The 288,358-nt window shown below is 39.9% G+C and overlaps 6 protein-coding genes across 11 annotated transcripts; 2 read left to right on the top strand and 4 right to left on the bottom strand.

Annotated features, from left to right (window-relative positions):
• Positions 1-52,993: 52,993 nt before the first annotated feature.
• DAPP1 (dual adaptor of phosphotyrosine and 3-phosphoinositides 1) lies at positions 52,994-116,358 on the top strand. Its single transcript, XM_030865604.2, has 9 exons — positions 52,994-53,218; positions 73,166-73,288; positions 75,892-76,025; positions 89,000-89,130; positions 104,973-105,020; positions 106,409-106,471; positions 107,899-107,984; positions 110,442-110,529; positions 111,862-116,358. The coding sequence occupies exons 1-9, from the start codon at positions 53,118-53,120 to the stop codon at positions 111,928-111,930; spliced, it is 843 nt and encodes a 280-aa protein (XP_030721464.1). The 5' UTR covers positions 52,994-53,117; the 3' UTR covers positions 111,931-116,358.
• Positions 116,359-117,761: 1,403 nt separating this feature from the next.
• Positions 117,762-129,165, bottom strand: LAMTOR3 (late endosomal/lysosomal adaptor, MAPK and MTOR activator 3). Of its 3 annotated transcripts, XM_030865610.2 has the most exons (8): positions 129,038-129,165; positions 128,674-128,719; positions 126,057-126,091; positions 123,484-123,542; positions 121,820-121,953; positions 120,315-120,378; positions 119,762-119,814; positions 117,762-118,617 (listed from the first exon to the last, which is right to left on the bottom strand). In XM_030865610.2, exons 2-8 carry the CDS (start codon positions 128,680-128,682, stop codon positions 118,612-118,614), a joined length of 360 nt encoding a protein of 119 aa, XP_030721470.1. In that variant the 5' UTR covers positions 128,683-128,719; positions 129,038-129,165; the 3' UTR covers positions 117,762-118,611. The 3 variants fall into 3 exon arrangements, with proteins under 3 accessions (XP_030721470.1, XP_030721468.1, XP_060155745.1); XM_030865608.2 differs by lacking the exon at positions 119,762-119,814; XM_060299762.1 differs by lacking the exon at positions 117,762-118,617 and having other exon boundaries at positions 118,626-119,814.
• Positions 129,166-135,281: 6,116 nt separating this feature from the next.
• Positions 135,282-181,763, bottom strand: DNAJB14 (DnaJ heat shock protein family (Hsp40) member B14). Of its 4 annotated transcripts, none has more exons than XM_060299760.1 (9): positions 181,664-181,763; positions 166,252-166,327; positions 165,835-166,006; positions 159,291-159,436; positions 146,232-146,417; positions 144,365-144,459; positions 143,438-143,547; positions 142,382-142,554; positions 135,282-139,576 (listed from the first exon to the last, which is right to left on the bottom strand). In XM_060299760.1, the coding sequence occupies exons 3-9, from the start codon at positions 165,987-165,989 to the stop codon at positions 139,452-139,454; spliced, it is 990 nt and encodes a 329-aa protein (XP_060155743.1). In that variant the 5' UTR covers positions 165,990-166,006; positions 166,252-166,327; positions 181,664-181,763; the 3' UTR covers positions 135,282-139,451. The 4 variants fall into 4 exon arrangements, with proteins under 4 accessions (XP_060155743.1, XP_030721457.1, XP_030721456.1 ...); XM_030865597.3 differs by lacking the exon at positions 181,664-181,763 and adding an exon at positions 181,286-181,395; XM_030865596.2 differs by lacking the exons at positions 166,252-166,327; positions 181,664-181,763 and adding an exon at positions 181,286-181,517.
• Positions 181,764-182,886: 1,123 nt separating this feature from the next.
• On the bottom strand, positions 182,887-185,248 carry H2AZ1 (H2A.Z variant histone 1). The gene is made up of 5 exons (XM_030865600.3): positions 185,089-185,248; positions 184,568-184,645; positions 184,166-184,279; positions 183,686-183,815; positions 182,887-183,446 (listed from the first exon to the last, which is right to left on the bottom strand). Exons 1-5 carry the CDS (start codon positions 185,089-185,091, stop codon positions 183,385-183,387), a joined length of 387 nt encoding a protein of 128 aa, XP_030721460.1. The 5' UTR covers positions 185,092-185,248; the 3' UTR covers positions 182,887-183,384.
• An 18,617-nt stretch (positions 185,249-203,865) lies between these two features.
• LOC132597304 (thymosin beta-4) lies at positions 203,866-204,465 on the bottom strand. Its single transcript, XM_060298711.2, has one exon. It carries the CDS (start codon positions 204,409-204,411, stop codon positions 204,277-204,279), a length of 135 nt encoding a protein of 44 aa, XP_060154694.2. The 5' UTR covers positions 204,412-204,465; the 3' UTR covers positions 203,866-204,276.
• Positions 204,466-238,257: 33,792 nt separating this feature from the next.
• LOC115858171 (secretory immunoglobulin A-binding protein EsiB-like) lies at positions 238,258-243,528 on the top strand. Its single transcript, XM_030865781.2, is given in 4 exon segments — positions 238,258-238,378; positions 238,537-238,582; positions 242,070-242,156; positions 243,402-243,528. Coding segments are annotated over 4 exon segments (381 nt in total).
• The last annotated feature ends 44,830 nt before the right edge of the window (positions 243,529-288,358 follow it).

Here is a 288,358-nt window from a genome sequence, read left to right as displayed (position 1 = left end):
GGAAAACATTTTCCCTTTATACCAAGTATCTTATACTTATATAAGTATCCTTACAAGGAAGATAATATTATTAGTAGAGATTTTAAAGATAAGAAAATGAGGCTTTTAGAGGTAGAACACTTGTCTATGGCTCAGAGATAACTATATTATTAATGATCTTCTCCAGTTAGTTAGGACTATTTGCTTTCTTTATTTGCTAAATTTTCTTCAAATAAACATGGGTTAATTTAATTTTGCAATAAAACATAATAAATTTTAAAATACATTTAAATGTTTTTAATGGCAAAAATGTTCTTTATGCAGTATTTATTGTCAGATAAGACAATAAGATAAATTTTATATACAGGAGACCTTCAATTATGTTTTCTAAAATGCTGAGAGAACGTACTGGAAGGAAATGGATACAACTGTTATAAATGAGTCTTTTTTTCTCTCTTTATTTAGGCGTGTTAATTTCCCAGATTTCTTACAATGACCTTGTATTTGCCGTCACTATTAAGCAAAGTTGCCAAAGTTGCCTACTGTGGAGCAGTTAGCCCTGAGATGCTTTAACTTCAGGCCAATTCCCCAAAAAGTATCTGAGGCAATTTCAACTCTCCTCCCACAGTGTCAGGTGTGCAAGAAAGAGATTGAAAATGTTTTCCTATAGCAATATTCATTTTTATTTCAAATCTTCACTTTCCAAGAATGGAAAATCTTGGTCTCAATACATTTCACTCTCCTTCATTTCCAACCCACCTCTTCCTTCACCTCTGTCTGCACCCCCATCCTAGGGATTAACCGTGGTGTTTTAGCACATCTCGGATATCAGGGAAAGAGTTACATATGTTAGTATTTCAGAAATATTATCCTGCCTCACATCAGCGGTGCTGAAACACTGAAACAAGCAATCTTGATCCCAAACCAGACCAACCTGGATGTACCCGTCTGAGTGATTGGTCTTTGCGGGGCAGGACTAAATTATAAAATCCATCCTCCTGTGACTTAGTCAGCCAGGCCGACAAGAGCTCTCTTTCCTCAGGTTGAGAGTTTACTGTCAAATGGAGATAGAATCCTCTTTACCTAGAAAGGGTGGTCACACCAGGTCATCCTGGAGGGAACTAAAAGAGTACATTGAAACCTAAGCGGACAGCTGCTTTTGCCTAGTAAGTAGTCTTTCTGCTCTAGAGCAGATGGTGTTGGCAGTGCCACGCAAGTCACTCTGGAAAGACACAAACACATTTAAAAGTTGGCTTTGACGTTCCACATTGAATATCCTTTGAGTTTATACCTACATTTAGAAAATATATCTTTTTGAGTTCACATATATATATTGTATATGTGTATATATATCTTTGAGTTTGATACATACATGATATTGTATGCCCATATCACTAGCATTTATGTGATGTTTACTTGGCAGGCGGGTCTGTCCGTGAATTTTCAATGCCTATCTAATCCAGTGCTTGGAATCCACCCTTTCATAAAAGGTGAATGTCCACAGATAATATGCACATAGCTATGAAACAATTCAAAAGTATTTTACCTATAAAATGACCCCTGGGGAGTCTTAGGGAAAAGAGTGTAAGTAGCTGCTTTTCCCAGAGCTCCAGAGTTGGAGCAGAGTTACCTGGCTGCAGGAGTCCACCTGGAGTAGAAAATACTTAGAGCTGCGCCATGCTGAGTGTGGGGAGGAGGGAGTTCCTCGCTTCGTCCTCGGGTATACCAGGTTCAGACCAGAGTGGAGGCATGCCAGGGGACCCGCAGAGAGTCAGCTTCAAGAGCAGCTTATCTCACAACTCAGGAAAGCCTCAGGTAGAAGAGCATCCCCAGATATCCTAGGACCAGCCAGAAGTACACAGGTGGTGACTCCTCATAATGGCTGTGAAGTAGGAGATAGATGGGCCCCTGGGCTGGCAGCTGGCGTTTGTCAGGTGGAGTAAAATGGAAGCTTTGTTCTCCCCCAGATGCTCCAAGGAGAAAGCTAGTGGCAGAAGCTGAGCTCTGCTGAAGTAAAGAGATAAGATGACCACTCCTGAGGTCGAGGAAAGCTTCCCTGTCTGCACATGCGCAGGAAGGCTCCTTGGGGGGGTCAAAAAGGGAGAGGCCACCACCCCATGACATGTGTGGACATGCACCCCCAGGCCTCTGTGGTGGGATCCATCTTAGCAAAAAGTTGCGTACGTGTGTCGGGGAGGGTCCTGGGACCAGTCAGGTGAAAAAAGAAACAAGATAATTGGCCAAATGTAAACAAAGACCCGGAAGGACTGTCCCATATAAGGGATTTTAATCTCCTCTTTACTGCGCCCCTCATTCAGGACTCCCGCACTCCTCTCCGGGTGTGTATTTCTGCCTAGCTAACTTCTGCCTTAAATAAGTAAACTTTCTCTGTGTGCTCTCCCATACGTTGTGCTGTGTCTCTAATAATAAACTTTGTACCTGTTTTTATATTTTTTGCCTCCTTGAAACATTCTTGTTTTCAAAGGGGGGAAAGAGCTAGGGCCCCTTTGCTTCTAGCCTCTAGCCCCTGGTGGTCGGGTGGCTAGGAGTCCTGGTTTTCATCCAGGCTTCCCAGGTTCAATTCCTGGGCAGGGAACTAAGATCTCTCCTAGGACCGCTCACTGCTGTCTCTCCGAGATCAGCTGTAGAGTGTTAGCCTGTACTCTTCAGAACCTGGTATTAGAATCAGACAAAAATCCAAGCTCAAATATAGATCTCATGAAGAGTTTAGGTATTTGGAACTTGGTGCCCGTGGACACCCTCTGTTTTCATTATCATTGTCATGATCGTTAACTTTGCAATTACATTTATTTGAACACCTACACACCAGGCACAGTGCCAAGTACTTTGTTTCTAATCATTGCAACCTCTCTGGACGTTTTCATTATCTCCACATTACAAAAGAGAACATGTGCCCCAGAGAGGGCTTACATCTAGGAACGGGCTTGCCTTCTCAGCTCAAAAATCTATTACTGGAATCTAAAAAAAAAAAAGGTTCTGAAGAACCTAGGGGCGGGACATGAGTAAAGACGCAGACGTAGAGAATGGACTGTGAGGACACAGGGAGGGGAAGGGGAAGCTGGGACGAAGTGAGAGAGTGGCATGGACTTATATATACACTACCAAATGTAAGATAGATAGCTAGTGGGAAGCAGCCGCATAGCACAGGGAGATCAGCTCGGTGCTTTGTGACCACCTAGAGGGGTGGGATAGGGAGGGTGGGAGGGAGACGCAAGAGGGGGGAGATATGGGGATACATGTATACGTATAGCTTCACTTGGTTATACAGCAGAAACTAACATACCATTGTAAACAATTATACTCCAATAAAGATGTTAAAAAATTAAATTAAAAAAAAATCCATTGCTGACTCCCCGTTACCTAAAGTTCCCATTTGTATCTATATTTCAAAGAACCCCAGATGGAGCCACGGAGGTACCTCAGGAGTCGTCTCAAGGCAAGTCACAGAGTTCCTCCCTGAAGCACACATTTGATGAAGCTTCCCTGATTTCATCTATCTCCAATAATAGGCAGTCATGTATGATTTCATTTCATTTCTTCAGGGCTCTGCTCTGATATTTGATAAAAATAACAGAAAGAAAGAAAGGAAGAGATTGAAATAGGAAGGGTGGGAGGGAAAGATGAAAAACGACTGGCCTAAAGAAGAAAATCTAAACTTCTTAATTTTGGCATTTCCAGACCTTCAGAAACTTTCCCCAGGATATCATCCCTCAAGGAACCACAATCTCTATTCTTTTTTTTTTTTTTTTTTTAGCGGTACGCGGGCCTCTCCCGTTGCGGAGCACAGGCTCCGGACGCGCAGGCTCAGCGGCCATGGCTCACGGGCCCAGCCGCTCCGCGGCACGTGGGATCCTCCCGGACCGGGGCACGAACCCGTGTCCCCCGCATCGGCAGGCAGACTCTCAACCACTGCACCACCAGGGAAGCCCGACAATCTCTATTCTTGACCGCTTTTACTCCTGCTTTTAAAATGGTAAAGCAAAAGCAACTTAGTTTGAAGAAGAGCAGGGGAAGAGAGAGAATTTAAATTCTGTGTCCTGTCTGATCTTCAACAGATCACGTGCCTTTATCTTTGCAATCAGTTTGATTCATTCCATAATGTTTCCTGAGAAGAAAATCCAAATGTTAAACCAAGGTAGGTAGTTATATTTCCAGTAAAACTAAAGGATTATTCTGATGGTATTGCAGAGAAGCTATTATCTGTTGAAGCAGATCTAAGAGCATTACTCGTGTAATTTACCTTTAGAAGGCATCCTTTAACCATTTGCATGCCACATGTTTCCTTTGATTACCACCGTGCTGCACACATGCTCAGGGCCGCCCTTTGACATGAATACTCGTCACAGCTGACACTGCTGGACACAAAATCATTTCTGACTGGCCAACTGGCTATGTTGACTCAGCAGAATATGGATCTCTAATCTTTCTTAAGACGATAATGTGGCAACACAGAATGTTCTTTGATTAAGACAGTTGCAAAAATATAAGCGACCATAGAAATAAATTTTCCAATAGAAAATAAATCTTAGAATTATAGAACATGCTTATGGGTGAATCCAAAACCCTGTACGTTTAATCAATGCAATGTCTAAATGATGCCAACACTGCGTGCCAGAGATCAAATCTATTCTAAAATAACGTCTTACTTTTCCTGAATCATTCCTTTTGCTGTTGTAAAACAGTGAGGGTGGGGCTTCCCTCGTGGCGCAGTGGTTGAGAGTCCACCTGCCAAAGCAGGGGACACGGGTTCGTGCCCCGGTCCGGGAAGATCCCACATGCCGCAGAGCGGCTGGGCCCGTGAGCCATGGCCGCTGAGCCTGCGCATCCGGAGCCTGTGCTCCGCAACGGGAGAGGCCACAACGGGTGAGAGGCCCGCGTACCGCAAAAACAAAAAACAAACAAAAAAACAGTGAGGGTTACAGGAATTTAGAAAACGACGTCTCAGAGTTTTCTCATTGGTGAGTCACCTAGCAGAAACTGGGGCAGTGAATAGAGCTGTTTACATGAGTTTGGTTACTCATTGATAGCCTCTCTCATCTGATGAGCTAAGATCTAAAGGTTTCTTTTAGAGAGGAAATAGGTGAGGAAGATAAGCTTATTTTGAGGTTGAAATGAACCTTAGCATCTCACTATCTAGTGAACGCGTGTCAAGTAAATCATACAAGTTGTACAGAGTGGATGAAGGCTTAAGGCGGAACATCTAGGGGCCCAATGTCACAGAGTCCTCCATGAATGGAGTTAATAAAATGATGATGGCTCAAGAATAGAAAGCTTGAGTTCCCACAGACACTCTGAGAAATATCTTCCTCCCCAGGGGCCAGTGAAGGGGCAGAACTGAGGACACAGTGATTGAGTGGCCCAGGATCCCCCCAAACCTGGAGATGCTAGTTGGAATCAACTTTAGGAGAGACCATCACCATATTTTTAACAGTGCTCATCCAAATGTGTTTAATTTACTGTAGCAAACTCAGAGTGGGATTAATGACAAAAAAAAAAACCAAGGTGCGGTATCTAGCTAAGAAGCATGGGATTAGGTTTAGTCAGATTAAGGGAAAAAATCTATGCTTTCTGTGTCAGCCAATTCTATGCTAGAGTCAAAGACGAACGCTGCCTCAGATTAACTAAAAGATGAAATCATTTTTCTGACTTGGTGACAGTGAGGACGAGGGGAGCAGTATAACATGTCCTGAGGATGCTGTGTGCAGATGACAGGGGTCATCCTAGCCAGGAGGCTGGAAACAGACAGCGGTACAGCAACAGGAAAGGTAAAATACAGGAGGGAAAGAATCAGGACAGCTTAAGGATGTTTAACCTCATCCAATCTGGAACTTTCCCTGTAGGCATGTTGATGTATTTGATATGGTCATTCAGTAGCTGGTGGGAAGTTTTGAAGCCCCCAGAGGTTACCAGTGGTTACTTCTAACGATGAAAAGAGAATTTACACAAGCAACAGCTTTGTGAACACAGCAGTGGCCCACAGCAATACTCTTCTTAACCCAACAGCAAGACTCAGAAAAGATTTATGATAGAAATCTTGAAATAGGACAATGTCTTGTGCAGAGTGGTGAGTGATACAGAAAGGCCTTCTTAGCCGCCCCAGGCCCACTAGGGCCTCTTTCCTGGGATAGTTTTCTAAACCCAATCTCTGGATTTTGACTTTTCAGTAAGGATCAAATATCATTTTCAGATATAACCCTTGTTAAGGTTATTGCTATTGGCCAGTTTTAGAAATGTACACTTTAAGTGGGGCCATAAGCACAGACACTTTTTTTTTTTTTTTTTTTTTTTTTTGGTATGCGGGCCTCTCACTGCTGTGGCCTCTCCCGTTGCGGAGCACAGGCTCCGGACGCGCAGGCTCAGCGGCCATGGCTCATGGGCCCAGCCGCTCCGTGGCATGTGGGATCCCCCCAGACCGGGGCATGAACCCGTGTCCCCTGCTTCGGCAGGCGGACCCTCAACCGCTGCGCCACCAGGGAAGCCCCAGCACAGACACTTTTGAATGAAATAATCCTTTATGCATAAGTTATCAAACTTTGTATCACGTGATGGTGTTACCATGAGTACAGCTAATTGGCCAAGGGCAGGCAGGCCTTTGAGCCAAAGGCAGTCATCTATAGCTTGGCCAGTAGCTTATGAGCTGGGGAGCCGTAATGATGCATAATAAGGACGCTCCCTAGGCACTTCATGCATATTGCAGTCAGATGCTCTCTCTCTCTCTCTCAGGGAGTTTAACTCAGGGAGATGGAAAAGAAAAGAACCTGAAAGATGCAGAAATAAGGCAGTAAACAGAAGCCTGAGACCGCCAGGTAACAGAGGCTGTTTTCAGTGGCAATAGAGAGGTAAGAGCAGTAGAGGCAAAATGCTGAGTCACCAAAATGGTGGAACGCTGGCATAGACAGTGAAAGATGTGTACTGTTGATGGAATGTGGACGTAACCAAAGGCCAACCAAATGAGAACAAGAAAAGGCTCTTGCTTGTTCTGAGCTTGCTATAGCAAAGGAGTTTGCTACAGTCACCTGAACTGGGGCAGAGGCTCAAAGGCAGGTAGAGGAGTGCGAAAGCTCTGTAGTGGACAAAAGGGGAGGCTTCAGCTGTGCCCTGCTTGGAGGCTGTTGGCTTCTATGGGGAAGCCATAGGCAGATTAACTAGAAGTGGGCCACCCTGTGGGGTTGGTTAGGGGTGGGTACTTCTCTTTCTCTAACTGGTTCTAAGTCGGAAGCAGGAACAAAAATTAGGGAAGCTGTCAGTTATTAAGCAGGTCCCAGCCATGTTGGACTGATTATTACAAAAGTTATTGTTTAGCATCCTAAACTGTGCTAGAGATAGCAATCTGGCTTCCTGCAAGTGTGACTTAGAACAGGTGGGCTTCCTGGGTTGTTTATTGCAGACAAAGGGTTGGTTTCCAGGGCAACTTGCTGCAGTGTGGGTCAGAGGTCTGTTTTTATACATGATCTGGCCATTGTCCATTTGTATATTCGATCTCTCCGGAATCTTTAGCATTTGTGTCTGAACTGATAATCCAGTTCTCCATATGACCTGACACTATGGTGCTTGAGACAGTTCCCCTATATTTTCTGCTTCTGAAATGTTTTCTGTTTCCAAAACTGGGACTGTTTTAGGTTTAAAAAAAACTTCCTATATCCTGGGAAAGCCCTCAGTTCCAGGCACATCGGGATGGTAGGTCATCCTACTTGTATACATTCTTTCAGTAGCCCTAATTAACTGAGTTAATAAGCAAAGCATTGATGGTTTTTAAAATCTCATCATGCTCAATATTCTCTATCCCTTGAAAAATAAAACAGCCTAGCTAACGCAGGGCAGCATGATATCCTCGTTTTGTATAATCAGAGTAGTGAAAAGTACATTTGTCTAATATCATTTGCATATGAGTGAGATAGAATGCCGCCCTGGCAATTAGGAGGCCTGCGTTTGCTGCCAACCAGCTCTGTGACCTTGGATACATTGCAAAAGAGCATAATGGTCACCTGCACACGTTGTGGACACAGTGTACAGGCTTGGTTTTGACAGTTCCTCCTCTAAAACTTCGGAAAACTGATTTAATTTTTGAGCCCAAATTTTCTCATTTGTAAAAATAGAGATTCTAATAATCTAGATTTTAAGATCATTGTAAGAAGCATGTGAAATAATAATGTATGTAAAACAGTTATCCCATTGCCTGGCATGTAATATGCTTCAATACATTTACGCACGTTGCAAATATATTTTCTTGCTAATACCTCCTGTTATGGACTGAGTTGTGCCACCCAACCACCCCCCCCCAAAAAAATTCGTATGTTGAAGTCCTGATCCCCAGTAACTCAGAATGAGAGTATTTGAAGATAGGGCCTTTATAGAGGTGATTAAATTAAAATGAGGTCTTAAAGGTGACACCTCATCCAATATGATTGGTGCCCTTATAGGAAGAGGAAATTAGGACCCATGCAAGTACGTAGGGAAGATGATGTGAAGACACAGAGAGACAACGGTCATCTACAAGTCAAGGAGAGAGGAAATCAACTCTGCTGACACTTTGATCTCATAGTTATAGCCTCCAGAATCATGGGAAAATTTGCTGTTTAAGCCACCTAATCCATGATACTTTGTTATGGCAATCATAGCAATCTAACGTACCGCTTAAAGATGATACCATCCTAATTTAAATAAATAACTTGAAATAGAGTAGCAATATATTCAATATTATAATCTGCTATTTGGTTGGTTATTATTTGATTTGATCTATATCTGATTCTCATACATAAACAAGAAAATATCGTGCAAAATGTTTCTATTCAAGAGATCGCTATAGTAAGCAAATGTTTGAATGTCTCAGAATCAGTGGGTTTCTAATGATGTCTACTGAAATTACATTACTTTTGTGCTATATAAATCTTAAAATCACCTATTGGAAAGCAGATTTCAATTTTTTCACAAACACCTGATTCCTAATCTCAACAAATGAGAAAATCTGTGTTTCAAAGAGCAGTCTACAGACTCCATGACAAAATAGAGTGTTTTCATTGCCAGACAGGCAGGAAGATGCCTCTTAGAAGAAATGGCTGTTGTCAGGAGGGATTCCCTCTTCCCCATCAGTCAGGCTCAGTTGCCAGGACTACAGCCTGGCCTCAGGGTACAGTTGTGAATCTTCAGGTGCTGATGAGCTCTAGTGCGTTAACCACCACACAGCAGGGTACTTCATCCAGGGAACTGCTGGAGAGAGCCAGGGGTGACCCTTGTCCTGAATCTGTCATCCCTGTGATAGATTAGCTTTTGATAAAGCACCCAGTTAAGGGAGGGAAGAATATTTCAGTGATTCCAGTTAAAAGGTCAAGGCTGCAATTTCAATGCATTAGACTTTTCAACCCAAAAGACTTCAATCCTTTTCTCTTAATTGTCTGATAACAGATGCAGGTTGTCTGCAAATGCCTGACTGGTTTTCAGAGAGACTAGGGTTGATCCATTTCCTACATTCCCAGAGGAGAGTGTGAGCTACTCTCACTGAAGAACCAACTATCAGTCTGGCTTTGGTGTCAATTTCCTCCAAAAAGACAGGATCAGTGCAAGAGAATAAAATCAAATTGAATTAAAAATAAAATAAAATAGGCCATCTTGCCACGCTAAGTTGCAACCACAACTAAAACAAAGTAACACCACAGCAAATATGCTGTGAAGCACAGTAAACTTGCCCTTTCAAGAAAAAGACATGATAATTTGGTGCCTTTCATTTGGAACACACACCGGAGCTTTGAAAAACAAAAAAAAAACTTAGACAACCAAGCTCATGGAGGTTTAAAAAGGCCAGCAACATGGAGTATCTAGGAAGGAAGAAAATATCAAACTAGTATATGCAGAGTGCCAAAGCATCGCATCAGTGTGAAGCCCCAATTTAGTCGGTCAGCTACAACTATACCGCATGCTTTGACGGCAGTTTGGGATATTTGGGTCTCCTGTAACATCAGCCTCCACATGCTTCTGAGCTCGATTCTCTTCTGCTCCCCTGATGTTAGCTGGGGGAAAGGGATGAGGGTCAAGGTTGGAGGGGGACATGAATTGCTTCTCAGGCTGTCAGAGAAACAGCTGTTCCCTCCTATCAGGGACTGGATTTCAATCACGGTGCTCTTTACCTCTTTTCCAGTTTTCCAAATTTAAATTCTATAAACATTTGGGTATTACTTATTACTACAGAAAATAACTACACTGATTTACTTTTTAAATAGCCTTTCAAATATTTTGAAATCATTTAGCACTATAATTTGAGAATCCTTAGTTTGGGGAATGTTTTGTTCTCCAAGGAGACAAATGGCAGTTCCCAACCCACAATTACAAAGTTAAGGGAATGTTGCCTGTGACTCTAAACTCTCAACTTTGTTTTTCCGGTCAAATGAAAAGGAAGGTTAGGGGAAAAGAGGGTTTAAGTCTTTAGTCTTTGGAAAGTTTGCTCAGCCTGCAAAATCCCTACCAGTCTTTCGCCTTTTCCAGGGACTGTGGCAGTGAAATGCCTGATGACTATAACTTAAAACAGTTTTAATAACCTTCTCCAAAGGTATGATTTTAATTCAAATTTATACTTCTGTTCTCTCAAAAGCTGACTTCTTTCATGCTTGTTTAATTCCTTTCTTGCCTTGTGCTACCGTAATTATTTTAATATGAATCAAATGCAAAAGGATAGAATTTTCAACCACATCCCTTTACTTGATAAAGTCCTACGTTACACCACGGCCCAACTCAGAGCCTTCTAACAACCTTGAAGAATCTTCTCCAAATGGATCTAGTTCCATCCTCCTGATTATCCTACAGCATCATGTTTGTCCCACCTATAATAGCACTCAACACGTCAGAAATGTCTCTCAACACTGGATTATAAACTCCTTGAGGAGAGAAATAGTACATGATTCTTCTCTGCATTCTCAGGGTCCAGCACAGTCCCTGGAATACAGGTAAAGTAAATCCTTATTGAATTGAGTTTTCAAGGCTCTGTTGAAGTCAAAGACATCTTTGGACACCTCTGTTTTATGAAAACTCATCCATGATCCAGGTGCTAAAAAATAAAGACAGTCCCAAGACAATGTTTATACATGATAGTCTATCTTTGTGATGATTTTCTATAAAGTTACAGAAACAGTCTCAGACCTGTAACATGATGCTTATCAGAGCCGTTGTCCTCGGGATTCATAAAAATTATTGAGGGAAGAGCTGATGTCAAGATCCTTGCAACTCTGCAGGCCAGAAAAAAGTAGCACAACGTATTTTAAGGTCCATGCAGCTCTGAGAGCTACAGTTATTAAAAGGGTGGCTAGAGCATGTTAAGGACCTTCTGAGTTCTCTCTCTTTCTATTTCATCAGGAAGGGCAAGAATCAAATCAATCTTTGCCTTGCATGCTTGTCTCCATGACCATTAAATTTTCTCAGTCACATATATTAGTGACACCTGAAAAGGGCTTGTGAGTTCAGAATGTGACCATGACTTTTCTTAACATACTAAGGCCTCATTCAATAAAAGTGTATAATTTACTATTTGCTGGGCACAATGTTAGATGCTGGGATTGTGGCAGTCACTAATGTTTTCCTACTCAGAGTCCAATTGTCTTGCCCCTTAGCTCCTTATTAATTTTGTTCAAGCTAACAATGTGCTGAGATGAAAGTCTTAGCTTCCCGGAGTCTCTCAGAATTGGGGGCGGCAAAGCAACACCGTCATGGACAATAACATATAAACTAAAGGTTTCTGGGAGGTCATCCTTATGCATTTAAGCCATGTGGGGGACAGGTCTCTGATACTTGCAGCTGAGTGAAGACAAGACAGCCAGGCGAACCCAAGTTGGAGTGTGGCAGTTATCTGCCTGAGTAATGACGGGGCTTAAATGTTGACATCTCATATCCTGAGCCTTTTATCTCTCTACCGACCTGAAATCTTCTCCGTGGGTGGATGAATGAGAAGAATTGAGGAAATACACCTTCTCCTGTTTTAGGGAAGGAAGAGGATTATGGGCCCATATGATTACCATTCACGGTGTGGGTGTTTGCTGTAAGGCAGCATGCGTGTGAATGAATCCATTTGGATTTGGGAGTGTGGTCACGGTGGGTAAAGAAGTGAAGTTCAAAGTGAAGGTCATTTCCCACAGTGCTATGAAACTCCTCCAGGGCAGCACTCTGGCCCTTCCCAGGGAGGAAACTCGATCATTACAGGACACAGAAGGCATTTATCTCCTATTTCTCTAAATCCAGATTTCCTTACAGACACTGCCATTGATGCCCTTGAAGAGAAGGCAGTCCAGGGTGAGAATTTCCTTATTAGCAAACAAATTATGGCTGAAAGCCAAGACCACTGGTAGAGGAGTATTGGGTTTGGGGAGAGGGGGCGATGCTAAATACAGTGAAATGGCATGACTGAGTTTCCTGCCTCTTTTTTGAAGTCACCTCAGTCCTGAGATCATCTTTGTAACCATCATTCGCTTTTGACTGGAGAAGCAAAGTCCCTCCCACTGTCATGGGTAAAGATAGTAAGAAACTGGAAATGTAAGCCTTTGAGGAGCCAGGATCCTCTATAGGGAGCAACCTCATCTCGATAACACAGAGATACTAAAGCGACTCCAGCTGGCCTGATGGGTGTTCTGGAGCTCAAACAGCTGCTTCCGGATGCAGCATTCCCACTTTTCACAGCCTTTTGGCAGAAAGAGTTATTGGCTCACTCATGGGATAGAAAATCTTTCCAATTAAGCAAGTTGTTGTAAAGGCACAAGGAAGGAGCTGGCAAAGTTTCCTGGAGGAGCCCACCTCGAAGGGCAGCCTGAGTCCACACTGAGGGCAAGGGTGCTCTGTGCACATCAGACGCTTTAGTCACAGACAGGGGACCAGGGTGCCTAGGATAGGGTCCTGCCCATTTTTTCTGTACTATCTCATTTCTGGTGTTGGAGTCTTTAATTTTTTCAATCATAACCGTAAATCCTTTCTGGACAGCTGTGTGTGTGTGTGTGTGTGTGTGTGTGTGTGTGTGCGCGCGCGCGCGCACGCGCGCACACATATGCCTGTATGTTTGGAGAGAAAGGAAAGTGGGAGGGAAGAAAAAGCCTCCTACTCCCTGGAGAGTGATATATTTGCAGTCATGAGAGATGTTTATAAATAAATATACTTAAAGTACTTTCTGAATGGCTCGAATATGAGAAACATAAAAAAGAAAGGATTGGACTAAAATAAAAAGTGAGTCTTAGGAAAGGGTCTTGCTGTTTAGTTTAAAGCGTAGGCTTTTTTCCCCTCTCCATCACCTGCCTATCCGGTCTGGGCTGATTCATCTCGCCAAGGCCAGTGACTCAGCAGAGCGTACATCCAGCAGCTACTGAGTGACACCCCGGGAGCCGCAACTGTTGGTCTCTCCTCTTCTGAGCGGCAGAGTGACCTACAAGGCATTGTGTCTTTGTTCTCGCCGTTCCTGTCTTGACATACATGCGCATGGCTGTGTGCATTTTCTGCGCGTTTCCGTGTTGCCTCCTTATCATAAAGTAACCCAGTAAAGGGCTGCTAGATAGGCCGCCTGCAGTCTTCTGTCTCAAGCCTGCAACTTTCTTATCTGACTTGACATTTAGAACAGCTAGAAGGCTCCAACCCCTGGCAAACATTGCTTGGAGCTGTGCACCGGGGGTGTGTTGCTTTGTGATATGATTAAGTAAAAGCACATGCTTTCTCTTTTGTTGACTTTCTCTGTGCTCAGAACTGCGATCAACCCAATCAGTAAAATCCTGATGAGAAACCCCAAGCCTTCCTACTGTTACCAAGAAAAGCCCATACTCAGCTCCCTTGATCCCCTCAAGGGAGTTTACCCTTTACCTGGAGACCAGTAATTTCCCTCCATGTTGAAAAGCACGGAATTGCCATTAGATGGAGCTCAATGAAAGAAAGAATAGAGGATTGGCTACTTCTGGGTTAGAAAGAAGTTTTAATGTCCGAGAGATGAAACCTCCATGTAAATTCAGTAGACATCTCTCGGACATCAATGTAATCAGTGCAAACTCATAAGCGTGAATATCAGTGAGGAAACTGCTAAGTGTGGAATATAAGGCTCTAGGAAATGATCTCAAAATCAAATAGAATAATCTAGTTGATATGACAGCGTGTAGAGCATACGAGCAAAGCCAGAGTCCTCGTAATGTGTAAAATGAGATCTCTCTAGCTTGTTCCCACTTCCTTGCTGCTCGGGCACCCACACCGCCATCTCACAAATGGAGCAGACTAGAGTCAAAGAGACGTGCAGCCTGAAAAGAGAAAGGTTTACGGTTAGAAGGCAGTTTCCAGTCTCGCTCTGTGCGATGGTGGCGCGACGGCCGAGCCAACTGCCCAGCCAGGCAAGATTGTTCTCCTTTGCTTTATGGATTGGGCCAAATTAGGTTGTACAAGATCCTATGTGAAATAGGGAAAAATGTATGTGTCGTGGGAAAAGTACAACCCTTCTGAGTGACACAGGGGGAAAAACCCCTGAAGATTTTTGGTAACACCAAGCCAGTAATATAATTTAATGGTATCATCACCATTTATATTCCATTGAGTGACACTGGGAATTTGCGAAGGACATTTCATTTAAGCACTTCTGTGTGGTGAGGTTTTCTACTACTGTAGAGCTCAAAACATCAAGGGAAAGAAAAGAAAAATAAATCATTTCACTGCATTTATTTGTACCCATACTAAACCACAGTATGTGATTTCTGTGCTATAAGCATTTAAAAGGTGAATTTGGTTCTATGAACTGATCTGTACTGATCAGTTTTTGAAAGAAGTCATTTTTCTGCTCTTTTCTAATATACACATATACAATTCTTCCCTTAATGCAGGGATTGACCATTTGTCCTTTCCTTTTCCCCTGTAGACATCACTTGACACATGAGAAGAGATGTGCCTTTAACACATTTGTTTGTAAATCAAAATGTGTTTTAAGGGGCTTCCCTGATGGCGCAGTGGTTGAGAGTCCGCCTGCCGATGCAAGGGACACGGGTTCACGCCCCGGTCCGGGAAGATCCCACATGCCGCAGACCGGCTAGGCCTGTGAGCCACGGCCGCTGAGCCTGCGCGTCCGGAGCCTGTGCTCCGCAACGGGAGAGGCCGCAACAGTGAGAGGCCTGCGTACCGCAAAAAAATATATATATATATGTTTTAATTGCAGTGGGGCAGTCTTTATTACACTGTTAGGAATAATTTCAGAGGCAAAAAACACATCTTTTAGGAGGTGAATAATTAAACTGTTGTAAATCTTTTCACATAAATAGAAGTTCATACGTTAAGTGTGCATAGTATTAAATATCCCACAGAATGTAGTAAACTGTGGCACTCTCTACACCTATGGTAGGTGTTCCCAGTTTGATCAACTAGCTCTTGCTTTCCAGAAAGACATCCCAGAGGTCCTCAAAGATTCCAGAGATCTGAGCTCCTCCACCAGAAGTCTGGTGACAACCCCACGTGCCTTCACTGACATCCTGATTTCCACTCTGAAAATGACCTGGTCTTGAGTCTAGTTACATCTAAAAACAGAGGTGGGAAGGTATCAGGAAACAATAAACTTGTTCTTGAGTCTCCAGGAAGATACTTCCTCCCAAAGAATCAGGGAAGAAATCTTGAGATGCAGGAAGGCAAGATGCCAGAAGAGGGAAAGGACAACAAAGCATAATTAAAGTGTCGTGACCTTAGCCTGTGGTTCGACATGAGGCTTACCAGTGAGTGCCTGGGTGGAATATTAATTTGGATTTCTATTCCTGCATTTACCTCCTTTGAAAAAGAAAAAAAAAATGTAGGACTTAGTGACTGACTGGAGAGTGAGAGGGAAAAGGAGATCGGGAGGATATTGGATTCCTGACGTGGATGACCAATGGGTGATGGGCTCTTCACTGTGCTCAGGGTGGACACTTCTATAAGTTCAGTGCTAGGATAAATGCAGAACATGTCTGTCCGCAAGGGTAAAAGTGTTATAAAGCACGGCAGTACTATGGCTTTATATTTATATACTGCCTTGTAGTTCTCCAAGTATTTTCAAAAACACTCTCTCTTCTGATACTCATAGCAACCCAATAAAATATGTAGGTTAGTTATCAATAGCCTTGTTTTAGAGATAAGAAAACGAAGGCCGCAAAAGCTTAAATGATTTTCCAAAGGTCAAGGGGGAAACAGGTGACAGGGTGGGGCTTGAACTTTAGTTGGCTGACTCTAAATCTTTAGGCCACTGAATTTAGTATTTAATTATTTTTCATAACTTTATGAGTGTTAGGTTGCTGGTTTGAAATTAGAGTATAAAGTCTCTGAAGCAGAGGAATCATAACATATATTTAGTTCTGGAGTTTCTTGATCTTAGCACTATTGATCTTTTGAGCTGGAAGTTGTCCTATGCATTGTAGGGTGTTTAGTAGCACCCCTGGCCTCTATCCACTAGACCACTAAAGGCCAATAGCCTTCTCCAAGTTGTGACAGGTAAATAGGCAATCAGTCATTGCCAAATATTCCCTGAAGGGCAAATCACCTCGGGTCAAAAATCAGTGAATTTAGTCATTTCACAATCTTGGGCACTAAAGAGAAGCCCAGTAAATTCCTGGTGATTGACTGAAAGCTAATATGCATTCTGAAATGTTTTTAATAGAAAGCAATCAAACAGGGAAGTTAAAATGGAGTGTAGTCAAGGCCATTGCCTTTTTAGAGATTGGAATGGTGCCTAACAAATCAGGAAGGCTGTGATGGTGACTGTCCTTGTGCTGACTAGCAGACTTAGTTTAATAGGGATCAGTTTGGGAACAGAAGAGGGACATTGTTTCTCTCAAACGTAGGTATGTGCACAGCCCTGCATCTCCCTGCACACAGCAACAGTGACTCTTGAGTAGAGGACGCACTCATGTATATTTCATTTGTTTAGAAATCCCAGCCACCATGCAAGAGCTCATTAACGGGCTGGAGTAGAAGGAACCCAGGACTTGAGCACCTTGGGAGTAGAGTCTATTTCTAACCCTGCTACTAATCAAGGAGTAAGACCTTTGGCAGGTCACTGCCCGGCTCTGAACTCAGAGTCCTCATTCATAAAACGGGGAGGTTGGAATGTATTATCTTGCAGGTACCTTCCAACTTGAACATTTATTTATGATTCTATGATGCAGGTCCTCAATCCTCTATTTGCAAACGTAGATATTGCATGTGTTCCTGAATTCAAACTCTTCCCATTCTTTCAAAAATAGTAAAGTGCATAAGCTAGTTTTTATAACGCTTCCAGTGAGGGCTGAGGCAACACTACCAAATTAAACACATTAGTATTTCTCCAGGAAAATGTATGGCTGTTCACACTCAGTGAAATAAATTAAGGTAATTAACAGCCTTTCATCTGTTCAGGGAAGCTTTTGTTGCCAAATGGGTTTGCCACAAATACAAACAAACAAAAACGCTTTTGGTATTCAGACCACTTTAAACTTCAGGATTGTGGATATGCTATCGTGTATGTGTACTCAATTCTGATTATTGATATTTCACTAATAAATCATGCTATAGGTAAGTAAATTCTGTTAAATAAGTCTAGGTATACTTTTTTTTAACCCTTTGAGAGGTATAGTTTCATTAAAAAAAAGGTCTTTTCTTAATATTTATTTTCTTGGTTCCCCAGTTTCAAAGTTAACACAATAGGCATTTTTTTCAGGCCTCGACTTTTATTCTACTATTTCAGTATGACGCAAAAAATTATTATCCCAGGTAATGCGTATGGGAAAAGTACGAATGAAAATGAAATGAATTCCTTCTTTAGCTTAATGTAAAAGCATATAATAAATTTCATGAAAATAGTAACTGAATGAAAACTTATCAAAATAAATGTAACAAAATTAACAAATAACATATTATTGTTTGTTTGTCTCATGTTATGTTAATTAGGGTCACGTTAACCTGCAGTTTGGCAAAATGAAAAGGGAACAAGATTCAGTAAATATCCTTCCCGGGGCAGTAATACCAGAAAGCTTGGGTCGTTTCCGGCTGGGACGGACGTCAGGCTCTCAGGTCGGACATGAGTCTCACTCCTACGGGGTCTCCGTTTTCCAAATGACTATTAATAGTACTGCCAACCGTGGCACCTTCCTTCACTCACGCAGCCCTTTCTGTCACATATTAATAACACTCCACAACAGAAAAAAACCTCTGAACTAAATATGTTTAAAAGTCTTTACCAAATAGAACATGCGTGCTCATGGTACTGAAGGGGAAAGTAAGGGAGGTCGTGAGTCGACAGTAAACGTCATGCGATCTTTCAGTCAGGAGCCAGGAGCAGAATACAATTGTCTCGCACTTTCTGTGAGCAGCCAAGTGTGAAGCTGAAGCTTTACATATTTCAAGCCGTAGAGAAATGAGAGAGAGAAAGTGTTGGGGGAGGGACAGAGGGAGGAAGGGAAGGAGGGAGGGAAGAGTTTGTGAAATGGTGTCGGTTACAGAAAATTTCCGTGCAACGTCCACCGGTTCAGTTGCCCATTTCGTCTCATTCATGACTCTGCTGCTGATAAATGTCAGTCACGGTGCTAGGGGTGGGGACTACAGTGATGAACGAGACGCTTGAAACTTAAAGCTTAGTGGTATAAACAGACAGTAAACAAGTTAAGAAAAATATAATTTCAGATAAATGCTGCGCAGGAAAACAATCGTGTCATCAAATGACACGCCACTTGTACGGGATGCTTCCGATGGGATTGTCGGAGAAGGCCTTTCTAGGAGGTGAGAGTTAGACTGAATCCTGAAGGAGGAGAATAAGTCGGCCCCAGGAGGCACTCCCAGTGCCAAAGCCAGAGAGAGGAAAGGGCTTGGAAGAGAAAGGAGGCCCGGGGATGAAGCGGGAGAAGAGGCAGGCTCCAGGGCTGCAGGGCCAGTAAGTCAGGTTGAGGAGGCCGAGATTTAGGCAGGGACAATGAGAAGGTCCTGAAGGGCTTCATTCAGCAAAGGAGAGATGGGCTGGTTTATATTTTAAAATGAACATGTCAGCTGCTTTGGGGAAAAATGGATTGGAGAGGGGAAAAAGTCAGAGCACGTCTGAAGGCTGATGCAGACAAGGATATTGCAATTTAAGAACGTTCTATTAGGGCTTCCCTGGTGGCGCAGTGGTTGAGAGTCCGCCTGCCGATGCTAGGGGACACGGGTTCGTGCCCCGGTCCGCGAAGATCCCACATGCCGCGGAGCGGCTGAGCCCGTGAGCCATGGCCGCTGAGCTTGCGCATTCGGAGCTCTGTGCTCTGCAACAAGAGAGGCCGCAACAGTGAGAGGCCCGCGTACCACACACACAAAAAAGAACGTTCTAATAGACTAAGGACTAGTTAACGAGAGAATGAGATATTACCTTTTCATATCATTGTCCTCCAAGCCTATAATTTTTATAAGCTTTACGTGTATCTTTTTATATTGTCAAATTGCAACCTCTTTATGATTAAAATACAGATGCATTTCTTGGTGTGGATGCTTTTTTATAATCCAAATATAGACAAGACTTTCACAAAGACCATATTGTTAAAGACCTAAGCATTCACACTGTCGTCAGATGAACAATTCCTCTTTAACTTGTTCACCTCCTGTAGGATATTAAAGACTTAAATTTTATTTCCTTTCAACCTTTATCTTCCTAGATTGAAAAATATCTGTCTCATATATATATGCCCCTTTATTATTGTATCTATTTTCAGTCCTCCTGCCTCTCTTTTTTCTCCAAGTTGACTAGTGGATTTTCTTGAGGTGTGCAATTAGCATGGCATCTGAAAAGCCGAGCGTGAATCCTATGATTTATTTTGTTTCTTTTAGAGCAAATTTTTACCTTGTTTTGGAATTTGTATTATACTTCAATGGGTCAGCAGTTTGTTTCAGCTCAGAACCATGAAAGGTGAGGAGGACTGAAAGGTGAGGAGGACATCTGTTGTTGTTGTTGTTGTTGTGTGTGTGTGTGTGTGTGTGTGTGTGTGCTGGCTTTAATGATCCTATTGTTAAACTTCTTAATCAGGATTTCATATGTTGATGTCAACTTTAGTCATCCTGTTAAGACTAAGCTTTGTGTTCATACTCATAATGACTTGCTGTTGAGTTGTTTTTAGTGACAGCTTTTGTTTGCTACACACCTCATTGGCTTGCTTACCAACACCAGTTAGATGTGGTTCCCTCTTTCATATCCAAACCAGAACACATTTGGGTATTCCTGAGACTGTATAGAGCGTGTCTTGTTTGTTATATGAACCTAACCTACCTTGTTGTTTTCTCATATTAAGAAATGTAAATCTACTTTGCTTTAGTGGAGCTATTTTGGTAATGTTCAAGCAATTTTGGTTCTGTTTAGGGAGTGAATTCAAGGTTTCCATCACTTGATTTGGGCTTTGCTAATTTTGTCCCAGTAATACACCATTTTGATTTATCTAAATAAAACATTGCTTCCCCTCCCCTCAACCAAAAGACTCTGCTTTCATGGTTGTCTGAGTAGCCTCAGTGTTCTCACTGGTGAAATGAGGTTAAAGGAGGGATTTAATTAGTTATATGTTGGTGTGTAACCAATTTCCAAACCTAGCAACTTATAACAACAAGAACTATTTACTATCTCACAGTTTCTATAGGTCAGGAATTCAGGAGCAGCTTAGCTGGTTGGCTCTGGCTCAGGATGTCTCATGCAGTTACAATGTCTGCCAGGGCTGCCGTCACCTGAAAGCCTGAAGCTAAAAGATCTGCTTCCGAATGTTCACAAACTGAATCTGGCTCTTGGCAGGAGGCCTCAGTTCTTTCACAGGGCTGCTTGAGTGTCCTCCTGACATGGCAGCTGGCTTCCCCTGGAGGTAGGAATCCAAAAGAGAATGAGGCTGAAACCAAAATATTTTTTATGACTCAGCCTTGGAAATCACATTCCATCATTTCTGCAACATCCCATTGGTTACCTAGGTCAGCTGTATTCAGTGTACACCCAGGCATGAGTACCAGGAGGTGAGAGTCATCGTGGGCCATCTTGGAGACCCCTACCATAGGACGTAAGCTAGAACAGGGAGAGGCATACAGGGGAGGAAGAGGCCGTGGAACCAGACACATGCCATGACAAGGAGACCAGCTGTTGTTCTTTTGGGGAAGTCCCACTGGCTAGATGCAGAAGCTGGAAGGTGTGGTAGCAGATGCCACTTCTAGAATGTAGAGAGCTGTGCAGTGTTACACATGTGTGGATCGGGCATCAAAACATGGCATCGGTTCATGTCAGAGCAGGAGGTATTCTATTCAGATGGGCACTAAGCAGCATCTGGAAAAATATTTATTATTCACTTATATATTAAATATTTACTGAAGAACTATGGGCACTGGGCACTAAGGATACAATGGAAAGATTGACTCCCTGACATCATGAAGCTTTGAATTCAGGAAGGACTGCGTGTAAGTGAAAAGGTCACTATAATGCAATGAGGTCTGTGATAGGAGAAGCACAGGATGGTGGGGATTTCATAAGAGGAACATTTGACCATAATTTGAAAGGTCAAGAGAGGTGAAAAGAAGAAGTGACATTGGAACCAAAGCTTGAAAAGGAGCTGGAGATGAAAGACAGGAAAACAGAGAGTATTCTAGACTATGAGCATAGCACAGGGAGCAGAGATGACCCTGGAGCAAGAAAGAACAAGTCCCCTAAAGCAGATAAAATGTGTCCAGAGCTATGCATGTAACCCTGAGAAGCAAGAGTGAGAAGGGAGTGGCGATCCAGTGCAGGGTTTCAGATGGGGTGACGGGGCAGAACCACAACCTTGGGATGGGGGGAAGCTCAAGGGGAGGGAAAGGAATGTCCAGCCCTGGAGGCACAGGGATTCTCTGAAGTCTTCCAGACAGGAACTGTGAGACTGGAACCGACATGGGCGGGAAGTCATAACAACACAGGCAGCATCTAAGGTAGGAGGTCTCTAAACATCTAACCATCTAAGATGGGAGGTCTGATTGTTCATATCAGAAGCCATCACCTTCATGAAAGTGCTGGGATAGGGGGGACCAGGAGAGGCGGGGAGTGACCCTGAGAGGATGAGGCAGTAGATGTGCACAGGAGTCCTCAGACAATAGTGTCCAGAGGATAATGCAGAAGTGAAGATGATGCAAATAAGGGTCAGGAGATAAACCCACAAACTCTGGACAAACATCCCTTCATGCAGGGCCCTAAACTTCTTGCCAGGAGAAGAGTAGCTTCTCAGAAACCCTCCCCAGACTAGACAAGATGAGTAAGGGGAAACTAGTCTGCTTGAAATTAATGTCACAAGAACAAAGCAGAAATGTAGCTATCCCTGGAGCCTAACATTAGAGCAGACCTGCGGGAGTCAGACTGGGTCCTGTTGCCTCCATTAAATCAGAGATCTTCAGGATTAGATTGGGAGATTGCATGGGCTGAGCTTCCAGAAAGGGCTCATCAGTGGTCCTGATGGTGGAGAAAATAAGTAGGACCCAACATCCAACGGTTCTTGACCCATGGAAAACGTGAGGCTCTGCATTATTTCATACCGTGGTTCTTAAACTTTAGTCTGCATTAGAATAAGGTGAAATCCTTATGAAAGGCAGATTTCTAGGGCCCACCTCCAGGCACTCCAATTCATCTGATCAGCAGTGGAGTGCAGAAATCTGTGTTTTAAGAAGACTTGCTGGGCAACATTGATGGACCTAGAGATTGTCATACTGAGTGAAGCAAGTCAGTCACTGAAAGACAAATATCATATGATATCGCTTACATGTGGAATCTAAAAGAAGGGGTACAAATGAACTTATTTACAAAGCAGAAATAGAGTCACGGATGTAGAAAAAAGACTTATGGTTGCCAGGTGATAAGGGGGGGAGGGATAAACTGGGAAATTGGGATTGATGTTATACACACTTCTATATATAAAATAGACAACTAATAAGAACCTGCTGTATAGCACAGGGAACTCTACTCAATATTCTGTAATGGCCTATATGGGAAAAGAATCTAAAAAAGAGTGGATATATATATAACTGATTCACTTTTCTGTACACCTGAAAGTAACACAACATTGTAAATCAACTATATTCCAATAAAAATTAAAAAAAGAAAAAAGACTTGCGGGTAATTCTGAGGCCAAGAAGGTGGCAGATCACAATTTGAAAACAATTATTTGGAACTTAAAATTTAGCCTAGTGGGTAAGAGTGTGGCCTCTGTGTAGATATCAATGCCCAGCTCTGTCACGTCCCACAGTCTCCCAGAAGGTCAATCTATGCCTCGGTTTTCTCAGCTGTAAAAGGGGGCGATGATACCCACCTGACTGTGAGGTGGCAGAGGTTGGACAAGTTAGGAAATGTACAGAGCCTGGCACAGTTTGAATACTTAAAGTTAGCAATTAACTGCAAATTCATGCAAATAGTGCTTGAAAAAATGTTACATGTGAAATTCCAAGCCTCATGGATTTTTTCAGGGCTAAAGATTTATGGTAGAAGAAAAGAGAATAAAATTTACATCAAAATCCATTTCTGTCTCAGCTGATCTGTCAAATACTTTATTTCTTTCTGCCTATCCTGAAACTCTTAAGCTCAGTATAATTATTTGAAAATGTTAAAAATAGGCGGAAGTTAGAAACAATATTGGAAACACTGACTAAATGGTATAAAGATGATGATAGTCATTTGTGTGACGTGCTTCTTGCCTGTCTGCATTCAAAGGGTGGTGTGCGTGATGAGCTCTGATTGGGCCCCCTCTGTCCACCCCACCACCCATCATGCTGGTCAGTGGGTGATACCATGCACTCGCCAAACTCGCTCAGCACTGATACTTAGATATCAGATAAGATAACTTGGCCCTGACCTCTGATTCACTACAAGGAAGACAAGATTGATGGCAGCTTCCACCTCTGTAATTCTCAGTCATTCCCTCTCTAGGGATATAAAGCAAGTCATATTGTCCCCATTTTTATGAATGAGGAAGCTGGAGCCCAAAAAGTATACGTGGCTAATAAAAAAGAAAATCAGTATGCAAACCCAGGCTTTCAAATGCAGTCTAGTCTTTAAAAAAAAATATATATATATATATATTTAATAAAATGTTCTTTATATATATAAAATATATACATATCTTACTATGCTGTTCTTTTATATAATAAAAAGAGTGACCATTAAAAATAACATTCTACCTACCATTAAAAATAACATTCTACCTAGGACTCAAAAAAGAGAGAGAGAGAGAAGGAAAGCAATACACTAACTGTGCCCATGAGGAACAGTAAGCTAGTGATATCACAGTCTAAATGTTTAGGTACCCTCACTTGAGGGACCTCAAGTATGACACCTTTGTATGACACATGTAAGAACTATACATATAAAACCTGTACATATAAAATGATTTTGAGCTATAAAGATATGCAGAAATAAACGTCATGGCAGTTGTCGAAATAAGAGTAATATGATACAAGGGGTGTTATTTGATGGTTGTATGGAGATTCTGATAAAGGGTATTTTCACACCTGCTTTTGAGAATATGTAGGAGAACCATACTCAGTACTAGTTATTGCGCACCTACTCTGTACTAGGAATTTTAAAGAGGTGATCTCATGTAGTCTGAACACAACGAGAAGAGCTGGGAGTTGGCGTCCACATTTAGCAGAAGAGTAGCTGAGACTCAGAGTAGTTCGTCCAGTGGGCTGGGAGTTGTAATGATGGAGAGAGTTGCTATTTGAAGTCTGGTCTGTCTGACTCCAGTCCACAGGGTCTTGCTCCTACACCAGCTGCTGCAAATTAATGGAACCTAAAGAATTCTCATTTCTTTCTCTTCCGATTCCTTGATGCTGAGTCTGCTAAAAACCCGTTCTCGTTAATTGACGTTTCTCCCAAATCTGCTTCTCCTCCTGTGTTTTCTCTCTGTGACTCCCCCGGCATTCATCTCAATTAGTCAGGCTTGAAGCCTTTCTTTCATTTATCCCCCATCCAATCTGCGGACCAGTTCTGGCAGTTCTAATCCTGTCTTCATTTTCACACCACTCCCCTATCTCTGCCCGACAGAAACCACCTACTGTAATGCCTCACTACCTCTAGCCTACTAGATGGAAATAACCTCTAAAATGGTCCCTGATGATCCCTGCTTGTTGATATTTACACTTTTCAGTAAACTCCTCTCCTTGCGTGTGGCCTGGGTTTGGCAACTCGCTTTGTATGAATAGAATAAGGCACCATAAGTAGAATAAGGCACATGTGGTGGGAAATCACTTCTGAGACGAGACTACAAAAAGACTGGTTTCCACCTTGCTTGCCCTCTTTTGCTCTCTGCCACACTGACTTTGATGGACGCTGGTTGCCGTGCTATGAGCTGCCCCTTGGAAAGACTCACGGTGGCAAGGAAGTGAGGGAGACCTCTGACCTATGGCATCGAGGAACTGAGGTTCCCAGTCCAAAAGCCTATGAAGAGTTGAATCCTGCCTATAACTACACCCAGATTTCTGACTTACAGAAACTATAAGAAAATGAATGTTTACTGTTTTAAGCTGCAGAATTTTGGGATAATTTATCATGCAGCAATAGATAACTAGTATATTTCCTAATGGGTATGCCCAAATCCAGGAATAGCACTGTTCATTTTTCTGCTGCCAAATTAAACTTTTAGAAATACAGTTCTGATTCCATCATTCCCATGTTCAAAACTTTTCAATGAGTCCTCATTTGCCTGCAGAAAATATCTAAGCCTCTCAGCTTGGCAATGATGATGCTTTATCACCAAGTCCCAGAACACCAGTTAATAATTAATTAGGGATTAGTTGAGTGCAATTGTGTATAATTCAGATATCAGCTGAGGCTGCTCTGTCCCTTAAAGGCTAAATAAGATTGACTCAAACCACTGCTACACATTTTTGTGGAAGATCCAACATCCTTCCCAAGATTCCTACCAATTCCTGGTGGGTTTATGTTCTCACAGTCACCTCTGGCTTCATTTTGCTTCTGCTGAATTAACTCAGGGTATGGATTACCTCTCCATCCCACACCTGTTACGGTTCCACATCATGTCAACCCAGATATGGAACTCTGTCCCTTCCCTTGACACACACACACACACACACACACACACAACACACATAAATACTTCATACAACACTGTTGTGTGAAACAGACTTTACCAAATTTCAAGAATTTGCCTCACAGCTCAAATAACTTAAGTTGAATATTAGACATCACTATTAAAATATTTTTGGAAGGAAGGCAGAAAATAAAATATAAATTACTTTTGGTTTGTATTTGCACAAATACTGGAAAGAAGCACTAGAAAGTAAAAAGGCAATTACCTGGTGGGGATGGTAGGGGTGAGGGGGAGTGTGCCATGGAGTGAATGGGGCAGAAGTTGAACCACAACATTTCACTGTGTCCTCGATGTTATTTGGATTTATGAATTATGTAAATGGTTTTATTTTTCAGGCAATTAAAATTTAAAAATTAAATTAAATTAAGAAATCATTTAGATGCCCTCCACTGGGAAGTTCTCAGCGGCTGGACTCTGAACGACCCTCTCTCCTCCCATTTCTTCTCCTTTTACACTCCCTGCAGGGTTGAGTCCTTTATGGCTCTAACCTAGATTTTTCTTACTCTTAATTCAATCAAACACTCTTTCTGAACTTCATTTTCCTCAGACATCAAATAAGCAAACAGAAACGAGCAATCCCAGATTAAAGGCCCTGGCAATGTTGACATTCTATGTATACATGTTTGGCTTCTATACCTTCCTAACTGTATCCCACCACATCCCCACACTTCTTCACACATTCCATGTGTTAATCAAAAAAACAGCCCACAGTTCCAAGGTTCGCTTATTCCCTGCCACCTGCATGCCTTTGCTTTTATCTCAACAGGCCCATGCACATCCAGAATGCCTCTTCCTTCAGCAAGCTCTCTTCGATTTCATCCTGTTGGATACCATCACCCTCTCCTCTGACATCCTGGGATACTTAAAGTATATGTCTCCTGTGACAACATCATTTTCTACCTTATATTTTAATTATTAGTTTACATTTTGTCTATTTCAGACTCTGAGTTCATTTGAGAGAAAGATATTTGCATTGCTGAAATGTACTCTGCCCATCAGAGATGTTTACCAAGAATTTGTTGAACTACTTAATTCATTTAAGAATGTTAATACCGTCAAGGCACAACTTACATCACAAAAGAAATCTTTTCATATTAGAAATTTAATATTAGAATCTAATATTAAAACATCTGAATCAAGTGATCAAGAAGTCATCATTATTTTAGAGGACAATATGTTTCTGCGTCAAGGTTTGTCATGAGACAGCTAAATCAGTTGCGTCTGGTAATTGCTATCCCATAGGCCTTTAATCTGGAGAGAAGGACCATAAATGTCTGTCTGAGAAAGTGTGTGTTCATTTCTGAGACTGAATGGCACTACCTTCCTAAGTAGGGCAGCAGGGAGACAGCAGAAGAGCTGACTCTGTTTGTCTCATGTTGGTCTTTCTCTCTCTGGCCTCCTGGGTGTAACAGATGCAAAAGAAAGGCTTTGCACAGTTATAGCTAAGCCAGGAGAACCAACCCCAGCGAGGGTTCAGTTAAGCTTCATTAGTTGCTAAATATCTTTTGCAGGTTGTTGCTAAATTAAGTTCTGTAGATTAGTGACTTTCAGTCTTTCCATGCACAAAGCCGACTGTTCTTGCTCTTGTGAGTACTCCCTAAGGAAGTCATAGCCGTGATGATCAATGTGGGCTTGAGAGCTAAACTCAAGACCAGAGGGGTTATCAGGGTAATAAGTTTTTTTTTTTTTAAGTCAGAATATAACATAATGATGTAGAATGCTAGCAGGTATTAAAACACAGGTATCTTTCAAACAAGAACCTTTACAAAACGATTTACAGAGAAAAGACAGGTGTGTCTGTTGCATCTGCAAGGAAATGATGACATCTGGCAATCAAAGACCAGTGGTAACTGAGAACCTCCTTCCCTGCTTCTCTCAGATTTCACTCTACCTGGAAAGATGTGTCACACTTCTTGTTCCCGGGAGAGTTTCTAAGATTCACAGCAGAACTGTATCTCGCCTTGAATCATAGTTACATTGTCAAGGAAGAAGAATGATACATACTCAGACATGTTTTGCTGAATTTGTTAAAAAGCATCTCAATTTTGAGTTCAGCACTTACTGGAAAGCAATATGAAAATATGTATTCAAAGTTTTAAAATGTGCCTGTACTTTTTTTTTTTTTTTTTGCGATACGCGGGCCTCTCACTGTTGTGGCCTCTCCCATTGCGGAGCACAGGCTCCGGACGCTCAGGCTCAGCGACCATGGCTCACGGGCCCAGCCGCTCCGCGGCATGTGGGATCCTCCCGGACCGGGGCACGAACCCGCGTCCCCTGCATCGGCAGGCGGACTCTCAACCACTGCACCACCAGGGAAGCCCAATGTGCCTGTACTTTAACCAAGAAATTGCACTTCTGGAAATTTAACCTAAAGAAACAGTTCAAGATTTGTTCCAAATATGTACTTCTAAGAATATTTGCATGAGAACTGTTTGTAAGAGTGAAGAGTCAGAAATAACCTCAATGCCCAACAATAGAGGATTGGTTACATCAATTATAGCCCAGCCATATGCTTGAGTATTATGCAACTCTTTATAGGGATGTTATAGAAAAAGTATCATTGCAATTAAAAGATATCAATATACATTCTTAACTTGAAAAATAATATGTAAGTTACACACTGTTAAAAAAAACTCAACAGCTAAAATGTATTCGATATGTACTATGTAGTAGCATTTTGGTGCATCTTCATACTTAACTCTAAAACAGTTCTATGAAGTAGATATTACTATTACCTTCATTTTACAAAGGATGAGTGTTCTCAAGGTCTTATGATAGTAAACAGCAGAGCCACAGGAAAAAAGAGTGAGAGAGGGAGAGAAAACTCAGAGGGGAGAGATAAATGAGGATACGACATTGAAAATGATCTGCTGCAAGATGTTAAAAGTTGATCTCTCTGATTGTATGGGATTGTGTGAATTTTGTTGTTTTCTTCTTTTTGTGCATATATTCTGTGATTTTTTTCCTCTAAGGGGCCTGAGTTGATTTCATAATTAGAATTGCTTAGTCTCTCAAGTGTCTTTTCTTCTCCTTGGTCCTTTTCAGGATGGCCTCACATTTACAGGAAGGAGCTCTGGCTCACGTGACCTCATGGTTGGGGGAATGGTGGGTAAGACATGAATCCACACAGAGTCCTCTAGATCTTGCCACGCTCTGCTGCAGAGTGGCTGGTCTCAGGTGCTCCTTGGACCAGTGAACACTGAGGTGCAATGAGTCTTAGCTGACTTTTTGGATAAAGTCTTCCATTGCCACATGGTCTTTGACCACTGGGATCCTCATTCTCAGTGACCGCTTCTTCCCAACCCCAGGCTCTACAGATCAATGATGTTCTAAGAACAACTGTGCTCCTATAAGTCAGCACCTGGGCACATCTGCACCACATGAATAATCTGCACCACATGAATAATCTGTGTAAACTGGAGTATTACCTCTTTTTTTATTGTGTTGAGAACAGATAACATGAGATCTACCCTCTTAGCAAAATTTTGAGTGCACTTAAACACAATGTTGTACGGCAGATCCCTAAAACTTACTCATTTTGCATTACTGAAACTTTATATCCATTTCCCCCGCTCCCTAAGCCCTGGCAACCATCACTCTACTTTCTGCTTTTATAAGTTTGACCATTTTAGATAAGAGGTTTTATCTCTTAAGCTCACTCCTGCTGGTACCCTTCCACCATCTCTCCAAATCTTGTTGGAAGTGGTCCCAAGGTTGGCTTCTCTTAGAGCCTTGTAGCTTTTCTCCAGCACACTCAAGGATGTAGGACTCCTCTGGGTTGTTCTTTCTCCGTCACCCTCTGAAAGTTCCTTTCTTCCCCCTCAGTCCATCCCCCTTAGAAGGAGGAAGGCTTTCCTCCCTTCTTCATTTTATCAGATCGGGACTTTCCTTAAAGCCATCTTTATGAACAAGTACAGCAAGCCTGGTTCTTGATATGCTAAAGGTGAGTATAAAGGAATTTTATAATTTTCTTTCTCCAAAATGCCTAGCTTTCAAAACTATCATTACAAAATCATATTTTGGATGCCAGAAGAGGAATATTAATTCTTTCTTTCTCTTGATATTCCTGATGCTACAATTCGAAACCTTCCTAAGTGAATCAGTCAGAGGTAGCAAATGGATTCCTTTGGAGGATATAGGGGAGCTCGGTTCAGGAAAATTCAAACACATAATATTTGTATTTCCCTAGTACATCGCTATAGAAAAGATTGAAATTTGACATAAAGATTGTGTAATTAGGGAACAGGACAAATTATGAGGACTTTCAAAGTTATAGAAAAAAATCTAAATTAGTGGAGGCTTAAGAAAAATGATCAGATATTTTGTCTTCCTATAAAGCTCTGGGAAAAATATTCTGAGAACATCCTCTGAGAGCGCTAGGTAGTGGTGTACTCTGAATGGGAGTTAGAACAGAAAGGCAAATGTGGAAATGGCCACACAGAAGTACTAGTGAAATAAGTAGGATACTTCGAAACAGAAGTCCGTGAAGCCAACTCAGAAGTAAGAGGAACTAAAAGAGATGACAGTGGAGAAACACATGTAACCACCTGTCACGAAAGCTGTCAAGAAGGAGGAGCCTGAGCTTTGAGGTCACACAGAACACAAATCAAATGCAGCTTTGCTAGTTACTGATGATATGACAACTGGAAGTGACCAAACTTCTCCCTCACCCTCAGTTACCTCATCTGAAAGATGGAGAGGGTAATACCTAATTCAATGAGATGTACAGAGAATAAAAATTAGATAAGGAGTCAATAAGAGTAAATAATGTATGCAAATTTCTCACAGCAGTGTGTGGCATAGAATAGATATTCAGTAAACAGTGGCTAAACAAAACGCATCATCACCATCACCGTCACCACCACCATCATTAGAAAAGGTATCGTATGAAAAACTAGAAAAAGGCTCCTGGTCCAGGCCTAGAGGAATCTTTTAGAGGTCATGACACAGATGATGAGTGAGAGCCACAAAAGAAAGTGGGAGATAAACCAGACACTTAAGGAACTCGGAGGGAAGGTAAAAGGAGAATGGGGGTGCATGTGGGATCCTTATGGATAGGTAAACAGGCGTGGTAGTAAAATCAGACTCCATGCAGCTGAATTCAGAAAGGTCATCTTGCTTCCTCTGCTTTGAGCCACACAACTCTGAAGGAAGAGGGAAGAAGCTGGGAGGAAGAAGAGGAGAAAAAAATAGTGTCCGCTATATTTAGATTTTCCCAATTGCGGTAAGAGCCGTGAATCCTGTAAGCCTCCTCCACAAAGGTAGCTTCAATATCCAGGCATGAAGCCCCTTCTGAGCACAGGATATGTTGCAGCCTGGGTGTTCTCATGCTGCTTCTGCACAGGGCCTGCTTTTCTTCATTTCTTCTTCTCTTCATTTCCTCATCTTCCTGTGCAAGGCAGTTTTAACTATTGAAAAATCTTTACTAATTGCTCTGGCTGGTGCCATGCTGGGGACAAGGCTCCTGACACACGCGGGTGGGCACAATGGTTTACCACTCGGGATGGGTGTTTCAAGGAAAGGAGAGATGCCACAGTGAGGCTTCTTCTGGGAAAGCCTTCCGTCTGGCACAGGATCTAGGAGAGGTGTTCCAATACTTGCCCCCCGTTTAAGCCCGCGATTTGTTGTTTCACTGCGGTTCTTCGAGTCTGTGGAGCCTGTTTCTAGCCTACAGCGTGGCAGGCCCGGCCCCCGTGATGAGTGTGTGGGTGAATGGCTGCCTCCCTCTTTGTCTCTCTGTGCTCTCCTCTCCAGGAGCCCCACACAACTACGCGACCGAAGAGCAGACGTGTCTGCGGGCTGCTTTGTGGTCTACTTCTCTGCCAGGCAGGACAGCTCTATGTGGGAACATTCTATCCTGGCGTGAGTAAAAGCTTGCTTACCTCTCCCAGCAGACCAATGTATATGTCTGTTCCCACACCACATACAGTTTCACAGCTGGGTGGCTCTAATGATAACAGAGAATTATTTTTGATCTACATTAATATTATTCTTTGCCTACAATCTCTTCTTAGAAGGATATTGTTAGGAAAGGGGGGCTGAATTATCTCATCTTCATCTATGCATTTCTGTATGTACAGAGGTTCAGGAAAAAGCAATGTTGCACATTCAGAGAACTTGGAAATGAATGTTTGCATTATTTATACTATAAAAATGCTCTTCTCCCGTAATACAACTCCAGAAATCCTTTACTCAAATCATTTACTATGATATAAATATTGTGGCTAAAAGTACTAGCCTTTGGCTTATTCTGTCCTCCAAGTCTCAAAAATGTCTCTTCATTTAATTAATGCCTCAGTCTCAAATCACATTTATTAGCATACGAAAATACTGGCCAGGTTCAGATACCCAAAGTCTTCTGAAACTCAAACACAGCATTAAAATCCAAAGTCAGCTTAATTGATTAACGATCCTTATTTGTTAAGGGCCTGCTAGTTTTGTTCCATTCCACTCAGTTCAACAAGTGGAATGTGCCTTGCCAGGCAGAGGGGAGACAAAGATGCCCTCAGACACCTGATGGTCTCCTGGGGACAGCTGGAGCACAAACACGTCATTTCAACCAGATGCCGGAGTGCTCCGGCTAGTCCTCCCACCGGTTGCTATGGGAACACAGAGAGGGAACAATTTAGCAGTCTGCAGTTTGGAGAGATCTGGAGGAATTCTCCACCAGACCTAAGATGTGAAAGATGTGTAGAAATTGATCAGGCCAGGGGAGAGGATGGACACCTGCATTCCAGCAAAGGAATTTACCCCCTCATGTGACGTATGAGTGAGGAAATGACAGATGAGGCCAGAGAAGTTTTAGTTTACCCATAAAACATTGCTAGAGTCAAGCATTTTGACCTACAGAAATGACAATTTCATATGGTTCCACCACCTATCAGAGGGAGGCAGTCACAGACAACTTTGTATCAATTCCAGGTTGAAGAATTTGCACTTTTTCTTGCTTGGGGTGGGAAAGTAATGAAGAATTGTAACTAGATGAGTTTCAAACTTTACTCTTTTTTGTTTCTGCAGTGCCCCTTCTCTCCTGAGCAAGCACCTTGTTGCTTCACTTAGAATATTTCTGTGAGAAAGAGAGTCCCATGCCTAAAGCCTGCTCAGCTGGCAAGGGCACCTCATCTCCCTAAGGAGCGCTCACACTAATGATAGGTCTTTTTTGCTGCTTGAAATTAAAAAAAAAAATTGCTGACATTTCTATAATGCTTTTTAGGTTATTTTATGTACATCATTACACAGCTTTAAATATGTAACATGTATTTAAATTTACATTGTATTCAAATTTACATTAAATTACATTGTAATTACATATTTAAATATGTAACTTATAATACAAAAATTATTTAATTACAATATCTGTACATTTCACAATTACCAAGAACTTTCCATAGGTGTATAATAACCACTTCCTATAACTGCAGTATCAAGTTTTCACTATTTTCCTTTCCTTTTTATTTCATCTGGAATGTGTCCTGTCCTTCCAGTTGGCTCTTCTGAATCTTTACAAATCTCTGACTTAGGCATTGCCACTAGATCAATAACCCCATTCATGCAAATGTGATTCTGTGTGTTTCTTTGCCTCCTTCAATTTGCTCACACCTGACCAATTTGTATTCAAAGAATTCAGAGACCCTGCATTGTTCTTTCCTCCAGCCTTCTCCATCTTTTGGTCAGAGTATGCTGTAGGCCCTGAATGCTTCACTGCCTGTAGCCAGCAGAGGGCTATGTGAGTTTTCCATGTATTTCTGCCGTCTAAGCCCCTCTATTTCCTGAGCTCATGCCTCATCCTCAAGTCCACTCCTTCCTAAGGCTCTTCTTTATATAGGATAAAGCAGTTGTTTGGAGCTCCTTTTATCCATTCATCTGACAAAGACTGTTTGTTGAGCTTATATTATGTGCCAGGCACAGGTGTGTTATCTCTATGTATCCAATGATGAACAAAATAGACATCATCCCAGATCTCAAGGAGCAATAAGGAAATAAATGTTGTTTCAATTGGGTTAAGTGCCAGGAAGGAAATAACCAAGGATCACTGAGGAGAATAAAAGAGGAGACCTACTTAGAATGGTCAAGAAAGACTTCTTAATGAAATGTCATTGTAGCTGGGATCCTAACAATTTTTCTATGATACACTTCCCTGATTTTCTCTTTGGGGACTTTTACCCTTGTCCTTCATTCACCTCCTAGGATTCTTTCATAGAGGTGCCTTTCTCTGTTAGCAAATCTCCTAGACTAACACACCCTTGCCCACACCTTTTTGCAGAACTGGAAAAACTTGCTTTCCTTGTTGTCATCTCTTGCCTTAGAAATAAAAGAGTGCTATCCTCTGGTGGCCTACACATGGGTACACGAGCCGCCAACCGTGCTCTACTATGTGGTCAAAATAAGATCCCCTCTATAGATCGCCCCACCACCCAGACAAACTTGGCCATTGGGAGAGAGATTTGGCACCAGGCGCCACGTGAACAATTTTATCCTGTTTTCTGAAAACTTTTCTGATCCAGTCCTAAGATCTTTTTTCCACATTTTGATTTCCGAATTTCTTCTGCTGCCTCATCCCCTCTGAAGGGCGTATCAAGATTCCCTTTAACCATCCTCCATGTGTATAATACATCTTTAATGGCTTGAAGCTCCTTCATTCCCTAGACTCTTAGCTTTGGGAAGCAGAAGAGCACAGTGGTTAAGCACACAGCCATGCACTTGAACCCACGCTTTACCACTTCTTCCTAAATGACATCTTGGGTGATATTATTAACTTCATCTTCCCCTTTCCACAGTTTACAGCACACTGTAATGTAAAACTTTTTCTGATAGTTTTACTGGTGCTCTTGGGTTGGCCAAAAAGTTCATTCGGGGTTTTCCAGAAGATGTTACAGAAAAACCCGAATGAACTTTTTGGCCAGCCCAATATTAACTTATCACACCAGATTTAACCACAGCATAATATCATTTAAAACCCCTAATCAGTTCTAAAAGAGGATGAGAAGTTTTTTTTTTTTTTCCCGTCAATGGCTTTTTTTATCATCCCCTTTCCTTGATAAAATAAAGCTAATAAATGTAAAACAAATCTAATTTCTTTGCTGTTCCAATGGGTGTGGGTTCCCCTCACACCCATTCAACAAGATTTGTTCCAGCAGTAAAATTCTATTCTTCCACACATCTCTTCTTCCTTCACAGAATTTGAAGTGCTACAACCATTCCTTTGGTTTTATCTCAATGGAATTAATAATCAAAGTACTCAGTGCCTTGCTGTGGCCAATGTACGTTGTCTGCTTTCCTAGTAAATCCAGAGAGTCATGCTTTCTACATAAAAATGAAATTCCAAACAATACTAAAACCGTTATACTTTAGTAGGATGCTAAGGATAAACAGTAATAGATTTCTTAATCTCCAAAGGTTGAACCATATTTCTAACTGTCATGAGAGACAGTTAGAAATTCTGTATTTTAAAACATATGTCTTGCAGAAGTTTCAGAAATGATTTTAAGCATCCAGCCTCTTCTGGTTCAAGATGTCCCCAAAAGCCCCTGAGCTCATCCTGCCCCTTTTGAAGGACCTCTCTGGCGGCTACTTTCCTCTCCATCATGTGACTCACAAGAGTAAAAACTGTGCCTTCCTTAAAGTCTCTCCCATTGAGATTCTATGAATGTTACTCATGCTGGGTAAGGAACCATCCACAAATTATTTAAGCTGTCATTGGTTTGAGAGTTGTTGTTGGAATATTTTTGGTCTTTAGGCAAATATATTTTTAAGCAACAATTCAGTTTTATTTTTGGTTTCTAAAGGATTTTTAGGAATCAGGGTGATCAAGAGACTGTTCTAGCAGTCGAAGCGTCCGACTTGATTTCAATGGCTTCCGAGATGTATTTGCCAAGTGAGACCATGGTGGGAGACAAAAGAGATACGTGACCTCAGCCCTAAAAATGCCTGCCTTCTGGCAGCGAAGATCAAACTAACTAGGATCTTTAAGACAGTGAGAGGCCAAGACATGCAAATTGGGTGGTACTGATGAGAAGTGTAAGAGCAGTTCAGAGAAAAGACAGAAGTGTGGTCTGCAAAATCAGGGAAGGCCTCAGGGAAAGAAACAGTATTTTAGACTGAACTTTAGCAGTGCTTGGGATTAGGGTTGATAGGGTAGGCAGGAAGGCACTGTAGTCAAGAGAAATAGCATAGGCAAAAGCATGGACATCTTTCCTGGAATTCTCAATGGAGGAGAAAAATCTTCAGCCTCCAGCCTTTTCCTCCAAGATGTGTGGGTGCCTGGCCCTCACAGGACTCTGAAAGCACCCCAACACTGAGGCCCATGTGTGTCAAGTGAGAGAAGACGTGGACATCTATCTCCAGAATAGTTGTGAGCAGTCTCTTGATTTTTTTCCATTAGATTTTGAAAAAAATAAATGAGCGAATGTCAGATTCAAATAGATCCCCCAAGAAGGATAATTTTAATTGACTGTTTGGGACTGGAAGCCTGTCTGGGCACGTATAAGCACACAGATATCAGTTACCTTTGCTTACTGAGGAGGAGAACGTGTCTAAACAAAGCTTCTGCTAGCCAAACTGATTTAAAATGACACGGTCTTCCTCCGCAGCCTCAGGGATTAGCGAGCGCGACAGGCCCAAGATCATCTTCTCTACAGATGGCTTCTGAGGACACCTGTACTTAATTAACTGTCACAGTCGATGGCTACATCTGAACCTGATATTCTGTCCCAAAAGAAACACGAAGTTATAATAGTACAACGCCGTTGAGCTCAGGACCTGGAGAAAGTGACTCCAGGCTATCTGTCCAGCACACTGTAATGACTTTTGGAACGATGCTGGGTCTCTCTGAGCTCCTGTGTAACTCTAAGTAAGTCAGGCAAAGGTACAACTTATTATGCTTTCTTATTGCTGTGTTATTACTTTTTCAATTTGTCAAGCATGTTTACTGAGCATTTATTTAGTCTGTGCAAGGCTCTCTGCAAATGTTTGAGGGAAAAAGGGAAACACAAAGGTGAACGAGGCAACTGATGTCTTCAAACAGTGTAAAATCTTCTCTGGTATCTCAGTAGGGCAGAGTAAGTCTGAGGCCATGAGACAGGTACAGAATATGCCAAGGGAAGCAGGGAGTCGAGTGATTAATTCTGAGGGAAAGTATCAGGGATGACTCCTCATAAGTATCTTTTGACTTGTATTTGGCAGAACAGACAATATTCTGACTGGGAAGAGAAACATTCGACCATACTGGAAGTGTGTTAACAGAAGTACCAGAATATGCAAATGCAAGGTGTATTTGGAAAGGATCGGGAGCCCGGTGTGGTTGGAGGGGATATAATGTAAAATATGTTTTCCAAGGTAGGTTGAAGTTAGATGACGGGGAAGTCGAATGGCTGGCTAAAGAGATGTAACTTTTTCTATATACAAATAATAAAGACTGACTCAAAGTTTTGAGGAGGATATAGCATGTAAACATAGTATGTAAATATTAGTATGTGAAGGATGGCAGAATATGCCACCCCAAAATAGGCCACTTGGGCATGTGGATTATTTTGAGCTGAAGGCAACTGAGAAAAAGCAGACACGAGAAAAGCTCCCCACTCTCCTCTTATTTGTCAGTCTAACTTACAGGGCCCCATTCAATAATCCTAAGATGGGTGGAAAGAAAATAACTTTTCCCTCCCCTACATATGCTATCAGGAATGGGAATGCTGGACGGCAGATTTTTAAAAAGGCCAGTTAGGACTAGCATTCACCTTATTCCTAGAGTGAGATGATGGAGGCCTGACCTGGTCCAGAGAGGTTGAGAAGGGCTAAAAAAGAGGCTGATTCAGTACAAGGTACAGAGAGGAGGAGAGCATGGCCCCGAATCTAGCTGGAGATGATGTTTGAATGCCATCTTCCACCACCCTTTTCACTAACATCCCATCTCATGGATGGGACCTCAACCCTATTCACAAGTAAAGAAACTTAAATTTACAGACCTTCTAGAACTTTCCAGACCACAATTAGCTATAAGTAGACTAAGAATGGCCAAGGATCTGACTTCAAATCCAGTAACTGGGAGAATAAAAATAGTTGCAAATGAGGAGGAGGGAAATAACCAGAACCAGGTCATGAAGGGAGACACTGAGAGACACACTTGCTCTTCAGCTGCCTGGTGACCATCAGGGTAGCGGTCACCCAGGGGTGATGAGAGATACTCCCTCGTTCTCTCACAGCATTTGACAGAGGTGACGGCTGCTAGTGCAGATATTTGGGAACACTTAGGGTGATCTTTTGTTTGTTTTCTGTTCCTCTGTTTGGAAAGTTAACAATTGGAGAAATATAAGTTTCAGTTCTGGTGAACCTTCCAAACTAAAGACAAGAAGAAGGAAAATATTCTGAGATCAAATTTCTTCTAGAAAACTTCAGCAGAGTGTAGAGGCAAACGTTATGGGAAATCTCGTAACAGAGATACAAAGGCCACGAGCATTTGTCTTTTAAGCGGGGAGACCAGGTCTTTGGCCTGATGGCATGGGATGAGGTTCATTTATTTTAATTACATCTACTAAGACCCTTATCTACATAAGCAATTGCTTTTGGCCAGTTAGAAGCCGTTATGCCTTCCTTGAATGCCATCTTGAAACATGCTCTTTCCCAAAGATTCTGAGGAGGGGGACTTGTGATCTTGGGGAGCTCCAAAGAGGTGGTCCCCCAAGAACACACCTCTGCTCTGAGAAGCCTGTAGGTCTTGCCTCAGGAACAGGACGGGCAGCAGCCCTTTGACCAAAGAGCTCATTCAGGAATGGCGGAAGTAAAGCAATTCAGTGGAATTCGTGCTGAAGAGTTTCAAATTCCTCTGAGAGAAAGCTAATGCGCTCGTGTATTTCCAGAGCAATTATTAAAGATTTTGTTGGTTGAAAACTTTTAAAAGATTCAGATTACTGGAATTAATACCTTTAAGTGATCTTGCCCAGCATCTAGATAATCAACTTGAACAACTTCGGTAATAACATTTGCTTTTACTCCTTCGAAAACACTTGTAAAACATGATTTGGAAAATACACTCTTGAATGACAAACACAGAAATATAAAGCAAATTTGGTACCCAGATGTGGGCATTTTGATATGTTTATTCATAGTTATTATTGAGCAGTGTGTTGATCCAATTGACAATTATGATCATTGTTACCTTCAAAGGAGTATTTACAGCGTAGGATTTCAGAGTAATTGTGTGTGTGTATACGTGAGTTTGTGCGTGTTTGAGGTTTGCCTCAACTTACAGAAGAAGACTTGCATAAATTTGCCTCGTAGGAAACTCTGTCCAAAAAGAGTTCTTGATTCCTGTACTATATCATTACCTTACAGTTTGAGGACGATGAAAACATCATCTGAAAGGAAAAACGTGCTTAGGAAATTCGCTACGCCTCTTTTTGATTTTTTAGGTAGTTTCCACAAAGCTGACATGAGGTTTTTTTCTTTGTGACTGTTTCTCTTACAAAAGAAATGAACAAATATATGACTGAGAAGATGTTTTTGACAAGAGTGAGTTTTACCGCTGTATATGATCCTAAAATCAAACATTCTCAAGACACGAACTTCCCAAGCGAGGGGAAACAAACAGTAACATTCTTTGTAAAAATGCCGTCTTGCCACTAATAAGAATGTTTTGGTGATTACAGCTAGCCGTGATGCAAATTCCCATGACACAGGGGCAGTGTGACATTAGGCATGGAAAGTACAGACCCTTTCTCAGAGCCTTGGACACCCTCTCCGGTCAAGTCCTCTCTGCCCCAGGCCTCTTTCTGGCTCATTCCCAGCCCATGGCCTCTCATGTGGAACCTTGTTTAAATCTGCCAGCTCCACCGGGTCCTACACTCGGTGGAAACTTATCATCTGCACATGCTACTTCCCATCCTCCATGCTGAAAGACGCTGCTGACATGTAATACTCCAGACTTCCAGAGTCATTGCCAGGAATTCACTATGTTTCGTGGCAGGCGTCCATGAACCACTCTACTCTATAGATGGTCAGGCTGAGTCCCAACGAGTGAATGACTTGCCCTTTGAAAACAGAGCAGAGGCAGAGCCAGGTTCAGAAGGTAGGAGGGCCCCCCTAAAAAATGGGTCACCCCACATGCAAACTCAGGAAGTGAAAATGTGGCCTCAAGCTCTATGGCAGGGGAGGACTTTTAGTCCAGCTAAATATAGTGACCCGAACTGGAGGGCAGCCAGTGCGCAGGGTACCAGCCTCACGGGAGCATTCTAGGATCCTTAATTGCCACAGGTGGGCTGCATAGTTCTTTTAAAGCTCGCCTAAAAATAAACCTTCAATGAGTCTAACTCCAAGGGTTGATTGTATTATCATTATACAAATCAGGATGAAAAGAGGTAGTGGTGAGGAAGAGAAAGAAGAAGTAGGTTATTCTTTGGAAATTGGAGGAGGTACCTTCCACGAGTTGCTGGGGAATGATGTTGAAAATCAATATTTTTTTTCGTCTTCTTTTTAAAAATGTCTTACAGACAACTATTGTATTTGCTGTTTACAGTATTCTTTTGTTGTGTAGAAGCCTGAGAATTGTACCTGTCAATCTGTGATTCCTCACTGCCTGAGGTCTGAGGGTGATCTCCGGAGATGTCTATTTGCAGCCTGGGGCACCAGCCCTAAGCAGGGAAAAGTGAGCCCACCAATAGGCCGGCAAGGTGCCTTCTCCACTCCCTGGGGAGCCCTAACCTCCTTGGGTGCAACAGTAGAACAGGGTGGGAATGAACAAGAGCTTTGGAGCCAGATAGACCCAGAGTTTGAAGCAGGGTTTCACTCTCACTGCCGTTTCTAGATGCAAGCCTTGGGTTTTTGTTTCTACCTCAGAAATAATAAAATACCCAACCTTCAAACAGAGGTCACGAGATCAGATGAGGGAATGGTACAGGGTGGCTTTCAAAGGGCCTGACACGTGATACCGTCAGTCCACTTTTAGGGGTCCTTGCTTAGCATCTAAATAATCACCTTGAACAACTTAGGTAATCGCAGTTACTTTTAGTGCAACTAAAACACTTTTGTTTAACAAGGTTCGGTGCTGGGAATAGAATACTGGGGACAGCATCAGTTTTACAGTGGCAGTGCTTCCATGGGATAACTTGCAGAGAATAACTTATTTTATGACTATCAGAAATACAGAGGGAAGACCTCTTCTTTTTTTAAAACTAAAAATTTTTTTTATTTCTCTTTTTTTTGGCCGTGGTGTGGCATGTGGGATCTTAGTTTCCCACCAGGGATCAAACCTGTGCCACCTGCAGTGGAAGCACAGTGACGTCCTAAGCACGGGACCAACAGGGAAGTCCCAAGACCTCTTCTTAATTGGTATTTCACATGTCCTCTGATTTTTTTTATTTGACTACCCACTTAAAGTCAAATGAATTTCCTTCCTGGATAGAAGGCGAGTGAATTACCGGGGCCCAACTATGCCGACCTGGCTCCTTGTTACACGTTTGCTATCGGGCATCCTCCATACTGTCGTGTGCCTTTTCCCTTCCTGAAAAGCAGAAACCTTCGTAGCCACATCTGTTGTTCTCTTCTTCCCCAAGCTAGTGACTCTCTAGTGTTCTGTGAATTCTTCATCCAGTAACATTGGACTCACGTGGGACCATTTTCTGCTGAGAGATTTCTCCAGACACACAACCTGCAAGCTGAGTTTCCCGGTCCCTGAAAGCCACTTTCTCCTCTCAAATGTGTGCATTTAAATATAATCCTCAATAAACAAACAGGTTTTTGCCACTACCAGTTGGCCCCTTTTTTTTGTTTGACTGTTTTTATTTCCACCCAAGTCTACTCCTTTGTTTTCTTCCTGTAAAATCTTTTTAAAAACGAGGTTTTACTTGGAGACTTTTAGCTTTCCTGAGGCCGGGGTGGTGAATTTCTATTGATTGAATTTTGTCGATGTGATTGAAAAATTCTAATTAGAACCCTCTGGGGAGTTTCTCTGCACAAGGCTGTATGAAAGAAGAGCTGGAAGGATGACCTGACACACCGGCGAGGATTAAACAGACATGTCACTCTGGGGCTGGGCACAGCTGCCGCAGGTCGTGCCCCAGCCAGTAACCCTGGGACAAAGGTTTGCTGTGATACATTGTTATATTTTCCTGGGTGCTTAGAAGGAGACCTCTTCAAGGAAGGATTCTGTAGCACTGTTGATTCAGGTGAAATTGGCTGCCCCTCCCAGCTGATTTAGGGGTCCCCGGAAATAATCCCCCTACCTTGTTCTCTGAAAATGGTCCAAGCCTTTCATCTTATAATTAAAAGGTCAAGTGTGGAATCTAAACAACCCTGCTAAAGCCACCGTGTGCCACTTTATAAGAGAGTCACCAACTGGTCTGGAAACGGTCACAGGAGATGCCATGACGTCTTAGAAGTCCCCTTAGAAGGAAAAGTTTTGGAGAAGGGAATTTATGAATATGTGCTGTCCCTGGGCCAGTCCAATGAGAGGAAATAGATTTTCTCATTAAGGACATCCAATGAGGAGTCTCAGGACAGCCACTGCCCCGACCCCCCGACTCTCACGGCCCTTGCTTTACCTTAGAGCCTACAACCCACCATGAACGTCTAGCCCTTTGGGCTAAGATTTGTCTTTTTCCCTGAGTGCCTATTTTTGGTTGCTGTTTGCAGATGTAGGGGCTGGGGGTGCTGGCAAGGAGAACACCAGGTTGCTTACACTTTTGCTTCTCAAAGTTCGGCCCATGGCCCATCACCTGGGTTGATGTTGATGAGAAATGAAATATTAATGAATTGGAATTAAAGTCTGTATTTTAACAAGGTCCATGGATGACAAATACGCATATTAAAGTTTAGGAAGCACTGACTCGCAGCTTAATGTATACTTGTTTTTGTTTTTGTTTTTGTTTTTGCGGTACACGGGCCTCTCACTGTTGTGTCCTCTCCCGTTGCGGAGCACAGGCTCCGGACGCGCAGGCCCAGCGGCCATGGCTCACGGGCCCAGCCGCTCCGCGGCATGTGGGATCTTCCCGGACCGGGGCACGAACCCATGTCCCCTGCATCGGCAGGCAGACTCTCAACCACTGCGCCACCAGGGAAGCCCCTAATGTATACTTATTTATTTGGGGTTTGCATGTCGGAAAGACAATGCACCATTTCTGGATGTTGAAAGAGGATATGAGGACACAAGAAAGTGGACCTCATTCTATTCCCTGGTAGATTTACTTGAATGTCTCCAAGGCCCATCAGCTTGGCTGTCCTAGGTAAAGCCCCTTTACCAGTTTGTCCCCGTGCTGACTCGACCCACACCCTCCACCCGCCAGTGGCCCAGTCCAAGTCACTCCGCATTCTTGTGTCTGTCTCGAGGGTCCTGGAAGGGGAAGGGAGTCTCTCACAGACACTCGGGCCTCTACCTACTGCTCCAGCTGCCACTCAATTCTTGGGCAGTCTCTGCTTCCAGTCTCTGAAGTTTAATGCTGCTACAGACACAGGTCTCCAACCGCGCATGGGAAAAGTGGACACGTTCCAGACCTCCAAGCCCAGAGCAGCTGTTCTCTCTTCTACTGTCACCTGGAGCGCATTGCCATCTGCTTCATGGTCTCTGATACTCACCTCTTTTTCAGGTAAGAACATCTCCATCCACGTGGCCACCTCTTTTCTGGAGAGGAGGCCAGGGACAGAGAAAGTTGGGAGAAGAAAGGAGCCTCATGCAAGATGGTGGAGAATGTGATCAGACGGCAAAACTGATCCCCAAGTAATGCTCTGGGGAGGGGCTGAAGAAGACATTCAGCAGAGAGAGACTAGTATTCAACGTGAAGATTTTCTCTGAGCTGTGCTACAGTATGAGTCTCTCTCCATCTCTCCAAGCAAACCTTCAGTAAAGCTTGCTGTCTCCAACTCTTTGGCAGGAGAACTGAAGTTCGAAGGACCACGTGTGGCCAGAGGTCGGGGGTGCAGTGAGGGGAAGCCTCACCTGACCTAAGAAGGCAGCCGGCTGGCAAAGTGACCCAGATTTCAGTGGAAGCCAGAGTGGAGGGGAGCAGTAACTCCGAAAGTGTAATCTTGGGGAGATCCTCGGATTTGCCACAGGATATGGGATGGGGAAGGCTGGAACAAGTACTTTTTAAATTAAAGGAGTGAAAAAGAATAGATACATGTACATGTATAACTGAATCACTTTTCTGTACACCTGAAACTATCACAACATTGTTAATCAACTACACTCCAATATAAAATAAAAAGTTAAATAAATAAATTAATTAATTAAAGGAATGAATGCCCCCAAAACGGATGTGGATCACCTAGGAAACAGTTACACTACTGAGTGTCATCGGGCCCTTTCCTTCCAGGATACGAAGTGCAAGAGGGTGAGAGAGATTAGGTTGAGCTGAGGTCAGGAAAAGCCACTGCTACCTGCCTGCATCGAGCCCTGAGGACCCCCTTCGTCACTCCCCGAAATCCAGCTTCTGCCCCTGTCTGTCAGGCATGTGTGTGTCTGAACCCTAAGTCTGGATAAAGTTCAAATTCTCTTTCATGGGACTCCAGGGCCCCCAAATTACCAGTGATATTGAATAATCCCTGACCCCTAAGAAGGCTTGGAGCACACAGGGAGGATCCTCACGGGGGGCCACCACACACTGACGCCTGCAGAGAGCTGAGTCTCAGCTGAGCTGCAGCCGGGAGACACGGGCACAAGAGAACTTGGGATCACTTAGCTGCCCCCGTGCAAGCAGGAAGAGATCCTGGCCTTTCCTGCTTTTAGGAGTTCTCCTTTCTCCCCATCCCCAGCCCACTGCCAGCCAGCACACACAGATGTTTCAAGGGAATGACTGAGCCTACCTTGGCGAAGAATGTTGACAGGTGCAAACATGGACAGCGGGCACGCCATGCCCAGCTTCCTCGGCCCAGGCTTACAGCACTCATCCTTTACCCGCAAGCCCCCAAATCTGTCACCATACCACTCTTGGTCTGCAGGCTCTTCCCTAGTCTCCAAGAGTCCTCAGCTTTTGGAGGGTATAAGAATTACCTGGGGCGATGGTCAAGGATGCAGATTCCGGGCCCTGGGCACGGCTAGGATTTTGAGGCTGTGGACACCCTGGGAGAAGCCCAGCTCCAGTGCTTGGTCTTGGTTATCCAGTGCGCTAACTCCAAGCTCCCCGCCCTCCAGGGTCTTCTGGAGCCATTCATTTTTCCTTCTACATGGCCTTTGGATCCTTAAATTCCCTTCAGCTTCATCCTTTCTACTTCTGGTGTATTATTGTTTTAATAGTCACCTATTTCATCAATTTAGCCAAGGACCCTCTTTTTTAGTTTCCCTGATCCCTTCATTTTTCTTTTCTAAAACCCTCTTCTAGTTCCTCATAATTCTGCCCTTCCTCCTGCTTTCTCACTCCACTTAACCTTCTAGAAAAAAAATGACCTTTGTAATAGTCCCCTTAATATAGACCAAAAAGACCAAAATAAAACACAATTACATTTTAAGGGAAACTTCTCTTTATTATCATTAGAATGTTTAAAATACCAAAACCTCACATTTATATAGTTAACCAGAGACCTATAGGCCAGAAGGGAGCAGTGACAAACAATCTACTTCAAAATTCTTGCTGTGGCCAAATCATGTTCTCTGTCAATGAGCGCCACGCTCAATTTGTTGCTGCGTGCAAGTTTCCTCTAGTTGTGGCGAGCGGGGGTTACTCTTCACTGCAGTGCGCGGGCTTCTCATTGCAGTGGCCTCTCTTTGTTGCAGAGCACGGGCTCCAGGCGCGCGGGCTTCAGTAGTTGTGGCATGTGGGCTCAGTAGTTGTGGCTCGCCGGCTCTAGGGCGCAGGTTCAGTAGTTGTGGCGCATGGGCTTTAGCTGCTCCGCGGCATGTGGGATCTTCCCGGACCAGGGCTCGAACACGTGTCCCCTGCATTGGCAGGCGTATTCGTAACCACTGGGCCACTAGGGAAGTCCCTGAAATGAAACTTCATTCAGTGAAAGGATTCTGCTCTAGCCGTTTAATAGTTAACAGTTAATAATAAAAGACTTCTACTTTAGCAGTTTGATAGTCACCCACATGCTTTATTTTACATGAAAAATTAGATGCTTTGAAGATTTATATTTACTAACTGGGGGGAAGTAAGTGCTTAAAATATATTGTAATTGCAGGAACAAAAATCATTTCTAGGTATACAATTGAAGTTTTAGGTTCAAATCTCTTTTTACTCATTCAAATCCTTTTGGTAAGGGTCGGAAAGCTTCAAAGGCAAGGAGGGCAGAATAATGAACGGAACCATTTAAAGCCCGATGAGAGAGGTAATGAATGATACTTGAATCATTTAATGGTTTGGTTTTTAGTATATCTTCTACAAATGAGGTGTTGGATAGTAATGCTTAAATTCGGCTTCTTTAATAAAGAGCTATGCATACTTTTATAGATAAGAGGAAAAAGCAATGGATCTAATCTCCACTCTGGATAAAGCAGCCGCCGCAGAACCCCCTAACCGGTGCGGTATGACTGCCACCTAGTGGCGGCATATCCTCACCACAGGAGTCCGGCCCAGGGGAGGTGAAGGAGAGGGGAGGCCCGAAAGCTCCCCGATGGCAGGGCTGATCGGCAAGTTAAAGCACCCGGTAACTAGAATAAAGTTATATTTTTCTATCATGTCAACTCTTACAGCTTCTATCTTAAGGTCTATTTTAAGAAATATACTTTTATTGATTCAGTTTCAAAAAGAGTTACATAAGGACATGAAACCTTGGTTTTCACTTGAGAGTTTATCTTTATTCCATGCAGGCTCCAAATGGACAAATAATATATATCATATGTGTGTGTGTGTGTGTGTGTGTGTTTGCGTATCATATATAAAATATAAATTTGTATGAATTTAATTCTAGCACAGAAAGCATTTTGTGACTTAAAAACACTGAAGTTTGCTGGCTTTGGAATCACTGGAATCAGTAAGGAAAGAACCGTGAGCTAAGTCAGATTCACTCAGCTCCACCACTGACCAGCTGCCGGACCTCAGACAAGTACTTTATTATGTTCCAACCCATTTGCCCAACGTGTTAAACAGGGGAGTTGAAATAGATTCTCTCTAAGATGCTCTCCATGAAAAGTTCTAAGACCTCTCCTGTGGATTAATGTCCACCCTAAGGGGGACCAAACATTTTGAAATTATAGCTTAGCTACTCCATTCCCTCTGCACTCCCCATTGCCACTCCCACAGCATTATGGGTGATTTCAAGGCTGACCCCTTTTCATAACCTGGTTCTGCCCTGGAGCCTCCAGAGAAGCTAGAATATCTCAGAAATATCTCAGCTGGCCAGCTGGTCAAATAATTTTTGCTCTTTGCTATTTGCCCCTATTAGTTAGTACAGCAATCTTTTCAAATGAACTCAGACCAAGACAAAAAGTATTAAAATAAGGCCCACAAGATCTAAAGGTGTGTAACCTGACATAGTTTCACTTTGTTGAGGTAGCAGCTAATTTTTGCAAGCTGGAAAACAAAAGCTGGTGTGTTTGAGGTTTCACTTCAGTCCGTGCTTTCACTATTCAGCAATCAGTGCAAAGACAGTTAAGCATGACCTTTCCATACAGACGGTGCCACCCTTCACCAGCTCAAAGAGCACCTGTCCCGTTAACCCTCGAAGGCAGATGTTTGCTTATTTTTGAGACCTAGTCTGTTAAAATGGCAGAGAGCGCTGAAGTAAGGACTTTGCGGAAGGGAACATAATATCACTTAATCTGCTTGCACTACTTGAGAACAAAGTCATACTGCCGTTCTAGGAAATTAGTCGGAGACACATAAAACAAAGCACTCTTCTTAAACCACATGTACACGTGCTTTCTTAAAATTATTGCAAACACCGCTCTATTTGAAGGCATATTGATCACAGCGATAAGAGGTGTTCTGTTGAATGCAGTGGTCCCCGGCTTCAACACAAAGCATAATGCGTACTGCTTGTGGGCAGGAGAGCTTCAGCAACCCTGCAGGATTGTTCCAGAAAGTCCGAATATCTCCAAGTTTAAAGGAATCTTAAAAGCGATTTCCTCCAAATACAAGAATCCTTGTATCAGTAGCTACAAAGGCAGGGTAAATGAGGGGGTGAGAGCAATCCAACCCCAAGGATAGCCAGTAAGGAATGAGAAACAATGATAAACCCCATGAGAAGTCAGCCTGCTTTTGTTATCACCAGCCACCAGCAATTCTGAACGACCTCAGTGATAAGATGCTCCTCTTGGCAGGGGTAGGCCATCCCCACTCCCCAGACCCACCCTACCCCATCCCCTGCTTTCTACCCTATCTGGCCTCTGATTTAATGTTAGGTGACTAAGAGCACGCTCCTTTCTAATTTTTTAAAAAGAGGTTTTCTACTTCATATCTCCTAATTATCGAAGTGATATTTTATATCTTAGAAGATACACAAACAATATTAAGAAGCATTTAAGAAATTGTCGGGCTTCCCTGGTTACGCAGTGGTTGGGAGTCCGCCTGCCGATGCAGGGGACGCGGGTTCGTGTCCCGGTCCGGGAAGATCCCACATGCCACGGAGTGGCTGGGCCCGTGAGCCATGGCCGCTGAGCCTGCGCGTCCGGAGCCTGTGCGTCGCAGCGGGAGAGGCCACAGCAGTGAGAGGCCCCAGTACCAGAAAAAAAAAAAAAGTCATGCAGTGTCACCTCTACCCCAGGCCTAGCTGACACCACCACTTGGCTGCTTTGTATTTCTCAATGACTAAAATTTACCTTTATGAACTATTTCCTGAGCGTCTGAGAGCCTACACCTTGGATCTGCTGATGCTATGTTTTCAGAACTTTAAATCACCGAGGAAACCATATTTTCTGTAGGAATGCTTAGGAAAGTAAAATCCAACGTGTTTATATCCTTCCTTTCCCCTTCAGAGAAAATCCTTTCATTTGTTTCTGGTTTTCTGCTCTCCTGAGAGAGGAAGGGATTAGAGTGAAGTTTATACCTGGAAGTTGGCGAGTTATAGCCGCATACAGACAGCTTTATCCAATAAAGAAGCTAGGACTGGTTATCTAGACGAGAGAAGAAAACGAAATAGGGTCCCAGTTAATTCAAGACAACCAATTGCCTTGGCCTTTGATACTGTAGTAAGTGATCACATAATTGTGGCAGAGAACACAGAAGTGGCAGCTTGAAATAAAACTCCAGCTGACATACTTTTAAAAGCAATATGGCAGCTGTGAGCTTGCCACAGAATTAGGAGGAGAGCTGGAAGACTTCCCTTTGGAAAGCCGGCCTGCAGCTGAAAAACAATGGTTAGTTCTTTCTTCCTCTGCTGTTCCTCTGTTCCAATTTAATATGAAATGATAATTTCTTCTTTTTCGTGGGTGGGGAGAACAGCCAGTGGGAAACAGAGTAAGGGTCCCTCAACCCCAAGCTGTGGTAACCTCAGTCCATGGTAATCCCAAGTCATGGTTTCCCTTTACAGAATGTATCCTTTCTTTCCCACCAGCATCAGTGATGGAGAAGAGATCATGCTTATGTAACAGTTAACAGTTAACCAACCGAAGGAGCTAAAGGACCATTCCCTCTGTGCTGTGAAGAGCATGAGTAGAGCTGCCCTTGCCAGGTAAGCAGGTGTGAAGCAACGCTGTGATATGTGAGCTTTCTGTAGAGACGAATAAATTAGGAAAAGATTTAAAAGGGTCTTCAACCCGGAGGAATGGATAAGGAAGATGAGGTACGTATATACAATGGAGTATTAGCCATAAAAAAGAACAAAATAATGCCATTTGCAGTGACATAGGTGGACCTAGAGTTTGTCATACTGAGTAAAGTAAGTCAGACAGAGAAAGACAAATATCATGTAATATCGCTTATATGTAGCATCTAAAAAAAGGGTACAAATGAACCTATTTACAAAACAGAAATAGAGTCACAGATGTAGAAAACAAACTTATGGTTACCAAGGGGGAAAGAAGGGAAGGGATAAACTGGGAGATTGGGATTGACATATATACATTACTATACATAAAATAGATAACTAATAAGGACCTACTGTAGAGCACAGGGAACTCTACTCAATACTCTGTAATGACCTATATGGGAAAAGAATCTTAAAAAGAGTGGATATATGTATATATATAACTGATTCACTTTGCTGTACACCTGAAACTAGCACAACATTGTAAATCAACTATACTCCAATAAAAATTAATTTAAAAAAATTTTAAAAAGAAAAAGTTTCTTGAACAATTATAAGAAAAAAAACTACATGGAACTATTTCTTTTGAAAAAGTTCTTCTTAGAGTAGTCCCAAATGTTAGAAATTCAAATCTGGGGAATTCCCTGGCAGTCCAGTGGTTAGGACTTGGTGCTTTCACTGCTGGGGCCCAGGTTCAATCCCTGGTCAGGGAACTAAGATCCTGAAAGCTGCGTGGTATGGCCAAAAAAAAAAAAAGAAAAAGAAAAGAAAATTCAAATCTGGACAAAATAGCTCTCCCTGAAGCCTCTTTATGAGAAAATTGATGATTTGAGTGTGATAGTCATCCCGACGATGACTATCTTGATAACATTTATAACATTTCTTGAAAAAAAAAATATTTTTCCAACAAAAAATAAGATGTTCCAAAATTGTTAAAACGTTCGATTGTTTGTGCCCATTTCTATGTGCAATACAGTGTGGAAAGAATTCAGTTCCATGAACAAGCATCATTGAAAATAGAATAATGAAATAAATAAGAAGTGAACTATGTGCTTTTAAAAAATATTCTTTGTGCTTGTTTGCAAAGTGTTTGAAAGCAAAAGTAGCAGTTTCTTTAATTAAAAGAAATAATGTAGCATGTGACCAATCTAATATAAAAAATATTACCAAATATTTTATGACTGTCCAGCATTTTACTGAAACCATCTAGTAATTCTGCGGCAACTGGTTCCCCTATGACGCTGAAAGCATGCGGACTTAGTGGAGCAGAGGGGTGGGAGGGGTCCTGGGGAACACGGAATAAGTGACAAAAAGAAAGAATGACATCAAAGGAAAGGACAACAGATGGGATAGCAAAATGAGAAAGGGAGGGGACAGGAAGATTGAAAAGGGGATGAGGGTCATACAGAGTGAAGTAAGTCAGAAAGAGAAAAACAAATACCGTATGCTAACACATATATATGGAATCTAAAAAAAAAAAAAAGGTTCTGAAGAACCTAGGGGCAGGACAGGAATAAAGATGCAGACGTAGAGACTGGACTTGAGGACACGGGGAGGGGAAGGGTAAGCTGGGACGAAGTGAGAGAGTGGCATGGACATATATACACTACCAAATGTAAAATAGATAGCTAGTGGGAAGCAGCCACATAGCACAGGGATATCAGCTCAGTGCTCTGTGTCCACCTAGAGGGGTGGGATGGGGAGGGTGGGAGGGAGACGCAAGAGGGAGGAGATATGGGGATATATGTATGCATATGGCTGATTCACTTTGTTAAACAGCAGGAACTAACACAACATTGTAAAGCAGTTATAAAGATGTTTAAAAAAGTAAAAAATAAAAATATGTTTTTTAAAAAAAGAAAAGGGGATGAGGGTTGTCTTAGTAAATTCTGCTACTTTCCTAAAAAAAAAAGTTAAGCAAAAGAACAACCAGAATTTGCTTAAACAGGAACGGAATAGATACTAAAACCCTGCACAAAGAGTTGTAGAAAGGAAACAAGAACTCTGCCCGGCTCTCCCCCTATCTCTGCTGTGTTCACATTCAGCACCTCCCTGGCCAGGACTGGCCTCTGCTGCAAGTGGACACTGTGCTTCTCTCCGAACAAACTGTAGCCAAGAGAATTTTAAATGTTGATGTACCATAATCAGAGCTCAGTCTCCACTCAGGAATCTCTCCCTGGCAGTCAGAGTAAGCCAGGGTCTCACACATCACTGACAAACAGATCATAGGGAAGGACTGTAAGAAAAGCTGGAATAATGCCAGGTGCCGACCAGCCTCTCCTCTTGGAACAGCTCTGCTATCTTGGTTTCCTATAAAGCGGTCTCCTCAAACTTTAACTCGCACAGGAGTCAACTTGGGGATCTTGTTTAAATGCAAATACTGGTTCAGAGGCGCTGGGATGAACCCAAATTCTGCATTCTAACAAGCTCCTGGGGACCCTGCTGGTCCTCAAGACGCACTGGGAGAAGTGAGTTATAGAGCACCCAGGTGAACCTTGAGTGAGTCAGGTGTGAAGAGGGAGAGACAGAGAGAGAACAGGCGAGAGAGAGAAGCATACTCTCTCCTGCAGGTTACGTACACAGAACACAAGAAGCAACATACGTTCTTTGTTCATTCATTACGGTACTTTGTCCAATTCCCCAGCATTCAGAGTGATGACAGTTTCCCTTCTGGACTTTTCGGCAGCTGGCATTCTCTACACATGAGTCTGGACCCAGAGCAATACCAGCTGTGAATAAGCCCAGGGAAGGAAGTGGAACTCGAAGACTCCAGGAGTTCTAACCTGCCCTGTTAGCTGGGCACCCGGCTGGCCCCCCTGCAGCTTTTCCTACCTTCTTCTCACCCAATCCTTCTTCCACGGAGGAATGATAATTGTCTCTGAATCGTGCTCAACCTGAACGTCAAGGGTATGCTGGAAAGCTTAGGTGATTGAAGCAGACCTATTGAGAAAGTGCTAAAAACCAGACTTCCTGATGGAAGCTAGTGGCTTGAGTCTGATTTCTTTACCCCTTTGAAAGATGTTCTAGATCCAGAAGCTCCCTCGACGTTCCTTATGTTTGTGTGTGAGACGGAAGGTGTAGGTGATGGAGTGCATCCTGGACAAACTGGAGGCAAATAGCACTAAGGAAAAACTATGCTTTGGCCTCACGAAGAGAGTTGGAATTAAGAGTCACTCTCAGTTGGAGCAGTTTGATCTTTATTTCCTTTGCCAGAAGCTGCGTGCGGCACGATGCCGTGTGGGTGTCCTCAGAGGTGCTACCTAGCTTTGCATGTTTCCTGACGGAGGCAGCACTCCTGCCAGCACCTAAGTGGGGAGTGTCGGTGGGAGGAGTAAGCAGGTTTCACTTCCTTGCTGGTTGGAGACTCAGCTACAGCTGGCTTCTCTCTCAGCGGGGAGAGGAGGGCGTGAGGGGCAGCAGAACGTGTCTCTCTCTGCCTCTCACCCAGAGCACCTCGCAGGGGCTTAGCGGACGCGAGGGGTGCGAATGGGCAGAGCAGAATCTCCAGAAGGGAAAATGAGCATCCAGGATCCTTCAGATCTGTGGAGCAGGTCGGACGGAGAAGCTGAGCTGCTCCAGGACTTGGGGTAAGTGGGCAGGTCCCCTTTTCCAGGCGTTTATTGGGTGAACCTTAACTCCTCACCCCTACGCAAATGCTCATCTTGATGAACGATTCTCTTTAGCACTCCTTCTCTCTGACACCCCAATCTTCTATCCTTTCCACTTTACTCATCTGTGTCTGTGGGGGCCCAATTCCATTGTGAAAGTACGGATTACCTTTCCACATGTGAAAACAAGTAGGTGGAGAAAATGGGACAAAAAAATCAAATGCTGGACGTTCTTTGAGATTTTAGGGACAGAATTGGGCTGTAGTCGCGGTTGTTGCTGGGTTTCCTTGTTATTGATCTGGTCTATGAATAAATGTGCTATAAAAAGTGCTGAGCTCCAAGCTACTGACAGTAAGAGGGCTGCGCTGCTGGTGAGATACACAGAAAGCCTAGACCCTACAGTAAGGGAGAGGGACTTTTTCAAAAGAGAACGAACGAGGAAGTGTCTACAGCAGTGTCCCATGTGTGTTTCTTTCTCCTGACACTGCATTTGTGAGCTCTTGTATGCATGTATGTCTTTTAGGGCAACTTTGAGCCTTTTAAGTACTAACAAGTCAGGAAGAGGATAAACACTCTGCCCCAGACAGGTTACACATTTAGGTAGGAAGAGGCACTGTGGTCCTGTCTTTAAGAAGGGACCAGATGCGACAACTCATCAGGATACTTAATAAAAGAAGCAAATGTTACACAAGAGAGGCGTAGGGGATTTCCTACAGAAACTGCTCCTTTCCCCTGAAGCACCGGGAATAGCCTGGTGAGGCTGATTTTGACACCTGTGATTCTTAAGAGGCGAGACCTGCACCTGCTGTCTCACTAAATAGCTCTAATCTTCACAAACACTCAAGAGCTGTGATCATCTCCATCTCACAAAGGAAGAAAACAAGCACCAAAGGGATTGAATAACTTGCCTGCGGTCACACATCAGTTACCAATCAGGATTCCAATCTGCCAAGTCCACGTCCTTATCCAGAGAAAAACTAAAACAGGGATGAAATCTCTCTGCGTCAAGACTGCAGAGATTGTATTTTGGGGTGTTGTAAGCGTTCTCAATAAGTCCTGTCTTTAGATTTTAAACTTGAGGTCTCAGAATTGAACTTTACCTTCATAAGGTAAATCAAACGTAACAGCTAGACTTTTCAGTAAAGTAAACTCCCCTTATGGGGAGTCAGAGCTCCAGGACACCTCTAGCCTTCTAGACCCAATCCCCAAACTGCAGAGGTAAAATGTTCCCTGAGCATCCAAAGCGGTGTCACAGAGTCCAGGCACTAGAGCTGGACCCCGGGCTCTCACTTAGATCCGTATGAAATTATTAAACTACCATTCTTTATGTGTTTGGTTATGTGGATTCCCAGCCCACGATCGGTAGGAAACCACAGAGGAGAAGAGAGACAAAGGAAATATTCAGCTCTGGTCCTTTAATTCAACAATCTTTGAGCCTAGGCTCTGTGCTTGAGTACCCTTGGCACTCACTTGGATGACAAAGATGAGCTAAACACTGTCTCTTCTCCCCACCTTAGTGCCCGTAGCAGGAAGCAACCTTAGGTAAAACCCACTAGGAAACAGAACTGTGTCTTCCCTCCATGTGCAGAGATGGACATTCAATTCAACCCAGAAACACCCCAAAAAGGTGCTTTTATGTCCATACTTCATTATTTCATAAAGTCTGGAAATGTCTTAAACATTGGAAGATGGTTTCTGTAACAGGCAAGTTACAGTGGTCTAGGGAAATTGCTCTACGGTTGCGGTTCTTAACCTTGGCTGTGCACTAGAATTACCCAAGGAGTTTTTTTAAATTCCTGCCCAGGCCACACACCAGACAAATGACATCAGTATCTTGGGAGTGAGCGTTTTCTTTTTAAACTTTCCAAGTGATTTCAGAGCAAGACCGAGGTTGAGAATCACTGCATAGAATAGAAATCCAACAGAAGCACTGAGTAAATGTGCCCTTATTTGTTGGATACGTACCTGAATCTTAAAGCCATTAATAAACGTTGACATTTCGTCTGTGGGTTTGGGAGCATTTTGTTTAACAATTTTATTGAGGTATATTCTATAGATCATAGAGCTCACTCATTTCCAGTGTACAATTCAGTAACCTGTAGTGCCTTTAAAGAGTAGTACAGCCATCACCATAAATCAATTTTAGAACATTTTCATCCCCCCAGTAAGAAACCTCAGAAGCATTTTTTTAAATATACTCAGTGGTGTGTTAGTTAAACCACCTGGGTGAGGGATAGCCCTGATTCAAGAGTCTGCCTGTTTCCCTGGTATAAATACTCCAATCACAGGCATTTTCAAGCTGCCAAGGGTTTAACTACAAAATTCCTGAGAATTTAATAATGGACTTGAGTTAGTACCTGTGCCTCTGGGACAGTCCTGATATACCTCTCATAGGTCATAAGATCTGAGCAAACTTGAAAATGACCTGTTGCCTCTGGCAGAATTCTGAATAAAATGAAATTTCTTCTTTGAACCTCTAGGCTACTGGTTAGGTATAATCTACCCCCAAACTTCTAATTAATTCCGTTTTTAAAACGCTCCCTAAAAACAAAATGATTTAAAGCAGTTGATAGATAAAAAGTGGCTGGTTTTAATGCCTTCATTTTGAAATCGTTTTTAATAGGTTATCTGAGTAGTTAGGTAGGTTCTTACCTTTGTATTTTTGATAGATACAGACAGACAAGGTGGTGGTTAAATTAAAGAGATGGGATCTTTGTTCTTTGGTCCCATTTTTCTTCAGGTTCTGGCATCTGTAAGCTCTGCAGATTAAACCCTGCATTGCGGCAAATCCATCCCCTGCCTTTCTAGGACACACACGACTTGCTCAGAAGACGTTCTTTCTAAAGTACCTAAATCAAGCAACTCAGATGCATTTCTGTGTCTCACATGCAGAGTATCAGTTTAAAGACACTTAGTTTCCTTCATCCTAAACATATTAATGCTTCCAGAAGCAAAGGGGAAATAACACAATTTGCAATGGTTGCTCAGCTTCACGTACACTTTGGCCGAATGGGATGGGGGAGGGAGGGGCAAAGCCTGTGGAGAACCGTCGGTGAGAAGCAGGAGGTGTACTGGAAACAGAAGACAGGCTGTGTGTGGCTTCCAAAATGAAGCGACGGGGCTGTGAAACAAATAGTAAATATTTGAGGCGCCCCTTAAGGAACAAACTAGGATAGAATTGCTAATCAGTTAATAATTGATGATTCCAGCAATTCTTTGATTCTAACAAAGGTTCCTACAAAACCATGTAGTTTTGTATGTAACTACAAACTACAGACACAAAAGGGATACTGTGGAATAAAAATTTTTAGCATATCTTTAAATATTCAAATTATCTACTCAGACATATTCCTTCAAGCAAGAAATATAATAAATGTTCCCTTTTTTATATATTTTCCCGTCTCAAATTTTATAAGGAAGTGTCTGTGTTTGGCTGTGCTGTCAGAGTCAAGAAAGTAGACTCGAAGCTCTGGATATTTAAGTAAATTAATTAAAAACTAATTTCTCTGCTGCTTCCCATATAAGAGAAGGTTGGAGCAGATCAGGGATCAGCAAACTTTTTTTTGTCAGAAGCCAGGTAATAAATATTTTAGGCTTCGCAGGCTGTATGATTTCTGCTTCAGCTACTCACATCTGTCATTGTCATGCAAAAACAGCCATAGATAACACAGAAACAGATGACCGTGACGATGTTCAAACAAAATATTATTTAAGGACGCTGAAATTTGAATTTCATACAATTGTCACGAGTCATAAAATATTCTTCTTTTTTTCCCCTAACCACTTAAAAACGTAAAACCATGCTCGGCTCACAGTCTACACCAAAACGTGTACTCTGGTAGGAACTGGCCCTCACATGGTGGTTTGCTGACGACCCAGGGGATAAGTAACAATCACCAAAGCGCGGTCTTATGAAGAGGCAGACATTTTGCATTCAGGAGCTCTGGCCTTCAAAAGGTATCTACATTCCAGCTTTACACATGAGGAGACTCATTAGCAGAGAAATCAAGCTGCCTGGAGTCCCAGAGAATCTGGGTCCCAAGGCCATGCTTATTCCACCAAACCAGGTTGACCTCCTGTTGTGAGGGTCAGTGGCCGGCACCAGGTCGTTCACAGAGTTTGGCCTTCACAATAACACCATCAATACAGTATGATTATACTCATCTTATAGAGGCAGAAGGCGACTTCAGATCGGTCAAGTGAACTGTCCAGGTCACAGACCTCATAGGTGGTGCCCCGAGAGTGCCTAGGCGCGTACTCCAGAGCTGACTCTCTCTCCACCGATGGAAGAAGGTACACCTTCTAAGAACGGCAATTTAGTAAGGGTTGGATGCTCACCATGTGCCAGGCACTATTTTAAGCCTTTTGCTTGTATGACTTATTAAATTCACACATCACTGCCAGGGAGTTACTACCACTAGTGACATTTCTGCTCACAAATGAGAAAAATGAAGGACAGAGCTTTTATCACATGCTCAAGATGACTCATTCATAAACCTTCAAATCCAGGAGTTTGGCCCCAGAGCCCACATGCTTCTCCACTAACACAACTTCCTGCTTATTATAGCAGCACTGTTAGTGCTAGTGAGAACTGAGAGAAAAAGTAGTTCTGTGATTGCTACCACCAACACATTTTTTTACTAAAAGACATTATTCTTTCACATTCTTCACATAACAGACATGCATATGCAAAGCCAGATCAATATCCTAATTCATCAGAACTTTTTTGAATTGTGTGTAGATTCCTTTCTTCGGGGCTAGGCACATCGAATAGGCTCAGAAAAGCATAGTAAATTCAAAGCTTTAAAGGAAGCTGTTTACAGAGCTGATACCAAGTAGAGCAAAAAAGCTTGTTCCTCTTCTGGGCACAATTCCGTAATCTTGGACTCTAAAAATGGAAGGTGATTCTCTTGTGGCCGAGCGAGAGTATGTAACTAGAGTACAGTTTGATCTTGCTTGGACTCAAGCGAATTTCCTCTTCAGTTGTTGTGTTTCTGTTCCTCTATGGGTAACGGTGACTTCCTTCTACTTACATGTGGAAATCCAGCCACACACGTTCTCCACATCGAGTGGGGTCACTTTGTTTCATTCATTCTCTTTTCCATTTATTCATAGACCTATCTGTTGAATGATGACATTATGCAAGGCAGTGTGGGAGTTACTGACAGTAAGAAGTGGTTGTCCCCTCAAGGAGTTTACAGTGTAGAGGACAGAGAATGCACGAGTGGGTGGAGTTAGAACGCAGGATAGAGGGACTGAGGGTCATTGCAGTGTCTACATAAAGAACACAGCAGATGGCAAGAAAGGAGGAGATCATTGGATGTGGAGAAGATGGCCTTGGAACCCGTAGGATTTTTGTCAGTTGAAAGCAGAGAAGAAGACATTTTCTAAAGAGAAAATGGCATGAATAAAGCAGTAAAAGTGGCAATACATATGAATATTCAGAAAATAAAAAGTGTCCACATGGACTCAGACCCTCCTAGTCCCTGGGACCCAGCAGTTACTCATCGTTCAGTCTTGCTCTGGTCTTTACCTCTCAGAGTGCCCACCTTCAGCTACATTCTATGAGAAAGCTTCCACCTGGCTTTCCTCTTCTAGTTTCTAGTGTCATAACCATACACTTAGCCTGTTTTTTTGTTTTTTTTTTTAAGCCTGGGTTAATTTCTTGCTCCCACCAACTCCTCTCAATGATCCTGTCACCTAGGATAAATTCCTAGTCTGAGCCCCCATGCTCTGGCTACTCCTCCCTGAGGTGGACCTGTCTGAACCCAACCACAGCTCACGTAGCCAAGTCTTGGTTGTCACTCGGTCACCTACAGATTCCCTGTGGTCTTGCTTCCCCAACTAGTAGTGCCTGCTCCTGTTATCTGTTGTTAGACTTTCTTTGCTCAAAAATATTTAAGTTTGGGCTTCCCTGGTGGCGCAGTGGTTGAGAGTCCACCTGCCGATGCAGGGGACACGGGTTCGTGCCCCGGTCCGGGAAGATCCCACATGCTGCGGAGCGGCTGGGCCCGTGAGCCATGGCCACTGAGCCTGCGCGTCTGGAGCCTGTGCTCCGCAACGGGAGAGGCCACAACAGTGAGAGGCCCGCGTACCGCAAAAAAAAAAAAAATTTAAAAAGCCTAAAGGCAACAACTTAATTTGTTTTGATAAAAGTATAGCTATGTAAGAGAATGTTGCTTTTTAGAGACACATGCTGAATTACTTAAGATTAAAGTGCTATGATATCTGTAACTTATTTTAAAACATTCATCCAAAAATATATGAAGGAAATCTGGCAAAAAGTTAAAAATTATTCCACCTAAAATATGGGTATTATTTAAATGTGGGTATTATTTATACTCAGTTTTCTACTTTCTTGTATATTTGGAATTATTTATAATAAACACTTTAAAATAATAATAAAATGTATTAATTATTGAAAATTTGGTGAATAAAGAAAAGCACCAAAAATGTCAGCCCTGTACCACCACCCAAAATGACATATTGCTCAACTTCTCTCCAGTCTTTAAAAAATATTTTTCTGTAAACACATACACACACACACACACACACACACACACACACACACACACACGCACGCACGTGCACGTAGATTGAATTGCGCTCGTACCATGCATATAATTTTGCTCTCATTTTCTGGTAGCATACATTTTCATCATCTGCTTCTTGTTCGTTCTCAAAGCAGGTTCTGGGTCTGGTCTTTCCCAGGCTATCTTGTTGCCCTGTATTAAAATTTGAAAATTTAGATTGATCCAAATTCCGGAAGGCCTTAAATAGATTGAGTTTGGACTTTGGTCAAACATCATTTGACAATATGTAATCATTGAATGTTTATAGGAACGTGGAACTACATGGTCATCGTGGGGTTTTTTTAAGGTAGATTAATCTGGTAGTTGAGCATGATCAATAGTAATGAGTCCAGAGACAATAAAACTAATGAGTGAGAGAGTTTACAGATTGGTGTATAAGAAACTAGAGTGAGGACCTGGGAATAGTAAGGAAGGAACAGGGGTGGAAGCCAGTAATTCTACTGAGCTAAAAACATAAGTGATTCACAATCAAATAAGAATGAGTTCTGCTTTTGTATAGTTTTTCAAAATGGCATCAAAGCAGTTTTGAAAATCTTAATGGCACGAAATTCTTCTAATTCATCCATGGTTTGCTTTCTCATTGTAAATATCTAAAGTTGCCTGGGTCTCATGTGATTGCTCGTATGATTCTGACTCCCCACCAGTTGAGTCTGTACTTTGGGTTAATTCTCTACATAATCTTAGAATCATTTTCTAGATGTCAGTCCTAAAGCCCTAAGAGGTTTGGCCACCTGATCTGGGCTGAGCACAGCACACTCTTTTTGACAGTGATCTCCTTAGGGGCAGGGCAGTAGGTTACGCATATTTGTCTATTCCATCCAAGCTCAGCACTTGACGAATAGCAGATGTCTAAATATCTGAATTGTCCCAAGTTGGGTCAAAGCCAAGACCAGAACTCAAGGTCGCTGACTTCAGCCCACCACACCAACACTGGTGACGTACTTGTACTTATTACCCTCAGACTCACTCAGTCCTCTTAACAAAAGTTTTTACTGCTGGGACAAATTGACATTGGTTAGAGACAGCATCTGAGCAATGGAATAGACAGGAAATAACTAATGAAACAAAGATCTTTTTTTTACATCCCCCAAAGTTTGGGACTTTTTCCTAGAGTTATAGCTTCCTGAAAGTGACCTTCTCTGTCTCCTGTCCCAACCCACAATGGTAGGTTGTCAATGGCAACTACAGTCCAAAGACAATTACCCTGAAGCAGCATTTTGTGATGTATATAGGATGCAAGAGTAACCACAGTAAGTGCAGAGTCAAGCTTGATTCCACTCCTGAGAGAGCCTCTGGTTTGGAATCTCTGCCCAGGCGTTCAAGTCCCCCTCAAGCTCTTATCCATGAAATAGTTTTTCTAGTCAGTCTCTGAGCTTTGGTTCCCAGTCCAAATCAAACATTCCCTGAGCCCCAACCACTGGAGGAGCAATGATGCTCTTTCGGTTTTACAGCCATTTGTGTACTGTGCAGGCTGACCTGGGGACTGGACAGGACCTCTGCTGGAATGAGACGAAATTTGCCTCCCAGCCCCCATCTCCCCATCCGTGACTCTGCCCTCGGGTCTCTCACGTCTCTGACAGCCCTGGGTGCATTGACCCATGTCATGCTCTGTGGGTCTGTATCTTTCTCTCACTTTGGTTTCTCTGCCTCTGTCTCTGGACCACTCTGATTGGGTCTCTATTTGTGTTCCCTAGGTCACTGTCCCTAGGTGCCTCTGGCTATCTACATGAGCCGCTGTGCCTTTCTCTTGTCTCTAGGTCTGTATACCTCTCTTTCTACAGCTTTTGACTTATGTATCTCTCACTCTTTGTGCCCATCTGTGTCTCTGGATCTCTGAGTCTCTCTCTTTCTGTGTTTCCATCTCTCAGAACTCCTTGCCTCATTCATCAGGCTCCTTCAAGAACAAGTTTATCCTGGTTTCCAACTCCCACAGAATTATCATACCCCTTCAGTCTTGTTTCCCTGTAGCTGAACCTTGACTCCCACAAAAAAACACTTGGGGCCCCACCTTTAGTTCATTGTTTGACCAAATACGTACTCTGCCTCTGTCATCACTCAGGTATGCTTCCTAAAGCCTGGGGCAGCTGGCCTCACCATTTAGCTCTGCTATTAGTATTTGTAAATGTGGACATTTAGAATGGTAATGTGGAAAGCCTCAGACAAGCTGGTTCCATCACAGAAACCTCCTGATTGGAAAGACTATGGTCTTTCTTCAGCCTCCCCTATGTATCACACTACGATACATAGAACTTTCAAACTTTTTGCAAAGCCTCTCCTGGGTTCTCTCCTTGGTCAGGGTCCATTTGCTATGATCAATGGAAAGGTAAGCCCACATCTGTGAACAGGGGACTTAACATGTTTATGTGGTCAACACCACGTTGTCACATAATATACGCCACGGCCTGACTATAATACAAATTGCCGCACTGATAGTTTTTGAGCTAAATAAGACATTTCCTTTTCCTTAATCCATGATTTCTGATGGCGTAAAGAGTCAAGGGCTTCATGTTTTCATGAAGTCAAAGTGTCTAGCACCAACACTGTGAACAAATGTACACAAAGGCGAGCAGCAGTCAGGCAGATCCCATGGAGTGACTCAAGTGCTGAGGACACATGAGCCCAAGTTAAAATTGCTTCGATTGAGATTGCCTAATAGATTCATCTTTTATTCTATCATCATTGTGTTAGCAGGATTCTGAGGCCAAGCACAGACCTAGCCAGCAAGAAGACAGATCAATGAGCTGTTATCCATGGCCTTAAGAGAAGCTCTGTTATCCATGGCCTTAAGAGAAGCTCTGTTATCCATGGCCTTAAGAGAAGCTCTGTTATCCATGGCCTTAAGAGAAGCTCTGTTATCCATGGCGTCATAGGTTACACATTTACCATCTTTGGTCTAGAGAGTTCAGAAAGTGTGTCAGCATCATTCAAAAGTGAGACTAAGGTTGAAAATGAAAAAAAAATGAAAATTCTCCAAAGAAGAGAGCTTTCATTGGCTGTTCAACTCCAACGCCTGTTAGCCCCTTTTACACAATTAGGAATTTCTATTATTGCTTTGGGTTGAAATGTATGTCCTCTTTATAAACCTGAAGGGACAGAATCTAGGTTCTATGTCACTTCTCTTTGCCAGGAAGGGGAAAAGTATGTCATTAAATATATGAATAATCTGTAAACATGGGTTACTAAGAAATTTTCTCCCCAAGATGTATGTAATGTAAACGGATGTATGGCTCATGTTTTAACATGCAAGACTGATTTCTGTGCCCACTTGTTCTTCCAGTCTTGTTTTGCATTACTCCTCAACATAGACCCTCTGTTCCAGGTAGGCATTGTGTTTCCTGTATACACCATGCATATGTCAACCTCAGTGCCTTTGCTTATGCTACTGCTCCGGTTGGAATGCTTTTTTCTCTCACACTTGATGAATTCTATATCTATGCTTCAAGTTCCAACTCATGGTATTCTTCCTCCATGAAGTTTTCCCTGATCATTTCATCTCCTCACGGGCTCCTCCTTCTATACCATTTACTGCCCCCATCACTAAGATGGCAGCTATTGGGGGATTTTTTGATGAAATTTGCCACAGATCCTTCTCTTTTCCTCTAAGTACTTATTTCCTAAGTACTGTAAAGCTCCTTAGTACACTCTTTGCTCTCTCTGTCCGGTTTTAGATACCACACTCTGTACACTCAAACCATCAAGGTTATTGAAATGAGTTAAAGTTTTTAGGACCAAGAGTTCTTCAGCTCCATGCTTCTCAAATGCTAAACTGCATAGCAATCATGTGGGGCTCTTGATAAAAACAGATGATAATTCAACAGGCCTAGGAAGTCTGCAAATGTGAATTCCTAACAAAATCTCAGGGTATTGAGTGGAAAGACTTTGCGTTGTTTTTCAATCACCAGCTACAACCCAAGAGTGTTCTTAAAGTTTATTTAGTGGGTCACAATCAATATTTGTTTAAAAAAATAGAAAAGAATATAGTAAGTAGTGTTTAGAAGAATAGTGTTGTTTCCTATAACACTTTTTGGGTTTTTTTGTACGTTTATAACGTAAGTGTGTGTGTGTGTGTGTGTGTGTGTGTGTGTGTGTGTGTGTGTGTGTGTAGAGAGAGGCAAAAGAGAGGGAGGCAAAGTGCATTTTATACTGTGGGCTAATTCGAAAAGTTTGAAAGCCTCTCCTTTAAAGGACAGAGCAGAATGAGATATAAACTTGTATCAGCAAATTAAGACAATGAAACCGATTGGGATAAGAAACTGTGAAGGCTCCAATAGGCAGGGGCAATTTCCCAGAAGGTTCTAACACAAAGGGCACGGGAATGAGAGAAGAGGCAGAACTGAGGACCAGCTTTCTGGATCAAGCCCGACTGCCTTCTCTGTGGTTGATCTTATTTCCTGTATCTTACTGAGAGGCAGCTACGAAAATTCTTTAGTGAGTGGGTGTTTCCTGATTTGTTACTGTATCATGGGAGGGATAAGGCCACTGTTTCCTTCAAGGCCAGCTGTGGGTTTGATAATCTCATAAACCCAGTACAAATATTCTCTGGAAGCTTGATGAGCCTCTGCTCACTATTAGCCCTGAGACTTATTTATGACGATGTGTGGACCTTGGGGGAAAAGGAAAATACAACATTGCTTCGAAAGTGCTGTTATAAAGAGTAATTTCTTGCTCTTTTTTACTTCTTTAGAGAAAATGAGACAAAAAGGCTTTTTTTTTTTTTTAAGTTTCAGGAGAATGAACCCTATCCCAAATAGCAGAGAAGTCGTATTCCCGGCACGCAGCACAGTGCCCAGCATATTCATAATACGTTGTATAAATAGCAAAGTGTTTACCTTGTTCTCTTCTGCAAAAGTTAAAGACTCATATAAGAAGTTTATTAAAGAAGTCAGTGTTCCAACATGAAAATAAGAGAGTTTTCCTACCAGGTGTTATTATTAGTCACCTTGGCAGATGAGAAAGACAGAGGTTGCTACTCGTGTGGTGTCACATAACGAACGCGTCAGAAGTCATTGGAGCAGAAGGACTCATTGCTAAGGAAAAGAGTGGAGACAAAGGCCAGCTCTCATCTCACAAAATTTTCACTGACACTGCATGGGTGTTTGTGACCCAAGTTAGCTGCTTATTAGCATTCCTTTTCGCTTGGCAGTTCCCAGGAGCAAAAAGGTTTCTTATTGCACTTAATTCTAAAAACATCATCTTTCTAATGCAGCTGTGGGAGAAGTGGCAGAGCCGCAGAGGAAGATGACTTGCTTGGGGGTTTTAACCAACAGCAGGTCTAGCGTGAATCAGCAGCATGATGCAACTGTCAAGAAACGAATGCAATCTTGGGTTGCCTTACGGTGTACCTGGCAGCCAGGATGGGGAGATCTTGTGGGGCTTTGTTTTGCACGTCAGGTCTTACCTTGAAGATAGATTTTGAAAATTTAGAAGGTATTCAGAGGAGATAAGTTCTCTGGGTGATCAAGGGACTGAAAATCTATTGTGAAAGGAGAAGTTGAAGACAATGGAAGCAAAAGAGGGAACATTCTAAATGCTTCTAACTATTTGTATAAGTATCATCTATATAACTCCAAGAAGTAGCTCTGAGACCATCTGTTGAAAGCCGTACAGCAAGAAACGGTAATTTGATATATAGGCAAGAGTTTTCTGGCCATCAATCATGGAAGTATGGAATGGGCTTGCCTATACAAGTAGTGAGTTCCGCATCATTAGTAATATGTAAACAAAGATTGAATAAGGGTCTTATTAGGGTTTAGACTTTGTACAAAATTTAGAAATATAAACCAGGCTGCTAGTTGTGATTTTCTCTGCGATGAGGGATTATATGTGGCTTTTATTTACTAAGTTAAACATTTTTAATTATTTAATTTTTAAAAAAATAAGAAGCAGACGTGGCTTTTATAATCACCAGAAGTGAGAGAGTGAAGCCAATGAAGCTTCAGCTTCAGGTCCTCTGCCTTGCACAGACCCTAGTGATGTAGTTAAAATAAATGTAGTCAACTCAAAGTCCCTGAACATTACAATTTTAAACACCCTGAAATCTTACAGCTCATTTATGAAAGAAATTTGATAGAGGTTCTCAAATTTTCCAACGGTCCTAAAAACTTCATTAGCAATATCACATCGTGAAGTTGAAAATAACTGTTCTATGCTATCAATAATTTTAAAAAGCATTATAGGTAAAAGACTGGCTTCTTATTCTATTCTCTATATAGAAAATTGTAGTATACAATTTTTTTAGATGAAGAAATAACCAGAGATGACATGGCCAAAAGTATAGAGAAAAAAAGGTATAGGGGTATGTAAACACTTAATTAATGAATATAAGTTGTTTTCTCAGTTTTGAAATGTTTGTGGTATTTGTCAGTTTTTTATTTTTATTTTTTTAATTTGTGATATAATTGACATATAACATTATATTCATTTCAGAAGTAAAATAAATATAATGATTTGATAATGTATATATAGCAAAATGATCACTGCAATCAGTCCAGTTAACATCCATCACCACACATGGTTAACAAAACTTTTTTTTTCCTGTGATGAGAGCTTTCAAGACCCACTTTTCTAGCAACTTTCAAATAAGCAATACAGTATTATTAACTGTAGTCACCAAGCTGTACATTACATCCCCATGACTTAGTCATCTTATAACTGGAAATTTGTACCTTTTGGTACCCTTTACCCATCTCACTATCCCTTCCTCCGCCACCTCTGGCAACCAGCAATCTGTTCTCTATATCCATGAACTTGGTTTTTCATTTGTTTTTTGTTGTTTTATTTTTACTTATTTATTATCTTTTCATAGTTAAAGCTTGGTGAATTTTTATTCTTTTTTTAATCAAAATATAGTTGACATACAATATTATGTTAGTTTCAGGTGTACTACCTAGTAACTTGACATTTGTGTGCATTATGAAATGATTGCCATGCTAAGTCTAGTGAACATCTGTGCCCTACAAAGCTATTACAGTATTATTGACCATATTCCTTATGCCGTATATTGCATCCCTGTGGCGTATTTATTTTATATCTGGCCGTTAGTACCCCTTAATCTCCTATACATAGTTCACACACAACCCCCTCCCTTACGGCAACTATACATTTGTTTTCTGTATCTCTGAGTCTGTTTTAGTTTAGTTTAGTTTGGTTCGTTGTTTTGTTTTCTGGATTTCTCATATAAGTGAGATCATACGGTATCTATCTTTTTCTGTCTGACATTTCGTTTAGCATAATGCACTCAAGGTCCACCCATGTTGTCAAAAATGGCCAGATTTCACTCTTTTTATGGCTGAATATATATATATATATATATATATAAAACATTTTCCTTATCCATTCATCCATCAATGGACATTTCCATGTCTTAGCTATCGTAAACAATGCTGCAATGAATATCGGGGTGCATATATCTTTTCTAATTAGTGTTTTAATTTTCCTCAGATAAATACCCGGGAGTGGTATTGCTGGGTCAATATAGTAGCTCTATTTTTAATTTTTTGAGAACCCCCCTACTGTTTTCTATAGTGGTTGTACCAATTTACATGCCCACCAACATTTTCTCCACATCCACACTAACACTTGCTAGTTCTTGTCTGTTTGACGATGGCCATTCTAACAGGTGCGAGGTGGTAGCTCACTGTGGTTTTCATTTGCATTTCCCCAATGATTAGTGATGTTGAGCATCTTTTCATATATCTGTTGGCCATCTGTGTGTCTGCTTTGGAAAATGTCCATTCAGATCTTCTGCCCATTTTTAAATCGGATTGCTTTGGATTATTTGTTTTTTTTGCTGTTGAGCTGTATGAGTTCTTTATCTATTTAGAATATTAACCCATTATCAGATATATGATTTGCAAATATTTATTCCCATTCAGTAGGCTGCCTTTTCATTTTGTTGATGTCAGCTTTTAAAATTTGTGATTTCTCATTCTAAATAATTATTCTTTTCTTTTTTTGGTAATTTTACATTAATTTTCATAAAGAGACTTTCAAATTTTGTAAGTTTCAAGCCCCTTAAAATTGGACTCTTCCATCTAATAATCAGAAGAACAAAATAAAAAAATGTTAAACACAGTCCCAATTACAGGAACTTGAGGCCCGTGCAATTAGGACTCTATGTAATGAGCTATTGTATATGCGTATTAATCCATAAAAAGCCCTGTAGACATCAGCCAGGGAACTGTCAGCATCCAGGGCCCAGTATAAGACAGCATCAGTCTCCCCCCAGCTTCGTCTCGCCATGCCTGACTGCTGCCCTTTGGCACTCACCTGAATTACTCACCCCACCCCACCATGCAGGGCTCTGACCCTGTACATACCTGGCATTCTCTTGCTTCTTGGCCTTTGTTCCTGTTATTCCCTTTGCACAAAATAGCTCCCTCAACGATTGTCACTCCGTATCCCACCAGACTTTAAATAGAGAAAAAGTCTCTCTCTCCCTCCCCGCAAATGCTAGGTCATTTCCGGTGTTCAATAAACAATAGTTGAATAAGTAAATTAAGTAAAATAATTAAATAAAGCCAACATTAACAGGGCCCTGGAGGTTGGATCAAGGTAGACATACAATTTTCTCTTTTTCAAATTTTAGTTACCCAATTAATATATGCATGTATTTTATTTTATTTTTCATTAGAACAAGCTAAATTAGGAAAATTTGATTGCGCTAAAGTCCCCTTTAACAACACCCTCAATGCTGGTTCCTTCTTTTAAGGACCAAACTTATGAGTTCGGTGTGTATTTTATCAGACTTCTATTTTGTGCTTTTATATATTATTGTATGTGTTGTAGTGTTTGGAGGGAAGGAGAGAGATTTTTCAAAATGAAGTGGTTTCAGACTATACCTGCCACCAGTTCCTCTAACCTAACAATATGTTTTGGGATCTGTCAACTGTGATGTGCGCGGACACAAATATTCACTCCATGTTTCTCCGTGGGAGAGTGATTAGCATTCTGAGCGGGACAATTCTCAGTTGTTCAGGACTGCATCGGCCATCAGAGGGTGGTAATCATTCCTGGTGCCCCCTCACAATGTGTTGGTAGCACCCAACCCCCTGCCTTTAGCATTTGGCAACCAACAACGCTCTTAGCTTTTCAAACTCTTTCGGTTAACTTTTAACATAATCTCATCCTATGAGCCCTCACTGCACTGCACTTATCTGTCATCTTACTGTTGGTAGATATTTAGGATGGCTCCTAAATTTTATTCTCACAAACGCTCTTCAGTAGACACCTTAATTCACACTTCCTTCTGTGTACGTGTGAGTGTTTCACTAATAAGCCACCAGAAGTGGAGTCGCTGGTCATGTGTGCATGTCCAGTTACACTAGATGTGCTAAGCTCCCCTCCAACTTAAACACCTGCCAACAGTAGATGATAATATCCAGGGCCCCCAAATTCTCTAGTACTTAATGCTAATCCTTCAATTTTAGCAGATCTGGTGGATTACGAAAGTACTGCATTGTTGTTTTAATTTGCATTTTTCTGATTAATAGTGAGACTGTTTATTTGAAATACATATTTCCTCTTCTGTGAAAGACTTTCATTTTCTCTTCTGTATGTGTACATATTTTAATTTTTACTACATATGCTTTATAATCAGAAAAAAATAATGCACACTTTAAAAAATAACTTACATATTCTTCAAGGCCTACTTAGATGTTGGGTCATTCAAAAAATGGCCTTGATCTTTCTTCCTATAACCCCCGCTGGATACTTTACTCTCTCTTGGATGTAGTTTGCAAAGTACTTGTCTTACCCTCTTGACTAGATTAATGGTTTCTTGAGGCTCGGCCTGGGTTTGTGTTTCCTTTGACCTGCCTAATACAATGCCTTGCACAGATTTGAGCTTAATAGATAAAGATTTATAAAGTTAAATGATAGAAGGTTGACTGTGGGAAAACTACCAGCTGAATAAGACTGTATTTTCAACCTTTCACTCTTTATGTACGCAGTCTTGAACCATCCTTACCAAAGATGGACATATTCCTGCAAAGGGTATGTAATGTTATTTGGCTTTATAGTCACTTCCCTGGAAGATATGCTAATCGGAAGTTCCTAGGAAAGGATGCTTAACTCAATTAAGACAGGGAGTTTAGGTATTTGTGGAAGAGTTGTTTGGGGAATGAGGGTCCTCATTGCCCTGCAGACATCATGAAGCGTAGGTGGCTGCCTGGCAGCCGCTGTCTTAGGTTTGCCCAGGCCCAGGACTCCACGAAAACTGTGACAGTGATGTTGACTCAACCAAGTGATGTTTCTCACCCAGAAATTAACACTCCCTGAGATGTTCCAAATTAGAGCGCAGCGTGATCCTTCTTGCTTTATATTCAAGGATTTCTTATGTGTTTATGATATATAGCTACTGTTTAAAAGATTACCATAAAAAAGTTCTCAGTAAAAACTGCCAAGCTGCAATGATCAGAATTCTGTAAATGGTTTAGATAGACATCAGATCTTGTTGAAAAGAATCCCAAGGAATGTTCAAATTCTTTACATTTTAGAATTTTGTTGATCAAATTTTGTTGCTTCAAGGGACTTCCCTGGTGGTCCAGTGGTTAAGACTCTGTGCTTCCAATGCAGGGGGCGCGGGTTTGATCCCTGGTTGGGGAACTAAGATCCCACACACTGCGCGGCCAAAATAAATAAATAAATAAACAAATAAAAAATTTTTGTTGCTTCAAATAAGTAATCTATTGGCTCAAACTAAATGGTTTGCTGAAATGTTCATTCAAAAAATAATTACAGGCAAAATGTATTTAAGAACTTGTGACCTTGTAGAGATTTTACTTATCAAAAGGAATTAGAATTTTGTCCGTAAACAAACCTGACGTTTTTGATAGCCTCACTTTTAGCTCCTCCAATTGTCCTTTTTTTTAAAAAAAAAAAAAAAAGAGGTATAATTGACATACAACATACTAGTTTTAGGTTCCAGTTGTCTTTTATAGTAATTTCATTCCGTGAAGATTTGAGCATGCCTGGGAATTAGTCGAATGAATGGGTAAATAAGTCAATGGGATTTTTTATAAAATGCTTCACCTTGCCATTGCTTTCAGCTAGCAAGCACATTTCTAACACAGGGTGGAGGCCTCTCTGCCCCAAAGAGGAAATGTGCTAAAGAAGCAGATATTAGCAAATGCAGATTTAGAAAACAGATACCTCGGAGACCTATGTAGAAACTTCCTTCTACATTTAGTCTTACGTTTAATTTTTATTATCAGGTGAAAATATCGTGCCACAAGGACATCCCAGTAGGATCCCTCACCCCCAGAGCAGGGGTCTTCCTTGTACACCATGCACATTTCTTTAACAGTACTTAGTTCACTGACATTACCAATATTTGTGTAATTGCTTGTGTCCCCTTCCCCTCCACTGCCCTGGACTGTGGGTCCCTTGCGGCAGCTACTGTCCCCAGGACCTAGCTTTCTGTTATCTGCAGTAAGTTGAAAGTAATCAACAATTATATTTGAGCAACAAGAAAATCACGTCCCAGAAGATACATTGCAAGTTATGGCTTTGTGGATCTCAATGGCTTCGTGAAAACTCCTAATGTGTTTTGAGCCCTGCTGTTTGCCAAGCCTGTTTTGACCATTTCATATGTGTTAATGTGAACAGAACTTACAACTGGCCCACAGGGTACAACTGTTACTAATTCTATTTTAGAGGTGAGAAGACGGAGACTCGGATTGGTTAGGTAACTTGCCCACAGTGGTACAGCTAATAAGAGGTGCCACCCAGATCGGGACTAAGGCAGATTGACTGCAGAGCCCACGGTCCTCATCACCACACTGAACTCTCTCTACCGCTCATTAAAAAGAACAGGAAAAAACTGTCATTAGGAAGAAGGAGTGAGGTGCACAACAGTGTGCCTGGAATGCTCTTATTTCCATAGAACTGCGGTAGCGGACAGGCCTGAATGCGTCTAAATGCATGGGATACCTTTCAGGAGGAAGCACAAAAAATGGTTAACGTTGGGGTTCTCTGGGGAAAGGAATGGGGGACTGAGGATTAAGGGAGAGGAAAAAGCTTTATGTTCATTATGTTTTCTTTTGAACTACGTAGATTTTTTTTTTCCTACTGTGAATATATGTTACCTTTTCTGATGTGTTTCTGTTTTCTGGTTTTTATTTTTATTTTTTAATTTTTTTTTTTGGCTACATTGGGTCTTCGTTGCTGCACATGGGCTTTCTCTAGTTGTGGCAAGTGGGGGCTTCTCTTGCTGCAGAGCATGGGTTCTAGGCGTGCGGGCTTCAGTAGTTGTGGCACGTTGGCTCAGTAGTTGTGGCTCGTGGTCTCTAGAGCGCAGGCTCAGTAGTGGTGGCTCACGGGCTTAGTTTCTCCGTGGCATGTGGGATCTTCCCAGACCAGGGCTCGAACCCGTGTCCCTTGTATTGGCAGGCGGATTTTTAACCACTGCACCACCAGGGAAGCCCTGTATTTTGTTTTTTAAAACACACACATCAGTTTGAATGTCCTTGGGACTTCCCCAGCTGTGCAGATATTTGTCAGTTTGAAACACTATTGGATGGGGCTTGCATCTCAGTATAAAACATCTGAATTCCTTGTGCTCAACTTCATTTCCCTCATGACAACGGACTCTTATAACAGCTCAGTGGTGTTCTACACTGCAAAAGGTGGTACCACACTTTGGAAAGAGAGTGTGAGAGAGAGACCAAAAGAAAGAGAGAAAATTGGCCAAAATCTATTCTTATGGTTATTTTTGACTTGGATTTTTAAAAAACTTTCTGTCTACAAAGTAAAGTGTGTGTGTGTTTGCTAGGACTGCAACGACGAGGTACCACAAAACGGGTGGCTTAAACGGCGGAAACTGATTATCTCACAGTTCTGGAGGCTAGATGCCCGAAATCAAGGTGTCAGAAGGGTGGGTTCCTTTGGAGGGCTGTGAAGGAGGATCTGCTCCAGCCCGCCCTCCTTGACTTGCAGGTGGCCTTCTTCATGTTCACATGGCATTCTCCCTGTGTGCAAGTGTGTCTCCAGAAGTCCCCTTTTCACAAGAGGACACCAGTCCTATTGAATTAGGGCCCACCTTAATAACCTCATTATAACTCACTGAAGACCCTATCTCCAAATAAGGCCTCATTCTGAGGTACTGGGGCTTAGCACCTCAACAGGATACAATTCAACCCATAACACTCTGCGATTAGCCAACTCTCTCCTTTCCCCTTCAGCCTCATCCAGCAATTTCCTTTTCTTGATGTTTTGGCTCAGAGTTTGGTCTCGGGCCTCCCAGAGTGGAGAATATTGCTGAGAGGAAAAGCCAGTGCAGGAAGGGTCTCCCTGTGGTTCACCCTGAGTGAAAGCGCTGCTCTCTCCTCCGCAGGTGGTACCATGGTAACCTCACCCGACATGCAGCCGAGGCTCTTCTCCTCTCCAATGGATGCGACGGGAGCTACCTTCTGCGGAACAGCAATGAAAGGACAGGGCTGTACTCTCTCTCTGTGAGGTAGGATGCCTAAGAACTCTATAAATTCAGTGGGGTCCCACCTCTTATTTATCGGGGAACTGACTCCATGGTCACACTCAGATTGCCAGAGAACCGAATTCTCTTGATTCCTGCTAGACCAGCAGGTCCCAGGATGCCAAGCTCTGAGTGGTGAGCCTGCAAAAAACATTCTTGCCCCTTCCATTGGTGGAGAAAAAATGTTAGAGCTGAAGGAGATTTTATGAATTGTTTAACCCAGAACTCTTGCTTGACTGATGAAGAAACTGAAACCTGAAGTGGTAAAGTGTCTTCCACCCAATAAATCAGTGATAGAAACAGCACCAGAATCACATCCCTGAAACCTGGCCCGGTGCCCCTTTCACTATTCCTTGCTTCCTCTGGAAAATCAGAATGACTTGTGGCTGTGCAGTTTTCATAATCACAAACTCAAGCAGGCAGTATGCAACTTTTAGTTTTTTTCTATAAATGGACTGACCTTCTTTCTTGAATTTCCATTTCACCTATTAAGAAAGTTAATCTAGGACTTCCCTGGTGGCGCAGTGATTGAGAGTCCGCCTGCCAATGCGGGGGACACGGGTTCGTGCCCCGGGAAGATCCCACATGCCGCGGAGCGGCTGGGCCCGTGAGCCATGGCCGCTGAGCCTGCGCGTCCGGAGCCTGTGCTCCGCAACGGGAGAGGCCACAGCCGTGAGAGGCCCGCGTACCGCAAAAAAAAAAAAAAAGAAAGAAAAAGAAAGTTAATCTAGTGCCCACCATGTATGCCCTGCTCAAAACAGTGATTGTCCTTCCAGGGTTTCTCTCCCATCCCCTTCCTCCTGGTTGGCCTCCCTTTCAGAGAAGGTGACCTAGTCACGTGATAATCGGGGGGAGTCATTTGTTATCTGTCAGCATCTGTCACCTTGGCGTCCACTGACATGTAGCAAGTCTTTCTGGGTTCACAGGGAGTTGCCCCTGGGTCAGAATGGTGATGTGAGGACTCCATGTAATTGCCCTCGGCCACCCAGCCAATAACCTCAAACCATTATTGTTTTATTTTATTTACAAATTTTCTAAAAAGCATTTTTGGGAAAAATATTCACCAGAAATAGAATTCTGCTTTGGGGGAAACAGGAATTGTGCTTTCTCAGATCAACAGCAAACGTTAAAATTGCATTAAAGTGGTTAGATGGTTGATCCTTTACCGCATGGATCTCCCCCAGATCTCAAACAAATCTGTGCAATTGTTGGCTAAAAGAAGGTTAACTTTTCACTTTCGTATGTCTTGCCTGAACAATTATAAGCTCCTTACAAAGAGATGATATATATATTACATCTATATACAAAGTTAAAATATAAAATATTAATTTCCATTACAAGCACTTAGAAATGCTTTAAAAAATAATAACCACCAGCAAAAGTAAGAGGAATCACAGACCAGCTCAGGAGAATGATTGTTTTTATTCATTTGGTCATTCGCTTCCTTAATAATAAATATTTCAAAGCATCCGCTCTGTGCCTACCACTTTGGTAAGTGCTGTAGAAGATTCAGAGACCTTGACATCAGGAAGTATAGCCTCACAGGGGCAATAAGACCATATCCAAATACCTTACTACAAAGTAGAGCGCTGTAAATGCCATGAAAGAAAACAAGGTAAGTGCTTGGGTTGTTGAGAAGAGAAAAGGCAAGTAACTCAAGCCGGAAGTAGCAAGCAATATTTGATAGAGTAAGTGGCATTTGAACTGAAACTTGATCAGGAACGAAGTGGAAGAAGTCACAGGTGAAGGGAGCTGTACGAGCTAAGGGACAAAGGCAGAAACTCCTAGGAGAACAGTAGGCGTGGCGGCACTGCAGCAGTTCCCAAGGTGTGGTCCCCAGACCAGTAGCATCACCAGAGAGCAGGTTAGGAATACAGATCTCAGGCCCCACCCCAGACCTACTGAATAAGGAACTCGGGGGGTAGTGTCCAGAAACCTGGGAGCTGCAGGTGATTCTGATGCTTGCTAAAGTTGCAGCATGCCCTGCAAGAGAGGAATAGTGGAAGTGAGGCTTGAAAGATAGGATTGGGTCAAATCAAGTATACATATATAAATTTTTTAAAATTTAATTCTCTGCCTTATTCCAAAAATGAAGTGGAGAAAGACAATGTAGGAAATCTGATATTTTATTCAGCAGGCAGTGGAATAGGCATGGGAGGCAAAGGACTGGGCTCACATAACTGATTAAGTGACAGAAGCAGAATTTGGATTGACTCCCAAACAAGTAAGGGAGGAGGGCCAGGCACAGAGAAGAATACGGGGAGGGAGTGACTTGCCATTTCTATCATCTCTCTTCCTGCCCTTCTTAAACTCATGCCCCTTAAGAGGTTAATGTTCAAAGACTCGTTCGGCAAGTCAGAGAATTCACAGGGAGCACCGGCTCTTGTCTTTCATTAGAATGAAAAATTGAGAGAACGCTCTGCCCGAAGAAACCAGCGCTGTTCTTTAAGTGCCAGTGGTTTCAGTGATGGTGTCATAACTCTCAGCTTTTAGAAGGTTTAATGGTAATGCTAATGCCTAAGGTTACATTCCCCTTCGAAAAAGATACTCGTTTCTTAAATAATGTTAAACATTTTTTTCCCTTTTAGAGCCAAAGACTCCGTCAAACACTTCCACGTTGAATATACTGGATATTCATTTAAATTTGGCTTTAATGAATTCTCATCTTTGAAAGATTTTGTCAAGCATTTTGCAAATCAGCCTTTGATTGGAAGTGAGACAGGTAAGCTATGAACAGATACTTGACCTGTGAGAGATCATTTCAGGATGGAGGCAGGACAAAGCGGATTTCAATTAAATAGTTGTCACTTCTATTGAATTATGTGCATACTATAAGCAACTGGATATGTTTAGAAACTTTTTTTCCAATTACAATGCCATATGCTACATTAAAAAATATATATATATATTTCAGTATATAATATACTTCAGTATATTATATACTTCAGTATATTATATTTCAGTATATATATACTTCAGTATATATATATATATATGTGTGTGTGTGTGTGTCAGTATGTTAGTATTACTTTTAGGAGAAAACAATGTGCCTTGTGCAAAATAGGTATTTTTCTCAGAATGTGTTATTTAATGGATTGATTAAAAGCACACATTTCTTTAAAATGACCTATTTGTTTTATAATGATATATACAGTAAACAAAGAAAGAACAAAGGAAAGAACAACTTTTTGATTCCTCAGAAGTTTAGGTATGAGAAGTTTGCTTACTGGGGAGACCCAAAAATGATCATTTTGAGCAGTTTTTGAGCATTTTAAAATGAAATGCAATTTCCCAAAGATCATTGAATATTAAAAATACTGACTAGAAATTACTCTCCTGAACAATTTCTTAATTTCATCCTAAAATTCTGTTTCTCTTGTCTTGGTTTCTGATAAGTTTTTACATGGCACTTAAGTATGGCTGGAAATAGTTTAAAATTTCCTTTCTGGGTGGTTAGAGTCAAACCAGAAAATTCAAGTTAAAAAACAAACACACTCGCTTGGTATTTAAATTATCTAACTCATCTGTCTATACTATTTAAATAAAGTAAAGGATTTCCTCTGTATTTGTGACATAGAATCACAATTTTATATGTCCTAAATTGTTGATGATTCTCAGTTAATCAAAAGTTGGACAGTTCCAAGAACCAAGCACAAGAGGAATTCAAACCTTAATAGCAGAGTCAGTTGCTGCGAATTTGTACACACTCATTTTCGTGGTAAACTTGGTTAATGGGCTTTTTGTTGATCACACTGGGAGAGATGCCACCAGTGCCTTTTCCTTTTCTGCTATTTCTGTGGCCTGAATAGACCCTGATATGACTCACACAGAGTCAAGGAAAGACAGAAAGCACAGTGGAAACCACAAAATAGTTGACTTACTTTATACTGACCATACAAGGTCTTTGATAGATTATTTCAAACCATAAAATTGAAGCAGTCATCTTTTTTGTTTCTGGTGGAAATTCTCCTAATCAACCCTGAAAATTACTTTATCATTTAACCAGCAATAATTCTCATAAACAAAGGGCAAGTGGTAATGATTTTATTTCCTTTGCTACTTTGGTCTTGGCAAGCATTTCAATTTCAAATCCCTTCCCTTCAGACTTATTTCTTACTTGTGTCCCAATCTACACTCATTTTCGTTCAATTCTTGGTCACTGGCAATGGACAGGAGATGTTGAAGCCAAGGACTCTGTTTTGTCTACTTCAATTTTTGTCCTTCTCTGTGTCTCCCAGGTCCTGGTACAGTGCGTGGTGCTTTGGGTGAGTGAATGAATAAATGAATGAATGATGACTGTAAGTTGCAACTCTTTGTATCCTTCAAAGCCATTACCATCGTTACTTTCTAGCCTCCTCTTCTCTCGCCAAGCAAAATCAGCTCCCTTCTTTTAAACTCTCCCTCTAGACTCTATTTTCAGTATCTTTGGTCATTCTCCGTACTCCTTTCCAGACTTTCTCCAAGTTAGGAAAAAGTACATATTCTGCCTGCTAGCAAGTTTCAAACTCCCCCCCCCTTTTTTTTTAAAAAGTTTTTTTGTTTTATTTTAAATTCTTTTTAATTGAAGTATAGTTGAAGTACAATACTATATGTTACAGGTGTACAATATAGTGATTCACAATTTTTTAAAATTTTACTCCATTTATGGTCATTATAAAATATTGGCTATATTCCCTGTGCTATAGAATATGTCCATGTAGCATTTTTTAAGCACAATAATTTGTACCTCTTAACCCCCTACCCCTATACTGTCCCTCCCCTCTTCCCTCACCCCACTGGTAACCGTTAGTTTGTTCTCTATGTCTGTGAGTCTGCTTCTTTTTTATTATATTCACTAGTTTGTTGTATTTTTTAGATTCCACATATAAGTGATATACAGTATTTGTCTTTCTCTGTCTGACTTATTTCACTTAGTATAATGCCCTCCAAATCCATCCATGTTGCTGCAAATGGCAAAATTTCTTTTTTTTATGGCTGAGTAGTATTTCATCGTGTGTGTCTATGTATGTACCACATCTCTGAGATCAAAGTGAATGCAGCACTTTCCGGTTGAGCTTTTCTGGCACTGATCCAATCACGAGGTGAAAGGATCACCTAAGACTGCACCAAAGTAAAGGCTCCTCAGATTACATTTGGGTCAATATTAAGCTTCCCAGCAAATAGATTCATCTGACTAAAGAAGGTTTGTGATTAATGCAATAGGAATTATAAAGATTTGTAATCCAGACACCTATGGGAGTTTTCTTCAAAGTGACAGAGGGCGGGTGGTGGTGGTGTGATGAATTCGGAGATTGGGATTCACATATATACACTAATATGTATAAAATGGATGACTAATAAGAACCTGCTGTACAAAAGAAAGAATACAATAAAATTCAAAACTTAAAAAAAAAGCTGAAACTTGCTGTAGCCTTATCATCACTATAATTGTTATTTTATTTATTGCAAACTTAGGAATCTGAGATTTTTGCTCTCCATTGCCTCTCCTCTGTTCTATTCATTACCCAGTTGGGAATTTGTTGCTATTTAAACCCCTGCTACAGACCCTGAGTGCCAATAGATATGTACTTGACAAACTGGCTTCCGGCTCTTGAGTTAGATCCCAGTAACTCTGAAATATTCCTCTTATCTGTCCCTGCCAGCTGAAGGCAAAGCCACCAAAGCTGGGAACAAGGGGCAAAACCCATGACATAGGAGCTTCCGTTATGCCCCCTGAGAGTAATAGACCTCAGGAAACAAGATAACCTGCTGAAGCTATGACGGCTTTTAAGCCCAGATGGTCCTTGGAAGTCACGGAGTCAGCAGTGTGACCTATGAATAACAGTGAATGGAAACTGGGATTCCATCTTCTAAAAACAGATCTCTTCTTGTTCATTTAAGAATTGGTTCCTGGGGACTTCCCTGGTGGCACAGTGGTTAAGAATCCGCTTGCCAATGGAGGGGACATGGGTTTGATCCTTGGTCCAGGAAGATCCCACGTGCTGCGGAGCAACTAAGCCCTTGCACCACAACTACTGAGCCTGAGCTCTAGAGCCCGCGAGCCACAACTACTGAAGCCTGTGTGCCTAGAGCCCGTGCTCTGCAACAAGAAAAGCCACTGCAATGAGAAGCTGGTGCACAGCAATGAAGACCCAATGCAGCAAGAAAGAAAGGAAGGAAGGAAAAAAAAGAAAAGAAAAGAAAGAAAGAAAAGAAAAGAAAAGAAAGAAAAGAAAAGAAAAGAAAGAATTGGCTCCTGAAGAAAAGGGAACCCTCCCACACTGTCGGTGGGAATGTAAACTGGTAAGGCCACTATGGAAAACAGTATGGAGATTCCTTAAAAAACTAAAAATAGAACTACCATATGACCCAGCAGTCCTACTCCTAGGTATATAGCCAGACAAAACTATAATCCAAAACGATACGTGCACTTCTACGTTCATAGCAGCACTAGTCACAACAGCCAAGACATGGAAACAGCCTAAATGTCCATCAACAGACGAATGGATAAAGAAGATGTGGTCCATATGTATATACACTGGAATACTACTCAGACGTAAAAAAGAACAAAATAATGCCATTTTGCAGCAACATGGTTGGACCTAGAGATTATCATACTAAGTGAAGTAAGTCAGAAAGAGAAAGACCAATACCATATGATATCACTTATATGTGGAATTGAAAATATGGCATAAATGAACTTATCTATAAAGCAGAAACAGACTCATAGACATAGAGAAATGACTTGTAGTTGCCAAGGGGAAGGGAGAGGGATGGACTGGGAGTTTGGGGTTGGTAGATACAAGCTATTACATTTAGAGTGGGTAAACAACAGGACCTACTTTATAGCACAGGGAACTATATCCAATCTCCTGGGATAAACCATAATGGAAAAGAGTATTTTTTAAAAGAGTGTGTATATATACGTATGGCTGAATCACTTTGCTGTGCAGCAAAAATTAACACAACTTTGTAAATCAACTGTACTTCAATTAAAAATTTAAAAAGAATTGGCTTCCAGTGATCAGGAGACCTCCAGGCTGATGATTCCTTCTTCACCATCAGATGAAGTGTAAATTCTTATTAAAACTTTTGGTCGGTTAAGGATCACCAGGGGAAGCATTTGTCTGCACGATGGATGAGGCCCTGCCAGGGTTCTGACCTCCAGATCCCCAGAATGGGAAGGGCTAGAACTGGGTATTTCAGGCCACTCTGCAGACCAGCCCAGACCCACTCAGGCCAGCCTCACCCTCCAGGGTCTGGGGAGTGAGTTTACTTAAGAGAGACTTTCTCACACTCATTCACTGGCAGGAATGGCATCACCTTTGAGGGCAACAGGGAAGATGTCCAAATAAACAACAACCGTACACTTTTGCCTTACAATTTTATATCTATTTAATGTCTTCAGTAGAGTGAAACCAGAATTCTTGGTCCTGGGTCATAAGAAAATATTTGCTCTCAGGATAGGTAAAAGTGTTAACCTAAAGGGATGAATACGTTTTTAAGATTTCTTTTTCCTATTTTATTCCTATTATTTAAACTCCCAGGATTTCTGCCTCCTAAGCTAAAGAATGAAGATCTTGTAAGCAAGGTCTAACCCTCCTGACAACTTTAAGATTCTATTATTATAATTTTCCCTTTCCCTTGTTGTAATCTACATTTAATCTCTCTAATCTGCATTAAAGTTTCCATTCACTCTAATTTCTCCTTATGAATACCCACAAACACTCTTAAGATACTTCTCATTCTCAAAACCCAATCATCTCCCAAGTATATCATAGAGATATATACAATGTACCCACTTGCTTTACTCTCTTCAATGGCCCATTTACCTTCTAACATATTTTTAATTCACTTATTTTTTTAAAACCTTCACACTCATATGTAAGCTCTATGAGAAGAGGGATTTTTGTCAGTTCTCTTTCCCTGTTATGTCCCAGCACCTAAAAGAATAAACACTAATCATTATCCACAACATTCTGTGGTGGGTATCCCATTACCGCATTGCAGCTTTCATGGCAGCATCGCAACTAGTAAGCTACTGACAATTAATGTTTACTTCCAAAGTGTATACAAAGCATAATTTGAAAATGATGATTTGCGTTGTATGTACGCTCGGTAATGATCAAATTCAGACTCTGCCTTTCATTTGTAATAGTAAGATGTTATGTAAAACTTCTATTCATATTTGTACAAGGCTTCTAAATTCAACTCAAATAGACTTGGAAATTTGAGACTTTTTTTAGTATGAATATGTTTGGTCCATTATTAATTTTTACTGTTTCCTCTTGTAACGGACTGAGTGTCATCTTGGAAAATGTAGATACCATTTCTCTTTACGCTTAAATGTCCAAATAGTATTAAAACAAAAATTGCCTTTCCCATTACCTTTTATTTATATTGCAATACTTTTGTACATGAAATTGTCTTGTACAATTTATTATAGGAATTACTGTGTTGTTACTTTAATCACCTAACTAGCATGAAAAAATATGGTATAAGTCAAGTGTGCTGTGTTTGTGCTTTACCCTTTATAGTAATTGGTTCTCAATTTTGAAGATCCTATCTGGTTCTTTCTTAAATGTCAAATTTCCACTTCTCTTTTTGTTTTGATGTGGGGATTCCCAACCTTTTAATAACTGCTACAGTTACTATTTTATTTTGCGACACCAGCCATTTTACCCAGCCAGCATTTTAAAATAATTAATTTAAAATTAATTTAAATTTGAGAATTATGTGACACTTCTGAAAATAATTGGTGACAACTTGGAACGTTGCCAAACCACAACCAAGAGTCACTTCTTTAGTTTATGTTTGCCAAAAATATAAATCTTCTTAGTTTGTAGAGGAGGTGTGTTTGAAAAAGCAAAAAGCAGGCAAGGAAGAGAATGAAACAAATCTTTGTGGAGTTTTACTAAGTTTGAGGTATGCTACTAGATATTTTCACATATACCAAGTTATTTAATCTTCTGGACTACCCACTATAATGTGTAAAGTGCTCCGATTTTCAGATGAGGAAATAAAAACTCAAAGATTTTAATTTTTTTGCCCAAGCTGCACACATAGAAAGCATCAGAGCTGAGACTGGAATCCGGGCTAACTGGTTCTAAAGTGTGTGTGCTTTCCACTCATTTTGCTGTCTCCTGAAACTGGTGTCACAGTGACACCGAAATACAGTATCGCCACATCACAGCATGGCCTTGAACAGATTTGAATGGGAAGAATCCCTGCCACATGATGTAACAGAATGCTTGTAGGATACGGCAGGCCTACAATACATGTTTTAGTCCTCAGTTTCTTTAGAACCTTTAATATTTTTGGTATGTGATATAAAGCTACTGTTCTAAAGAATGTGACTCAATTTGAACTTCTGTCTTCGTGTTTATTGCTCTTCTTAATTTATTTACATAAATTGCCATTGGAGAAACTATACTAGGAAATCATAAAACAAAAGAAGGCTGACTAGGAAACATCCCCCAAATACTTAGCCCCATCTCCTTCATGCCTCTCCAGAAAGGATATAAAATAGCCTACATAATTACAGTAAAGTAAAATAAAATTTAAAGTTTGAAGAGAAGGTGGAGGAAAAGAAAAATGAGGGCAAAAATAAAATGACATCAGGACTAAAGTATATCAAGTGAATATTGCAGAAACAGGATAAACATTTTGTTACTAAGCATCCTAATATTTCTTGCCCTTCAGTTGGGCCTGTGCTTTTAACTAGATTTACAGAATGTTGGATTTGGAAGGGAGCTCAGAGACCATTTCATTTCTCCTTTACAAGTGAAGAAACTGAGGCCTGGTGAGAAATGTTGAAGCAAAAACTCTCCTCTTCTTTCCTCAAGCTTCCTCTTAAAGAAACCACTTCTTCGAATTTTGATTTGTACATGCGATCTCTGGCCCACAATAGCCAAGAACAACATTTCACAGGCCGTAGAGAGTTTCCATGGTGGTCATTATCACCAAGGCTGAGAAAAACGTATGGTATAATGAGTAAATATGTGAACTCCCAGTTCTAACTCCAGCCTTTGCCATGTATCAGCTAACTGTGTGTCCTCGGGCAAGTTATGTGACCTCTCTGAGCTTCAGTTTCATCATCTTATAAAACTGAGCTGATGGTAATAGTTGATATCTTAATGACTTGCTGTGAAGATTGAATGAGATTAGGCATGTAAGATATTTAGAATCATTCTTAGCGTGGCATAAATACTTATTATTACTGTTATTTAACGAAGCCCTTTTATGGTAATTCATTCCAATAGTTATATGCGAGAGCTGTATATTCTTTGGCATATCATGAAGAGTTGGTTTAGGGACAATTGGGTTAGTGTTTATCAAATCTTTGTAATGTTCTCTTCAGATTTTAAGCCAGTTCCATAGTGCATTCATCTGAAAGGTAGAATCAAGTGCTCCAAAAAAAGTGACCTAATTTGACTTGGATGTTTAAGACTCTTCTTTTTCTCTGGCTAACTGGTCTGCTTTTCCTACTTCAGTATATTTCTCTTCTCTTACTATTTTTAATATTAAAACCAATATTAAAACCCCTTCATCTATAAACGAATGTGGTTTTAATAGCCCCCTTTTATGATGAGTTCAAGTTTATTTGCAGAAAAGGTAGCAAAGAGAAAGATCTTAAATATTCTTATAAACCCCCTTAGAAAGTCACTTCCCATTGGTGGGAGGAGATAGAGGAACCCACCATGCATACGCCAGTTGGAAAGTTTGCTTTCTGAACCTGAGGGCAATAATAAAACATGGATGGATATAATCTTACTTTAATTTAATTCATAATTAACAAATACATATTGAGTGCCAGCTATGAGCTGGGCATTGCTGGCCACTGATAACACAGTGATAAAACAGGTATCATCCTTGCCCTCAAACATCTTACAGTCTAGGTGGGCAACCTGGCTGAGTAAGTATTGAATACTAGCTTTAGTGCATAAAAGAAATATTCTAAACAAAAGTGGTTTTTTTTTAGGAGCTCTATGTGCCCTGCCCTACTCTCTGTTTTAGATATCAAACCAATGCCTAAGGCTTGAGACTGCCCTTACACTTTTTCTGAATTCCTGCTGGGATACAAGATAAGGAGTCCTTCAATGCAATCTCAAAGTATTACACACTGAGTAGGTGTCCTATAAGTTACAGTACAGCCAAAGCAAATTTAAATACGTGCCTCGATCCTGCTGTGATCACTTCAAAAATATACCTCCGCCAAGCATTTCTGATACCAGGTTTCATGTCAAAGGCAGGAAACAGCAGTCTCCTCCTTCATGTAGTTTAGAAACTGAAATGAAACTTACAGCGAGCATTCCAACCTGTGCTTGCAGATCTGTGTCTCTTCTCCCTCTACCAGCCCTTGTCTCCTGTTGCCTTTTATCTGAATCTTCAAACCAAGTCCTGGGGTTAATTTTGTCTGAATATCACTAACCCAGAGTTCTCTCTTATGGAGCCAACGTGCTGTCTTGAACCTTGGGTGGAACTTATATAATGAGTCTGTGGTGGCAACATTAGATAAGTTTCATTTGACTGCAAATGACAGAAAGTAACCCTGGCTAGCTGAATTAAAAAAAAAAAAAAAAAGGAAAAGAAGGATACAGGAAGAAAAGTGGAATTTTTTGGAAGGATATTCATATATCCGCTCAGAATTTAAGGGCAAGCTAAACCACGAGAGACAGTAAGTAATCAGCCCAGCGATCATGGCAACTCTGTAGCTTTCAGCAAATTGAAATGCCTGTCTTCCTCCAGCTCTGATCATCTCAAAAACGTACCTCCACTGAGCATTTCTGAAACCAGCTTTCATGTCAAAGGCAGGAAACAAGTCTTCTTCATGAACTTAGAAACTGAAGTTAGTGGACCTTTTTCCCGGAGAAGTGACTAAGCAGATCCCTGGGTTGGTCCAACGAGTGTGTCCAGGTTAGGTGTTTGTGGAGGAGGGCCAGGGTCTTTGGGGTCTACTTCTGTGTAAGGGGATGGAACGATTTCTACAAAAGGGGAGATCATTGTAAGGCTAGCAGCCATGCCGAGAAGTCCATATATTGGCCCTTCCTTGGGCAGAATAGTTGGCTAAGGAGACCTGTTTCTCAAGAGGCCATACTTTTATCAGTGGAAGTTATTTTATTCATTTATTTATTTATTTTCGGCTGCACCATGTGGCATGCAAAAGTTCCCCACCCTGGGATCGAACCCATGTCCCCTGCATTGGAAGCGCAGAGTCTTAACCACTGGACCACCAGGGAAGTCCTGGAGTTATCATTTTATAAGTAGTTTGTCATTTTCTTCATTCCACCATTCAATCTAGCCTCATTCATGGTCTTACTAGTTAATATCTATCTATGGTCAATTCTGCTTTCCTGGTTGACTCAATAGCATTTACCTTAGCTTAGCTCTTCATTGGTTAAACTTCAGAGGAAGTTTCAAAATGGAATTTGGGTCCCCACAATGGAGATTTGGAGAGCCGAATGTGGAGTTGTTGTCCTGTCCTGTCCTTGCCCCAGACCAGGGTAATCATGGACCTGGAAGAGCCTGGTTCATCTCAGGCTCTTCCCTGCCTTAAATGTGAATTACTGTGGCATTCATTCATCCATTCACTCATCAAACCTTCCCTACGTCAGAAACTCTATCAGGAGGTAGGGCTACAAAGATAAATTTGGCACCATACCTGCTCCGAAGGGACTCACAGGGCTTGGAAATGCACGTGTTGGAAAGGCAATGGCTTTACAGTACCAAGTGATTACGGCACTGCAGGCTCAGGCAGCAACCCTGGCCCAGAGATCCTTACACTGCAGCACAACGGGCCCCTATGGCTATGCTTACCTCCCAGAAACTGATACCGTGGTAAGCAGGGTAATGACCCCCCCAAAAGCATTCACATCCGTCCCCAGAAATGTGAATGTTACGTTACATGGCAAGAGGGAATTAAGTTTGCTGATAGAATTAAGGCTACTAATTAGCTGACTTTGAGATGGGGAGATTATCCTGAATAATCAGGAGTAATCACAAGGGTCCTTATAAGATGGAGGTAGAAGAGGGAGAACTGGAGAGATAGCAGCATCAGAAGGACTTGACCCACCGTTGCTGGCTTTAAAGATGGAGGAATGGGGCCACCAGTCAAGGAATGCAGGCAGCCTCCAGACGCTAGAAAAGGCAAGGGAATGGACTGTCCCTTAGAGCCTCCAAGAGGAAAGCAGCCCTGCTGATACTTTCACTTTAGTGAGACCCATTTCAGACTTCCGACCTCCAGAACTGTAGGATAATAAATTTGAGTTATTTTAAGTCACTACGCTTGTGACGATTTGTTACAGCTGCAGTAGGAAACCTGTATAGGTAGGCATATACCTGGGGTGTGCTTGGTTCTATGCAAAAGGACAGAGGATTGACCAGGTGCATCTTCCTTGGGCATCATTTTAAATCTTATTTTCATATTAAGCATATGGAAAAGGATGATAATTTAGCATCAACTTTGAAGATGAAGCACAAGATTTCGCATTTTTTTCTTATTTGTGAGCTGCTTTGAGCCCTGAGCTCCCGTCCCCCTCTCCTCCACCGTCAGATGAAATGTTTAAGAGGCACCTGTTTGTCTTAGTGCTATGTCGTCAGTGCCTACTAAACTACTGCCATTTTTATTCTTAGCACATCGTTACCCTTAGATTTTTCTCATTTTAAAATCCACACCCAAAGAGGGCACTCATTGGAATTTCACTCAAGGATTTAAAAATACTCTATATCAAAGCATGACAACATCAAACATTGTTATAATCCTTTCACAAACACTTCTTTATTTGGTGCTTAAAGCAGCTTCACGAAGAAAGCATAATTATGCTCACTTGTCAGAGGAAGAAACAGAAGCTTGTGATAGAATGTCCAAAGTCCACAGGTGCTGAGTGGCCATGGTTGCTCCTTCCATGATGCCTAGGTGGCTGCCAGGAGGTGTTTCTCTGGGGTAGGTCACTTAGAAGCCAGCCCCCAATTCACCAAGCATCTGCCGTGTCACAGGTGCATCCACAATGCCCCTGAGCCTGCATAACGGCTGCTCTTGATTTAGGTGTTGCTGCTTTCATTATGACTGTAAACCTGTAACTGGCCCCTTGTCCTGATATGACTGGATCTGTTCTCATGAAAGAATCACATTGACAAAAGGGAGTACAGACAAGGTGCATGAACAGTACTGGAGCTTCTCGTAACTGCAAGAGCCATTCTTCACTGCGTTCCCAGGGTTCCTGAGGTGAATTGGGTACAGAGAGATATCAGAAGGCACGGCTCTGGTTTTGCAGTCAGTCCATTGTATGTACTCAAGCCTCATAGAAAGGTTTTGCTTTGTTTGTAGGTTTATCGTTATTATTAAGGGCTTTTTAACTGCAGAGGAGGTATTTTCCTTTCCTCCTTGTCTCTTTCTTACTGCAATTCAAGGTCTATACTTTCTATGAGCTTTCTGTCACCCTGTCAAAGAAGGCTTCCCTGACCTGATATAAATACCGCCCTCCCCAAACCCTCTTTTCGCTCTCTGTTCCTTTACATTGCTCTGTTAGGGTTTTCATAACGATTCTCTCACTTGACATATTCTTTTGTTCAAATATTTTTCTGTCTCCCCTGCCATGAGAGCAGACGCTACATCTCCTTTGTCTGTTGCTGTATCTCCAGGGCCTAGACAAGTGCCTGGCACTTAGTAGAGCTCAGTAAATATTTGTTGAATGAATTACTGAATTCTTTGCATCTCCCCCAGTGTCTGGGTCTGCCCTATAAAAGACCCGAGTGAAATTTAAAAAGCAAGAAGCCATAGCAAAGGGAAGAAAACCCTTAACTTAGTCTTTTTGTAGTCAGTTTCTAATTTCTGACTGACTGATTGACTGGGGAAAGGGAAGGATGCAGAAGGGGGAAATATCAATGTTGAGCTGAAAGCGCTCAGCCCTCTGACTCGCCGAAGCCCCCAGTGCCTGGCGCCTGGGGGGACCCTTTTTCTGCCGGGACTCCCCTCCTCCAGATGGAAGTGAAGGTAATCACACAGGAGCCCCAGCCTATTTACTTCATGTTCACTAAAGAAAAGCAAAGATTTCATTTCCTCCAGTGTTTATTGGGTGGTAGGAGATACTACGGAAAATGCTACGAGTTCATGTTTTTCAGGTCCACTGATTTGTTGCAAGTTGTTCTGAAACCAGTGAGAAGTAGGGCAATGGAATAAATCCTCCTATACCCAGAGTATTTGATTTGTTTTGTTTGCATGGCTTTTGTAAAGCTCACCTGGAAAACCTCCAGTTACAGCTTTAAGGTCTAGAACCGTGTTGCCTCCCCTAGGAAAGAGTTTCTGAAGCATTCCATAGAAAGGTCCTTCTTATGCATGATCTTTTTGTCTCTGTGGTACTTCTTCTACCCTGCCACCAGTGACATCTCACCTAAAAAGCACAGTTACCACATAGGCTCCCAGCATGCTTGGTTCACGTGGCCAACGTTGGTCTCATCACCCCGTTCAGTTAAATGACTATGTTCATTGCTGGCTCTGTCCCAGCACGAGGAGGCCAGATATCGTCTCATCCCGCTATGTATCTCCAGCGACTGGCTTAAGTGCCTGGCATGTAGTTCGTACTAGATACATGTTGAGAACATGAGTAAGTGAATCCATGAAAAAACAAGAGACTTTACAATTCAGCCACAGTTATCCAGTTGTTAGCATTGGGACCTTATTTCTGGGGATTCTACTTATGGTTTTTTGTCTTCATTCAGGCACACTGATTGTTCTGAAACATCCCTATCCAAGAAAAGTGGAAGAACCATCCATTTATGAATCCGTCCGGGTTCACACAGCAATGCAGACGGGAAGAACAGAAAACGACCTCGTGCCCACTGCCCCTTCTGTAAGTGGCCGTCAATCTACCCACAGGGCTCACTGTCTAAAAGCGGTAACAGTTACACACTTTTAAAAATACATTTGTTCACATAAGAGTTCTAACTTGGGATATAAAAGCTGGAAAGTTTCGAAGGAAGGGAAAGGAAAGGTTCCTTCGAAAGGAAAGGTTCGAAGCCTATGACTCAGTTCATCCGGTCCAGGGTAAATTGTAAAAAATTACAATGCGATAGTGATAGGATTTTTTTTTTAACATCTTTATTGGAGTATAATTGCTTTACAATGGTGTGTTAGTTTCTGCTTTATAACAAAGTGAATCAGCTATACGTATACATATATCCCCATATCCCCTCCCTCTTGCATCTCCCTCCCACCTTCCTTATCCCACCCCTTTAGGTGGTCACAAAGCACCGAACTGATCTCCCTGTGTTATGCAGCTGCTTCCCACTAGCTATTTTACATTTGTTAGTGTATATATGTCCATGCCACTCTCTCACTTCGTCCCAGCTTACCCTTTGTCCCAGCTCCCCGTGCCCTCAAGACCATTCTCTACGTCTGTGTCTTTATTCCTGTCCTGACCCTAGGTTTTCATAACCACTTTTTTTTTTTTTGGACTCCATATATATGTGTTAGCATACATTATTTGTTTTTCTCTTTCTGACTTACTTCACTCTGTATGACAGACTCTAGGTCCATCCACCTCACTACAAATAACTCAGTTTTGTTTCTTTTATGGCTGAGTAATATTCCATTGTATATATGTGCCACATCTTCTTTATCCATTCATCTGTCAATGGACACTTAGGTTGCTTCCATGTCCTGGCTAATAGTAAATAGAGCTGCAATGAACATAGTGGTACATGACTCTTTTTGAATTATGGTTTTCTCAGGGTACATGCCCAGTAGTGCGATTGCTGGGTCATATGGTAGTTCTATTTTTAGTTTTCTAAGGAACCTCCATACTGTTCTCCATAGTGGCTGTATCAATTTACATTCCCACCAACAATGCAAGAGGGTTCCCTTTTCTCCACACCCTCTCCAGAATTTACTGTTTGTAGATTTTTTGATGATGGCCATTCTGACCGGTGTGAGGTGATACCTCATTGTAGGTTGTTTTTTTTTTTTTTCCTTTTTGCGGTACGCGGGCCTCTCACTGCCGCGGCCTCTCCCGCTGCGAAGCACAGGCTCCGGACGCACAGGCTCAGCGGCCATGGCTCACGGGCCCAGCCGCTCCACGGCATGTGGGATTCTCCCGGACCGGGGCATGAACCCGTGTCCCCTGCATCGGCAGGCGGACTCTCAACCACTGTGCCACCAGGGAAGCCCCCTCACTGCAGTTTTGATTTGCATTTCTCTAATGATTAATGATGTTGAGCATCCTTTCATGTGTTTGTTGGCAATCTGTATAACTTCTTTGGAGAAATGTCTATTTAGGTCTTCTGCCCATTTTGGGGTTGGGTTGTTTATTTTTTTGATACTGAGCTGCACGAGCTGCTTGTAAATTTTGGAGATTAATCCTTTGTCAGTTGCTTCATTTGCAAATATTTTCTCCCATTCTGAGGGCTGTCTTTTCATCTTGTTTATGGTTTCCTTTGTTGTGCAAAAGTTTTTAAGTTTCATTAGGTCCCGTTTGTTAATTTTTTTTTACTGGAGGTGGGTCAAAAAGGATGTTGCTGTGATTTATGTCATATCTTGCTGTGATTTATGTCATAGAGTGTTCTGCCTATGTTTTCCTCTAAGAGGTTTATAGTCTGGCCTTACATTTAGGTCTTTAATCCATTTTTTTTGTTGTTTTTTTTGCGGTACGCGGGCCTCTCACTGTTGTGGCCTTTCCCGTTGCGGAGCACAGGCTCCGGACGCGCAGGCTCAGTGGTCATGGGTCACGGGCCCAGCCGCTCCGCGGCATGTGGAATCTTCCTGGACCAGGGCACGAACCCGTGTCCCCCGCATCGGCAGGCGGACTCTCAACCACTGCGCCACAAGGGAAGCCAATAGGTCTTTAATCCATTTTGACTTTATTTTTGTGCATGGTGTTAGGGAGTGTTCTAATTTCATTCTTTTACATGTAGCTGTCCAGTTTTCCCAGCACCACTTATTGAAGAGGCTGTCTTTTCTCCATTGTATATTCTTGCCTCCTTTATCAAAGATAAGGTGACCATATGTGCGTGGGTTTATCTCTGGGCTTTCTATCCTGTTCCATTGATCTATCTTTCTGTTTTTGTGCCAGTACCATACTGTCTTGATTACTGTAACTTATAGTAGACTCTGAAGTCAGGGAGCCTGATTCCTGCAGCTCTGTTTTTCTTTCTCAAGGTTGCTTTGGCTATTCAGGGTCTCTTGTGTTTCCATATAAATTGTGAAATTTTTTGTTCTAATTCTGTGAAAAATGCCAGTGGTAGTTTGATAGGGATTGCATTGAATCTGTAGATTGCTTTGGGTAGTAGAGTCATTTCCACAATGTTGATTCTTCCAATCCAAGTATATGGTATATCTCTCCATCTGTTTGTATCATCTTTAATTTCTTTCAACAGTGTCTTATAATTTTCTGCATACAGGTCTTTTGTCTCCTTAGCTAGGTTTATTCCTAGGTATTTTATTCTTTTCGTTGCAGTGGTAAAAGGGACTGTTTCCTTAATTTCTCTTTCAGATTTTTCATCATTAGTATATAGGAGTGCCAGAGATTTCTGTGCATTAATTTTGTATCCTGCTACTTTACTGAAATCATTGATTAGCTCTAGTGGTTTCCTGGTAGCATCTTTAGGATTCTCTATATATAGTATCATGTCATCTGCAAACAGTGACAGCTTTACTTCTTCTTTTCTGATTTGGATTCCTTTTATTTCTTTTTCTACTCTGCTGTGGCTAAAACTTCCAAAACTCTGTTGAATAAGAGTGGTGAGAGTGGGAAACCTTGTCTTGTTCCTGATCTTACTGGAAATGGTTTCAGTTTTTCACCATTGAGAAAGATGTTGGTTGTGGGTTTGTCATATATGGCCTTTATTATGTTGAGGATAGTTCCCTCTATGCCTACTTTCTGCAGGATTTTTATCATAAATGGGTGTTGAATTTTGTCAAAAGCTTTCTCTGCATATATTGAGATGATCATATGGTTTTGTCCTTCAATTTGTTAATATGGTGTATCACATTGATTGATTTGTGTATATTGAAGAATCGTTGCATTCCTGGGATAAACCCCACTTGATCATGGTGTATGATCCTTTTAATGTGCTGTTGGATTCTGTTTGCTAGTATTTTGTTGAGGATTTTTGCATCTATGTTCATCAGTGATATTGGCCTGAAGTTTTCTTTCTTTCGACATCTTTGTCTGGTTTTGGTATCAGGGTGATGGTGGCCTCGTAGAATGAGTTTAGGAGTGTTCTTCCCTCTGCTATATTTTGTAAGAGTTTGAGAAGGATAAGTGTTACCTCTTCTCTAAATGTTTGATAGAATTCGCCTGAGAAGCCATCTGGTCCTAGGCTTTTGTTTGTAGGAAGATTTTAAATCACAGTTTCAATTTCAGTACTTGTGATTGGTTTGTTCATATTTGCTATTGCTTCCTGGTTCAGTCTTGGAAGGTTGTACTTTTCTAAGAGTTTTCCATTTCTTCCACGTTGTCCATTTTATTGGCATACAGTAGTAATCTCTCATGATCCTTTGTGTTTCTGCAGTTTCAGTTGTTACTTCTCCTTTTTCATTTCTAATTCTATTGATTTGAGTCTTCTCCCTTTTTTTCTTCATGAGTCTGGCTAGTGGTTTATCAATTTTGTTTATCTTCTCAAAGAACCAGCTTTTAGTTTTATTGATCTTTGCTGTTGTTTCCTTCATTTCTTTTTCATTTAGTTCTGATCTGATCTTTATGATTTCTTTCTTTCTGCTAACTGTGGGGTTTTTTTGTTCTTGTTTCTCTAATTGCTTTAGGTGTAAGGTTACATCGTTTATTTGAGATGTTTCTTGTTTCTTGAGGTAGGATTCTATTGCTATAAGCTTCCCTCTTAGAACTGCTCTTGCTGCATCCCATAGGTTTTGGGTTGTTGCGTTTTCATTGTCATTTGTTTCTAGGTATTTTTTGATTTCCTCTTTGATTTCTTCAGTGATCTCTTGGTTATTAAGTAGTGTACTGTTTAGCCTCCATGTGGTTGTATTTTTACACATTTTTTTCCTGTAACTGATGTCTAGTCTCTTAGCATTGTGATTGGAAAAGATACTTGATACGATTTCAATTTTCTTAAATTTACAAAGGTTTGATTTGTAACCCAAAATCTGATGTATCCTGGAGAATGTTCCATGAACACTTGAGAAGAATGTGTATTCTGTTGTTTTTGGATGGAATGTCCTCTAAATATCAATTAAGTCCATCTTGTTTAATGTATCATTTAAAGCTTGTTTTTCCTTATTTATTTTCATTTTGGATGATCTGTCCATTGGTGAAAGTGGGGTGTTAAAGTCCCTACTATGATTGTGTTATTGTCGATTTCCCCTCTTATGGCTGTTAACATTAGCCTTAAGTACTGAGGTACTCCTATGTTGGGTGCATAAATATTTACAATGGTTATATCTTCTTCTTGGATTGATCCCTTGATCATTATGTAGTGTCCTTCTTTGTCTCTTTTAATAGTCTTTATTTTAAAGTCTATTTTGTGTGACTTTATAAGAATAGCTACTCCAGCTTTCTTTTGATTTCCATTTGCATGTAATATCTTTTTCCATGCCCTCACTTTCAGTCTGTTTGAGTCCCTTGGTCTGAAGTGGGTCTCTTGCAGATAGCATATATATGGATCTTGTTTTTGTATCCATTCAGCCAGTGTATGTCTTTTGGTTGGAGCATTTAATCCATTTACATTTAAGGTAATTATTGATATGTATGTTTCTATTACCATTTTCTTAATTGTTTTGGGTTTGTTATTGTAGGTCCTTTCTTTCTCTTGTGTTTCCTGCCTGGAGAAGTTCCTTTAGCATTTGTTGTAAAGCTAGTTTGGTGGTGCTGAATTCTCTTAGCTTTTGCTTGTCTATAAAGGTTTTAATTTCTCTGTCGAATTTGAATGAAATCCTTGCTGGGTATAGTAATATTGGTTTTAGGTTTTCCCCTTTCATCCCTTTAAATATGTCCTGCCACTCCCTTCTGGCTTGCAGAGTTTCTGCTGAAAGATCAGCTGTTAACCTTATGGGGATTCCCTTGTGTGTTATTTATTGTTTTTCCCTTGCTGCTTTTAATATTTTTTCTTTGTATTTAATTTTTGATAGTTTGACTAATATGTATCTTGGCGTATTTCTCCTCATATTTATCCTGTATGGACTCTGTGCTTCCTAGACTTGATTGACTATTTCCTTCCCCATATTAGGGAAGTTTTCAACTATAATCTCTTCAAATATTTTCTCAGTTCCTTTCTTTTTCTCTTCTTCTTCTGGGACCCCTATAATTCGAATGTTGGTGCATTTAATGTTGTCCCAGAGGTCTCTGAGACTGTCCTCAATTCTTTTCATTCTTTTTTCTTTATTCTTCTCTGCAGTAGTTATTTGCACTATTTTATGTTCCAGGTCACTTATCCGTTCTTCTGCCTCAGTTATTCTGCTATTGAGTCCTTCTTGAGAATTTTTAATCTCATTTATTGTGTTGTTCATCATTGTTTGTTTGCTCTTTAGTTCTTCTAGGTCCTTGTTAAATGTTTCTTGCATTTTCTCCATTCTATTTCCAAGATTTTGGATCATCTTTACTATCATTACTCTGAATTCTTTTTCAGGTAGACTGCCTATTTCCTCTTCATTTGTTTGGTTTGGTGGGTTTTTATCTTGCTCCTTCATCTGCTGTGTGTTCCTGTGTCTTCTCATTTTGCTTAAGTTACTGTGTTTGGCATGTCCTTTTCGCAGGCTGCAGGTTCGTAGTTCCTGTTGTTTTTGGTGTCTGCCCCCAGTGGCTAAGATTGGTTCAGTTGGTTGTGTAGCCTTCCTGGTAGAGGGGATTGGTGCCTGTGTTCTGGTGGATGAGGCTGGATCTTGTCTTTCTGGTTGGCAGGTCCATGTCCGGTGGTGTGTTTTGGGGTATCTGTGACGTTTTTATGATTTTAGGCAGCCTCTCTGCTAATGGGTGGGGTTGTGTTCCTGTCTTGCTAGTTGTTTGGCATAGGGTGTCCAGCACTGTAGCTTGCTGGTCGCTGATTGGAGCTGGGTCTTGGCATTGAGATGGAGATCTCTGGGAGAGCTTTCATCATTTGATATTATGTGGACCTGGGAGGTCTATGGTGGACCAATGTCCTGAACTCCACTCTCCCACCTCAGAGGCACAGGCCTGACAACCGGCTGGAGCCCCAAGACCCTGTCAGCCACATGGCTCAGAAGAAAAGGGGTGAGAAAAAGAGATAAAGAAAGAAAAAACAATAAAATACAGTTATTAAAATAAAAAATAATTATTAAAAAGAAAAAAGAGAGAAGAGAGCAACCAAACAAAAAAACAAATGATAACAACGATAACACCAATGATAACAATGATAACACCAATGATAACAAGTGCTAAGAACTATACTAAAAAAACAAAAACAAAAAAACAGACAGACAGAACTCTAGGACAAATGGTGAAAGCAAAGCTATACAGACAAAATCACACACAGAAGCATACACATACACACTCACAAAAAGAGAAAAAAGGAAAAAAAAAATATATATATATGCTTGCTCCCCAAATCCCCAGCCTCAATTTGGGACGATTCGTTGTCTATTCAGGTATTCCACAGATGCAGGGTACATCAAGTTGATTGTGGAGCTCTAATCCGCTGCTCCTGAGGCTGCTGGGAGAGATTTCCCTTTCTCTTCTTTGTTCTCACAGCTCCCAGGGGCTCAGCTTTGGATTTGGCCCCGCCTCTGCGTGTAGGTCGCCGGAGGGCGTCTGTTCTTCGCTCAGACGGGACGGGGTTAAAGGAGCAGCTGATTCGGGGGCTCTGGCTCACTCAGGCCGGGGGGAGGGAGGGGCACGGAGTGCGGGGCGGGCCTGCGGCGTCAGAGGCCGGCGTGACGTTGCACCAGCCTGAGGCGCGCTGTGCGTTCTCCCGGGGGAGTTGTCCCTGGATCCCGGGACCCTGGCAGTGAGGGCTGCCCAGGCTCCCGGAATGGGGGTGTGGATAGTGACCTGTCCTCGCACCCAGGGTTCTTGTTGGTGGCAGCAGCAGCCTTAGCGTCTCATGCCCGTCTCTGGGGTCCGCGCTTTTAGCCGCGGCTCGCGCCCGCCTCTGGAGCTTGTTTAGGCGACGCTCTTAATCCCCTCTCCTCGCGCACCTGAAACAATGGTCTCTTGCCTCTTCGGCAGCTCCAGACCTTTCCCCGGACTCCCTCCCGGCTAGCCGTGGCGCACTAACCCCCTGCAGGCTGTGTTCACGCCGCCAACCCCAGTCCTCTCCCTCCGCTCCGACCGAAGCCCGAGTCTCAGCTCCCAGCCCTGCCCGCCCCAGCGGGTGAGCAGACAAGCCTCTCGGGCTGGTGAGTGCCGGTCGGCCCTGATCCTCTGTGCGGGAATCTCTCCGCTTTGCCCTCCGCACCCCTCTTGCTGCGCTCTCCTCCGTGGCTTTGAAGCTTCCCCCCTCCGCCACCCTCAGTCTCCGCCCGCGAAGGGGCTTCTAGTGCGTGGAAACCTTTCCTCCTTCACAGCTCCTTCCAACTGGTGCAGGTCCCGTCCCTATCCTTTTGTCTCTTGTTTATTCTTTTTTCTTTTGCCCTACCCAGGTACGTGGGGGAGTTTCTTGCCTTTTGGGAGGTCTGAGGTCTTCTGCCAGCGTTCAGTAGGTGTTCTGTAGAAGCTGTTCCACGTGTAGATGTATTTCTGATGTATTTGTGGGGAGGAAGGTGATCTCCACGTCTTACCTTTCACCATCTTGAAGGTCTCCCTTCAGTGATAGGATTTTAAAGACTTCGGAAATGGCGCTTAAATCCCGGCCTTACTTCACCAAAGAAGTTCGTGGTAGAATGGGCCAGAGATCTTTATGGTCACACAGTTGGCTAAACTGTTATTCTACAAATTTCTTAAATTAAGAATAGAAAAATCTTCTTTTACATTTCAATCTTCTATGGAAGAAAAAGATTCTCCACCTTGGCCGCAATCTCTCAGGATGTTATTTTTTCCTGGCCTTTTCTTCCTTCACTGAATGAAGGATACGGACAGAAGACACTTGCATTTCTTTGCAACGTGTGAGCCACTGTTCAGTTTCAGTGTAACTGGGACTTTCATTGTTCTCCTCAGTCCGTTTATGTTTGTTCTGGGAGCTGTGACCCTGCAAAGATTCTTCTCCAGCACACTTTTCCCTTCATCATGCGCAGCACTCCCCTATTCTTTCCCTCTTCCTCGTTGGCTACATGCTCTGGTATAAGACATCTGGATGTGTGCCGATGATAAAGGGGACAACACCCAAATGAAATCTCAAGACCTAGTTCTAGACAGCAACCATGATGCTTGAAGATGTTCAGTTACAAATTACGTTAAAACACGCGTGACCTTTTTGTCTTTGCGGTACTTTCTCAACCCCGCCAGCAGAGACATCTCTCCTAAGAAGTAGACTTACCATGTGACCTCCCTGCTTAACATCCTTCGGTGGTGCCCACTGTCTTCATCCTCCTGGAACCTGCTCACCCCTCTGGCCTGACCTCATGCTCCTCCTACACTCACGCTATGGACCCCACCTCTCTCCAAAACTGTTCTCCTCTTCCCCTCCCTGCATCAGAAATGCTGCCAACACTGCTACTGTCCCCTCATCCTTACAGACTTGCATCTGGGATCAGCCTCTTCCAGGAAGCCTTCTTGGATCCCTCTTAGCTTCCTCTAAAATGCCCCTCCTCTGTGCACCCTGGGCTCACCTTTATCCTGGAATCATCATACTAGGGGCTGACTACCTGCACGCTGTCTGCCCTCTCCAGGAGCCTGACACTTCCCGGGACAGGAATCATCGCCTGTCTTCATAGCTTTATAGCCTAGCCAGGTTCACGACATATTACATTGTTACTATGCTACATCTACTCAAAAATAAAAATTCTGGAAATGGGTTGAGAAAGATGTTTTAGCTTTGTTAGAGTTAGAAGGGCAAGTATAAGACCTCAGAACTAGAGAAATTTAGGAAAGCAAGACAATAAATAGTCTCACGTCAAAACAGACCAAAGAACACATTAAGATCTACCCTCTAACCAATTCTTTGTTTTCCCGTCGACGGGACCCTTCCTAACCTTCCTCTTTACGATCCTTACCCCACCCCCGATCACTTTAACAGCGTTTTCATTTGTACTCTCAGTTAAAGTTTACATTCTCATCTGTTACCTTCCCCTAAAGATCTCCACTCAAGGTCAATCGAACCATACCCTACTACGTGCATCATTTTTCAACAGTAAAATGCAGATGAGACCTAATTTGTGGAGCTGGTGTAAGCATGAAACACAGCATACTTAGGTAGATACAGCCCTCTTGAGATCAAATTCTGCAAGCCTTATTGCTTACCTTCTTTGCTCGCTCCAGGTATCAGATGGATTCACCTGCCCAAGTATTCAAATATGAATATACACAAAAGGTTCTGTATAATGGAGTTTTTAAAACAGTGATGAGTGGATAGTTGAAAATGTCTGCACTCACACTGTATAATGAGAGGTCCATGAATTTATTGTGTATTGATATAGACAGCAAACTATAAAGGTTTTCTAGTGGATTTTGCAGTCACACTATTCCTCACTAAGGAATGATTGATAACTGGACCAGCCTGCTGGGGAACCAGTTCTAGTCTGATTAGAAGCTCTTGTCCCTTGCTGAGCACAAGAGTTCACAGCCTTGATTGATTACTCCCATGCACATATGATACTGCCCCTCCACCCCAACCTGAGAGCTCCTTTGGGGATGGGGTTCTTGCACAAGCTCTGGCAGTGGAGGAAGAGGATTAAGTGCTATTTACAGGAAAAAGAACTTGCTTGAAGTGAAAATGAAACTAGGTGTCTTATTGCCCAGAAATGTAGATGTTTCTGCAAAACTGTTTACCATTCTTTGGCAACCACATTTGGGGAAATTACAATTTATATATTTTATACACAACATAGGATCGGGCTTCTGAGATAGGATGAAATTTAACTGATTCATTTATTTAACAAACTTTTTTAAAAGTGCCTACAGTGCACCCAGGACTGTTTTAAGCACTGGAGAGTTGGGAATAAATTAGGCAAAGGTTCTGCCCTCACTGAGCTCACACTGTAGTAGGGGGAACACAGACAATCATCAACAGAATATTATAAACCCAGATACTAATAGGTCATAAAAAGAAAAAGTAGGATAAGGGTAGGAGAGGGAAGCAAGGGAGGCCTCTAGGAGGAGGTGACATTAGAGCAGAGGCTTCACAGAAGGGAAGGAATGACTCAGGTCAGGATGTAGAAGAGCGTTGCAGGCAGAGATCAGGACAAAAGCCTCGAGGTGGGAACTAAATTGAGGCCGTTTAAAGACTAGTAAGAAGATCTAGCAACTGGCATGGAGTGAGCTAGAGGGAAAGTGGTAGGAGATGAGATTATTGGGGTGATGAGGGGTCAGATCATGTAGCCAATGGAGTTCTCAAAGCGCAGTGCCACCCAGCTGAGTGTTTGGAAATTTATGAGCATTTCAGTTGTCACATGCTCTGGAGCACTGCCAACATTAGTGGGTGTCTGGAGCTGTGAAGGGTCTGGGACTTTACCCTTCTTGCCAGTTAACAAGTTCACCTGCCACAGTTTCACAGATGTTGAAAGACACAAAAGGCTTCTGCATGTCTGTCTTTTCCTCTGAAGGGAGCGCTATTTCTACCTTTTCAGGCTGTCTGCTATACAAATATGCTTTAAAAATTGGTGTGGGACAAAGGGCTATCGGTGCCTTGCTCGTAAGACATGGAGAAACACAAGAGACCCCTGGAGAATTGTCCAACAATGGGCAGGGGTCATGGAGGCTAAATATCCCACAACACATGATGAAGAATTACCCAAAATGCTAATTGTCCTTTCCTTACACAACACGAAAGGTCTTGTAGGATAAAGTAGAGAATTAATTTTTTTTCTAAGCGTTGATAAAATAAATCATGGGAGTTTGAGTTACAAAATTTGTTTAAGTTTTAAAATTTTTAAAAAGATAATTTTCACTACTAAGTTGAAAATGGAGTCGGGGAAAAGTTGGAGGCAAGGAGACCAGTTAGGAGGCTGTGACAACCGTCCCGGTGAGAGACCGTGGTAGTTGAAACCAGAGAGGGGAATAAGAATAGTAGTTAGAACAGGAGGAAGCCATGAAGCCTGGTCAGCTTCACGATGTGTTTCAAATGTAGAAGAAACAAGACTTACTGATGGATTGAATGTAGTGTGTGAAGGAAAGAGCAACGGAGTAAATACTGCTGTTTACTGAGATGGCTGAGATTGCGGAGGAATGGGGGATGGGAAAGAGGTGTAGTTTTGGACCTGGGGACTGCAAACCACCAGTTAGTTTTGTTAGTAGAGTTTACGGGAGGTAATATACGTCAAGTGCTTGACATAGACCAGAGCCTATCTCAAACGTTAGCTCATTAGCTTCCTTAGCTTCCCTTTTGTGGTATTTGACATTTTTAAGAACTCTCTTCCTCTAAAAATTCTGTTTCCTTTGCTCCTGCAACCTCTTTCTGTCTTTATTATGTTATCTTTTCAGCACATTTTACAGTTCCTCCTCTTAGACACCTCCCTTGCATGCTGGCCTTTCCAGTATTCTGTCTTTGAACCTCTTCTCACAGTTTTGGTGTCTATCCTAGTCTTTTTCTTGAATAAATATATATATTTTGTTAACTGCACAAAGTCATGTTTGGTTTTGTCCATTTAAACATTATCACCCAATCCTATTCTAAAAGACAAATGCTCATTAAAAACAAACAAAAATAAAAACTCACAACCTTAATAACCTAGAAGATTTGTCATTTAAAGAAGGTTTAAAAGGAAAAAAAGGGGGTGGCAGAAGAGAGGTTTTCTTACAAGCTTTTCAGCAAGTGTCACATTTTCTCCTTAAATGGGAAGGATTTCAAAACAAAGGTGAAATGGCTTAAATAGAAGTATTCATAAAAAGGAACTTTACAGAATTATCAACAATATTAAGACAACATTGACTAACCAGTTTCATTATGGCGTCTTCCCCCACTCTTCATTGTAGAGTTATAATATGCTTGTTTAATTAATTATATATTGTGAACATCTTCCACGTCACTACATAGTCTTCTAAAACATCATTAAAACAAATTCCTTAACATTTCATTATTTGGATATATCATAATTTATTTTGTTAATTCTCTATTATATTTTACATGCTATTTTTTTATTTTCAATAACTGCAAAGTTATAGAAAAATTGAAAGAACAATATAAAGAAAGTAAATTGCCTGCATGATGCCATCACCCCAGTACTTCAGCGTGTATTCCCTACACACAAGGAGACATTTGCCTCATGACCACACGGAGCCATTCAAATGAGGAAACTCACATTGATACAGCACCATGGTCCCATCCACAGATCTCATTTAGGCGTCACCAGTTTTCCCAGTAAGGCCCTTTAGAGCAAAAGGATCCAATCCAAGATCACAAGTTGCTTTTATTTGTCCTGCCTCTTGAGTATTCTTCACTCTGGAACGCTTCCTCAGTTTTTCCTTGATATTGTGACTTTGACACTTCTGAATATTAAAGGCTAATTATTTTGAGAACTGTTCCCCAACTTTAACTTATCAGCTGTAACCTTGTGATTAGATTCGGGTTTTGCATTTCTTGGTAGAAATACCACGAAAGTGATGCTCTGCATGTCTCACTGCATCCTGTCAAGTGGAACACGATTTCAGTTTGTCTTATTCCAGTGTGTTTGATGACTTGATTAATCGGTGTCTGCCAGGTTTCTTCACTCTGAAGTCACCTTATTCCCTTTGTCATTAATAAATATTTTGGGGGGAGATTATTTGAGACTAAGTAGGTATCCTGTTCCTCATTAAACTTGCATCCACCAATTTTATCATCCATTGATGTTTCTTGGCTGCTTTAATTATTACTGTGATTGTTGCCAAGTGGTGATTCTGTGGTTGTCTTATTTCTTTTACATTTATTGACTGTCATTCTACTGAAAAGAAAAGCTTTTTATTCTTTGAATTTATCCAATTGTTTTTATATTATGGGTTCTAATCATGACTATTATTATTTATTTTCATCCCTCAAATTTCCCCAGTTTTGGCCAGTAAGAGCTATTTCCACATGACTTTTTGTATCCATACAACCTCATAATTCTTTGAGAATTTTCTTAATTTCTGGTACAGCAAAGTGTTCCAGGCTTATCTTGTACTTTTCTTGTATCCAGCTCTACAATTAGCTATTTCTGGAGAGTAGTACTTTAGAAATCCAGATCTGGTTGCTACAATTGCATTATTAGCAGAATGTCACTCTCCCAGCCCACTCTGCGAACAGAGCTAGGGAAAATATGTATGTCTATACATGTGTACACTTACCTATATTGCTGTCTGTATTTCTTTCTAGTTCTATCTGTCTAAATTTCTATCTATCTATCTATTTATCTATCTATCTATCATCTAACCATGGGTTTGCACCCATACCGCCAATCCTACTCCAGTTCCACAAGACTTTTTTTTTTTTTTTTGCGGTACGCAGGCCTCTCACCGCTGTGGCCTCCCCCGTTGCGGAGCACAGGCTCCGGACACGCAGGCTCAGTGGCTATGGCTCACGGGCCCAGCCGCTCCGCGGCATGTGGGATCTTCCCGGACCGGGGCATGAACCCGTGGCCCCTGTATCGGCAGGCGGACTCTCAATCACTGCGCCACCAGGGAAGCCCCACAAGGCTTATTTTAATTTCTTCACTTTTCATAGTTGTAAGTCTCTTTCCCCACAGTGAGGAACATGGATTCCATTATCTTCAATACATTCACTTACTTGTTGATCAGTCAAATGTAATCAACCTCCAATTGCAGCCAGGCAGGAACCCCACTGCCTGTCTACTTTCACTCCCTCCCCTACCGCAGATGCCCACATAGCCTGACTTGGCTCTGAAACTGTGCCCTGGCCGGCACCTCCACGCATCTGGGGTGGAAGCCCTCCTCACCCTGCCAGGCTTCAACGCCTGTCACCGAGCTGCCACCCCACCATTGTCCCCACAGATGCCCTCTGTTCCCTGATTTGACTCCACCCTGTGCTAAGGTGCACCAGTGCCCTGCACACACTCACACTAATGCCTGCCTTGCTTCATCCCACCTGATGGTTTTGGACTAAATTTAGGGCAGGTAGGGAGGCAGGTAGAAAGAAGCGTAGGCAGGCTAATGCTTTATTTTTTAAATATTTAGGTTGTTTCCAATTTGGGGCTATTATAAACATCTTTCTTATTACAGATCATATATTTTTAAAAACATAAATCTGCTGTATAGTTGTTTCCTTTCTTACCTCCTGAGGCCATGAATAAAGTTGGTATTCTCAGCTTCTTTCCCTGCAAACTTCTATTTATCTATCAAAACCTTAGAAAGATACTAGACTTATAATATATTGTTTGGATGGAGGTAAGATGGAGTGAATAGCATATCCCTTAGTAAGATTTTAGTAAATAATTCTATCAGACTCTTCTATGAAACAATTTACCCTTAATTATTTTGCCTCTGCAGACTCAATTATCCAAAATGTTAACTTTTTTCTATTTCCATAATATAATACCCAAACTCAATTCAGTCAGTTCAATTTTGTTTAGTGTCAAAATAAATCAAGCTGATTATTTGATATCAAATTCTCCAATATTATTTAGCATTATTTAAATGAACGCCTGGGAAGTTCATCCTTACTTAAATGCCATAGAACTGTAGAGGAAGTGGTCATATATTATTTCTAGTTTTCACTCTCTTTGTTGCTCCTCTTTTTATTTGGTAGGGAGAATTCCCCTCAGGGAAACTCCCAGGAAAAAAACATTGACATCAACAAGTCATTTCCCAGTTTTTATTCATTTTTTTCTTACTAATATAAGATATATTATGACATTATATTAGAACATAACATCTTACCAGGAATTTAATTTCTTTGGAAATTTATGAACTTAGAATATTTTTCATCTGAGGGTCCTGGTTTTATGCAAATTTCTATTCACACAGTTCCCCACCATTCCTTACATTTTGTAGGTGCCAGCTAAGTGTGTAATGTTGTTACTCTGGAATTAATGATGAGTGAGTTAAAAGGAATGACTCATTCTCACTTCAAATCCCTTTTGGATGAATCCCGTGTAAATAAGTCTGCACTCATGAAAATCTGTTCCATGGACTATAGGTCTCAAGAGGCTGTCTGCAAAAAAATAAAAGGGGGTTTAAAGGAGAATTACATGATAAAATAAATGTTGAAAATGCTATTTCTAATGTTCCTTCTTTACAATTCATGAAGCACATTAGCATAAAACAGACTCCGGGAAGTACAGAAATCCTTCTCTGAAGGATTAAAATCCTTCTTAATCCAGAGTTTCCCAGATACTGACCCCATGTCAGTGTGTGTGGACATATTTATGGGCATAACACCCCACCAACAATGCAAGCAGCTAGGATGCACACACACACTTTGCCCAATGCCGACTTTTATGAGTGGTATGATGTGGCTGACTGTTTGCAAACTGCGAACTCGTGTTAGAGGAGAATCTGTCCATTGTTGCCTGTTGCTACAGAATCACACCAGATGATCTGGTCTGAAAACAGTCTCTCACAACACAGGGAGGATTTTCAAGTGCCTAGATGAAAACTGAGAGGCAATTACTTAAAGATCAAAGGCAAACTTGTGTTTCATTTTAAAATAGGACAGAAATAGAAATAGGAAAATAAAGCTGTGATAGCTCTGGGCTTCACTTGTTTCGTTCTTTTTTCAGCTGGGCACCAAAGAAGGTTACCTCACCAAACAGGGGGGGCTCGTCAAGGTAAGAAAGCACGTTGCTGCCAGCCACAAAGAAAGAGAGCACGTCATGGGGGCTCAACCCTCATTTTGACTTTTTAAAAAGTAGAACCTACTTATTTTGACCCAGTTATAGTATTTACCTGTTTCCAGAGTTCATCTTTATGGCCAATATTAGTCAAAATTCTGGAAAATGACTTGACTATTCTTTGGCAAAGCCGAATGTATGAGAATAGCCTACATTTAATACCCAAGAAAACATATCCTTTTGATGCAATGATTGAGGATGAATGTAGCAAGTTAACTCTAGCACATATCTTGGCCTTTTAAGATTTTTTAACAAAAAAGAAGTCAAAATTGGATGAAATGTTTACCTAACAGTAGGCCCCAAAAGACCCGTCACCGACATGAATGTAACTATATTATAAAATCCCAAAGAAAACAAAATTTAGGACTTTACTAGTTGGGGGGGGGTATCCTCTATTTATGTGATTATACCTTTAAAGTTACTCTATTCCATTTTCACATGCCAAGAAGACCTTCATGGAATGTGTCTGTTCTTTCCCATTTTAAGAGTCAGGACACTTAACCTCTCAAGGATACTGGCCTGCTTGAATTTAACCTAAGTATTTAGTTATTTGTGTCCCTACTGGACTGGATGCTCCCTAAGGAGAGGAAGTATTCATGTTCATAGCATTATGTTTAAATCCAGTTACTTCTTTTAACTGGGAACATTGCCACCCAACATCATTAGTGTTCTGTTAGTACATAAGAAAGAGGCAGTGGGTAACCGCTGTTTTTCCACCAATGTCATGGAGTTCTTAGGCAAGGTTTAGAATAGCATGTGGTTGAGCTTCCTAAACCTCAATCTGCTTATTTGTAAAACAAGAATAATAATATTGGGTTGGCCAAAAAGTTCGTTCGGGCTTTTCCATAGGCTAGTAGAAAACCCCGAACGAACTTTTCGGCCAAGCCAATACTCGGCAATGTTTGGGGATTGGCTATAATGTATATAAACCTCCAAGGATAGTATGCAGCCCTCAGTAGGTGCTGAACAATGATATCTGTTTTTATTATGGAGTTTTATTAGGATTATTAAGTCTTATTAAGATGGAAATTTCAGCAGTTTGTTATAAATCACCTTGAATGTTTATGATAGGTTATTTCTTTTCACTTGTTTAAAAATGTTGATATCTTTGCCTTCGTTGTGAGCTTAATGCATGGAATCATTTTAATTTTTGAAACTTTAAAATTTTAAGTTTTATTTTGAAAGTTTTTCCGTCAGAAACAACACCACAAGAATATCTTATTGTATCTAATCTTTTAGGTATTTTTACAACAAAAGGAAATTATCTAGTTCAAATATTGTGGTCCTGTATTCAAAACCTACATGTTTTAATTTTTTTTTTTCAGACCTGGAAAACGAGGTGGTTCACTTTGCACAGAAATGAACTGAAATACTTCAAAGACCAGATGGTAAGAAACATGGTCATATATTTTCCCTTTAAAAGTGAACCCAGTACCACTATGGAGAACACTACAGAGGTTCCTTAAAAAACTACAGATAGAACTACCATACGACCCAGCAATCCCACTGCTGGGCATATACCCTGAGAAAACCATAATTCAAAAAGAGTCATGTACCACAATGTTCATTGCAGCTCTATTTACAATAGCCAGGACATGGAAGCAACCTAAGTGTCCATCGACAGATGAATGGATAAAGATGTGGCACATATATACAATGGAATACTACTCAGCCATAGAAAGAAATGAAATTCAGTTATTTGTAGTGAGGTGGATGGACCTAGAGTCTGTCATACAGAGTGAAGTAAGTCAGAGAGAGAAAAACAGATACCATATGCTAACACATGCATATGGAATGTAAAAAGAAAAAAGTGGTTCTGAAGAACCTAGGGGCAGGACAGGAATAAAGAGGCGGATGTAGAGAATGGACTTGAGGACACGGAGAGGGGGAAGGGTAAGCTGGGATGAAGTGAGAGAGTGGCATGGACTTATATACACTACCAAACGTAAAATAGATAGCTAGTGGGAAGCAGCCGCATAGCACAGGTAGATCAGCTCGGTGCTTTGTGTCCACCTAGAGAGCTGGGCTAGGGAGGGTGGGAGGGAGATGCAAGAGGGAGGAGAAATGGGGATAAATGTATATGTATAGCTGATTCACTTTGTTATACAGCAGAAAATAACACAACACTGTAAAGCAATTATACTCCAATAAAGATGTTAAAAAGAGCCCTGTAGATGAAATGTCTGCCTTCAAAATCCCTGAAATTTTATGAGCACCTGAAACATCCTATAAACGATTGGAGATGTGAATTCTTGATTCCTGATATGAGCAGTGTTCTTTTGCAAAGACGAGATGTGTATCCCAGCCACGGCTCTCTCAGGCTGGCTAACCTCTAGCTCACTGAGGACATCATTCCCTCCGTCTAAGGCAATGGAATTGTTCTCTTGCCACAGTATTGACTGTCTCTTGCAGCAGTGTCCCCCTTTATTAAAAATTTGTCCATTTCTCATGCCAATTTCATTAAACAAATTTAAAATTATTTCATCTTTTATCTCTCCTACACAAAATTTCTGAGTAAGTGGATGTTTAAAAACATGGGAGACAAATATGACTCCCTTCCACGTGTTAAAAATCCATCTCCACCAAATTTAAATTGACAAAGAAAATCTCTTCCTAATGTCCAGTTTCATGAAAAGCCAATCCCCAGATGAGCATGTGACTTCCCTTAGGAAGGTTTTCTATAATCAGTCCCCGTAGTGGAAGGAAAGTTGACAGTCGCTCATAGTGGAGACTTGTTAGGGGAACAAGTGATGTACAGATTTGTATGTGTGTTCTTATGATGACACAGTTTGCCCTTTTATTTTATTTTTTTAAGTCACCAGAACCAATTCGGAGCCTAGATTTAACAGAATGTTCGGCTGTACAATTTGATTATTCACAGGAAAGGGTGAACTGTTTTTGGTAAGTTGTTTTATAAAGTAAATGTTTTTAAGTCTTCTTGCCAGACAGTTTAGCAGAAGAATAAAATATTGTATGTCTTAATGTGTACAAATGTTCTGATCTGAGGCAAGTGGGTTTAACTATCACACAGGGCATGTATGTCAGAAGTGCTTTCAGCCGAGTGTGACATAATACCTCATTTAAAGTGACTTAAACAAGTAGGAAAATCTCCTGGGTATAATTGTTTAGGTTGTACACTGCACAAGTATGATGCACTGCACAAGTAGGATGCCATTCACATCTTAGACAGCTTTTATTCCTTTGAGGTGTTTTATTCAATTTCAATTACAACCTTGTTGACTCCAACAATGAGTGATTTGTATAATGATGACAATTCTGGCAGATGGCACAAAAGTGTTTTGTTCTGTCACAATCAGTATATCATGACAATTTTCTAACTGGGAGAAGTAAAGTATCTTGAGAAAAGAGTGTCTTATTTCTCACCCTGAACTAGTTGAAGGTACGTTGCAGACATCATGGCACTTTATCCCTGAATACTTAAATTTGCATCTCCTAAGAAAAAAAAATCACCTATAGAACTACAATACCATTGTCACACCTAAGAAAATTAACATTAACTACTATTAATTAATGATTGTATAGTATCAACCAATAATGGAAATCTTTTTAAAATTCACATAAAGGTACCATATGAATTAACAGGGGGTTATATTTCTCATATAACAAGCAATTGGGAGATAGGCAGCTACCTTGACAAGGTCAGGCCCAATGTCTCTATAATTCTCTTAGTCTTTTCCTCATGCTTACTACTTCAGGGTCCAAGAGAGCTACTCTAACTGTAGGCCTCACATTTTCATGTAAGCCATAAAGAAAGATGCTGGGATGGTATTAGCCAGGTCTGCCCTTTGTATCAGGAAAGCAGACATTTTCCCAGAAACTCTTCTATCGGATTGTTCCTCATCTCATTGGCCAAGACTGAGTCCCATGGCCATCACTAGCAGCAGAGGAAGCTAGAAAACAGTATAGTACGATCATAAGTGGCTCCAACTAATAATTTATCACCTGGGTTTCTGTTAGCAAGAAGAGAGGAAAAATTATCTGTATTAACAGGCAATTGATCATGTCTCTTTCAGGGAGGACAAAACAATGACAATTCCAACAACTGGTTCTGTACACAATATCACACCTTCCCCCCAGCTCCCCCTCTCTCTACTCACTGCCCAACCGGACCTCACATCAGGGTTTACCTTTTATACACAGGGACTTAACCTCTTGTCTATTCAACATTAATTACTGGTATAACCAGATGTGCTGCTTTGGTTTTAGGATATAGAAACCCTTCTGATTTCACTTTAAGGCTTTTTTTTTAATTAATTTTTTATTTTTGGCTGCATTGGGTCTTTGTTGCTGCGCGCGGGCTGTTCTCTAGTTGCGTCGAGCAGAGGCTGCTCTTCGTTGCGGTGCGCGGGCTTCTCACTGCGGTGGGTTCTCTTGCGGGGCACAGGCTCTAGGTGCTCGGGCTTCAGTAGCTGTGGCACGTAGGCTCAGTAGTTGTGGCTCGCGGGCTCAGTAGTTATGGCTCACGGGCTCTAGAGTGCAGGCTCAGTAGTTGTGATGCATGGGCTTAGTTGCTCCGCGGCATGTGGGATCTTCCCCTACCAAGGATCAAACCGGTGTCCCCTGCATTGGCAGGCGGATTCTTAACCACTGCGCCACCAGGGAAGTCCAAGGCTTTTTTTTTTTCCTTTTTCACAAAAAGGACAAAAAGATTTTTAGTGTTTGGCATCTCAACTGTAAGGACAGGAGGTGTGGGTGAGATATAAGTCTGACAATTTTGACTCTATAGCCAAAGAGACAAAGGAGGAGTTAACTCTATTCCTAGAACAGTCTTTCATACCAGTAGGCAAGTTTGTCTTCCCTTCAGCAAAGATTAACTCATGGCCAGAAGTGGGCAAAATAAATAGTTGAAGAGATTTATTGTCTCTTTTTCCTGCCCTGAAAAGTTAAAACTGTCTTCATCCACAGAGGGCAGTGTCATCCTCGCTGAAGTCAGCTAACACAAATGAGCTCCTTCAATAAACTCTCTTATCTGTCTTGCTTGTTCTTTGAATCATAGCACAAGTTCTGAGTCATTTAACAGATCAGATGAATAAACACATATGTGTATTCAGTCTAAGACATGAACAATAAAGTGATCTGGGGGTGACCTGGACCTTTTTTTTTCTTTGGGCTCTCATTAGAAAATACAAATCTGGCCTGTAATACTAATATGAATCTGCAGCCTCAACATTTCTGCGTTTGCTGGCAGGACTAGCTCCATATATACCAACTCCTCAAGTTCTCACCCAGGTTCTTTGTCAATTCTTTTTCCCCTTGGAATACTCTAATTAGTGCTCAACTAACAGATGTTCAACCAACAATCTGGAGTGTCTTACATTCTTTCTTTTGTCTTATCAGCTTAGTATTTCCATTCAGGACATTTTATCTCTGTGCAAAGACAGGAGTAGAAGCTGACGAGTGGATCAAGATATTACGCTGGAAGTTGGTGAGTTATTCATGTCTCTGGATACCTAGCACTCAGAAATCACGTTGATGATTTCAAACATATTTCTATTGAAAGAGTCAGACAACCCCCGAGAACGGACAGGAGGTCTACTTGCAGACTTATGGAAGAGTCTGTTCATTCTTCTGGGATGTGGAAGGGATGGAGATAGGAGTAAAAGCAAAAGAACGAAAATGCACTGGGGTCTCAGCCCCAGAGCCTAGCCTCGCACCCTGGTGTCTATCAGGCTTCCTTTAAGTGTGTGGGCTGGTCCAAGTTTGCCTGGAGGAGGACATGTGGGACCAGAGGCCAGACAGAGGAAAGCAGACATATTTCTATAGTAGAAAATCCTTTTACTTTGTCAGAGAAGGAGGCTTGCCAGAGAGACTTAGCTTAATGTCCAGTGTAAGCGTTACTTTGTGCCAGTCAAGGACCAAAGGTGTGTTAATTTATCTGCTTTCTATGTACCTCCCGGGAGGAAGACAAAGGGCTTCTAAGAATTTACTAGTCTCATGCATTTTTTGTGTGTTTGCAAGTTAGTGAGTTGTTAGCCAAGAACTTGTCCTTAAAGCTTTCTCAAATTTCCTATAAATACCATCTTGAAACCCTTCATGTTTTCAACTACAGACAACTATTCCTAATTTTTTAAATGAAATTAGCTGATATATACAATCTTATTGAATATTCCTTTCCAAATACTGGGATTTTTGCTTTTGGTTATCTTTTCAGTTTGAGATCCAAAGCAATATACTACTCATTCTGAGACAGTTCCAATGTATTTGATATTCAATGGGGAAATACTCTGCCATATGAAGCTTTTGCTCAAATACAACTCATTTTTTATTTCTTCTATTTTGTAACTATGCAAGTGACACAATCATTATAGAAAATTTAAAGTAAAAATATATCAAATGCACATCCTTTCAGACTTCTCCCTCTGCAAATAAATATTAGAAACAAAATTTCATCATTCTGCAGTGTTCTTTACTTGCTAACTCCACTTAACAATATATCATGAACATCTTTCCAAATCAATAAAGTTAGATCTATATCTTCATTTTGATTCGTTGAATAGTATTGCATTTTATGGATTACTAAAAGTATTAGGCCAGTTCCCAATTTGTGCATGTTTTAGCAACCACTTTACAGTATAGTCTCCTGAGAAAAATACAGAAAACCAGAATAAAACTTGGGGAGGAGGGGACATGATAATTAATTTGTAGTTGCACGGTTTTCTTACTAGTCAGCATTTCTTATTTAATGTTTGTTAAAAGCCAAAGTTCGTTATCTTAAAGTTGCTCAATAATAAATACACGTGGGTGTGCTTTCTTGCAGTCTCAAATAAGAAAACAGCTTGATCAAGGGGAAGGCACAATCCGATCTCGGTCATTCATCTTTAAATAGACAGACCTTCCTCGATGAGGGATGCCCTGACCCAGGAGCAGGGTGGAATGTTCCTGATGTTGTGATCCACAGCAGGTTTCAGATGAAAGCTAAGGATTTTTCTGTAGAAACAAATCAAAAGCAGATGCGGATTTGGACCTCTCAGAAGACACCACATTTGCTGACTCACAGAAGACTGCTGCCCTTCAAGATCCTGCCATGTCCCTGAGAATACCGAAGGCTCCTTGTTCTGATGGAGACGGATGAACCACTGCGACCAGGTGTGCTCGATCTTAGAACACGTGATGGGAGATGGTTTTTGTTGTCCCTCATTGTTGTCCCCAAGCTGGTTGACATTAGTTACCCAAAGTCCCACTCTGCACCAGGGTCAACTCATCTGACTTCCAAGTTGTGCTATTATCCAACAGCTATATATGTAGCCCGAGGTTTAGACGGCTTTTCAGAAAGTGTATTGGGATAGCAAATGTCCAAGACTGGGGCAGAGGAGCAGTGTTGTTTTTACTTTTTTTCCCCTTTATACAAAAAAACAAAACAATTTCCAAAACTAAAATGGAAAATGTTTGTAGTATTTATTTTCTCTTTGTAAAAGGCTCAGATATCTACCGGGTCCTTTCTTCCCCTCTAATGATAAACCTGTGAGAACTAAATCTCCTATGGGCTATTGGGTAAGATGATAAGGATAATGGAAGGTACAATCTTAAAAAAGCATCTTTTAGTCATTTTGGGGGAAATGCTTTAAAGAGTGAGAAAACATAAATTGAGGAAGAGTGATAAAGTAGTAACTTGTAGTTTAATAATAATTATCACGATAATTATTATTATAACAATAATAGAGCACTTGTAAGCACTAAGTTATCTTCATCCAACACTTCTCAAACAGACTGAAAGAAACTTTCAAAGTAGAGTGTGTTATAACAATCCCTTCCCCAGAGTGAGAGGGAGGTATTTGCCCAAGAGAAGAAAGATGTACCCTGCACTGCACGGAGCACCCTACACCTTATTCAAGAGGAACTTCTTTTGTCTATTGAGGGAGTAACACTAAATCCACATGCAAAGGGTAATGCTGTGTTTGTTACACAGCATTTTCAAGCCAGAACAAGGGGATTGAAATAGGGGGATGAGATACTGGCATCCAGAGCTCCTAAATAGATTTTAACCCCTTCTATTATCTTTATTAATACTGCTTTTTTAGACTGAAGTTTGAAGGGAGACAAAAGTGGAGGAAGAGCCCAAAAATAAGGTTGTGGAGCAAAGCTATGATATGACGCTGCTCTTGCAGTCCAAAGGGCTACCTTGTTGAATACGTTTCTTCTGTTATTTAAACATCTAGGACTCAGAAATTACATTAAATTTTTGTATGTTTCAACAAGGTTTTTAATGTATTTTGTAATGTTTGTATCATATGGAATATAGCAAATGTCAAGTTAAAATGTATTGTGTTGGGCTTCCCTGGTGGCGCAGTGGTTGAGAGTCCGCCTGCCGATGCAGGGGACACGGGTTCGTGCCCCAGTCCGGGAAGATCCCACATGCCATGGAGCGGCTGGGTCCGTGAGCCATGGCCGCTGGGCCTGCGCGTCCGGAGCCTGTGCTCCGCAGTGGGAGAGGCCACAGCAGTGAGAGCCCCGCGTACCGCAAAAAAAAAAAAAAAAAAAAAAAGTATTGTGTCAACTTTGCAAAGTAAGGAGTTAGACATAAATCTTCACTGAGACGTACAGTTTTGTTTTGTTTTCTTAGATGCAAGGGTGTTGTGTAGGTAACATTCTTTTCATTTTTTGTAAAATATGTCATGTTTATTTACATTCTTTGGTTATGTTTATTAAAAACAGCATGATTTTGCTGTGCCTGTAATATTTTGCTACTGAAGTGTTTTTAATAACTGTAATTTAAAAGAAATATAACCAATTAATATCATAAATAGCAATGAAGAGTCCACTTTGGTTAGACTATGAGCTACAAAGGATTGAAAGATTCAGAGTTGAAGAAATAGTCCCCGTCCTCAATGAGTTTTCAGTTGAATATGGAAAAGATAAGAAATACATCCAGGACGACGTACAGAAGTAAATACGATAAATACTTCAAGTGAGGCACACAAAGCTATATGATGGAGTGGGCTTCAGCTGGGATAAAGCCATTGTTTGGAGGGTTTTGACATGAAAAGGGCGATCTAACATACACCATGCAATTAGTACTACCCCAGATGCTTTACCTGCTCTCTTTACCTGTCTCAGCCCTGAAAAGTGATCATGATTTCACCCCGAGGGATCTCAGGGAAGGGCCCTAGGACGAGGGAGGATGATTCGTGCCAAATCGGAGTGGGGCTGTTTGGGAGAATAGCTGTCTGTGTCAAGCTCTGTCGCTAACAGTATGTGCTCATCATAAAGTACCTCAAGACACAGCCGAAGGATTAGCAGTTATTCTCAGAAACCCCCCAACCCCGGGAAAATCTTGCCCCGCAGAAGCACTGCTGCCTCTGGACCAGGAGAGCCCCGCTCAACGGTAAGATGGCTGTTACTGCCTCGGAGGGAAACCCGTCCCTATTCCTGGGCCACTGGACAGGAGGACACTCAGCAGGCCACAGGCCTCTCTCTCCAGCCCAGGGCACTCGGGAGACTGGGCTCTTTGGTCCTTCCCTCTCACTCACGCTCGGGGTGCAGGTCAGGGAGTTACACTGAGTCCCTGTTTCAGGCAGAGAGCAAGAGAATTATTACAGGATGAATATAAACTCTACTTCCCTCCTCTCTACTGCTACTTCAGGTCAACTGCAGCAAACTTGTAGTTTTGCCAAAGTCTTCCCAGCCACATTGAGCCTACACTCTGCTCACCACGATTCAGGCTGTCTGGGCATGACGTCGAGCAGAGCTTCTTAAATTATCTATGGAAAAGGGCCAGATTAATTTTCTTTTAAAATTTATTTTCTATCACAGACTGGGAATTTGTAAAATCCAATACGTTATTAGAACACTGAAGTAAAAATACAACTATCACAATCCCAGTTTTTAAATCAAATTCAATAGACATAGTATGTCTGCTGTTTTTTAAACCCTTAACCCTCAACTTCTGTAACTTATTTTGTACCAACAAACAGAACAGTCCAGTCTGTGGACATTTCAAGTAGGTCTGGCTAGTGGACAGCCACGTAAAATAAAGCAAGAGCCTTCTTGAGAAAGAATTCATCTTGATGCTGCTATGAAGGTATTTCATAGATGTGCTTAATAACATCTACATTCCCCTGAATTTATATAAAAGAGGTTATGCTCCATAACATGGGTGGGGCTCATTCAAGCAGTTGAAAGGCCTCAAGAGCAAAACTGGGGTTTCCATGGGGAAGAAATTCTCCCTGTAGACTGCAGCCTCAGCTCCTGCCCGAGATTTTCCAGGCTTCTGGCCTGCCCTGCAGATTTTGGGGCTTGCCAATTTCCAAAATCAGGTAACCAGTCCCTTGAATTAAGTCTAATTCATGTATATATCCTACTGGTTGTTTTTTGGTGAACCCCAAGTGATACAACTTTCTTTCCCAAATACCTCATCACCATTTTATTATAAATTTTGTTGTTTGCTGAAATATTTTATTTAGTTAATTTTATCACTTTTGGATAGTTAACAATTCAATAAGTAAAGTTTACAGTGAAAAGAGTCGCTCCTGGGAACCCTGTCCCCCAATTACCTAGTTCCACTCCACCCACGTTACCACATTCTGTGCATCTTCAGAGATACCTATCATATACAAGCAAATATGAATATACATCTATATTTTTTCTTCCTATACATAAGTTGTAACATAGCACACAGTTTCACACCATGCTTTTTCTTCTGAACATTATGTTTGGGAGATCATTCCATCTCAGTACCCAAAGTCTTCTTCGTTCTTTTTTCCATTGGGCAAATGTAGAAATTTCTTTAACCAACCCTCTATGATTAGGGTGAACATATAATCTATCTAAAGTGGGACCCTTCAGAGTTGAAAGGAGCACTAATAATTACACCGAGAACAGCAGGTATAAAATGGCATTGTTACAAAAAAAAAAACAGGTCACCTCATCTATGATGGATACTTGTTTCCAATCCTTTAATGTTATTAAATTGCAATGACTATAAGTATATACTTTTCACACATCCATATGCATCGGTAACATGAATATCTAGAAGTGGAATTGTGGGCTTTTGTGTCAATTTGACTCAACATGGGGTGCCCAAATTAAATATTTTGTCTCTGTGGGTTCTCTTTCTCTGGAGAATCCTAATACATTGGGTAAAAGGTTATGTGCACTTGAGTTTGGTAGAGATTGCCAAGTTGTCCTATTTAGAAGGATATAACAATTCACACTTCCATCAGTAGGGCATAAAGAATGTCTGTGCTAATTTTTTTTTTTTTTTTGCAGTACGCGGGCTTCTCACTGTTGTGGCCTCTCCCGTTGTGGAGCACAGGCTCCGGACGCACAGGCTCAGCAGCCATGGCTCACAGGCCCAGCCGCTCCGCGGCATGTGGGATCTTCCCGGACCGGGGCGCGAACCAGTGTCCCCTGCATCGGCAGGCGGACTCTCAACCACTGCGCCACCAGGGAAGCCCTGTGCTGATTTTTTTAATAAACCTTTCCCAATTGACTTATGATGTCATCTTCACAATGTTTTAACTCCTCATATGTATGTACTAAAGTCTGTTTCTGGGTTGTTCTGTTCTACTGAACTGTCTAGTTGTGCACCTGATGTAGTTTTACACTATCCTTTAAAAATAATCTATTTTTATATTACCTTTTCAAAAATTCCTTAGAAGTTTCAACTTATTTTTCTGGATGAACTAAAGAATAATTTAACTATTATACCCCTTAAAATAGAAATTTTAATAGTAGCAGTGTTCACCATGCAAAGGTTAAATATCTCCATTTATTAGTTCTCTTTCCTGTGGTGGGTATGAATGTATGTAGGTATACATATAAAATTACCAGTAATTACAATTTTGGTCACCTCATTTATAAAAGACTTTCTTGCTTCATGCATCACTGCATTGGCAAAAACTTCCTGGACACTGTTAAATAATAATCTGGATAATGGGAATTCTAGATTTTAATGGATGTGTCTAATGCTTCATTAGGCTATAACAATTAACTATTTATAGCATGCTGCAGGTAAAACATATCTCCTGCCTCTATTTCTTTGTAAAGGCTGTTGTTCTTGCCCAATTTAAATGCCCCATTCTGTGTTTTCTATAGCATCCTGTGCACAGCTTCATCACAGCACTTCCTATACCTGTTCCGTTTACTAAGCTGTACATTCTTTAAAGATAGGTACCACAATTTAGTCTCATATTTGTAGAGGATGGGAGAAGAGAGGGAAGGAGGGAGGAAGAAAGGAAGGCAAGAAGGAGGAGGCAGACACAGTGCCCGGCTGATCTTACTGTACAACTTGAGAGACTGCATTCGTACACGTCATGTAAAATGCACTCCTGGAGCAGAGAAATATGATGTACACTGTGCTCCTTAGAATTCTGCAATGTGGTAGCGCTAGTGAATGGCGCACAGTAGGTGCTCAATGCCAGGTACCAGTGACAAACTCTGATTGTCAAAGATCCTAGGAGGAAATTAACAACCTTGAATGGACTGAATTCCTGAAAATGAAAAGCACATGCTAGAACTGTGATACCAATTTCAGAGATTAAATTAGGCTCATGGATGAGGTTTATTTTCCAACTCACAGTTTATGTTAGGTAAAACGGTCTCCAAACCAGATGTGAAACAGTCACTTATTCGTGTGGCTGAAAGAGTGAATTAAGTTAATTATAGTCTTTAAACGTTTGAAAATAGTCTGGGGGAAAAAAACCTACACAGTGCTCAAACTGTACTTCTAAAAATACTATTTTATTTATACTCATGTATGAAAAAAAAGGGCTATACTACCATGTTTATATACATACCAATATTGGAAACAATTCAATAATGAATCACATCTAAATTTTATAAAGAATACACAAACATTAAAAAACACTGATTGGTTACAGAAAGCAGAGTGGAAGAAAAAAACATTAGCTATCATTTTCATTTCCATTAAAGAGCAGCACCCTCTGAGAAGAATCAAATCAGTTAGTAATACTCACCTATACTGCAAAATAATATATACAAAGGAAAGTTAGTGATTGTACTGATTCTATTACTTTTACTAAGCCATTTTATCTTCCTCTCAATGCAAATAAAATAATATGAAGAAAAATATGTCCTCACTATTCACAATAAAAAGAGTCTGCTTCATTCTGCAGGCCTGGCATATTGTACAATAGGGAGCACTTCATGGCTCAAGTGGATCAGAGTATCATTTTGATTCTGAGCCACCGAATAGAATCTCATGCATATTTGGTGACTGGACTAACTCCATAGGAGCTGTGATAGATTGAACCATTTCTGTGGAATCCCCAGATCTCACAAATAAGAAAAGGCCCTACACAAGAAAAGATAAGAATCAATCTGTCCGTAAATTCTATCTATAGGCTCTTTCTCTAGTGTAAGGTGGAAAAAGGGGCCCTTTCTTGAGTACATGGATACAAGTGTTGTTGTGGTCTAAAGATTGCTGGATTGATACTGTCTGATATTATGAAGATAAGGTATACACAGAAACCACTGCCAGATTAAGAAACTTCCACAACTTGTCTCAATTCTTCAAATAATGGAGCAAGTTCCTTTTCTAGGCTGACAATTAGTCCTAAAACAAAGGGATTAAGAAAATTTGAACATTAGAAAAATGTTTATCAAAATGTATAATACTAAAAAAGTAAGTGAGACATAGTTCATTCTCCATTACTAAAACATACTTAAAACAAAATACTGTAATTCTAAATAATCAAAAACCCATATTCATTATGAAGTTTATTTTTATCATCTATTAACATAAATTAATGAAAATATTTATATGTATTAGAAGATGTAAAATGAATTCCATATGTGCTATAATTTTGTTAGTTTTGAAAGGAAAACTTTAATTTATACCTTATTATTTCAAAATCTGCACTGATTCAGGAATAATACACATGATTTTTACTAAAAAAAGGTATACTTTTTTCCTGAGCCAATTTTAATGAACTTTATCAAGATAGGTAGATAGCAAAGGAATAATCAAATATTTATTATATAAATTCAATAAAGCTAAGATATAAATGGGTATTTCAAATGAAAACAATAATTTTAAAGATGCTTGGTAGGAGTATAAAACATACACTGAAAGAAACAAACTAGTCTAGAAATTAGCTTCTCCTTAGTTTACCAGAGTAGAAGGCTATATATATCTTAAATACTGCTTGTTTTATGCTCAAATAAAGATCTTCCTCTGTCTCACAGAGCATTAAAAGCATCTTGGATTCTCAAGGAAATGTTCTAAGTATCAATACTAAAATACAGTTCTGCACATTATCATAATTTATAACTGATGATTTTATCACATGACTGATTTATCAGAACTGAGGTTTAATATACTTAAAATATTGACACCACTCCCATCCTATACAATTTATAAAGTGTTTTCACATATGATATTTTATAGCTTCAAAACATTTAGAAATGGAAGAGACCCAATAGATTATCAAATCTAAACCCCTCATTTTAAAGATGAGGAATCTAAATACAGGCTTCAGTGACATAGCTGGAAACAAAGCAGGCTCAAAGAGCTTGGAAAGAGAAAAAACAGAAAAGGAATGCATAACAGTTCTAACAGTGGTGAAAGCTGAAGGAGACAGACCTTAAAAAAATTCCACTTTAACCAAAAGAGGAAAAAAATTACAATTCAACTGAATACTGTCATTATTTTACATGAAAATAGACAGTGAAGGCTACTGGATACAATGAGATCTTACTATCCTCTTTAGAAAGTACAGCTTCCCAGTGTTCGTCCTCAAATTCTTCCACCCTAAAGAAGAATGAGTATATTCATCCTAGTCACACTCTTTAAATTCTCAATCACATTCATCTTGCCCACTATTGTTCAACATTTTATAGATTGGTCTATATGGAACTGAACTCATCCTTGATCGTTTTTACGTGTTCTGTTTGGTTATCTTCTCTACTCTTCTTTGTTTTCTTAAACTGTTGTAACGTGAGCAAGATATAGCATTCAAGAGGTGAAGATAACATTTAGTTTTCCTTTCTATCTTAAACGATCACTTACCTATATATACACTGTCTCATTTGAACTAAAAAATAAGCGCACAAGATCGAGAAAGCAGACATTAGCTCCATTACACAGATATGAAAAACACAGTTCAGAGAAGTTACACTTCCAGAGATCAAGGAACAGATGGTAGACTGGGCCATGAATTTAGGTTTTCTTACTCTAAATCTGCTATGCCTATCATATTAGACTGCTCAGATATGGTATTATAAAGAATTAAAAGCCGTATTAAAACACACCTGTATTAGCATTGCTGCTGGCTATGAAACTCACCACCAAAGGTAAACGATTGAATTGAACCACCTAAAAAGAGAACAAGATCTAAATAATATGTTACATAGTGAAAAGGTAGTGTAATTCAGATGAAATATCTTAATCTTCCAAAAAACTTTAAATGGTCAATGTGTAAGATACTAGCCTAACATCATGGTATTACATCATGAAAACATGCAACAGTGAAAATAAGTATTTCCATAAAACAGGCTTACTGATTATCTCCTAGAGACATTAATACCACTTAGCCTGGAAAGTTTTAAGGTGGGGCTGTGTCTTCATCTTTTTTTATCTTCTAAAGCCCTGCAGAGTGTCAATTACATCATAGGGTCTCAATAAATATTTGATAAGCAAATAGGTCAAAGCAGTATTTCTCAGTCATTCAAGTGGTTATAACTTAATGATCTTCTGCCTCCTCTGAACCACTATAATTTAAATTAATTTAAATTTAAATTAACTTTGAATCAACTATCTTTTTAAAAAATTTAGCTTCAACCTAACCCTTATTGGCTAAATTAAAGGTCAGATGGGCTGGTTATCTCTTGCCTAAAAGACATTAAAATATATAACTTTTAAAATAAAAAATGTCACTTATGTACCATCAGTAGTACATGACATACTCTGGGAAACATTGTTCTAAAGTAGAAGTGATTAATTTATTCTAAAGAAGAAAATCCAGCTGGAGGTCAAGAGATATGTAGCAACTAATTTCTTTCCCACAAATAATAACCTCACTTATTTTATATATTTCAAACCAAATGAAGGAATTAGTAGTGATAACAAATTTAAATAACTTATCATTTGACTTTCAAGGAAAATTCTGCATCTGTCACCACCACAATTAAAAAAGTGTGGGGCTTCCCTGGTGGTGCAGTGGTTGAGAGTCCGCCTGCCGATGCAGGGGACACGGGTTCGGGCCCTGGTCTGGGAAGATCCCACATGCCGCGGAGCAACTGGGCCCGTGGGCCACAACTACTGAGCCTGCGCGTCTGGAGCTTGTGCTCCGCAAGGGGAGAGGTCTCAACAATGAGAGGCCCGCGCACCGCCATGAAGAGTGGCCCCTGCTCGCCGCAACTAGAGAAAGCCCACGCGCAGAAACGAGGACCCAACACAGCCAAAAATAAATAAATAATTAATTAATTAAAAAAAAAAAAAAGTGTGTCATTTGAGAAATCACAGTTGTTAAATAAGCTAAGGGCACCATCTACTGGAGGTAATAGTGACCTGACTTACCCTTTTTAGGATAACATATACTTTACTACTAAATCTTCTAATCTAATTTTCTATATTAATTAATTCCTGAAATGTGAAAAAAATTACTACAGTTTAACATAACCAATTTGAAGGTTAAGATTTTATAATTCCATCCCCTTCGAAACTAAAATTTAGAATTATAAAACAAACTACTTTATACAGAAGACATAATAATAGTTGAAATCATCAGCAAACCATTTGATAATTATGAACTTACCTGGTAGGTGTTATAGTAACAGATGATACTCTTATTTTTTGAAAGTCCAAGCTTGCTCCCTTGGTCTGTTGCAAGGGCAAAAGTAGACAAGAAACCAGGTCTCAAAGCATGCTCTGGAGCATTATCATTGGCCACTGGAAATATAAATGATTTAAGTAAAAATTATGCAGGAAATATGGTAGGGAAAAGATCTAGAGCACTTTTTTTTAACATAAACCTGTAAAAAATGGAGCACAATGGTTATGCTTCACAATACAGAAAATCATATTACTGACTGGGTCTCATCAATTTAGGTGGGAAAAACCACTCAGCCAGAAGTTAAGTGATCATATATCTAAGGGAAGAAATGCTGGTTCTCACAATTTTTTAAAATTTTCAAATGAATACTAATTGTTTCCATTTTCTTAATATCTAACTTAAAACACAGATTATGATTATCAGTACAATTAATAAATTGAATGTTTTGGTTAACTGAGAGCAAAGCTAGAATAGTAAAAAAAAAAAGCTTCAAAAACCTTTGCTCTTATAAAACCCACAGAAGTATCTTTTGTAGATGATAATAATTCTACAACTGGCCATGTGTTTTAAGTTTCTTTCACTCATGAAAAGGTCTAAGTGGAGTTAGTTGTACCAGTAAGTGCTGAGCTTAAGGGCTTTTAACACAGCGATCCTCAGAAAGAACATGAGAACTGGAAAATCTCTGAGATTACTTTCTTCAAAGCCCTCATTACAGAACTGAGAAAAGGTAAGTGACTTGCCCATGGCTACCTATGTTCTATGTTGGGTTAGAAAGCACACTGGATCACACATCAGGAGATGATGGGTTCTTTGCCTATCTTGTCACTGACGCATGTGCAACTTTGGACTGACAATGTATTCTTTGTGCTTGACCATTTTCATTTATAAAATGAAAGAACTAAATTAGCTAATTTCTAAACTTTCTTTCAATTCTAAAGTCTGAAATTATCTGACATATATGATAACCCCAGGTGGAAAATAAATTGTAAACAAAATATGCAGAACATTATTTACTCTTTCTGTGACATATATACTTTAAAAATAAGGTAAAACTCAGGCAAAAAGAAATCCTTTTCTTTCTTTTTTTTTTTTTTTCCTTAGGTTAACCAGTTCTTCTTTAGGCAAAAATTATTGTTAGATTCTGGTAAACTAAAGTAATTGTGCAGTTAAAAGTTTTTCAAAATCTTACTTCCAGTAAGGAAGCAGAACAAGAAAGAGTAAACAAAACAATAAATTTATGTTAATTCAAATGTATGGATGTTTATCCTAAAACTACTAGCAATACTGATAAAAAACATATATTGGGGGAGTCTGTGTGTATAATATATCTAGCTGCATATATGCCCACTCTCATCACTTAGATTTACTAATCGTTTACATAAAATGTCTTTAATGGGAAACTGGGTTTGTGATGAATCCATGCTTAAACTCTGGACGATATCGTGATACATTTGATATATAATAAGTTACTTAAGATTCCAACCCAGCCTTCAACACACAAAAGCAAACATTTCCTCCCAAACTAAGACCATCTCCTGAATGTATTGAAATGGGTTATTTTATGCTTGCCTTCTATATTACTCAGATATAAATACATTTTTATTCAAAAGCAAACAGGACACTGGCATGTAATTGCTCCATTTTACCTTTAATGACAGGCACTCCATCTCTATCTGACACAACAATAGCATGGAGCCCCTCAACACTAGAAAGAAAACAAAAAGTTAAAATATTATAAAACATTTTCTCAAAATACGTACCTTCAAAGTCATAATGGTAATTTTCATGTATTATTTCTGAAAAACCATGGGAACTCAATTATTGATATAAGCTCCTATAACATGTTTGCCAAAACTCTTCCACCATAACAAGCAAAAAGAGACACAGTTGCCTTCACACAACTTATAATCTAAAAGGAGAGCAGCTATCATTCAGATCACCTCATGCAAATATAAAACTACAACTTGGGAAGTGCCATTAAGAGATATGTGGGGATACGTAAGCCTATAAAAGGGGGGTTGATTCAGACAGGTGGGTCAGGGAAGGCTTCCTTGAGGAAGTGGTATCTCAGCTGAGATGCTATGGTACTAAGAAAAGAGGGGCAGAAAGATCATTGTAAGCTGAGGGAACAGGACAGAAAGAATGGAGGTCATACAGCAATCCTTTCAGCCACGCCTACACAAAAAGTAAGCAGAATGGTTAAGTCTACAGCTGTGAAGTTAGAAAGACCTGGTTTCCAGTTCAGAGTCTGGTGCTTACTGTTTAAGCTACCTTGCGTCAGTTACAAAACCTCTAAGTCTCAGTTAATCTGAAAATGGGGATAAGTGTACTTATTTGGCTACTGTGAAATTTAAAAAATAATGCATGTAAAGCAGAGGGTGGGTGGTACATAATTAACATTCAAAAATATTAATTAACATCAATGTTGTCACCTGTGCACACTGAGAATGACATAATTTATCCATGCAGTTTAAATACTAAATTATTAGTGAGAATCCCTAGAGCACAAAAATGTTAAAAATTATAATGGGGAAACATCCTCAAACTTTCATCATTTACAAAGGACCTATAGCCCCTTAAGTATAACACAAAGCCTACAGTCCTGTAACTACAGGCACACCTCATTTTACTGGGCTGCACTTTACTGAGCTTTGATAACCCTGCACCGAGCAGGTCTATGGGCACCATTTTCCCAACAGTATGTGCTCACTTTGTGCTTCTGTGTCACATTTTGATAATTCTCACAGTATTTCAAACTTTTTCATTATTACCATATTTGCTATGGTTATCTGTGATAAATGATCTTTGATGTTACTATTGTAATTATTTTGGGGTGCCACAAACCATGTCCATACAAGATGGTGAACTTATCTGATGAATGTTGTGTATTGTGACTGCTCCACTGACTAGCGGCTTCCCCACCTCTCTCCCTATTCCCTGTGACATAACAATATCGAAATTAGGCCAGTTAGTAACCCTACAATAGCCTCTAAGTGTTATAGGGAAAGGAAGAGTCACACATCTCTCATTTAAGTCAAAATCTAGAAATTTAATAATTAAAACTGCTTTGGACAGTTCCAGCTTGGATGGTCATTTTTATGGCCCTGCCCTACTGTGCACAGCTGAGGCTACTGGTACGCCTGATCATTAGGTTGAGAACAGAATCGGCAGCTTGTCTTTACAGTTGCCAGTACTAGGAGGGAGACAGTAAAAATGAATCTAAGTATCATATTAACATAAAGTCAATGGTGACAAATAACACTTCAGTAGTGATTTCTTTCTGAGTAGAGAAGAATATAGATAAATCAAAACTAGAAGATAATACTAATTTCAAGTGCTCTGTAATCAGAGTAAAGGCACAAGCCTAGGCAAACCACACAAACCAATTTAGGCAAAAATCCAAACAAGTGTTTTTTTTTTTTCTTTCCCCACCTATGTAAATTGACATCTAAAACCTTTTTAACATCAAACAGATTCGGAGAATAAGAAATAAAAAAAAAAAAAAGGATCTCACTACATATTCTGCTATACTAATTCAAAGGTTATTCAATTCTTCTGGAATGTGAGAATGGATGTCTCAATATATTCCTCTCTTTCAAGCCCTTAACTCTAAGGTATCATTTTACATTAAACTAAATGTGAATTTTAATTCAACTAAAGTGACAAAGTCCTTTGAATCAGTAAAATACCTAAAAGGAAGTCACTGTCCTCAACACAAGAGCCTAATTTACAAAATGGTACATCAAATGGACTGTGGGCAGGTGGAAGAAAGCCTTGTGATTTTTCCAAGTATGAGCTGCTAAGACTAGCATTTTCCGGTTATGTAGACTCAGCAATTAGGTCTTACAAGCAATGTGAAAAATAAAGGCAAATTCTTAGGTTTTTTCCCCTTGAAATTACTCCAACTACGTCAAAGTATAATCCAGTAAATCGCTATGAAAGAACTCTAAAGTGGCAAGAAATCTGGGTTCTAGCCCTCTGGCATTCACTAGCTGTTTAACCTCAGACAAGTCATGTAACTTCTCTAAGCGCTCATGTTGTTTATCTGCAAACTCAAAGCACATCACTTGTGCTACATAAGATTATGTTAGGTATTTGAAAGTGCTGAATAATAGCATAATACACATATATTAGTCTAAGATAAACAGAAACAAAATACTACATAAAATTAACATATGTTAAGCAGAATTTATTTACTAACAAATTAGTAATTTTTTACCTTGGTAATTTTTTGTACAGGAATCGTTTTAGGTCCTGAAAGAGAATATAAAAAATCGTATTATAATAATAATGCCTTGTACTGGTTCTCTAGACACCGTCCTATCCACATCTCAGGTAACTTAAGTATTCATTCATAACCATTCTTGCTTGTGTTCTTTCTCTTTCTGATTTTGATGCTTTAACTAGCTGTGTGATTTCCAACAAGTTAACTAACCTTTTTCTCTAAGCCTCAGTTTCATTATTTGTTGAGTAGGGATAATTATAGAACCTACATCATAAGATTGTTATTGAACTTTATTGATACGATGCATGTAAAGTGATTAGCATATCCAGAAGTGGAAACACAAATACATATTAGCAGTAATATTAGATCATACTTTTCATACTATTGTACATCTTCTTGTTGCTAACTTTGTGTTCACTTGAGAATATATTATGAACATCTTTCCATATCCACAGACTTTCTAACATCACTTTAACAGTCTTGGGTAAGTTGACAAGCTTCTCTGAAACTCAGTTTCCTCGCATGGCTAAAGACAAACCACAATGTGTGTCAAGTGTTTAGCATGGAACACAATTACGACTAAAGAAACAGAAGACTACATTGTCTCATTACACTCTCTCATCTGGGAGTTTCATTGACAATCCCGGCATCAATCATGAGCTCTACATAGGTAAATCAGACTGATTTGGCTCCTTAATCCCTACTATTCTCCAAACCTGGACGTTCACTTTATTTCATGTTATCACCATCAGCTTACCTTTGCACACACTATCACAAAGCTCAACTCATCACTTTTCATCTGAAATCCAGATTTCCCCAATCTCTTCTTGTTTCCACTAATGGCACTACCAATCCCTGTTACTTACTCAGCTTTGAAACATAAAGTAATATTTAACCCAAAACTCACATGTATCACTTTAAAAATCACTTGTGAAGCCAAATGTTTTTAAACTGGTGTTCTTCTCTCCCTTCCAAATGATGTTACAGTTTAGGTTCAGTTGACTGTTTAAGACTTACACTGGCCTCCCAATTGGTATGACGGTCTACCATTTCTACCCCACACATTTCTACACAATGCCAATAATCGTATTATTCTCCTTCTCTAAATCTATAGTTGCAGTGATTCTCAACCCTGGCTATGGAAAACACCTGGAGAGCATAAAAATAACTCTGATGCCTGGTTTGGAGGGGCTCCCCACATGATTCCCTGTGCAGCCAAGATCAAGAATCAATGTTTGAATGGCTCTCCACTGTTTACCAAATTATGTACAAATTCTGTAGACATCTGAGGCTCCCTACAATATGGTCTACGACTGATTTTACAGTCCTGCTTCCTACCACTCCCTCATACACTTCCTCAGCCGCAGCTGAAATGGACTATTCACAGCTCCTCCACATACATCTTTTCCTTTCCTATCTCTAACTTTGCTTATGCTATTCGTTCTACTAGTAATACCTTCTCGGCCTTTAAAAAAAAAAAAATTGCTACTCATCCTTTAGAGCTAATCTCAACCACCAAATACGCCAAACCAGCTTTCCTGATAAAGACAAACCGAGGCAATCCCTCTCTCCTTTGAATTTTTACACAATAATGTATGCACATGTATGATCACTTGCTTACTATACTTTTTTTTTTAACTTTAGAAACCCTTAAGGAAAGAAATCATACCTTAGTCATCTTTATTTCTCTCACAGCCCTTACTACAGCAATCTTTTCAAGGGAGATGCTGAAAAGAATTTAGTGATTTGATTATGCCTGGAGAATAAGGCCTCAAAAATATAATGGAAGACACCCAAAAATGGAGTGATAAAGGCATAAAAAGTTGCTAACTGTTGAAAAACAATCTTGCAACCTAAACAGAAAAATCCGATTCATATTGCTGTTGAATGACCATTTAGTGTGCTGGTTAAGAGCACGGGCTCTGGAGCCAGTCTGCCTGGGTTGCTATCTTGACTCCACAACTTCCTAGTTGTGTAACCTGAGGAAGTCACTTGATCTTTCTGTGCCTTAGCACCCTCATCTATAACACAGGGATAATAATAATAGTGCCTACCTCATAAAAGTTACTGTAAGAATTAAATGAGTGTATGTTCAAGGTTCCAAAGAATGTTTAGCATGTATGTCAGCAAAATAACAGTATGTAAACTATAAACAAACACAGACGTTAACAGTATTAATCACCTGCTGTTTCTAGCAGTGAAGTTCTCTAAATTTAGAATTTTGCTTGTATTGCTGTGCTAAAGAGGTGTTGGTTATAAATCATCTGCAATTGCTACAATAAGCTCAGAGAGACGTAACACTTACTGGAAAAAGATTCAGAGCAACAAACCATCATTTAGAAATCGAAATGGTAGATATGCAGAGCTTCTCTCATGCCCGCAGAACTGGGGCGTGGGAAAAAAAAAATCTTCTCAACCTCAGGCACCTTAGAGTCCTCCAAGCCCATTCCAGGCAGAAACTCGGGACCCCGCAAACTACTCAAATTAATCTCTCACTTCGGATCCTAGAGAAAATAATGAAGTGGAGGGAAGCGCTAAAACGAAACAAATTTGTACTTGGGAAGCGCTATCTCTCCCCGCCCTCTCTCTCCTTCCTCTTGTGTAAACTCACATCCGCCATGATGAACCCCTTCCTCTCGCAGGATCAGTCTCCACGCCTGAAAAAGAAACTCCTGATGACTCTCCTCTCACCACTTCCTCGCCCTCCCCACCTCCAACCCAATACGCGGGGTCAGCTTTCCTCAGGGTCAGACAAGGATCCGCGACTCCAGGGCTCGTGACAAGGAGGCTGAAGGCACTCGGAGTTTCCACATACCCAGACGGGTAACCGAGATGCCTGACCTCAGACCACTTCACCCTCTCACACCCAAAACTCAGGCCTAAAGGGGAGGCGAAAGGGGCGTCCTCTCTTCCGTCTCACCGCCCGCGCCACCTGCGGGCCCAAGCCTAACACGGGGCAAACTGGCTCCAGTTACCTGGGTTTCTGGGCTGCCCGGTTCCCTGAGCTGTCACTTCAGACGACAGCTACTGACACAGGTTTCTCCAAAAGCCGCTGTCACGTGATTTGTAACCGCCTCCGTGCTCCAGGAAGCACTTCCCAGACCTCCGACCCCGGGGACGCCGGATTTCCGGGGAGGTGCTTCGGCAAAAGGGAGCGCGCAGCCGCGCGACGCGCCCAGCCCGACCCCTGCCCCCCAACCCAGGGGCTGCTTCCTGCGCCTGCACAGAGACCCGGACGTCGCGACCTCGGCTGTCGGATCGACATTCCTAAGAGATCGCTGAGCCGTGAAGACCCCTGGAAAACGCAAGCAAGAAGACGTTTTTGTTTGGAGAGGGTGGAAAAATCTCATTCGTTTTTTTAGGGCCCGTTATCTTAAAACCTCTTCTTGTAGATGGAGAAATTTGAAGGGGTGCTGTTACACGCTGAACAGCAAACACCAGATTGCCCGTGATTAGAAGTCCCAGGTCCATAGGTTTCTGACCCCAATTTACTAGTCTCTTTTGGCTTTCCCATGGGTGCTACCCACGTACTGTGACTCAAGGCCCTGTCTAGATTGAATCGAGGATCCATGAGCTTTCTGGAGATGAGTTATGTGTGTACCTCAAGCCTCTACATATGCAGACATTGAACAACTTTCTTTCATTGGCTCTTGACTTAGAAGGCTATACCTTTAAGGACTGCCTACATTACTTTTTGTTTGGTGCATTGCTTGTGTGCACATTTAAGGAAAACCTACAGTAGGTGGTAGGAAAATGAGGTCTATGGGAACTTGTATTCGACTGATTGTCAACTCCAATCCCAAAAAGTAGAAGTGCAAAAGGAACCATAGTCCAAGACGTGGTGAAGAGATACTTATTTCCTAGTTATCCTTAGGAGGACGAAATGGTAAACTACAAAGCTCCCAGCTGTTACAAATGACCTCCTTGTCATTACAAGTGAACTTGACAGTTCCATAGCAACTGACGTCATTGAAGATCACTTCCTTTTCCTTCCTTTCATTTCTTAGCTTCTAGGACACTGCACTTATTTTAGCTCCTCACCCACTCTAGCCTCCTCTTAAATGAAGGCATTTAAAGCTTGTCTTTCATTCCTCTGCTGTTTTTCCCTTTCCACAGTGTCCTGATAATGTGAGTCCTAAATCTGCACTTTTCATCTGAGTTCTACGTTCACATTTTCAGCCGCTTGTTGGATGTTGAATATTTGTACACATATGTCTGTCAGTTCTAACTCAAAGGCTCTAAAAATGCCAGTAAACCTGTTTCCTGATCTATGTCCATGTTGGTTCCAAGATTCCATCAGGTATCATGTTTGCTCTCTTTCCTTCCTCATGTTCTTTTCTTCCTTAACAATGCTTTTTTACATCTAGATTTTTTCAGTTCTTCAAACCATTATTCCATTCTGCAAGACTGTATCAATAGCCACTTAACAATGGCCAGTTAAACCTTTCTAAAATAACGTACATTATTGCTGATCAAAAAATCTTTAGTGATATACCACTGCAGACAATAGTTGATGTAGTCTTTAATCTGGCACTAACATGTCATTTTATTTTACTTCTAAATGCACTCTATTGTGAATCCTATACTCCCAGCCGAATTGATTACCTCACCCTTCCATCCAAATGACTCTTATTTTCCCATGCTAGTTATGGAGGTTCCCGAATCTGAAATGCTCATTTCTCTCGTAGGAGACGCAAAACTTCCTTTTACCTTCTTTGATTTTGTGGCTGGGTCTAACAATGAAATTAACAGACAGATTAACAGGAGGAAAATCATACAAATCCATTGAATATTTTTACATGTACATGGGAGTCTTCAGAAGGAAAATGAAGACCCAAAGCCGTTAGGCCCGAAGTTTATATACCTTTTTACACAAAGAACAAATGGTGGGGATGAGACAGACAAGGGGGCTTGGGCTAGGGGCAGTAGATTGTACAACAGTGACTATTAAACGTATGGGATAAACTAATGGAAGGTAAGGGTTATTTTAGTAGGTTTGTTTGCACAGGTCCATTTCAGTGTCAGTTCCATCTCTGGTGATAAGAATGTTCTTCTCTTCCTGGTAGAGGGAGGGCACCTTTCTCATGGGAAGTTTTATGACAGGCCTTTAAGTAGAAAGTAGGAGGTCAGAGAGCCCTTCCTGCATTTGCTGTTTCCTAGTGCCTTCAGATCAAAATAATCAATATGCTAAAGTGGCATATTTCAGGGTGGCATGTTCTAAACCCCTTCATTTTCTGCCTTAGTTATTTAAATCTTGTTTCCTTATAACACCTTCTCATCCATCGCATTCTCTTGAATGCTCCTATATACTACCAAGAATCGTTGATATTTATTTGTGCATAATTATGTGTCATAGTTTTAGTTTGTTTACCCAGTGAGGCCATAAGGTCTAGAAAGAAGGGTCACGGTTTAGATTTTTTCCAGTTTCCTACAATGCCTCTGTTTCTTGCATTCTGTAGGTACTCATTTCAACATTTGTAGAATGAAAGTGATTACAAGAAACCATTAGTCCTGGCCCTGACTAAAACTAAAACTCCTTATTTCCCCCGTACCTCCCCACCATCTGCCCCCAAGTTTGGAGGCAAAAAAAATATGAACTCTAGCAAGAACTTCTAATTTCTGGAAGCACTACTTTTCATTTTAACATAATTATCCATTTTAATGACATTATTATATGGTAGTTGATCTGGAAAATATTGCTGATTTTTTTCTTCCTCTTGAGTGGCAAAAAGGGAGAGCACAGCTTTCCAAGATCTCCAAATACCATGATGTCTACAAATTGAAAAATCTAGTAAGATTTTTAATTTCCAAGTGTGGTGGTTTCCAAATTATGGCATGTCAATAGGAGAGTTCCTTATGTACTCAGATTGATCTGTTTGCATTTACCCATCAATAACACTGCTGTTGGTACAGGACTAAGGGAAATATTTACTGACTTAAAAGATTATCAGCACCGTGTGCCAGTTCTACAAAGTGGGATTTAACAGATGATCTCTGAGGTTCAGAAAGAAACAGATAATATACACATACATGCATATGCACACAAAATTTTTATCTCATTATACAAATTTGCTATTTTGTTCTACTATGTACACAGCATACTAGTACATTATATAGTCAACAAACATACACATGTTAAAGTTCTGAGTTTATTATATCAGAGCCTTTGTTTCTGCTTCTCTTTAGCTTAAATTTCTCTTAGCTGTTGTATACAGCAGAGCTCTCAATTTTTTTGTTTTTGTTTTTAGATTCTGGTTTCCTATCAAAAAATCAACAATCAATCATCTGGATTTAGGCTGGCTCTGCTGTCTGTGTGAAAATTCTATTGGTATTCAAACTCGTATGGGGAGGAGAGTCTTGCTGATTCTCCAACATACAAAAATGAAAATTTTATCACTTACACTGGCCAAGTTGGAAAATGTCTTACAAATTTTGATTTTGGCTCTGGTTTGGGATTTGGCCCACTGAAAATACAATTATAAGGTCTATACAATAACTTTCTCTAGTCAATTATAAGGTCTATACAATAACTTTCTCTAGACTTAGGCGGTCACCTCAGGAATCACTAATTCCCTCGATCTCTGGCTTACATCTAATAGTCAGTGAAACCACTCACTTGTCAACATCTTAAATGCCCCTACCATCTTTCCTGCCTACCAGAACCTCAAATTTGGAAGAGTTAAATGAGTTGTATTCTACATGTCTATGCCAAGGCTGCTGGACTAAGTTGGAAAAAATACACAAAATTTAACAGATTGTAAATTCTGTCACCACTGTGGGATCCAAAGAAATCCTACTTTTCACTAGTCAGATGACTCAGTGAAAATGATTCCTTCAAATTGTCTTCATTCTTTTTGAAGTGTCTGCTTATCATCCTCTCCACCCCCTAATTTTCCATAAACTGCTTATCTTATTAAGAAAATACAAGCCATAACCCATATATTCCTTTCTGAAAGAATGCTGGTGGTGTCTCTTACCTAAAGTAATTATTCCATCTTTGCAGTGGCTCCAACATCCTCTGGAATATCAGGTACTTAATGCTATTATCCTTCTTTTTCTCTATTCTTTCACTTTCTACTTGCCCCTTTCCACCAGAATAAAAAGAATTAGTAAGGTCTCCCATGTAATAAGTAGTAAGGTTTCATGTAATAAATAATAATTGAAAAAACAAAAGCCTTCTTAGAAACCACATCTTCCAGCTACCACCCCTTTTCTCTACTTCTTTTCATAGCCAAATTTTTGGAAAGTTTTTAATTGCTGCCTCCATTTATCCCAAATCCAATCAATCAAATAATTCTCTTGATTCTACATCCTGACTGTATCTCAAAATCAATCACTATATTCCTACTCTGGTCCAAGCCATGATCATCTCTCCTTTGACAATACTTCCTATCATTTCCTACATTCACTTTTGCCCTCCAGTCTTCTTTGCACAACAACTAAAATGTTACTTTAAAAACTCAAGTCTCATCATGTTAACTCCTTCATTAAAAATCTCAAAGTTTGGGCTTCCCTGGTGGCGCAGCGGTTGAGAGTCCGCCTGCCGATGCAGGGGACATGGGTTCGTGCCCCGGTCCGGGAGGATCCCACATGCCGCGGAGCGGCTGGGCCCGTGAGCCATGGCCGCTGAGCCTGCGCGTCCGGAGCCTGTGCCCCGCAATGGGAGAGGCCACAACAGTGAGAGGCCCGTGTACCGCAAAAAAAAAAAAAAAAAAATCTCAAAGTTTTTCTTTGAACATAAATCATCATGGTTTATATATAGCCTCATGGGATCTGGCCCTTATCTTATTTTAATTCTCTAACTTAGCCTGGCTTCCTATGTCATAATCATACAAGTTTGTTTTCTCTTCTGTAAAGTTTCTATGACTTTATCAACTTAGCACACTCTGCCTGAAATATTTATCTAGCATTCACCTCACTCCTACTTATCTCATCTTTTGGGTTTCAGCTTAAGCTCACTTCCTCAGAGAAACCTCCCCTAATCTTCCCAGAGTAGGTTAAGCCTTCCAGATATATGCTTTTGTTGTACCTTGTAATTTTCTTTGTAGCATTCATCATAATTATAAGTAGTTATTTACTTGACATTTATTTCCCTTGCTAGATGTAAACTTCATAAGGATTTTTGCCTTGTTCAGTGATTAATTTCCATATTGCTGCCTGGGTTATAGCAAACATTCATACATTTGTTGAATGGTTGAATGAATGAAGGAAAGGCCATATTAAGAATATAAAACATGATAAAAACAAATCCTTTACAGTGAGAACAGACCTTCTTTTTATTCATATATTGAGATAAACTGCAGAGACTGAAAGACAAAAATTCATCATAAATCATTCAGCAGAACACTCATTAAAAATCAAATGCATTTTCTTTAACAGAGTTCTCACACAGAAAATTTTATTTTATATAAGTCTGATATAACATTAAATATTTTACAAATCAGACATTTCATTGACATTTCATTTTGAAATCTAATTGTATAATCTTGAATGCACTATAGACAAATAAAGTTAAGATCTCCTTTACCAATTTCACTTCATTTAACTTACACAAGGCTTCCAGTAAAATTCCATCACACCTTGAAAATTACCTGCAGCTTTTAAAAAACATGATCTAAACTTCATATGGAAAGAAAGTCTTATGTAGCAACCCAAAAATTAAACAAAAAAGGTAAGAAGCATTTCTTAATACAAATAAATTATAAAAATATTATTTATGTGTGAGTTTCTTTCTTCTCATTGATATAGTCATCCATCCATATACAGTCCAAAGCAGTTCATTTTTAAATTGATGCTTAAAATACTCCGATGTTATTGAAAAATCTCTATTATTTTAGTGGTGCTTTTAAATGGCAAAGTAGAATATCAGATTAGAATGTCCCAACTCATGGACTGAAGTGAATGAGACATTCACATTCATGCCAGATGTCATCTGTTATGCAGTTACCAGACAGCTTGGCAACGAGTAATTCCAATTTTTTATGGTAACTTACTAAAACATTCCAAGAAACACTTCTTACCCCTACATACTTCCAGATTGCTATAGAAAGATACAATTATATTTGAAGTATGGGCCTTATAATAGGAATCTCTGTTAAAATATGGGAAAGATCAACAGAAAGAATCCACACCAATGAAATTCTGTGGACTGATTTTCAAAGTTAGAAATAAGAAAATCCACTGCTAATGGAAGCCCTGCTCTGTGCAAATATAATGTGGTATATATTAAACAATCACATATTTGAGGTATTAGCTGGAAAAAATATATATATATACGTGTATATATATATATATATATATACACACACACACACACACACGTATACATGGACACATCCACAGAATATTCACAAATCTATTGGCCCCAAAACCAGCAGATAATAAAATTAAATAAATGAAAAGGAATCACATATCAACAGGAAAGTTACATACAGGAAGTTACAAAAAATGTGATTACATAATCCTTAATATAAGGAATATGTTTTGAACTAGTGTTTTGAGGGAAAATGTTTCCATTTATACGAAACTGTCTATTTAATAGTAATAAAACAAAGAGGAAGCCTGAATTCGAGGACTGTATTGCCTGCCAGATTATTAAAGGAATGTGCAAGAATTATTGAAGATCATCATTCTACCCACTTCTTCTTTGAACTTAAAAATTAGAATTAAAAAAACTTTGAAGTTATTGTGAGACTACTCTCTTTTCTTTTTCATGGGTTTATGGAGAATTTTATGGACTTTGGGCAGTAGTCCAATATGGCCAAGAGACAAGGTTTTTCAGCTATCTAGTACAGATTAAAATTAAGATTTATTGTTCATTTTCAGAAGATTTTCTGTTCAGTTAGGAAAAAAGATTATGGGGCTTCCCTGGTGGTGCAGTGGTTAAGAGTCCGCCTGACGATGCAGGGGACATGGGTTCATGCCCCGGTCTGGGAGGATTCCACATGCCGCGGAGCGGCTGGGCCCGTGAGCCACGGCCGCTGAGCCTGCGCGTCCGGAGCCTGTGCTCCGCAACGGGAGAGGCCACAACAGTGGGAGGCCCGCGTACCACATAAAAAAAAAAAAAAAAAAAGAAAAAAGATTATGAATGCCTTTTCAGTTGGTTCACTCAGTATGAAGACAGATAATAGTAAGAGTAATACTGAACACAAGCTTCATATGGGAAAGCTAAATAAGTGCACAAATTCTCCTTTTGAATCATTTGGTCTTTTGACATAATTCTTACTTAACTAAAAAGACGGCTCATTTGGTCCTCAGGCCAACATCTAGAAATATTTCACTGCCTTAACACAGGTGGGATATTTTTTAAATGAAATACGTTAGAATGCATTATTAAGTAATACTAACATGTCACATCTGTTAAATAACAGCTGCATTTAAAAATATTACAAATCAACAAAGGGAAATCAAGAGGTTAACCATTTCTCTCAGTAACAATTTTACATACTAGTATAACTAAAGATTTAACAGGAAGAACACTTAAGCATGAAAGTGCAATTAAAGCAAAGGGCTGGAATTCTATCTTCCTGTTCCTAATAACACCTGAGCTGACATAAAAGCAAAGTGGTTTAATGCACTGGCATATATATACTTTAAGGGCTTACTCTTCTCTACCAAATCTTTGTAATTATCATATATAAGAATGTAATGATTATGAAACAAATACTTATTTAAGCATTCAAATGCAGTCTGTTCCCAAAACATATTGTTTTCACTTATTATTTCTCATTGTTGAGAATTAAATTCTCAGATTTGATCACAATAAATTCCAAAACTTACAAATGACTAGCACCTATTTGGAAACAAAGGAATTAAAAGAGGAGGAGAAAAGGTACTATTTACTTTCCCCCAAATCCTCGCAAAGACAATGATGTTTGTGTATGTGTTTAAAAAGGGATAAAAATGTAAAGTACTAATAAATATAATTGCTGCCAAGCTTCTAAAATACCAGTTAGAAAAGCTAGTAAATCAATACTCAAAGATTGAGGGCTTTTAGGCAATGATTAAAATGAAGAGGACAAGTTATCAAATTAAATTGGAAAGCTCAGGTAGCTAAAAATAAGATGGCAAAATGGAATTTTTGTTAGAAGAGCAGCAAATGTGAAAATCTTACATCTCAAGATAGCTGACACTGTAAATCATACACTTTGATTAAAAACAAAAAGATAGTAGAAGTCTTTTTACTTTGTAGAATTAACCCAAAATTCTAAGACACTTGGACGGGCCTTTACACCATGATATAGGTGACATTAAGGACTTACTTTTTACTTGCATACTTTACATGTGGCTTAAATTGTCAGGCACTCGATCAGTCATTTCCCACAGTTGTTTGAAAATTTTATCAAATGCATTTTATGAAATGAAATGTAATGCAACTGAAATATAGTACTGTCCAAAAGCCATGTATGACTTCACAATATATAACTTCACTTAACTTGATAACTTCACCTATCCCCTTAAAGTCAGGATTAAGGGAAAAAGAATCATTCAACAAGAGTTCAATTCACATAAGCATCAATCACAATAGTGTAAATATCCCATTAAAACTGGAAAAATAATGGATGAAATTTTTTCATTTATATTTGTATAAGTTTTCTGATGCATATAAACTTTCAAAGTTAATTAGAATGCTATGACCTTGTTTTTAAGAAACTAATTCTATAGGCTGAAGAAAATATTTTAAATTGTATTTTCTTTTAAGCACGATATTTTTTCTTTTTAAGGTTGCATTTCTAAAGAAAGTTGGTTAAGCTGTCCAGTTTTCCTAGGATAGTATGCTGTTTAGTTAAACAACTAATTCAATCAAGCATTTCTATTGATTTACCTGGAAAAGGGGATACAAGAGAACATTTAAAAAAGAATGGTCATTTCAGAAGTTCTATTCAACAGATGGTATATAAATTACATTCAGAAAAAAATCTTTAAATAAAAGAACACTGCACTCTAACTAGCATTCTCTCACACACAAAAAAACCTAACCAAAGATGTGCTCATGTTCTGTTAAATGAGTATGAAAGCAAAATCATTAAAATACAACTGTTAAACAGAGAAGAAAGAAAAAAAACATAGAAGACTAGAAATCAAATAGTTTCACATCCAACATACAGGCACCAAAAACTTCAATTTCCAGCTGATTTTTCCAATTTATATTACGGATTTAATTATAAGGAGCTTATTCCTATAGGATTAATTGAATTACTCAATGGTGAATAGATTTTAGCTCAAATTTTTGTAAGGATAACTTGCTATAAATCACTATTCTACCTACTGCTATGTTTCTGCTCACTGCTGTATATGGCCAAACAGATCATGCTCTGATCAAGTAAGTCTCATGTTAATCTACCTATATGTTTACGAGTTGGCAATCAGGTTAAAAGGCACAAAGCTTCATTTCAGTAGTAATTTTTCCTATTACTTAGACAATATTAAGAACTCATTTAGTTTCGGATCCTGTTTACTAAGGATCCTGATCACTAAGAAGAAACTGCAAATTTCCATGGGGGGTAAAACAGGTAGGCCCTTTTCTTCATAAATTTTAGCAGCCTTCAAAGATGTATATATATGAGCATTTGGGGGCCTTTTAGTTACTGGAATTGCAAATGACATAACTGCAATTTACTGTTGAAGACCCTTTTTGGTTAATGTTTATATAGCCATTTCCTCATATTTTCTGTAAAATCTATCAGTATAGCATTTCATTTCTATGCATGGCTTAGCAATTCATAAAACTAAATAAATAGCAAACTGATACTTTACACCAGTTCATTTATCTCAATATATAATTTAGAATATAATGGCAATATTAAAAATATCGATTCCCTCTACGCTGATAATGCTACAAGATTTTACACGAAGTTAAACAACTTTTGTTTTTTCTTTTCTTTTTGATAAAGTTTCATTGCAACCTCCACACACTGGACACCTGACAAGGAAAATGTAATTTCGTCATAAAACATTTATTCCATCACTTTAAACTAAAGTGTCTCATGGAGCTAAACACCAAAAGAATTTAAATAAAAAGGCAATAACCTGTATATACAGAAAATGATCATTCCATAAATATTTACATGACAAGGGAAAAAAATTGAGAATCTAAAACCAGAAATGGCTACAGGTGTGATAATCCTTTCTCAAGACATTTTTAGTTAGGAATCATATAAGCTTTTAAAGTGAAAATAATTGCAGAAGCATAACTAAAATATTAATTTTAGTTTTCAGTTTCTTACTATTTAAAGGAGCCAGTAGGTCATAAACAGTCCAAGATTTCAGGGACCAACTATTCAGTTTAGTTTTCAACATCAAATCTTTTTCTTTAGCTCTCATGATGAAACTAAACTTACTTACAGAAAAAATAGAGAGTACTCTAAGAGGTATAAATAAAATTCCAGTTCATCCTCCTTTATAAATACTGGTCAGCCGCTCCAATTCTTTACAGTTGTCCATGCTCAAGGCATCTGCCTTCCTTCGGAGTCGTTCATCATGGTATACTTTTGCTGCATACTGCATATCTGTTTCTGTTAACAACAACCAAAAAATTTTCTAAGTAAATAGTAATTAGATCAACTAGTTGTTTAAACTCAAAGATGTTTTCATATAAGTCCTTCAATATATTTCTATTAACTGTTTGTTTGTTTTAAAGAAATCCAAGTACTAGACCTAAAAGCCATTTGGAATCCTACCACGTGAAACAAACACAGAGGGACTTCCGTGGTGGTGCAGTGGTTAAGAATCCGCCTGCCAATGCAGGGTTCACAAGTTCGAGCCCTGGTCTGGGAAGATCCCATGTGCTGCAGAGCAACTAAGCCTGTGTGCCACAACTACAGAGCCTGTGTGCCACAACTACTGAAGCCCTCGTGCGCTAGGGCCCACGTGCCGCAACTACTAAGCCCAAGTGCTGCAACTACTGAAGCCAGCACGCCTGGAGCCGGTGCTCCGCAACAAGAAGCCCGCGCACTGCAACAAAAGAGTAAGCCCCGCTCCACTGAATTTGTTGAACTGTATATTGAAAATTTTAAACATACACAAGTTGAGTACCACAATAAACACTCTAAAACCCCTCACCTTGATTGACCAATTCTTCACATTTTGTGAAACTATTGATATTGATCTTGTAGGATTGTTAAAAGATTAAACTAAATTATGCCAGAAAAACTACTTGGCTTATGCTAGGGATGGAGTAAAAAAAAATAATAATAAAAAATAATAATATAGAATACTTATGTACTTATGGGTACAAGACATTACGCTAAGTGTTACCATATATTATCTGTTATGGTCCATATTTTAATGACAAGATAACTAAGATTTAGAGAGGTTAAGTAACTAGGTAATGTGTTGGTGAAGACAGGATCTTGCAAGGCAGTCCCAGAGCCGGCACTTTAAACATAACATTACACTCCTTCATAAACATGAATATCTTTCCTTCTTTCTTTCTGTTTATGCAGTCAATTCCCAATTTTTATTTAAGGTAATAGAATGTAAGTATGCATAACCCCAAAATCACCCGTATTTGGCTGGGGACTAGGACTTGTATTTGAAAATGAGATATCTAATGTGCTCATCATTCTTTTAGCACAAAATAAGCAGGTCTTTCATACATTCATTCATATGAATTCATTAATCATTCATCCAACTGTTCATATATCCATCAAAAATTTATTCTGCCTATGTTGTACCAACAATTGTGCAAGGTGCTACAGATCAAAAAATTAGGTGAAATAAAATTAAATAAGTAAAATTTGGGAAATACTTCCCTTAAGACCTTTGGCTAATGCACGGTTGCCCCAACCTCAACAATACTGGCATTTGGGGCTAGATAATTCTTGGTGTGGAGGTTGTCCTGTGCATCCTAGAATGTTAGGCAGCATCCCTGGCCTTAACCCATCAGATGCCAGTAGCAATCCCTTCCACCCCAACCCCGTGTTGACGCTCACAGTTTCCAGACATTACCAAATGTCCCCTGGGAGGCAGGGGCAAATCATTCCCAGCTGAAAAACCACTGGTCTTATGTAACCTTCTCCACTTTGAGAACATACTGATTCACAGACTCAGAGACTTAGAAACCAAGGAGGTTTCTCCTCTAACTATCAGTATATAGATGAAGAAACCAATGCCAGAGATAAGAACTCTCTTAGAAGTATACAGTGGTTATGTTTTATCAAATTTTCTCTAGTGGATAAGAGGTGATAATTGCTCCCATTTTCTGAGTATTTACTACATGTGAAACACTTCAACTATTGCCTGATTTAATTTTCACAACAAGCCCATAAAGTTAGGTATTAGAGAGAAGACTGTGAAGCACAGTGCCTAGATTATGAAAGCAAATTGGTTTTGAATCACAGATCACCTCAATGACCTTGGGCAAGTTACTAATTAATCTCTCTATGCCTCAGTTTCCTCATATGTAGAGTGGGTATAATCGCCTCACAGTGTCATTGTGGAGCTTAAATGAGTTAATATATATAAAGGGCTTGGGACAATGACTGAAAAAATAGGCATTATATAAATTATAGTTACTTCCTGTACCCACTCATCATCATCATCATCCATTTTATACACGAGGGAATAAATTCATAGAGGTTAGAATATTCGGCCTTAATCACTCAGCTAAAAATTTCAGACCTAGGATTCAACTTTAGCCTGTTTAATTCCAATGTCTACACTATATGGTCTATATTATTATCTGGAACAGTAAGAAAAACAAAAAACTATAATAACAGTTCACATGGAGCATCTCAGCAGATTCTTATGGTCAATAGTCAATCTTTTTATAGATATAACTGCTTAAATTAAGGAAGCTGAGGCTGGAAGAGGCTAAACAAATTAAGTGTTCACAAGAACTTCTCTACCTACAAAATAACTAAAGGAAAGTGGAATGTCAACAAAACTCATTGTACATTAAGTGTTACCTGTTGAAGCTAAATTGATGAAGAGTTTCAAATTTAATTCTGAAACAGGATACATATTAAAACTGATGACATGGTTTATACCAGGATTTTTTTCTTTCTTAGTTGTACATAAAATAATGTTGCATGTTACAACTGACAACATCTTAAATACAATGAAATTTGGTATTATCTACTTATTCCATCAAATATTTATTAAGAACAATAACATAAATACCATTTATTAAGTTCTTGCCATGTGCCAAATATTCTTATAAGACCACATGTACATTAAAACATATTGTCTCATTTAAGTACTGGGCTCCGAGTATGTGCCAGGCAATTCTAGAACATTCCTTGAGTAGGGAAATCTACAGTAATCAATTCCAAAGACTCTGAATAAGTTTTTAAATGTTAAATATTTGATAAACTTACTTTGTTGTCTTTCTTTCCAGCAATTATTTCGAATATTAGTCACATAATCTTCTTCCACACTCTTTTCTACCTTTTGTAATAACATTCCTTTATATTCATTTTTAAAGTCTTTGTTGACATAATAAACGACACCCAAGTTTTCTGTCTGCATTTTAATCGTTTGCCCTGATCCACTGTAAAAGAAATGCTTGATCATTATTTTTTTAATTAAAATTGTACATTCTGATCTGCTTCTACAAATCAAGCTAATAAAAATAATTAAAAAGTCAATATTGGTAATCAAATATTTAATATCTCAAATTACCTAAAACCACCATTTATGTCATAAAAAAGTAATCATATTTTAATACATTATGTTCCTATAAGTTCTCTCAATTTTTAGTTAATAAAAAACTTATTTGGAAAAAATAAATCACTTCTTATTTTTAGATCAATCTGTTTTTAATACTATATAATCATTAGCAATATGATTTTACAAAGTTTCCATTATATTCATTGTATTACACTAAAATTTTTTGGAAGGTATGCTGCATTAAATTTGCTATATGTCCTGATCGCTTATATATAAAGTATATTGTGGAAAAATACCTCACATAACAAAAAAGTAATATTTGCTTTTATTTAATCAATATTTTATAAACAGAAGAGTGAAGTTATATCCTCTTTAACGACACAAATCCTATGTGAGATCAATCACAATTCTACTTTTGTCTTTAAAGTCGTTTTGTCTTCTAAAGCTTTTTGTCTTTGATGTCAACACATTACCTATTACATTAAATTGCCATCAAGTTCGACAGATGTAACACTTCTGTGTTTTGTCTGTTCAACAAAGTAACACTTCTGTCTTTATCCACAATAGAACAGAAATGTAAACTAACATAATACAAACTTATTGCATAAGTAAACTACCTTTAAAACTAGACATTTTAAAATCAGGTACACATGTAGTAATAGAATATTTGGCACTTCAAAGTTTAAAAGAGCACAAGGCCCTTTAAAGTTAGTTAGGTAAGAAACAAGAGTTCTTTTTTTGTAAAACTTCACTGAGCTACTTACGATCTGGGATATAAGGAATAAGGAGGATTAGAGACCATCAATTGGCTTAATAATGACACGAGGATCAATACAATAATGGGCATCAGCTGGATAAACACAGAAAAACCTCCCTACAAAAAAATCATCAAAGAATAACAAATTGTAATATAACTTTAGTTGTCAATAATCCAACAATTGTCAAACATTTTTAGAAGAAGAAAGGACATTTGAGATAATCGGTTCAGTGCTTCCAAATCTGCCTGATCATACCAATGTCCTGGGGTGATTCTTAAAAATACAACTTTTTAGGTGCCTCACCTAGAGATCCTGATCATGATTTGGAAAACATTGGTATAACCCGATCTCATTTTACAGATGAGGAAGTTCTCTGTCTCCCTCTTTTTCTTCGTACAGAGACTCTATCAATACAAAGCAGGTTGCAAAACTATTTTTATCATGGATTTGAGGGTGGAACATGGACACTGATGAGAGTGGCACAGCTGGGGACCAGACCTTTTAATTTCTGGTCCAGTGCCCTTTCCATTTACCTTTCTCCTTCACGTAATTTAACAGCTATATGCAATTAGGTATAACTGCATTAGAGTAAGGCAAGTCACTTCTAGTTTAATTTTTTCAGTATTAATTCTAAATTATTTAGAACCAACAATAAGAATTTACGTTCAGAACATGCACACTGCAAGTTTACCTTCATTAGAATCATAGAATACCAAATGTGAAGGTGTCATATTGCCCAACCACCCCTCACCTTGACTTCTACCCCTGCTCCCCCAATATCCCTAAGGATTCTCTAGTCTCTACTGAACACCTCTGGTAAAAGAAAACTCATCACTTCCTTTTAAAACAACTTGCCCTATTTTCAGACAACTCTATGCTTTTCCTGAGCTGAAATTTGCCATTTTCTGATTTCTAATCATATCATAAACATACATCTCCTCTTTCTTCTTCTCTTTCATGTCCACTATGTTGATGCTGATGTTGACTGCTATAGCCAGCTCGTCCATTTGAAAATGAATGTACACTACCTAGAAAATTAAAAGCAAGGTTAAATTAGGGAGAACAATTATCATCAGAAAAATCACATTTTCCTTTATATTTGTATTTATTTTTAATTACTAAAACAATGCATGTTTGAGTGATGAATGCTTATTGCCCTCTCCTCTTGTGAGTGAAGGGTGGACAAAACCAGGAATGATTCTTCTTTGCTTCCCCTAAACTAAGGAGAAGCTCTTTCTTGATGAAAACTTGAATGAGAGGTCCTTCCTAATACTGCATACAGAGAGGACTTTTGCTGTGGTTGGTTGATTTTACAAACCTTGGATCATTAATCTGAAACTCTGCTTTCTGCATTTATCAATGAATCACAAGTTCTAGAAATCAAAAGCTCGTGCTCTAATTCATTTTTTAAAAAACAGCTATATAATATACTATGGTACAGGTGGACCACAATTTTCAAACATTTTCTTGTTGATGGATATTCAAGTTGTTTTCAAAAAAGGTGACCAGGGGCTTCCCTGGTGGCGCAGTGGTTGAGAGTCCGCCTGCCGATGCAGGGGACACGGGTTCGTGCCCCGGTCCGGGAGGATCCCACGTGCCGCGGAGCGGCTGGGCCCGTGAGCCATGGCCGCTGAGCCTGCGCGTCCGGAGCCTGTGCTCCGCAGCAGGAGAGGCCACAACAGTGAGAGGCCCGCGTACCGCAAAAAAAAAAAAAAAAAAAAAAAAAAAAGGTGACCAACCAGAAATGGCTATCACTGATAAAGTAAACTATGTTATAACAAGCAAAAGCACTGCAAATCAACTATCAGAAAAATTCACTATTGTCTGAAAGATTTCTAATTGTTCCCAGCATATTTTTAGTCAAAATTATTAGTCTGAATAATTTTTTTGTGAGAGGTAATTATGTATCCTAGTATGTCAAAATGCAGGTTATATTTTCAGTCATTAATTTGTATTTACACATCCTCTTTCTTTCAAGGATGCTTTACAAAATGCCTTATCAATGATCACAATATTTCTCAATAATATCCAGACAGGACTACCAGGTCAAATTATATTGCTACATTCATAAAGACTATCCTAATTTTGAATGGAATGTTTAACTTAGCACCTTTTGTTACTGCTGTAAACAAGACTGGAGCTATAATTTTAAACACCTTAGAGAAGCTACTCTTAAAGAAAATTAATTTCCACACAAGCAACTTACAGTAAATGTAAGTAAAACACAGCACTACTTATGCTGGTACTAAAAATCTATTCATTTAGTAGTACTTCTACAGTATTTTACTTTGATAGCGTACTTCAAGAAATTATTTCTATCTTAATGTAATTTTTTAGAACCCACTTACTTTATATGTAACTTATGATTCAGACATTTCAATGGACAGTACCTCCACATACATCCATATTAACAATCTACAATATTATTAATGAAATCTACAAAGATCTTCAAAGAACCAATGTCAAATAGTCTTTCAAGGTACAGGTTACTTCCTACAATTGTATTGGCACTTAACTAATGCATTGCCACTGAATTTCCTACTTACAGATCCTTTCTTCAGCTCTATGTAAAATACACAACATCTTTTAAAAAATAAAGTATGTTCTAGGAAAAAGACAGACTTACAATAAAGGTAATAAGTCTAACAATTTTCTCCTATCTTCATGAAAAACCATCACAGGATCATAATACTATAAGAAAATGTCAGGGAGAAGGTACATAAATCTCTAAATAGCCTAACTGGAGGTGATGATCTCTAGCTTCATAAAGTACAAATATTTATAACTAACATTAAAATACCTGAAGGAAATCCACCACCAAAGAATATATTAAACAAGTCTTCTGGAGTTATATCAGCTTCACAACCTCTATGGAAATTAAATCTACCATTGTTCTGTTGATTACATGCTTGTTCTTCATTGCCTGTGAGGTCATACTGCTTTCGTTTTTCTGGATTGCTTAAAACCGCATAAGCATTTCCAATCTCTGAAAAAGTAATGAGCAAAAGTTGATAAGCAAAGCTTTTATATTATAAAAGACTGCCCCATATAAAGGCTACTTGTCAAACAACAACAAAAAATGACTTGAGGTTAATCAAAAAAATAATAAGACAGTAACAATTTCTTTTAAAGGTATTATACATTGCTTACAATTACACATATTACCTCCCAATACAATTTTTTATATTATCCAGGCAAGTCTCCCTACTGCCCTGAACATAAAGGAATGCTCATCTTGCTTTCTTACCATTGTGCTCCCCTAACTTCCTGCTTCTTTTCTTGAGTATCCCAATCTAGTCATTCATTACTGCCCTTCAAACCAATAATAATAGCAGTAGCCACCAACTACCAGGCTCTGACCCCAATATCTTATTATTTTATCCATTAGTATCTCAACTTTACAGATGAGCCCCCTGAGGTTCAAAAAGGTTAGGAAACTTGTTCAAGATCAAATTTATTTTAGGATAGTAAGTAAACTCTATGCAACCTACACCATAAACCTTTTTTGCACACTCCAGCCCAGAGTAAGCTATTCTTCATTTTATTCCTGAACAATTTTATTTCTATTAAACTGTCAACTCCATGAGGGTACGGACTGTATCTAAGTTTTCACTGCAATATCCCCATGGTAGAGCATAGAGACTGAATTTGTTTTGAATGAATCCATATATCCATATCTCTAGTCCTCCTATCTCACTTTGCTACTTTCATGATATTCATAAAGAATTCTATTGCCTACCTCATACTCCCATGTCCAAAAGAGCACATTAATTACCAAAATGTCTTCTCCAGGTAATTTACAAAAGCTGTAATGCTTTAATCTAAATGCAAGAATTACTCTATTCACATTCTGAAACATCTAATAATTAATCATTTTATAAGAACAGCTTACTTCTTAAACTGGATCATAAACCTCTTGCATATGGGATTATTTTAAAAATACGTTTGAGATCCCATGTGGTGGTTGCCATAGGCACTGTGCAAGCAAATACATGCTCATTAGGTAGCTGTTTCTGGAGGACTACATATCACACTGAAGTTAATCATATACAGATACTCTAGACCCTTTCTTATGAATGAGAGATAGCTTTCAGGTGGTCTGTGAACCCTATGGTATGGTGGTTGTTTTTGGATGACTACATATCACACTGAATTTAATCATATACAGATACTCTGGACCCATTCTTCTGATTCAGAGATAGCTTTCAGGTGGTCTGTGAACCCTATGGTATGAAAAATTAGGTGGATGGTCCATTTATCTCAGGAGATGGTCCAAAACCTTCTTCAGATTTGCAAATAGATCTGTGACTCAGAAATATAGCAATCATTTATAATGCTGCTCCAATGGAGAAGCATAATCAGAGACCCCAGCAATGTACTTACAAACACCATCAAGGTATTAACACATACCTAAAAAAGAAGTATATCTTTCAATATCTGCCAAAGTTGTACTTCTAGTAATAATATCAGTTTTAGGATTTAACCTCTATGCACTAAAAGGACTATTTCAGGTTCACAATGCTATTACTTTTTATATTAATAATATATTGGCAACCCAAGTCTATCTTTAAAGCTTTGCTTTTTAAAAAAATGACTTCCAAACATTATGATGTTTTAGAAAATATTTGTGAAAGATTGTCCTAATTCATAATTGTATATGTAAGACAATTTATTCTATCTACTGTGACTAATTTTCTATTCACTTACTTTGTGCTATACCTATAATCAAGATTTTTTTTTAAGGTCCTTATTATCTTACAAATTAAAACCAAAATTTATTTTGGTATTCAAAAGCCTCACAAGATACATTTCCATCTCAGTGTTATTTACTTCACTAAAAGATACCTTCTGCTTTATTCATTTTTCCTTAATCACACTTTTTATATCTTGAGGTTAACTTTAGATTCACATGAAGTTGTAAAAAATATTACAAAGAGATCCCTTCTACCTGTTACCTAATTTCCCCAATGATAATATCTTATAAAATTATATATAAAATATCACAGATAGGATACTGACATTGATATAATCAGGATGTAGAACATTTCCATCACCGTCTCAGGTTGCCTTTTAAACCACACCCACTTCCTTCCCCTCCATCCCCTCTTCAAATCCCCACAACAACTAACCACTCTATTCTCTATTTCTAAAATCTTGGCATTTCAAGAATGTTATATCAATGGAATAATACAGTATATAAATAGAATGACACCTCCCAGATTGGCTTTTTTCAATCAGCATAATTCTTTGGAGATGGATCCAAGCTGTTATGTAAGCCATTCATTCCTTTTTTATTGTTTTCCATGGTATGGATGTTTGTTTCACTAATAACCCAGTGAACATCATCTGGGCTGTTTCTAGTTTTGGGTTATTACAAATAAAACTGCTACATAGGGACTTCCCTGGTGGTGCAGTGGTTAAGAATCCGCCTGCAGGGGACTCGGGTTCAAGCCCTGGTCCGGGAAGATCCCACATGCCGTAGAGCAACTAAGCCCGTGTGCCACAGCTACTGAGCCTGCGCTCTAGAGCCCGTGAGCCACAACTACTGAGCCCATGTGCTGAAACTACTGAAGCCCACACACCTAGAGCCCATGCTCCGCAACAAAAGAAGCCACCGCAATGAAGAGTAGCCCCCGCTCGCCACAACTAGAGAACGCCTGCACACAACAACGAGGACCCAACGCAGCCAAAAATAAATAAATTAAAAAAAAAAACAACAACTGCGGGCCTCCCTGGTGGCGCAGTGGTTGAGAGTCCGCCTGCCGATGCAGGGGACACAGGTTCGTGCCCCGGTCCGGGAAAATCCCACATGCCGCGGAGCGGCTGGGCCCGTGAGCCATGGCCGCTGAGCCTGCGTGTCCGGAGCCTGTGCTCCGCAACGGGATAGGCCACAACAGTGAGAGGGCCGCGTACCGCAAAAAACAACAACAACAAAAAAAAACTGCTATGTACATTCATGTACGTGTAAACATAAATTTTTATTTCTGGGGTAAATTCCCAGAAATGCAATTGCTGGGCTATTAGTTGAATACTTAGTTTTGTGAGAAACTGCTAAACTGTTTTACAGAGTGACTGTGTCATTTCATATCCCATCAGCAACGCATAAGTGATCCAGTTACTCTGCATCCATACCAGTATTTGGTGTTCTTACTAATTTTTACTTTAACCATTCTGATAGGTGTGTAGTGATATCTCATTTTGGTTTTACTTTGCATTATCCCTAATGGCTAATGAATGTATTAAAAAACCTTTTCACATGCTTATTTACCATGTGTATATAATCTTTTGTGGTATGTCTCTTAACCAATTTCTAATTGGGTTGTCTGCTTTTTTAATTGGGGGTTTGGGGAGTTCTTTATATAACCTAGACACTAGTCCTTTGTCAGATATGTGCTTGGCAAATATTTTCTCCTATCTTGTTGCTTGTCTTTTCTGTTACTTCATAGCATCTTTGCGGAGCAAACAAAAAATTTTTTGATGAAGTCCAACTTATCCACTTTTTGTTTTATAAACTGTCTAGGTTAAGTCTAAGAAGTCACTGCATAGCCTAAGATTCTAAAGTTTTGCTTCCATGATTTTTTGCTAAAAGTTAAAGTGTTGTTTTATATTTATATCCAAGATTCATGTCAAATTCATTCTTATATAAAGCATGAGATTTAGGTCAAGGTTAAATTTTGTTGTTGTTGTTTTACCTATGAACGTCCAATTGCTCCAAAACCATTTGCTGAAAAGGCTATCTCTTCTCCACTGAATTTGCACCTTTGTCATACTGTATGGGTTCCCTGCCCTGTTCCATTGATCTATGTGTCTATCCCTCTCCCAATATTACACTGTTTTGCTAACTGTAGCTATAAAGTAAGTCCTAAAATCAGGTACACTAATTACTCCTACTCCTTACCTTTAATGAACCATTTTTATTAATTCAGGTTCTTTGTATTTCCATATGAGTTTTAGAATAAACTTGCTCTTATCTACAAAGAAGTCTTGTTAGGATTTTGACAGGAACTGTATTAAATGTGTTTATCAATTTGGGGAGTCTTGACATCTTTACTACCATGTCCTTCAATCCATGAACATGATATATCATTCCATTTATTTAGATACTCTGATTTCTTTCATTAGTATTGTATAGCTTTCAACATACAAATCTTATACAAGTTTTGTTAAATTTACAGCTAAGTATTTCTTGTGTGTGTGTGATTGTAAACAGTAATGTATTTTTAATTTCAGTGTCTACATGTTCACTACTAGTATATAGAAATACGCTAAATAGAAATTGATTTTTTTTTTTTTTTTTTTTTTTTTTGCGGTACGTGGGCCTCTCACTGTTGTGGCCTCTCCCGTTACGGAGCACAGGCTCCGGACGCACAGGCTCAGCGGCCATGGCTCACAGGCCCAGCCGCTCCGCGGCATGTGGGATCCTCCCGGACCAGGGCACGAACCCGTGTCCCCTGCATCGGCAGATGGACCCTCAACCACTGCGCCACCAGGGAAGCCCTAGAAATTGATTTTTGTATGTTTATCTTGTACCCTGAAATCTTGCAGGATTCACTTATTAGTTCTAGGAGTTTTTATTTTTTTTGGTACATTCCATGGGTATTTTATACATGATCATGTTATTTGCAAATAGGGACAGTTTGATCTCTTCCTTTCCAATCTGTGTGCCTTTTATTTCCTTCTCTCACCTTAATGCACTGACTAGAATTTCCAACACTATGTTGATTAAGAGTGGTGAAAGGGGACATTCTTGTTTGTTCCCAGTGTTAGGGGGAAAGCATTAAGTCTTTCACTGTTAAGTATACTGTTAACTGTAGGTTTTCCATAGTTGCTCTTTTATCAATTTGAGGCAGTTTCCTTTGGAATTACTATTTTCCTATCAGTGTTTTATTTCCTGTCAGTTTTACCATGAATGAGTGGAGAAATTTTTCAAATGCTTTTACTGCACTGACTGATAAAATAAGATTTTTCTTATTTAGCCTATTAACACAGTGGATCACTCTGATTGATATTCAAATAGTGAACCAGCTTTGCATCCTTGGAATAAACTCTACTTGGTCAGGATGTATAATTTTTTTAAAAGATTGTTTGTTTTGTTTTTTAAATAAATTTATTTATTTTATTTATTTTTGGCTGCATTGGGTCTTCGTTGCTGTGCGCGGTCTTTCTCTAGTTGCGGCAAGCGGGGGCTACTCTTCGTTGCGGTGCGCGGGCTTCTCACTGCGGTGGCTTCTCTTGTTGTGCAGCACGGGCTCTAGGCGCGCAGGCTCAGTAGTTGTGGCTCGCGGGCTCTAGAGCACAGGCTCAGTAGTTGTGGCGCACGGACTTAGTTGCTCCGCGGCATGTGGGATCTTCCCAGACCAGGGTTTGAACCCGTGTCCCCTGCATTGGCAGGCAGATTCTTACCCACTGCGCCACCAGGGAAGCCCTTAAAAGATTGTTGAATTCTGATATTTTATTAAGGATATTTGGGTTTATTCCATGAAGGATATTAGCCTGTAGTTTTCTTTTTTTTGCAGTGTCTTTGACTGGTTTTGATAGCAGTGTAATAGTTATTTTGTGAAATGGACTGGGAAATATTTCCTTCTCTTCTATTTTCAGGAAGAGACTGTAGAATTGGTTTTAACTCTTCTTGAAAAGTTTCATAGAATTCTCCAATAAGGACATCTGAGCCTGGAGATTTCCTTTTGGGAGTTTCCTAATTACAAGTTTACTTAACAGTTATAGGGCTGTTCATATTACCTACTTCAAAGTGAGTGAGTTCTGATCATTTTCAATTTTCAAAAAATTGGTTGTAAATTTATGTGTGTGGAGCTGTTCATAGTATTCTCTTACCCTTTTGATGTTTGCAGAGTTTGTATCCTTGTTTCTGATACTATTTTTGATAATAATGAATTGTCTTCTTTTTTCCCTTTGTCTGTCTGTCAATTTTATTGATCTTTTCAAACAACTAGTTCTTTTGTTTCACTGTTTTCAATTTTACTGATTTTCACTATTGTTTTTCTGTTTTCAATTTTACTGATCTCCACTCTCACCTTTATTTCCTTCCTTCTTCTTGCTTTAGGTTTACTTTGCTTTTCTTTTTCTAGTTTCATGAGGAGAAGCCTAGATGACTAAGGCTGTTCCTCTCTTCTAACACGTGCACTAAGTGTTATGTTTCCTCTTAGTGTTGCTTTAGCTGGTTCCCTCGAGTTTTTGATATGTTGAATTTTTATTCAGTTTAATGTATTTTTTAAAAATTCTCTTTGAGATTTCTTTTACCCATAGATTATTTGGAAGTGTGGTGTTCAGTTTCCAAGTGATTGAACATTTTCCAATTATCTTTCTGTTATTGACTCTATTTTGATTTCATTGTGGTCAAAGAACACACTCTGTATGATTTCAGTTTTTTAACTTGGTAGAAATTTATTTTATCATCCAGGACATGGTCTAACTTGGAGTATGTTCTGAGCACTAGAAAAGATTTGAGAGTCTGCTGTTGGGTGGAGTGTTCTATAAATATTGATTAAATCTTCTTGGGTAATAGTGGTGTTTAATTCTTTTATATTCTTGCTGATTTTCTGTCTTTTTGTTCTATCAAGTGTTGAGAGAGAGCTGCTAAAGTTTCCAACTATAATTGTGAATTTACCTATTTCTCTTTCCAGTCATATTAGTTTTTGACTTACATATTTTGCATCTGTTTTTTGGTGCATACACATTTATATTGTTATATCCCCTTGAAGGATTGTCCCTTTATCATAACATAATATCTGTGGTAATTTTTTTAGTCTAAATTCTACTTTTTCTAGTATTAATACAGCTATTCCACTTTCTTTTGATTAATGTTTACATGATATATCATTTTTCATTTCTTTACTTTCAGCCTGTCTATATTGCTATAAATGCAGTGAGTTTCTTATAGGTAACATATAGTCGAGTCATATATTTTTAATTCACTCGGCCGATCTGTCTTTTAATTGATATATTCAGATCATTTACATTTATATGTTAACTACTGATAAGTTAGAGCTTATGTCTACCATTTTATTTTTTGTTTTCTGTTCTGTTTTCTTTTCCCTAACTTCCTGGGAGTTATGTGAACATGCTTTTTGGAATTCCATTTTGATTTATCTAGTGTTTTCTGACTCTATCTCTTTGTACAGTTTTTCAGTGGTTGTTCTAGATATTACATTATATATACATAACTTACCACAGCCTACTAATATCATCACTTTGCTAGTTCAAGTGTACTGTGAAATCCTTACTTCTACTTCTCTTTACTTTCCTTTGTTCTTCCCCATTTATAATGTAACTGCCTTATGTATTTTCTCTACATACATTGAGAACCACATCAGATAATATTAAAATTTTTGCTTCAAATGTCAAACATAATTTAGAAATTCAAGAGAAGCAAAGTATATTGCATTTACCCATATTTTTGCTTATGCTGTCCTTTCTTCCTTCTTGATATTTCAGATTCCTTTTTTTTATTATTTCCTTTTGTTTAGAAATTTTCCTTTAGCTATTCTTTTAGGGTATGTCTGCTAATGACAAATTCTATTACTTTTCCTTCATCTGAAAATATCTTGATTTCCCCTTCATTCCTGAAAGATATTTTTGCTGGGTATAGAATTCTGGGTTGATAGTTTCTTTTCTTTCAGTATTGAAAACTGTGCCACTTCTTCCTGGCCTGCATGATTTCAGATGTGAAATTCACTGTCATTTGAATTGCTTTGCCCCTATAGGTAAGGTGTCACTTCTCTTTTGCTGCTTTCAAGGTTTTTTCTTTATCTTCAGTAGTTTGACTATGATGTGTCTTGGTGTGGATTTCACTGGGCTTATCTTTTTGGAGTTCACTCAACTTCTTAAATTATGGAAGTTTATATCTTTTGTCAAGTATTTGAAGTTTTCAACCTTTATTTTTTTTTAGTACTTTTTCAGCTATGCCCTCTTTCTCCTCTTCTTCTAGGAAACATATAAGAATGTGAAATCTTTTGTTATAGTCTCACTTGTACGTGAGGTTATGTTCCTTTTTTCTCTTTCAGTCTATTTTCTCCACTGTTCAGACTGAATAATGTCCATTTTTCTATTTTCCAGTTCACTGATTTTTTTTCCTCTGTTATTCTGCTGTTTATGCTATTCATTACTAGTTTCATTTTGGTTTTGCAGTTTTAATTTATAGAATTTCTATTTGATTCTTTATACCTTTTGTTTATTTGCTCTGACTTTCTATTTCTTTGCTGAGACTTTTATTCTAAATGTTTCAAGCATATCTGTAATAGCTCATTGAAGCATTTTTATGATGGATGCTTTAAAGCCTTTGTTAGGCAATTCTAACTCTTCTGTCATCTTCATGTGCATTTCTATTGATTGACTTTTTAAATTTGATTTGAAGTGTTCCTAATGTTTAGTATGGTAAGTGATTTTCAATTCATTTGTGATCATTTGAGGTATTATCTTATAAAGCTGTCGACCTTTCTAAAGCTTCTGTTTTAATTGTCCTGTTTGGTACAGGAAGTGAGGATACCATCTTGTTACTCCAAGGTGGGAGCAGAAGTTGAGGTTTCCCCCTTGGCCTCTGATGACGTCTGAAAGAAGAGGCTCCTCATCACTGATGGGCAGGGATGGGATTTCCAGTCCCCAGTCAAGCCTCCACTGATATCTCTTTGGCTGGAAAGAGGAGGGGTGCCTCATTATTGCTCCCCAGGTGGCTTTAATGACACCACAATGATATGGCTTTGCTTACCTCTGGATGGCAGTGAAATTCCAGGCCACTTATAACACTACCCCGGGTGGTGGGGGAGAGGAAGGGATACCTTGTTACTGCTGGTAGCAGTGGAAGTAACAGCTCCCTACTCAATCTTCTCTGTTACCACCCCAGTTGGGAGGGTAGGGCATCTCATTACAGCCTGGAGAGGGTGACAGTATAGGTTCTCAGCCTCTGCTGGTGTGGGTGTGGGTGGGGCCACAGTTTTTTCTGTGGTATTTGGCTGCGGTAGAACGGCTACTGCTTAAAAGTTTTCTGTCTTGCTATGTTGCCCCTTTCCGAGTTGTCTGGCTAAAGACAGCAGGCCTTTCTTGGGAATTGTTTGTCTGTGCTCATTGGTGTTTCTGGGTTATCTGCTTCTCCAGCACCCAGCCTAAGACATAAAAGGCAAAATGCAACCCAAGCAACACACTGCCGTGTTGTTCTTTGGGTCCCAAGGTCCTTAGCTGGTCTACCTTCTTCCCTCTATGTTTCAGTTTCCTTATGTTTGTTTTATTTTATAACTAATATCCAGTTGCACTTTAGTGTGAGGAAGAGGGAAAAGTATATCTCTTCCATCTTCCTGAAAGTGGACGTTGTCACTGACTTTTTTTTTTTTTTTTTTTTTTTTTGCGGTACACAGGCCTCTCACTGCTGTGGCCTCTCCCATTGCGGAGCACAGGCTCCAGACGCGCAGGCTCAGCGGCCATGGCTCACGGGCCCAGCCGCTCCACGGCATGTGGGATCTTCCCGGACCGGGGCATGAACCCGTGTCCCCTGCACCGGCAGGCGGACTCTCAACCACTGCGCCACCAGGGAAGCCCGTCACTGACTTTTAAATCACTTCCCTCATTCTCATATCCAAGTTTCTGCCATCTTCTCTCTTCACTAACCGTAGAAATCATACACACCTTGTGTAAACTCTTAATTCTCAGCAATTATATGATGGCTTCTCCAATTACTCATTAATTCTACTTTATCTTTCTGACTTTTCTTCAGACATCTTTATTCTATGTTTTGAATTTAATTACATTCAGTCTTCTGGGAGATCCTGGGTAAATCAGTTAATCTCTCTGAGCCTCAATTTTCTTATTTGTGAAAGAATGACACTGGTTCCCCTCTATTTCAGAAGATTGTTAATAAGCATTAAATTTTTAAAAATAGGAATGAAAAAACTATAAAATGCTTGTCAAATGTTAGGTATTACCATTATTCCAAATGTTCTGTGTGAGTCTTGTCTCCTCTTCAAAAATTACAAATTCTTTGAGTAAGAGGATATCTCATATTTTCTTACTGTATATCTCTCAGAATTAGCCCATAGGGTAGAACTGATATCTCTGTTCTTATAGATTCACTCTAGATGTTAAGAATATTGAACTACCAAACCTAACACAGGCAGTAGCATCTGATCCATTATTATTTATCAAGCAAACATATAAACAGCTAATCAATGCCCTTGTCATTATATTCAAGTATATGTAAACAGGCACATGTACTATTCAAATAGACTCTGAAATACGTGGGAGACTTTGAAGGTCAAGGTAGACTGGGCATGTTTTGAAGATATCCACATCAGACAGAAGAAAAGGGATCCATTTGATTCAAATATTTTTTTAAGGTACGTTTATATATACTATGCAAGTCACTGTCCAGATGTAAATAAAATATTCTCTGCTTTGAGAAACTCACAAACCTAACTAAAGAACAAAGAAAGAGCTACATGAAGTTAAGAGTTCATTTAGTCTACTCTCTCTCTTTTTTTTTTTTTTTTTGCGGTACATGGGCCTCTCACTGCTGTGGCCTCTCCCACTGCGGAGCACAGGCTCTGGACGCGCAGGCTCAGCGGCCATGGCTCATGGGCCCAGCCGCTCCGCAGCATGTGGGATCCTCCTGGACCGGGGCACGAACCCGCGTCCCCCGCATTGGCAGGCGGACTCTCAACCACTGCGCCACCAGGGAAGCCCCTAGTCTACTCTCTTTGATAGTAAACTTTTATTTTTAAAGTTTTACAAAACACACAAATGAAAATATCTCTTCTATCTAATTTAATTCCGTAACCAATTATCTCCTCTTTTTCTATTCTTGAAAGATATAAAAAACAAGTGGTTTCCATTTTCTGTAAAAAGTATTTTGGCAATTACAGAGCAATAAATCTATACTTACCTCTCATATAAACAAAAAACTATAGTTTTTACTTAGAATAAACAGCTTGGTATCCCAAACACAGAAATTTAGATCAAATGCTTAAAAATAAAATAAGACGATTCAGAAGGTAATGAAAAGGTCCTATGCGTTGAATGAATGAAACCTGCCATTTCTGTGTGCTGACACACTAGCAGTAATATTTTCTAATTAACTACCTTTGCTCACCAAGCATCTCTGGCTTACAATCTGGGTTTTCTTTTCTTTATTTTTTTTAGCCATGCCACGCGGCACGTGGAATTCACAGACCAGGGATCGAACCCGGGCCCCCTGCAGCGGAAGCGTGGAGTCTTAACCACTGTACTGCCAGGGAAGTCCCAACAATCTTGGTTTTCTATGTAGTTTCCACTCAATGAAATATGGGTTCATCAACCACCACCCTATTATGATCCTCTTTGGAGTTAATAAATTGGCATTCTGACTTACAAATAACCCCCTATGTATTGAATAATGTGCGCCTTTCCTCTAGAGATGAATCACCGCCAAGCATGTTGATAAATATTAAGTTTCTAGTTTTGCAAAGTGTAGTATTAGACTCTGAAATGTACCACACCAGAGAACAATCACCTTTGTTAAACTCCTCTAAGTGTCTGTGTGGGGTGACATATATGTTGCTCACCTCTTCAAAACACAACACAGCCTGTAAAATATTGGTAGGTTCACTTACTGTTATTCTAAGACCGATAATGCTAACACGACTTCAATACAGAAATGGGAGAAAGAAGCAGTTAAATGTCTTTAACATTAATGAAGAATTAATACTGAAATCATCTAACAGATCACAAACATGCAAATAACTCACTGCCGAATGTGTTTAGACATCTTAAAAACACAAAAAATTTTAAATTAAATGATTTTAATTCAGAAAGTGAAAAAAAGGTTTTTAACTTTGGGGGGGAATATGTGCTAAAGTTAGTGTTTTTGAGTAAAGCAGCTTTTCCGATGCTTTCAACACACCACTTCTAATCTAAGGAGACAGAGAAGGCTCTCACTGTCACAGGGACGGTCTACTTTCGCCAGCACCACTTTGGCAGCTGCTTTTACTGGAAAATATTAATAATCCCCAAATGTATTTTGCTTGCCAACTTCTTTTAAAAAATGAAACTGTTTTGCAAACAATTTTAACAGTATTTTTATGAATGACAATTGAGTCGTCTATCTTTTAGGAACATTTAAAATGATTATCTCCTTCCTGTTATTCCAAGACCCCGGCATTTCACTGTAAACATCATACATTGGCTTTATGAATGCCAAATTCACAAGAACAAATAATCGCAAATTTAAGCATTTTCCTATGAATCAGAAGTTAACTATTATGAATAAATTGTAATAAACATGAATTATAAAATCAGTTCTCTCACACTTATTTACTAAATTGGCAAAAAAACTGAAATAATAAGAAAGAAAATGAAGAAAATATTAGCCAAGAGAAAAGAAACATTCTTGAAAAAAAAATCACAGTAGTTAGAACTACATATAAAATATGCAAAAATTGGCCAGAGTTAACAGAAATAGAAGAATACTGGACAAATAGTGATTCCAAGTAATTTCTCAATTCTAGACAGTCTCTAATATCTTAAAAACTCATAAAAAATATATTGCTTTTAGTTCTTTTAGAACCAGCTGGTAACATGCTAGAAGCTCATGCATAATCATCACACTACTTGTGTGTAGTAAACTAGAAGGCATGCACGCGTATCTAGGAAAGTTACTTAGAACTTTGCCAAAACTGACATGTTGCTTTTGTGAAGCCAAACAGCATTTGTTTGGCTCTTGGTATAACAAGTTAACAGTGAAGTTTTAAAGGATTTTGAGGAGGCTTGCTTATGCTGGCCTCTAAATGCACCAGTCTAAAGGCAGAATTTAATATTCTAAAACACTGTAAAATGGATTCTGAAAAGGGCTTAGAAAATTGCTTTAAAAGGTTTACTTTACTTTTAAAAGCATCTGTTGCTCCAGGTGCATGGTTTTTGTCTGGATGAAACTTCAAAGCAAGCTTTCTATAAGCTTTTTTCAAATCTTCATCACCAGCATCTTTGGTAACTCCAAGTACTTCATAGTAATTTTTACATTTGTTTATGCTGTGAACAAGAGAATGTGTTACATTGTAAGTAAACTTCAACGAAGAGCTTCGAGTAATACCTCTATTTTTTAATTTACTAGAATAGTATAAAGAACTGTCTGTGGACTGTTTTCTCGACATCAAGTTATAGTTTATCCATTAAGGGTTATTGCTCCATTCTCTTTTTCAATCACAGACCATTTTTCCAACCTCTCCCAACCTAAGAAGAATTGACCATAAGAATGTCCTTGGTGCAATTTATCACAACTACACAGAAGCAAAGCAAAGCTCATAACAAATGTGGATGAAGGACAGAGCACACACTGTAACTAAAAGGAGAGAGTAAGAACAATTTTATAGTACTCTTAAGTGCATAAATAAATTCCAAAACTCCTCGCAAGTATGTCACAGCTAAAGATTAATGTGCATTGCATTCCAAGAGTTTTATTGTTGCATAATGTAACCTAACCAAATATCAAAGCAACAGTTTAGTGCATGTAGGCAATTACAGTACCCTATGGCTTCAATGTCAAGGCAAGTTAATTCAGCTAGGCAATGATAAAGAAAATTCATTTGTGTCAGTCTCTATGAAAGATAAAATCTCATAATAAAATACATCATGGACTCAAAAATATTTGTTACACCTGATTTTCATTATGATGAACATACTCTTAATGATTACTTACATGTTTATAACCCTAAATATGGGTTTATAACCCTAAAAACATGTTTATAATCCTAAATATATTTAAGCCCAGAGTCTTTGAAGTATGTTAGGAAAAGAAATACTCTGAATGGAGCAGAGAATACTAATCCTTTTGTATGCTAACATTGTCCCATGGCCTAAAAATTTTTCTTCACTAAAATACAGCTACATTTTAAATATTTTTTGTTGAGTACTATATAACTTTAAATGTGTTCCATGTATGAGAGCCCTGATGACAGAAGTAGTAAGAAGTAAAAGGATCTGAGGCACAATTGTTCCCTGACAGCTAAAGAACTGCAAAGGCTGACTTGAAATTTTCAGAGAAAAGAGACAAGATTGATCTTATTTCGCTACTAAACCTATTAGCCATCGCAGTGCTTGGTACATGATGGGTTCTCAGTAAATATTTATGGAATAAATGAACCTTAGCTCTCCTTTCATAATGAAAGCATTCATCATTTGTTATATGAACAAGGGGAAAAAAAGAACACACTGAAAATATTATAGAATTTTTTAATAATCACAACAAAAATCTGTTAGGCTTCTTCAGAGTAATAATAATTAAAATTAGATTTTTCTACTTTAGATACTTAATAAATATGAACACAAGTCAATATTATTTCATAAACATGACATTTCCTTTATTTAGTCAATAATATTTATTGCGCATGAACTACGTCCCAGGGCACTTGAGATCTGTTAGAGAACAAAACAGAGAATGATCACTGCCTGTGTAGAGACTCATTCTCCTAGATATGTTAAGAAACTATGTGATAGAAAAAAAAGAGAAGAACGACATGTACAGAACACCTACTGTGTGTCAGGCACATATCCACAACCCCATATCCATGTTCCAACATCCATAAAGTTCTGAAAAATGGAAGTTATTCTATAACTAACTTGACTGCAAAAACCTGACCTGGACTTTCAGAGGCAAAATTTCAAAGGCAAAACTGAACTGATGTGAAGCTGCTATAGAGTCTTCATTTATCACATTCAAGTGTAATATCTGTACCTTTTGCTGCAGGAATGGCACTATTAGGTTAGGGCTGCTTACCAGACCCTGCTAAGACATTATGTAATTTATAACATATGCTCCTTATTACTTTTCGAAAATATGAAGATCTCGAGTTCCAAACTACATCTGGTCCACAAAAATTTCACGTAAAGAATCGTAGAATCTTATTATGCTGATTATTTTATACAAATTATCTCATTTACTCCTCATTAGGTAGATACTATTCCTATTTAACCAATGAGGAAATCAAGGCTTCGAGTGGTTATGTAAATTGCCAAATGTCATATAACCAAGTAACAGATGGAAACCAGAATTTATTTCTTCAACAAAAATTTACTGAATATCCACTTTCTGCTAGATGCTGTTTCAGACACTATAGTGGTAAATAAAGCAGTCAAAAATTCCCTCCTCACATTAAATTTACAATTGGGAGAGAGACAAGCAATTAACAAATATAGAAGTAAACTACGAAGTACATCATATGACATCATATGGTGATAATATATTTAGAGAAAAATGAAGTGGCAAAGGGAAGGAGTGAATGGAAAGAGAGGCCTGCTATTTTAAATAGGGCGATTAGGAAAGGCCTCACAAGTGAAGCTTCAATCCTCAGTTTGTCTGACTTGAAAATCCTGCTGTCTCAGAATCAGAATAAAGAAGAAAAGGAGCCCATTCAGACTCCAGACCAACCAACCACTTCCTTCTATTTGCTCTTCTAATCAGTGTTTAAACAGATTCTCTGTTGGTTTTGGTGCCCCAAACATGCCTTCTCTGCCTCTCTTCTTGTTTAGTTAGTTTCTACAACGTCTTCAGAACTCAGCTGAGCTCTTCCTTTTCTCAAGAACTCAGATTCCTCAAGACTAAGTTTGGTGACCCTCTTATATTCTCCCAAAGCTCTCTGAATTTAGCCCTATCCCAGCAATTATCTTAAATGTACCACAGCTATCAGTTTACAGGTTCGCCTACTTTTCCAGACTATTAGGCCCCTTGAAGGCAGGGATTGTGTCTTGTTCACTGTATGTGTTGAATGGATGGATGACTAGTACAATTTGAGGGCAGAAATGGTGAAGATCTAAAAGTCATTTTTGGACCAAAGATAGTAAGTGCTGTAAGAAAAATATAGTTGGCACCAAAAAATCAATTTGGAATAGAAGACTGTGGGACAAGGACCAGAGCTAAAAATATGACAGACACTATCTGAACACAAAAGACAAAAGGCAGTGATAAACAAAACACTGAACAATCCTAAAGTCATTACTACTTGCTTTGAATGCGTAAGATGTTTCCTTATGCACCAGATTAATCCTATAAAATTATTTTGTTGATTATTTCCTGAGCACAAAAGGCTAGGCAATAGAAAAGGGCAGTCTAGGAGAGGGCTGCTGGATAGTATAGGGAAATTAGGTTGGAATTCACCTTCTAGAGATTCACCAGTCTTCTAGAGATGGGTCATAAAGCTAAGTACTGTCACAAAGAGAAAAAAGGTAGGAAAAACAATTATTTCACTAACTCTTAGCCGTATCTAGCTCTACCATATCTTCCTTGCACTGAATTTTTCATCATATATTAGAGAAGAAATTCTTTGAGAAGCTAGCAGAGAGGTATAAAGTCAACATTACCAATGGACAAGCTGTAGAGTACATATCTCAAGTAATGCTACAAATATACTCATTTACTTAATTTTTCACACCTAAATGAGAAATTACCATTCACAAATTAATTTTATTCTATATATTGTTCATTATACTCCTGTTCACCAACTAACTGCATTTGTCACATTTTTTTATAGTTCGCTCCTTACTGAAAGATTCAAACCTTCTTCACCATCCTCACCAAAGAATAAAAAAAGAAGGAAGGAAGGAAGGAATGAAAGGAGGAAGGAAGGAATGAAAGGAGGAAGGAAGGAAGAAAGAAAAAAGAAAAGAAAAAAGAGGTAATCTATTACCTGCCCTGGAAGAAAATATTGTGCAAAAAGGCCGGAAAGATATGTCTGGGAGCTCAACAGGGGAGATGTATGCATGGCTCAACTTTTATGTCTTCCTTTATGTGTGAGAAAGCATTCTGGCCGTGGAAGGAGGGGTTTCTTTCTATTCTTTTTTTCATATATTATAGATGATTTTTAAATAAACTTCAAATTTAATTGGTGTTTAGGAAAATAATTCTTTACTGCTGAGACAAAGGATTATTTATTTTATAAATTTAGCACAATGGTTTATTTTCTTTTCATTTAAAGAACTACAGCTTAAATCCAGTCCTAATGAAATCCCCATAATTCAAATAATTTTAACAGTTATACAGAAGTGTTCCTAATTGATAAATATAATGATGGCCAGTTAATGATTTCTCACTGATCTTGTAAATTTTTAAAATAAAAGATGGGCTTTTTTTCTATGAGATATTAAAAGTCTCTTTAAATTAGATCCAGGACACCTTTTGCTCTGTAATTTTTCAATATATTTCAATGCAAAGACAACAAACAGTGCTTAGTTTCACAGAATATGAGTTTTTACAAAGCTACACACTTTTTCTTCAGTCTTACTGTAACCTAGCTCTTACTTATGCAATGGATGCAGTATTATTGCATGGCTTCTCCCATTGAGCCAAACTGTCACTGGGTAACTTGTCTGCATAATCGTGCTAACCAAGATAACATGGCTTTCTTCAGAAAAATCCCCTGTGTATAGATAAAACAAAAACATACAGCATGTAAGTGTTTGCTGGTGATCTGTTACCTCACTAAAGTGACACTTGCAAAGGCTAGTATAACGAGTAATTGTTACATGAATAGCTAAGCAACTCTTACTCAGTATAAGGTACCAAGAGAAATACTTTGAATAACTTAGGGGTTCTATTAAAGAATGTTCTGATCTTATTTATCCCCAAAGGACAAAAACTTCATTTATTTAATTTAAAAAAGGTATGCTAAAATTATTGATAAGAGAAACAATCCCTAATACAGGTATACTACTAAGCTAATACTTGTACTCCATAAAAATTCAGTATCAAACTTGGCTGGGTCCACAGTGCTAGCCAGCAATCCTCCCATTCCATCTGCCTTTCCCCTCTGCAAATATTCTATACCTTTACCACTCTTCTCAAGCTTTCAATCTCATCTCTTTTCTTCTAACTGTCAGAGGATAACTTCAACTCCAATTTCATAGAGAACACAGACCCAAAAGACAGGAACTCCCTCAACATTTTATTTCCATCTGTCCAATTCTGGCCATATACAAAGGGGATCTGCACCCACTATCATCTTTCATCTTTCACACAATTCACTCTATTTAGGTCTTTTACTGAGAACAAGTTCTCCCAGTAAAAAGTAATTTCTACAAGAAAATAAAATTTGTTTTTGGAGAGATGTGCTTTCCTGAAACACATTTCAGCACACTGTTTAATTAAAGGTTTGTCTTAAAGAAATTCAAAAGCAAGTCTCTCATTTATTCACTTATCTCACTTATTCAGCCACCTCTGACACAATACTACTGTTATAAAAGTCATTAGCAAGATTATTTATAATTCTCAAAGTACTTCACTACCATTCAGGCTAATCAAATATCCTTTACCATGATTATGGAGTCTTTGTTTCTTATTGTGGTCACACAGATAAAATGTTACATTCAAGCTTTAGCGTCTGAATATTTATGAAGAAAAGCAAAATATAAATACATTGATACTTGATTTAAAAATAACTTCAATTCCAAATTATGGTGAGTAAAAAAGAATTAACTAAAAATAAGAATGGGAAAAAAAGGGTGAAAAAAGAAAGAAAATAAGATTAAAAGAGAAATAGGTAAGAAAGGGCAAAAGAGAAAGAAAACTAGCTTTACCTACTTTTCACTTAAGCTAGTTCACTGTACTATTCACTCTCTATGTTGAATTATCCGATTAATCACTGTTCAGAGTCCTTCATCCTTATACTTTAGTTTCCTTAGACAGCAATTTCAGTACAACATCAATACAGTTTCCTTAAGCTACAGCAGGAGACCATAACAGTATTTTCTCTAGTGTTTCATATTCAGAAGTTCATTTTCTTTCCAGAAAATCTTTTCGTAATTATAAAATTAATAAAGTCAATCTCCAAAACCCAGTTCATAATTTTCCAATTCTACCTAATTCTTCTGCTTTAAGTAGAAGTGTATCATGAAGTAAAACTAAAACACTGAGACAGAATGATCAGAGTAAGAAAAATATTAAAAGGAGAGGACATTATAGTGTTTGCATATGTATAAAGATAGCCTTAAAGAAAGAATATAAACAGAAAAAAAACTATCCTTCATTAATATAAGTAGGAAATTGAAAATGCTGCTGCAGTTGCCCTCAATCTTCTTCTCATATGAAATTCTCCTGCTTTCATATATATACATATATATATGACAAAACAATTCTTTACCCTCTTTCAATATTGTTATCTAAACACTGTACTGTGTCAAAAATTGAAACAATTTGCCTCAAAAAATTTCTTTCTGTAAGTAGCTTTGTGGCTTATAGTTACTTTAAAAGATGGAAACTTCCAGAGTTGGTAATTTACAGACTGATTTTATAAAGAATATAAAGCATAAGACACCCAGAGTTCAATTCCTCAATGTCTGTTCTGCTACTGAATTATAATCCAAACCCATTTTTTAGGTGTTACGACATTAAACTTATATTAGTATCAGTTATAATGGACACATAAGTTATTTATTCCTACCTGAGAACTCCATCTACTTGGTCTTTGGTGTAGCCTTTTCCACTTTCACCACTACCAGAGTAGCTGTCCTTTGTGCAGTTAGGCTTGCTATGATCACTACTACCTGACGGTTTTCGGCAATGAGGGCTATTTCCAGCAGTGCTTCCATTTTTCATAATTATTTCCAATAGCGCTGTGGAAAGATACAGAAAGCATACTATCTCTGTTTACATACACATGGTCTTGAGAAAAAAGTTATAAAGCTGACAAATTGTGTACTTCAGAAAGATACACCATAGGGTCTTTTAAAATAAATAGCAAGCATTCCCTTATGTACTTAGCTGTTGACAGACTACCGATCACCATTTAGAAGTAGAATATTAAGAAGTTTAATGTTAGTAACTCAAAATTACTATCATCCAATAACTTATGACATACTTTTATTTGTCACATCATGGTGAAACTGCAGAATACCAAAGAAAAAGATAGTCCTTAAAGTAGCCAATGAGATTACCTAAAAAGAAACAGAAATTAGACTTCCTATTTATTTCTCAGCAGCAACAATGGCAGCTAAGTGAGTAATATCTTCAAAATACTTAGGGAGAATAACTGTCAACTTGAGTTCTGCACTAATTTTCTGAAAATTAGATAAGATTAAAATAAAAACATTTTTCAAACAAACAAAAACTGAGAAAATTTACCTCTAAGATTTCACTAGAAGATACTTAAAATACATATTTTGAACAAAAGGAAAATGCTTGCAGACAGGCTGAGATGTAAAAGGGAATGGACATCATGAGGTCTAAATACTGTGGAGCAAACACTGTGGTAATGTGTGAGTAAATCTAAACTGAGTCCATAAAGCAACAGTATATGTCTAGGATCTCCTAGAAAATACTGGAGAGGCACAGAAGAGGGTAGAGAGAATATATGAAATAAGAATGGCCATGTATATTCATAATGATTAAAGATGGGAGGGTGGGAGGGATTGATTAAACTATTCTCTCTCCTTTTGGGTATGCTTGAAACTTCCCACAATGAGTTAAAACTAAACATTGAAAAAATAAAATCAACAGAACTAAAAGGAAAAAACAGAGAAACCCACCTTGACAGTAAAAGATTTTAACACACTTTTAATCCAAAACTGACACTGGGTCGATTAAATAATTACTAAGGATACAAATGACATAAACTTCTAATTTATCAAGTTTGATCTAAGAAACATAAAGTAATTATATCCAACAAATGTGAATATTCATTCTTTACAGGCACACAAGGAATGAAAATTGACTACATTATAACTAGACCATAATATTATCCTCTTCAAATCTCAAATAATTAGTATTATAATATACTACAATCTCTGAGCAAAATGCATTTAAGTGAGAAATCAATTACAAAAATGTAACTAGATCACAAATGGCTTGGAAAGGAGAAGAGTCTAGAAAAACTCATGTATCAGAGAAACAATCATAATATAAACAAGAAAATGGAATTGAAGAAAAATGAACATACTACATATCAGATTTTGTGGGTCATCAAATGGTGCTGGCACAACTGGAGAGCTAAATGAAAAACAATGAATCTGGACCCTTCTTCACACCATACACAAAAATTAACTCAAAATAGATCACACACCTATATGTAAGAGCTAAAACTATAAAACTCTTAGAAGAAACTATAGGAGTAGATCTTTGTGACTTTGATTTAGTCCAAAATTCTTAGATTTGACAAATTAAGTAAAGTGGCAAAAGAAAAAACAGAGAAACTGGATCTTATCAAAATTGAAAACTTTTGCCCCTCAGAGAATATCATCAATAAAGTAAAAAGCCAATCCACAGAATGTGAAAAAATATTTACAAAATCATATATCTGAAAGAGACATATATCTAGAATATATAAAGGATTCTTACAATTCAATAGTAAAAGGACCAAAAACTCAATTAAAAATGGGTAAAGGATCTGAATAGACATTCTCCAAAATAGATATACAAGTGATTAATAAGTACATGAAAAGTTGCACAACGATATCCACTAGGCAAATGAAAATTAAAACTACAACGAGATACCACTTTACATCCACTAGGATGACTATCATCAACAAGATGGACAATAACAAGTGTTGGCAAGAATATGGAAAAATGGGAACCCTTATACATTGCTGGTGGTAATGTAAAATGCTATGTCCACTTTGAAAAATCACCTGGTAGTTCTTTAAAAGATTAAACATATAGTTACTATTTCACCCAACAATCTTATCCCTGGGTGTATACCCAAGAGAAATGAAAACATACATGTATACAAAAACTGGTTCACAAATGTTCATAAGAGTATTGCTCATAATAGAAAAAAGTTGAAACAATTGAAATGTCCATCAAATTATGAACAGATAAATAAAATGTGATATGTCCATATAATGGAATATTATTTGACAATTTAAAAAATGAAGTATTGATATATGCTACAACATGGATGAACCTTGAAAACATGCTAAGTGAAAAAAGCCAGTCACAAAAGACCACATATTGTATGATTCCATTTATATGGAATGTATAGAATAGGCAAATCTACAGAGACAGAAAGATCAGTTGTTGCCAAGGGTTACTGGGGAGGGAAGGATAGAATTGGGGAGAAATGAGGAGTCATTGCTAGGGAGTATGAGGTTTCTTTCTGTGATGAAGAAAATGTTCTAAAATTAATTGTTGTTATGGTTGCACAACTCTGAACCCACTGAATGGTATACTTTAATTGAATGAATTGTACGGTATGTGAGTTACATCTCAGTAAAGCTGTTATATATATATTTTTTAAAATCCAGCATTGTCATTGCCACACGGCTTGTGGGATCTCAGTTCCCCGACAAAGGACTAAACCCAGGCCACAGCAGTGAAACTGCTGAATCCTAACCACTAGACCACCAGGGAACTCCCGATAATTATTCTTAATATTTTACATATGAGAAATTTCTTCCGTATCTTTTTCCTAGCTAATGCATTCAAGAGGTCACCAAAGACATACAATATTCAGTTTTTATAACAATCTAGCTGTAGATGGTACAGAAAGGCTCTTAATTAGACACCAATCTAGTAGTTATTAACAATATAAGAATAACATATAGTTAACTTTTAACTATAGTTTAGATCATATTTAATGCAATCACATTAACCTTGAGAGCACAAGCCAGCACGGTCTAGTGGGTAGTAGTTCACAACTTTTTAATATGAAAAATTTTGTGGAAATTCTGGGAAGACAACAGCTTACATTTTAAACCTCATACATTAGAGCAATTAGATAGCAAAATCAAAACCTCATGTACAAAATCCCAAAATACAAGAAGGTGGGGACAAGCCACCAATAGTTACAAGATCTATGTGGGTAGTATCATCTGTGCAGGAAAAAGCAGAGGACAGTAACAGGGCATTTTACCAGTCCACAGAACAAAATAACTGCAAAATAGCCAACAGGGACTCTCTATGAAGCAGAGCAGGCGAAAATGAGAAAAGTGAATAAAAAGGAAAGGGTTTTGCTCACTACAGTAGCATATGATTGAAAGGGTTCACAAAAACTCTTAACGGCATCCAGTCACTACAATTCTCAAAACTAATCAGTCAAAGCTCTCCTCCAGAACAAAGTCACACCAAGGAGAAACTGCTGGGAACAGGATCCAAACTGAAGAGACAAGAGGCAATAGAAAAAAAGGAAAAGCGAAATTCCAGATAAAGTGGGGAAGGAGAAAGGAGTGAGGAGATCTTATATAGCAAGGTGACATACTTTCAAACATTACACAGAAACTGGAGAAGATCTCTGTGTATTTAGAACGGCTAACTAACTTCACATAAAAATGAATAAAAGAAAATGATAGAAGTGAAATCTGATACAAAGTTACATTAAAAAAAAAAAGAACAGGATAAATCTCTGAACACAATGAAAGCACACCACAAGACTTGCCAACAAAATAGGTAAACACTATAACCTACTATTTCTAAACAAGCTGAAAAGACTTTTAAAAATTATTCACAATACAAAAGAACAACATAAATTAGAATTAACCCCCCCCAAATTATCTACCCATAGCTTAGGTGATAAAACTCAGGAGACAAAAAGAAATGGAAAAATCAATTCAAAGAAGAAGAATTAAACTAGAAGAAACAAAGAGTTAATAAACACAACAGAACTGCTGTGTAAATGAAAGAGAACATAAAAAGTACAATTTTTTAACTAAAACAAATGAAAAAGGCAAAAAATTAGAAAGAAAATGGCAAATATCAAAGATAGTTAAAGAAGATCCAACATACATATAATGAGTTCTGAAGAAGAAAAATAAAGGAAATTAAACCAATATAACAATAATTGGAGAAAACTTTTCTGATATAAAAATAAAAACATCTGAAACCACATAATGAAAGGGCCAATCATGTACCTAAGAATACTGACCCAGAAAAACCAACATTAAGATATACTCTACTAAAATTAATTGAGCATCTAGTCAAAAAGATCAAATGGCTTATTCTCTTATAAAGAAAATCAGATTGTCATCAGACTTTGCTCATCAGTAGTACTTGCATAAAACAATAGAAATATATATTTAGATACCCAAAGAAAGAAAATTTGAATCAAGGATTTTGTATCCCTCACTAACTTCAAGCATTAAGACCCACAGCTGAACTGTTTTCCACATTCCAGAACTTAGGGAGCATAGTTCCCACAAGGCCTTCCTAGAAATCTACTAGAGAACAGGCTTTAGAAATCCAAAATTAGACATACAATGACATAAGGACTGATGGTGAACATTAAATGTACAGTGACCTATTGAGTTAAAACTGAACTACTAAAAGAGAGCACATAGTATGTAGTAATAATATGCTCTGACACTGTAGATAGGTTCAAATATTTTTTAAATGGTAGGATTCCTCTGTCTTTCCTTTTACTTGTAAAAAAAAAAAGATCATTTGTCTTCTCTTCCTTTCATTTTCATTCGGCAGCTGAAGCCTGGACCAAAGGAACTTATTGGGACCAAGGAAGCACTCATAGCCAAAAGCATGGCTAAGCCTGATAGGCCTGCACCAATGGGATCAAAAATGCAACTCATTACATACGGGGGAAAAATGAACAAATGAGTAAATTGATAATAACAGGAGCCACATTTCTTACTCTCAGAAAATGGAATTACAGGGGGCTTCCTTAGTGGCACAGTGGTTGGGAGTCCGCCAGCCTATGCAGGGGACGTGGGTTCGAGCCCTTGTCCACGAGGATCCCACATGCCATGGAGCTGCTAGGCCCATGCACCACAACTACTGAGGCTGCACTCTGGAGCCCGCAAGCCACAACGACTGAGCCCGTGCACCACAACTGCTGAAGCCTGTGTGCCTATAGTTCGTGCTCTGCAGCAGGAGAGGCCACCGCAATGAGAGGCATGCACGCCACAGCGAGCAGTGGCCCCCGCTCACCGCAGCTGTAGAGGGCCCACACACGGAAGCGAAGACCCAACACAGCCAAAAATAAATAAATAAAATAAAATTTTAAAAAAACAAAGAAAATAGAATTACAAATATGAAAACACAGAAGGTTAGAATGAACCCTGTGGACTTCAAACGGAGGTGTGTGAATCTTTGCACAGACTGCAAAATTAATATAGATTAAATTACTACAGGCATGTGTATACCCACAAACACATATAACACAGAGATATACATACATGCAACATACACACACATACATGCATTCATACATACATATATTTCTTTTTTAAGATTTATTTATTTATTATTATTATTATTTTTGGCAGCATTGGGTCTTCATTGCTGCACGCCGGCTTTCTCTAGTTGTGGCGAGAGGGGGCTACTCTTTGTTGTGGAGCGCAGACTTGTCACTGTAGTGACTTCTCTTGTTGCAGAGCACAGGTTCTAGGCGCGTGGGCTCAGTAATTGTGGCTCACAGGCTCTAGAGTGCAGGCTCAGTCGTTGTGGTGCATGGGTTTAGTTGCTCCATGGCACGTGGGATCTTCCCAGACCAGGGATCAAACCCGTGTCCCCTGCATTGGCAGGTGGATTCTTAACCACTGTGCCACCAGGAAGTCCCCATACATATATTTCTTAGCTCTACCAAGAGGACCTAGAGACAATGACATACCTGTAGCAACGAGCTTATCAAGTGTCTATATCTTAGTTTCTAAGTACCATTATCCACTAAAAAGAATCAGGACTCCTGGGGAGAGAACTGATTCCCAGGGCAGAGAAAGTAAAACGTAAGCCTGAAAACTTTTTTGTGCCAGAAAGTAAGGAAGTTCAAAGAATGATGAGGACATGTCAAAAAGACATAGCAGCCAGCTTGAAGGGGCTCCTACTGACTAAATCTGAGGCAATCTGAGCATCAAAATGAATAACGATAATAATGGATTAAATAGGAATCCATGAATCCATACTAATAAATAAAGTTAAGTGTCAACTAATAAACTGCAGAAGAAATAATGGAATAAAAAACCAACATGTGACAACCATCAGAAATTTATTCTGAAAAGAATCATCAATGGATGCTAAAAGGAGTTAGTGAAAGTTTGTTGTGGAACAGGACATTTACAGTTTCAAAGTATTTTCCCTCAAAATATTTATTAATTACAAGGGGGGGGGAAAAAGTAAGTTTAGAGTGGAGAAACCTGGTAATCACCAACTTCACCAAGTGATCAAAGTTAACCTCACCAGTAAGGACGAAATCAACATAACATGTCTCCTGATAAGTTACACTAAGAACATGGTATGCCTGCCAAAGATTCATAAGAGGAAATGTCAGCCAAACCCAAATTGAGGGAAATTCTATTAAATATCTGGTCTGCACTCATCAAAAATGCCAAGATCAAGAAAGAAAAGAGAGGGGATGTAAATTGGTACAGCTGCTATGGAGAACGGTATGGAGGTTCCTCAAGAAACTAATAATAGAGCTACCGTATGATCCAGCAATCCCACTCCCACTCCTGGGCATATATCCAGAGAAAAACATGGTTCAAAAGGATACATGCACCCCAATGTTCATTGCAGCACTGTTTACAATAGCCAAGACACGGAAGCAACCTAAATGTACATTGATAGATGAATGGATAAAGAAGATGTGGTACAGATATACAATGGAATATTACTCAGCCATTAAAAAAGAATGAAGTAATGTCATTTGCAGCAACATGGATGGACCTGGAGATTATCATACTAAGTGAAGTAAGTCAGACAGAGAAAGACAAATATCATGTGATATCGCTTACATGCGAAATCTAAAAAAGATGATACAAATGAGCTTATTTACAAAACAGAAACAAACTCACAGACTTAGAGAATGAACTTATGGTTTGGGTACGAGGGGCTGGGGTTGGGGAGGGATGGATTGAGAGTTTGGGATTGACATGTACACGTGGCTATATTTAGAATAGATCACCAACAAGGACCTACTGCATAGCACAGGGAACTCTGCTCAGTACTCTGTAATAACCTAAATGGGAAAAGAATTTGAAAAAAGAATAGATACATGTATATGTATAAATAAATCACTTTGCTCTACACCTGAAACTAACATAATGTTGTTAATTGTTTGATTAAATAAGCAATTGTTAGTCAACTATACTCCAATATAAAAAAAAAAGAAAAAAGATATCTAGAGAACAAAATATGCCAAATAAATGCAACATATGTCCTTTTTGCTATCAAAAACATAATTGGGAGAACTGGCAGAATTTGAATGAGGTACATGCATTAATTTCATGAATCTGATGGTTATACTGTTGTTATGTAAGAGTGTCCTTGTCTTAAAAAACATACACTGAATTATTTAGGGGTAACAGGATATCATGTCTACAACTTACTCTTAATTGGTTCAGGAAAAAATATAATAAGAACAAATTGTGTATGTGTGTGGGTGGGGGAGAGATAGCAGGGAGAGAGAGGGAGGGCACGATAAAGCAAATGCAGTAAAATTTTATCAAATAGAAAGCCTGAGTGAAATGTACATAGGGAAGTCTACACTACTTTTAAGACTTTTCTATAAATTGGAAAGTATTTCAGAATTTTTAAAAACCTAAAATATGGAGGGAAGATAGAGTATATGAAAAGAAAATATAACTGTTTTCAGTAATTTTTATCAGTGAGGTAGTATTGGTAATATTACACTGAAACTATTATGTATATGATGTGGCATAAAGTAAATAAATAATCATGACACAGTCTATCATTTGCCATGGCCTTGAAAACCAGGATTACTACTGTGGAAGGAAAAACACAGAAATAGAAGTGAGAAAAGTTTAAACACCCCAAAGTGCTTAACTTGAATTGGACTTACTAGTATAAACTTATTAAGCTGTTTTAACTTAAAAAAAAAAAAATTCCCTAGTCTGTACACTGAAAAGGCCCAGAAACAATGAACAATCTATTAGCCACAGCATCCTTAGTACCAGATTGTGATACTGAAACACCATTTTCCACTAAAAGAAACCAGGGCTTACTGGAGATATGGTTGATTCCAGGTCTAGTATAGGGAATATATAAGAGGAACCTGAAACCTTCTGTTATATTGACTTTCTGTTATATAAACTTTGTTATATTATGAAACTATTAAAGACTATTGCGAATGTGTCTATAGGACTCAGGAGCTAACCTAAAGGTGTTCCCACTGGCCAGATCTAAAAAATAATATTATCTGCCTTTGGAAAAGGGGAGCCAACTCCTTTTCTTGAAAACTGATAAAAGCAGTCAAGCACTTATCATATCCTGCCTTTCCTATATGAACTGCAACACTGTGTAACCCTAAGACAGGTGAGGGGAAAGTGTCTCTTTATAGAAGTATTTCAGCCAATAAAAGAAAAATTATTTTTTAAAAATGGTTAAAGCCAGATGTGAAAGTGGTTACATGTGTTTATATTTGCAGGTGGCCACAAAGTCCCTATGCATGCTAATTAGGAGTTATCTGTACATTCCCTTTCATTCTTAGCACAAACACATTCTCTCATGGACATCTTCCATGTTAAAAGCTAGATGCTAGATATTGTTAAAGCAGGATCATACAGTTGCTTTAAATTTTCAAGTTATTATGATACTGAGAATCTTTCTACAATTTCATGCATAGGAGCTGTGCTTAACAATGGCTGTGTGTATACATGCACTCACGCCAAGCACTCTTTGGCTCCAGAAGAGTGAAAATTTGGACAAGTTCCATTACCTCTGGGTCTCACTATCCAGTTTTATCATCTTAAAAAATGGAATCAGCAAGGTTTTCTGGATTAACAATCACTGGAACCAATGCCTGAGAAGGTAATGGATTCAGTTTCAAATACTGCCAGAATTTAGAACACACTGGCCTTTTCTGATTTATTAAATGTCTTAGCTATCATAGGAGATCTCAGTTACCACAATAATGTGCAGTATTACAAATATTAATTGGGCAGATACAGTACTTATAAACCAGAGTACATTTACTTTTGGTTTTAAAACTATGCAACCTTATTTTATGTGTTCACTTTCCAGACAAACCTTGCTTTGCTTTGCCTTGCTTTGTGGTTTTAATGTAATTTGTACTTACTTTAAGTATACTCCGTATTAAGGACCAGTGGAAAAGTAAATATAGTATTAAAAATGGTTATGTGGATAATCCAAAAGTGAAAAACCAAGATCTGTTTTTATTTCATAAGGTTCTGCTGCACACCTGTTATATATAATGTCCATCACTAACAAAACCTAAAATAAGAACACATGATTTGAAAAAAGGATTTTTTTCCTTCCTCCTCACAAACTGGAAATAGCTTTTATTTGTGTGATTATAAAAGTAATGTTGTTCAGCTCATTAAAAAAGACATAACAAAGTGAAGATCACTTATAAATCCTACACAAGAAAAAAAATCACTCAACCATTTTGGTACATTTAACTCTAGTTACTCTAGTTGGCTAGCTGTCTAGCTTCTTATATATTCTGAAACAAAATGAGAATAATCTACATATGATTGTAGCCTACCTTTATTAAGTTCATAATTCAATGTATATATCACTTAAGAGCAATAAATCTAGGTCCACATCATCTTTATTTTTTAAGACCTTGTTCAGAACTATTGCAATAGGGGAGAGAGAGCAGGCTGAACTCTGAATTCATTAAGACAGCCGGGAATTTTTAGCCAATAACCAGGGTGAGGTGGGTCAGTGGATGGAAAATTACTGAGGCACATCATCGTTTTTAATAGGTGCATAGTATATGAATGCAATGCAATTTATTTAATCAATTCCCACTGATGGACTCTTTCCAAATTTTTGCTACAGTGACAACCCTTATACATACATTTTTGCACACTTGTCCGATCATGGAAAAACTTCACTTGTGAATATATTACCATGAAAAGGCTTACAGCTATAACTTTTTCATTTTTATTTAACAAATTGTCTTCATTGATAAGGGAATAAAATTATATAAACAAGTATTATTCCAGAAAATCTAGGCTTTACAGATGCCACAAGTATATGCAAAACACTGTTAGACACCTATGAGTAGAAAAGATGATTAACATTAAAATAGTTCCTGACAACAGGAGAGGAACAACTATATACATAAATAATACAAGGAATAAGTGCAAGGCAAGGAGAACTACATGTTAACTAAGAAGGGAATGAGCAGTTGAATCCAAACAGAGATTAATCCTAATTTAAGGTAATTATTTTATGCTTAAATAGGTAATTAAAAAATGACAGAAAAGAGACGAATACTATATTGTTAACTCCAAGGCACCATCCAAATACTTTTGCCATAGTATTCAATAGTAATACATGAAATTCTTATAGCTCTTAATAAAATAACCTTATAATAATCCTGTGAAGACTACAGATAAAACTGCGGCCCAGGAAAGGAAAGCGGAATGACAGGAATTGAGCCATTTCTGTGTCCAGCAGATACTTCCTATTTCATTCTTCTAGAATGTAAGCTCCCAGAGAGGAAGAACTGTCTTATTGTTCACTGACTCTCTAGTTCCTAGAGCAGTGCCTGCCACAAAGAAGTATGGATTCAGTAAATATTTGTTGAATAAATATATCCCCATTTTATAGATGAGGAAATTGAGGATCAGAAAGACAGTTATGGATGTAGGGGCACAAAACCATTAAATTAAGGCTCAAACCAAATTCAGTATTCTTTCTTCAACTATAATGTCTGAAATAGTTTGGTTATTAGCTGAAATTTGGAGATCATTTTATAACACTTCGTGCTATCAAAATAACTGTTCTGAATGTATAATTTACACTTGTCACTAAATTTTGATTAAGTCAGAAACAGAAGAAAGCGGAATTGTCTTGAAAGGAATAGGCTGGATAATACTACAGATGTGAAATGACAGTTTTAAAAGCTTTATTTTACCAATTTAAGTGTGACAAAGGAGAGAACTTTGAATTTTTTATCAGATTTAAATTTAAAAATAATGCAGCAAAAAAAAGAAGAAAAATCTACAAACATATGTCTCATCTGAGGGGAAAAATAAAAAGAGGACTATTTTCATTGCTATTGTGCTGATAGATGCTGCAAATTATACGTGAGTTATCCATTCAATAAAGTAGACACAGGATGGTCTTTTTTGAAGCTGGAGGCTGCCATTTGGTTCAAATTACTATGAACTTCTTGAAAACAATTAAAATGCTTTTCTCTGAAAAAAAAAAATCTATACTTCACACTGCCTGCCAATTAGTATGAAACACTAAAGTATTAAAATACCAATGTAAAGAATTAAAACAGTGAGACTGTATCTCTGTAAAAATCCAAAACATATCAATAATCCAATAAATATACAGTTTAAGAAACTAAAATGCAATTTACTTTCGCATGCTGACATTACTTTTCCAGAATATTTATATGTCCTATGTAGCAGACATATACATATATCAATCCTTTCAAACATAAACCAAACTAACAGTATGAAAATATTTGAAAGCTGTAAAATTCAATTTGCTTAGAAGTCCACTGCAATAAATAAACTGTAAAATAATATTCTCAACTAAATACTTAGAAAGCAACAATGTCCTAGACTCATTTGAAGATGCTTTTCCTCAAGGGAAACTCCTGCCAGCTTTTTAAAGTGGTTTATCAATCAGACTTCTCACCTGGCAAGAATAAAATGTAAAGAGGACAAAAATTCTAGAATTTAGCTAGAACTTAGTCTTACATCTTCTCATTCACTATGTAAGAGAAATCAAAATACAATGTTTTATTTTGCCTATCTTAGCATGAAAACACATTCATCAAAACTCTGAGGTACAAGGATTTGAGGGTAGTCTAGAATAGGTGAAATTCAGGTATAAAAATTTTAAATTCCATTTTAACCAATAGCTTCAATTCCCTTCTACATGAAATATTTTATCAGAAACTTATACAAATGTTCTAGATCTTTCCCTCCCCTGAATTCTTAAATTATTCCAATAAACATCTTCTGAGAACATTCTATGTAAAATACACTTTAAGTATTTGCATGTGACTTAGCTAATGTTCACATGGGCCCTGTGATGAAAATCTTCCTTTTACTCATAACTAAACAAGGCTTGGCAACGTTAAGCAACTCATCCCTGGTTACAAAGCTGTCAGAGGCAAAGTCTGCACCTGAATAAGGTCTTCAGACTACACCACAACTGTAATCAACCACTTTATCTGGTAATCACATATTGCCATACAATACACTGTACTATTAACTTTCACTGTTATTTTCTTAATTTTCCCTATGTTCATGACTTTAAGAGCAATGTGTTGTGCTTTGATATCTTACAGTATCTTTAGTATTAGCAGATTGATTCAAGTTGCTTGTATGATAGAATTACAGACTACAAGTTTAAAAATTCTCAGAGCCTCACACTTGTTAAATGGAAATGATACCAAAATAATTGAGTGCTGTTAAATGCCTTCCATGTATTAACTCATCTAATTCTCATAATAGCCCTATAAAATCGGTACCTTATTGTCCCATTTTGCAGACAAAAATGCTAAAAGCTAGAAAGGTTATCTAACTTGCCCAAGATTAAGGTTACAAGTTAGTTTTGGGCAAGGCTTCAAAAGCCAAGGTATTGTCTCGAGTGGTTACATGCTCAATGTTAAAACTGTCCCTCTAAGACTAGACAATGACTAAATGAAATCATGTGGTCATACAGTTGAGAAATTCAAAAAATTTTAACTCTGGGCAATGATTTCTTGGATATGAAACCAAAAGCACAGGCAATAAAAGCAAAAATAGACAAATGGCCCTATATCAAACTTTAAAAACTCCTGTACATCAAAGGAAACAACAGAATGAAAGACAACCTACAAAATGGGAGAAAAAAATCTGCAAATCACGTATCTGATAAGGAGTTAATATCCAGAATATATAAAAAACTCCTACAACTTGACAACAAAAAAATAACCTAATTTAAAAATGGGCAAAGGACTTGAATAGATATTTCTCAAAAGATGATATAAAAATGGCCAAAAAGCAAATAAAAAGATGCTCAACATCACTAATTGTTAGAGAAATGCAAATCAAAACCACAATGAGATATCACCACACACTTGCCAGGATGGCTACTATCAAAAACCAAAATGCAAACAAACAGAAAATAACAAGTGTTGGTGAGGATGTGGAGAAACTGGAATTCTTGTGCACTGTTGGCAGGAATGTAAAATGGCATTAACTGCTATGGAAAACAGTATGGCAGTTCCTCAAAAAAAGTGAAAACAGAATTACCAATATGATCCAGCAATTCCATTTCTGGGTATATATCCAAAAGAAGTGAAAGCAGGATCACAAAGAGGTATTTGCACACCCATGTTCATAGCAGCATTATTCACAGTAGCTAAGATATGGAAACTACAATCTATTCATAGATGATGAATGGATGCCGAAAATGTGGTGCATATATATGCAATGGAATATTACACAGCCTTCAAAAAGGAACTCCTGTTATATTTATGCTACAACATGGATGAACTTCAGGGACACTACGCTAAGTTAAATAAGCCAGTCAAAAAAGGCAAGTACTATATAATTCCACTTATATAAGTTATCTATAGTAGCCAAATTTTTAAATGAAATTACAGTGGTGGTTGCCAGGGGCTGGGTGGGTAGGGAAATGGGGAATCGTTTAATTGGCATAGAGTTTTAGTTTTGTAAGACAAAATTTTGGAGATCTGTTGTACCACAATGTGAAAATGGTTAACACGACTGAACTATACACTTAAAAATGGTTAAGTTGGTAAATTTTGTTGTGTTTTTGCCACACTAAAAACAAAAAATCACTTTCTTTTCTTTCATTGCCCTCTCCTGTCCTTCCTGGTACAGTACTTAGCAGCAGTGTAATGAAAAGGATAGAGAAAAGTACGGAATGCAAGGGCTTTAACAATGTAGAAAAGAATTAAAAAAACAACAACAAAATGAAACAGGTCTCCCCACATTCTTACTGACTTACTGATAATTTTTTTTTAACCTGGAAATATCTTGAACCTCAAGTGAAAACAGTATCCTATCGGCCAGACAATGGAGTGTAGTGGTGAAGGGCCTTTTGGAGCTAGAGAGCTCAAGTAGTATTCTGACTTTGTTACTAATTACTGTCTGACCTTGGGTAAGTTATTTTCATTAATTTACTCATTCATTCATTCATCAAAAAGTCTGTTTCCCTATGAGTAAACCTGGTCAAATGAATCCTAGGATTGTTCTGGGGAGTAAATGAAACAATTCATGTAAAACACTAGACACTCTGTAAGCACTCAATACATGCTGGCTATAATTACTTTATAGCCTAGAAAGCAGGACAAGAACAGGACTTCGACTAAAGGAAGTCCAGTACTCTATTCCTAAACATGTGCCTCATTTGCCGATAATTATGGTGCTATCGAATCGGATACTACTTAGCAAATCATTCCTGACTCTATCATTCTTGTGCTCCTCTCTTCTAAAGAACTCTCTCTCGGAAAAGCAATGTCATCTCAGGTGTTCGAAAACGTTTGCTTTGGCAACAGTGTTTCCTACCCCAGAGGCGGTGGAACCAGGGACCTGTACATTAACCACCAAGAGTTCCCCGTTCCTCTCACTTCATTAGGGGCCTAGACCTTATTTGAGGGTGAAGATGAGGAGGGAGGGGGCCACACACCCACACACCCAGATATAAAGCCCCACTCTGGTAAGACAGGACCAGACGAATCTCCTGGAAGAATGACAGCTTGACATTTACGAAAACCGACCAGGGAACCGGCAACTCTTGCCTGCCGGCTGAGAGCCGGCATCTCGCAGGCAAGCTGGCGCGGAGGGAGTCTCGGGCGGTCCACAGCGGGCCCGGCTGGGTCGGTCAGGGCCGGGGCGGGGGTGTGTCGGGGAGGACCGTCCGGGGGGCCGGGCGGGCGGGGTCGTGGGGCCCGGGGGCCCTGCGGCTCCCAGAGGGGCGATGGTGGGGCGGGGGCGGGTTGCGCGGCGGCCCGGGGACCGGCCGGGGAAGAAGGGGACCGAGGGCCTCACCGCGGGCCGAGGGCAGTGGGTAGAGCTTCTCGGCCTTCTGCAGGAAGCGCTGGGCCTTCTCGCGGTTGCCGGCGTTCAGGGCCTCCCGGGCGATCTCGACACATTTCTCCGCCTCATCCCGGTTCCCCTCCATGGCTTGCGCCTTCTTCCGTTTCCTGCGGGAGCGCAGCGACGAGAGGCGGAAGCCGCCGTCGCCGAGGAGGCGAGGCTGGTCGGGGTTGGGGGCGTGCGGAGGCGAGCGGGGAGGAGCGCAGGCGACCGCGGCGGCGGGGCCCCGGCGCGCTGGCGGGCTTGCGGCTCCGCCTCCTCTCGGCGGCCTCCCCGCCCCCCGCGGGCCGCTACGGCTCGAGCCGCATCCCTCCCGGCCCCCGGACTGACCTCCCGGGTCCGACCGCCCGAGCCGACTCGGCGGTCCCTGCCTGGCGCGGCCCGGCTCGGGGCCGACCGACCTGGGGGCTGGGGGTGCGGGCGATACCGGGCCGGCTGACCGCCGGGGAGTTCCGCCGAAGCGGGGACCCGGCCGCCTGCAGCGGCAGTGACGTGCCCCCTGACCTCCCGGGGCGGCCCGCTCGGGCGGCAGCCCGCCTTCCTATAGCGGCCAGGCGACGGGTCGGGGTGGGGACGTCCGTTTTCAGGACGATTCCCAGGGATCGAAGGCCCCGCCTCTGGGCCCCCAGCCTCGGGGGATTCCGTCAGGTGAGGACCGCGCTTCCGGCACAGGTGTTCAGGAAGCCCAGGAGAGCTTAGTTTGACCCTCACTCCTGTTTCATTGCCGTATTTCAGTGATACACCATTTTTCTGACCCAGATGCCATTAAACTTAGTACATCCAAGAGGTACAAAGCAAACGCTTACATAATTTGTAGTTTGCACTTATTCTGGTGAAAACCACAACCCTAATAAGGCTTCATGACCGAAACAGGACGGAAATCAGCTCTTTGACAGCGTATTACCATCACATAAGTAAACTTGTTGGGTTTTCTCCCTTCTTCCATTTTAACATCACCCCTTGTGAAATGATGTACCATGTCATGTTGGTCTCCTCGGTGAAGGGAAAGGGCCCACTTTTTGCTTGGTAATGTCCTCTTCCAAATTTCAAAAATTAAGAACTTGCCAGGAACCAAGTGTCGAAATGATCCGTACTACAAAATAACCATTTTCACACAATGCTCAGTAGAGATATTGTTAGCCATGCCAGCAAATATGAACTCAGGACTTGCATAAAAATCCTGATTCCTCTCTGTAAAACGGGAATAGCACGTCCCCCAAAGATGTTACCGTGTATTGAACAATTTAATTCAAATAGCCTTCAAAACAGCCTGCAGCACACAGGAAACACTATTCTCAGTCTAAACTGGAAGTTCCTTCCGTGGAGGGAGCTACGTACAGGACTCCCCTACCTGCTCCCCACCTCTCCCACCCAACTCCACCACAGTGCTCTGGCGTAGTGCTGCTGTCACTAACAGCAAACACAGCTAACAAACGGAGATGATCAAACTTAACCTAGAAAACAGCAACCTGTCCCATGTTCCGGCTCCTGCTGAAGTTTTAACAGTTCATTACATAGTAGTAAAAAAAAATTATACTTGTGCCTTCTGACTCTGATGTACAGAATTAAGAGTTTAATTTCAAGGAAAGAAATGTGCTTAGGTTATTGCTGGATAAGATACCTATTCAAAACAAAGCTGTTCCTATTATAATCAAGCAGATTTTATACACAACTAGTTTGGGATATGACCTTTATTGAGCTTATCCACCGGAGTGGAAATAATGTCTGTACAAAACCAAATGTTTGTTACTATAACTTCTGCATCACAATTAAAATCCAAACAGTTTTTTAAAAACAGTCAACTCAATCAAAACCCACTACTTCAGAATCAATAGCTTCTTTGAAGCCACAGTAACACTTAAATATGGTTAAGACTCGAATGCAGAAATTTGGTTGGTTGGAAAGCTAATTAAACTTCCAACTTGCTCAAATAGAATTACAAAAAGGCAAAATTGTGTTTTTCACAGAGATACAGTCCACTGGAATCACCAACACTGGACAGCTGTTAAGAGTATTTAGAGTCCTGAGATAATAAGGAATCCAGGCATCCTTTAGACAGTCTTCTGTTGTCCTTTCTTCCCAATCAGAGATTTGTGGATGTGTGGAATGACACCTGGAAGGATAAAATAACATAGTACTTTAAAACCAAGACAGTTCAATGTTCAACTTGGAAGACATCTTTAAATGTGAGTAAAAATTCAGAAATACATACAGATATCAAATTTCATGATGCAACCATACTACAGATCACTGAAACTATACTGTGTCCTCTTCTAGACTGAAAATTACTAGTAGGAATTAAAGCAAAGAATTCTTTTCTCTAAAGCAATTAAAATTTTAGTATTTACATACCACCACCAGCAATTGTAGCCTTGATGAGAGAGTCCAATTCCTCATCTCCACGAATAGCAAGTTGCAAGTGACGAGGGGTAATACGTTTTACCTTCAAGTCTTTTGATGCATTTCCTGCCAATTCAAGTACCTAGAAGACAGAATGTAATCAATCTCCTTCCCGCTTTCCTTATCTTCAAGATCCTGACAAGAATCAAAGCCTCATGAACGTGTATCTACCAAGTGTCATCTCCCCCACTACCTGAATGGCAAGATACGCAAAACCTATAAAGGGGGCACGCAATTTTATTTCCTGAAGCCGCAAACTCAAGCCCAGCGGGATCCCATCGTGAACACCAGCCCCCTCTAGCGTTGTCAGAAGCTTCTCGCCGCGTTTAGAGCCTGGGAGTTTTCTTGCATCACTTTCCTCCTTCCCTCCCGCCGCCTCCCCCCACCCCACCCCCCCAATCTTTCCCAGATTATAGGCGTACACCCATTTACCTCTGCGGTGAGGTACTCCAGGATGGCTGCGCTGTACACAGCGGCAGTCGCGCCCACACGTCCATGGCTGGTCGTCCTAGATTTCAGGTGTCGATGAATACGGCCCACCGGGAACTTTATTTTTAGCATACACAAACATAAATGCACAAAGGTAGACGGGCCAAAGACGGTAAAATTATACGCGCGCCAAAGCAAGGGGAACGGACGCTGGTGCAGCAACGCGCCCCAGCACCCACACACGTGATCGCCCCCCTCCCTGATATTTATTGTATCGGTAAACCAAGTCGCGACACCATCACCCACGCAAAGACGAAACGCTCATCTAGAGTGATGATAAACAAGAGAGGAAAAGGAAAGAAAAACGCCACGATTCCCAGACTGCACGAACCACCACGGACTGACCTGCAAACCGGCTCTCTGCGAGCGGGAAACCGCCTTTGTCTTGGCCTTTCCGGAGTCCTTCCCAGCCTTACCGCCAGCCTGCGGCGCGCACACGCCCGCGAGCGAAGAAGGAACGCAGAATATAGGATTACCAGGGCGGCGCGCCCCTCCCCCACCGCGGCGCGGCCCGGGCGCGAGCGCGGCCCCGTGCCCAGCCGGGGTCTTCGGACCGCCGCGCGCCGCAAGGGCGACCCCGCCCGCCCGACCCGCGCTGCGCGCCCGCCGCGGCCGCGCGCCGCCGTCCACCCGCTCGCCGCCCGCCGGCCCCCAGCGGCGCTGCGCGCGCCACCCAACCGTCGCCGCCCGCCGCGAGATCGGAGGCTGCTCCGCTCGCCGCCGACAAAACACCTCCCCCCGCTCTTCCAAATCCTGTCTCCGCGCGTTCCCAGCCGTTGCCGCTTCAAACCCATCTCCGTTTGTAACGGGTTTTTCTCCCGCCGGCAAAAACCCGCGGAGTCTTCGAGCGCCTCCACCAAGTTTACCATTTCAAATTCTGCTGAAGCTCAAACAAGCAAGGCAGAGAGAGGACTAGTCAAACACCCAGCGAGAACCTGCCGCCTACTCCTTCGTCGCACCGCGATTCAAACTGCGCTGTCTCCCGCCTTCCCCGCTCCCTTTATACTGCAGAATGTTCCCTCATCCGGGAACTCGGATTGCTCATCCCACCAATGGCTGCTACCCGCCCTCGGGACGCGTCCTTGAAGCCCCAGCCAATGAGCAAGCGAAGAAAAGGGCGGAGGGGCGGGCGCTTCGCAGCTCGAGCCGCTATTGGGGCGTGGGGAAGGTGGTGGGGGAGGGCAGAGGGATGGGAACTGGGGAGAAGAAGGGCACGGCGGCGGGAGGGAAGAAACAGAGCGAGCTACGCTGCGGGAGCAAGGGGACCCGCCGGCTGTGGTCACGTGCTTGGGAGGAGGGGCTGAGAGGCTTAGGGGAGGGGCATGCAGTACCGAGCACCGCCCCCCTCTCCCCCCCACTCACGTCACCCGCTCAGCCTTCTTCTAGCCTGGTTCCAGAGACCACGTGAAGTCTCCGCGGGGTCTAGCGCGCCCTCCTTCCCGCCCTGCCTCCCCCCGCAAGAGTACCTCGCAGGCGGAGACCCACCAGTCCTCATCCTTCTTCCGGGGCCCGGGGTACCCTCCTCCCCGGTCCCCTCTGCATCGCTGCGGCTCCTCCGGTCTGACAGGTAGCGCGAACGCGTACAGTGAGAGGAGCCCCGAGTTCATCGCGAACCACAGCCTTGATAGTGATGCCGCGTTCCTTCCCCCTAGGCGAGTCCCGAGCCACCGACTGATCACGACCCACTGTTGCAACTTCATTTTCAGCTGAATGTCCCTACTCTTCTTTCCTCACGACTTGTGACTCCCCTACCTCCCCTACCCCACCCCAACGGGATAGTTTCACAGGAAATTCAGTGAGGCAAAGTCACCTCGTTAGTCACAAAAGACGTTTTGGTCTACCCATAGAGGGCTTGGGGTGAGGCGGTTATCTTTTCTTAAATCATAAGCCATGTTTTTCTGGAAATTACATGTCAATGGGTTGTACCTATAGCCTGGTGTCTAAAGTTGATTTAGTGAAACCTTAAAGCTATTATGTGTCAACTTGTATGCTAAACAGTTTGCTACATGACAAATGTTCGGTAAATGTCAGTGGGGTAACTCCCAACATGATTCACAGACAGTTACAGATGGTCCGTGTAATCAATTGCAAATGGTGGGCTTAAAAAATAGTACTGTACACACACAGTACGATCCTAATGCCAGCTACCTAGTCTTCCAACTAATAGATTAATAACACCTGTATACATGTCCAGCTGCTTGAAGAAAGTAGTGATCTAAATCTTTAACATTTATAATATTTAATAGTGTATTACATTTTAAACATATTTCAGTATTTCTGACGTCAAGAAATTTTGAAATACATACTTTTAAATACTGTAGTTCGGGTTTCAATTTGAAAGATTTTATCAAATTAGAGGACTTCTCTATTTCTAGGAGTTAAGTTCCAAGATTCCCAACAATTTGACACGAAGGCTTCTTATTTTCTTCCCCTTGCAACTGAGATTTCTTAGGATGTAATCAATAGCAAGAGTTAATCAGTTCTCCCACTGAATTGATATAATGACATTAAAAGCTATGAAACCTGATGTAATAGTTAACCTGAGCTCCACTGAGGCTTCCTGATATATAACTCACAAACCTACATTAATACCTTTTCTAGTTTGGAGACTATATATGTACTCTTTGCCATGAGGCCCAGCTAAAGGAATTCCCTGTTGCCTCACTGAATAGTGGTTAAGAGAATGAGTCAGGAGCTGGTAGACAAGAATTCTGCTCTGCTTCCTTCTCAATGTGTCACCTTAGTTACTTTTTGGAGCTTCAAGTTCCTCTTCTATGAAAATGGTATGGGAACACCTATTTTCACATGGTTGTTGAAAGATTAAAGGAGAAGGTATGTGATGTATGCGCTAACGTGTTTATCACACAGCAAACCCTTGATGATAACTATGGTATCTTCTACACTGGATGTTGGGGAGGGATGAAATAAGGTATCTTTGATTCCTAAATCTTTTTCCCTATCTAGTGCATTGTTGTCCTTTGACATGAAAGCAGCAAGCCTGAAACCTACCCGAAGTATATGCAACCAAGTCATCCAACATCCAGACTAAAATCCAAAATTGGTTTAATGCTTTCAATAGTTTTCCTCATCCTTTGGAGAATAGGAGAATATCAGTTTCAACACTTTTCACAGCAGTTTTGTGAAGGTTTCCTACTCGCTTTGCTGCCCTGGAAACAGCATGGTAAAAATGTGTTAATATTCTTGGTTTCTCCTCAACTTGGGTTTATACTAATACATGTAATACACGTGTGTATATATATAGCCAGAGCTATATAATTCTTTTTGTTCAATGCCATACCCAGTCAGCTACTTAGTAAGTGCTCTCTTATCATAGGAAACTAAACTAATATGAGGTAGATGGCTCCACTGTTATTGACTTTCTCCTTAATAGTCTTTTCCTAACTCAGCCACACTTTCTATGACCAATTATTATCCCCTCTCAAACACTAGTATGAATGTTAACTTCTATTCTTGACTTTTTGAGAGATGGTCTCACACTGGGGAATCTCAAATTTCTCGAGTATATCTTACTTTGAACACCTGTTTTTTAAGCAAATGCAAACAGACTTCCCAGTTATTTCAAAGGATATCAGCCTACCACTGGTAGTGGTCTCTGGCCTGTTAGGAACCCGGGCCGCACAGCAGGAGGTAAGCAGCGGGGGAGCGAGCAAAGCTTCATCAGTACTTATAGCCGCTCCCATCACTCGCATTACTGCCTGAGCTCCGTCTCCTGTCAGCATTATGGTGAGTTGTATAATTATTTCACTATATATTTGAATGTAATAATAATAGAAATAAAGTGCACAATAAATGTAATGTGCTTGAATCATCCCCAAACCACCCCCCCTGCCCCCGGTCTGTGGAAAAATTGTCTTCCCAGAACCCGGTCCCTGGTGCCAAAAAGGTTGGGGACCACTGGCCTAGATAGATAATGGCAGAATTCTTTTGGTTGGATAATCCACATTAGAATCTTGGCATCCACCTAGGGCATCCGGGAAAGAAAGTGCCCTCAAGGGCTCACCCAGTTGTCGATAACTGAGTCCCGCTGCAGTATAATACAAAATATTGAGCTAGAGTAAAAGAACTGGGAATGATTCTGGGCAGCCAGCCACTTACTAACTATATGGCCCTGGGTAGGTTGAACTCTAAGCCACAGTTTCTTCATTTTTTTATAGAGGGATTCACAGCACTAGATAAGCCAACCTCATAGAATTGTGAAAGGATTTCATGAAGTGTGAGGAATATACTGCATATATTCTAATATGATGTACTAATATTTGTGGCACAAAGGCCATAGTTCTCCCTGAATTCTTCACGTAAGTGTGATTATGTTAAGAGAAGCCTATGTGTTTAACTCAGTGTTGATGAAACAAAGACCATGGATTTAAATTCCAAATTTCCCAGTTATACACCTCCCATGACCACAGATTTCACACACTTAATTCACAAATACAGGGCATAAGTAAAGAGGATCAGCTGAATCTACTCTACCTGATCCATTGCCATTTCAGGAAAAACAATTCAAAGATAATGGGACCCAATATCTCTTTTAATACAGCACTAAGTTATTTTTTCTGTATGTTAACAGTCCTCAAAATTTTTGGAAATTTGCTGTTAATTTTAAAATTAAAAAATTGAGGGTCTTTTCTTCTCATATTATCCTTTCATTGTCTATTATTGATCTTTAGGATTTGCTGGGTAGAGAGAGGGAGTCTATGTGTTGATATTGTTTTCCTAAATAATATTTCACCTATATTGGTATTTAATAACTTATCCCTCCAGCTAAATTGTACATTCACTTGCATAATAATGTCCCTATCATACGTTTTTAACATAATTTCAAGGAGATTGTTATTGACAGTTAACACATTTTTATTATTGTATTGTCTTCTTTGTCTTTATATATACAACTGAAATGGAATACAATACTGTACACCACAACATATGATATATAATCCCTCCCTAATAAAGGAATAGATGTGATATATTCCAGTTTGGTGCTCTCAGCCTGTTAGATAAACTAGAACACAACCATTAAATTGTACCAGGCAACAGGCCAAGCAATAGCAGTTGGGAGATGGGATATATAAGGCTCAGGTTCTTCCCTCCATCTAGCTGAGAGGATTAGACAAGGAAGAAAATTTAAACAATGCTCTAATCATTAAGGCCACATTTCTAAGGCTGTTACAAAATAAGTACCTGATTGGCTGCCAAATCGACAGTTCCTCTAGCTTGAAGGACAGAAAAAAACATGGGCTGAAGTGTCTTGAAGAATTTCTGTTTAAATGGACAAGGGGAGAGATTGACTAGAATGACAGGTTAACGTAAGGAAGTAGCAGTTAGAAGGTTAGTGTGGCAGTGATTCCTAGTTATAATCCTGTGTCTATTTTCCCATCTTCCTCAGTACTGGAACTTCAAATTTTTAGTGGGACCCTTGGTCATGAGAATATAAGTACATTTGGCCGTGGAAATAAGTTTTGACCAAAGGATGTAAGCAGCAATGGTAGGCACAAAAAAGATCTAGGAAATTTCCTTAAAAGAGACAAGCCCTTTTCTTTTCCATTTCTTCTTCTCACTGACTGGAATAAAGACAAAGTTGGAAAGTCATTTTGGACCATGAAATAAACTTGGGAATGCAGGCCACATGTAAAGGAAATCAGATAGAATGAGCAAGAGTCTTTGATACCTGCCCTGGATCTCTTTGAACTTTTACATCTATTTTGTTTGAGCCACTTTTATTTTGGATTGTCTATCACTTGCTGAACCTGATCTTAACCATTACAGTAAGTCAACACCCTAAATCTTAAGGAAAGATAGCACCGTTTACCCTGAGGCACTAAGAAACCAATCAATATTTCTGAGAAGGGGTTCCTTGATTTTAGGATACTAATCTAGCATGGGGTACAAGGCAAATGACAAAAGGGAAAATTTTTGTACGAAGGCTGGTAAAGCTGATGTATGTCATTTAGGTATAAACCCTAAAACCAGTATAACACTGAAACCAAGACAAGGAGGTAAAACATCTCGAAGGAAGACTCAATAAGATTTAGTAGCTAGGTGTGACATTTAGGAAGGTATAGGAAGTGGAAACGGATAAATGAGAGAGGGCGTGGAAGAAGATACTCAGGTTTTTAGATTGGTGGTCTAAGATATGAAGTGGCATCTATAGAAATGGGGATGCCAAAAGGGTAGACACGGATGGGCAGAGGAGAGAAAAAAGAGGAAAGTCAGGAAAGTTCTGAAATATTTACGTTGACATTTGGGGAATTCAAGTGGAATTTTCTAGTAAGTATGTTGGCAATAAGGGCAGGAGCTTCTGAAAGAAGAAGTTTCGAAGATATATCCCAAGAAGGATTCCCAACAAAAACATTAGGCGATGATGTCAGAACTGTTGAAAGATAAACTGAGGCATATTTAAAAGTTTTAAGAGTTTATTTGAGCAAAAATCAGTTGGAATCAGGCAGCGCCAAGTTGGAAGTGGTTAGGAGCATTCCGCCAACAGGAGGTGGGGGGTGGGGGGTGGGGAGACTTCTGCAGAGAAGGTCTGGAAGAAAAGAAAGGAAATAATTTGACTGGCTATAGGTTAAAGCAATTGGTTGTCTTTAGGTTTTGATTTCATAACCCTGAGGCATTTACCGGCTTAGATTTTAGGCTGCCATAGCATTAAAGCCACCTTAATCTAATAACCTGGTTCTTTAATTAATTTGACATCACAGATGACAATAGCAAGGAAAAGAGTGAATACAATTGAAAGCTGAAGAGCAGCCAAAGAAAAAGATCCAGAGAAGTAAAGCGTAGTGTCTCAGTAGACATAAGGATTCCGTACTAAACTAGAAATCTCCTGTAGTTACAACATCTGGCAAGATGATGTTCATCGTGTGTGTATTGTTGCTCTGGGTAAAGGATAATCTGTTTGATCTTTACTACTCTCTTCTGTTTACCAAAGATGATGAGGTTGCCACAAATTCTGAGACTAAATCTCGTTTTATCAAAACTCTTGGTTATTAAGTAAATCATTTATGCCCAATGTTACAAAGCAATGAGAAAAGCCCACTGGCTAAATTCTGTAAATTTGAAATTCCACATTCCTATCTTAGTACTAGTGGGAATCCAAATACCACCTTCATCCTGAGGAGGAAAGGGAGCATCACAAAAAAAAAGGCAAGAGTCTAAAACCATGCAATGTATACTTCACACCCCTCTGCAGACTTTGGCCCCAGGGCCAAAACCATATAAACGTTGTGGTCATCGCACCTATTGTTTTTTTTTTACATCTTTATTGGAGTATAATTGCTTTACAATGGTGTGTTAGTTTCTGCTTTATAACAAAGTGAATCAGTTATACATATACATATGTTCCCATATCTCCTCCCTCTTGCATCTCTCTCCCTCCGACCCTCCCTATCCCACCCCTCCAGGCGGTCACAAAGCACCGAGCTGATCTCCCTGTGCTATGCGGCTGCTTCCCACTAGCTATCTACCTTATGTTTGGTAGTGTATATATATCCATGCCTCTCTCTCGCTTTGTCACAGCTTACCCTTCCCCCTCCCCATATCCTCTAGTAGGTCTGTGTTTTTATTCCTGTCTTACCCCTAGGTTCTTCATGACATTTTTTTTTCTTAAATTCCATATATATGTGTTAGCATACGGTATTTGTCTTTCTCTTTCTGACTTACTTCACTCTGTATGACAGACTCTAGGTCTATCCACCTCACTACAAATAGCTCAGTTTCATTTCTTTTTATGGCTGAGTAATATTCCATTGTATATATGTGCCACATCTTCTTTATCCATTCATCCGATGATGGACACTTAGGTTGTTTCCATCTCTGGGCTATTGTAAATAGAGGTGCAATGAACATTTTGGTACATGACTCTTTTTGAATTATGGTTTTCTCAGGGTATATGCCCAGTCGTGGGATTGCTGGGTCATATGGTAGTTCTATTTGTAGTTTTTTAAGGAACCTCTATACTGTTCTCCATAGTGGCTGTACCAATTCACATTCCCACCAACCAGTAGTGCAAGAGTGTTCCCTTGTCTCCACACCCTCTCCAGCATTTATTGTTTCTAGATTTTTTGAGGATGGCCATTCTGAGATAAATGTGACTCCCTAGTCCTCCCAATTGGATGGACGTAGCTCAGAGAAGAATCTAAAGGTTTTTCCACACCCTTACACTTTCCCAACTTCATTTTGTGTGTGTGGTATGTATGTTTGTGTGTGTATGTAGGAGTGGGAGTGGTTGTTTGGAATTATGTTTTAGCACAGAATAACCTGGTGAAAGCTAACTAATCCAGCTAACAATCTATCTGAAAATCACCTTGTTAACTATTGTAACTGCTTTAAGGAGTTTTTCCCAGTTTGCTATAGAATTATTCTCATCGAGATTTCATACCGTCTGGACCCAGGCAGAGAAAGAAAGAGCAATGCTTTTGCTTATAGGAGTAGATAAGGCTTTCAGAACATGATTAATGAGTCACTAGGTTTAGGATACTTGAGACATGATATTAAGCAAGATCAATTGCTCAAAATACTTCCTACTGATTCTGTACATTTACAAGGTGCTGTATGAGTTTTCTATGGAATTTGACCTAGAGGTCCAATTCCCACCTAAAAATGTCTGAGGTAGACATGATCATGGCTTATCTTCATTTTAAAAGATAAAGAAGTAGACTTAGGGGGACATTCAGGGATAAAAGGACCTGATGTAAGTTCCCTATGCTCTTTCTATAGCTTCGTACTTCCGAGTTTAAAAACTTCTTGGAAGAGGATTTGATTAGTGCCCATGACCATACATACCTGTGATCTTCTCTGTCTTAAACGAAATAGATACAATCTCTAACTGAACAACTTTTAAGACATCAGTGTTTGTAGATGAATACTGTTTTCATTGCCTTCTAGTGTCCTGATGTTTCGTGAAATAGTCATTAATTTCTTCAATAAGCCTTCTCTACTGCTCAGAATCTCAACAGGAAACAGGCTGAGATGAACTCTTTCTCCATTAACAGATTAGTCTAACAAGTCTAGGCAAGAGCTGGCCAGGTCATTTATCATATTTCACCACAGTATATGGACATTTACATGCTGCCTCTTTGTTTAGATTTTTATTTCCTGTTTTAAAATTAAAACAGTGTACTCGTCTTAATTCTCAAAAATGAAACAAGTCATTTTTTTTCTCACAACTAAGCTGACAATTCAGGAATTTTACAAAAATCTGTAAGGAGAGGAAAAAGTGTTACTGTATATTATTATAATGTAGAACCTGCTTCACATCACTGATTTTGTAATGCAGTAAAACTTTGCTAATTTTACAGAAAGGACTTTTTCAAAATAATGAATATTATGAATTATAGCGCGCTTGAAAATAAATACACATATGATATGTATAAAAATAAACATGTAGAAAATTTATAATACTTTTACATGTGGACATATAACACTCCAAGTGACAAGGAAATAGTTTTGCCAAGAACAAATACTAGTAGATTTGCTTTAAAAAAGAATTTGTAATAGCATTATTTATTTGTAAATGTATCAAAGCTCAAGAACTTTTAAAATATATATTAGAAATTTTCTATACTTTCTGTTCTCTATTAAGTTGGTTTACAAACTTTCTCTATGGATGATTTAAACTATAGTTCAATTCCATTTCCAATGACAAATTCTCAGTGAATAGGATCTGGAATATTGAGGCTCTACTCTTGGTTGCCTGTGGCAATCTGATTGCCTCAAGGACTGGGAGATGAGACTTGAAACTGCATTTACAAAGCATCACATTTTTATTCAGACTGCATATTTTGGGGGTGGTCAAATCTCCTCAAGGCACTCCTAGGTGCTGAAACTTTGTCTTGAATGATAGCTCTTGTAAAAATACAGACATTTATAAGATTGCACCTGTCATAGGCTCCTTCGTTCCATTTGCTTCACACAGAACCAAAGGCTATTTTGCAAGTGGGACACAGTGCCTTTTCACTGACATGATCTTTATTTATCTGGGCTACAGATTCGTATATAAACATTGGAACAAATATATTGAAGAATATGAAGCCGATAACCAGAGCCCTGAAAGACCGATATTGACTCACTATTCACCAAAACCATTTTTTCTTCCTGAACATTCCACCAGAACTCCTGCTCCCTTGCAGGGAGGGGTGGGTCCTTGTCAAGGTGTGTGGAAGTAGCATGTGTCATTTTCATATCAAGGCTTTTAAAAAGTAAGTGTGTCTTCTCCACCCTCTTTTTCTCTGTTTGAGAGTTGTACACAAAGCAGGAGACTCCAAAGTAAGATAGGAGGTTAGAGCCTCAAGATCAATCATACAAAAGCCACCCACCAACCAGGAACACCAGACCAATACTTTTACTGTGTTAAGTCACCACAGTTCTGTTGTTTATTACAGCAGTTCGCCTTCCCTAACTAATCACCTAGTTTACAGACACAAAACAGTGAAGGTGAAGGTGTTTTTGAGAGGCCTGTTTGTGTGTAATCTATTATTATTAGGATGCTGGATTCATTTGCTAATACTATACAATAGAAGGAGAAGTTTTGGCAAACGTTCCCTAATAAAGAATCCTTGTTTTCATTGTTCCCTACTTTTAAAACCATTGTGCTTTGCAAAACTACAAAGGAACTTATGCACAGGTTACTTATTGTGGCAGTATTTGTAATAACAAAAGATTGGAAATAACCCAGAAAAGCATGAATAGAGAACTTATTAATAAACTACGGCACATCAACATAATGAACTCAGATGGAGCTGTAAAAGGGAATGATACGTACACATTGATAGATGGTGATCTGCAGGATATAGTATTCTGAAGTGAAAGAAAGAAAGTACAGAATAGGTTCTCTAACGTGTTATGTTTTGTATAAGTTGTATATTTGCTCATATTTGCAGAAAGAAATAATAGTAGATTGATAACCAAAAATTAATAAAAATTATAGTCAGAGGAAGGGTAAAGAGGACAGGGATGGAAGTAAAACTTCTTGTTTTATAGTTTTCACTTTGGTGTGTTGTAAGTGGGTTTTTTTTTTTTTTTTTTTTGGGTACGCGGGCCTCTCACTGCTGTGGCCTCTCCCGTTGCGGAGCACAGGCTCCGGACGCGCAGGCTCAGCGGCCATGGCTCACCGGCCCAGCCGCTCCGCGGCATGTGGGATCTACCCGCACCGGGGCACGAACCCGTGTCCACTGCATCGGCAGGCGGACTCTCAACCACTGCGCCACCAGGGAAGCCCGTAAGTGTTTTTATATAATTAAAAAAACAAAAGTTTAATAAGCAATCTGTAAATATTAAAAGCAAATTGAATAAATTCAACCGGATTTATTCTAACAGAGGAAAGAAATTGTTCCAAGTAAACTTAGAAATAGTATTACTCTCAATCTGCAGTGGAATATACTATAAAGACACACACAAAAAAATACCAAGAAGTCTTACACTTTATTCAATAGTCAATGTTGGTAATAATATCAGTATTGTTATTTTTTAAATTATTACATGTATATAATAGGATAAAGCAAATTATTATGTTAATTTTCTTAAATATCAGTAAGTTAGCATAAGAAAAAGAGATATGAATATAAAATCAAAAATTTAAGACCCTTTAATTTTATATTTGAACAGAAATATCAGTGAGAACGTATGACTTTGCCCCTCCTCTTAAAAAAACGTGTTTCTTAGCTCTGTCCAAGGAAAAGCCTTAGAAGCAATGACAACCTACTATCAGTAAATACTCCTAGTGGCAAGATCCTGGTCTCTAAATATCATTTCCTACTAAATGGAATCTATTGAGAAATGGCTGACTCCAGGGATGGGGCAGAAAATGTTCATGATGAGCTTGTGATATTATATTGTCCCAGAAAGTGACACTATCAAAGGTTGTGGAGTCTTGCAAAAAGGATGCAGAAAAAAGTTTGAAGATTCTCCCAGTGGCTAAAATGGGGTAATTTGAACATCGAAATAATGCCTCTAAGTTTAAATCCAACACATTGAATTTAGAAAAAGCAATGAGTTCAAATTGAAAAGAAAAGAGAGGAGGAAAGAGGACAGGGGAGAGGAGGGGGGAGGGAGAAAGGAAGGAGTAGGAGGAGGAAGGAGAGAGAGAAACAGAGAGAAAAGAAAATCTATTGGATGCCATTGAAGTGTCCACAACACCAACTCACTACTCTAAAGATTGATAATTAAAGGGGAAGACGTGAACATTGATCTTGTCTCTCTGCAATGAATTATATTTCAGTTTATACTGAACTAACTGATGAGGAAAAATTCTTCTAAACAAAAGATTTCTGGCTAATAAATACAGAAGAAATAAGGGAATTAGAAAAAAATCCCATTATGCAACCTTCACATGAATCATTTAAAGGTCATTAACTCTATGGTAAAACTATTTTTCTTTCTTCATAATATATTCCACTGAAGATTGAAAGTAATAATATTTCTAAGTTTACATGGAATAATCTTTTTAAAAGACTATTTTATAGATGGGGCTGTGTAGTTCGTTTCATATCTATTCAAGTCTTTAGAACTAACTTCTTAGCCACTGGAAATCAAAGGACACCATACAGACAATGCAAGGGAGCATTATTAGCCACATGTAGAATGGGCAAATTGACCTGGTGTGCCCAAAAAGGAAATAGCACTGAGAAGAGAGGAAGGGGAAGAGAGAGGGAGAGACTGAGAGAGAGAGAAGAACGCTGTTTTAGATTGAAAGATTTTAAAAAAGCATTAAGAGACATTATAACCCAATAATGTATGTGAACCTCCTATGGAAGCTGATGTTCCGTCCTTAGTTTTTTGTGGGTTTTTTTTTTTTAAGTTTAGATAAGTGGGGAAATTTGAATATGAACTTAGCATTAGGTAATATTAAGGAATTATTGTTAATGTTATTAGATAAAATAATAACATTTAGTGATGTAAAGAAATGTCCCTTATTTTATTATTTGCAAAGAAATGTCCCTTATTTTTATTATTTGTCCCTTATTTTATTATTTGTAAAGATGCACACTGAAATATTTAGGGGAAAGATGAAAAAATGTTTGGAATTTGCTTTAAAACGTTCCAACCAAAATAAGAATTTTTTTTTTCAATGCAGGAGAGATAAACATGGCAAAACATTGATGATTGTTGCAACTGGGTATTTGTTCTGCAAATTTCAGGCAAAGTTCAAAAAACATCTTTTTTTTTTTTTTTGCCCTGCCGCAGGGCATGTGGGATCCTAGTTCTCAAACCAGGGATGGAACTAGTGCCCCCTGCAGTAGAAGCATGGAATCTTAACCACTGGACCGCTAGGGGAGTCCCCCCAATTTTTTTTTTTGAATGTGATGAAACTGCTACAAATGGTATCTTCATGTAGGGAGGGAAAAAAATTGTAAACTTTGTAGTCATGAAAAGTTCAAGTCCAATGCATTTGTGGCCCCCACTTTTTCAGGGGCTAAAACTATGTTTTGCATCATGGTTTGCCCTTAAAAATGTTTTTTTATAAAGGGCAAACCCAATATCTGATTTGAACGGACCAGGATGGCTTCTCAGCCACTCTGGTTTCACCACGTAAAGGATACTTTATTGTTTGATGTTGTGCTCAGCTGTCTTTAGCAGACAAGTTTATCTATATAAATGTTTTTGTTGTTAATTTTGTTTTGCTTTGTCTATACTAAAATAACATGCGGGGAATTTGTATAAGAGTTCACAGCGTACCAATGTGGACCACAAATCATAAGGAGCAATGAGGCAGGAATAGAAAAAAAGAGGAAAATTGAATTCAGGCAATGTGGATTTGACACTGATACTTCCCAGCCAAGAGACGTTGGTCAAATCAACCTCTGTGAACACTACGCTTCTCTTGGGCAAAATGGGAATGGTAACGTGGTTATTATAAAGATTGCATGAGCTATGTGAGGTATTTTTCAGCTCTAAAGCATCATAACATTATTAGTATGAAGAATGAATACTGGCAATATTTCATATGAATATTTACTTTTACTTTCCAAAAGTGAAAAATTTTCTAAATTATCTTATTTAAAATAAAGCAAATAGAGCTTCCCTGGTGGCGCAGTGGTTGAGAGTCCGCCTGCCGATGCAGGGGACACGGGTTTGTGCCCCGGTCCGGGAAGATCCCACATGCCGCGGAGCGGCTGGACCCGTGAGCCATGGCCGCTGAGCCTGCGCGTCCGGAGCCTGTGCTCCGCAACGGGAAAGGCCACAACAGTGAGGGGCCCGGGTACCGCAAAAAAATAAAAAAATTTAAAAAATAAAGCAAATAAACACACCAAAATTTTCCATTAAAGGATACCTGAGTAAAGAAATGATAACTTCATAATACAGAATATTACCCATTTTACTGTTTCATGCCTTATCTTTAATATATCAAGTTTGTGTGTTTGCTTTACTTCCGCACCTATTCAAAAACATAGGTAAATTTAGTACCATACTGAGGGGCAACAGGCAACATTAACTGTGACTTAGCTTGTTTTCAGTAATTTATAATTTCAATTTGCTGTCAATACTCAGTGTTGTTATGCCCTTGAACACAGCTTTTCTCTAAATTGTTTAAGGCACTTAAACATCTCGCATTAATGAAAAGTCGTTTTACAATATAATTGTGAATCATGAAAAGAGAATTGAAGAAAACGAAACCTTTTCCCCTATCATCTCTTCAGCAAAAGAGGCCACATGAAAGAACATGAATACCTCTTTAAAGTAATTAATGACTTAAGGGCTACAAAGTACTTTAAAACAAAGAAACACAAAAGTATTTTTTTTCCTAATGAACAGCAGTAAGAAACATTTCATCTGATTTTCTATCAGTAGAAGGATTAGATCAGCTCAGCAGACACAGAGCTCCACGTTAGCTTTTTACTTTGTGCCTGCCAAGACTCATTTCACTACAGTGATGTTAGACCTTATGTAGTTAAACTAATATCCTGTTTCTTCAAGAGAAATGATAGAGAAAACACACTGTATTCCTGTGGTTACTTTAGTACTTCTAATACCTTTATCAGCTGGCTCTTCCATGTTTCATGACCCTCACTTTTTACTATTCTTGTCTTTCAATCCAGATTGATCTTTTTAGATAAAAATTATCTATTTTTGAAAGGTTAAATGTTTACGTGTTTCAACAGTTTAAAAGGCTTTTAAAAAAAAGGTACATAGTGAAAATTCTCTCTCCCATCCCTGTCCTTCAGTTACCCAGAAGTATGTTTTCCCCATACTTTCCTTGATGACGTGTTTTTATTCACATTACTTCTTTTATCTGAAATTATTTCTTTTATCCTTTAAACATCTTTCAGTTTTTGCCCTTCACTTCTTCAGAATGTAGGTCACTACTTTCCTATAACGAGCTTTCCCTGAACCATTGTCTCTAAAACTGATCTCTTATTTCCCTTATTCTGCATAATTGAATATGGTTTGTACCTTGCTTTCTTTAATATATTTAAAATTGCTAATATTCCTAAATTATTTTCATATTTCCTGAGCAGAAGATTTCTGAACAGCTTATGGATTTGTAAGCTCCTCGAAAGTAAGAAATGATTCCTATCTCTTTTGTTTTCCACGTAGCAGGTAGTCTGGACTTCAGCAAGTGGTTGATGCCTAATACCTTCTCTAGCCTCAAAAATCTTACCTGGTGGTTCTCAAAATTTGCTGCTATTAGAATCAGCTGGGCAGATGTGGAAACGCATAATCCTCTGGCTTCACCCCATACTGATCATATCAGAATCTCTGGGGGTGGATTCTACGCATAAGGACTATTTAAAACTTGCCATATGACTGACTGCAACGTGCAGCTAAGGTTTTTTTTTTTATTTTCTTATTTTATACAGCAGATTCTTATTAGTTATCCATTTGCAGCTAAGTTTAAGAATCAGTAACCCTAACCCACCAGCTCGCCCTCTGTCTCAATCCTTGAGCTCATTTCAGGAAACCATGCTCTTCCTACCAAGGTCGAGCGCAAGCCCTTGCCTCACCCACACCCATCTTTCCTGCTTTTCTCTGCTTGCCCGTAGGAAAGAGTTCCTCTTCCTCCCTCAGGCCTCCTTCCAGCAGACACGTTGTCTAGGCTCCCTTTCCTGGCAAACCTTCTCGAAAGGCTTTGCTATGCAGATGGCTGTCATTGTTTCCCTCTCCATCTCTCTCTTCAGCCCACTTATATCTGGCTTTCATTCCTATCAGCCATCCAGAAATGTCCTTGTCTGTGTTACTTGTCATGCTGCCAAACCCAAGGGTCAGTTTTCGGCCTCCGTCTCAGCTCTCAGCAGCATGACCACTCTGGGCTCCAAACACCGTCTTTCTTGATTTGCAGGATCCACGTGGTTGCTCCTTCTCTCCCTCCGTTTCCCCTTTCACTGCCTCTTCACTACCTGACTGCAGGACGGCAGTTTCCCAGGGCTTCATCCTAAGCCCTCTGCTCTCTCCACACATTCCCATGCACAACTTGTGCATAGAGATGATTTCAGATAGCAGATGATTTGAAAAAAATGTTACCTTAATAGATAAGTATTTCTTTTCAATGATATTAGAAAAACTACAGCCTACAAATCAAACTCACTTTAAGGCTATAAAGTGAAGGAGGTAAGTTTAAATAGCAAAGCACATGACACACTTCATAAAACACCCTTTACACGCCTCTTTTCTTTCCCTAAATTTCTCCAGATCGCAGCTACCTTTGTTTTTTCTAAAATCCTCCATCAACTGCTAGGTCTCCCTTTTTCTCTAACCTTCCCCCTAGCCATCCTTTCCATTCTTCCCCATTCATCTCTAGTGGAAACATCTTGTTGATGAGCTTCTGTACGCTGATTTGAAACTGCCTGTATTATTCAGAAGGTAGGGTTCACCTAACAGGGAAGTCTTCAAAATAGGGAATATATACATTGCCAGGAAGCCATAGAAAATTTACTTGATATAGAAGAGATACTCTGGGGAAGAAAGAGGTGCGGCAATAAAACAATATATACATGTATTTTAATAATAAAGTCTGTCTCAAATATGTTTTTATTATCTAAGAGTCTGGAATTATTCACATTTAGGAATGTTGGTACACTTTAGAAACAGGGAGTCTCAAAAACACCTGGGTGAAGATCAAAGCTGTCATTTTCATCACTAATTTATTTAAATATTTAATGGGACTAAGCATTGTCTGCATATAACTTTTATTAGATTTACATCCCTAAGATTTTGATAGAATACTTATAATAAATCTTTTTTCTAATAGTTCTGTTAGAATCTTTTAAGCTCATAATAATGTCTGACATGATATAATATATGTAGTAATTCTATTAGTATCTATAGGTTACATTTATTAGTTTATAATAAAGCACCAGGAAGTATACTGTCTCTGTAGGACAGGAAATAAAACAATACAGATGTCAAAATCTTAATGAGTAACCAATTTCTATTATTATCCTATTATTGCATTTTGCCTTTGTTTTGTAATCTTCAGTGGGGTTCTTTAATATGGGGAGTCATCTCTTTTCAGCATCACAAACTAGAACAGCTGATAAACTGTAAATGAGGCAAGTAAATAAGATATAAATCCTCAATTCCTTGGGAATGAAACAATACTTTATACATTTATATAATGACTTTTTTTTTTTTTTTTTTTTAGCTGTACGCGGGCCTCTCACTGTTGTGGCCTCTCCCGCTGCGGAGCACAGGCTCCGGACGCGCAGGCTCAGCTGCCATGGCTCACGGGCCCAGCTGCTCCACGGCATTGGGATCTTCCCGGACCAGGGCACGAACCCACGTCCCCTGCATCGGCAGGCGGACTCTCAACCACTGCGCCACCAGGGAAGCCCTATATAATGACTTTTAATAAATCAGACCTAGCATTTGTGTGGACTCATATACTATATTCCTGAATGTTTGCTTGTTACAAATTAAGCTAACATTGTTAAATAAAATATCTTTTATCTCCCTACATTGAAAAAACTTCATTTATAATGACAAAAATTTTTAAATGAAGAGCTATGTTATTGTTATATAACTCCAAGTTAGAAAATGTAAAGGATGACTGATTTTAATTATGGTTGGCATGTCTGGCCTTTTGTTGATGAACCAGTGATATTTGGATAGTATATAGTAAAGGGATATGGAACTAATAAATTATTATATATTTATTTCATAATAATTGTTATTCTTCCTTTCATTTTAGAAATGTCACTAATTATGTTATGATCAAGATTATCATTTAATATATGTTGACAGTATGTCAAATTAGACAATGTTTCTTGATTCATTAAAACTTTTTGATAGTTTTTAAAATTAATTTAAATTGGGCTGGGACTGCCCTGGTGGTGGTTAAGAATCTGCCTGCCAATGCAGGGGACACGAGTTCGAGCCCTGGTCCGGGAAGATCCCACATGCTGCAGAGCAGCTAAGCCTGTGCGCCACAGCTACTGAGCCTGTGCTCTAGAGCCCGCAAGCCACAACTACTGAAACCCGCTCACCTAGAGCCCGTGCTCCTCAACAAGAGAAGCCACTGCAATAAGAAGCCTGCGCACCGCAATGAAGAGTAGCTCCCAATCAATGCAACTAGAGAAAGCCCGCGTGCAGCAACAAAGACCCAATGCAGCCATAAATAAATAAATAAATTTATTTTAAAAAAATAATTTTAATTGGGCAAAACTGCTGATGTAATAACATTTGGATTTTTAATATAATTATTAATGCAGTACTTAGATTTGGTAGTGAATTATGAATTTTACATATCAAGTGTTGTGGTGGGTTTGCATGTGATAAATTATTGTACCCTATAAGATTTTACAAAATATTTAAAATTTTATTGCCATCACCTTTATTGCAATTTGTGCTATCTCTTAAGGCAATATCTAAAACTGTAGAGTAATGTAAAGAATTGACAGCACACTTGACTGATGCTATATCTAGTCTTACATATTCAATTATAATATGAATTGCATAATATTGAAAATTGTTCTTCAGCTACCATGTGGAATTGTTGTGATTATTATACTAGTTTATGAGCATTTCTGGAACCACAAATGGAACTTAACACCAAAAAAGCAAAAAAGTGTACACTAGCACTACTGGGAAAAAATATTTTGTTACACAAGAAGCTATTGCATTGCCCTGATTTCAGAATTGCCTTGTAGATAGGCGATGTTGTCAAACAAGTAGCCCTATTTCTAAACTAAGATGCCTATTTCCAGGGCATAAAAAGTCAAATCTCTATTTTGTTAGAGTTATATGATAGGGGGGAGTTGCAGATGTTTCACAATGTCACCGAAATTTGAAAAAGTGAATTAAAAATACATATCTACTTACCAATAAGGTTTAAAGTTGCCATAAATTATTGATGTTAATTTGTAATTAAGTGACAATTTTGAGAACAACTTTACTCAAAATAGGCTTAAATATGCATAATGCTGCTAAATTTCTGAGACTCAATATAATACACAACAGCCATTTCAATACAAGTGAAATCCATAAATATTAAAAAGGCAAAATTTTGATTTAATGAAGACTGGTCTGTGGACTACTAAGAAATAATTAACATTCAGGAAGTAGTATATATCAACAACTGTATGACAAAAATCTGAATATAAGCAAGTATGTATTATTTTTTTTAACATTTTTAGTTTTATTTTATGATGGTAAGAACTCTTAACATGAGATCTACTCTCTTAACATATTTTTTTTTCAGGTTTTAAAACTTTTTATTTGCATATTAAAAAAATTGTGCATTCCAATAATTAAAATCATTTGAACAACAACAAAAAAAAAAATGGCACTGATTAAACTGCATTTTACAGCCCGCAGGACACCCTGGACCAGCTTGCTCTTTACTCTAGATTTCACTGTCGTCCCACCCAGCCTCCTTCACCAACATGCAAGTTCTTTTCCTTCCCTGCCAGCCAGACAGGCGGATGGGAAGCAGGCGCGGCCTTCGTTGTCAGTAGTTCTCCATTCTTTGATGTGAAAAAGGGCAGCACAGTCATTTAAACTTGATCCAACCTCTTTGCATCTTACAAAGTTAAACAGCTAAAAGAAGTAAAATAAGAAGGCAATGCTCGTGGAATGTACAGTGCATATTGGCGGCGCACGCCTCATTACGACTCGCCTGCTTGCTTCTCCTGTTCAATCGTTTCTTGTGAAGGCAGTGGATTTTTCTCTTTCGTTTCTGTTTTCTTCAGTTTCGACTTATCGAATTTTTCAATCTCAGCCATATCGGGTTTGTCAGACATGGCTGCAGAGGAAGCGGAGCGAGTTACGAGCGAACGAGGTCCGACCTGCGCAGTGGTCGCCGCCGAGTCTTAACATATTTTTAAGTGTGCAATACAATATCGTTAACTGTAAGCACATGTCGTACACCAGATCTCTAGATATTCATCTTGCATAACTGAAACTCTAAACCCGTTGATTAGCAACTCCTCGTTTCTCCCTGCCCCCTCCCCCTGGTGACCAGTGCTCTGATCTCTGCATCTATGAGTTTGACTATGTTAGACACCGTCTGTAAGTGAATCGTGCAATATTTGTCCTCTGTGACTGGCTTATTTCACTCAGCGTAACGTCCTTCAGGTTCATGCATGTTGTTGCAGATGAAAGAATTTCCTTCCTTTTCAAGGCTAATGTTCCATTCTATGTATATACCACATTTTCTTTATCCATTCATCCATCCATGTACAAGATATGGATGATTTTAAATGAACCACATGTTAATATGTGAAATAGGGCAATGAATTTTTTTTTTTTTGCGGTACGCGGGCCTCTCACTGTTGTGGCCTCTCCTGTCGCGGAGCACAGGCTCCGGACGCGCAGGCTCAGCGGCCGTGGCTCACGGGCCCAGCCGCTCCGTGGCATGTGGGATCCTCCCAGACCGGGGCACGAACCCGTGTCCCCTGCATCGGCAGGCGGACTCTTATCCACTGTGCCACCAGGGAAGCCCGGGCAATGAATTTTATTACAAACTTTTGAGATCTATTTTATTGCTTCATTGATATCTACTCATATGTTTACTTCTGGAATTTTATTTTTAATTAGAAGCTGGGATGAGGAAATTATTTGCGTTCTAAGGACCTTAATCCCCCCCTTATTTAACATACTCAAACCATTTCATTAATGGAATGAAATGCCTACTGGGTTTTTGATGACCAAAGAAGTCATCAATTTATAGAGCAAAAATGGAATCTGTTTCTGAACAACAAACTATATTCAGTAACTTAATAAATATTTATTAAATACACACTATATACTAGCTATTGTTCTAGACACTGGTTTATAACAATGAACAAAAAGAGTCCTGATTTCAAGGAACATACATTCTAGTAATGGGATGGAGTGGGGTAATGACACAGATAGAAAACAAATAAGTAAATTATATAAAATGTTTGAGGATAAGTACTGTGAAGAAAACAAGTCAACATAGGGATATGGGGAGTGCTGAGCAGAGGTTGCAGTTTTAAAGGGATTGTCATGAAAGACCTCACTGAGAAGGTGACTTCTGAGTCAGGAGGAGGTAAGTATTAAAATATACACACACATTTAAAAAAATAATCTCAAACTTACAGAAAAATTACAAGTACAATACAAAGAACTCTTTTTCCCCTAAGCCATTAGACAGTAAGTAGCTGACCTGACACCCATCGCCCCAAAATACTTTGGGTTTTTTTTTTTTTTTTTTTGCGGTACGCGGGCCTCTCACTGCTGTGGCCTCTCCCGTTGCGGAGCACAGGCTCCGGACGCGCAGGCTCAGCGGCCATGGCTCACGGGCCCAGCCGCTCCACGGCATGTGGGATCCTCCCGGACCGGGGCACGAACCTGTGTCCCCCTGCATCGGCAGGCGGACTCTCAACCACTGCGCCACCAGGGAAGCCCTGGGGTGTATTTTTTACAAACAAGGACATGCTCCTACATAACAATCAAAGCATAACCATGAAAATCAAGACGTTACCCTTCCTACAGTACTACCCTCGAATCCATATCAAGTCCACAGACCCCATTCATGTTCCTCCATTTGCCTCAAAAATATCCTTTATTGTAAAAGGATACAGTTCAGAACGTTGGATTGCATTTAGTTGCCATGTGTTTCTCATGCTCAGTCTGTAATAATCCATCAGCCTTTCTTTGAATTTCATGACCTTAACCCTTTTTAAGATTATAGATCACTTATTTTATAAATTGCCTCTCAGTTTGAATTTGTCTGTTTTTTCATCATGATTACATTCAGATTTTGCATCTTTAACAGGAATATCATAGAAATGATGCTCTGTTCTTCTCATTGCATTCTTTCCAGTGGCTCATGATTTCAATCTATCCCATTATTGATGCCATTAACTTGGATCACATGATTAAGTTATAGTCGGCCAGGTTTCTCCACTGAAATTATCACTTTTCTTTTCATCGTAAGTATTTAGTGGAGAGGTACTTTGAAATGTTGTTCCTCATCCTACTTCTCATCAAACTTTTTATCTCTCAATCGATCTATCTATCTCATTGAATCCATGATTTCCTATTTTATTCAATGCATTATAATTTTTACTACCATTATTTACTGCCATGCCTAATGGTCCCACATTTGGCTGGTAGGAACCCTTTTTAGCTGATGCCAATGTGTTTTTGACATGCCCCTATCTTTCTGGAGCATTTCCTTGTTTGGGGGGCACAAGATACTCAGGCTCACCTTGTACTTTGTCAATCCTATCCCAGTCATTTCTTCAAGGAGCCCTTGTTCCTTTCTTTGGAGACTGATGTATAAGCCATGATCTGGGTGTTTGGTGTGCTCATTGCTGTTGGGGGTGGGGATGGGAGTGGGGTGGTCTCTGCCCCAAGGTCTTATCAGTGGTTATAGGTAGGGAATATAGTGTGCGTACACGTACATATGTATGTGAGTACACATACATATGTACACACACTTACATACGCACTTGTATATAAACACATACATTGACAACTGCATTAGTTTTCCACATCCATCTATAAGTATCTAAATCTATGAGTATAATTGATACTTTTGATTCCTATCAAACAACACAGAACTCATTTTAGTTTTCTCCCTTTTCATGTTTATTTGATCAGTCTGCTGCAGCCCCTCGCCCATGTGAAGCTCCCCCATCCCACTCCCATGCTTAGGCTTTGATCCCCTGCACTGGGCTATCTTCATCCCCACTGCATAAGCGCCTTCCTCACTCAGGCTCTTCTACAGCAGGCTGGGTCACTTTCCCTACACAGACAATCTGTTCACCTCTCCTGGGCTCTAACACCATGCACTGGGCCTTTCTTGCATGGATGGCTTCTTTATCCTTCTTGAACTCTGACACCTCATGCTGGGCCTTCTTCCTCTGTGGACTCCCTCCTCAACGCCCTCAGGCCCTGCAACCCTGTACCAGGCTGTTCCCATGCATGGATGCCCTCCTCAGGCTCTGACTCCTTGCCTGGGCCTTCTCCCAAGGTTGATGCCCTCCTTGCTGGGCTCAGGCTCCACCCCACATATTTCCCTTGTGCAATACCTTCCGTACCTTGCTCGGGCTCTAACATCCTCCCTCCATCCCACCCCATTTGGAAGCCTTCCTCGCCCAGTTTCTGGCTTCGGCACCTGATGCCAGGTTGCTCTCACTCAAGCGTGGCATCCTTACTCTTTTGGGCTCCAAAGCCCCATGCCAGAGACCCGTCCTTGTGTGGAGGCCTTCCTCACTTCACTTGGGAGCTGACATCTCCCTCCAGGCTCCTTTCCCTGGGTGGATGCCCTTATTCCTCGTGGACTCTGACACCTCATGAAAGTCGGCTCCTTTCTGTTGATCCCTGCCTCGATCTGCTCACCTAGTGTCTTTAAGACTAAATTGTTCAGAAAGAGCAAGAGGATTGGAAGGGAAAGGGCAAGTAAAAGGAAGAGGATGGAGAAGAGAAAGGTGAACAATTTTTTTTATAAACAAAAATAATATGTGTATGTCCTGGTACCATGCTTAGTCCATTTGGGCTACTATAACAAAATAACACAGACTAGGTAGCTCATAAACAACAAACATTTATCTTACAGGTGTGGAGGCTAGAAGTCTGAGATAAGGGTGCCCATGGGTCAGGTTCTGGTGAAGACCCTCTTCCGGGTTGCAGACTGCTGACTTTTTGCTGTGTACTCCCCACCTGGTAAAAGGGCGAGGGGGTCTCTTTGGAGTTTCTTTTATAAGGGCACTACTCCCATTCATTAGGACTCTGTCTTCGTGATCTAATCATCTCCCAAATTCTCTACCTCCTAATAACATCATCTTGAGGATTAAGATTTCACCATAAGAATTTTGGAAGGGCACAAACATTCACGCCAATCTGGAATTAGCCTTCAATTTAAACCAGACTCCAACTCTTGTTTTAAAGCCCCTGAAGAAAACAGTTGCCATGAACTTCAATTCCCTGCTCTAAAAAATAGGATTGAAGTCACCCTCAGGCCACAGCAGATAACATTTCCATGCACAATCAAGCTTAGTGACTAGGAAGCCCTAGACTACACACCTGAAGAAATAAGGTGGGAGGGAGGATGAGGAAAAGTTGAACCATTGAAAAATAATGTTTACTAACAAGTAAACAATATGATAGCCAAAGTGTAGAACCAATCCACTAACAAATATTTATAGAGTTTCTACTAAGACACAGAGAATCACTATTGACCAAGCTTTTTATACTTCAATAGTCTCAAGATTTCCATTTACAATAATCCAGGAATTAATGTTCATGGTGCTGAATGAGTCATCTATGAAAGGCAAAGTGAAGTTCCATTTACTTTGTCTTTATAGGCAGGAAAGTATAAAATATACACATTAGGACAGATTTCAAAAAATGGCTGACAATTATTTAGTGCTTAAGTGTTAGTTATCTGGAAAATGTATGTGTGGAAAACACTCCATTTTATTTATAAGGATCATTGGAAAATAAAGTGCTATTGTTTGTATTAGAGCCAAGCCAAACTCAAGGTCCTACACTCGTTGCCTTCAGCTACTGCTGGGTCTTGGAGAACTCATTGAATCTCTTAGGACCTTCTGCTTCTCAGCTATAAAATAGGAAGTTGGTCCAAATTAACTCAAAGATAATTGCCAACTCTAAAATTCTGTATCTTAAGGCAGAATAATAAATGAGTTTTTATCTCCTAAAAAGAGATTATAGTATATACAAGTCATTAAAGGATAAACTATTTTGTGTTGGGACTTGCCCAATGGGGCAAACAAGACTGATAAGAAATGAAATCTTCACTCACAAAACACCCGCACAAGTCTAAGAATAAGATCTTGTTTTCTCTCAACTGGTGGAAAATTTGAATAACGGCATACGGAATCCATAAGTAACTAATTTACCATTCATGACTTACATTAGAGATCAGCTGTTGGAATTTCCCAGAAGGTAATTTCCCACTGTGGCTTGTTGTTCCCAATGTATGGACCAATAGAAGCCACCTAGACTACAAATCAGAACAATAACTAATATTTGATTTGTATGGTGCTTCCACTATAAGTACTTCTAACTCCCATTTCTCCTTCTTTCTTAGTGTCCACTTCCTCAGTCTGGCTGTTCATGGGCATAGCTTTAAGGACTTTGAGTGTATTTTTTGCTAACTTAGACAAATCATATTTCCTCACTTGGGATACTGATCTAGAAAATATCAATACTGATTTAGATACAAGGGGAATTGAAAAAGAAAGACTTAAACCAGGACATCCCAAGAGGTAGAGCTGGAAAGTGACAGACCACATGTCTGCTCAGATTATTGGGTACAGATAAATTGAAAAGGTTAAGGAGAGAGGAGAAAGGAAATGAGCATGGAAGAGCAAGGACACCTTCATTATCTTAAGTTACTTTCACCGCTCCTGTGAGGTAGTGTCATATTCTTACTACCAACTGCAATTTACAGATTAAAAGACTAATACTCAGAAGGGTAAATGACTTAATTTCCAAAGGTCACATGACTAATTACTATACAGGTATTTTGGAACCTCACTCTTTTGACCTCTAAACTGGTTCTCTTTCTACTACACTGTTCTAACAGTACTGGCTCTGCCACTGGTCTTGTGACCTTGGAAAAGTCAATTAATCTCTCCGAGTCTCAGTTTCCAGGTCTGTAAAGTGGAGTTAAAGCACAAGCCCTGCCCTACTTCATAGGGTTGTTTTAATACTCCATAAATAAATATTTTATTTCTTATCATGTTTTAGAGGTTATAAAGGGACAATGATGCATGATTTCATACAGTTTAATTCTTACAAAAATGCTGTAAAAATCAAATAAGAATGTATGCAAAAGCAGTTGCATGTAATTACTGCATGCTGTACTTCCATATACTACTTCCCATCTCTGAAGTTGTTGAAATTCTTGAGATACAGTTATGATTTAAAGGTTGTCCAGTGAGACGTTTCAAACAGATGCCATAGCCTGTTTGATAATGCTTAGAATAAAATAAATGCATAATGAGAATTTTATAACCTGTGATATCCAACTTCTTCAAACAGACTATCAGGGCCATTAATAATCCGTCCACCACAACTTATAACATTAATGTAAATATCCTCCAACTTTATTATCCCCAACGCTAAGTGAATTCTTTCTTCATGTAGACCTCTTTGGGGTTCTACTAATGGTCAGCTCTATGCCTGTGTCTTACCCACATTCAGTTTTCCCTGCCTAGAATACACTTTATCCATTTCCTACCCTTCCTGGTACAGTCTACATATATGGGTTTTGTTCTTCAATTGCTATTAGTTCTATTGTCTATAGCAGGGCTCAGCACACTGTGACCCACTCTCTATTTACGTAACTAAAGTTTTACTTGAGCTCAGCCTATGACAGGCTACAGAGGCAGAGTTGAGTAGTTACAACAGACACTGCATGTCACCTTAAATGTTTACTATCTATCCATTACCTATTTACTGTTTATCTAGTACTAAAGGGTACTATCTGGCCCTTTATAGAATGTTTTTGACAACCCCTATCTATAGCAAAAATTTCACTTACCCATGGAAAAATCTGGATCTGGCATGATAAAAAGAGCACTTTTGTTCCCTAAAATTATTATTTACAGTAAGTTTAAAACTGTAAACATTAAGATCACAATAGTATGTTGAGTGTACATTTTGTTTCTACATCTTTAAAACACAGTTTAGAAATTCTGTTAAAAAATGAAAATAATAAATATATTTTAGGGCTGTGGCAATGATAGAGCACCAAAACCAAATAATATTATATAAATACTATGAAATATAATGACAATAGGAGGCTAAGGTAATGGGGGAGAGTTAGGTAGCAAAAGATAATCCCTAGCAGGAAGCTTAGGCTGGGAGGGACGCACCAAAGATACCTGCTAGACAGAAAAGGCTAGGGTCATGGCAATAACAAATTCTGTCTTCCATCTTTTCTGTCTTTTGTGGTTTTAAATGAGAATTTTATGATTCTATTTTCTCTCCTTTTTTTGCATATCAGTTGTACTTGTTTTTTTAACTTTTTAGAATGGTTACCCTAGAGTTTGCAGTATACATTTACAACTGATCTCAGTTCACTTTTGAATAACCCTATGCTGCTTTTTGTGTATGTGAACCTTATAATAGCAGAATAATCCTAATTCCTCCCTCCCATCCCTTGTGTCATTGCTGTCATTTCACTCATATATAAGCATATATATATATAATACATTGTTGCTATTATTATTTTAAATAAACTTTTATCCATTAGATCATGTTAGAATAAGAAAAATAAAAGTTTTTATTTATCTTTTTGGCCACGCTGCACGGCATGTGGGATCTTATTTCCCCGAACTGGGATTGAACCCACGCATCCTGCAGTGGAAGCACCGAGTCATAACCACTGGACCGCCACAGAAGTCTAAAAGTTTTTATCTTGACTTATTCCTTCTGTGATGCTCCTCTTTTCCTCATGTAAATAAGAGTTTCTAACCTATATCATTTTCCTTCTCTCTAAAGAACTTCTATTAAAATTTCTTGCAATGCAATTTTAATGGCAACAAATTCCCTCAATTTTTATTTGTCTGAGAAGTTTTTATTTCTTCTTCACTTTGAAGAATAATTATGCAAGGTACAGAATTTTTGCTTGGTGGGATTTTTTTTTTTTCTCTTCCCTTTAAATGTTTCACTCCATGCTCTTCTTGCTTGCATGGTTGCTGGGGAAAGTTAGATGTAATTCTCATATTTTCTCCTCTATCAGTAAGTGTTTTTTTCCCTCTGGCTTCTGTCAGGATTTTGCCTTTATCTTTGATTTTCTGTAGTTTGAAGGTGATATGCCTAAATGCCTTTTTCGGGGTGGGGGTGTGGATTTATCCCCCTTAGTGCTCTCTGAGGTTTCTGGATCTGTGGTTTGGTATCTGACATCAACTTAGGGAAATTCTCAGTCATTGCTGTTTCTTCTTTTCCTATCTCTCTTCCTTCTCTGTCTGGTATTCTTATTACATATACATTAACATTTTGTAGTTGTTCTTGGATATCCTGTTCTTTTTTTTTTAATTGAAGTATAATTGATTTACAATGTTGTGTCCTGTTCTGTTTCCCAGTACTTTTTTCTCTTTGCTTTCCAGTTTTGGAGATTTGTGTTGAGATATCTTCAAGCTCAGAGTTTCTTTCCTCAGCCAGGTCCAGTCTACTAACAAGCCCATTTGAGGCATTCTTCATTTCTTTTATAGTGTTTTTTATCTTTAGTATTTATTTTCAGTTCTTTCTTTAAATTTCCATTTCTCTACTTACATTGCCCATCTGTTCTTGCATGCTGCCTATTTTATCTATTAGAGTCCTTAGCATATTAATTATAGTTATTAATTCTGATAATTCCAATATCTATGCCATATCTTTGTCTGGTTCTGATGCTTGCTCTGTCTCTTCAAACAGTGTCTTTTGCCATTTAGTATGCCTTTTCTTTTTAGCTGGACATGATATATTGGGCAAAAGGAATTGCTATAAAAGACCTTTAGTAATATGGCAGCAAGGTGTTGGGGTAGGGGGTGTGTTCTATAGCCCTATGATTGGGTCTCAGTCTTTTAGTGAACCTGTGCCTCATTTAATGACCCATCTTGATTATTTAAGTTTGCATTGAATGGAAAGAACTAAGTATTGCTTGAATGTTATCTTCATTTGCTAGGATGTCTGGCAAGTCATTTTGTCTCTCTAAGCCTGTTTCCTGGTGATAGTAATATTTACCTTGCAGAGATGTTTCAAAAATAAAATAATTCATGTAAGGGCATTTTGTGAACTCAAGCACTATACCAGTGTCCAGGGTTAAAAATTTGCAAACATATTTTGCAAACATGTCCATCTATTAACATTTTAATGCCTATAAGGAAGTGTCAAAATTTCCCAACATTCTGCTGTTTGTTAAGGAATGTAATCTAAGTTGTAAAAAAATTTCCCCAGTGGAATTCAAGAAAGCTACTTTGAGATTTAAAATAAAAATATACCCAATGACTTTTTTCCCTTGTATTGGGCCATGTGCTAAAAGGACTCAATAAAGCATATGGCTATCCATCCCAGCTTGCACATAACCCCTCTGTGACACTGAATGACACCCACCAGAGACTTTTCCATTTTCACAGTTTCCACTAATCCATCCTAGTCTGTCAAAGCCTCACAGAATATTCCTAACTAACTGCTCCTCAAATATCTGACAGGAGCAGTGAATTCCTCTTGCTAGGTTTTCAAAAGTTTTTCCAGTTTGACCACTGCTCACTGGATATTTTTAGTTTTTTTATTTTTCTCATGGTGTCTAGAACAGAACAGAGTATTCCAGATATGGTATGAATAATACAGAAAAAAAATAACTTTCCTTATTCTAGGCCCTGTACTTCTATTAATATGTCCTTAGTTCATATTAAAGTTTCAGTTAAAATCTTGACTCTTCTTTTTTTTACAATAGCTGGTTTCCCCATTCTGTTTTCCTATAATTGCTTTTTAAGTTTCAACTGCAGGAATTTAATCTATTCCTTGTAGATTTTGTCCTGTCAGTTGCAAAGTGAAAGTATAGAAAACATTTTTGTTTCCCAACCTTCCATTTCGTATGAAATCTGTCCTAACTTCTTCGCTGTCCTCAGACTATATAAAATCCAAGAACAGTGCTCCTGTATCCCCAGTACTGTATTGGCTTTTCTTGTGCTTGAACTAATGTGAGCGGGTTTCTGGCCTTTGCACTCAAAACAGCCTTTGGCTAGAACACAGCATCAACCCAACTAGGGCTTACTTTACTCTTCCTTAGTCTGCAGGACTGGAGGCCAGCCTCTGGAGCTGTCTCAAACTGAAAGATCAAGAATTGTGGAAGGCTTGACTACACAACAGCCAGAATAGAAGAAAATACTCCTTTATATTTTCTCTTTCTTGTACTGAAAATGGAAGAAGCAACTGTGTAAAAGGATCATTTATGGGGAGGCAGGGAATGAATGAAGGCGGGGAGGCAGGGAAACAATTCCACTGGACTTGGAGTCAGGGGACACTGATTATTATCCTAATTCCGCTGCATTCAGGGTGTATGACTTTGGGCTAGTCACAGCCTTCTCAGGCTTCAGTTTCTTCATGTGTAAAAATTAAATGGTTATGTGGATTATATATGATATCTAATGTCTCTTTCCGCTTGAAATGTCAGCTCTCGGTGTAGCTCTGGCAATGCACACCCAGCACCACTTTGCCATTGCCTGTAGCAGCCCTCCTTATCCTTGCTTTGGTTTCTGTGTTTGGAAGACATTTCTCCCCAAGTCCTGGAGACAGCCAGGACTGTCACAGTGTGTAACCATGGTTCGTGGATTCAAGACCTTTCCTCTTCCTCTCTAACCTGTATCCAATCTCTTTTTCTTCACTGAACACATACAGGCCTTCTTCATCTTTGTTCTTTGACTTTGGACAAGTCCATTTCTGCTTTAACAAATATTCCCAGTCCTAAGGTGAAATCTAGGGTCAGAGGGAAAGATGCATGGAGGGAACTTTACCTGCCACATTATATCAGCAAAAAACAACAGACTTGGGTTATTCAACCAGAAACATGCTTATGGATATCTATTGCATGAATCCAATTCTTGATAAAGTACTTAATTTTAGTATTTTTTTATTTTTTTGGTTTTGATAGATCTTTTTATACTTACTTTATAGCTAAGTAAAAATGACGTACTAACTTTTATATACATATTCATGTGTATGCTTTAGTATTTTTACATAGTTTTAAACAGATAATACAGAAACGTAATATAAAATTCAAAAGGTACAAAAGTGCATACATACCATCTCATCTACTGTCCACCCTGTTTCCTGGATATTTATTTTCCCTTTTAAGAAGGAATCGCTATTTACATTAGCAGTTTTTTTAAAATGAGAACTTCTAGAGATACTTTTATCCATACACAAGCATATACACACAAATATAGTCATAAATATATTGTTATAATTATTGTCTTTTCCCCTAATGGTAACATGCTATGTAATAAAGCATTTTCCCCCACTTACCAGTAAGTCTTGGCTCTGATTGCCATAGCAGCATTTGGAGAGCGTCCTGGTTTATTTAACCAGCTTTACAGTATTTCATTGTTTGGGTGTATCAGAATTGACTTAATTAGTTCTCTATTGCAGTTACAAGTCATATCATTTTACCTTTGTTGTTTTGTGCATGTATGCATCCATCCACAGGACTGAGTTCTAGAGACTGACTTGCTGCGTCAAAGGGCAGGTGTATGTGTGATCTTGATGGATGCGTCTAAATTTCACCCTGCAAAAAATGGTTGTCTCAATTTATATTCCCACGGGCAATATGAAAGGGCCTGTTTCCCTACACTCATTCCAACACAGTGAATTAGCAAACTTTTTGGGTGTTTCTAATTTGACAGATGAAAGACAGTATCTCATTGTTGTTTTAAACTGCATTCTCTTACTGTGAGTGAGGTTGGCTATCTTTTCATGTGTTTAAGGACTATTTGTCTTTCCATTTTTATTGATTGTCTGTTAATAGCATTTGCCAATCAATATTTCTATATAGGTATCATGAAGACAAGCTTGACATAGGTTTTTATGAATTATGTAAGAGAAAGACCAAGTAATGGTCTGAAGTCAAGACAGAAGGTTTTTAATCTTAAAATAATTAAAAAGAAAAATTTGAAGATTTTTTTTTTTTGCCATACGCGGGCCTCTCACCGTTGTGGCCTCTCCCGCTGTGGATCACAGGCTCCGGATGCGCAGGCTCAGCGGCCGTGGCTCACGGGCCCAGCCGCTCCGCGGCATGTGGGATCTTCCCGGACCAGGGCACGAACCTGTGACCCCTGCATCGGCAGGCGGACTCTCAACCACTGCGCCACCAGGGAAGCCCTGAAGAAATTTTTAATGATCATCTTCCCTTCTGCATTTTATTCTCTATCTTCCTTTTCCTATTTACCTCTGTCCCTTCTCTCTCTTAAATATTCATAAGAATTTAAATATACATTTAGTATATCTATTTACTGAGTTCAGTTTTGTGATGCCTTATTGTGTAAAAAGAAAAATAATTAGATGATTCTAATTATTTTAAAAATACAAATGTCAAAATTAAAAATTCAAATGGTCTTTGTGTCAGAGATTTTAGTTGGAAGCAGCAGAAACTATGGATGGTTTAAACACAGATGGAGTAGCTCTAGAACATGTGGCAGGCATTTAACTAGGCTACTCATCTGTGAATAGTGGTTAGAGTCATGTTATAGAATCATGACTCTATCACAGTTGTTGAGTGCTATCCTTTGTGGCTTGATCACTACGGATAATAGACCCCGTGGGCTGCTGCTAGTACAGCTGCTCCTTTACCCCAGAAAACGGAAGTGGCTGATATTGGCTTCTCTAGCATGAATGTAGAGCAATCCCTGTATCTTTGGAACCATAGCATCTGATTTAGTTAGTCTAGGCTCTGTGTGGTCTGCGGCCTGGGTGTGGTGTCTATGCCTTACCTGAAGGGAGGCTATGGAAGCCAGTATCAGGCATGTTCATCCTCTGTAGCCAGAGGCAAGCTCCTAAGATGGTGAGGTTCCATAACTGGAAGGGTGTTTAGATTCCGGATGGCCAAAACAATTGACAGTGGTCATCAGCAGTTCTCAACTAATTTTCTCCTTTTTCGGGCAGAGGTCTTTATTTTTTAATTTTTTATTGTTTTGGCCATGCCGTGCAGCTTGTGGGATCTTAGTTCCCGGACCAGGGATTGTGCCGGCGCCCCTGCAGTGGAAGCGCGGAGTCTTAACCACTGGACCTCCAGGGAAGTCCCACGGGCAGAGGTCTTTAAATGACTGCCACTTGAGAATCCAGACTAATACTCTGTTTCTTCTCTTGGCCTGAAATATTGAGGGCTAAAGAGGAAAATAATTGGTCCTCTCTTCACATAGCCTCATCAGAGTTCGGCTGGGACAGGAAATAGGAGGACACAGGTGAAGAAAGAGCTGCCAAAGCCAAAATTTATGCCCGAAAGTACCGATTTTTAATCCTTTACAATACTTGGATTTTAAAATTATACAGTCTCTATCTGCTTACTTTTTCTCAAAATGATTTTTAAAAAAAATTTATTTATTTTTTGGCCGCGTTGGGTCTTCATTGCTGTGAGCAGGCTTTCTCTAGTAGCAGCAGCAAGCAGGGGCTACTCTTCACTGTGGTGCGCGGGCTTCCCATCGTGGTGGCTTCGTTGTTGCAGAGCACGGGCTCTAGGCGCACAGGCTTCGATAGATGCAACGCAGTGGGCTCAGTAGTTGTGGCTCAAGGGCTTACTTGCTCCACGGCATATGGGATCTTCCCAGACCAGGGATCGAACCCGTGTGCCCTGCATTGGCAGGCAGATTCTTAACCACTGCGCCACCAGGGAAGTTCCTCAAAAATGATTTAACACACTAACATTGTCTTGATGAAAATAACGATTTATTGTTTTTCTATTTTCTAGAATTACAACAATCAAGTTAGAGCTAGCCATGAAGATACACATGGCCTAAAAAAAAGTTAATATAATTCCTTTCCCCCAGGCTACTTGCATTAGTTTGTTAGAGCTTCTGTAACCAAGTACCACAGACTAGGTGGCTTAAACAACAGAAATTGAATGTCTCACACTCCAGGAGACTGGAAGTCCAAGGTCAAGGTGTCAGCAGGGTTGGTTCCTTCTGCGGGCTGTGAGGGAAGGATCTGTTCCAGGCTTCTCTCCTTGGCTTGTAGATGGCTGTCATCTCCTGGTATCTACACATCGTCTTTCCTCTGTACGTGTCTCTGCATCCAAATTTATCATTTTTACAAGGACAACAGTCATATTGGATTAGGGCCCATCAGGATGATCTCGTTTTAACGTATTTATGTCTATAAAGATCCTATCTCCAAATAAGGTCACATTCAGAGGTACTACAGATGAGGACCGCAACATAAGAATTTTGAGAGGGATACAACCAATAGCAATCTTGTTGCTAATCTTAGTAAAAATGTGTGTTTAGGAGAGGAGGAAAGGAGACTGTAAAAGACTCCTTTGGCTGTGTTAGCTTCTAATTGGGGGAGAAAGTAGTGCCAAGGGTCATGGGTCTGAGATAATGGCACGTCCAAATGTGGACAGGCCTGAGAGACCTCTCAGTATACAATCCATTGCAGTGACATTTTAAAAGAATAATTCGCGGGCATGATCTAGGCAATTAAATATACAGCACTAGGAACATTTTTTGTGTGTGTGACTTAAAAAAGCACAACTTCTCTAATTCGCTTTAGGTGCTAAAACTTATTCTGGAAACAATTTGACAACATTGCAATAGAACTTAATCTTACTAATTTTACTGAATTTTCCTTTGATTATAGGAAATCATATACAAAATCTCAAAACTCACGAGTATTTTCATATGGATTCATCCAATCAAATGAGACCAACTTTTTCTGAGCACCTGTATTTAAAGCAAAAGGCAGTAAAGAAATGTACTAGAGTCAGAAAGTAGTTTAAGGGAACCTCCTCTAATCCTTGTGTCTTATCTATCTCACAGGACTAAAAAACAATACTGTAGTATAAACCGCATAAAGCTCTACAAGTCCAAGGTATTTTTATACCAAATTATGAGCACAGCCTAACTTTTGCTTTTAGGTTACTGAGACATATGGCAAGTCCTTTGTGGGTCTCAAGCACCTCAGAATTAAAATAGAGATGATTGCTGCGATGTTGCAAGGAATTAATAGTATAAACAATTACTGTCAACTTTTATGAAATAGCTTTATTAAAATACAGGTTTAAGGTTTTTAAAATAGACTGTAGTCTAAGACAGTTGACTCTCGCCTGAGTCTCCTTTGCACTTAGTCTGTCTTTCTAGGTTCCTACCATATTCCATCCTGTATTTTGGCAAACTACATGTATATTACACAACTCTGGCAAATTATACCTATCTTATGCCATACTCTGCACTAAGCTCATGGGAAGAATGTATTCTACTCGCTTGGGGCTTCCTCCTTTGCATGCCGCTGAATAACAACAAACATTGTTATCTTTGAAACATTTGAATGTAAATGAGCAAAGCAACCACATGGTGGCAGCATGTTAAAAGAATAGAGTCCTTCACTTGACGCCATCCTTTTAATTTAAAACAATCTGTGTGAACAAAGAGGAAAATCTCAAATCTACCTACTTAGTGAACCTCTTATTCTAGCTGATTTTTACAGCTGCAGGAACTGAGGGTAAATGATGGTTTCCAGATCTCAAGAATGCAAGGTGCAAGAGAACAGAGAGCTCTGAGTTCTGAGATTTTAAACTAGAACCAGACAACCAGGTTGTGACTCATTCTTCAAACTGAATGGTTTTTGGTAACAAGTAAGGGAATTATTTGGTGAATTGTACAAAGAAGAATGATAATTTATAGACTGTGCCTAATTTTACGGTCTAGTAGTTATACAAGATGTTTGGAGTTGCTCTGCTGATTAAATTGAAAAAACTCTCAGTCATTATATACATGTTATGTGTTACTTGTTTTTGAATGAATCGCCAAAACATTGTAATGATAAATTTGAACAACCTCCTTGCCTTGTCATCTGTGACTAAGGATTTTTATTTCATTAGAAAACAAATTGGTCAACATTTGTCGAAAACCTCCAACTGTAAGATAATTGCCTAGGAATGAGAGAGAGAGTGAGGGAGAGCCTCTTGTACTGGAAACAGTCTAGGTGTAATTAACAATGTCATCAGACATGTCTTTCTCTTTCAAACTCTTGACTCTGTTTTCTTTTGCATGGGTTTCATTTTCAGCCAGGCTTTCTTTCGTGATGGTGAACATCGCTCCAGGTTGTGTTTAGCTGGAGGTATTAGCAGCTTCAAAAAGAGAACGGTCTTTCCCAATGGTTTCAGCAGAAGTTCTGGGGCTGGGACCCATTGGCCGGGCATGGATCGCTTACAAATTCCTGAACCAATCACAGTGGCAGGGAGGAATGGGATGCTGTGACTTGCTAGGTGGGTCACAGGTACTCAGCCGGACCCCGACTTGAGCCACTTTCCTCCCCACTAACAACATGGACTGAGAATGCAAGAACAGAGGTTTCCCAAAGGAAAATCAGGATTCTGTTACCAAAATAAGGGTAAGGAATGTTAGGCAGGCAGAAGCAATAGCTGACCATTAAAAGAAAATAAAAGATGCAGTTCCTGCCCTCAAGAACTTTATAAACTTGAAAAGGATCATGAGCTGAAGAAATATGGTCTTCAACGTTTTGTTTAATGTGGCTCTTACCACATAAAGACGAGTGTCAGGACTTCCCTGGTGGTGCAGTGGTTGAGAGTCCGCCTGCTGATGCAGGGGACACGGGTTCGTGCCCCGGTCCAGGAGGATCCCACATGCCGCGGAGCGGCTGGGCCGGTGAGCCATGGCTGCTGAGCCTGAGCGTCCGGAGCCTGTGCTCCGCAACGGGAGAGGCCACAACAGTGAGAGGACCGCGTAAAAAAAAAAAAAAAAAAAAAAAGGAGTGTCAGGTCAGTCCTATTTTGTAATTAAGGACAAAGAGAAGCATAAACATTAAATTATTTTTAACTGCTGCTTATCATGCCCAATATAGAACTTACATCAAGTTGAAACTCATATTTATATTTCCCAGATGACAGTAGTTCTACCTATTACAACAGCGTGGAATGCTTATGAGTATTTATTTGTGAGTGAGTAAAAAATAAGTTTATATTATATGATCTAATATGCAATAATCAAGCTGTGTTTTGACATAAGAAATATCATCTAGCACAGTGTTTCTCAAATTGTGATCTACCCACAGAGTAATTTCCTGGGGTGTTTGTTATAAATACAAATTCTAGGGCTTCATCCTTCAGACTTCCTGAATCTGAGTCTCCAGAGATGGGGTGCTAGAAATCAGTATTTTTATACAAGAGGCTCACATGGTTTTTATGCACCATGATGTTTTAGAATCTCTGACTTATATTTAATTGCATGCAGCCTTAGAGATCTTGTATCTATAGAAATGGAATCAGAGATCTACAGGATTCCGCTCAGTCCCTCCTTTAGGTTTTGCCTCTTAATCTGGTCATACTTGCCTTTTTGTTCTTTTCTCTTCCCTCTAAGTTAAAATACTCATAAATTAGAAAGGCTAAAATTATGCCATCATGCCATCTAATTTGTGACATTCCAAATTAATCAGTGAATAAGAGTATCAGTTTTCATAGTAAATACCATAAAATAAAAATTTAGAATTAGAAAGGAACTTAGCTGAACGGCTCTTAGGCTCAGATAAGGAAACCGATTTCCAGAAAATTAAAGTCAGTTGCTTAGCTAGGCAATTAGTACGATGGCCCTTTTGAAATTACTCATTTTAAAATGACTATTTCATTTGGGGAAATCGTCATAAAAGTCAGTTAGCATTTAGAATTAAAACCCAGCTTTAGTTACATTTACTTGTGCGTGCACTAGAGCATAGAATTCAATTTCAGAATCCTGAACCATATTTTATGACTTGTCTTTATTAATAGTTATTGGACATTTGCTATTCCTATGCATGTATTCCTCATTGTATGTCCACAGTGGTAGGAGTAAGTACTAGTATTCCCATTTTATAAATGAGGAAGCTGGGGCATGCATAGATTAAAAGAAGCAACTGGGAAACAGGAGGTCAGGGGTTTCCTGGTAAGGCCAGCGGGTCCTGTTTTCTAAGGTGAGCTAGTTAAGCTGAGTTGGGAGATGGTGATTGGCGTTATGTTAGGTTTTCTTGACAGAGGTTTTCCGTTAAGTGCAATCTGGCTTAGGTTTAGATTTGTGATGTTGGCCTGGCCCCTGCGGTGGCCTCCACTTTGTGGGTCCGGATGTACAGGTTAACTTTACCAATATAATATGACCATGTATTACATTTGCTTCATGATTTCTAACTTAACCTTACTTTGCTTTCCATTTTCCTTGGAGTTCCTACGGTTCATTTTCTTCTGATTCGTCTTTTCATCCTACAGTTTCTTTTTGAGCAAAACCACTTCCTTTTTACTATACTGCTATAATTTTAACAGTTACTAAAAATGAAGAAGATTCAAGTTAGTCACCTTTTATATTGTATTACTTTGGTAAAAACAGCCTTTTCTCTGTTTTATTTTTCTTCAGGTGAGGTAGCTCGATTGACTTGGTTTGTTCAGACAGAGGGACCAGAGGAAAGAAATCTGGCTGCTCAGCATAAAAAAGGGCTAATGACAAAGCTATTTTTAGGGAAAGAGACTTTTTGTCTTTCCTAGCTTATTCTTCATGTCTGTTTGATATCTCTGTTCTCCGCTTCTTATCTTTAAAAGACAGCTGCTTTACCCCAGGCGTAAATCAGAAGAGAAAAACCAGCTACCCAGTGAAGCTGGGCCGATGGGAGGATGAAAGGGAATAGGCATCGAGAGAAGGAGGAGGGAAGAATAAAGGACCCCTGGAGAGTCCACTGGGCCAAACACAACAAACAGAAGGCCTCTAACCAACCATTCCGGTGAACACAGACAGAACAGAGGCGCCAACTAGGGAAGAAAAAGATGAAGCCTTTGATGCCTCAAAAGCAGAAAAGAAGATCCCAGGCAAGTGACATACATGCCTTGGGAGCCAATCTGCCCCAGAAGTACAAGGCGCACACTCTGGATTCATGGAATACATGGGAGGTAAGGGCTCAATTCCAGGACATGAGACCCAACAGGAAAAAAGGGCGAAATGCTGTTAATTGTAAATCATAGTTGCATCAAATAGGGACCACACTGTGTTTTTCCGCAATGCTCCAGAGTTAAGAGTTTATAGAGGAAATACTTGTTTTCTTGGAAAATATATTGAAGATAGATTGATTCAAGATTACATGCATCAAAACAATTTCAAAATTGAAATGTGCACACAAATTTGGACTTCCTGACTTAACCAGTTAATTTATTTAAAAACCAGTAAACAAATAAAGAACCACCCCCCACACACACACACACACAAACTCATTAAAATTTAGTCAATTATTTGATACCGGCTAGCTGGCTTTGCTTTTTTCCATTTTTTAGTTAGCTGCTAGAAATCATATAAACACAGTTTAATTGATACAAACTTAGCTGGAAAATTGGAGGATTAGTATCAATTTCTGTTAATGTTCTTATCTTTTAAAAATTTATTTGGTATCAAACATTTAGAGCTTTTAAAAAATTGGAAGTCTGTGTAAGAAGAATAAAAATCTACTATGAAACTTGCTTGCTATTGGTGTTCTCAGCTTATTCATATTTTAACATACTCTTACCCTAAGGTATTAGAAAGTGGATTATTTAAATGCAGGTAAATAAAGGTGATGGGGGCTGCAGAGGTGGTGGAAGAGGGAAATGCCAGCAGTTTTGCGATGGCAAACTAAAGAAAATGTACTTATGAATAGATGAAAACATGCAAATTTTTAGACATCTATTGCAGCTAGAAATCCAACTTCAGGCCCATTAATGTGCTGGTCTCGATTTGTATCACTCCTTACAGCTCCCTTTAAGTCTACCACTCTATCTCTCTGCATTTTTTTTCTCTTAGTTGATGGCTAATAGACATTGCACACCTGATATTCCCCCAAAGAAATGAAACTAGAAGACCTTTAGGGAGCATAAAAATTCAGCTCTGAGCTGTGAGCGCACACACACACACACACACACACCAGAAACCAAAGGACGTTAGGGAGAAGCTGTGATGTATTCATAAGAAAAAAAGTGTTGGAATATATTAATGTAGAACTCAGTTTTACAGAATATTCTTGAACAGAAACTACTGTAATTGCTATGTTATTAGGCAATACTGATATCTGAGTAAGAGCAATTATATGAATATTATAAGACTATAGATACCCCCTTACATATAGCATTTTAAAAAATCAGCTTAAAAAAACTTTTGCACCATATGAATATGTACAAAATTCAAGAATTATGTAGTAAGAAGAAGCCCCCTAACCCATTATCACAAGTTCCTACCCCATCACTCCTAACCTCCACCCACCAAAGTCTCCTCCCTAGAGGCTACCACTGTTAAAATATCTTGTGTATTGTCCAGAGACATTACGTGGAAGATTTTAAAATCTCTTTTCTGTCCCTTAGTTGAAACTTAAGAAGCTGAGTTTTTCACTGACTTGAAACAACAAAACTCAAGTCTTTGATTCTGACCTGAAAACGAATTCTGTTATCAGTCCAGATAACTGAGAACTTGCCTGATATGCCAGGGGTAGTCCTGATTCTGCCTCAGGAGAGAGTTCTTTCCTCTGGCAATGAGATAAACAGGTGACTCTTAGGAAACAGTCCTCCCTTACTGGGCCCTATTTCATTATTTCATTGCTGAGAAATTACAGCCAAATCCAAATGAAAATGTAAAACGAATGTGATTTACTTGTATAGGTTGAATGATATGGGTGGCCTGGACTTGAAAAGACACAGATTACTCTGTTTTTTGTTGTTATATCCAAGCTTTCTTATCTGCTTTGGGTGAGTTATTACCAGCCACCTGAAAATACACTGATAAAAAAAGACAGGGCTTCCCTGGTGGCACAGTGGTTGAGGGTCCGCCTGCCGATGCAGGGGACATGGGTTCCTGCCCCGGTCCGGGAAGATCCCACGTGCCACGGGGCGGCTGGGCCCTTGAGCCATGGCCGCTGAGCCTGCGCGTCCGGAGCCTGTGCTCCGCAATGGGAGAGGCCACGACAGTGAGAGGCCCGCGTACCGCAAAAAAAAAAAAAAAAAAAAAAAAAGAAAGACAAGGAGAATCTACACATCTTCCTCTTTGTAGAGTGCTGATAAATTTATATGACTATGTTGTCTGTATAAAATACCAATTATTAATGATTCAGCAATAGTTCTTTTGAGTTCTAAGCTCTTCAAAATTGATGATGTCGCCAAAATATCTATAATTTGCAACCATTTAAAACTTCCCAGGATGGTACAGCAGAAAGTCCTCATCAAAATATCCATGGTTCTTATAATACCAAAGTTTTGTTTTGATATTTATAGCATAATAAACGAAATCGCAGCAGTGTTAGTTGTCATTGCTATAAGTGTGAGATTAAATTGGAATGATTGTGTCAAACAAGCTACGATGACAATAAATGATGGAAACACTTTCTTTTATTCCCTACTTCCATCTAAACTGGGCCACACAGCAGCACGACAGGTGGGCTGCTGGGTATAAACAGGACTCTGTAGCAACATCATTCAAATTTGAAGGAACAGTTACATAGTGATGGTGTTCAAGATGAGAATGTCATATCTCAGAAAGTATTCTAATGGTATTGCTTGTTATGAACTATTACGCCCTTAGTATGTGCCAGCAGGAAGTCACAAGTGTCTGAACTTGCTCAATACTTATTTTCCTAGGTTGAAGAAATGTTCAATTGCCATTACTTATAAATTAAATTTGAGTCTCTGAAGATAAAACAGTCATTTTTTTCTACCTTTTAAATTAATTTTATTTTTAAAGCTATAAACAGGAGTAATTTAAAAGTCAAGTATTTCACAAGGTGTATCATTTAAACTTTTTTTTTTTTTTTTCCGTACGCGGGCCTTTCACTGCTGTGGCCTCTCCCGTTGCGGAGCACAGGCTCCGAACGTGCAGGCTCAGAGGCCATGGCTCACGGGCCCAGCTGCTCCGTGGCATGTGCGATCGTCCCGGACCGGGGCAGGAACCCATGTCCCCTGAATCGGCAGGCGGACTCTCAACCACTGCGCCACCAGGGAAGCCCATGTATGATCCTTTTAATATGCTGTTGGATTCTGTGTGCTAGTATTTTGTTGAGGATTTTTGCATGTATGTTCATCAGTGATATTTGCCTGTAGTTTTCTTTCTTTGTGACATCTTTGTCTGGTTTTGGTATCAGGGTGATGGTGGCCTCATAGAATCAGTTTGGGAGTGTTCCTCCCTCTGCTATATTTTGGAAGAGTTTGAGAAGGATAGGTGTTAGCTCTTCTCTAAATGTTTGCTAGAATTCGCCTGTGAAGCCATCTGGTCCTGGGCTTTTGTTTGTTGGAAGATTTTAAATCACAGTTTCAATTTCAGTGCTTGTGATTGGTCTGTTCATATTTCCTGTTTCTTCCTGATTCAGTCTTGGCAGGTTGTGCATTTCTAAGAATTTGTCCATTTCTTCCAGGTTGTCCATTTTATTGGCATAGAGTTGCTTGTAGTAATCTCTCATGATCTTTTGTATTTCTGCAGTGTCAGTTGTTACTTCTACTTTTTCATTTCTAATTCTATTGATTTGGGTCTTCTCCCTCTTTTTCTTGATGAGTCTGGCTAATGGTTTATCAATTTTGTTTATTTTCTCAAAGAACCAGCTTTTAGTTTTTATTGATCTTTCCTATCATTTCTTTTTCATTTATTTCTGATCTGATTTTTATGATTTCTTTCCTTCTGCTAACTTTGGGGTTTTTTTGTTCTTCTTTCTCTAATTGCTTTAGGTGCAAGGTTAGGTTGTTTATTCAAGATGTTTCCTGTTTCTTAAGGTAGGATTGTATTGCTATAAACTTCCCTCTTAGAACTGGTTTTGCTGCATCCCATAGGTTTTGGGTCATCGTGTCTCCATTGTCATTTGTTTCTAGGTATTTTTTAATTTCCTCTTTGATTTCTTCAGTGATCACTTTGTTATTAAGTAGTGTATTGTTTAGCCTCCATGTGTTTGTATTTTTTACAGATCTTTTCCTGTAATTGATATCTAGTCTCATAGCATTGTGGTCGGAAAAAATACTTGATACAATTTCAATTTTCTTAAATTTACCAAGGCTTGATTTGTGACCCAAGATATGATCTATCCTGGAGAATGTTCCATGAGCACTAGAGAAAAATGTGTATTCTGTTGTTTTTGGATGGAATGTCCTATAAATATCAATTAGTTCCATCTTGTTTAATGTATCATTTAAAGCTTGTGTTTCCTTATTTATTTTCATTTTGGATGATCTGTCCATTGGTAAAAGTGGAGTGTTAAAGTCCCCTACTATGAATGTGTTACTGTTGATTTCCCCTTTTATGGCTTTTAGTATTTGCCTTATGTATTGAGGTGCTCCTATGTTGGGTACATAAATATTTATAATTGTTATATCTTCTTCTTGGATCGATCCCTTGATCATTATGTAGTGTCCTTCTTTGTCTCGTGTAACAGTCTTTATTTTAAAGTCTATTTTGTCTGATATGAGAATTGCTACTCCAGCTTTCTTTTGGTTTCCATTTGCATGAAATATCTTTTTCCATCCCCTTACTTTCAGTCTGTATGTGTCTCTAGGTCTGAAGTGGGTCTCTTGTAGACAGCAAATATATGGGTCTTGTTTTTGTATCCTTTCAGCCAATCTGTGTCTTTTGGTGGGAGCATTTAGTCCATTTACATTTAAGGTAATTATCGACATGTATGTTCCTATTCCCATTTTCTTAATTGTTTTGGGTTCGTTATTGTAGGTCTTTTCCTTCTCTTGTGTTTCTTGCTTAGAGCAGTTCCTTTAGCAGTTGTTGTAAAGCTGGTTTGGTGGTGCTGAACTCTTTCAGCTTTTGCTTGTCTGTAAAGGTTTCAATTTCTCATCAAATCTGAATGAGATCCTTGCTGGGTAGAGTAATCTTGGTTGCAGGTTTTTCTCCTTCATCACTTTAAATATGTCCTGCCACTCCCTTCTGGCTTGCAGAGTTTCTGCTGAAAGATCAGCTGTTAACCTTATGGGGATTCCCTTGTGTGTTATTTGTTGTTTTCCCTTGCTGCTTTTAATATGTTTTCTTTGTATTTAATTTTTGACAGTTTGATTAATATGTGTCTTGGCATATTTCTCCTTGGATTTATCCTGTATGGGACTCTCTGTGCTTCCTGGACTTAACTATTTCCTTTCCCATATTAGGTAAGTTTTCAACTATAATCTCTAATCTCTAACTAAAACTATTTTCTCAGTCCCTTTCTTTTTCTCTTCTTCTTCTGGAACCCCTATAATTCAAATGTTGGTGCATTTAATGTTGTCCCAGAGGTCTCTGAGACTGTCCTCAGTTCTTTTCATTCTTTTTTCTTTATTCTGCTCTGCAGTAGTTATTTCCACTATTTTATCTTCCAGGTCACTTATCAGTTCTTCTGACTCAGTTATTCTGCTATTGATCCCATCTAGAGTATTTTTACTTTCATTTATTGTGTTGTTCATCGTTGTTTGTTTCATCTTTAGTTCTTCTAGGTCCTTATTAAATGTTTCTTGCATTTTGTCTATTCTATTTCCAAGATTTTGGATCATCTTTACTATCATTATTCTGAATTCTTTTTCAGGTAGACTGCCTATTTCCTCTTCATTTGTTAGGTCTGGTGGGTTTTTATCTTGCTCCTTCATCTGCTGTGTGTTTTTCTGTCTTCTCATTTTGCTTATCTTACTGTGTTTGGGGTCTCCTTTTTGCAGGCTGCAGGTTCGTAGTTCCCGTTGTTTTCGGTATCTGTCCCCAGTGGCTAAGGTTGGTTCAGTGGATTGTGTAGTCTTCCTGGTGGGGGGGACTAGTGCCTGTGTTCTGGTGGATGTGGCTGGATCTTGTCTTTCTGGTGGGCAGGTCCACGTCTGGTGGTGTGTTCTGGGGTGTCTGTGGATTAATTATGATTTTAGGCAGCCTCTCTGCTAATGGATGGGGTTGTGTTCCTGTCTTGCTAGTTGTTTGGCATAGAATGTCCAGCACTGTAGCTTGCTGGTCGTTGAGTGAAGCTGGGTGCTGGTGTTGAGATGGAGATCTCTGGGAGGTTTTCACCGTTTGATATTATGTGGAGCTGGGAGGTCTCTTGTGGACCAGTGTCCTGAAGTTGGTTCTCCCACCTCAGAGGCCCAGCACTGACTCCTGGCTGCAGCACCAAGAGCCTTTCGTCCACACGGCTCAGAATAAAAGGGAGAAAAAGTAGAAAGAAAGAATTAGTAGAAGTAGAAAGAAAGAAAGAAAGGAGGGAGGGAGGGATGTAAGGAGGAAGGAAGGAAGGAAGGAGGGAAGGAAGGAAAAAAGAAAGAAGATAAAGTAAAATATAGTAAGATAAAATATAATAAAGTTACTAAAATAAAAAAAAATTATTAAGAGGAAAAAAATTTAAAAAAAAAAGGATGGATACAACCCTAGGACAAATGGTGGAAGCAAAGCTATACAACAAAATCTCACACAGGAGCATAAACATACACACTCAGAAAAAGAGGAAAAGGGGAAAAAATCATAAATCTTGCTCTCAAAGTCCACCTCCTCAATTTGGGATGATTCGTTGTCTATTCATGTATTCCACAGATGCAGGGTACTTCATGTTGATTGTGAAGCTTTAATCCGCTGCTCCTGAGGCTTTTGGGAGAGATTTCCCTTTCTCTTCTTTGTTCTCACAGCTCCCAGGGGCTCAGCTTTGGATTTGGCCCCGCCTCTGTGTGTAGGTCGCTGGAGGGCGTCTGTTCTTCGCTCAGACAGGACGGGGTTAAAGGAGGCGCTGATTGGGGGCTCTGGCGCACTCAGGCCGGGGGGGGGGGGGGGGGGAGGGGCACGGCGTGCGCGGGGCGGGCCTGCGGCGGCAGAGGCCGGCGTGACGTTGCAGCAGCCTGAGGCGCGCCGTGCGTTCTCCCGGGTGAGTTGTCCCTGGATCCCGAGACCCTGGCAGTGGCGGGCTGCACAGGCTCCCCGGAAGGGGGGTGTGGAGAGTGACCTGTGCTCGCACACAGGCTTCTTGGTGGCGGCAGCAGCAGCCTTAGCGTCTCATGGCCGTCTCTGGGGTCGCGCTTTTAGCCGCAGCTCGCGCCTGTCTCTGGAGCTCCTTTAAGCGGCGCTCTAATCCCCTCTCCTCGCGCACCAGGAAACAAAGAGGGAAGAAAAAGTCTCTTGCCTCTTCGGCAGCTCCAGACTTTTTCCCGGACTCCCTCCCGGCTAGCCGTGGCGCACTAACCCCCTGCAGGCTGTGTTCACGCCGCCAACCCCAGTCCTCTCCCTGCGCTCCGACCGAAGCCCGAGCCTCAACTCCCAGCCCCGCCCGCGGCGGCGGGTGAGCAGACAAGCCTCTCGGGCTGGTGAGTGCCGGTCGGCCCTGATCCTCTGTGCGGGAATCTGTCTGCTTTGCCCTCCACACCCCTGTGGCTGCGCTCTCCTCCGCGCCTCCGAAGCTTCCCCCCTCCGCCACCCGCAGGCTCCGCCCGCGAAGGGGATCCTAGTGTGTGGAAAGCTTTTCTCCTTCATAGCTCCCTCCCACTGGTGCAGGTCCTGTCCCTATCCTTTTGTCTCTGTTTATTCTTTTTTCTTTTGCCCTACCCAGGTATGTGGGGGGGTTCTTACCTTTTGGGAGGTCTGAGGTCTTCTGCCAGCGTTCAGTAGGTGTTCTGTAGGAGTTGTTCCACGTGTAGATGTATTTCTGGTGTATCTGTGGGGAGGAAGGTGATCTCCGCGTCTTACTCTTCCGCCATCTTCCCGGAAGCCTCCCCTGGCTCATTTTTTTTAACGAACAAATGGTCCAAAAGAGAAAGAAGATAAAGCATTCTCTCAGAAGATTGATATTTACATAGTGCCTCTGCCTGTGAACACAGATAAAAGAAGGGCATGTGAAAAATTTAAGCATCAATCAGTAAAGGGCAAATATAAGAAAATAACATTAATGTGCCTAGAAGAAGAAAATGGAGGCTCCTTAAAATTGGAAAGGAATAAAGATGGTTGTAGGTTTATTTGGGGGAAAGGCATAGACTCACTGCTTTGAGCTGATGGCATAACATTACAGATGACAGTGATAAATTTGACTTTTATTTCTTTATCAGTATTGCCATTTGGGTATGCGGATTATGGGAAATGGCCTAGATGTTCTTAATAGGTTAGCCTATATATCTTTTGGGTCCAAATGAATTACACACCTAATAACAGAAAAAGCTTACAGATGAGATTAATAAACTATATATATATGTAGTTTATTAATATATAAACCATGTATATATACATATATATATGAAGAGTCGTGATACTGTTTTTATGTTAAAAATATTTTTTTAACTAGTTTCAGATCTACAGAAATGTCGTCAGGATAGACTGAAAACTCTTGTATTCTCATCATCTGGGTGGGTGATCAGTTAACTTTTCACTACATTTGTTCTCTTTCTTTCTTCCCCCTTGAATTGATGCCCCCTAAATTCATCACCCCCTAAATACTCCAGTTATACCTCCCCCAAACTGGAATATTCTGCTACTGTAACAACAGAAGCAGCCAGTGAGAAAATCAGCATTGATAGAACATGACCAGGGAGTCCACAGACTTCATTCACATTTTGCCAACCATCCCAGCAATGTTTCTTTTCACTTTCTGGTCTAGTATTTTTTCCTGGATATTGCATTATATTTAGTGGTCAGGTCTCTTCAGATTCCTTCAATCTAGGGATAGTTTTAGTCTTGCACTATCTCTCAAGACCCTGAGTTGTAAAGAATATGTGACTTTTATTCTACAGGATGACCCTAAACCTGAGTATGTCTGATGTTCCTTCATAACCAGACACAAGACATGCTTTCTCGTCAGGAATATCACAGAAATGATGATGTGTTCTTACTGCCTCGTATCAAGGGTCACACAATGTTGATATGTTCCACCTTTGGATCTTATGTTTGTGTCTACCAGATTTCCATTGTAATGTCCTCAATTTTCCTTTAATAACCAATTTACACTTGTATGCAGGGATTCTAAGATTTTACACTAATACCCTGTTCCTCATCAAGTTTCCCACATCAGCCTTAGTATTCATCCATAACTCCTACCTCAATCAGCCATCATACTGAGGGCTGCCAAATGGTGATTCCTTATTTGCATCATTCCTTTTACATTTATTAGTTGACATTCTACTGTAAGGAAGAGCTTTCCTTTCTGCCTTTTGTTTGTTTCTTTCAGTATGGATTCCAATTTTATTTAGTTGTTTCACATCTGATAATCTCATTATTTATTATGATGCAGAAATTGTCCCAGATTTGGCCAGTGGAAGCTCCCTCAAGCTGTCTTCTCTATCCTTTTGACATGTCCCCATCATTTGCTGAACATTACTTTTAGGGATGCTAAAACGTGGCTCCAGCCACGTTTTGTTCATTCCATATTTCAGCCCTGGAATTAGCCATTTCTTAAAGGACCTCTAGTTTCTTTTGGACAATAATATTTAGAAATAAAAATTTGGGTGCTCAGTGTGATCGTTGCTACTGAGGTGTCATTGCATCCAGGCCTTTTCAGTGAAGAGAGCTAGAAGTTTATGTGTATATATGCATACACATGTGTGTATACACATGCATACAATTATAACTAACTGTGTGTGTGTGTTTAAACTTGAATTCAAGTTGAAATTTTCAGTTTAATCTTATGCCTTGGAATTCTTCCAGCAGGCTCTTTATATGTTTTAAATTCCTTCTTGGAAAGTAAGAAATGTAGTTTTCATTATCTTTAATATATTTCCCTATATGCTCAATGCTACAGTGTTTTCTCATTGTAATCAATTTTCCAACCAGTCAGTAGCCTCCTTCTATCTGCCCCCTTACCCCTGGACCTGCTTGGACTCTGGACTCACTGACTTCTCCATGGTGGGAAAGGATGGGAAGGCAGGGAAGAAAAGGTGGGAAGATGAAGGAAAGGTGAGAACGGGAAAGGGAGATCCCAACAAGGTATTTGAAAATTCACAGAATTCCTACAGCTGGAGTCTTAATAGCCCAGTTTTTGAATGTAACATGATCTGTCTTTACTGGATCTCAAACCAGCACAACTCATTGGCAGCTAACAACCCTGAAGAAGGTAAAAAAGCCAAAGCCACTTGCCCACAGCAACTTTAAGTGAATTTCTGATTTATTGATTGTGATATTTAGTGATCAGAAAGAGGGGTATTAAGACATGAGTTGTGAATGCTTAGGACAAGGAATTAGTGATCATTATGAGCCAGCAATGCTCCCGAAAATTACAGCTGACAAACCTTGTTTTTTTAAATGGAATTAATAGCTTTGATGTAGCTATTAATCAGTATAATGTAGATAAATTGTTATTGAATTTTAACAAACAAATGTCCAAACATGATGTTTGGAAGACAAAATAAAGAAATGTAAGCTGAGTGTTAGAACAGGTAAGTGAACTAATTTAACTGGTGCTGATTTAACTATATGGAGGTTTCAGTAAGTTCAGGGTATAATCAGGACACAGAATACAATGAATGAAGCGCATCTTTCCTTCACAGTCTGTCCCATCTCAGGAAATAGAACTACTATTCACCCTTTGGCTCAGGTCATGAGCCTTGAGGTTATCCTTGATTCTTCTGTTTATCTCACTCTTCGTGTCCAATTCATTGGTAAGTTCTATCAGCCTTGTTGAGAACTATAGAGTCTGAGATTTTACCTGCATACAAGCTAACAAATCAGCCTGCCACAGTTTCATGGGTGCTGGCCAGAGCCTCTAGACTGCTGGGTCAGAGATAAAGGACCGTTTATTACAGAAACAGCAGTAGCCAGCGTATCAGTATTTGCACCAGTTTATGGAGTCCCAATTCCCAGAGGGTGAGGTCAGGAGAGTCAGGTGACACCGCCACACGCAGCAGGTTGAATTACAGCTGAGGATTTGGAGGAATTCAGATTTGGGGGAATTCAGAGTTTTTATAACAGACAGTAAGCCTGCCTAACCTTTGCTTTGAAGGGAGTATTTATTTCCTACGTAACAAAGTACCACAAACAGAGTGACTGAAAACAACAGAAACTTACTCTGTCAACAGCTCTGGAGGCCAGAGGTCTGAGATCAAGTTATCGGCAGGTTTGGTTATTTCTGGAGGCTCTGAAGGAGAATCCATTCCATGCTTTTCTCCCAGCTTCCAGCGGCTCTGGAAATCCTAGGTGTGAATGAGGCTCTCTACATACTGCTCCTCAAGTACAACTCCCTAAATATAGTTTCTCTCTACCTGTGCGTGACAAGTCAGCTGACTCCATACACCCAACATGCAATGGTGGGACCGGCACAGGAAAACTGCCGTGGACATTTCAGTTCAAAAAGGGGGGAAAATGGGAGTCACAAAGGAGTTCTCAGTCCACAGCAGGTCTGAGGTGCAGCCAGGCAAAATGGGAAGTTCCTTGATTGGGTTCCAAGGTCTGCTTGGAACCACCCTCTGAGGCTTCTGGCTCCACCCTCTGAGGCTTTTGGCTCCACCCTCTGAGACTTTTGGCTCCACCCTCTGAGGCTTCTGGCTCCACCCTCTTAGCGCTTGGTTTCACTCTCTGATTCATCCTTCCTTTCTTCATGACAGGTAGCATGTATTTGCAGATGAGTAGTTTTCTTAGCCTGCTCCTGAAAGTAGAAAACTGGGGGGCCAATGACCTCTTTTCATTTTGTACCATCTCTGTCCCTGGGAGTGTTTTTGCTGATACAGCTCTCTCAGATCTTCCCAGGCATCCTGTGACGGTCACTGGGCTTCACTTCATTAAACAGAGCCACAGCCACACATTCCTTTTCTACTTTTCTTTGCCTGCCATTTTCATCCACCCTTTTGAAATTTGTAGCCCTTGCCTCATCATTTCCTATCCTCCTTCTGTTCTTTCTCTATTGCACTTATTACCTTCCAACACATCATGTTTTACTTATTCAGTTTATTGTCTGTTCCCTCATTTTCCACCCCAATTATAATTTAAGCTACAATAGGCCAGTGAATTTTGCTTGTTTTGTTCACTATTTTATCCACAGTGATTAGAGCAGTGTCAGACACATTCAAATAAATACTGAATAAATGAAATAATTTCAAAAAGGATTGGAGGAGTTTCAATACAGACATTCATCTTCTGTGAAAACTTGTAACATATAGAAATATGTGAAAGATCATCTGTTCACAAAGCAGAATCAGTAGAGATGATTTTGAATGCCCTAAAAAGAGGATAAATAATTAAAATATCTCCCAACATACACGCCAACTCCCCCCAAATTTTCAGTAACAAAGAACACCACTACCATCACACACACATACACATTCACACACACTTGCACAAAGATTGAAACAAACTTTGCCATACATTGCTATGAATAACCAACAACTCCCTAATGAGGGAAGAGATATGTTGTCAAAGCTGAAATCAGATTATGGAAATTTTTTTTTTTTTTTGTGGTACGCGGACCTCTCACTGTTGTGGCCTCTCCTGTTGCGGAGCACAGGCTCCGGACGCGCAGGCTCAGCGGCCATGGCTCACGGGCCCAGCCGCTCTGCGGCATGTGGGATCTTCCCGGACCGGGGCACGAACCCGTGTCCCCTGCACCGGCAGGCGGACTCTCAACCACTGCGCCACCTGGAAAGCCCTGGAAATTTTTTAGAGTAATGTATGACTTATAAGTATGTTTATAAGTATAGTTATAACTTACAGTTTTCTCTATATTGGATTATGCTAAGATAATTATTTTCTTCTCTCTTGTATCTTCAATATGGCCATTAAAAATATTTAATGATCTTTGTTTTGTGCTTATAATGATTCTGAATGAAAGTCTGCAAAACCCCTTCTCTTGTTCTCCAAGTTTTCAATCCCCGACTGATTTGTCTAAAACACTTGAATTTCAAAGTCTATTTTGTTTTTTACCAATTTATTTTATTTATTTATTTTTGGCTGCATTGGGTCTTCGCTGCTGTGCGTGGGCTTTCTCTACTTGCAGCAAGCAGGGGCTACTATTCGTTGCGGTGCGTGGGCTTCTCATTGTGGTGGCTTCTCTTGTTGCAAAACACAGGCTCTAGGCGTGTGGTCTTCAGTAGTTGTGGCGCACGGGCTCAGTAGTTGTGGCACACGGGCTTAGTTGCTCTGTAGCATGTGGGATCTTCCCGAACCAGGCCTTGAACCCGTGTACCCCTGTATTGGCAGGCGGATTCTTAACCACTGCGCCACCAGGGAAGCCCTCAAAATCTACTCTTTTTGTGTGTGTATGCGGGCCTCTCACTGTTGTGGCCTTTCCCGTTGCGGAGCACAGGCTCCAGACGCGCAGGCTCAGTGGCCATGGCTCATGAGCCTAGCCGCTCCGCGGCATGTGGGATCTTTTCGGACCAGGGCACGAACCCGTGTCCCCTGCATTGGCAGGCAGACTCTCAACCACTGCGCCACCAGGGAAGCCCTCAAAGTCTACTTTTAAGTGCAGTTCTTGGTCTTGGAATAAGTAATAGATCTTTACCTTTCATGGCAGCACTTGAGAATAGGGTTTTTAGGTTTGAAGCTGCATTTTTATCTTCTCCTAGAAGTAGAATCACACCTGAAGGGGAAGATGTCAGTCCCACTGTATTTTTTGCAGAGTCTGAGCTCCTCCTTAGAAGCCAGCTGAGTGTGGCCAAGAGATGAGCCTGGGGCCCCTGAGCTGACCGTGCTTGTGGAGCATTTTGTGGTCTTGCTGCATTTCAAGGCTGCCACACATGACTGAGTTCCCTCTGTGCCACTGACACCGCATGAACTGACATCTCAGAAGGTGTTTGCCATATTTCTGGAAACAGTAATGGCCATTCTGATTCGGTTGTTGGACAACGTAAACTTGTTTGGGCATCAATGCATTGCTGAAGTACAAGCTTCTGATGGGAAAGGACCTCACTTAGAAGGGCTTCTTGAAGAGAACTGAGCAGCATGTTCAAGCTGCTAGAGAAGATGGATGTTGGGAGTTCCCTGGTGGCCTAGTTGTTAGGATTCCGGGCTTTCACTGCTGTGGCCTGGGTTCAATCCCTGGTTGGGGAACTACTGAGATCCCGCAAGAAGCGCGGTGGAAAAAAAAAAAGAAAGATTGATGTCAAAGCTCCTGCTAATCCACCAGCTCTTTTAGGAAGTATCCTCTGACTGTCAGCCTAGGGTACTGGTCTGGGCTAGATTTTGCTCCCCATCAAATTCATATGTTAATGTCTTAACCCCCAGCGCCTCAGAATGTGACTATTTAGAGTCAGGGTCTTAACAGAGGTAATTAAGTTAAAATAAGGTCATTAAGGTGGGCCCGAATCCAATATGACTCGTGTCCTTATAAGAAGAGGAAATTTGGACACAGAGATGTACAAAGGAAAGATGATGTGAAGTTACAGGGAGAAGACAGTTATTTATAAGTCAAGGAGAAAGGCCTAGAAAAAACCAACCCTGCTGACACCTTGATCTGGAAAATCTAGCTGTAGGTTGTGAGGAAATTAATTTCTGTTGTGTAAGCCATCCAGTTTGTCATATTTTGCTATGGCAGCCCTAGCAAACTGTGAGTTCTCATCTTCCTTCATCTTCTGGAGGCCCACCGGCTCCCCTGGACCTCTTCAGAGGGGAAGCTGAAAGTGCCATCCGTAGGTCTTTTACTCCTGTAGAAGCAGCCGAAAGTGTCCGAAGAACAGACCAGGGCTGTGGGTTCTCCAGACTGTGGCAGAGCCGGGCAGGAACCTCCCTCTTATCTTAGCCACCTCCACGATATTTCTGCCCAGATAGCACACATACTAATTCTCTTTTCTACTTCCTCTTTTGTTTTTGCCTCCATTTTTTTCCCTTTTATAAACAGCAAGATCCTATTGGTCAGCATCTAATCCTAGTTAATTAATCTAGTTATATTACATCACCCAGAAAAAGTACATTTCAGAATGACTAAAAACAAAAGACTAGTGACAGTAAATTACATCTCATTCTGAAATGCCTTTCTCATAGAATATACTCATTCCTCCCACATACGAACCATATCTGAAGTATATCCCCACACTTCTTTTCTTGTTTCTTTTTTTTTTCCAGCTCCTGGTCATAATGGGAAGCATGATCTCTCTGCTTTACATCTGACTGTATTCCCAGAGCTTCCATTCCCACGTGGCACATCTTTACACTCACTTTGGGTACCCCAGTGCTCAGCATATTGTTGGCCAGAGATACCTGAAGGGTAACGTCTTTGTTCCTCTGATGCTTATTCTACTGGGGGACGGGGTTGGAGAGGGGTTTGCTGGTTAGAATTATGTATCTCTAGGTACATAGAAGATTTTAGCATCAAGCAGTTAACTGAGTCCCTTTTTTTCTGTGCTACCTTTTGGGTTTACCCAGGAGCTGGTGTGGTGAAGGATGAAGAGATGGCAATGCATTGGTTTAGGTAAGAAAGACAACACCTACCAAAAGCAAAACTCTAGACCTGTCATTTCAGGAAGTATGGAAATACAAAACCTTATGATTTGGGTGCTTTTTCCCTAGAATAAAAATAAGGTAAACTCTCTTAAAGTCTTGGTACTGTCTCTTCCTTTTCAGCTTGGTGGTGAAGTAAGAGTAGTGATGGAGGTGATGTGTTTGATACATTTAAAAACAGTCTACACAATGTAAGCAAACAATAGATTAGCTTTAAAAGAGCTAACTTGGAGAATATGTACCATTCTAGGTCAAGATTCAGAACATCAATAATTTTATTAACAGTGCTCTGTATTAGCATTACCTGTTTATTAAAAATTTGAGCTCTTGATCATAAGAGACACATTCATTTGAAATTTAAAAGTAGAAATACATCTTACTTATTGTTTATTCCATTTTTGGCCTAAATTTCATTCAACTTGTTCATATCCAGTGTGCAAATTTTTCCACAGGCAGCTTTCATAATTCTGATTGTATAACATTGGCCTGATAAGTTCTCAAAGAAAAATATTTCATATTATATTTACAGTTTGAGAAAGTAAGAATAACTTTGGAAACATAGACTTGAACACTCCACCTGACACTCTAAAGGTTAGAGAATGGAAATAAATAGGCTCTGAGATGTTAGAAACTCCATTCTACATGGAGATGGTGGGAGAAAATCAGGACAAGTTAGGTCCAAAGTCTCTTAGTACAGAGAACTGGCTTTGGGTTCATGTAGTCTCAATTTATTTAAAAGTAGAATTTTGCCATAGTACTCTTTAAAGGGATATTGTCCAATGTGGCAATGACTAACCACATAGGCCACTGAGCACTTGAAATGTGGTTAGTCTGAATGGAGGTGTGCTGTACTTGAAAAATACACACTGGATTTCCAAGATTTCATATGGAGAAAGGAATGTAAGATATCTCACTAACAATTCTTTATATTGATTACGCATTGAATGATAATGTGTTGGATATATAGGGTTAAATAAAATATATTATTTAAGTTAATTTTACTTATTTCTCTGAAAACTTTCAATGTGGCTATCAGGACATTTAAAATTACACATGGCTTGCACTGTGTTTCTATAGGGTAATGCTAAAGTACTGAGTTTCTTATGATCGTGAGAAGTGTTTGGTTGTCTGAGAGAGAAGTGAACACAGCTATGGATTTGCCATTGCCCATGTATTGATGAGATCATCCTTCTTAGATGCTTTCTTTCTTCCCACTAGAATAGTGAGTGACAAACTTGGCTACGTATTTAAGTCCCCTGGGGAGCTTTTGAAACATACTAATGCCTAGCTCCAGATCCACTGAACTGTGCAGAAAAGCTCCCCAGGTAGCTGTAACGTGTAGCCAGGTCAAACCGCTACGCTAGAAGTCTGCATTGGGGTTGTTTTTTTTTTAACATCTTTATTGGAGTATAATTGCTTTACAATGGTGTGTTATTTTCTGCTTTATAACAAAGTGAATCAGCTATACATATACATATGTTCCCATCTCTCTTCCCTCTTGCATCTCCCTCCCTCCCACCCTCCCCATCCAACCCCTCATTAAACACGAACCAGTAGAGGAAGCCATTTCAGTAACACATTTCAACACGAAGTTTGAAGTGGATATTCTGACCAAGTTCACCTGCCAACGGAAGAAATACCTTGGAGAATCAGGAAGGGAATGACATGGTTCTAGAGTGGCTAAGCGTGGTTGGTGCTTAACTGTATCTGGCTGAAACCCTTGCTACTGAAACTAAGACCTCACACACACACCACTGGCATCACTAGGTGGGCACTTGTTAGACATGCAGCATCTGACGTCATAACCGAGCCCTACTGAAGCAGAGTCTTCATTATAACAAGATTCTGGGGTGACTAGTATGTGCATTAAAGTTTTAGAAGTGTTGTCCTAAACAGCATTTTGTAAGCCAGACCTTCCTTACATGGGACCATACAATTAAAAGCCAATTTGAAAAATCTTTACATTTTTCAGTGATGGAGTCCACTGTCAGGAATGGGATGGGAAAAGCATTACAAAGGCAAGATTTCCCCCAGCATATTTTAAAAATATATTTTATGGTTTACGACTTACAAAATAATTTAGGCCTAATGAGGAAAACATTGAAAAAACCCCAAATCACCTGTATCCCATAGCACAGTAAAAACTACTTTTGACATTTTGGTGAGTATTCTTCTAGACTTTTTTCCAATTAATATGTACATAATATACCTTAATTTACTTGAATATGTCACTATTTTATGTTTAGTCCTTTTTTCTATTTTCTTACTATCATTAACTGCTGTTGGGAAGAGCCTTTCATGTACATCTTTTTGTGCATCTGACTAGTGATTTTTCTCTTTTTTTTTTTTTTGGTAAAGAAATAAAAATGGAATTATCAGGTCAGACAGTCCTCATATCTAAAGTTTTTGATATGTATTACCAAACTATCCTGAAAAATCATCTGGGTTCCCTCTAGTATAAGTGCTCATCGGCTTATGAATATTGTTTTTAATCATTTGTTAATCTTTGCCAACTTGAATAACAACATAAAGTGTATCATTACATTTTTCTCTTTTTTGTCAGTTGTGAAGCTTTCCTTTCTAAATGTCTATTGTAATTTTAATATTTTTTTCCAGCAAAATGCTTATTCATGTAGTCTGCCCACTTTTCCACTGGATTTTGTTATTTTCCTGCTCATTTTTCAAAATTTTTATGCATTAAAGATAGCAAACTTTTGTACATTTCCCTTGTATTTTGGACTTTTTTTCCTAATTTTAATTAACATGAAAAGAACTGCAAAGTAACAAGACAGTTATATAATTTATACTGTCCAATGTGATGGCCACTAGCCACATGTGGTCATTTAAATTTAAATGAATTAAAAATAAAAATTCAGTTCCTCAGTTGTACTATCTACATTTCAAGTATTCAGTAGCCACATATGGCTAATGGCTACTGTAGTCCATGGTGCAGACATAGAACATTTCCATCTTTGTAGAAAGTTCTATTGGAAAGTACCGGCATATTACATTTATATTTCGGCAATTGGAAATAGTGCTTAAGGATCAGGTCACGTGTTACTGAATTCCTAACATTCCCAGATAGTCCCTTCCTATATTTTGATTTCCTATATATTTTGGAGAGAAGATTGTAATTATTCTAATATTTGGAAAAGCTGATGAATGGGTTTGGAACAAATAAGTGATTTAAATATTCTTACAACATCTGTGCTTTAAAAAGTGCTGTACTTGTTTCAAATAAGAGACATTTTTTTTTTAATGAAAGAGGCTTATTAACATTTGTCCAGATGTATAAGACGGAAGTAATGGTTTCCGGTAATGGTTACATATGTGTGTTGGCACTGCCTTTGGTTTGATCAAGGGGATGCATTTTCACAGGATTGTTGCCTTGTTTTTTGTTGCACACTCCTCCGCAACCCCATCTCCACTCTCCCCTTTTCTTTTCCTTTCTTTTTCAGACGAGCCTCCCAGCAGGACCATCCTCAGGCTTCCTTTAACCTTGCAGTAGGAAAAGTGAAAAACATGACTGGATCCATGGCAGTAGGGTAATGAAATTAGCTATCTTTTCTCTTCCAGCTGAGATGTCATTCCTTCTAAACCTGCCCCCATATATTACCTGCAATTGACAGACAAAAGCATTTTATATATAGTTCACTTCCCACTCTTGCCTTTTTATCTATTATACTTACATGGCTATGAGTTATGATAAAAGTCACAAAGTAAAGGAATCTAAGATTCATACACGTGCATAGAGCCCACGGAATAAGTTCTTAAGGTAGCCCATGAGTCCAAGATGAAAGACCAGGTTATTTCATGATCCTAAGAGTCTCCTGTGAATTTCTAAGGCTTCTTGGCATACCATCTTTACAGCCTTATAGCATTTTCTAATAAACAGAATGGAACATATATGAATATAAGGTGGAAAGCTCGTTTGGGGCACAAATTCTCCTTGTGTTTATTGGACTAATCCTCTTTTGATTACTCACAGTCATCAAGAGAAATACTACTATTTTCTCTGGAGAAGTTTTTCTTAATGTTTTTGAATAGTTCATAGTCTGTGACATTTTTATGCAGCGATTTAGAGTCAGAGCCATTTTGATAGGGCCCCCCAAATAAACCGTTGAACTTTCAGCTTGTTTTAAGTAATGTAACTGACATATATTCCATCATCAATTCATGTGTATAACCTCTCCCCCCAACTCTGGCCCTTAATCCACCTCAGGCTGAGGAGTAGACAAGGTTCAGAAAGGGGGAGTCTCAGTGAGAGGCTGGAGGATGGGGTGAGTCTTGGGAATTGGTATAATGCTCAGGGATATTTGTTGCACGCGTTACTTGGTAACGAAATTTGAAATGACCAGTTGGAAGCAGCTGAGTCAAAATGGTGCAGTCAACACGTTCTCTTTTACAACGGCTGGTTGGCAGTTTTACAACTGACTTATGAGCGGGTTGAATGGAGCCTCACTCCAGTTACCACTCCCAGACCAAAGTATAGAATTTGCTTGCAAGAGAGGGGTGTCTCAGACATTACCTAAGAGCCTTGGCTAGAAAAGCTTTTCTAAATAGGGCAAAAGTATCCAGCTGGATTCTGATGTTGTAAGACTGCTTCTTTGGGTAGCTTTGACTTTATTATGAAGACACTCATGATGAAACCCAGATGAAATGGCATGTGTTTCCCTCGGTTTCTTAGAATGAGTCTAAACAGGTGTTAGCCTGGCCCTTAGCCTAAATACTTGGACATGCAGGTTCTTTCGGCTTACTCTTTCTTTATGCTAAGTAACTGCCTCTCCTAGGGATATAGAGATGCTCCTTCGTGTTGCTGTGAGACAGGGGATACAAGAAGCCCAGGAACTTCTGGAGAATGTTATTTGGACTAAAAGCAAGCCCCTGCCAACTAAACGAATGGGAAGTTTTTTATAAACATTAATGCATGTCCTGCATTTTCTTTCTGGAACAGGGAATGTGAATCTCGTTCACTGTAGCTTTGCAATGCTTTGTCAGTAGAGTTGGCTTTTAGTTACAGTTTTGTATGCTGCTGCAGCTTCAATCTGCCGTTCCAAGTCCTTGAAAGCAAAGTGTTGCTTATATGTTTTCCTGGGATGTGAGTTTGATCTCTTCTGGATGGACGAGTAATTTCTTTGGATTGCATGACTGCTCACCTCAGCTAAGTTTCAAGTCAGTGAGCATTGTATGCAGTGGTGGGAGGGAAAGAAGGAAGCAACCTGTCACACTAGCGATTTGGCTTCTTGGATGTGTGAGTTGGCACCTACAGATCCACTGTGATGGAGCTAAACTCATCATCAGCCTAATCTATGACATGTGGTATTCTGCTTAAAATAAACTTGTTTTCATCTCTCTACATTTCAATTTTCTGCCCTATTAGGTTTCTATGGTATTTTATTGTGTCCACTTTTTATATTACAAAAAGTCCTTTATGGGGAAAAATAAAAAGGCTGTGAATATTGTCAACGGGAGGGAAAAGGTTAAAGTATAAGAGCTCACAGTTATTGAGCTCCTGTACGGTATTTTCCTAACTGCTTTACAAGTATGTTAGCATTCACTTGTGATAAAAGCCTTATGAGGTGGGTAGTATTATGATTCCCATTTTGCAGATGTGGAAACAGATGTAGAGAAGTAATATGTGCAGTCATAGAATGAATGGTAAAATAGGTTTAAACTTCTTAACTAGTTTAACTAACATTTCTCCCCCGAATTATTATCTCCTTCCTAAGAAATTCAAAGATGCTCTGAGAGCAGGTACATGGGTTTATTACTAGTACACAGTGAGAACTTACCTTACCCAATAACTCAGCCACATTTTCTAACTGTATTATTATTTGAGCACAAGCCACATATTCCTATTCTTTTAAAGTGGTATTTTTAATCTTAAATATAGTTACCTGTATTTATTGCATTTAGCTTAAAGCACAATTTCTCCTGGGACTATAAATTCAGAAACATGATGTGAGGATGACAAAAGGGTGAAACTAGAATTCAATAAAATGACTAAGCTGTGTATAAGATACTTGTTTCACTTCTAAGTTCAAGTGTCAAGTTTACACTATATGCACTTGCAAGATGACTGCCTGAGATTCAATCTCTTTGTCCAAACTTGAACACATACGCTTTTAAAGGATGTGGGTAAAAATGGTCAAAGGTTTTTTTTTTTCCTGATTCATTATTTTATGAAGCACTTTAAAACTCTTCAATGTAGAATATCCAAAATCCATAAACTAAATTCTTCACCTGAACCTTTGGTAAGTATTTCTGTCATCCCTAGAACCACTTCAAGTTTTCCTTACATTTTCCCAGAGGACAGTCTTCATTTCAATCTATGTTGTTTGAGATATAACTCTGAAAATTTTATCCTGAGCCATGAATACTTATTTGGATAATACTAGGACAATAATTTCAACCATCTTGTAAATGTGCATTTTTTACCTTCACAATGATACCCACTCTACTTTTAAAGTAGTATTTCAAAGCCTTCTTATAGTGACAACTGAAACTGGCCACTGTAAAGATATACGGTAGAAATAATCGCTAAGTGGTGTTAAATTTATTTATTATTAAAATTTATTTATTATTAAAAAATTCTTTCAGGTGACTCCTATAAGCATCTCCAACTGATACTGATTTTGTTTGCGTTAGGGTGCAGGTAATGTCTTTTTTTTTTTTTTTTTTTTTTGCGGTACGCGGGCTTCTCACTGTCGTGGCCTCTCCCGTTGCGGAGCACAGGCTCCGGATGCGCAGGCTCAGCGGCCATGGCTCACGGGCCCAGCCGCTCCGCGGCATGTGGGATCCTCCTGGACCGGGGCACGAACCTGTGTCCCCTGCATCGGCAGGCGGACTCCCGACCACTGCGCCACCAGGGAAGCCCAGGTAATGTCTTTTTATAGTCCATTGCTGCTGAAATAAAGTAATGAACAAATTGAAAAGGTGTAACAATTAGAAAGGCTATATAAGGACTCACTATAAAACCCCTTTAATTTTGACTTTAATTCTAGAGTGTTAAATAGGGCATGACCTGCAAATCCATTAGGGTTGAAGCTGAACCCTTCATGCAAAACCAGAGAGTGAGAAGGATCAGTTACCCCCAGAAGCCAAAGCAATGCCTCTACCTTTCCTTACTGTAGTTGGAGAAAGAGTCAAGTGGGAAATGCAAGAGATAAAGAGGAAGAGAGAGAGAGAACCTCTACCTGTTTGTTTGCTCAGAGATACCCCAGATTTTGCTGGCCTACTTCCTTCTTCCTCTGTGCTCCTTCCAAATCACAGTGGTTGAGACTCTTTGCTGCCTTCTAGATGTTCCCAGGTTCCTGTTTGGTTGTTTTGATATCTTGATCCGTTTTCTTTTCAAGGCAGATCTTGTTACAGTGCAAGAGCCTGTTGCCCAATGAGCATAGAAGCCAATACTATGTCACCAGCTTTTGAGAAAAGAAAGAGCTTTTGTGAGATTGACCGGCAAGGAGACAGGAGGCAAAACTCTCAAATCTGTCTCCCTGATCCAGGGTTGGGGTGAAATTTAAGGTGTTAGGGGAATTTCAAACTTGGAAGCTGATTGGCTAGTCTTGAATCAGTCCATATAAGCTACTTGTGCTGCAGGCAGCCAGATTTTCCTTACTGAAGGCCTTCTCACTTTGTAAAGAGTGGCCACATTTCTTTAAGTTCCGTAGACTTGAAGATTCTTGGTTCCAGGATCATCCTGGAGACGTGGGAACCTGTCTTGCACGTGCATCGTGCTGTCTGTGTAAAATAATTGAGTCTGATTAGTCTGTCAGCCTGTTTAAGGAGGCAAAACCAGTTTAAGCTGGTCAGTGTTTTTCATGCTGTTTCAGTCTGCCTTGATGTCAATATAAAAAATATTTTAAAGTATATATTTATGGTACAAATCCTAAGTCTACAATCAGTGAATTTTACATGTATATCACCTGCATAGCTACCACTCAGATGAAGATGTAGTTTTCCAATATTCCTTCCTAGTCAATACCCCTAGGTAACTACTATCCTGTTAGCTACCACTACAGATTAGTTTTGCCTACTTGTGAATGCTGTCATATTTGTTTGGAAACTTAGTTGTAAATATTATACTACACGGTGTGTTATGTCAGCATTCTTTCATCATGCTTGTTTGTGAGATTTACCCTGTTTTGCTTGCAGTTAGTTCATTCTCATTTCTATATAGTATTCTATTGTGTAATTATACCACAATATACCCTTTCTACTTTCGATGGGCATTTAAGTTCTTTTCAGTTTCTGACTATTATGAAAAAAGTGCCCATGAACATTCTTGCACATGTCTTTTATGGATATAAACACTAATTTCTTTTGGATATATAGCCAGGAATGGAATTGCTGGGTTATAGAGAATACATACATTGAGCGTTAGTGAGTTCTGCCAAATACTTCTGTAAAGTTGTGCCATTTTACATTCTCACCATCAATTTTCTCCACGTCCTTGCCAACACTTGGTTTTGTCAGTTTAAAAATTTAAGCTCTTCTAGTCATTGTTAGAGTGGTATCTTATTGTAGTTTTACTTTGCATTTCTCTGATGAGTAATAATGGGGAGCACATCTGTTTGGAAGTGTTTGTGAAAGGGGGTTGGGTACATAATGCAGCATGTAGTGCATTTAAGATGCCCAAAAGAGCCTGGCTATGATTTCCTGGAGGTGAACTTCCCCATGTGGCCACATTCTCAGAGGGATTTAGGATAGACAAATAGCACAAACCTAAACAGTAAATTGGTGACTTTCAATGATCTGAACAGAGCTAGGGTTTTGGTGGTAGGTTGTCACCCTGCAAATTTTTCTGGTAATAATGGATATAAACTTAGCCAGGAAACCAAAGAAAATTATATTAGCAGTTCCTTGGATTCAAATGGAATAATTTCAATATACTCATGCTTTATTACATAGACTCTTCTAGGGTACAATCTGGACATACTATTCTAGTAAGAAATATCAAATCAGGCCCCATATATGTTATTTAGTAAGGTCCATTGAATTTTTTTAAATTATTTTTATTTATTTTTAAATTTTTATTTATTTATTTTTGGCTGTGTTGGGTCTTCGTTTCTGTGCGAGGGCTTTCTCCAGTTGCGGCGACCGGGGGCCACTCTTCATCGCGGTGCACAGGCCTCTCACTGTCGCGGCCTCTCCTGTTGCAGAGCACAGGCTCCAGAGCGCAGGCTCAATAGTTGTGGCTCACAGGCCCAGCCGCTCCGTGACATGTGGGATCTTCCCGGACCGGGGCACGAACCCGTGTCCCCTGCATTTGCAGGCAGATTCTTAACCACTGCGCCACCAGGGAAGCCCTGAATCTTTTTTTTTTTAACATCTTTATTGGAGTATAATTGCTTTACAATGGAGTGTTAGTTTCTGCTTTATAACAAAGTGAATCAGCTATACATATACACATATCCCCATATCTCCTCCCTCAAGGTCCATTGAATCTTGATTTAAAAATGGAAACAATATATTTTTAATTTTATTAGAAAATGTTATTTGGCATATCTTAAAAACTGAGTTAAACTGTTGGTGAAGGCTCATCCAAGTAATGCAAAGGCAGTACTAATATCTGAGTAAACTTTTTAGGCTAGGATCCAACTTACTGCTAAGAGGTATTGATGCATTTTATTTTATTTTATTTTTATTTAAAAAAAATATTTACGTGGTGAGAGAATTGGGGAAGTCTGCTTATTTATTTGGCTGCGCTGGGTCTTAGTTGCGGCATGTGAACTCTTAGTTGTGGCATGCATACGGGATCTAGGTCCCCGACCAGAGATTGAACCTGGGCCCCCTGTATTGGGAACGTGGAGTCTTACCCATTGGACCACCAGGGAAGTCCCTATTAATGCATTTAAAATTCTTAAAAAGACGTTGATATCTATGCATGTTATTTTTGTGCCGAAGTATGCATAGTAAGCTCTTCTCTTGTTCTTTTTCCACCCTAAATTCATCTATTCTCTCAAGGAAGCGGGAGACCAAACTTGTGTGTGTGCCGGCTTTGGAAACAATTGCACTAGTTTTGCAATCTTGAACATGTAGCTTTACCTTTCAAAGTCAATGTTTCCTCAGCTGTGCAGTAATAACTACTCCATAGTGTCATTGTGAGGATTAAATGAGCTAATGTTTAAAAACCACAAAGCACAATGCTTTGCATGAAGCAATCAGTCGAATGGAAGATGGGTATAAAATTGTCCGGTATGAGACAGTGAGAGAGTAGTCATTTTCTGTCAGAGGTGTTCTCACAATGAAGCAAATGAAGCTAAGCCTCAGGGCCTCACTAGCAGGAACCCCTCACAAATGTATTCAGAAAAGGTATTTTAACCACTGTTGGCTGGGGTCACTTTCTCTTCTCATTTTGACTTCCTCTCTATCACGTTTGCCTTTGCATAAACCGGCATTGGAGGGATGCAGGCATTTCTGGGTTTCAGTGGTGGGAAAGTTGAGCTGGGAATATGTTTAGTTTGGGTTTTTTGGGATATATGTGACTCACACTTCCACGTATAGTTGAGTTACTGCTAGACGTCTTGGTGTTGGAATGGCTTCTAGAAAACCTCCAGCTGCCCACTGTGATTTGTGCGGGTGCAAGACCAGAGGTGTGGTCAAGCTGTTAAGTGTGTGTACAGTATCTGGCCTCAGAAATATGTGAGTGGTGGAGGAGGACATGGTGTGATATGTACTAAACTAGATGCAACTGATAGAAAATTCTTCTAAACCCTAGAGTTCACATTATAGAAACTTGGTAAAAGTCTTCTCAATATTGACCATAACCCTAAAAATTCATAGGAAGTTACCAATAATGAGTTGTGAAGCTGAAAGTTTTTCTAAATTATCAATGAAATAAAATTTGAAAACCCTGCTTACAGAGATACTGAAGTTCTTCTGTTCTCTCTATAGAAATTATGAAGTAATTGTCATATGAAAAGGTGCTCCAAGAGCATGAAGTCTAAAAAATAGGGGAAAAAGGCTAATAGAAGTATGTCAGGAAGTTAATACCATTATTATTTTTTTCTGGATGTTTATAGTATATGTCAGTTTTTAGTTTGTCATTCATTGTGATTTCTTTTTTTATTCCCTGATACATTTGTACTCGTTTTTGTATTCGCAAGTTTGTCATTCTTTTTCTAAAGGGAGGCCTCAAATTGTACAAGCTTCTGGGGCACACTACTTGAATCTGACCCTCTTTGTGATTGTCTACCCAATGGCCCCAAAGGCCCTTGATAAACACACCTCAGTTTGTGGCTTTCCTTGTCTGTGAGTCCTGAAGCACCATGAAACTGAGAAACCTGAATATAATAGTCAGCACTCTGCATCCGCGGCTTCTGCATCCACGGGTGCTGTATCCATGGGTTCTGCATCCTTTGATAAGGAGGGCCGTCTGGGCCATTTTATATAAGGAACGCGAGCATCCATGGATTGTGCTATCTGCTGGGGTGGGAGTCCTTGGACCAATCCCCAGTGGATACTGGAGGGGCAACTGTATTTGTAGGGATGAGATTTTTAAAAAATTTCATTCTGCTCTCATATGGCTTCAATTCCTTTTGGCAAGCCAAGTGTTGGCTTTGCATTGCTGAGGGAGAAATTGGGGGTTCTTAGTCCCCTTCTTTCCCTGTGTAATCACACGGAAGACTTTGAAGCTATAGATTCCTGACCGTACATAACAAAATGGCAAACTATGCATCAAATGAAGGGACCATGCCCCAGAATTAAATTGGAGAAAATACATCAATATAATTACAGTTGCCTTATGGGTAAAGAAACTGAGACCTAAGGAGGTCCACCTGATTAACCACAGACGCGATCGGGATTAAACCCAATTAACGGTTGGATTAACTAAACTCTATAACTCCTTGCTACCGTTGCTAAACGATTCACTTCAAAAACAGGAGGAGGAAAGATTTACCTTGAATGTGCTTAGGTATTGACGTTTCCTTGGCAACAGATTCTAAGTTAAAAGCAAAATAGTGATTGAACATATGAACTTTTGTTAAAAAATTGTGGGCTCTGAAGCAACAGTCTCAGCAGCTCTTTCCCATCCTTTGTTAATTGAAAGAGAAGTTCTTTTTTTTGGATGTTGTTATGTAGCAGTTATTTTCGAAAAATCTGTCTTCTAGGCATAATAATAGGAGGCCGTTTCCCTTTCCCCCTGATTCAACCTCTGCTTTGGCCTTTTTAACTTTCTTGCAGTCAATTAGAGCCATGTGTGTAATTAGCACTTACCACAACCTCATTGAGATCTTGTCATCAGTACCTGTCTCTAGCTGAAGTGATTAGTTACAATTTTGTTGCAGTTAAAGAAAACTAGTATGAACATGTATATTATTAGTAGAATACCTATTTTTTTCTCTAGATACTTTAAATTCCTGCATTAGGATAAACCACTCCACTGCTACATTCCTTGTATAGTTTCGTTTTTAGAAAGAGATGCTTTTACTGAAATGCTTTGTTTTAGGCCATCCCCTTCCTTAAAGGGATTGTGTAAAATAGAACCTCTCTAAATTGTTGGGATATTGTGCCCTACGGCTATGCTAGTCACAGTGTGGTCTGGGCCAGCAGCGTGAATATCTCCTGGGAGCTGGGGGAATCTACTGAATCAGAATCTGCATTTTAAGAACCCCAGGTGGTCTATATGCACGTTGAAGTTTGAAATGCACTGTTCTTCAGTGCTTGGTCTATTTTCTTGAGGACTTACGGGGAAAATTTATTTCAGATATAATCTAGTGGTTAACTTCCTGGGCTTGAGGAAGGCAAGGAGTTTACCTGACTGGAGCTTGCCAGCCCTTACTGGTGAGGTGCTTTTAGGAAATCCACTTAACTTCTTTAAGACCCGGTTTCCTTCTCTGTAAAATGGAGACTATAATAGTCCTCATCTCATGGGCTTAGTGTGACCACCAAACAAATAAATTTATAAATTAATCAAGCCCCATATTATGGTAGTACATGATAACCAATAAATGCTAGCCATCGTTACTGTTACTCCTACTATCAGAAGTTAATTTTTATTTTTTTAATTGAATGGTTTATTTTGTCTTATGGGACCATATAACTGATGTTTTTTTTTTTTTTTTTGATGGGGTGAGGGTTTGACTGCTAGGAAGTATAGAGCCAAATTTACAGCCCTTTCCAGCAGGTATTTGACTTTTTGATTGACCTCACCCCAGCTTCATCTTATTTTTTATATTTATTTTTCTTTCCTCCGATTTCCTCAGATTTACATTTTATTCTGTTCACCATGGCATCTTTGTAAGCCACTTCAAAATCATTTTAAATTGAGGTATGACATAAAAATAATCATCACAATTACAAATTTATTAGTCCACAACTTCCACTCCAAATTATGTTGACAGCCTTGTCTTACATTTTTTTCTCTACCAACTTCTTGCTATCTTTACACTGGTTAACCTGGTAACCTTGTAAGGCAGGGATGCTTAAAACAATTTTCAAAGAATATTTCTCTCGCATTACCTTTTTGTTCACCACTGTATCTCCAGCATGGTACCTTACACATAGTAGGTGTATAAGACAGATATTGAGTGGATAATTATGTACAAATTTACATCTTACATCACTTACAGACTTCATCTCTTCACGTTTGCTATTAAACTCAAACCTGGAATGGGCTTTCTTCATCTTTTGACTTATCGAGTACACAAGACGCAGATCAAGTGCCACCCTTGCTGGGAGAACTTCCTTGACCCTTCAGCCTGCACAGGGGAGCCCTCTCTTCCCAAGACTACGGATTGGACTGCCTGTCTTACCCGGCTGGCACTTGCCACTCCTCCTTGTGTTGGTCACTCTCCTTGACTGACAGCACAAGTTTTGGAATCAAGAAGTCACAGGTTCAATCCTATCTGGGCCACTTAGCAGCTGTGTGACTTTAGAAACATTACTCAGTTTCTCTGGGACTGTCATCTCATCTGTAAAATGGGGAAAATTGGGTGTTACATTGCTACGACAGATAATGTATTGGTTGATTGGTATGTTACCTGGATATACTGTCATAATTGTGCCTATTTTCTCCCCCAAATTAAATTCAGTAATCTTCTCTTGTGGAATCAGCAGGAAGTTATTATGGGGTTATGAGTGAAGCCCTATTCCTATAACTCTTGGGGATTCTTTTTGCCTCAGGCTCCCACAGATGACAGAAGCTGCTGGAGCTGTGTCTGGTGATGATTTGTCATGAATGTAGCTGTGATTCAGTATGGTCTAGCTTTCACGTCTAAGTTTCATGATTTGTCAGGGGTGGTGCAGGAGGAAGCTAGGAAATACCTACTGTTACCCAGGGATTGCTTCAAAACACAATTTCAAACTCTCCTTGGATTCCCTTTTATTGTTTTTCTTTATTTCCCCTCTTTTTATTCTGTAGTGTTATTTCTCTTTTTTGCATTTCTCTTCCTAAGAATACGTTATAGATATCAGAGCTAATTTATTTCCAAGGGAATACTGAGTTTTTTGTTTTCCTTTAAAACAATCTCCAGCCTCCTTGAGCTCTATGCAGGGGCATATTTTCAAGGTTCTGAAATGCAAAATGCATGAGAGTCAAACAAACAAATCTTTGAGTCTCAGAATTCTGAAAAAGAGATTAATTAAAACCATTCTCTTATAAGAAACTATACAAAGTTACATGAGATGCTTTTTCTATCCAGAAAATGCTTGGGGATATGGATATATTCTACTATGAAGTTGATCTGTATATTTTCAGAATTTTTTCTTACGAATATATAACGAATAAAAGAAGAATTCTTTGATCAACAAGAAGGCTGGTGCATCAGAATAGTGTGCTCATTATACATTTGCTATAGGCCTCTAACTATTCTAGTTCATTCTCCATATGACAGTTGAGGAGACCTTCTGATCATCTTGCTTTCTGATTAAAGTCCCACTGGCTCCCTACTGCCTACAGTATTAAATCCAGGATGAAAGCCTTTGCTTATTCTGGCTCCAGATCACCTCCCTGCCCTAGCTTCTGCCCCTGGAGCTTGTGCTCCGGGAGCTCCAGCTGCAAAGGCCTTCTTACGCTCACTGCCTATAGGTGGTGGGGCTCTTTCCCAGATGGGCCTCTGCACAGGCTCTGTCTTCCTGTTTATTGTCAAGAACCAGCCCAAATGCCCTTTCCACCCGGATGCTTCCTTGGAATTCCCCAAACAATTATTCTTTCCTCTTGGGTCCCATAACAATTCATAGATGACATTTACATAGCACTTATTATGCTGGCTAATAATTTTTCCATTTATAAATCTCTGATTAGCTTATGGGCTATTTGAAGGTGGGGATGTTGCCTCTTTTATTTGTATCACCCACAACAGTCTGCACAATGGCTGTCATGTAGGAAATATCCAATACAAGGTAGCTATTCATGGACACATTCGTGCACACATATGTTTTACGGAACACCATGCATTTTGCTTCTCTCGGGTTCAATTTAATTTTGTGGATCTTATATACATGTAATGAATATTAATGCAATGAATACTTGTATCTTCTAATTAATTTTCAAAAGAAGCCCAAGTTCACATTGATTTTTACAATTATGAGTATTGGAAAACGCATTAAACATTTTTTTTTCCTTGTGTGGACCTGTTATTTGAAGGCATATGTCAGCTCCCAAATGCCTCAGGTTGCCTGAGTTCCTCTGCTGTGATCAGCGTGTCAGTGCCACTGTAGTTCAGATTCCCTGTTGGTCACTCAGCTGATCTTTTTGGTCGGTAAGGGACCAAGACTACCCACAAAACTCTGTAACCATGGTGATAAGATGCCCTATTTTAACTTCTCAACAGAAAAGTTGAGATACTCTAGCACTTCTGTGCCTGTGGTTCCCAGTGGAATTTTTGGAAGCCATTCAAGCATTTAAGCTATAGGATCAGGCCTTGAACTGATAATTAGTTTTTCCTCTATACTAGATACCTTTTAAATTAGGGGTGGTGATGGATAGCACATACAGTCCATGACCTGGTAAATGTGAGGTCTAGGGCAGACCTGGGAGGCTTGTCGTTCTTACAATACACCAGTTGGGAAAAACCTCCTTTAAGCCAAGGGATGTACTTTTTAAACAGAATTGGAGCACTTACCAAAATAACGACTGTGTGCTGTTTTATGTGTGATGAAATAAAACTATTATGGAAGATGGATGTGATTCTTGTATAAAATCAACGTGTTTAATTAGACTATGTTATCCAACAAGATTAGTCTTAGACCTTGCTAGAATGGGCAGCTGCATGCATCTGAGATTTAGGGGCCACCAGGAAGGTACAGTGTTCAATCTCCTCCTTTGTCTTTAGTCTGAAAACCTAACTTGCCAGAATATTTCCCTTTAAAGGTTTACAAGCCATTATAATATAAGTATTTCTGGGAAAGGCATCACAGTAAGGGAGAAGCTGAAATTTAGTGGTCTGTGACATAAAACTGGTTTGTAGCCATATTTGCTTGGCCTGAAGAGTGTTTCATGTATTGTTTTGAATCAACATTTAATCAGAAAGGGACTTCGCAGAAAAAAACTATATTACCGGTAAACAACAGGAGATGTGGCAAAACTAAATTCTAAGGATGTTGGAGTCCAGTAGCTGTTGTCCTATTTAAGGAAACCAGATTTTCTCTACGTTGTCACAGCCTTCACTCCTCCCAACTTATATTCGATACAATTCTTTAGGCCTTCCTCACTCATTTCCTTACACTCCTGGCTCCTGTTGGTACAGAATACAGAGTAGCCTCAGTAACTGTGACAATTTGGGGGTTGACAGTAAAGCATCTGCTTCATGTTTGGCCCAGGATTGCCTTCATCTCTAAGAGATCTGTAAGACTTTTTCATGTCTCTTCTCTTGTGTTGTTCCTGCTTGCTATGGACTAAGTGTTGTGTCCCTCCCAAATTCATAAGTTGAAATCCTAACCGCTAACTGTGATGGTGTTTGGAGATAGGGATCTTTGGGAGGTAATTAGGTGGAGATGAGGGTGAGGCCCTCTTATGGGATTAGTGTCCTTGTAAAAAGAGACCAGAGAGCTCTTTCCCTCTCCTTTTCATATGAGGATACAGCAAGAAGGTGGCTGTGTCTATAAACCAAGAAGAAGGCCCTCACCAAGAACTCTACCCTGATCTCAGGCTCCCAGCCTCCAGAACTGTGAGAAATCAGTGTTTATCGTTTAAGCCGTCCAGTCTATGGTATTCTGTTACCGAAGCCCTAATTGATTAACACACTGCCCCCATTCTCCCCTTGGGATATTATCAGAAAACAAACAAACCAAAGAAACATAAAATATGTATTTCTAATACATTTCCCTTCAAGCATTCATTCAAAGACTTCTTATTTACATTTGTAGCACAAATACATACATACATACCACACACATACATAAATGTGCCAGAGAAATTCTGCTTTTACTTGAGGCTGACTTGAATTGACCGAGTTTTCTCAAGTTGTTGAGTATCACCTCAGTTGGGAAGGTATTTTAGTTGTAGCTGAGCAATGCAGCAAATCTGAGTTGAGGAATGGAACTTATTCTATAAATTTAATTGGTGTGAAAAAAAGTTGAACAATCTATTCCCAAACCCCATCCTCCACAGGAGAGACACTGTTTAGGCAAGAGGTTTACTTGGCCCTGTTGCATGACGAGGAGTTTGAGAAGAGTGAAAGCATTGGGCAAATTCTGGCGATGCTTCAGGACTGGGAGGGGAAATATGGAGAATGCATTCTTTCTTCCTTGAAAGACTTTAGAGTCTTAGGAGTTGATCAAAGCCCTCTAATTTTCTCTGTCCAAATTTCTTACATGTTCAATGATTTCTGAAATACAATTGTTATTTTATAATTTGCAATAAAGCTGAAAGTGCAGACATTTGTGCAGGAGTTTATATGCAAACATCCTTGGAAGCATAAACAGTTTGAGTTATATTCATTCACATTAAGCTCTATGTGGTGGCCATGGAGGTGCTCCACTCTAATGTCCCTTTAAGGGAAGCTACAGTGGGGAACATAGTGAACTGACAGCCCAGTTGTTGCACCTTTGGATCCACCATGGCTACACTTTCCCCAGGCTGCTGCTCACCAATCACCGATCGCGGTGTGGGGACCAGAGCCGGCTCAGATTCAGCGTGGGGACACCCCATTGGCTAGCTGTGACTATCTGAGGCTCTTCCTGCCCCATCCCTCCTTCCCTTTCTCTATGCAAATGTCAGACCTATGTCAGAGTCTGAAGGCTCTCCCTGCCTTCTCTTGCTTTTTTCTCTTCAGAGCCATTTCCTCCAATAAATCCCTTGCACTTCTATCTTGTTTCCACATCTGCTTCTCAGAGGATCCAAAATGACACATTGTACATGACTAATTATTATTGGCATAGTCAAGAGGAATTATAGTGCAATGTCACATGAGAACCTGAGAAGGACCGTGTGGGTGCCTTAATAAAGGGCACAAAATGATCAAAAAGGACAGCGTTTCCTATCAATCGGCATGGGTAATATGTCTCGAGATACTGTGAGGATCTAGAGATCCTCTAAAATACGTTTTAGAACAAGATGCTGGTTACCGCTCTTTGGAAGTGGTAGCAGAGATCAAATCTAGTACAGGCTTGGCATTAACTCATTCAATAGTAACAATAGATAATACAATAAACAGAGAAAGTTTCAATGATGTATTGCCAGTTGTTACGGTCAATAAGCGTTCTGAGTTCAGAGAGAGGAAGGAGAGACACCTGGGACTTTAGAACTTTGGGGGAACATTTTAGGATAAACCTTCTTTCTAAAAGCTGGATATCACAACTGGATAAGGGTTGGTTACTTTCACCTCAGTGTAATGGAGGAGGCTGAAAGAGAGGGGTTATATGAATATTAGGGCAGGTAGTTACCAAGCATTATTTTAGAGCTGTATTTCCATGAGGAATCATAAGACTGAAAAATACTATGTTTTCATTTTGATGCTGAAACAACAGGGAAGGGGGCAGGGACAACCTTTAAAAGAATGACATCGCCTGAGAACAGGACATAAACTGATTAGAACCAAATAGGTCCAAGATGGCAGACGAGTCGACTTCCTCTGGACCCTGAGCCTCAGTATATGCTCATCACATAACACATCAGCAAGCTAAAGGACACACCCACAGGTGCCATGACAGTTCCAAGGCTGACCATAAAGGTCAGAAAGTGGGCGGCGGCCCAATTCCCGGAAATCCCCACCCCTTCTCCAAAATAGCTGGAATACTCTTTCCACTCATTAGCTTATGAAAATACCCACACCTATAAAAACTGACAACCCCCGTACCCTGCAGCCATTCTTGCCTCTGAGATGGCCCACGCTCTGTCTGTGGAGTGTGTTTCTCGCTAAATGAATCCACTTTTTACCTATCGCTTTGTCTCTCCCTGAATTCTTTCTGCGACGAGACATAAAGAACCTGAGCTTCATTAAGTCCTGAGACCAGGTGTGTGATCTCAGTTAAAAGACTGTGTTCAAGTCTGAATCTGGGTTTTGGCAGTTTCAGTGCTAGTATAAAAATATGGTATTTGCGATCCCCTGAATCATCTTCTAATTGAGGGCTACCTCTCAATTTCTTTGCCTCCTTTTGTATTTATGTTCATAATTATGTTGGCCCCAAATAGTACCACTTTTCTCATCACAAGGTGATGAGAAAAAACAGAAGCAGTCTTAATATGACTGCTTATCAGTCATGATAAGCAGTCATATTGAAGAATTCTTGTCAAATGAAGAATTCTTGTCAAGTGAAGAATTCTTGTCAATTCTTGTCAAATGAAGAATTCTTGTCAAGTGAAGGCCAAGTCAGCATCATTTGTGTACTGCAGAAATAATTATTTTGCAGAACAGTAGTTTGATTAGAGAATAGTCATGACAAAATTGAATCATCACCTAGTACAGGATTATATATATCACAAATTCAAAGCCATCGTGTACTGATAGGTGTGACATGGCAGATTCAGCAAAACAATTTTAATTTTCACATTAAATGAATGTGGTAAATTTGGACATATTGCTTTTTAGTGTTTAAAATAGAATTTGTAAGTTTGATTTGGCTTGATTTATAAGTTCGATTTGCTAATTTGCATAAATCTAAAAGCGTAAGGAGTCTATACTCAGTTTTATGTACAGTACGATTCACGTGTGAGTATTCTCAGCCGTTCTCCTGTCCCAGTCCCCAAAAGGGAGAACTGTTTCCTCACCTAGCTTACCTCTGCTCCCTCCCACTCCAGAGGAGGGGCTGCTTCTGAGCAGATAATTGGGAAAGAACCCCATGGTAGGTGAAGCCCAGCTGACTTGGGGGACACCAGCGGGCATGTGGGTGTGAGTGAAGCCCAAGTTTGAAATCAGTGCCTGCTTTAGCCCTTGAGCTGGTGCTTTTGTGTAGTGTACAGACTCCTCAGCCACGCTGGGGACCTTCAACAGGACCCCCGAATTACAAAGAGAGGGGTCAGATTCTTAGCGAGAGAAGCAAAGTATATCAAAGAGCAGAGAAAGAAAAAAAAAAGTCACCAAGTTTAAGGGAGTTGAGAGTTTGGGGGAATTTGGGTAAGAATGATGCTGAAAGCTCAGCTTCTCTGTACACCAGTGCTGAATCAAATCTCGGAGACAGTTTTGGGTGCAGTGGAAAGGGATAGCTTTATTACTTTTCCAGGCAAAGGGGGACACGATGGGCTCCTGCCTCGAAAAACTATGTGTCCCAACTTGGAGAGGATAGTGAGAAGTTTTATAGTAATGGTTCAATGAGGGCGTGATCAGCTCGTGGACATTCTTCTGATAGGTTGGTGGTAAGTAGGCATCAGTATCATCAACCTGCAGGTTCCAGCTGGTCTGGGGTCCACATGCTGTGGGAAGCATATCATTGTTAATCATTAACTTCTCCCACCTGGAAGGGGTTTCCATATCTGCAAAACAGCTCAAAGATATTGTTGTGTGTATCCTTTGATGGGGAACCAGGATCCTGCCCCCAAGGCTTGCACTGCACTATTGTTTCTCTTGACTTTCTCCCTGGCCTTGCATCCCCTCCCTTCCCTAATTAACAACTGCTTGAATCTGCTCCTTGGGACTCTGGAAAGGTCGTGGAGGCTGAATGAAGGCTATTTCCTGTAATCAAAGAAACTGGGGGGGGGGGGGAACACACACAGAATGGCTTTGTGCCCAGGAGCGCCACAGGGCCCTCTCAGTGTCAAGAAAGGAAGTGTAGAGCATTTAAGGAGGCTGGAGAGTTTGGGAGCAAAGCCAACCTGAGAAACATTTCTGGGGGTTACAAATACGATGCTCTTAGTGTCTTTCCTGGAGTCACAGGTAAAGGCTGGAATTCCTTTATCAGAACTGTGAGGAAGTAGACCTGTAGAAGCTTAAAGACAGGAGGGAATCCTCAGGGTTGGTTCTTTGGATATTCCCATCGCTGTAGACTGCTGATATGCTGGTTCCTCTAACGGTGAACCAATTAAGTTAAGAAGGAAATTTCTGAAGGACAGACATTCCATTTCAAGGGAGGTATTGAGAGAGGAAACAGCCTCTCCTGTAAAAAGGCACCCAGCCCCAATCCAGAGTCTGAGCTGCTATTATTTTCTGAAGTAGGGGAATTAGCATTTGATTTCTTTCCTGCTTTGCCTGGGGGGCTTACCAGAATAATAAGGAGGGATACAGCTGTCTTGAGTAGCTCCAGGTTCATAAATTCTTTAGGGTCACAGTTCTCCCACTGCATTAGCTAAATGGAGTTTTACGGTAGTGCTTATCTGTAGCAAGAAACCTACGTCAGAGAAGGCAACTAACGGCCAGGTAAAATGCAGGTAGCTCAGCATATAAAATGTAATTAGCATCCTGTCAGCTGTACATCCCGAAGAGCTCTTGCAGCTGCCCGTTCCTCTCCATCTGCACTCTCTCCGATCGCATCTGCATTGTTGCAGGAGTTTTTTAATAGGAACCCGTGTTTCCAGGAGGTGTGTTTTCCTCCCCGTGTTTGTGTTCACTCTTGGAACATGCTGTATCTCATCAACATCCCTATGGGCTACTCATGTGTTAGATACTGCAGTGAGGCCCCTCAGACAGTCTCTGCCTCTGCAGGTTACGACCTAGCGGGGACAGAGACCTTAAATGAGAAATAATTTCAAATGCTGAGCGTGAGAGGGCTTCCGGGATCTCACTACAGGGGAAGGGAAAGTGGGAGCTCGGAGGAAGGCAGCCTGAGATGTCCAGAGAGGGCCAGCCCAGAGCAGTGGGACAAGAACGTTCCCAGCACCACCCCGGGAGAGACTGAACAGTACCCAGGAGAAAGCAGAGGACCTGCATTTCAGGGCTGAGTTAGCTGGGGATCAGCCCCACTGAGGAGGTGTGGCCTCAGTCTCAGATCTAGAATAGCCCTGTAATCCAGGGAAAGATTTGGTTTTTTATTCTAAGGGCTGTGGGAAGGCAGTTAAGGTTTTTAACCTGGCAGTGATAAGATTGGCCGTAGAGTGGGGAATTCATTCCAATGGCAGCTAATCTTTTTTGAGTGCAATCTGATTATGCCACTCTTGTTTTAAAAATGTCAGTGACTCCTCGGGCTTCCCTGGTGACGCAGTGGTTGAGAGTCTGCCTGCCGATGCAGGGGACGCGGGTTCGTGCCCCAGTCCGGGAAGATCCCATGAGCCATGGCCGCGGAGCCTGTGCTCCGCAACGGGAGAGGCCACAGCAGTGAGAGGCCCGCGTACTGCAAAAAAAAAAAAAAAAAAAAGTTCTTAATGCCATCAGAATGACACCTAAATTTTCAGTGAGGTGTGCAAGGCCCCGCTTGAACTAATCCCTGCTACCTTTCCAGGCTCGTCTTAGATTCCCTGCCCCCAGCTCTGCTCTGGGCACTCCTGCTTACCCCACACTTCTCCCCTGCTCCAGCCTAGGGCCTTTCATGCCTTCGGGACCTTAACCCAGTAAATCGTTTTCAGCTTTTTACACTGTGATCCATTATGGAAACATGCACACATACACAGAACAGAACAGAGAAAAGTTTTATTATGGAAAAAATGGAAGATACATACTAATATTTCCCCTCCTTTTTTCTTTTCTTCCTTAACAATGTGGGTTAATACCCAGTTAATTTTATGACCCAGGTTCTCCCTCTTCTTATGGGACTTCACACCTGTGCTTTCCCTCCTACTCTGTTCCCTGGGCAAGTCCTACTTGACCTTCCCATCTCAACCTAACTAGAAGGGCTCAGAGAATCTTGGCTGACTTAGCAAGTCCAGCTCAGGAACTATTTCTTTTTAAATATTTATTTATTTATCTATTGGCTGTGTCAGGTCTTTGTTGCGGCACAGGGGATCTTTTGTTGTAGCACATGGGCTCTTTGTTGCGGCGGGCAGGCTTCTCTCTAGTTGTAGCACATGGGCTCCAGAGCGCATGTTCTCTGTAGTTGTGGGGCATGGGCTTAGTTGCCCTGCGGCATGTGGGATCTTAGTTCCCTGACCAGGGATCAAACAGGCATCCCCTGCGTGGCAAGATGGATTCTTAACCACTGGACCACCAGGAAAGTCCCCAGGGACTCTTTCTTAGACCCCTCATGGCACCCTGTCTGCCTGTTCTTCTTTCCTCCTTTCCTTCCCTTCTTTCGTTTCACAGATACTTAATGAAAGCCTACTGGATGCCAGGCACTGTTTTAGGCACAGGGCAGGGCGGCTTCACAAGCTCTGAGCTCAGTAGAGTCCCACATTTGGCTGGATGCCCTGCTGTTGCTGTTTGAAATTCTTAACAATTTTTAATTTTTTTTTTAAAATAAGGAGCCCCACATTTTCATTTTTTACTGGCTCTCATAAATTACGTTGCCGTTCCTGCACTGAGGTAATGGACAAAATGGACCCAAAGCCTTACCTTCAATAGAGCTCACATTCTAGTGCTTACTATGTACTGACTTCCTACCTTAAGTTGTCACCTGCATAGTATTTGCCTATTTGCCTGTCTATTGCCCCAAATAGATTGTAAGCTCCTTGAGGGCAAATACTACTTCCCGCTATGATCTCCAGCACACATTATACTGCCTGCTACCTTGCATACACGAACAAATTTATGTAGAACAAATTAATGAACATGCATGGTGCCCCCAACATTTGTCCCATAATGCATGGTTCTCCTGATCAAAGTTATCCTTGATATGCCTTTAAAAATTTTTTAAATAATGTTTTTATTTAATCTGGTATATATAAAATATAATTTCTATTTCAATTTGCAAAACATCAAGACACTTTACATTCATTTTTTCCATACTAAACCTTCGAAATCCAGTGTGCGTGTTTACACATATAGCGTATACTTGATATTCCTTTGATAAGATTTTACTTGTATTAAAGCTCCTTCACTGGCTATTTGCCCATCAACTCTGAAGTGATCGTTTCAGAGGAGTTAAAATTGGAAGTACATTAGTGAGTTTCATTTACATTTATGAGTGTGAAGAATTCACCAAGCAGGTCATTGAAAACAAGATTTTGAATCCAAGGATCATTTTCAAAGTGAACAGAGGACCTTTAAAAATGTTATGATTAATGAAATGGATGAGGGCAGAGAAGGAGCATCAAGCACTGAGAACTCAAGGGAAACCGAGATGGAAAGCTTGCCTTATGCTTCTGAATGTCCTCTAAACTACAACTGAGTTATTTTATAAGTTACTTATAATAATATTGGTTCAAACTTGAAGATAGAGGTATAGGAAGCACAGAATCTGTAAGATGTCATGATCATAAATTGGGCAAATAGGGCTTCCCTGGTGGCGCAGTGGTTCAGAGTCCGCCTGCCGATGCAGGGGACACGGGTTCGTGCCCCGGTCCGGGAGGATCCCACATGCCGCGGAGCGGCTGGGCCTGTGAACCATGGCCGCTTGGCCTGTGCGTCCGGAGCCTGTGCTCTGCAACGGAAGAGGCCACAGCAGTGAGAGGCCCGCGTACCGCAAAAAAAAATTAATAATAAAATAAAATAAAATAAATAAATTGGGCAAATAAAATGTTACTTGAGGAAACCAATTTTAGTCAAAAGACTCCAGTATTCAGGATTTTTTGTTTGTTTCTATATCTAATTTAAGAATAGTTTACAGGTTATATTCAGACACTTGAAGTTTTGTATATCTTTAAAACACTTTAAAGGGCTTTTAAGGGTTAGTAAAATACATGGCCTAGCCTTATCTCTTACTTTTTACTGCCATCATGTGGCCATTTCATTTTCTAGGTAAAAATCCATTTGCAAAACCTTATTTTCCGTCTTTATCACGGATTATGGTTTCAGACTTTATCAGTCCTCGATTAACAGAGGTAAACTGCAATACACATATTTAGTAGCATTTTGCTATTTTAAGATGTTACATCACACAGTAGTATAGTATATAATCATTACGTTATTTTAATACCAAGTGAGCGTCCATGGAATATTTTTCAAAAGGGCTCTCTTCAAACATCTCCTTGTTTCTTTTCATCCCCCCTCCCTGCCCTGGCTTTTCGGTGGATGCTTAGGCAGTAGCAGTTTATTGTAGTCTCAAGGACACACTCCCTGGGTTGTCTCTCTCTATTTGAAATGCAGATACATTCTTCGGGAATCCGGGTTTGGATTTCCTTTCTTGGATGTCCCATCTTCTGATCTTCTAGGATTGTACTAAGTCCCAGTGCCCTGAATCAATTTGCTCAAAGTCATATAGTTTGAGTCAGGATTTAGCAGAAGCAGCATATAGGTGATAAATATTAATTGCCTTCTGAGTCTCTCATCTCATCTTCCGGGTCTCTGGACCTGATCGTCTTTTCTGCCTCTGTCTGCACAGAGATCCTGTCCCAGGAGCTAACACCACCTTTCTCTTTGAGCCATGAGATTCATTTTCTCCTTTAGAGCACCTCGACTTTCCCTAAAGATTTGGACTCTCTGGCATGAAACCTCTCACTGTAATTTTTTTGTTTATTTCTTTCTTTCTTTTTTTTTTTTTTTTTTTGCAGTATAGCGGGCCTCTCACTGTTGTGGCCTCTCCCGTTGCGGAGCACAGGCTCCGGACGCGCAGGCCAAGCGGCCATGGTTCACGGGCCCAGCCGCTCCGCGGCATGTGGGATCTTCCCAGACCGGGGCACGAACCCGTATCCCCTGCATCGGCAGGTGGACTCTAAACCACTGCACCACCAGGGAAGCCCTTTTTTGTTTATTTCTAACTTTGAATTATACAATTTATCACATAGAGAAGTATGTATTTTGTACAATTTAATAATATTTAAAAAATGACTACTTGTGTACCCACCACCCATCTTGAGAAAAAGAACATTCCAGTGCCTCAGAAGTCCCCTGTGTGCCCCTCCTTAATGCTGTCCTCCCCCCACCCACCAGAGGACACCAGTATCTTGAATTTTGTGTAAGACATCCCCTTGCTTGTCTGTATAGTTTTGTTGCTCTATCAGGGTTTAATCAGGAAAGCAGAGCCACTGTGAGTGATGTGGGATAAGGGATTTCTTATAGGAATTACACCTTAGACCTTTCAGTGAAGATCTGCAACGGGCCAAGGGAGTAATGGAGGGAAAACCATTAAGCAGCCTCCTGAGGCACGGTGGGCTTGGGCAAGCCAGACCTCCAGGAAAATCTAAGGATCCAAGCACATCCTCCAGCCAAGGAGTGGGGCCGTAAAGAGGGAGCTGGAGCCGATGTGGACGTGATTGCCTCTGCACAGCCGCCCCTCTGCGGGACCGCTGCCGACTGTCTGCCCTTGGTCCAGCGCCAGCTGCGGGAAAGAAGGGCTGGGGGCTGAGCGGAGGGGAGGAAGTTCAACTGGGACTGCTTAGCACCTCCGCTCTGTCCACCACTGCATTTGATGGCCCACACCTTTCAAGCAAATGGGCTGCTGCTTCCCTTCTGCCTCCAATATTTTGCTCAAGTTCCTCAAGTCTAACCTCAAACCATTAAAAAAAAAAAAGGGAATTCTGAGATTTGTAGTTTCTAGCTTAGTCAAGTTGGCAACAGAATAAACCAGCACTGTCCCCTATGAGTGACTCCTAAGACAATATGCTGTTTAGTTTATCATCATAGAAGTCATGCCATATATTTTCTATGACCTGCTTCGTCTTTTTTTGTTGTTATTGTGTTAATATCATTTTTTGAGATTCCTTTCTGATGAGTCATTCACCTTTAACTACTGTATATAGAATTCCAAAGTATGAAAGTATAATTTATTTATCCACTTAAATATCATTAGATATTTATTTCTTTCCTCAGATTTTGCTCTTCTGGGCAATATTTCTATAAATATTATGTATGTCTCCTCATGACTTCCTCTAGTGTATACACCTAGAGGGAAATTGCTGGGGTAAAGAATGTACCATGTGCAACTTTATTATATTTTGCTAAATTGTTTTCCACAAGGGTTGTGCTCCCACTGATAGTGTATAACTGTTTCTGATGCTACATATCTCCATTATGAAGACATTTGGCATGTCAGATACTTTAATATTTGCAAAATCAGGGAGGCATAAAATGCCATCTGATTCTGATTTCAGTTATTTCCCCTAATTATGAATGAGTCTGGACATCTTTTTATATATTTATTCATCACAAGTATTTCCTCTTCTCTGAAATGCTTGTTTATGTCTTGTCATTTTTTTCTTTACAGAGGTTGTTCATGAATTCTAGATACCAATTTTTTATTAGTTATTTGTATTGCAAAAATGCTATTCCAGTTTGTGGCTCGTGACCAGTTTGAGCCACTTCTGCCTTGCTGTTCTATTCCAGTCATCTATTTCCTGATCCCTCTCCCATTTCCATGCTGTCTCGCCTTTATGTGCTCTTTATAGTGTCTTTTGACGAACAGAAGGCCCACATTTTAGTATAGTCAAATGTGGCCTCTTTTCTCCCCTTATGGTAACTTTGGGTCTTACGTAAGGGATCTTTCTTTTCTTCCAGATCATAAGGATATTCTCTGTTGCCTTCTAGAATTGTTTTGCTTTTGCCTTTCACAGTGAAGTCTTTAGTCCTTAATTTTCCGCAGAAAATATAATACATACTCATTTATAATTGAGTTTCAGTACGTCTGTAGGTTTGTTTCTGGCTTCTAGTCTCTTCCGTTGGTCTTGACACCTGCAAGGGCAAGTGTCCCCAGCTTGTTTTTCTTTAGCATCGTCTTACTCTTCTTATATAGAAAAGCCACTTTTTTTTTTGCATATATTTTAGAATCAAATTGTCAAGTTCCCCCCAAAACTCTGTAGTGATTTTGATGAGAAGTGGGGGACAATTGAAATCTTTACAGATTTGCTAATTTGTTCCTACTCAATCTGTTCTTCCTACTCATAAGCTTATGGCTGCAATTTGAAGACTCTCACCCTTCTCATCTGCTAGTTTTAGCCACGTGCTAGTAGAGTTCTTACAAACTGGCTGCAAGTTTTCCCTTTGCTGTATCCATACTCTTTGCAATGTGACTTTGCTGCTTCTCCTTTCAATAGGTACAGTCGATTTCTTTACCCTTTGAATATGAGCTGGCCTTATGACTTGCTTTGCCTAATGCAGTGAGTATGCTATTGTATCAGGTCAGAGCCTAGGTCTCAGTAGGTCCTCACTCTGTCTTAGAATTTTGCTGCTCTCTGTGAACAAGCCTGGGCTAGCCTGCTGGATGGTGAGAGACACATGGTTAGTCACCTCTTTTCTTCATTTGGCAGTCAGCCAATCCTCAGTAGCAAAACTGGCTGACCTGAAACTGACCAAAGATGCATGAGAAATTCCAACAGAGACCAGAAGAGCTACCCAACTGAGTCTAGTCTAAATTGTCAACGCATGGAATAATGAGCTAGATAAAACAGCTTTTGCTTTAAGCCAGTGAGTTTTGGGGGTAGATTGTTACTCAGAAATAACCAGTGAATACCAGGTGACCAAGTTCTCACCAGTATGATATGAGCAGGAGTGACACCTACATGTTTGGCTTCACTAGCTTTTCCCCTTATGGAGGCACCTAACCTGGACCATGCAGATGTGGACAGGACTCCAGGGCAGCTGATCTCGAAGTGTGGTCTACAGACTCCTGCAAGTCTCCAAGACACTCTTGAGGGTCTGAGAGGTCAAAACGATTTTAATTGTAGTATTAAGTTGTCATTTGTCTTTTTCACTATGTTGACATTGACACTGATGGTGCAAAGCCAACAGTGGATAAAGCTGCTGTTACTTTAGCATGGATTTAGGCAGTTCACTATACTAGTAGGGCAGGAGAAACAGATCAGACTTGGCTAGTTTGAATGACTTTGGGGAGGTTGAGTCTACAGGGGTGGCCCCTCATTGGCCGGCACCTGGCCCTGGGATTTTTAAGATAAAGGAATATTGCCTCCTGGGATGCACAGATGCTTCACATCTAGGCCAGCATTTGGTGTCGTCAGTGTTTTGGATTTTCATGGGTTCTTGGTAATTTTTAAGAGTATGAAGGGATTCTGAGACAACAAGTTTGAGAACCACTACCCTGGACAGTCCCAAGCATGAAGATGGCAGGAACTTTAGTCCTAAACTAGTTAATCAAGCAAAGTAGCCTGTCCAGTCCAGAAAAGTCAAGCTTCAGTCTTGCTTAATCTATTCTGTTTTAGGTGTCTCTGTTACAGACGCTTAGCCTTCAGCTAATTATAACAGTCATACTAGAATGGGACTCTTCATGCTTCAGCTTCAACTGAGGCACAGATATAATAGGTACTGATAGAAAAATTGGGTGTGTGGCAAATCTGTAAATGAAGAGTTTGGTAAGGGAAGCCTCTGAGAACCTGACTTAGTGGATCAAGGACATCAAAAGTATTGAGAGTATGGAGAGAAAGAAGAGTGCCAAAGAAATGTATTTAGAGAGAAGTATTTTCATGGTCTGAGGCTGCATCACCTGCCTTTGAAAGAAGGTGGCAGGGGATTTTCCACCCTAATCCAAGCTTAATGAAAGAGGGGGTGCCTGGAAGACTTTGAAATGGGTTGCCTTAAGTTGTGAGACGCAGCGGAAGGTGCCTCTCTCCTATCCTAGAAGCTGGAGGGAACTGTGCCCAGGGGTCTGATTCTTGTCCATAAAGTCTTGAGGGAGAGATACTTTGGTGGGGATTGGCCTGCCTTCAAGACATTGTTGGGTTGGAGGTGCCTGAGTGTCTCCCCAGGTGTGGGCTGCACGGGAGCAATCCAATGGGAGCTCCACATCTGTCTGAAAGGCCTCCTGGTGTGTGGAGGGGTCCTCGGCAGAAGGAGCTTGGAGGTGCGCCTGAGAAAGGAGTCGTGACCCCCCGGAGGAGAAGTGCAGCCTTCTGGGTCAAGGGGACAACAGGAGGGAGGGGCACGATGGTAAAGCACTGAGCAACCCACTGCAGCCCCACCACCAGAGACAGGGGTCCTCTCGGTCGCCCACCGGGACCAGGGAGTATGAGGCTGTCTCATGGCTAAAGAGTCCCTTCTTTCCCCTCTCCCTTCATCCCTCCTCTGAACCAACCCCAGAGGACCAGGAGCCCGTTGCGCTGGCGGCGGGTGGAAACTACAGGAGCAAATTGAAATGAAGTGACCACACGCACCTTGCTCTCTGCAGACTTCCAGCCTGAAGCCAGAGCTGGGGGTGGGGTGGGGGGAGAGCAGGAGCCAGAAGGCCAGTTTGGAGTTTTAATTATTATGTGAGACTGTGGACATTTAACATCTGTATTGAGTCTTTTTTGGTGTGATTTAAACTCATTGTACGTTACTGAAGAGTGAATTAAAAAGGGCCTTGGGGCTTCCCTGGTGGTGCAGTGGTTGAGAGTCCGCCTGCCGATGCAGGGGACACGGGTTCGTGTCCCGGTCCGTGAAGATCCCACATGCCGCGGAGCGGCTGGGCCCGTGAGCCGTGGCTGCTGAGCCTGCGCGTCCGGAGTCTGTGCTCCGCAACGGGAGAGGCCGCAACAGAGGCCCGCGTACCGCAAAAAAAAAAAAAAAAAAAAAAAAGGCCTTGAACCTGCCACAGTTTTCCTCCTGGTGTGGAGATTGCCCAACTGTATGTATTTAAAGAGAGGATGGGGAACCAAAAGTAAAGTTTCATTTTAATTATGTCATGTTTCATGCTTGCATTTTCGACATACCCCGTATTAAAATAATCCATCTGCATTTCCACATTTTGATTTTTTCAGGTTTTCTTAAAGAGGGTACATTTATAACAGTAAATAATAGTTAAGAACATGCGCTAAGGAATTGCAGGTTTGTGGGAACGGCAGTGAGGTTAGTTTGGAAATGTTGGCTTTGTATTATCTGACCAGGGGATGGATGGATTGGATGATTTTTATATAAAGTCTTATAACAGTGTTGAACAGATGGTAAAGATTGTATAATTTTTAGCTACGCTAAGAATATTATTTTGGATTTAAATATCTGATGTAAACCTATTCACGTCTCCATCCTTAGACATGACGGTCATATCCAATGATTTAAAAGAGGAAGCAAAGTAAGCAAACCAAAAAACACCAGTTTTCCTAACTGCAGTAGAGTATGTTTTCTCATGCTCTTCGCACCTGGATTTGAAGCGTTAGAGTATAGATCCTCTGAGGCTGTAAATCCTGACTGTATTTCTGAGCGCTGCAGATGTCAATCGCTGTTCAGAACACTACTCTGGCAACTAGTAGAGTTTTCTTCCCAGTTAATTATAATCTAGTTCAGTTTATATTAAGTATACTTTAGTGTCAATGTCATTATGTAAATCGTAACTTTATTAACTTAATATATTATGACTGTGGTCATACCGCAAATTAGAGATGATTTAAATGTTTTTAAAAATTTTATTATGCTCTACTTTTGCCGAGTACTAAAAGCATGCAAAATGCATTTGAAGCACATCAGTGAATAAAAGTATAGCTATCTCCATTTCGTTTATGTTAATTGAAGTTTATTTTCTGGAAAACATTTTCATATTTTGATTGAAATCTTTAAAAACAGGTTTAGCAAAAATAAAAGGCAATTCATTCTGATGGAATATCATTTTTATTCACAAATATTATGTATAGTAATTTAAAGCACTCAGTAATTCTTGAGTAACTATGTAATAAAACAATCCGGTGAGTTGAAGTTCCAAATCTTAAAAAAAAATAGCATTTACTTTTGGCTTAATTGATCCATACTATTTGATAAAATCACCATATACTTATCCATTATTAATCTTCCACTGTAAACTATCAATAGGGGAAAAAAGGGTCTTTTCTTTTCTCTTTTGTTAAGCAGGTTCCAGGAAGCAGTACAATATTAGGTTAGTTTGTTAAGTCATTCATTTATTTATGCAAAATAGCTTATAAAGTACGGATCGTGGGCTAGGTGCTTGTCAAGATACTGGACTTATTAAAAACAACAATGACAAACAAACCACCTTCATGGACATTATGTTCTTGCAGGGTAAACAGATAAAAACCATGTAAATGAACAAATCAATAATATGATTTCTAGAGAGTGGTAGTGCTATAAAGAAAATAAAATATGGCAATGGGACAGAGAAGAATTCTTCCATTATTAAGGTAACTAGTTTTCTTTTATTTCAGTTGGAAAGACTTATATCTCATATTGTTATCGCCTGTCTTGATGTTCAATAATAATTTGATAATGTCTATTGAGCATGCAATTTGCGCTAGGCACTGTTAAGCAGTTACATGAATTATCTCAGTTAATCCTCAACACTCCCCAAAGAGTGGGTGTTATTAATATCTGCATTTTCTACATGAAGACTGAAAGCTTAGAAAGCTTAGAAAGATTTCTTGTTTTCTCTCAGGTTACATAGATTATAAAAGGCACAACTGGGATTTAAGTATAAGTCAACATGACTCAGGAGTCGGGTGTCCAACATGGTAGCCACTAGGCACATGTGGCTGTTTAAACTTAAATTAATTAAAATTTAAAATCAGTTTATTAATCAAAATAGCCACATTTCAAGTGCCCAATAGCCATGTGTGGCTAGCGGCTAGCATACTGGATTGCACAGATATATAATATAATCCATAACCTTCTGTAATCGCAGAAAGCTGTATTGGGTAACACTGCCTAAAGCCTGGTTCTTAACCATGTGACTATACAGCCTCCGTCTCACTATATTTTCCTTAAATATAAGGAAAGGGTCTAAGTTTTTAGACTTTGACTCTCAGAAGAATGATAGAAATACTTCTTTAGGGTTTTGCATAGGTACCAAACATTTATTGAATAAATGCCTCATGGGATTTTTCTACACCCCACCTTTCCCTCTCAGGGGGCGGTGTTTTCCTTTCCTTTGGGGAAATCCAAAATCTTGGTATCACTCGATTGTTTAGACATCTGCCTTAGAATGCTCCTCCTGTGTTATGGGTCACGTGCTTCCCAAGCTTTGCTCCCAGACACCCCTTGATACTACCCAAGGTGCAGCACCGCGTAGTAAACATACCCCTTCTCCGCTGGAGCCCGGTGTCGAGGAGGACAAGCTCATTTCCCCTAACAACTCTCTTCGCTTGGCATTCTTAAAGCACGACCTGAGACTGGGAATTTCATTTTTTTTCTTTCTATTCCTGTTAAACTTGGAGGTTAGTTAGTTTATATTTAGATATCAGAATTTGAGGCTAAAAAGCCTTCTAAAACCCATCACATCCAATCTCTTTTTTAAAAAACAGTTTGTCTTATTATTTATTTATTTTATTTTTATATCAGCTTCATTGAGGTTTAATTGATACATAAAATTGTAAGATACCTAAAGTGTACCTCGAGGTCATTTGAAATATAGGTATATACTGTGAAAGGATTCCCCCCCCATCCAGTGAATTAACACATCCATCACCACACATATTTATCTTTTTTTTTTTTTGGTGAGAACATTTAAGTTTTATTCTCTTAGTAGATTTCAGTTATACAATACAGTGTTATCAACCTCAGTCACCCTGCTTTCCGTTAGATCTTCAGGCCTTATTCATCTTATAGTTGAGTTTGTACTCTTTTACCAACCTCTCTCTATTTTTCCCTCCTCCCTCCCACCACCAGTCCCTGGCAACTACTCTTCTACTTTCTGTTTTATGAGTTTAACTTATTTATTTATTTTATTTTTTAAATTAAAAAAATGTTTTTAAAAAATTTTCTTGTTTTAATTTTTTTGGCTGCACCAAAAAAATAAAGGCTTGTGGGATGAGGCTTGTAGGATATTACTCCCTTGACCAGGGATAAAACCCTGGGCCCCCAGCAGTGGAAGCACCAAGTCCTAACCACTGGACTGCCAGGGAATTCCAATTTATTTTAGTTTCCACATATAAGTGATACCATGCAATATCTGTCTTTTTCTGTCTGACATGTTTCACTTAGCATAATGCCCTCAAGTTCCATCCATGTTGTCTCAAATGGAAAGATTTCCTCATTTTTTATGGCTGAATAATATTCCATTGCATATATACACACCACATCTTCTTTATCCATTCATCTGTCGATGGACACTGAGGTTATTTCCATGTCTTGACTCTTGTGAATAATGCTGCATTGGAGGTGGGAGTGCCGTGAGATTGGGAATTTCTGTATCAGAGGGTGAAGGCAGAGGGAATTACAAAGTAAAAGAGACAGTTTAGCTCAGTCGTGCTTTGCCTTGACTCTCAGAAGGAAGGCACCAAACAGGCCAGCACTCCCTGGGCAACCTTAGCTGCCAAAGGCTGGCTCTCCTACCCTCAAAGTGTTTTAGTTTTTATCTTTTGGTCATTGCTCCACAAAAACTACCCTTTTTAAAACAAGCTTCTCAGTCTGAAAAATCTGCAATCCACTCCCCCCGTGGCCCCTGCCGGTGCAAAATCTCAGGGAAAGCTTACCCTTTGGGGGACGGTGGTGAGTGTGGGTGTGGGGAGAGGTGGGGCTCCAGTTCCCTGGTGGGGAACAGCCTAGCAACCTGAGTTTCCTTTTTAACATTCCCAGGGAAACTACAGGCCTGCGGGTTCCTTTACTGGCCAACCTGCAAAGTCAACAACACCTTTCAAGGACAAACATTAATTTTGTTCTCAGGGACAGTAAAGTTTGGAAGGATATTGAGGGAAGAACATTTGTCCATTAGTGAGAAGCGTGCCCTGACTGGCCCTGGGAGTCCATAACCGACAGAGGGATGCCGAATGGCAACTTTTTTGTCTCTGAGGGATGGCGGCATCAGCAGCGGGATTTCCTCTGATTGGGGGCTGCGGTGTGGGGAGAGGGAGCCTGACAATGCCTCCAGCCACATAGAAATGAAGGACATGGTCCCCAGTCCCAGCCTAAAGAGAAGTCAAGCGTCAACCATCCACACAACGAGATGAGCTCTGTAACAGTCAGGCAGGAGTGCCCTGGGGGTTCAGAAGAAAAGATCTTAATCATACCTGGGGTTGTTAGACGGGGAGCTTCAGGGAAAGCTTTGCTAGGAATTGACATTTCTACTTAGTCCTGAAGAAGGAGTACCTGTTTGCCTGAAAGGCTGAGGGGTGAGTGGGGAGGAAATGGCACTGAGTCATGGAGAAGTAGTCTTGGAGAGTTTTCTCAGTTTATTCGATTTTCTTTTACCTAGACACATGTCTTCCTTGGCTTTGAACATGATCTTAAAAAAGAGAAATATAAAATATCACAGGATAACCCATATGTCACTTACTTTTTTTCATTGATTGCCTCTTTCTCCTTCCAATTTCCAAAAATATGCGTTAAATGTCTAGTATGAACAAAACTACCAAGTACATGGCCTGGGGTTAAGGCATCGTTGCTAGGCTTTGCTACCTACTAACTGTTCAACCTTGAGCAAGGTGCGTCAACTTCCTCACTCTAACACGGGGATCATAATAACATCCACCCAATAGTGTAGTTGTGAGGATTAAACGGGTTAACACATGCAAAGCACTTAGAAGAGGGCCTAGCACGTAATAAAGACTTTCTGAGGATTCGGTATTATCATCATGACCCAAAAGATTGCACATAGTGGGCTAATACGGAAAATAACAACCTGACCTGCCTAGCGTATAGAATGTGGATGAGTGGGAAGAAAGGGCTGGGAAGGTAGGAGAGAGCAAGGTTGTGGATAGCCTTGAATGCCAGTCTCAGACACACGGATTCTTACAGATTTATTCTTACAGATATTAGGGCACCACTGAAAGTTTTGAGCAGTTAAGTGTGATTAATCTATCCACAGCTTTAGATAAATTCTCACATTAAAAAGTCTACCGTAATTTTACCAACCTCTCCACAAGTTACTCACTGAAGATGCACTTGATGGAAAGGAATCTTGAAGTGTTAATTTATTTGGGGATTTGCGTACGTGAATGGGTTTGTTTATATTCACTTGCTTGTTTGGGGAGCTGTTGTTTTTGCAACAAAAGGTGAAGAATCTGTGATGCAGTTTATGTTTGAGAATTGGGCAGCGTATAGCTGGTCATTAAGCTGTGTTGTAGACATACCTCCTTGGTCATTGCCTGGAGCTGTGATAAATAGTCAGTGTGTTTATTTAAAATATATACATATATGTAGTCAACAGATACTTATTTTATTTGCATTTTATGCAAAAAAATAAAACAAATAGAAGACTGATCCTTACTGATTTGAAGCTTGTAGTCCATTGGGCAATACAGACAAATGAATTGCACTTTTATAATGTAGTATGATTAATGCTATACAGTAGGAGCACCTATTGGATACCTGGATTTAGAGAGATGTGAAAACTGAGATCTGATGGATTGTTCAGAATTTTCTAGGCAGAAGGAGGCTATGGGTTTCCTCTGACAGAAGAAACAGACTGTGCAGGGGCCTGGGGGCAAGAGAAAACAAGGGGAGGGTTTTACTAATATGTATGTATTTGTGGGAATATCATTTATCAATACTAATATTTTCACTTTTATTCCTGAAATTATATTACGGACAGTGTCACAAAGCCAGGCAGGCTGCATAAAGCTAGTGGCTGTGGGTTGCTTACCAATGTATTAGATTCTTACCTAATCAACCTTTGGTAGGGGAAATACACTTAAGAAATAAATTACCGAAAAGCTAAGGAGGTAGCTTAGTTAATAATCTGAAAACTAAGTGAGGAGAGAGGATATCAGTGACGATACATGTCAAGATTTGAATGTTGAAGGAAAGAGCTCAAGCAAAAGGCTTATGAGTTGAATCCTCAACCGATTCGTGGGCAGAGGATTCTGTATACTGTTTATATACACACATATACTGCCAGACACAGTGAATTTCAAACACAGGGTGCCCTAGTGTATTTGGTTTTATGTTACTAGATTAACCTACTGTTCCCTACTGCTTTATTGTGATGGCTTTGCCTGCCATACAGTAAACACTCAATAAATATTAGGTACCATTATCATTTCATCATTATAAGAATAATATAAAATTCAAAGTAATTTAACAATGGAGCCATGTAGAGGGTGACAGTTGGAAAACACTGCAAATATATTTGACTCTTGATTCTTCTCTCTCTCTCCCGTAGCCATTTTTATTATTCATGGCTGTTTCTATACAAAGGGGATACAGAAAGATGTGACTGAATTCTAGTGACAGATTAGTGTTGGGAGTTGTGCAGTTTTGATTCCCTGAACCAATTCCACCCTGACCCTTAAGCAGTGAGTGTTGGTGGATTGCACACCAGGGGATTTTTCAATAAAGCTGCAGATAGGTGACTGTTCAAGGTGGAGGACCAAAACTATTGTCTATATTGTTAGAATTAGATCCGATTGGCTCAAATATTAAAGCAAGGCTGCTATGCTGATAGGAGCATATTCAAGAAATATATTCAAGGATGAATCAATGTGAAAATGTAAAGCTAGCTACGCATGAGCTTAGGGGTGACTGAGAAAACACCTGGGCCTTGAGCTGTTAGGAAGACTGAAAGATAGAAATGAAACAATCCCCTCACTCTCCTACCCCTAAATTCACCAATACAAACACTACCACCACCACACCCTCTGCAAATAATTTGGACTTTCCCAATTATGGAGAAAGAAAAATTTATGTTTTATTTTCATTTTGTATGAAACCATCATTTAGGCAGGTGTAATGGAGGGGAAAATTTGTAATCAGTCATATATGTTGTATTTAGCATAAACAGAATTTTTTCAAGGAAACTTGCACCATGTTTGTAAAGCAGAAAATTTAAATGGCATTAATTCATATTTATTGGGCATCTTCTAAGTACCAGATATTAAGCAAGAGACACGGGGGATGCTGGGGATGCAGCAGTGAACAACAGACAAGCTGACTTACTGTCTAAAGGAGGAGGTTAATCACGAGTCAAATAGCCACAGAACTAAATGTCAGAATGTAACTGTGATAAGTGCTACAAATGAGATCATGTAGTGGGACATTCGACTCTGCTTGGGACTGGGAGTGTTGGTTCAAGTCAGACCCGAAGGATAAATGATAATTGAATAGTTAGGAAGGGTGGGCTGTGCAGGTGGAGAGTGATCCAGAGGAGAAGAGCACATGCAAAGACCTTCTGCTGGAAGGGACTGGAATCTGTTCAAGGACCAGGAGCAGGTCTGTGTGGCAGAGCTTGGCGGGGCTGGGGGTGGTGGTGGTAGCGAGCACAGAGCAAGGGGAGGCTACAGAGACAGGAAAAGGGCAGTAATAAAGCCCCACGTTGTAAGCTGGTACATAGCTACTTGGGAAAAAGACTATATTTCTCAGCTCTCTTGTGGCTAAGTTTGGCCAGGTGGCTAAGTTTTGGCCAAGGGGATATAAGTAGAAGTACTGACTGCAACTTCTAAGAAGTTTCTTTAAAATGAAAAGACATGTTCTTTCCACCCATTTTGTCCTTCCTCTGGATAGAAATTTGGATAAAGTAGCCATTTTGAGACATGAAGTGACCTTGCGATAGTAGTCCTATGTACAGCAGAGCAACAATATGGAAGGAACCTGGGTCCCTAACACTTTTGAGTGTCATACTAGACTCAGCTTGATTACCTAGACTTCTTGGAGAGAGAAATAAAAATATCCTTTTCTCTTGTGTAAGCCACTGTTATTCAGTTTTTTCCTGTTATTCACAGATGATCTAATCCTAAAGATAACTACAGGGTTTCAGAAGTCTAGAACTGGCATAGCTAAATCCATAGAGTTCTTCAATTTTAGTGTACTCTACTGCCACTCACTTCTCTGTGAATAGTTACAGAGGGAAGAGATTTCTAGCTAACAGGAAATTCATCTGGTTGGTTGCCCTTGGCTTTATTTTAGCACTACTGTGAAGCAACTGAAGCATCTCACCAGGGTAAGATCCTTAGAAAATATTTAGGCAAAGTGTGAAAACTGAACCATGGTATGATGATGTTTAAAAATATTTTACATAATTGATGTCTTTCAGTTAAGTGAAGCCTCCTTTCCTGAGAAGGAAACAGGATATTTTGGAGGAGTGGATGTCAATCAAAGGGGAGACAGAACCGGAAGAAAGCATAGAAAGTTCCATGCCCTTTGCTAAGTGTAGATAGATCCTGGTGAACTACTGAGTGTACTTTAAAAGGTAGTAATCCCTGGACAAAACATATGCTACACAGCATAATTTCATGTTCTCTAGGCTATACCAACTTGGGGCAGTGTTTTTCAGATTTTTCTGTAAGCCATGGAACACTTTATTATTATTATTATTTTTTTATTGAATTATAGTTGATTTACAATGATTCAGGTGTACAGCAAAGTTATACATATATATGTATATTCAGTTATACATATATATGTATATTCTTTTTCAGATTCTTTCCATTATAGTTTATTACAAAGTATTGAATATAGTTTCCTGTGCTATACAGTAGGACCTTGTTGTTTACCTATTTATCTATAGTAGTCTGTATCTGTTAATCCCTAACTCCCAATTTATCCCTCCCCTTCCCCCCTTTGATAACTATGTTTGTTTTCCATGTCTGTGAGTCTGTTTCTATTTTGTAAATAAGTTCACTTGTATCATTTTCTTAGACTCCACGTATAAGTGGTATCCTATGATATTTGTCTTTCTGTTACTTCACTTAGTCTGATAATCTCCAGGTCCACCCACGTTGCTACAGATGGCCTTATTTCATTCTTTTTTTAATGGCTGAGTAATATTCTATATATGGACCACATCTTCTTTATCCAGTCATTTGTGGAACACTTTATTAAATAAAAGCTTACTTGGAAGTCATATGTATATCAAGCTGGCCTCACACAGCTGTTCTGATTGGCAGGGACATCAGGGATATGGAATCCTTCCTGAATCCCCTCCAAATCTCCCTCCAGTAGTGGCTCCAAGAGGGGTTTTAACAGAACACCTTAGGACTCCAAGGAACGATGTTTGAAGAGCAATTTTGGGGAAAAAGTGACACAGTAACTGTTACAAAATAGCATTTTTCTGGCTCCACCTGACTTTCTCTGGAAAAATTCCAGCCCCATTCTGATTCTTTCTAATTTTTTCTGGGCATTTCTGAATGTTATCAGCTAAAATGTCACCTCCTCAAAGAGGCCTTCCCTGATTACGCAGTCTGGTAAAGAATAGCACCCCTCAATCACTCTTTACCACATCACCATGTTTGACATTTATCTGTATGGCTTTTCACTCTCACAAATTTTCTTGTTTTATTCACCAGTGTATTATCTCTTTCTTCCTTGTAAGATAAACTCTGTGAGAGTGATGTCTGTCTTCTTTACTGCTATTATATATTCCCAGTACCTGGCATGGTGTTTGGCATAGCAGATGTGCTCAGTAAATATATTTTTTGCAAATGTATTAATTCCTGGAATTGCCTTTAAAAATTACCACAAATAGGGTAATTTGTGGCAGAAATGTATTCTTTCACAGTTCTGGAGGCCACAAGTCTGAAATAAAACGTTTGCAGAGTTGTGCTCCCTCAGAATGGTCTGGGGGAGGATCCTTCCTTACCTCCTACAGCCTCTGGCAGCCCTAGGCATTCCTTGCCTCGTGGTTGCATAACTCCAATCTCTGTCTCTGTCTTCACATGGCCTTCTCCTCTCTCTCTGTGTTTTTCCTGGGTCTCTTATAAGGACACTTGTCATTGGATTTAGGGCCTACTCAGATAATCCAGGATGATCTCATTTTAAGATCTTTAATTTAATTACACCTGCAAAGACCTTTTCCCAAATAAGGTCACGTTCACAGGTTCAGGGGGTTGGACACCGACAAGTATTTTGGGGGCCACCATTCGACCCACTTCAAGCACACTTGAAAGAGGCGTGAATGAACAAATTAACTAGCCCTGTGGCTGCCTGTGTTGTCTGCCATTTTCCTCTTCTGCTCTGGCTGTCTGGGGTCATGTTTCCTGTCACCGTTGATGCCCAAAGTGACAGCTCTAACTCCAGTGATTAGGTCAGGGATGTCGTCAGGGCAGCCAGAGACACTCAGGTTACACGTTTCTAAAGACGTGGCCCTTAGCAGCTGTGCCCAGGCTGCTGTCTCCAGGCGCCGCTGAAGATGTGGTGACTTGTCTCCTAGCAGATGCCACACCTGGGGACTCTTTATCTCCTCTAACTGCTGCGGGAGGAGTTACTTTGGGGCCTCTTTGTTGCCTCATTCCATATATACAATGGAATATTACTCAGCCATAAAAAGGAACGAAACTGGGTCATTTGTAGAGATCGTGGATGGATCTAGAGACTGTCATACAGAGTGAAGTAAGTCAGAAAGAGAAAAACAAATATCGTATATTAACGCATATACGAGGAACCTAGAAAAATGGTACAGATGAACCGGTTTGCAGGGCAGAAGTTGAGACACAGATGTAGAGAACAAACGTATGGACACCAAGGGGGGAAAGCCGTGGGGGAGGGGGTGGTGGTGGGATGAATTGGGCGATTGGGATTGACATATATACATTAATATGTATAAAATGGATAATTAATAAGAACCTGCTGTATAAAAAATAAATAAAATAAAATTCGAAAATTCAAAAAAGTAAGTAAATAAAATAAAATCACCCCTCCCACCCCTCTTTGAAACAGGCTTGTATTTATTTCCCCAGTCTTTCCCCAAAAGGAGAAGTTCCTACCCAGGAGTGTCTTGGTACTTCGTGTAAATAAATCCCTGTTGGTCCATCTTTGTTCTCCAGACACCCCTGGAGTGTAGGCTGAATCATTTATTATTTATTCCCCAGCATTATAAAGCTTTACTGCTTATTTGCACCAGAGCTAGAGGAATAAAGATTCAGGAAGCAGAAATGCACGAGCTGCAGCAGTTTGTTTACGAGCAGGACAGTTCGACCTTTGTCTGTTTCTTCCCCGGTGTCTGCGGGAACGGCTCTAAGGAGGGGCCTGGCCTGCGGTCCCAGCGATGCGGTCCTCAGGAAAGGACGGCTGAGACAGGACACGCTCTGCTCTGCTGGCTTCCTTCATCCCGCACCTGCTTGCCCTGCCTCCTGCTTTCCTGGCTGAGGATAACAAAGAATGGTTTAGATCTCTCTCCCGATTCGAAGCCACCTTTTTTGATGCCCATGCCACATAGCACTCCAATTTCTAAACCTAAGGCCTGTTCAGGAGGTTACAAAGCGGTTGCTTTCTCACCACTGATTTCCCCGGGAAAAAACCCTGATCATTGGGAGGAGAAGACGAATACAACTGAAGCTCAGGTATTTTCCCCAAGGCCACAAGCTTTATTTTTTAACGGAGAAACCTATGACTCCTGATGACCACTGGGGGTCCCCAGCGGCCTTTTCCAAGGCACCAGAGGCACCTCATCCCTCACCCCTCCCGTCCCTTTCCACGGATGCCCGGACGCCCGGCGGCAAAAACAACGTTAAGCGGTGACGTCAGCCAGCCGGGGAGCCGCGCTGCGGTTGTGTCCATAGGTACAGCTAAGCCTCCGAGGACTGGGGCCTTGTGCTTTCCCTGCCAGCCCAGTTTTCAGCTTAAATCATTGCCCTAATGTTATTTTAATGTGCTTTGGGGCCCTGGTGGGTAGAGGGGCTGGCAGGGGAAAAGCGTTTAATTTGCTTTGGAGTTTGCAGTGTGCCTGACACTTCTTGAATACTTGGGGGAATGAGAAAGAGTCCATAATCCTCGCCGTGACAAGCAACTTCGGGCTCCTTTTTTTTCATGGCAAAGTTAAATTTTTGCTAGGGGAGAAGAAAAAAGGAAACAAATATTTATGAAATGTCTAACATGTATCATGCAGTTTACATTCATTATATTAGTTCACCTTCAAAATAACCTTATGAGGTTGGAGTTATTGTTCCAAATGTCCGGATTAGGGAGGAAACATTCAGAGAGATTAACTTGTCTACTTGTCTACAGTGACCTAGTAGAGCTGTCCTCCTGGTCCATTTGGGTGCACAGTGTGGGCTATGCTCTTTGTACCATATCCCTCAGCCTTCTGGTTTTACTGGGAGGGCTTTTGCAAAGGCCTCTATTCAGAGTTCTACCTGAAACCTTCAAAGTACATAACCAAATCCAAAAGGTGAAGTAGCACTTTTTCGGATAATAAAATTCAAGTCTAAATTTAATCAAGCAAATGCTGATTAAGTACTGTTTATCCACCGGGTGTTATGTCTGCTGCGGGTTCAGTTGAGGGCCTCCTGTGCTACATCAGGATGAGAAAAAAAGCACTACTCGTGGGGGAAACGTGTTATTTTGACCGGAATGACATAGATTGGCTGTGTTTGCATGAAATCAGTTAAGGGAAGAGGACAACGTTCTGATGAATTGCTGCAGAAGAGAAACACATGATTCTTTACTACACCATCAAACGAAGGGTAACTTGACAAATAAAGAAGAATGACCAGCCTCAGAGCACCGAGAGAAGCTCCAGTCGATACTCAGAAAATCTAGCAACAGGGAAAAAACATAAGGGTCTCTTTTAATCAGCTCTGTCACAGGACCCAGCCCAGGGCCTGCTGAAATGCGGACCCAGTGTTCAATGACACTTTTAAAAGTGTTGATGGGCCCGCAGTGTGCGTCCACACTCCCTTCAGCAGACGTCACACTCATATGTACTCCATTCAGCCTGCCCTCCAAAGGAAAGCTTAAAATGAGAAACCAAACCTAAACACTTCAAACACCACAGCACCCTCTTCTCAGATTCCTCCCAAGTTATTCGCAGAGGAATGTATTTGGCTACTAATAGCCACCCAGCGCTTATATATTTACAGGAAATATGCCTCATCCCCAAGTATTACACTCGCTGCATCCTCTAGTTTTATCATGCAGAAACCCCAAAGATTTGTGGAGGTGAAATGACTCCAAAGTCCGTCAGATGAGGCATCTTAAATAGCCCATCTGTTCTGGAATTTGAAGGAGCTGAACTAGAGCAGGAAGTGCTGATGGCCAAAATACATGCTATATAATTTTTAGTCACTTGCACATGATTGAAAACTGAATCACTGTCGTCTTAAGAGAAAATGGTCATGATGAAATTTATTTGTGCTTATGCTACCACCTCCCCACCAAAGGCCTTAAAACTAACTTTCCATTGTGTCTACCGGGACTTCCCTGGCAGTCCAGTTAAGACTCTGAGCTTCCACTGCAGGGGGTGCGGGTTTGATCCCTGTTTGGGGAACTAAGATCCCGTACCCTGCAAGGCGCGGCCAAAAAAAAAAAAAATAGTGCCTATAAAATAGATAAGCCAGTAGAAGTCTTCGTAGAAACATTGGTGCCTCCTTTTTGAAAGAAAACAAAGTGCAGAAAGGAAAAAGAAGATCTGGAGAGGAAAATTCAAAGTCAGGGTCTTAATTTCATCTGGGCTCATGGGTGATAGGAAGTGAGCATTTGGTAAATAAGATGCTTGGAAATTCAGAATCTTAAAAATAATAATTAGGGTTGACATATATACACTACCGTGTGTAAAATAGATAGCTAGTGGGAACCTGCTATAATGCACAGGAAGCTCGGCTAGGTGCTCTGTGATGACCTAGATGAGTAGGATGGTGGGGGGTAGGAGGGAGGGAATATAGGTGTACATACAGCTGATTCACTTCACTGTACAGCAGAAACTAAAACAACAACATAAAGCAATTATACTCCAATAAAAAAATAAATATAAAGCAATTAAAAAAATAAAGCATGAAAAAAATTAAAAAAAATAACAGTATCAATCTTTTCAATTTATAGAAGGGGAGTAACAGTAAAACGTTCACCATTTATTGGGTGCTTACTGTGTGCCAGGCACTGATCTGACCTAAACGCTAAAATAACAATTTCTCTTAATCCTTAGGAGTATTAACCCCATGAGTTTGAGGAACAAATTTAGAGCAGTCAAGTATCTTTGCCTATCATCTGACAGCCAGCAAGGTGTGATGGTTCCTTGAGCTGTTGGGAAGATTTGCTAACCCAGATGGTCTCACTGTGCTTTTTCATTAGGGTACACGGTTATGTTAAATAAAGGTGACCTTGGCCTAGTGTTGACAAAAATAACAGCTACAATTTATTGAAAGTCTACTGTGAATCAGTCTCTTCACCTATATCATCTGTTAATTTTCACCAAAATATCTGCCAGAAAGGTTCTATCTTTTCCTTTTCACTGCGGGGGAAACTGAGGCTTATCCTGCCAGAAAGTGCTGGAACCAGGAGTCAAACCTAGCTTTGTCTGGCCTCAAAACCTTTTCCTTCCACGTTCCAGAGCCAAGTTCCTCATGAGAATCATTCCTAACACTGACCTGTTTGCACGGGATAAACTCCCCCTGGTGGAAGTGAGAGGTACACCATCAATGCCGTTGTATGAAACCGAAGCCTTCTTCCTGGTTTGGAGAGAGCCCTCAGTCCTACTTCTTACTATTTTATTTTTGTCATCATCCGATCCTTAGCCAGAGACCCTAAATTTGCATCTCCTATTTGGGACGCACTCTGTTTTTCTGTTTTGCTTATTATTAATAAAAATAGCTGACAAAACAAACAGTAGGACAACCCACAAAATATGAATGAACAACACATCCTCACAGCCTTTCCTTTTTTTGTTTTGTTTTGTTTCCCATTTTAGACACACTGGGTGGTTGACAGAATCTACCAGAATATATCTTACTGGTTTCAGGATCTGTCAGAAAATTGTTATGTTGTCCTGGATCTCGAGCCTGCTTTTTAGCCCACACCCTTGTTTGGCATGAGGTGAGCCCAGGAATAAGAGAATAAACAGTTGCTTGTACGATATTTCCATAGAGAGGAAGTTTTTATATGTCACCCGAATGGAGAAGCTCTCCTTTTTTTTTTTTTTTTTGCGATTCGCGGGCCTCTCACTGTTGTGGCCTTTTCCATTGCGGAGCACAGGCTCCAGACGTGCAGGCTCAGCGGACATGGCTCACGGGCCCAGCCACTCTGCAATATGTGGGATCTTCCCGGACCAGGGCACGAACCCGTGTCCCCTGCATCGGCAGGCGGACTCTCAACCACTGCGCCACCATGGAAGCCCGAGAACCTCTCCTTCTTAATCCAGGATGACTGAGGGTACCAACGCTCTCTCCTCAGCTCTGCAGCCACAAGCTTGCCTTCTCTCACTGCCTTTAGCACCCTGCTTCTTCCCTTTACATATGAGTTTATTTATTGAGTGTTTTCCTTACCCATGACACAGTAAACTTTGTGATAATGGGGACCAAGTTTCCTGTTTTAATTCTTTCTAGAAATAATTGCTTTTCAGTCAAAAGTAGTGGGGAAAATATTAAGAGGATAAATAAGTTGGGTATGAGTTCAAGGACCTGACAAGGAATTTGGACTTTATCTTATAGTCTGATGGTTCTCAACTTCGGCCCCTACACTAGCACGTAAAGGATGTGATCCACTCCTACCAGTAATTCTTATTCTCTTCTTGAGTGCATGTGGGTGGGCTAAGGAGGCAAGCAGAGAGCAGTCATGTAGTTAGAATCTCCCAAGAGAGGCATTTGGGGAAAAAAATCTCTTAGCGAATAGCGAAAACCATTTTCCCAGCCACCACCAGAGGCAGTGAAGAGAGCGAAGAGTCAATGAAATATTTGAATGGGAACAGGGATAGATGAAGAAGCATTTTTGGAATGACATTGTTTAAGTGTCCTGGGTCGGGGTGGGCGTGAAATCAGAGACAGAAGGAAATTATAGTCAGCTTGTTTTAATGCTGTACAAATCTGGGCTATATTGTGGATAGAGGCCTAAAGAGGAAGGGTGAAAGTGAGAAATACTTTGAAGGAAGAATTGATAGGAGGAAGAAAGAAAAAGTTACCACTATACTTAGAGAATCTGACCTTCACTGATTGAGGAAGAGTGATTCTAGTAACAGAAATAGGGTAGGAGAACGAAGACACTCATTTAGGGCAAAGAAATGATGAGTTTTCACTTACCTTCCTAATTTGGCATCAGTTAGTATTAACTGTTGTTTAATTTTCATTTCTGCAAATAGTTTTGGAATCAAGGATTCCCCCTTACAAATATTTAGTTTGGGGGTTGTTTAGTTTGCTAGGTACAGACAGTTTGGTGGCATCAAAACCCGTCTTTGCACATGTTTCTTTCTCTGTGAACCAAGACCGTTTTATTTCCCATGTAATCTTTCTTTGTTGTTATTAACATGTGAGAGCTTATACCTAATAGAAATACCTGAGAGTAATGACAGTTTGAACAGGCGGAGTTGGTCAAATTCCCTTAGGGTCGATTCATGTCTATAGATCAGTTTTTATAACTCAGATCACCGTCCTTTCCTCTATGGGAAAAATATTCCATGGCTTAATTGGCAGGTATTCTTCAAAGACAGCTCTCAGTAAATCTTCCCCTTTATTTATGCACATGCCACTTTTTCCATCAAGAGGTGGATTCTATTTCCCTTCCCCTGAATCTTGACTGGTTTTGTGGCAGGCTTCAACCAATAGGTTTAGTGGCAGAAGCGATGCACTGCCAGTTCTGGGCCTAACCCTTCACAGCCAGGCAACTTCTGCTTTTGCTGTAAGGAACTCTAGGCTATCCTGCTAAAGAGGAAGGTCTTGAGGAAAGGCCGCTGATGATCAGAAACCATGTAGAAAGAAAAGACATGTGAAGGAGGACCAAAATGCCCCAGCTAAGAGCCAGCACCACAACCCCTAGATACAAGAGTAAGGTCTTCTTGGATCTTCCAGCCCAGCCTCTCCACCTGCTGGTACAGCTTCATGAGAGACTCCAGCTAGTACCACAGGGAGCAGAGGGACTTCCTCGTAAACTGACAAAATTGAGAGCAAGAATAAATCATTGTTTAATTGTTTAACACTAAGTGTTTGCATGATTTGTTACACAGTGATTGATAGCTTATGTATTTACACGCTTGAAATTCCTTTTTATCATGTAACATAAATAGATAAAGATAAACATAAAAATATAGGTCATAATGCGTAGGGGAGGGAAAGGTTCTCCTCTAATGCTTTGGGTTTCTGGCTGGGTCTGACATAAGACATATTAACAGGAGAAAAGCATACACATTTTATAACATTTTATGTGTACATGGAGTCCCCACAGGAAAATGAAGACTCGAAAGAAGTGGCTAGTGCTTATATACTAGGTTGAACAAAGGGTGGCAATTGTGGAAAAGTAAATACAAAATATGGGGAGACTAAAAGAAAGTAAGAGTTATTTTAACAAGGTCTGTTTGTACCAACTTCTCTTGGCCTTGATTCCTCATCTCTGGTGATAAGAAGTTTTCTTTCCTTCTGGTTTAGGGAAGGCATCCTTCACATGGGAATTTCATCTTCTGCTACCAGAAGGGAAAAAGGAAGGTCAGAGCGCCCTTCTTGCATATGCTGTTTTTTCAAGTGCCTTTAACTCAAAATAATCAATATGCCAAAGCAGCATATTTTGGGGGTGTGTGTTTTGAACCCCTTCAAATGCACAATAATAAAACAAGCACTTATGTGAACCTGCCACATAACAGCTAGAATATTTTCAAAATCATTGAAACTAAATCTGTGACCCAGTGAGAAGTAATCACTATCCTCAATTCTGTATTGATTATCTCTTTGCTTTAAAGAAATAGCATTATTGGGCTTCCCTGGTGGCGCAGTGGTTGAGAGTCTGCCTGCCGATGCAGGAGACACGGGTTCGTACCCCGGTCCGGGAAGATCCCACATGCCACGGAGCGGCTGGGCCCATGAACCATGGCTGCTGAGCCTGCGCATCCAGAGCCTGTGCTCCGCAACGGGAGAGGCCACAACAGTGAGAGGCCTGCGTACTGCAAAAAAAAAAAAAAAAAAAAAGCATTATCATTTATCTGTTACCAAATAACATAACATTTTAGTGAGATGGGCATATTTGGAGAAAGCTGTGTTCTGAGCCCCATCTCTTTTCTAACCTCTGAAAGGGAGGGTGGATGGAGATTATATCTCCTTAACTTCAAGACCAGAGAGGGAGACTTTAAGTAGAAGACTCAGAAAGCTCAGCATGTGACCCCTGCTGCTGGGGTTTTAGTGGACAGAAGTCTGTCTCTCACTAGGGAGATCTAGAGGATGAGAGATAAGCTAACTAACTCAGCTCATCTCAGATGTGCTTTGGTGGCACAGACAGAGGAGTGTCTGTTGCTTTGGAATCAGCCTGCAATCCCAAGATTTATCAAGGCAGAGGTTGTACAAGGGTTTTCCATGCACCAGGGACACTGAGAGACAGAGAGTGAGAGTAAGAGACATAGACACACACAGAGAGATAGGTGCAGAGAGAGATAGACAGAGAGAGAGAGAGAGAGATCTTTTTAGTCTTGGCCAGTGGGGGCATCCAGAGAGCCAAAGAGAGCCTAGCAGCAAGAAAACAGAGGTAGATCTAGATTCCTAAAGGCTGGTGAAGAAAAAGCAAGTGAGAACCCAGAAGAGAGATTTATAAACCAGGTCAAGATCACTGCAAGTTGGAGACCCCCAGGGATACAAATCTCTGGGGAGCTCCTGAGCACCCCCATAAGATAGTTTGCTTTAAACATCTGCCAGCCCCAGGAGGCCCAAAGCCAACTCAAGATCGTGCTGATCCCAGTAACAAATTTCTTATCTTTGTTCATCTGCTCT

This window comes from Globicephala melas, chromosome 5 (genome assembly GCF_963455315.2).
Source record: "Globicephala melas chromosome 5, mGloMel1.2, whole genome shotgun sequence".
Lineage (NCBI taxonomy): Eukaryota > Metazoa > Chordata > Mammalia > Artiodactyla > Delphinidae > Globicephala > Globicephala melas.
This window is presented reverse-complemented; position numbering and strand designations above follow the sequence as displayed.

Bases quoted from the DNA above. Each gene is read 5' to 3' on its own strand.
- LOC132597304 (XM_060298711.2), bottom strand. From the start codon at position 204,411: ATGTCTGACAAACCCGATATGGCTGAGATTGAAAAATTCGATAAGTCG.
- DAPP1 (XM_030865604.2), top strand. From the start codon at position 53,118: ATGGGCAGAGCAGAATCTCCAGAAGGGAAAATGAGCATCCAGGATCCT. The intron at 105,021-106,408 runs GTAAGAAAGCAC...TTTTTTTTTCAG, and splicing joins AACAGGGGGGGCTCGTCAAG to ACCTGGAAAACGAGGTGGTT. The intron at 106,472-107,898 runs GTAAGAAACATG...TATTTTTTTAAG, and splicing joins AATACTTCAAAGACCAGATG to TCACCAGAACCAATTCGGAG.
- LAMTOR3 (XM_060299762.1), bottom strand. The intron at 123,543-126,056 runs GTAAAAAATTAC...TTTTCTTTCTAG, and splicing joins CTGTACAAAAAATTACCAAG to TGTTGAGGGGCTCCATGCTA. The intron at 120,379-121,819 runs GTAAGTTCATAA...TTCTCTTTTTAG, and splicing joins GTTACTATAACACCTACCAG to GTGGTTCAATTCAATCGTTT.
- DNAJB14 (XM_030865596.2), bottom strand. From the start codon at position 181,418: ATGGAGGGGAACCGGGATGAGGCGGAGAAATGTGTCGAGATCGCCCGG. The intron at 166,007-181,285 runs GTGAGGCCCTCG...ATCTTTCCACAG, and splicing joins CCCACTGCCCTCGGCCCGCG to CGCTATTGGAAATAATTATG. The intron at 159,437-165,834 runs GTAGGAATAAAT...TCTTGTTCACAG, and splicing joins CAAGTAGATGGAGTTCTCAG to CATAAACAAATGTAAAAATT.
- H2AZ1 (XM_030865600.3), bottom strand. The intron at 183,816-184,165 runs GTAAATGGGTGT...TCTGTCTTCTAG, and splicing joins TGGAGTACCTCACCGCAGAG to GTACTTGAATTGGCAGGAAA. The intron at 183,447-183,685 runs GTATGTAAATAC...TTATCCTTCCAG, and splicing joins GGCTACAATTGCTGGTGGTG to GTGTCATTCCACACATCCAC.